This window comes from Physella acuta, unplaced genomic scaffold (genome assembly GCF_028476545.2).
Source record: "Physella acuta isolate Inbredline_101_S28 unplaced genomic scaffold, ASM2847654v3 ptg000544l, whole genome shotgun sequence".
In the NCBI taxonomy this organism is placed as follows: Eukaryota; Metazoa; Mollusca; class Gastropoda; family Physidae; genus Physella; species Physella acuta.
Window position 1 is genome coordinate 295,363 of NW_026732063.1, and position 288,358 is coordinate 583,720.

General features: G+C 40.0%; 17 protein-coding genes and 1 long non-coding RNA gene across 22 annotated transcripts in view; 12 read left to right on the forward strand and 6 right to left on the reverse strand.

Annotated features, from left to right (window-relative positions):
* Nucleotides 1–8,145: 8,145 nt before the first annotated feature.
* LOC131946139 (uncharacterized) lies at nucleotides 8,146–9,653 on the reverse strand. The gene is made up of 3 exons (XR_009387662.1): nucleotides 9,579–9,653; nucleotides 9,283–9,309; nucleotides 8,146–8,278 (listed from the first exon to the last, which is right to left on the reverse strand). It is a non-coding gene; the product is annotated as an uncharacterized LOC131946139 (long non-coding RNA).
* A 442-nt stretch (nucleotides 9,654–10,095) lies between these two features.
* Nucleotides 10,096–16,704, reverse strand: LOC131946072 (uncharacterized). The gene is made up of 9 exons (XM_059306713.1): nucleotides 16,331–16,704; nucleotides 15,975–16,050; nucleotides 15,242–15,315; nucleotides 13,796–13,900; nucleotides 13,075–13,182; nucleotides 11,635–11,670; nucleotides 11,297–11,341; nucleotides 10,674–10,718; nucleotides 10,096–10,393 (listed from the first exon to the last, which is right to left on the reverse strand). The coding sequence occupies exons 1-9, from the start codon at nucleotides 16,702–16,704 to the stop codon at nucleotides 10,096–10,098; spliced, it is 1,161 nt and encodes a 386-aa protein (XP_059162696.1).
* A 7,936-nt stretch (nucleotides 16,705–24,640) lies between these two features.
* On the reverse strand, nucleotides 24,641–47,912 carry LOC131946140 (uncharacterized). 4 transcript variants are annotated; one of them, XR_009387663.1, is made up of 12 exons: nucleotides 47,850–47,912; nucleotides 41,054–45,457; nucleotides 37,509–37,575; nucleotides 36,733–36,891; nucleotides 35,721–35,744; nucleotides 33,749–33,916; nucleotides 31,900–32,002; nucleotides 31,037–31,168; nucleotides 30,422–30,508; nucleotides 29,105–29,203; nucleotides 26,649–26,769; nucleotides 25,442–25,573 (listed from the first exon to the last, which is right to left on the reverse strand). XR_009387663.1 is itself a non-coding variant. In XM_059306795.1 (11 exons), the coding sequence occupies exons 2-11, from the start codon at nucleotides 45,098–45,100 to the stop codon at nucleotides 25,315–25,317; spliced, it is 4,770 nt and encodes a 1,589-aa protein (XP_059162778.1). In that variant the 5' UTR covers nucleotides 45,101–45,457; nucleotides 47,850–47,912; the 3' UTR covers nucleotides 24,641–25,314. The 4 variants fall into 4 exon arrangements, 3 of the variants coding, with proteins under 3 accessions (XP_059162778.1, XP_059162776.1, XP_059162777.1); XM_059306795.1 differs by lacking the exon at nucleotides 26,649–26,769 and having other exon boundaries at nucleotides 24,641–25,573; nucleotides 41,429–45,457; XM_059306793.1 differs by lacking the exon at nucleotides 26,649–26,769 and having other exon boundaries at nucleotides 24,641–25,573.
* LOC131946073 (exopolyphosphatase PRUNE1-like) lies at nucleotides 45,753–156,202 on the reverse strand. Its single transcript, XM_059306714.1, has 9 exons — nucleotides 156,042–156,202; nucleotides 105,071–105,294; nucleotides 89,377–89,487; nucleotides 51,423–51,709; nucleotides 50,938–51,053; nucleotides 48,688–48,843; nucleotides 48,420–48,514; nucleotides 48,089–48,247; nucleotides 45,753–45,758 (listed from the first exon to the last, which is right to left on the reverse strand). The coding sequence occupies exons 2-9, from the start codon at nucleotides 105,110–105,112 to the stop codon at nucleotides 45,753–45,755; spliced, it is 972 nt and encodes a 323-aa protein (XP_059162697.1). The 5' UTR covers nucleotides 105,113–105,294; nucleotides 156,042–156,202.
* On the forward strand, nucleotides 63,504–74,071 carry LOC131946142 (calaxin-like). Its single transcript, XM_059306797.1, has 7 exons — nucleotides 63,504–63,633; nucleotides 63,795–63,989; nucleotides 65,444–65,596; nucleotides 66,609–66,775; nucleotides 71,844–71,974; nucleotides 72,452–72,526; nucleotides 73,472–74,071. The coding sequence occupies exons 2-7, from the start codon at nucleotides 63,923–63,925 to the stop codon at nucleotides 73,611–73,613; spliced, it is 735 nt and encodes a 244-aa protein (XP_059162780.1). The 5' UTR covers nucleotides 63,504–63,633; nucleotides 63,795–63,922; the 3' UTR covers nucleotides 73,614–74,071.
* LOC131946141 (calaxin) lies at nucleotides 77,222–86,347 on the forward strand. Its single transcript, XM_059306796.1, has 7 exons — nucleotides 77,222–77,282; nucleotides 79,144–79,225; nucleotides 79,666–79,818; nucleotides 80,540–80,706; nucleotides 81,847–81,977; nucleotides 83,392–83,466; nucleotides 86,121–86,347. The coding sequence occupies exons 2-7, from the start codon at nucleotides 79,159–79,161 to the stop codon at nucleotides 86,260–86,262; spliced, it is 735 nt and encodes a 244-aa protein (XP_059162779.1). The 5' UTR covers nucleotides 77,222–77,282; nucleotides 79,144–79,158; the 3' UTR covers nucleotides 86,263–86,347.
* LOC131946075 (uncharacterized) lies at nucleotides 111,565–113,557 on the forward strand. Its single transcript, XM_059306715.1, has 2 exons — nucleotides 111,565–111,602; nucleotides 113,065–113,557. Exons 1-2 carry the CDS (start codon nucleotides 111,565–111,567, stop codon nucleotides 113,555–113,557), a joined length of 531 nt encoding a protein of 176 aa, XP_059162698.1.
* Nucleotides 120,998–121,947, forward strand: LOC131946076 (putative G-protein coupled receptor 152). The gene is made up of 2 exons (XM_059306716.1): nucleotides 120,998–121,043; nucleotides 121,505–121,947. The coding sequence occupies exons 1-2, from the start codon at nucleotides 120,998–121,000 to the stop codon at nucleotides 121,945–121,947; spliced, it is 489 nt and encodes a 162-aa protein (XP_059162699.1).
* On the forward strand, nucleotides 135,235–138,060 carry LOC131946077 (uncharacterized). Its single transcript, XM_059306717.1, has one exon. The coding sequence runs from the start codon at nucleotides 135,235–135,237 to the stop codon at nucleotides 138,058–138,060; it is 2,826 nt and encodes a 941-aa protein (XP_059162700.1).
* A 2,145-nt stretch (nucleotides 156,203–158,347) lies between the features above and the next one.
* Nucleotides 158,348–164,236, forward strand: LOC131946048 (zinc finger protein 260-like). The gene is made up of 2 exons (XM_059306682.1): nucleotides 158,348–158,445; nucleotides 160,845–164,236. Exon 2 carries the CDS (start codon nucleotides 160,924–160,926, stop codon nucleotides 163,228–163,230), a length of 2,307 nt encoding a protein of 768 aa, XP_059162665.1. The 5' UTR covers nucleotides 158,348–158,445; nucleotides 160,845–160,923; the 3' UTR covers nucleotides 163,231–164,236.
* A 3,023-nt stretch (nucleotides 164,237–167,259) lies between these two features.
* On the forward strand, nucleotides 167,260–170,028 carry LOC131946137 (uncharacterized). Its single transcript, XM_059306788.1, has 5 exons — nucleotides 167,260–167,301; nucleotides 167,347–167,420; nucleotides 167,961–168,120; nucleotides 169,149–169,363; nucleotides 169,884–170,028. Exons 3-5 carry the CDS (start codon nucleotides 167,968–167,970, stop codon nucleotides 169,933–169,935), a joined length of 420 nt encoding a protein of 139 aa, XP_059162771.1. The 5' UTR covers nucleotides 167,260–167,301; nucleotides 167,347–167,420; nucleotides 167,961–167,967; the 3' UTR covers nucleotides 169,936–170,028.
* Nucleotides 170,029–191,125: 21,097 nt separating this feature from the next.
* LOC131946047 (uncharacterized) lies at nucleotides 191,126–194,347 on the forward strand. The gene is made up of 4 exons (XM_059306681.1): nucleotides 191,126–191,180; nucleotides 192,323–192,467; nucleotides 193,537–193,751; nucleotides 194,258–194,347. The coding sequence occupies exons 2-4, from the start codon at nucleotides 192,327–192,329 to the stop codon at nucleotides 194,295–194,297; spliced, it is 396 nt and encodes a 131-aa protein (XP_059162664.1). The 5' UTR covers nucleotides 191,126–191,180; nucleotides 192,323–192,326; the 3' UTR covers nucleotides 194,298–194,347.
* Nucleotides 194,348–199,772: 5,425 nt separating this feature from the next.
* Nucleotides 199,773–206,850, forward strand: LOC131946110 (uncharacterized). Of its 2 annotated transcripts, none has more exons than XM_059306752.1 (4): nucleotides 199,773–199,890; nucleotides 202,877–203,021; nucleotides 204,654–204,844; nucleotides 206,755–206,850. In XM_059306752.1, exons 2-4 carry the CDS (start codon nucleotides 202,881–202,883, stop codon nucleotides 206,798–206,800), a joined length of 378 nt encoding a protein of 125 aa, XP_059162735.1. In that variant the 5' UTR covers nucleotides 199,773–199,890; nucleotides 202,877–202,880; the 3' UTR covers nucleotides 206,801–206,850. The 2 variants fall into 2 exon arrangements, with proteins under 2 accessions (XP_059162735.1, XP_059162734.1); XM_059306751.1 differs by having other exon boundaries at nucleotides 199,887–199,931.
* Nucleotides 206,851–208,982: 2,132 nt separating this feature from the next.
* On the forward strand, nucleotides 208,983–211,557 carry LOC131946045 (uncharacterized). The gene is made up of 4 exons (XM_059306679.1): nucleotides 208,983–209,058; nucleotides 209,790–209,934; nucleotides 210,669–210,883; nucleotides 211,477–211,557. Exons 2-4 carry the CDS (start codon nucleotides 209,794–209,796, stop codon nucleotides 211,514–211,516), a joined length of 396 nt encoding a protein of 131 aa, XP_059162662.1. The 5' UTR covers nucleotides 208,983–209,058; nucleotides 209,790–209,793; the 3' UTR covers nucleotides 211,517–211,557.
* A 4,094-nt stretch (nucleotides 211,558–215,651) lies between these two features.
* On the reverse strand, nucleotides 215,652–218,129 carry LOC131946078 (G-protein coupled receptor GRL101-like). Its single transcript, XM_059306719.1, has one exon. It carries the CDS (start codon nucleotides 218,127–218,129, stop codon nucleotides 215,652–215,654), a length of 2,478 nt encoding a protein of 825 aa, XP_059162702.1.
* Nucleotides 218,130–226,643: 8,514 nt separating this feature from the next.
* On the reverse strand, nucleotides 226,644–228,935 carry LOC131946079 (G-protein coupled receptor GRL101-like). The gene is made up of 3 exons (XM_059306720.1): nucleotides 228,746–228,935; nucleotides 228,168–228,436; nucleotides 226,644–227,567 (listed from the first exon to the last, which is right to left on the reverse strand). Exons 1-3 carry the CDS (start codon nucleotides 228,933–228,935, stop codon nucleotides 226,644–226,646), a joined length of 1,383 nt encoding a protein of 460 aa, XP_059162703.1.
* A 48,896-nt stretch (nucleotides 228,936–277,831) lies between these two features.
* Nucleotides 277,832–282,751, forward strand: LOC131946111 (uncharacterized). Its single transcript, XM_059306754.1, has 8 exons — nucleotides 277,832–277,949; nucleotides 278,498–278,588; nucleotides 279,017–279,100; nucleotides 279,823–279,909; nucleotides 280,698–280,781; nucleotides 280,902–280,982; nucleotides 282,444–282,491; nucleotides 282,655–282,751. Exons 1-8 carry the CDS (start codon nucleotides 277,893–277,895, stop codon nucleotides 282,717–282,719), a joined length of 597 nt encoding a protein of 198 aa, XP_059162737.1. The 5' UTR covers nucleotides 277,832–277,892; the 3' UTR covers nucleotides 282,720–282,751.
* Nucleotides 282,752–283,938: 1,187 nt separating this feature from the next.
* Nucleotides 283,939–288,358, forward strand: part of LOC131946109 (uncharacterized) — a 4,980-nt gene continuing 560 nt past the window's right edge. Inside the window, exons 1-7 of the mRNA XM_059306750.1 lie at nucleotides 283,939–284,074; nucleotides 284,552–284,650; nucleotides 284,770–284,896; nucleotides 285,887–286,051; nucleotides 286,289–286,665; nucleotides 287,419–287,473; nucleotides 288,184–288,358. The exon at nucleotides 288,184–288,358 is cut by the window's right edge and continues 560 nt beyond it. Coding sequence (XP_059162733.1) covers nucleotides 284,552–284,650; nucleotides 284,770–284,896; nucleotides 285,887–286,051; nucleotides 286,289–286,665; nucleotides 287,419–287,473; nucleotides 288,184–288,358 — 998 coding nt within the window. The 5' untranslated portion in view covers nucleotides 283,939–284,074. The remainder of the gene's footprint in view (nucleotides 284,075–284,551; nucleotides 284,651–284,769; nucleotides 284,897–285,886; nucleotides 286,052–286,288; nucleotides 286,666–287,418; nucleotides 287,474–288,183) is intronic.

Sequence of the window (288,358 nt, forward strand, 5' to 3'; positions counted from 1 at the left end):
TGGAATAATTTTATCATGCCATTTTCAGCTTTAAAAAATCGGGTTACTCAGCTTGCTACAAAGGCTTACAGTGTGGTTTATATGTGCTAAAAGTATTATATGGTGATCATGTAAACCTTGCTAGGTTCATGCCAGTTTATAAACAATCTTGTGTAGGTTTCTTGACCAACTGTCCTAAATGTCAACTTGACCAACTGTCCTAAGTCCTGAATGTCTATTTGACCAACTGCCCCTAAATGTCTACTTGACCAACTGCTCCAAATGTCTACTCGACCAACTGCCCCAAATCTCTACTTGACCAACTGTCTTAAATGTCTCATTGACCAACTGTCTTAAATGTCTCATTGACCAACTGCCCCAAATGTCTACTTGACCAACTGCCCCAAATGTCTGCTTGACCAACTGCCCCCCAAATGTCTACTTGACCAACTGCCCCAAATGTCTACTCGACCAACTGCCCCAAATGTCTACTTGACCAACTGCCCCCCAAATGTCTACTTGACCAACTGCCCCAAATGTCTACTCGACCAACTGCCCCAAATGTCTACTTGACCAACTGCCCCACAAATGTCTACTTGACCAGCTGACATAAAAGATGACCCGACGAACTGCCCTATGACAAATGAAGAACCACTGGTTTTGTGTTTCTCAAAGGCATAAACCCGGACTTCACTCAGTATTTTTAAATTCAATAATTTTCGTCTCCTTAGTTTTCGCTAGAATGTTCTGAAATTTCAGCCAAACGTAAGGATCATACATAAAAAAAAATTATATTAGGAAATATTTAAATAAGCTTGACAAAATTATTAGCCTCGACATACATTCATTAGACAAATAAGGTAATGCATTTTTAGGTGCGGTTGTAATATTTGCTCTAAGTTCAGAGGCGTAGCAAGGGGGGGGGGGGGGGGGTGGGGGGGCGGCTGCCCCGGGCGCAGACATAGTGGTGGCGCCAAACAGGGTAGAAAAACTTATTCTGAACATCATTGGCACATTTCTACATCAATTGTGTGACACCAAAACATTGAGGGACAATGGCTGGTGAAAACAGCCCCCGACACTTCAAAATGTAGGGGGGGGGGGGATTTTTTCGCCAACGTAAATAAGTATAAATGAGGGTGGGGGTTGCAAAATATAGTTCGCCCTAGGTGCTGGAAAGGGTTGCTACGCCTCTATTGAGGCTTACACTGTCTTTAGACCAATGCACTTATTATTTTCGTTTTTCTCACATTTGATTTTTCAACCACAATTTTCCAATTCATCAAAGGCGTTTTATGCAGAGACAGACCTTGACATTGGGGTTAAATATTAGGCGCTGCACTGGTCACTCTTCTAGCTGTCTGACAGCACAAAGTAAGCAGCGGTCACCCTTGTAGCTGTCCAATGACAGCACCAAAGTTTACATCAGTTGTCACAGCGGGACTGTCCAGCTAACAAACCAGGCGAGGCAACTAACTCCCCAGGGGCGAGACAACTAACTCCCCAGGGGCGAGACAACTAACTCCCCAGGGGCGAGACAACTAACTCCTCAGGGGCGAGACAACTAACTCCCCAGGGGCGACTCCTTGTCTTCACTGGATCCCGTCGTGTCCGACCCGTCAGTCAACTTGACGCTTGTCCTGATCTTCAACGGCGGCAGCGGCTGTTTCTTCTGGGCCGATCTGTGCTGGAGAACTTTCTCTCGGAACTTGCTGACTCGGCTTTCTGGCAGACTCGCCTCGCTAATTGAGGACTGACTCTCCACCCTCTCCAGCCTCATTGATGGCGCCCCCAGGGCGTAAGTCGAACTGGGCAGGGGCGTTGAGGTTCTGTGGGGCGCCAGTCGAGTTAAACCAGCAGGCAGGGAGGATGCGCAGTTTGTTCTAGACTTTTGTCCTGGCTCCAAACTTGTCCCTCCCCTCCCCAAACCGCATGTGTTCCTTAAGGGTCTTAAAGCACCAGCACGATACGGTGACATCTTCGGGCTTTCGTCAGATGAAAAACAAGGTAGTTTGCTCCCCTTTTGACCTACAAAAGTCGGGGATGATTTTAAACTGCTGCTCCTGTCTGATAGCGACACACTTTGTGCTAAGATCGGGGGCAGAACGACGTCTTTCCGCGGAGCTTTCGCTAGCAGCGTTGATGGAAGCTTCGGCAGCAAACGCTCCACTTTGTGGTCTAATTTCTGTCTATATTTTTCTAGACTTGACAGCGTCATTGTTTTAGCTTTGAGCACATCAAAGAACGAGGACGTCGAGAGACTGCTTTGTGAAATATTTGTATCGCTACGGGTTGTCTCAAAGTCCAGCATTGAGCTATATTTAGAACTAAACGTATCGCTACTCACTGATTCTGTTTCTACGTCACTCTTGATACTGCTCAACTCAATAGAGTCCAAGCAATCCTGCGTGGTACGGCTATTCAAGCCGTCGTTACTCATCCTCAAAGTGTTGCTGTCTTTGAGAGTGCTATCAACAATGACAGGAAGTACCGTGAGCTCCTCTTCGTTGCTAGGCGACCCGTTGGTGATGGTGTTGTTGTTTGTGTCGTCATCTGGCTTGTATTCCGTGTTTTCTATGGTGTCGATGTTGGCGGTCGTCGCCTCGTTCTCGTACACGGAGGACTGCGAGGGTTGTCTGTCAGCAGTTGTAGCGATGGTTCGCTTGTCTCTCACCAAAACCTTGCTCTCGTTTTCAACTGGCTCGTCTTCTTCCTCTAAAACAACTTCTTTATTTACAGCGGTCTTGCTATCGTTAGAAGTGTTGTAGCTCTGATTCTCGCTGACAGACGACTGGCTCTCATCTGCTGAAGTCTCGGTCTCTTTAGCCTCGCTATCGAAACATGAAGCCCCTTCCTCATTAAATTCGTTCTGGCTTAAAGAAATGGGATTATCGTTAATCTCGATCTCGTTAGCACAAATCTCAGCCTCGATGGCAGAAGACTGATTTTCATTTGCATTAGAGTCATTTGCATCAGCCTCGTTTTTGAAAGTTGTAGCCTCATTATCGTTAACCTCGTTTTCTGAAACCTCGTTTTCGACAGGTATAGCCTCGTTTTCGACAGGTATAGCCTCGTTTTCGACAGGTATAGCCTCGTTTTCGACAGGTATGGCCTCGTTTTCGGCAGGTGCGGCCTCTTCTAGCGCGTGTTCCTGAGTCTCGGCTCGGGAGTCATACGTGAGCGTGGACGCCAGCTTCATGTGGGAGTCATCTAACATGACGCCCGTGTTTGAGTCATCAAGCATGACGCCCGTGATGGAGTCGATGAAGTTGGAGATGACGTGTGTGGTCACCGCCTTAATCTCCGCCGTCGTGACCTCGTTGTCGACATTCCTGGTGCTGGTGGAGTCTAGACTGGTGCCAGCCGTCAGCTGGATGGAACTCGACGTCGGCTGGTTCTCCAGCTGCTCCTCATCGACGTCTGCTTTGCACAGACTGTCTTCGTAGACGTTCTGAGACACGACAAGTTTCCCGCCTTCTGGAGACTTGCCATAAACGCTTTGGCTGACGTCATCAAGCGTGTCTAATCTGTCTACATCTTCAATAACATCGAGATCTTTCTTGTCGAAATGTAAGGCAGTGAAAGAAACACCTTTTCTATGTAGTTCGCTGGGAGATTTAAACATGGAGCCGGAAGATGGGTCGACACCGGTGACCTGGTCTACTGTGTTGGTGGAAGATGTGTTGTCTTGCTCGAAGATGTCACTGATGGTGCCGCGAGCCGGCGCCGCGTCGTTCTCCTTTAGCTCTTCCAGCATCGTCTGCAGAATGCCCAGCTGACCTGTCGACTGCCGGGTCAGATTTAAACTGGAAGCTTCCTCCAGTACGCCGTGGGCGGAGCTTGTGGTAGACACAATCCCGGTTTCTTCAGTTAATGGTTTGTCTAAAACCGGCCGCTGCCTGGGTGTGTAATGTCTTGAGGCTACTTTCGTTCTCGGCCCTTTCCCTGACCATTTCCTTTTTTTGAAACTAGACTTAGCCCGACCTGTATGACCGTGACCTTGAACTTCTTTAACATTGGCACTCCCCGTGGAAACAAGATTGGCACTCCCCGTAGAAACTGTTTTCTTAGCGGACTTTTCATTCCCGGATTTTGACGACTTTTTATTGACTTTGTGAGAACTCTTGACCTGCAGACCGGAGTATCGTTGCTGGGCGGCCGTTAGGTCCGTCATCGTCGTGTCGGGGGAGTCGGGGTCGTTGGGGTCATGTGGCGCGGATGTCTGTGTGCCTGAGTCAAGCTTCTCTATCTTCGTTATTCTCCGCTGTTTCCTCATCTCCTTTTCGTTGCGGTGCCTGATCAGCTTAATGCGAGCTGAGGATAGAAACACACACGGTAGTTGTGACAAAACTAATTGTTATACAAACTTATTTTATACAAAGCTAATTGTTATAGATAACTAATTGTTATACAAAACTAATTGTTACACAAACTTATTTTATACAAAGCTAATTGTTATAAATAACTAATTATTATACAAAACTAATTGTTATACAAACTTATTTTATACAAAGCTAATTGTTATAAAGAACTAATTGTTATACAAAACTAATTGCTAAACAAAACTAGTTTTTATACAAAACAAATTGTTATACAATACTAATTGTTATACAAACTATTTGTTATACAAAGCTAATTATTTATTAAACTAATTATTATACAAAATAAATTGTTATAAATAACTAATTGTTATACAAAACTAATTGTGAAACCTACCAAAGTTTATTAAAAGAAAAATAATTTGAAAACGAACACAGAAACTCTAAATGAACTTTGAACCCGAAATAAAACCCCTGCTTACAGCCGTAAGGGGGGTTGCGGCTCAGATAGCTGCGGGGGGACAGGATGGGGTTCTCGGGGTCGAACCCCTCCACCTCATCGTCGTTGTGGCGGCTGTAGCACTCGTGGTCGTAGAGGCTCTCCTGCACGAAGCCCTGACTCTGCCACCAGTCGCCAGACTCTGTCACGTGATAGCAACACAAGCACGTGGTAACATGGGGCACGTGACGAGAACACACACAATTTATAAGATATCTGACCTAATGTTTAAATATCTGACCTAATGTTTAAATATCTGACCTAATTTTTAAATATCTGACCTAATGTTTAAATATCTGACCTAATTTTTAAATATCTGACCTAATGTTTAAATATCTGACTTAATGTTTAAATATCTGACCTAATTTTTAAATATCTGACCTAATTTTTAAATATCTGACCTAATTTTTAAATATCTGACCTAATGTTTAAATATCTGACCTAATTTTTAAATATCTGACCTAATTTTTAAATATCTGACCTAACGGTTAAATATCTGACCTAACGTTTAAATATCTGACCTAATGTTTTAATATCTGACCTAATGTTTAAATATCTGACCTAACGTTTAAATATCTGACCTAACGTTTAAATATCTGACCTAATGTTTAAATATCTGACCTAAAGTTTAAATATCTGACCTAACGTTTAAATATCTGACCTAATGTTTAAATATCTGACCTAATGTTTAAATATCTGACCTAACGTTTAAATATCTGACCTAATGTTTAAATATCTGACCTAATGTTTAAATATCTGACCTAACGTTTAAATATCTGACCTAATGTTTAAATACCTAACCTAATGGTTAAATATCTGACCTAATGTTTAAATATCTGACCTAATGTTTAAATATCTGACCTAACGTATAAAAAGTACCATTTTGGACCTTATGGGCAATATGCCAGGTGAAGTAGAGTTCACCTGTTACAATGGCCCTGGCATATGAAAGGGATCGTGTGGTGTGATCTATCTCAATCCGCCTTTTCTTTTTTCTAATGTTTGCCAGGTACCCATTATAGCTGGGTGGACTCGTGCTCGCGCTCTGAACTCGAGACTCTCGGTTAGCAGTCGCATGAGGATTTGAACTATTTTAAAATATTATCTCTTCAATTACTAATTTGATCTTATTATGGTCTTGATGTAGCCTTAATACAATGCCAAGGATAGGGGCGGATAGATGTGTGATGTGGACGAGAAAAGGTACAATAGCGTGACCTAGTTATGGGCTACCCTTATAATTGATTGATCTCATTATGATCTTTAAATAAACGACGTCTCAAAATAATTGACTTCACTCTGACCTATAAGTGTCTGACCTCATTAAGGACGAATTGACCTAATTATGGTATATAAATAGCTGACCTCTGGGTCGGCGGGGTGATCTGGCCTCTATTTTCCCCAACACCGGATGTAAACACGCCAGTTTTTTCCGGCGTGAGATTCTCCAACCAGCCTCTTGGACAGGGCTGTCAACAAACTCGACAGCATTAGTTCAAGGTCACTCAAGGTCGTTACTTTAGTGATCACATTCAAGGTCAAGACATTAATTTCAAGGTCAAGACTTTAGTGACTACATTCAAAGTCAAGACATCATTTTTATGACAGGACAAAATGGGCAGATTTCTAGAAGATGTACGTCGGTCCCAGTTGAATAAAAGTACTGAAGCCAGAAAAAATATCAAAACTTCTACATTTGAATGAAACCAGGACTGTGCTCGTTGTCGTTCATGGGTTTAACCCGTCATGCTTAAACACCCCTTATAAATACTCCCCCACCGCCCCTAAACACCCCTTATAAATACTCCCCCACCGCCCCTAAACACCCCTTATAAAATACCCCCCCACCGTCCCTAAACACCCCTTATAAATACTCCCCCACCGTCCCTAAACACCCCTTATAAATACTCCCCCACCGCCCCTAAACACCCCTTATAAATACTCCCCCACCGTCCCTAAACACCCCTTATAAATACTCCCCCATCGCCCCTAAACACCCCTTATAAATACTCCCCCACCGTCCCTAAACACCCCTTATAAAATACTCCCCCACCGCCCCTAAACACCCCTTATAAATACTCCCCCACCGCCCCTAAACACCCACTATAAAATACTCCCCCACCGCCCCTAAACACCCCTTATAAAATACTCCCCCACCGCCCCTAAACACCCCTTATAAATACTCCCCCACCGCCCTTAAACACCCCTTATAAAATACTCCCCCACCGCCCCTAAACACCCCTTATAAATACTCCCCCACCGTCCCTAAACACCCCTTATAAAATACTCCCCCACTGCCCCTAAACACCCCTTATAAATACTCCCCCACCGCCCCTAAACACCCCTTATAAAATACTCCCCCACCATCCCTAAACACCCCTTATAAATACTCCCCCACCGCCCCTAAACACCCACTATAAAATATTCCACCACCGCCCCTAAACACTCCTTATAAAATTCTCCCACCACCCTTAAACAACTATCTGTCCATCTGCCCCCCCCCCCCCCCACAGACTAACGCCCTACTCACGGAGAGGGGGTGCGACGGTGGTAGGGCGCCATCCTCTGTGTTTCATCTTCTGCTGTCTCATGAGTCGTGCTGTCCCTGCGGAATACATTGTTCGTTTCGTTTTGATCAGAGAATATTTCAAACAAGAGTTACCGGACCTGTATTTTACTAGAGTTATCGAACCTGTATTTTAACTAGAGTTATCGAACCTGTATTTTAACTAGAGTTATCGAACCTTTATTTTAACTAGAGTTATCGAACCTGTATTTTACTAGAGTTATCGGACCTGTATTTTAACTAGAGTTATCGGACCTGTATTTGAACTAGAGTTATCGAACCTTTATTTTAACTAGAGTTATCGAACCTGTATTTTACTAGAGTTATCGGACCTGTATTTTAACTAGAGTTATCGGACCTGTATTTTAACTAGAATTATTGAATCTGTATTTTAACTAGAGGTATCGAACCTGTATTTTCATTAGAGTTATCGAACCTGTATTTTAACTAGAGTTATCGAACCTTTATTTTAACTAGAGTTATCGAATCTGTATTTTACTAGAGTTATCGGACCTGTACTTTAACTAGAGTTATCGGACCTGTATTTTAACTAGAGTTATCGAACTTGTATTTTCATTAGAGTTTACCGAACCTATATTTTCACTAGCGTTACAGAAACTATGTTTAACTGGAGTTGCCGAACCTCTATTTTTAAAGAAGAGTTGTTGAACCTGTATTTTAACCAGAGTTGTCGAACCTGTGATTAACCCTAGATCAACAACTAGCTGACCCAGGTCAACAACTAACTGACCCAGGTCAACAACTAACTGAGCAAATACTTACCGGTCAGGTCTCCAGTGGGATGCTCTTCTGTCTGACCCCCCTCTGTCCGACCCCCCTCTGTCCGGTATAGAAGACCCCCGTCTGTCCGAAGCTCTCCGTTCAGAAAACCTTCTCAGCTTGGCCTTGTTCATGCTTAAAAGTTTGGTCACATTATGGTTTCAGTCACATTTATGGTGCAGGTTTTGTCACATTATGGTTTCAGTAACATTTATGGTGCAGGTTTTGTCACATTATGGTTTCAGTCACATTTATGGTGCAAGTTTTGTCACATTATGGTTTCAGTCACATTTCTGGTGCAGGTTTTGTCACATTATGGTTTCAGTAACATTTATGGTGCAAGTTTTGTCACATTATGGTTTCAGTCACATTTATGGTGCAAGTTTTGTCACATTATGGTTTCAGTCACATTTATGGTGCAAGTTTTGTCACATTATGGTTTCAGTCACATTTCTGGTGCAGGTTTTGTCACATTATGGTTTCAGTAACATTTATGGTGCAGGTTTTGTCACATTATGGTTGCAGTCACATTTATGGTGCAAGTTTTGTCACATTATGGTTTCAGTCACATTTCTGGTGCAGGTTTTGTCACATTATGGTTTGAATTACATTTATGGTGCAGGTTTTGTCACATTATATTTTCAGTCACATTTATGGTGCAGGTTTTGTCATATTATATTTTCAGTCACATTTATGGTGCAGGTTTTGTCACATTATAGTGATGTCAATAGACTTGTGGGATGATACCATCTAATGTAGTGACACCATCCAGCGTGGTGACACCATCCAATGTGGTGACACCATCCAATGTGGTGTCACCATCTAATATAGTGACACCAGATTGAGGTTTGTCATATTTAAATGGAAGCCTCTGCTTTATAGATTGATAGATGAGGGGGGGGTGAATGTTACCGAATAGAATATAGTTACATGTCTTCTTTATATATATATATATATATATATATATATATATATATATATATATATATATATATATATATATATATATATATATACATATATATATATATATATATATATATATATATATATATATATATATATATGTATAATATATGTATGTGTGTGTGTGTGTTTGTATGTTTGTATGTATGTATGTATAGGTTGTAGACACTTACTACTTGACCACATTCTCTAGAACTTTCCTGAAAGAGAAAAAAAAAACCCAGTAAGCTTTTAATCCACTCCAGGTAGAGAAGTTGTTCATACAAATGATAGCATTATAAAACATAAAGTTACTAAACCACGTTATTGTAAAATTGCAAAAAAAAAAAAAAAAATTAAAAATCATAGAAAAAAAATTCACCGTCTATAACATACAATCTAAAATGGTCATAGAAAATGTCAGAATGATCTAGAAAATTTTAATCCTAATCTAAATCTCTTCACTAAAAATTAATAATCCCAATCTCACCATTGCGTGAAGGCTGTACTGTACTTCAGAGAGCTTCGGATGCTGACGTAAAGAACATATTTATATCAGCATAAAGAACATCTCGATACTGCACTATTTGTTAGCTCTATATTCCTTTGTACAATATTCCACGTTATCTCCCCTTGTACAATATTCCACGTTATCTCCCCTTGTACAATATTCCACGTTATCTCCCCTTGTACAATATTCCACGTTATCTCCCCTTGTACAATATTCCACGTTATCTCCCCTTGTACTATATACCACCTTATCTCCCCTTGTATAGCTTTACACATTATCCCCCTTATGTATCGATACTGATTTGATTTCCCTACTTACATTTTGGACTTGGTTGTTGGGAGAACAATATCATACTGCAACCTGCATCCAACATATAATATGTGTCATCCAAAATGTTTATCATCCAACATTTAACTTTTATCATCCAACATTTTAACTTTTATCATCCAACATGTAACTTTTATCATTTAACATTTACCTTTTATCATCCAACATTTTAACTTGTATCATCCAACATGTAACTTTTATCATCCAACATGTAACTTTTATCATCCAACATGTAACTTTTATCATCCAACATGTAACTTTTATCATCCAACATGTAACTTTTATCATCCAACATGTAACTTTTATCATCCAACATGTAACTTTTATCATCCAACATGTAACTTTTATCATCCAACATGTAACTTTTATCATCCAACATGTAACTTTTATCATCCAACATGTAACTTTTATCATCCAAAATGTAACTTTTATCATCCAACATGTAACTTTTATCATCCAACATGTAACTTTTATCATCCAACATGTAACATTTATCATCCAACATTCAACTTTTATCATCCAACATTTAACTTTTATCATCCAACATTCAACTTTTATCATCCAACATTTAACTTTTATCATCCAACATTTAACTTTTATCATCCAACATGTAACTTTTATCATCCAACATGTAACTTTTATCATCCAACATTCAACTTTTATCATCCAACATGTAACTTTTATCATCCAACATGTAACTTTTATCATCCAACACAGATGTAACAGTTGACGTGTTAAGACGTTTACATTTCCATCTCAGAGGTGCCCGCAGACTGTTTTTCAAACACGCTTCTGGAAAAATTACCAGTTTGTATCCATTTATATATATATATATATATATATATATATATATATATATATATATATATATATATATATATATATATATATATATATATATATATATATATATATATATATATAAATATAAATATAAATATGTATATATATATATATATATATATATAAATAAATAAATAAATAAATATATATATATATATATATATATATATATATATATATATATATATATATATATATATATATATGAATGAAATTATGTCTGCAGGTCTGTCTATCTGGCAGCAGGGTGTGGTTTGGTGCTCAGATCTTATGACTGATCGTCCTGAAAAGGGGGTCAAGGTCACTATTGATTTAACGGTTCTACTGCACCAGACTCGTCAACCAGCGACCCTGTGGTTTACTTGGTGCGCCCCGTTAGCTCTATGGCGCCTACGTTCGCCGTAAAGAGGGCCATACACTAAGGGCACGGCATGCTGCGTTTAAAATCCGACTTTTTAACTAAGTTTAAGGTAATTGCAAAGTAATAATTTTGCCACACTTAAAAGAAAAAGTAAGATGTATTTTACCTGACATTTTTCTGTCGAGCGACGTGGATCGTTTTCGTGTCTTGTCTTTTAGGTACATGCGGAGATTACATATACATATACATATGTATGTTTTTGTGCGTTTATATATATATATATATATATATATATATATATATATATATATATATATATATATATATATATATATATATATATATATATATATATATATATATATAGAGAGAGAGAGAGAGAGAGAGAGAGAGAGAGAGAGAGAGAGAGAGAGAAAGAGAAAGAAAGCTTTGCTGTATGTATAGAACCAACATAACCAACTGACAGTAAACTGACAGATAATCTCTAACGTTTGACTAACTCACCTTTGAACCTTCTCATACTTGATACCTGAGAACATACTAAAGAGAGAAAAATTAAATGTCAAGTTACTGGCATATACAAAAGGCTACATACAACTGGAACGAACACGTCTAAAAGAAAACAAAAAACGCACCCAGGACTAAGGTAGTAAGGGTATGTATGTATATGTGGGGAGTACTCACTGTTCCTCCATGACGATGTGTGTGTGTGTGGGGAGTACTCACTGTTCCTCCATGACGGTGTGTGTGTGTGTGTGTGTGTGTGTGGAGAGTACTCACTGTTCCTCCATGACGGTGTGTGTGTGTGTGTGTGTGGGGAGTACTCACTGTTCCTCCATGACGATGTGTGTGTGTGTGTGTGGAGAGTACTCACTGTTCCTCCATGACGGTGTGTGTGTGTGTGTGTGTGGGTGTGTGTGGGTGTCGAGAGTGCTCACTGTTCCTCTATGACGGTGTGTGTGTGGGTGTGTGGGGAGTACTCACTGTTCCTCCATGACAGTGTGTGTGTGTGTGTGGGTGTGTGGGGAGTACTCACTGTTCCTCCATGACGATGTGTGTGTGTGTGTGTGGGGAGTACTCACTGTTCCTCCATGACGGTGTGTGTGTGTGTGTGTGGGTGTGTGTGGGTGTCGAGAGTGCTCACTGTTCCTCTATGACGGTGTGTGTGTGTGTGTGTGTGGGGAGTACTCACTGTTCCTCCATGACTGTGTGTGTGTGGGTGTGTGGGGAGTACTCACTGTTCCTCCATGACTGTGTGTGTGTGTGTGGGGGGGTGGGTGTCGAGAGTACTCACTGTTCCTCTATGACGGTGTGTGTGTGGGTGTGTGGGGAGTACTCACTGTTCCTCCATGACGGTGTGTGTGTGTGTGTGTGTGGGTGTGTGGGGAGTACTCAATGTTCCTAAAAAGAAAACAAAAAACGCACCCAGGACTAAGGTAGTAAGGGTATGTATGTATATGTGGGGAGTACTCACTGTTCCTCCATGACGATGTGTGTGTGTGTGTGTGGAGAGTACTCACTGTTCCTCCATGACGGTGTGTGTGTGTGTGTGTGTGGGTGTGTGTGGGTGTCGAGAGTGCTCACTGTTCCTCTATGACGGTGTGTGTGTGTGGGTGTGTGGGGAGTACTCACTGTTCCTCCATGACTGTGTGTGTGTGGGTGTGTGGGGAGTACTCACTGTTCCTCCATGACGGTGTGTGTGTGTGTGTGTGTGTGGGTGTGTGGGGAGTACTCACTGTTCCTCCATGACAGTGTGTGTGTGGGTGTGTGGGGAGTACTCACTGTTCCTCCATGACGGTGTGTGTGTGTGTGTGTGTGTGGGTGTGTGGGGAGTACTCACTGTTCCTCCATGACTGTGTGTGTGTGGGTGTGTGGGGAGTACTCACTGTTCCTCCATGACGGTGTGTGTGTGTGTGTGTGTGTGGGTGTGTGGGGAGTACTCACTGTTCCTCCATGACGGTATCCCGGATAGTACTCTCCACCTGCTCTCTCAGCCTCTCCCTTTTCTCTTTGACCATCCGGGCCACGTCTGCCGTCTCGATCTTTGTCAAGCTGGCGACAACATAATGGGGGTCAACACGGGGGTCATGATATATTCAGGGGTCAGAGTTTATGCAACACGGGGGTCATGATATATTCAGGGGTCAGAGTTTATGCAACATGGGGGTCATAATGTATTGAGGGGTCAGAGTTTGTGCAACATGATATATTCATGGGTCAGAGTTTATGCAACACGGGGGGTCATGATATATTCAGGGGTCAGAGTTTGTGCAACACGGGGGTCATGATATATTCAGGGGTCAGAGTTTATGCAACACGGGGGTCATGATATATTCAGGGGTCAGAGTTTATGCAACACGGAGGTCATAATATATTCAGGGGTCAGAGCTTATACAACACGCGGGTCATGATATATTCAGGGGTCAGAGTTTATGCAACACGGGGGTCATGATGTATCTAGGGGTCAGAGTTTGTGCAACACGGGGGTCATGATATATTCAGGGGTCAGAGCTTATACAACACGGGGGTTATGATGTAACAAGGGGTTAGAGTTTGAGTGTTATACAACACGGGGTCATAATATATTCAGGGGTCAGAGTTTGATTTTTATACAAAAAGGGGTCTTGCAAAAAAAAAAAAAAAAAAAAAAAAAAACTGTACCAACTTGTGATCTGAGACGGGCCACTGGAAAGATTCGATGTTCACTTGACTTCGGACTTTGTTCTTGACGATTTTCTTGATGCTCTGCCATTTCTTTAGCTGTTCTTTCCTGTAGGGAAACATTGCATTTAGCACACACATCTTCTGATAGAAATAGCGCTTATTTCATTTTATATCATTATCATCATCATCATCATCATCATCATCATCATCATCATTATCATCATCATCATCAACATCATCATCATCATCATCATCATTATCATCATCATCATCAACATCATCATTCCTGTGGACACCTTGTGAAGCATAGTTACGTAACCACACCTCTCCATCTAACTCGGTTCTAGACGATTCCTCCAAGCTGGGCCCACAACATTCCGTCTTTCCTTGGGGATTTCCAACCTAGTGCCTGTCTGGTCATGTTGCTAGGTGTGTCCATGCCTTCCCTATTTGCTCTATTTTATTTCTCGCTCAGTTTTACTCCACAGTTTGAAATTGGTAATTTATTTAGGCCACCCAATGTTCAATATGTGGTGGAGGAATTCGTTAATAAAAGTCTGAAGTTTTTCTTTTTTAGTTTGTCTTATTATCTACTGAGTTCTATCTTTTGGTCTAAGGTTGTTCACCCCATGATCCAGTCAACGACTAGCAAAAAGATTATCGGCAAAACCATGCAGCACGGTCGTACTCTGGAAATAGGCTAATCAACGTGTGGATAATCTGGCGGCTGAAGTCTGTATAGAACTGGTGGATGATGGTCATGCATTTAAGGGGGGGGAGGGAGGGGGGTGTCACATAATGGTTCATCCACTTAGAAATGATATTCCTGTCCACACTATCAAATGTCTTCTCAAAATCAACAAAGGCCTTAACCTCTCCTCCCTCCCCTTTCAGCCTCTTAAGGAGAGTATTTGTGAGTACCTTGCTAGGGGCAGGTAATAGCAAGATTCTTCCCCATGTGTTGCATTGAGAAAGGTCATTGAGAAAAGTCATCTTCTTGTTAGCTTTACTAGATGTCTCGGGGACGGAGTGGTCTAGCGGTAGAGAGCTGGACTGCTAATAGTAAGTCTCGAGTTCGAATCCGGGTTTAAGTCAGTAGAACGTCCCTGAGTCCACCCACCTCTGATGGATACCTAACTCACGTTAGACAAAGTAAAGGCGGCTGGGCATAGTGCTGGCCACACTATCCCTTCATATGCCGAGGTCACAGAAACAAGTGAACTCTACTTCACCGTCAGGTTTAAAGAGGGAACTTTACTCAGTTTCCAATAATTATATATATATATATATATATATATATATATATATATATATATATATATATATATATATATATATATATATATATATATATATATATATATATATATATATATATATATATATATATATATATATATATATATATACATACATACACGTCAAAGTGAGTTTAAAGCAAACCTACTTTCTGTGTTCGGAGTTTAACTTTTCTTGAAATGTGAAGTCACTAAGTTTCTTCATCTCTTTGATGAACCCCACCTGTCATTAGAAAGTCTAAATATAGCAGCAGCTAGTTTAGTTTTTTATTATTTTAATTTTACTCTACTCGGTAACCCGTTTAACAACTCGTTTATCCTTCAAGTTTAAAAGATTTGTTTTTGTCTTGAATGCTCCAACTATCCAGCAGGACACAACCCATTCTCTAGAAAACCGGGTTCCATTTAAAATAAAATTAAAAAAAAAACAACCTCTAAAGACAATCAACCTGTTGCAGCCCACAGTGGACCTGTCACAGAAAACAAACTACCAAATAATGAGAACTGAGCACCAGATATCAAACACAATCCCCACAAACTTACCCCTCCCCACAAACTTATCCCTCCCCACAAACTTACCCCTCCCCACAAACTTACCCCTCCCTACAAACTTACCTAGCCCCACAAACTAAATTACTGGCTTATAACCCAACCTACACCCACAAACGACCCTATTCCCCAGAAAAACCTACTCCTATCAATGCGCCAACCTATTCCCCAGAAAACCTACTTCTACCATTGCGCCAACCCATTCTCCACAAAACATACTCCTACTATCCCACAAACGTACCTATTCCCCAGAAAACCCACTCAAACCTCCCACAAACCTACCTATTCCCTAGCAAACCCCCTCCCAAAATTAAACTGAATACAAAATCCCACCTTAGTTTTTGTCATGGCATATTGGATTTCTTCTGTCCTTAGAAGATGTTTTTCCGTCTCGACCTTCTGCCTCATGCTGGACAAGAAAACGTTCGTCAGTTGGGTTTATTTTACATGGTTATTTAATGTTAGTAACGATATTTGTTTCGTTTATTGTTTTGTTTCGTGAAATGTTGAGTTTTGAAGATGCTTCTTTTTTATTCAACTGTCATATCTTGTCTCACACCTGATACCCGAGTCTCACCTGTCATGCCGAGTCTCACCTGTCATGCCAGTCTCACCTGTCATGCCCGAGACTCACCTGTCATGCCCGAGTCTCACCCCTCATGCCCGAGTCTCACATGCCCGAGTCTCACCTCTCGACCAGGACATTTGCCGCCCTCTGCTCCTTCTCCTTCAGGTACATCTCGTTGTCCGCGTACTTGTACAGCCAGTGGGCCATGAACTCTATGGGGTCACGGGGCCTGACCTCCAGCACGTCCTTGAGACACTTGATCAGCGCGTGGCCCACGGCCTTGGCCACGTACGCGCTGTTGTGTCGCTCCTCGAAGTTGACGTACAGACTGTTGGATGACGTCACGGGCGACTGGTCCGACTCGGAGCCTCCGTGTGAGGACATCACGTGATCGAAGGGGTCAGACATCACGTGACCAGAGGGGTCAGACATCACGTGAACAGAGGGGTCAGGGAGCGAGTGATGAGAGAGGTCAGACAAGGCGCTGGTTGACATGGTCTGCGGGAAGAGAAATGGTATGGTAATCACAGGGTCAAAGGTCGTCAGGATTGTATTCCCTGTTTTAAACTTAAAAAAAAAAACTTTTTGAAAATTCTGGAAGCGACAAGAGATTGCCTTGGGTAAACGCTGTCTGAAGAATGACAATGTTGTGCTGGGGGGGGGGGGGGGGGAAGGACCCTTCTTACCCCCCCCCCCCTCCACTTACGCCAATGATCTAATCAGAATCATCAGGTAATCCAAGTCTGCCTGTCTTTTTATCTCAACCATGTTAGTGGTAGTTTTTTGTCTGGGGGAGGGGGGGGGGGGGAGGACTTGATATTTTCGGGGGGGGGGGGGGCGGACACTGGTAAAAGTAAATTTTTTCTATATACATTCCATTTCGTTCGGTGGAGGGGGGGGGGTAGACGCCCCCGCGAAGAGATGCCTGGAAGAAACTCCACAAAAATGTCGTCTCCGGGTCCAGAGTTGTCACATTTTGTTCTCGAATTCTCCGCATCTGTACTTTTAATTCATTAAAATAATAAAATTAATGACTTCTAGTATTTAAGAATCTATATATATAATTCTCTTCTGGGAGACGCTAGAAAACAAGCTGTAAACGCGCTCCAGAGGCGTATCCAGGTTTTCGTTGTAGGGGGAGCGAAAAGAGCAAAAAAAGGCGCAGAATTTTTAACACGTTCTATATACGTGTATTTTATATATATATATATATATATATATATATATATATATATATATATATATATATATATATATATATATATATAATTACTAGCTGTATGTCATTACTTCGCTATGATGTAAAATAAATTGAAAGTAGCACTCTGAAGAAATAAGAAATAACACACAATGTAGGCTGACAAAACAAAAAATGTATCAATTTAAGCAAAAAACAAACAAAATATACACACACAACCAAAAACAATGAAAGTAACACAATCTGTTTTGTAATTCTTGTAAAAAAAATTCTTACATAATAATTCCTGGGAAATTATTTAAGACAAGTGAAATAGGGGAAATAATCACTTTCTTAATATAAATATGTATATATCTACACATTTAATTATAATAGTCAAAACAAATAAATAATTACTATAGAATTTATTGAAATTGTTTAAAACTATTTGTTTTAACAAAATGTTTTTGTCTATAATCAGAATTAAATATATCGTCATCATAAATGCTAAAGTATTACAGCATAATGAAAGTTTTTGAAATCAGAGTTGGTATAAAACCACGCTTTTTATTTTAATAGTACTACATTCGAAATAACAGCCTAGATTTAACTAAATGTCGGTCATTTAGTTCAAATCATATGTTTTGTAATTAACTACTGCTTCTTTGTGTTCCTTAAAGATTATTTTTTTACATAGTGATAGGTATGGGTTAGATCACTATATTGCTCACACACCTTTTTACTGTCCAGTCACTTTAGGTCAATTAGCCAACCCAGTGTATACCTAGGTCAGGGGTCGGCAACCTTTCGAAGCGGAAGAGCCAAAAGTTACAATTTTCAAAATTTCCCTGGTTTTAAAGAGCCACTAAGATTGTTTTTATTTCAAGAATTTTATTTTTTGATTAAGGTTATTGGTATTTGTGCAAGGAGTTCGAGAGCCGCATCTTGACATCAAAAGAGCCGCATGCGGCTCGCGAGCCGCAGGTTGCCGACCCCTGACCTAGGTGTGACATTAATGTCGCTCTACACAATTGTGGTGGTGAGGTGGGGGGGGGGGGGGGAAGATAACCAACTCAGAGTGAACATGGCGTCAGTTTTTAGATGACTGTTCTAAACATACATATATATTATACATGTATACTGATTCAGAAATAGATTTAAATAAGTAGCAGTGGTATTATGACAATATTTTTTTTTTACAGAGGGGTCCATGTGGGAGGGGGGGGGGGGGGGGGGTTGTAACTGTTTCATATAATTTGTAATCGTATCACTATCGCCCAAACTGTAAGAATACTACTACTTCATCGTGATGACAATAACGTTGTTGACGTGTCAAAATTTCCCCACCGCTACGCAGCTTGCCCATAAGTAAATTTAAATAGAGGTGCCACATCAGTTGTATTTGTTTCTGTATTGTAATTTAAAAAAAAATTAATCACACGATTCAAACTGTATAGATGTGTGAAGTTTTATGTATAACATTTTCTAATGCAATTATTCGTAAGCAAATACATTATATAGTTGCCTTAAACTTAATACCCCTCTTGCCAAGTGTGGTACTACCTGTAGAGGATTTTTAAAAATTCCAATGCATCGTAATGGTTATTTTTAGAATGGCAAACTGATGCAGCTGTTAATACGTGTTGTAAACGTAGACAGTACTAGACTAGTACAATAATGCTTAATTGCTGCATGAAAAGAAATCTTGTGATTTACATAGATGTGCCGACCAAAAATATTTTTTTATCAAACATCATTGTTTAAAACTTTGAGTTTAAAAAGTTTCCAAAAAGGCGCCACTTTGCTGAAAATGGCCAGAGGGGGAGCGGCCGCTCCCCCTGCTCCCCCCTGCGTACGCTACTGACGCGCTCCCTACCACCCCCCACCCCTACATTGTCTGGTGAGCTGTGGTTCACTCTAAATGTTTACAAACAGAGCCGGGTTTAGTGACGACTATTAGGGGCAGATAATTTAGTTTGAAACGATTTTAAACGTAGGGGGGGGGGGGTAACTAAGTGGAGTTTACTTTAACGGAGGGGGGGGGGAAGGAGGGGGGGGGGTATCGTCCTTAACGAGCTACTTATAGTGTTTTAAAGAAATATTTTCAGTAGCAGCGTTGGTAGTGTCGAATTCACAAATTATGAATAACTGAAAAGTAGAAAAAACAACAACTAAATAGCGGCGTATGATATGCCACGGGTCGGCTCGTTTAACTTAATTCTTCTATGACAGGTGACCCAGAAAGAAATTAACAAAAACATGTTTTCCGTGCATTCTTTCAATCGTGTCCCCTCCTACCAAGTGCTATGATTTGAACGATACGAGTTCACGTTCTTTCTTGATTTTTTTTTTTTTTTTTTTACTTCGGTCACGTTGTCAGTCTGTTTGTCTGTCTACGTGTTTGTGGCAAATCTTGTACCTCAGCTTTGATCCACTTAGCAAAATGTGTCAGAGATTTCAAAAGCGATCACCTTTTTTTAAAGTTAAGATAGATATTTTTAAAATTTTAGTACATTTAAATCTTGTTTTTTAAGGAGTTTTTTGTTTATATTTTATTGAACACCAAGCAGCTCAACAACACAAGAATACTAACGTAACTGGCGGATTACTCTGGTCCGTATCGTTACACAGGCTAAGTCCAATAGATCGATTTCTCACAAATATAAATCCTATAGATCGATTTCTCACAAAAATAAGTTGGGTTGAATTGCTGAAAGTTTTGGAAATAGTTGTGTGTGCTACAGGATAAACATTGCGTGTTCATTAAAAATGCTGTAGGGTGCGGATTGAGCACGTTATAATTTAATTAAAATTGTAACGAAATGTAAGGGTTTTGTAGCGACTTCTTTCCCAATGACAACGCATGAGTAAGTCTGTTTCATTGTAATTCTATTAGTTCTTAAAATTGTATGTCCAAATTACTATATTCAACAACAAAATGGGAGTTAATTAACAAGACTAATTAGCTGCAATATCCAATCAGTCAGGTGAGCTGTGTAATGTATGCACGAATGTTTTCACACATGAGACGTGAGGACAGTCAAATAAAGGGCAGATAATTCTCGCCTAGAGTTACCGATCTTTGCAGTAAATATATTTTTTTTTAAAGTGATGGTTGTCAATACTTAAAAAACGGAATTAATAAATTTTATGTTCCTTTATAACTTAATTATTCAATTTCTCTTATATATTCACAATATCTACATAAAAAATAAATAAAAGCCTTTATAATGTTTTAGTGCAGTAAGAATAAGGGCACTATTATGATATGTGGTCCAGAAATCTTTTCACAATTTGCGACCATGTTTTAATATTACTGAAAATTACAACAATTTCTTTCTTTCTTATTTTTAGTGCATACAAACTTCTCGCTATTTAGTAGTGTATAGATAACAAGATGCCCTTGTAGTGCCCAGTAAGTTGATGCTATATGCCCTTTGTCACATCAGCTAGACGCAAAATGTCAAGAAATAAAGTGACAAAAACTATAAAAATGACAAGAAACATCAAAACGACAAAAAAACCAGATGTTTATTGGTATATTCACCTGAAAGGTTTGACAAAGGGTGTGGGCTGGGGGTGGGGGGCTGAGGGTAGGGGTGTGGAGACAGACATCACTGTCTGTCTAGCCCCACGTAAAGAAACAGAAAACACAAAGTCTGTCTCCTTAGACAGACATTCCATTTATCAGACAACATTCAAACTTATTACACTGGCCATACATGTCAGAATTTATTCCAATTATAAACGATGTGACCATTTATATATGTGGTAATCTGTTTTATACATAAACTGTGACGTCATATTTGTGATAATCTGTTTCAATTATAAACTATGTACATGATATTTATCTATATAAACATAACACATACTCTTTTTGCCAGTATTATACATTTCACAATATATAGTATCAATGATTTATGTGTAACTCATTTTTTTTAATAACACACATACAGTGAAAATACTTGAAAAAAAAAGCCAGTTCAGCACATTTCTCCAATTAACATATAAGGGGCGTTTTGATTGGTTAAAAGTATCCAATCAGATTGAATGTACCTTCTGATTGACCAACCTTATTTGAACAATCTCTACAACATTTGTGGGGCTCTGTATGGGTGAGAGAGGAAATCACAGTCAACTTGATGGAGTTAACATGTACACATCTTGTTAACAATGTACACATCTTGTTAACATGTACACATATTGTTAACATGTACACATCATGTTAACAACATACACATCATGTTAACAATGTACATATCTCGTTAACAACATACACATCTTGTTAACAATGTACACATCTTTTAACAATGTACACATCTTGTTAACAACATACACATCATGTTAACAATGTACACATCTTGTTATTGAATTTAGTTAACAAGTTTACCAGTATATATCATTATATTAACATTTTTAAACACGAGTACACCAAAAATAAAGAACGGAATGAAATGATGAAGTATTAGAAAAGGAGACGTGTCACAATAAGGGAGATAACTAGCTGAGTGAAATATATTTTAACATTTTTTAAAATTTTGGAACAAAACTAGTCTTGATTAAGAAAATTACCATACACTTTTCTTGTATGTTTAGATTATTGAAAGAAATGAAATAAAAAAAAAAAACAACAGGATTAATAACTGCCAGAATTAACCCTTATGTTAGTTGTTCATTAACTGTGGACTTACAAAAATATTATTCTGATAAATCAAACAAAATTAAACTTTACTGAGTTCATGGAGCTTTCAACATTTAGTTGTTAATGTTAAAAACACATTATATAACAAAGAAAAAAATAACAAAGAAAAAAATAACAAAACATGGAATAGTTTTCACATTGAAATAAATATTAAACTTGTTTCCAAAATGTCTCCCTTAGATTGACATCATCAGCTAAGGTCAAGGCAAGTATCACACCAAAGGTCAGGGTCAAGTTTCAGCAAAGGTTAAAGGTCAGAACACTGAGAAATATCTTTACAATAAGCACAAGGTGCACGTAGGGCAGCGAGGGCATAACAGATTTCACAACAAGAGGTGTATATACTGATATGAGGGGGGGGGGGAAACACTGGTGCGGGGGTGGGAGGAGGAAGGCACAGACAGAAAGTTGAAGAGGATGAAACAGCTTTTACTTAACAGATCACAACCTCAGGATACACTCATTAGGCTACCCTAATCAGGATACACTAATTAGGCTACCCTAATCAGGATACACTCATTAGGATACCCTAATCAACAGCGAGACAATCATTAGCACCTAACATATAGAAATATTCCAACATCTCAACTCAAATTTGGAATATACCTTGTTGCTCATTTGAAACATTTCTAACTTTTCTTTCATTCAAATGACACTATTGAACCACACAAAAGAAAATTAACTAATTAATGCACATGCTAACGAGGTATAGTTTCGGGCTGACTAAAAACTGGATGTGGAGTGGCTTTGTACAGAATAATAAAAGACATAAGGGGCATCATGCCAGAGGTGGCACCTAGGGGCATTATGCCAGAGGTGGCACTAGACTAAGGGCATAATGCCAGAGGTGGCACCTAGACTAGGGGCATCATGCCAGAGGTGGCACTAGACTAAGGGCATAATGCCAGAGGTGGCACCTAGACTAGGGGCATCATGCCAGAGGTGGCACTAGACTAAGGGCATAATGCCAGAGGTGGCACCTAGACTAGGGGCATCATGCCAGAGGTGGCGCCTAGACTAGGGGCATCATGCCAGAGGTGGCACCTAGGGGCATCATGCCAGAGGTGGCACCTAGACTAAGGGCATCATGCCAGAGGTGGCACTAGACTAAGGGCATCATGCCAGAGGTGGCACCTAGACTAAGGGCATCATGCCAGAGGTGGCGCCTAGGGGCATCATGCCAGAGGTGGCACTAGACTAAGGGCATAATGCCAGAGGTGGCACCTAGGGGCATCATGCCAGAGGTGGCACTAAAACAGTTGATGGTCCTAGGCATCAGGTCTCGAGAATCTGAGGTCTCTAGCACCTGATGCCTCTAACACCTGATGCCTCTAACACCTGATGCCTCTAACACCTGAGGTCTCTAGCACCTGATGCCTCTAACACCTGATGCCTCTAACACCTGAGGTCTCTAACACCTGATGCCTCTAACACCTGAGGTCTCTAACACCTGATGCCTCTAACACCTGATGTCTCTAACACCTGATGCCTCTAACACCTGAGGTCTCTAACACCTGATGCCTCTAACACCTGAGGTCTCTAACACCTGATGCCTCTAACACCTGATGCCTCTAACACCTGATGTCTCTAACACCTGAGGTCTCTAACACCTGAGGTCTCTAACACCTGATGCCTCTAACACCTGAGTGCTTTAGCACCAACACATCAGCAAGATGTCATCAAGCCATAAGATTATTGCACAGTTCCTGATAAATTCTACACTAAATTCTATTCTAAAGTCCAAACAAAACAACATAAAACTCTTGGCTCTAAGATCCATTGAATAAACATTATTCCAAATTAACTATTGCAAAATGTACACATTGGAAGTGAATTATGAAACAAATAACACAAACTACAACCCTAACAATAAAAAAGTAATTTGCTAACAAAACTCAATAATTAAATTAAATTACATTTTTGTGTTTCAAACTTTTTAATGACGATCAGTTTTTTGGCCGCTAAAACAGCTATGATTTGAATAAAAAAAGATCAAACTTGATAAAAAACAAAGACGAGGAATTTTAATTCAAAATGATCTTTTCAATCAATTTTAACTGGAACTTATTTTTTTAACATACATTTGTAGAATAAAAATGCAGGTCTGGTCAAGGGGATTGATTTAATTGTAACTGCTGTTTTCTAGTGACAGACAGACTATAGGCAGGGGACAGAACTGCACTGAGTGGACTGTCTAAGTGGTCACTCAAGTATCAGAGGACCGGTCAAGCCTGCAGACATTAACACTTTTGACATTTCAGCGCTAGACTTAATTTCTTCAGCGCTAGACTTAATTTCTTCAGCACTAGACTGAACTTCAACTTGTTGCTAATCTGACACATTCCAGTCCATGTATTGTCAATAAATGTGACAAGCCAACATTGTGACAAGTCAACATTGTGAAAGCCAACATTGTGACACGTCAACATTGTGACATGTCAACATTGTGACACATCAACATTGTGACATGTCAGCATCGTGACAAGTCAATATTTTGACAAGTCAACATTGTGACAAGTGGAGAAACTTCAGAATGGGGGGGGGGGGGTGTGTGGGAGAGGAGGCCGAAGATAATTTCAACAAATATAGACAACCAGTCTAATTATATCAAATCATTTTAAAGAATCCATCTTTAAATTCATCAAAATAAAAAAAATAGAAATATAAATAGGCAGGATCTAAAAACATACAAATATTTCATAAGTAGCAAAAAATAAATTAACTTATAACGACAAGTCATAATTGCTAGTTATTTATATAATGAAAACACAAATACTTTTGTTATAGGCAAACGATTGGGTGCTTCACATTACTGGGATGACAGTTAGGGGTAGGGCTACGACAACATAGGTGGGTTTCTGACTACACACCACTGACACACAGGTGTGTTTGTTGACAAGTGAGCCACGACTGACAACACATCATGTGTTGGTTCATAAGTGGGTCAGAACACACACTGTACTGGACAATATCACAAGAGCCAGTGGACAGTCTAGAGACTGGACATTTTTTAACAGGACATTTAACAGGACATTTTTTAACAGGACATTTTTTAACAGGACATTTTTTAACAGGACATTTAACAGGACATTTAGACACATATGCCACAAGGTGCCGTGAGCTGTACAGGTAATTAAGGGACAATACTAACGATGATTGAGTACAAGTGTAAATACTTTGAAATGAGTTGTATGCAAACAAGATGATGATGATAATGATGCAACAATTATTTCAGTTGAGACTTTCTCTTCTGTTCAGCTTTCTTCTTCTCCTTCTCCCTCTCTTTCTCCTCTTTTTTCTTCTGTTTTTCTTCCTTAGCCTCCAATTTCTTCCTATCCTCTTCCAGTTTTTTCCTATCTTTCTCCTCCCTCTTCCTCTCCTTCTCCCTCTGCTTGCTCGCCTTCTCTTCCTCTTTCATCATCTTTTTCTCTTCCTCCTCCTGTTCTTCCAGGTAGTGGGGGTTGTGTTTGAGGATCTCTTCCAGTCTGGGGGGAGAGAAAACAGACAGGTGTAAGAGGTGGTGGGGAGGTGGGGGGAGAGAAAACAGACAGGTGTGAGAGGTGGTGTGTGTGTGCGTGAGGGTGGAGCACACATCTAAAATTTTATGACACATCAGGGTCAAACAGCAGTGTTAACTGCTGACACAAAAGTCTCGAGTTCGGATCAAGGGCTTGACTTATAGAACTTTCCTGAGTCCACCCAGCTCTGATGGGTGCAAAAAATGTGAAACTCTACTTCATCTGCATTGATTAAATTTATAGCAAGGCAAGGTAAGGAGAAAATAAATATAACAGAGTTTCTAAAAGTAACCAAGGACTTTGAAGTGTGGGTGAAATGATCAGACCACCATGGCGACAGGACATATCAAATTTATTTGTGCATAGACTTGACAATTTTGTCAAATTATTTGTGCATTGACTTGACAATTTTGTTAAATTATTTGTGCATTGACTTGACAATTTTGTCAAAAGTATTTGTGCATTGACTTGACAATTTTGTCAAATTTATTTGTGCATTGACTTGACAATTTTGTCAAATTTATTTGTGCATTGCCTTGATAATTTTGTCAAATTTATTTGTGGACTAAAATCAGTGTGGTGTTCAGAGCGTGACCCCAGCATTTACTAAAGAACCAAAAAGTCAATACATTTCAGATAAAAGCAAAGTTCTATGAAAAAAATGGTTGTAGAAGGAAAAGCAGAATGATGAAGCTTTAATTAAAATAAGCCCAGGAAATTAAAAAAATAAGCGTTAAATTAAAATGTTTTTTAGCCAAGACATGCTACATTCTTTAACTTTGCACACGTTTGACTTAATTTATATTTAAAAAACAATGTTCACTTTAATAAAAGTTTTCTTTAAATTAAAAAGATATGATATGAAAGGTTAGAATATAATTGTCTGAAATTTAAATGCGTAGATCTGGAATAATATTTTGAACATCTAATAAGTGAGTACAATTTTTTAATTGCGAAGATCTGCATAATATTTTGAACATGTACTATGTGACTAAAATTTTAGAAAATTTGAAAAAGTTGACAGATAAAAAAAAAGACTTACCATGGTGTGAAATGGTTTCGTTCCTTAGGTACCCTAAGCTTGGACCAATGGCTATCGTCGCAGGGGGGAGGAGTGGTGGGAGGCAGCAGGGGAGGGGATATGCTCATGATGGATGTCATAACTGTGCCAGGATTGGAGGGTGGGAGGAGTGGGCGGAGAGAGGAGACAATTAATTTAATAGGGGAAACAATTCATTTGACATGGGAAATAATGCAAATAAAAGGGAGAACAATTTCATACTTAAACCTTAATTGGATAATTATTTTAAACATTATAATTTAAAAAATAAATCTTAATAAGATAATTATTTTACACATTATAATTTAAAAAATAAATCTTAATAAGATCATTATTTTAAAACATTATAATTTTAAAAACAAACAGAATTTAAAATGATATTTTGAAATAAATGTCTTTTAAAGTGTAATAATAGTTTAAACCCCATGTGATTTAAATGAAAAACTAAAAGATTAAATGATGCTAAAGTGTTTGATAAATGCTGTAAGGGTATTTGAGAGGAAACATCAGTTGTTGCAAACATTTCGTGGACTAAAAGAATGATTTGAAATTAAAAAAAAAACAACTGCCTGAATGAAGAACAAGCTGAAATAAGGATAATCTTTGGGCTGCCTCTACAGTGTGATAGAACCTCCTATAGTGATCATGCACATATTAGTTGAGGGGAAGTGCACAATTTTCTTATTTTAAAATTTAATTTAAAATTCCAAAAAGTTAAAATTCTGAGTGGTGGTAAGCAGAAGCCTTCATAGTTTCATGTGTGTGTTTGTGTATGAGTGAGTGTGTGTAGGGGGGGGGGAATTGCAATGTTGTCGAACTTTTCTTTTAGTCGAATAATCATATAAGGTTATTGACCAACGTTTGATGAGGGAACATTGCAAGTAATGTGGCGAAAAATCTCAATAATACAATTTAAAATGTTATAAGCACTAAAATCCACTAAAATAAGAGAAATAAGCTTTTAAAACCATTTAAAAAGTATAATAATGTTAATATATTTCTTTCCAGTTACAGAAATATTCTGATATATTATTAAAATCTAATTATGCTGAAAATTCTGATTTATCACATTTTTTTTTTGATAAAATGGTTTACCCCCATATAATGGGGACCCCATATAACATTTGCAAATGTTTGAGCTAAGTGAAATGTGCAGGGTTAAAGTGCTGTAGTTTGATGTTTGTTGTGGTGTGTCTTAGCCAGCTTTGGCTTGCAAGCTGAGTATCTTAGTGGTGTGCAAGGTCAAATAAAAAAAGGGGGGGGGGAGTGAAAGGGTTTCAGGTAAAGGAAAAATAGAGAAAAAAATATTAAACTTCAGTTAAATCAATACTAATTAACTTAACTAGTGTTACCACACTACTTAAGAAACTATAACCAAGGCTATTTTTGCAAGCTATCAACATGTGGAGATGTGAATTATTTGTAAGTTAATAAAAAGGTACTAGATCATGTTATGGAAAATGTAGAAGCAGGTTGTTATAAAAAAAATAAGGATAACTAGCCAAACAGAATGAAAACATATTGTTGATACAGATTTTTATAAAACTATCATTGCAAGAATAGTTTATGTGTAGTAGCCTATATGATGTGCTCTAAGACAAACTCCAAACCTTTAAGTTTTAGTGTTTAACATATCTATAGCTCTATGCCGAAACCTTTAAGTTTTAGTGTTTAACCTATCTATAGCTCTATGCCAAAACCTTTATGTTTTAGTGTTTAACCTATCTATAGCTCTATGCCAAAACCTTTAAGTTTTAGTGTTTAACCCATCTATAGCTCTATGCCGAAACCTTTAAGTTTTATTGTTTAACCCATCTATAGCTCTATGCCAAGACACAAACTATTTTGTTGACAAAATAAATCAACTACAACTAACAAGAAGCTCATAACTAAACCAGATATTCTATTTATAGTTGAACCCAAACCTTGTTTATAACATCTCCCCTGTACCACAGCCTAAACTAGAATCATCACCCAAAAGAATGCCGATATGCTAAACCAAACCCTAACACAGCTTCAATCATACCGTTAACATAAGCATATAGCAAAAACAAACCCTAACACAACTTCAATCATACTGTTAACATAAGCATATAGCAAAACCAAACCCTAACAAAAATTCAATCATACTGTTAACATAAGCATATAGCAAAACCAAACCCTAACTCAACTTCAATCATACTGTTAACATAAGCATATAGCAAAACCAAACCCTAACACAACTTCAATAATACTGTTAACACAATATTCAACCTGTATAAAAATCTATACCCTATTACTGACTAAAGCCACACTACTAGCTATAACCCTAACCGAAGAAGATTTACTGTGTAATGGCTTCAGGAATAGTTACATTGACTAAAGCCATACTACTAGCTATAACCCTAACCCAATGAAGCCATACCACTAGCTATAACCCTAACCCAATAAAGACTTACTGTGTTATGGCTTCAGGAATAGTTACATTGACCATGGGGACTAGAGAATTCAGTTCTTCAAGACTTCTAACAAACCGCAACTTGGAGGAAAACTTTGAACTAGAAGATAAATAAAACAATAATATAAAATCATTAATATAAACATTAAATCATTAATATAAACACCTTTAACAAACTTGGAAGAAAATTTTGAACAAGAGAAAAAACAATTATTAAACACAACAAATACATACATACATATATATATATCCCACATAATGTGGCCAACCACACAACTGGTGTCATGTCCTTATGAGGTGATGGGGTCAAGGACATTACCTTCCCATTGACTATCCTGACCTCTGGAAATGTTTACCTTGACCTCTATAAATGTTTACCCTGACCACTTGAAATGTTGACCCTGACCACTAGAAATGTTTACACTGACCACTAGAAATGTTTACCCTGACCTCTAGAAATATTTACCCTGAGAAATGTTTACCTTGACCTCTAGAAATGTTTACCTTTACCAAAATAAATGTTTACCCTGAGAAATGTTTACCTTGACCTCTAGAAATGTTTACCTTGACCTCTAGAAATGTTTACCTTTACCAAAATAAATGTTTACCCTGAGAAATGTTTACCTTGACCTCTAGAAATGTTTACCTTGACCACTAGAAATGTTTACCCTGACCTCTAGAAATGTTTACCTTGACCTCTAGAAATGTTTACCCTGAGAAATGTTAACCTTGACCTCTAGAAATGTTTACCTTGACCTCTAGAAATGTTTACCTTTACCAAAATAAATGTTTACCCTGAGAAATGTTTACCTTGACCTCTAGAAATGTTTACCTTGACCTCTAGAAATGTTTACCTTTACCAAAATAAATGTTTACCCTGAGAAATGTTTACCTTGACCTCTAGAAATGTTTACCCTGAGAAATGTTTACCTTGACCTCTAGAAATGTTTACCTTTACCAAAATAAATGTTTACCCTGAGAAATGTTTACCTTGACCTCTAGAAATGTTTACCCTGAGAAATGTTTACCTTGACCTCTAGAAATGTTTACCCTGAGAAATGTTTACCATGACCTCTAGAAATGTTTACCCTGAGAAATGTTTACCTTGACCTCTAGAAATGTTTACCTTGACCTCTAGAAATGTTTACCTTGACCTCTAGAAATGTTTACCTTGACCTCTAGAAATGTTAACCTTGACCTCTAGAAATGTTTACCCTGAGAAATGTTTACCTTGACCTCTAGAAATGTTTACCTTGACCACTAGAAATGTTTACCTTGACCTCTAGAAATGTTTACCATGACCGCTAGAAATGTTTACCTTATGAATGGTCTAATCATAGTCACAATTGTTTTCAGCCACAGTGTTGGGTGGACTAAGAAAAGACCTTTCAGGTTTTTCTTTAACCTGAAAAAAATGTCAACAATTTTAGATACTGGATGCATACTTACAAAATGTTATTGATCAAGTTTAGATACAACAGAATAGCTTTGATCAAGAGGTAACATCAATAGTTTATCAATAGACTGGTAACACTGTACTCTATCAATAGACAGGTACCAAAGACAGGTACCAGCATACCTTCTATCAATAGACTGGTAACAGCATGCCTTCTATCAAAAGGTAACATCACACCTTCTATCAAAAGCTAACAGCATACCTTTTATCAAAAGGTAACAGCATACCTTCTATCAAAAGGTAACATCACACCTTCTATCAAAAGGTAACAGCATACCTTCTATCAAAAGGTAACAGCATACCTTCTATCAATAGACTGGTAACAGCATACCTTCTATCAATAGACTGGTAACAGCATACCTTCTATCAATAGACTGGTAACAGCATACCTTCTATCAATAGACTGGTAACAGATCAAAAGGTAACAGCATACCTTCTATCAATAGACTGGTAACAGATCAAAAGGTAACAGCATACCTTCTATCAATAGACTGGTAACACCTCTTCAACCAGCCCAGGCCAGGCATCTGTCTGCGAGGTGTGGAGCCGTGGAAGTATATGATGACGTAGTCGTCTGCCACCAGCTCCTCCAGCGTGTAGATCACGTAGCTGGACACATAGAAACAACACGTCTATTTATAGCCAAAACACGTCTATTTATAGCCACATCATGTCTATTTATAGCCACAACACGTCTATTTATAGCCACAACATGTCTATTTATAGCTACAATACATCTATTTATAGTCACAACATGTCTATTTTTCATTGATTTGACTTATAACATCTTTCTCTAGCTCTTAACCCTTTGTCGGCCAATTATTTCAGTGTTGAGTTATTTTATTTTCACTTTAAAAATAAAATAAGAAAATATTCCTCATGAATTGAAGAGAAAGAATTGAGTATAATTATCTTGTATGAAGGTTGAAATGTGTAAGACTTTGATCTGATGTTAATGTAGATCATTTGGTTTATCAGATCTTTTATGTAACATGTGATGTACCCAGACTACATGATCCACATTCCTGATACAAATACAATCCATTTATTGATTTTTAGATCTAGATCAGCAGAAACAAAACAATTAAATTTAAAATTGTTGAATGAATATTTGCACCAAATAGTCACTACAGAATCACATTTAAAGCAAAAAACCTGAAAAACTTGCTGAGGTAAAGAAGAAAAACTTGCTGAGGTAAAGAAGAAAAACTTGCTGAGGTAAAGAAGAAAAACTTGCTGAGGTAAAGAAGAAAAACTTGCTGAGGTAAAGAAGAAAAACTTGCTGAGGTAAAGAAGAAAAACTTGCTGAGGTAAAAGTAAAAATGCTGAGGTGAACTTACTGAAAGAGGTGGTTCATGATGTAGGTGTAGTCCTCCCTCCTACGGCTAGGTAGATGGCAGCCATAGAACACAATGATGGCGTTTAGACCTTCAGCGTAGTAGCCTGGTGGATGTGGAGGGTTTAATGTTAGGGTGGGTTGGGTGGGTGGGTGGGTGGGGTTTAATGTTAGGGTTGGTCTGGTGGATGTAGAGGGTTTAATGTTAGGGTTGGTCTGGTGGATGTGGAGGGTTTAATGTTAGGGTTGGTCTGGTGGGTGGGGTTTAATGTTAGGGTTGGCTGGGTGGGTGGGGTTTAATGTTAGGGTTGGTTGAGTGGGTGGGGGGTTAATGTTAGGGTTGGTCTGGTGGATGTGGAGGGTTTAATGTTAGGGTTGGTTGGGTGGGTGGGTGGGTGGGGTTTAATGTTAGGGTTGGTCTGGTGGATGTAGAGGGTTTAATGTTAGGGTTGGTCTGGTGGGTGGGGTTTAATGTTAGGGTTGGCTGGGTGGGTGGGGTTTAATGTTAGGGTTGGTTGAGTGGGTGGGGGGTTAATGTTAGGGTTGGTCTGGTGGATGTGGAGGGTTTAATGTTAGGGTTGGTTGCATGGGTGGGGTTTAATGTTAGGGTTGGTTGGGTGGGTGGGGTTTAATGTTAGGGTTGGTCTGGTGGGTTTAATGTTAGGCTTGGGCTGGTGGATGGGTGGGGTTTAATGTTAGGGTTGGTTGGGTGGGGTTTTATGTTTGGGTGGGTCTGGGTGGGTGGGTGAGGTTAAATGTTAGGGTGGGAGCTTGGGTTAGCCTATGTGGATGTGTGGGGTTTAAAGTTTAGTGCTACTACAAAATTTAACATCATTATAGAACCTTGAAAAAGGTTCTAATTATTCAGACTTGATGATACAAGGGGGGGGGGGGTGCGTGGTTGAGTAGTTTGTAGGACATTTGATGTTATAAAAACTTTTATAACACTAGTTTCTAGTGACCCAAATCACATGAAGAACAAAACCTCCCCTACCCCCTTGTGACATTCTTGTAAAACCTCCCCTACCCCCATGTGACAAAACCTCCCCTACCCCCACATGACAAAACCTCCCCTACCCCCATGCGACAAACCCACTCCTACCCCCATGTGACAAAACCTCCCCTACCCCCATGCGACAGAACCTCCCTTTCGCCCATGTGACATTCTTGTAAAACCTCCCCTACCCCCATGTGACAACACCTCCCCTAGTGACAGAGCCTCCCCTACCCCCATGTGACATTCTTGTAAAACCTCCCCTACCCCCATGTGACAGAGCTTCCCCTACCCCCATGTGACATTCTTGTAAAACCTCCCCTACCCCCATGTGACAACTCCTCCCCTACCCCCTTGTGACAAAACCTCCCCTACCCCCATGTGACAGAACCTCCCCTACCCCCATGTGACAACACCTCCCCTACCCCCATGTGACAGAACCTCCCCTACCCCCATGTGACAGAACCTCCCCTAGTGATAGAACCTCCCCTACCCCCATGTGACAGAACCTCCCCTACCCCCATGTGACAGAACCTCCCCTACCCCCATGTGACAGAACCTCCCCTACCCCCATGTGACAACACCTCCCCTACCCCCATGTGACAGAACCTCCCCTACCCCCATGTGACAGAACCTCCCCTAGTGACAACACCTCCCCTACCCCCATGTGACAAAACCTCCCCTACCCCCATGTGACAGAACCTCCCCTACCCCCATGTGACAAAACCTCCCCTACCCCCATGTGACAACCTCCCCTACCCCCATGTGACAGAACCTCCCCTACCCCCATGTGACAGAACCTCCCCTACCCCCATGTGACAACACCTCCCCTACCCCCATGTGACAGAACCTCCCCTACCCCCATGTGACAGGACGTTCTTGTAGGGTTCCACAGCCTGCATGTCAATGTTGAAGTCCACACCAGACACAGACACGCGCTTCCACCGCTGGTGACCTTCACCTTGTGTGCCTTGGGTTAGGGTGGTGTCTAGACCAGGTCGGGGAGGTGTTTTGACTGGCGTGTCATCTGAAGCAAGACAATGACACAAGTTGGGTCAGTTCATTTATTCTTTTTGACATATGGATTTGAAAAAAAATTTACTACTAACATTTGTGATTTGTAAAAACAGCAAAGGCTAGTTAACTAGTTGTGTGCTTGAATCAAGTCTTGAAGACCTTTTGTCATTGTAAAAACAACCACTGTTTAAAAAATAATTTTTTTATCCTACAGCTGATTCTAAAATTTAGGAAATTTTGGCACAACCATGCATAAAACAGCAGAAAAGATGGAAAAAAAATCCATTTATTTAACATCAATTAACAACAAGAGGTCTGTATGAGAGACAGCCAATCAGAATCATTGTTACATCAAACTGTATTATGTACATCCAAGTAACCAATCAGAACAAATGTTACATGAGCATGACAGGAAGTTGACAACAATGAAAAACAACACAAAATAGCAACAAGTGCCATAGATGACAACAAGCAAACAGTTCAACACATCCAAGCCTGGCTCAAATAGATCTTGTCAACAACAGATTGGTCCACCACAAGACTTTATCTCCTCAAGTTACAAGGGGCATAAATAAAAAAAATTGGCTGGATTTACAGGTCTATTAGATGGAGGGCTATAATATGTATTTTATGTACAGGGACACAACTCTGCTATAATAAAGTAAAGGGATTCAACTCTTTCAACTGGAGTGGAAGTTAAAAGGGTATTTTCTCTAAGAAATATTGAACCTACGTATGATTGAGGGGAGAATCTATGCAGTAGTGGTAAGGATGCAATACTCATCACTGATCAGTGCTAACTTAGTTGGATACATTTTTAAATAAACTGTAAATATTTTCCTCTGACTACAATAGATCTTATTCATAACAAGAAAAATATCATTTTTTTTATTTACACCAATAGTAAAACACAGATAATAAACTTACACTTAACCATTTTTTAAACAAATACAACAATATGCATTTGGTTATTCTGATTTGTAAATTATTAAATTATGGTCAGGGATTTAGATATTTTTTCCAGCTGCTCTAATATATCGATAATAAAAACAAAGATAATCAAGCAATTAAGTCATCCCAACTAATATGAACAACCAACATCCACTACCAACATACACAGCCAACGTATATTTGAGATAAGAAAAACACAACAATAAAAAATTTGCTTAACGTATTAATGGTAAAAAAGTGCATGGTTAAAGAAATAAAAATGTAAATGTTTGATTGCATATAATCAAGTCTAATGACTATTTCTCAGTTAGCCAGTAGTTACACCAGCATTCTACGGCTACAAAGCCTGTACTTAAACTTTGTGTTCATTTTAGCTTATTATTTTGGGTCACAATTTTGTTCTACCTAATAAATAAAGTGTTCAAATTATTTTCCAATGTCAAGTTTAAAAAAATCAGCTGAGCAAAATTTACAACAAAATCATGCTTTAAGTTTACTTTTTAAAATCAAGAAAATAAACCCTTTATTTTACAATTTTAAATGGAAATAAATAAATGCAATATTTAAAAAAAAAAGGAATTTTCAAAATTAACAGTAAAGCGAGTTAGCAGAAGACGAAACATTTTGTATCTTAACTTACAAGCACGCTTTTTTCTTAGCCAATTATTTCTTTGAAAAAAATTAATTAAAAATCAAGCAAAAACAAATTTATGGAAAATGTTTTTCATGGCATGCATTAGAAAGCCAGAAGACAAATTCATTTTCTCCATCCAAATTCTGAAAGAGTTGTCTAACCTGGAACACACCAAACTGACAACAGAAAAACTGAAAGAACTAATAGAACACTCATGCCAACTAGTTACCTCTATGGTGTAGGAGTTCTCTCCCTGTGAACATGTCAAACACATTCAGCTATAGACTATAAAAAATGGCAAGGGAAGTAACCACAAGGGAGGCTACTTTAAATAAATCCTCCAGATCTCAAAATTAAAAAATGACATTAGAATTTGAGATCATGAAAGCTATTGCACAAAAAAGACAAATTGTCTGTTGTAACAATTTAAAATATAAGATCTATTCTTCCTAAATATCATAGAGTCAAAATATGAATAAGATCTATTGTTTATAACTATTTCAAAACCAAAATTTTTTGAGATCTATTGTCTATAACTATCCCAAAATTAAAATATGAAAAAAAAAAATTGTTCCTAACCAAAAAATGCCTTTACTTCTTTAATGGGTGTTAAAATAGCAAAATTACAGAAAAAAATGGACAAGTAGGCAACAATTAGGCAACCTAGATACATAAATTATTTGAAATGGTTCACTGCCCAATCTGACATTAAATATATCTACATTAAGCTATGTAGGTCACTGCTGACCAACTAACTGTTAAGTGCAATAAATCAAGTTAGCTGTAGAGAACCTATGATAAGTAAATTATTGATTGGCCATGTTTTCAGCTTCCAATTGTTACGTTAAAGAAAAGCAAAGAGTGTTTCAATTCTGTGTGTTAGGAATTTACTTGGGATTATACTGGGATAACCATGCTTTATGTGGCAAGGTAGAAATGTCACCCTAATCCTAGGGATAATCCAAACCCAAAACTATCGTAGTTAATCCAAAATCCTCAGGACAACTTAGCCCCTACGAAAGTGACAAGTTCATTCTGACCAAACAACCCAAACAGAAAAAAAAGAGCTGATATATGTTTGTACTATATGATATAGACAATATACAGACAACAGGAGTCAGCACAAGTACCTTGGCACTAAAGCATTAAGAAAACCAGAAAGTTTACAAAAACTCTGGATTCTAATCTCAAGGGAAACAACCAAAACAATTCCCCGCTCAAGGGAGAAAACCATGACTTACTTTCCCATTCCAGATCCCCAGTCTCACTTTCATTGTCTGGTTCCTCATCCTCGTCCTCTCCCTCCTGGTCTACCCCCTCATCATCATCAGCTGCGATGGCTTGGAGGAACGAGGAGTCAGGAACAATTTTCTTCCGGAGAGAATCCATTGGTGGGGCGTCTGGAATATGGAGAAAAAAATTAGGGAACATCAAAACTAATCGTAACTTATTAAAATCTCACACCATACAACATGTACTGACCTAAACCTCCCTCCCCTCCACCTCTACTGACCTAAACCTCCCTGTACTGACCTAAACCTCCCTGTACTGACCTAAACCTCCCTGTACTGACCTAAACCTCCCTGTACTGACCTAAACCTCCCTGTACTGACCTAAACCTCCCTGTACTGACCTAAACCTCCCTGTACTGACCTAAACACTGACCTAAACCTCCCTGTCCTGACCTAAACCTCCCTGTACTGACCTAAACCTCCCTGTACTGACCTAAACCTCCCTGTACTGACCTAAACCTCCCTGTACTGACCTAAACCTCCCTGTACTGACCTAAACACTGACCTAAACCTCCCTGTCCTGACCTAAACCTCCCTGTACTGACCTAAACCTCCCTGTACTGACCTAAACCTCCCTGTACTGACCTAAACCTCCCTGTACTGACCTAAACCTCCCTGTACTGACCTAAACCTCCCTGTACTGACCTAAACCTCCCTGTACTGACCTAAACCTCCCTGTACTGACCTAAACCTCCCTGTACTGACCTAAACCTCCCTGTACTGACCTAAACCTCCCTGTACAGCCACCTCCTCTATCTCGTCATCTTGCCACTCCTCTGTATAGACGGCGCCCTGGAGATATAAACATCAAGTGTGACAAGTCTGGTTTATATCAGGTGTGACAAATCTGGTTTATATCAGGTGTGACAAGTCTGGTTTATATCAGGTGTAACAAATCTAGTTTATATCAGGTGTGACAAATCTGGTTTATATCAGGTGTGACAAATCTAGTTTATATCAGGTGTGACAAATCTGGTTTATATCAGGTGTGACAAATCTAGTTTATATCAGGTGTGACAAGTCTAGTTTATATCAGGTGTAACAAGTCTAGTTTATATCAGGTGTGACAAGTCTAGTTTATATCAGGTGTAACAAATCTAGTTTATATCAGGTGTGACAAATGTTTATATCAGGTGTGACAAGTCTAGTTTATATCAGGTGTGACAAGTCTAGTTTATATCAGGTGTGACAAATGTTTATATCAGGTGTGTCAAATCTAGTTTATATCAGGTGTGTCAAATCTAGTTTATATCAGGTGTGAGAAATCTAGTTTATATCAGGTGTAACAAATCTAGTTTATATCAGGTGTGACAAATGTTTATATCAGGTGTAACAAATCTAGTTTATATCAGGTGTAACAAATCTAGTTTATATCAGGTGTAACAAATCTAGTTTATATCAAATCTAGTTTATATCAGGTGTGACAAATCTAGTTTATATCAGGTGTGACAAATCTAGTTTATATCAGGTGTAACAAATCTAGTTTATATCAGGTGTAACAAATCTAGTTTATATCAGGTGTAACAAATCTAGTTTATATCAGGTGTGACAAATCTAGTTTATATCAGGTGTAAGAAATCTAGTTTATATCAAATCTAGTTTATATCAGGTGTGACAAATCTAGTTTATATCAGGTGTAACAAATCTAGTTTATATCAGGTGTGACAAATCTAGTTTATATCAGGTGTGACAAGTCTAGTTTATATCAGGTGTGACAAGTCTAGTTTATATCAGGTGTGACAAATGTAGTTTATATCAAGTGTTACAAATTCAGTTTATATCAGTATTGAAAACTATATTAGTTGTAACAAATATCTTTTAGATGGCATTTGGGAGAGATAATTACTTGAGATTTGTTATTTCAGCAGAGGTTAATCCACATAATCTGAGGTTAATCCACATAATCTGAGGTTAATCCATATAAGCTGAAGTTAAACCCGATAATTTGTGGTTAGCCACTATCAAAGAACTAAATCATATAACAAAAACATTTCCTATACATACAAGCAAATATTTAAAATTTTTTGAATCTCGGGGCCTTTCAAACAATTTCTCATCAAAGAGGTTTAAAGATGTAATTTTTAAAGTGACAAACTATCGACATATTATGGGAAATTTGGAAAAACAACCCTAATCAGATGTTCTATATTAGTTCAAACATAATCTGATAAGGTATTCCTATCTAATTATTTTAACACTTTCCAAATGTTACAAAGTACTTACTTTATGAATGTAATAATGTCTCTCAGATTATTTTTAATCACAACCCTAATCCGGGATAATCTTACAAAATTTCTTTTCCTATCCCTAATGTTTTAAACATTTACTGACTTCTAGACAGTGATGCAAATATCATGTCCTGTATGCACACACCTATATTTTGACCAGATATATCACACTTCACACAGCATACACACACTTATCTTTTGACCAGATACATCACACACACACTACACACTGCGTACACACTTATATTTTGAGCAGAATGTAAATCTGATTGATTTTTTCACTAGATAACTTGTCAATGTTCAAGTGATTGTGAAGTGTTATCAGATGTCATTGGGTCTTCCCTCTCGTAGCTGTGTGTGTGTGTGTGTGTGTGTGTGTGTGTGTGTGCGTGTGTGACTCACCACAACAGTATGTGTGACTTAGTTCAATATGGCCAGATGCTATGTGTATGTGTGACTTAGTTCAATATGGCCAGATGCTATGTGTATGTGTGACTTAGTTCAATATGGCCAGATGCTATGTGTATGTGTGACTTAGTTCAATATGGCCAGATGCTGTGTATGTGTGACTTAGTTCAATATGGCCAGATGCTATGTGTATGTGTGACTTAGTTCAATATGGCCAGATGCTATGTGTATGTGTGACTTAGTTCAATATGGCCAGATGCTATGTGTATGTGTGACTTAGTTCAATATGGCCAGATGCTATGTGTATGTGTGACTTAGTTCAACATGGCCAGATGCTATGTGTATGTGTGACTTAGTTCAATATGGCCAGATGCTATGTGTATGTGTGACTTAGTTCAATATGGCCAGATGCTATGTGTATATGTGACTTAGTTCAATATGGCCAGATGCTATGTGTATGTGTGACTTAGTTCAATATGGCCAGATGCTATGTGTATGTGTGACTTAGTTCAATATGGCCAGATGCTAGTCACACAATGAGATCCAAACAATACCACAAGCCAACAGATTGTGGATACACACCAGGTTTATCCAAGCATATCCACACGGATAACAACATTGGATAGGCCACATTTTGTTGGGAATGAGTTGATAGAAATCTAGTCAAAATGTTTACATTCTTCTATGTAACACAAATTCTTCTATGTAACACAAATGTTTACATTCTTCTATGCAACACAAATTATAAATCAATAGAAAAACATTGTTTTAAAAATGTGCTACTTCTGACCATACACAAAACAATCACAACTTACTTTTTGTTTTAAATTCACACTTAACGCAAAAAAGCAGCAAATGTGTGATAAAAGTTAATAATGATGTTTTTATACAACTGAAAGGTTATGAATAGTTATTTATAACAGCTATGCATGAATTGACTTAAGGTCCCAGATAAAAGAATTGCTCTAGTGCTCCAGATTTATCCCAGACCAACACACAGATATCCCAACACACCACAATCATACCAGGATTCAATGTTGTAAACCTATCTTTAACAGTATCAGCAGTAAAAAAATTTAACAGAGAAATAATGGGATAGAAAGCAAGCTAACAGGCATGCACAAACTAGGGACAACTTCTCATGTTGGGTAAGATTTAATCAAACCTTTCTTGGCATCATTGTTTCATTGTATTTTGTCAAGCTAAATTTTGTAGTTGGTGTAAGTTGTCATAGAATGTATGACAACAAAATTGGGTACAATTACCAGAGCTAACATAATGTTGAGATGTGATTTACCTAGGTCTGCCATGACTGAGTCACTCTAACAAGATCCCTCATTAAATAGTGAAAATGTCTTAAGGAATGGTGAGGTAGAATTATGGGGTAACAAGGTTATCAGGGGCATTAGTAAAAGCAGGGTGGTGTAGTAGGCAGTAACAAGCACAAAATTACAATCCAAATCCATGGTTACAATTACAATTAAATATACACTGAACAATAAATTAAAAGAAAATTAAAGTATGATATACTTTAGTTTTAAATATTTCCATTGATTATGAAATATCAGGCTAGTAAAAAAAATTTGAATGTAATTTTAGTACGTATGGGACAGAAGCAAAGTGGTGCCACTAACCTTTATAGAGCCCAGTGATGTATTCCGCGCATGGTGGCGGATTGTGTTGAGTGGATCGCTGGTGGCTGGTACAAGCGGACTGACATGCACTGGCGGCTGGGTGGGGTTAGAGGTTATCACATGAGGTTCAAGGTTATTTACACTGGAGGCCAAGGGGGTTTGAGCAGGGGGGAAAACAGAGGTCAAGCTAGGGTCAGAGGTTACGGGCACAGCAGAGGGAGGTGATGAAGATGAGTTGTTGTATTCTAGTGAAGTGGGGTCATGATAGTGGTTAGACAGCACAGGCTGGTGAGCAGGGGAGGGGAGGGCAGCACCTAGCAAGCTTTGGTCAGCTGTGGATATGGTTTCCTCAGCCGACTGGATGAGTTCTCCCACCTGACTCTGCTGCGCTGGGTGACGCGGCTCTCCCAGCTCCGACCCTCTGGCAGACGGAGTCCTCCCTGAGCTCTCCCCATCCTCACTGGCGATGCTGATGCGGCCTACCGTGGTGTTCCACACCTCCGCCCGACTCCCATGCTCCTCTCCGTTGTGTCTCAGATCTGATTTTAAAGCGGCGCTGGCAGACGAGAAATTTGGAAGGTCATCCTCCTCCTCGTCATCAGCCCCATCGGGGGGTGAGGATGTAGAATCTTGGGTATACAAAGGTGGGGGAGGTGACCTAAGGGATGATCTAGTGGACAACTGAACGTTAAAGTCCCCCACTTCATCGTCAAAGTCTTCAGAAAAACTCACTCGGATTCGTTTCTTTGTTTTGGCCGCGCTGCGTTTCACGGCCTCTAAAGTCTCATTCTTTAGCTCAAAAGGAACCTCCGGCACCGTATCCTCCTGTATCCTATCCTCTGGAATGACCTCATCAACAAAACGCTCATCAAAAGCCTCTTCACCTATCCGCCTCCGGTAACCCTCTTCAATACTCTCCTCATCCAGCTCTATATCCTCAGAGTCCTCCCTGTTGAGCCCCTCCTCTCCACTGGCTTTTCTAAAGCTCTCCCCCTCCACCACCTCCCTATCTGCGTCTGTCATCTTAGTGAAAGACGCATCAATGATATCCAAGTTTCCCTGCAGCGGATCCATGCTCGGCAAGTAATCCGTTTCCAAGTCTTCTGGTTTCACACTCACATCCGAATCATCCATCCGTGAGGATCTTCTTGAAGAGTTATCCTCTCTTGAAAAACGCCGTGTTGGAAAATCATCAGATTTGGAGAATTTTCTCCCAGGGAATGAGTAGCTAGCCTCTTCTTCCTCGGCGCTGATAAGCTCAGTGGAAGGCTTTCTCTCAGGGAAACTGGTGAGCACTTCATCTTCAACAATAGTAAAAGGTGAGTCGTAGTCCTTGGGCTTGGATCTGTCAGAGGAGGAGGAGCAGTTGGCATCTAAGGCTGCACGTCTCTCAGCAGACTCTTCCAGGAGGGCTTCAATGGGAACTCTGGCGGCGCTCTCGTTGGAGTCCCCCCACTTGACTCTTCTAGAAACTTCCTCGTCTCTCTTGCCCACGTAGGGCTTGGGTTCCATCTCCATGGTCTCTGGGTTGAAGTTGTTCAAGACGTTCTGGATCAGCTCGTTGGCGATCTCAAAGGCCAGTTCATTGAGTGCCAGATCAGTCAGCTGCTGGTCACAGCTGTCAGCTCCTGCGTGCTCAGACACATGGGGGTCAAGGCCATTCACCAGGGGAATCTCTGGGGCGTCATGCTGCTCATCAGGTTCTTCCTCAAAGTTATCCGCAGTGAGCAAGGCGTCATCCACGGGGGTGAAGTCGTCATCCGAGTGTCTAAACCCTTCATTCTCATACTCTTCTTCACTCTTGTTGTCGTTTCTGTTATCAACCTTGTAGCTGATGTCTTCTTCTTCATCTTCTTCCTCACTCTTGTCATTTGTGTAGCTGACATCTTCCTCCTCCTCTTCATGGTCTGCAAAGTTGACGATTGTGGTGACATCCCACTTTAACCTCCCCCCTCGCCCAGATGCCTCCCTCTCTGCCTGTCTTTTACTGGCTTGTATAGCAGCCGCCACGCTCTGTGCCACCAGGCTCTCTGCGGCCTGGAAGAAGGCATGGTCCTCCACGCTGCGTAGTTGGCTCTCCTCCACAGGAGAGAAGAGCTCCTTGTCGCCTGGGAAACCATTGTGAGCAACATCCCCATCATCAGCGCTTGTGGCCACCTGCTCAGCAAAGGTGATCCCTTTAGGTGGGGAATCTGTAAAGTACACCCCGGTTTTCTTGGTTTCAGAGGCAGCTAAGGTTGTGTCATCCAGCTTGACAAAGACATCAGAATCTGCCGTGTCCTTACGGCTGAGCATGGCGATCTCGTTTCTCATCAACCCCGCCAGATTCAACGCCACGACATTGTCAGAAGGCGTGCCGACGTCAGTGCTGATGCTCATGAGAGACTCGACGTCGGACATGGTGTTCTGGCTGTCAGACTGACTACTAGAGTGCCTGGCCTGCCGGGTGGGGTTCTGTGGCACTGCGTTCAGGTTGATGTTCTCTTCATCTCTGCTGCCGCCTCCGCTGCCTGCAAATTGGCGCTTGGTGGAATGTTCTACGGAGAGTCTCTCCGCAACTTCATTCAAATCTGGTAAACGGTTCCTGGAATCTAGAAGATGTAAATTATCCTTGTAACTATTCTGTGGGGTGAAGGGCTGGGGACTGTCTAAACTTGTACACTTGGAGCCTCTGACAGCCACATCTGGACTACGGCAGCCTCCACTGTCGTCACTGCCATGACTGTTTCGGCTGACACGGCCTGATGTGGCGCTGGAGCCGTACATGGCCGACTGCTTGGCCTTGATCTTGGCCACCATTTCAGCGTTGTTCATACTGGGGAGGTTGTTCCAGGCATACGAGTCAAAGCTCCCCTCCACGTAGCTGTTCTGTGGCGTGTACGGGACCTGCGGATCCATCGCTGCCCGTAGAGGTAGGGGCTGGGACGCTTTGGGTGACGTAGGTGCGGCAGGCTCGTCAGAGTTTGGGCCCACATCCACTCCGCTGGTGGAGCCGTCAAGAGAATCCACCAACCACTCAAACTGAGAGCGCTTTTCATTGACCCTGTCCATAATGTCCGAGTTGGTCAGCTTTGGCAGCTGGTAATCTGAGGAGCTGTAGCTGAAGCCGGAGCTCAGGTCGATGTAGCTGTTCTGTGGGACAGCAGGGGAGATGAGGGACCCCCCGCCCCCGCTGCTGCCCTCCCCAGCCACACACAAGCCATCCAGTCCATCATCCTCCTCAAACATGTCCCCCTTGTTTCGCCGACTGCCCCCATGTCCACCTAATGCTGCCTTCTTGGCCTGAATCCTCTGGACCATCTCAGAACTGTTAAAACTGGGGAGCTGCGTTTCTTTATAATAAACAGCCCCGGAGGGTTCCATGTAGCTGTTGGGAGGGGTGTCAGGATAACTGGGCACCTTTGACCCCTGCCCTGAGGCTTGTCCTGAGGCAGGCATAGAGGACACGTCCATAGGACTGTCCACGTTGTTGGGGCAGAGCAGATCAAACGGGCTGTGGTTTTGCAGGATGTCCTCACCCATCAAGTTGTCCGCCTGCGTCACGCCGCTTATGTTATTGCTGTCACCATTGGCTGCCACGCCATTCAGCATTCTAGAAGGTTCCTCCCCTGCATCCCCACCCCAGCCAGGGTTTGTCAAGGTGTCGGGTTGATGAACATGTTCCCCTGTCTGCTGTGGTTTAGAACTCAAGTCTGCGCCCAACATATCAGCTTCTGTGTCGGAGAACAGGTCAATACTCTCAAGTCTTAGGACAGGCTGCGTGGGGGGGACCTCCCCTTGGGATACTGGCACCTCCCCGTGGGGGGCCACCTTCTCTATGTCAAAGTCTATCAAATTGTTGACAAACGCCGAAGTCTCCGTGTTCTCTTTTCCTGCTTCTCCGTTAACAAAATCACCCGAGCCACTGTCCCACCGCGGCTGGGAGCCAATCTGACCAACCCCAACCTCGTCTCCAACAACCACCTCCTGTTCCGCCGCCCTGGCCCCCTCCTGGGGACTGCCCAGCTCGCTGTCACTACTGAGACTGGGAGAGATCAAAGCGTCCATGCCAACAGCTGCCAGGTCGTAGCGGTCTTGGGACGTGCGGAACAAGTCAGACTGAAATGTTTTGGCCAGGTTGATGTGCCGCCTCGTCTCCTCCTCTGACAGGTCCTCCCTCTCCCCAGAGGACTCAGACTCAAGCCTAGCCCCAGAGAACTGTGCCTGGCCCTTGGAGGAGTTAATGTTTTCATCAGGCGTGGTGGTCTCCCCTGCCAGGAAATCACGCACTAGAGGGAGGACGCCTTTCCGTGAGATGTGCACATTTTTCTGCACGTATGCAGACACGTTCTCAACATGGCTGCTGAGGGTCAAAGGCTCAAGTTCAAGGTTAGGGTGAGCAGAACTGAGTAGGACATCAGTGAGCTGAAAGTAAATAAGAAACAGTGTCAATCATTGGCTGCATTACAAAAATGGTTTTAAAATTGGCCAATCATTGGCTGCATTACAACAACAGTTTTTAAAATAGGCCAATCATTGGCTGCATTACAACAATAGTTTTAAAATAGGCCAATCATTGGCTTCATTACAACAGTAGTTTTTAAAATAGGCCAATCATTGGCTGCATTACAACAATAGTTTTTAAAATAGGCCAATCATTGGCTGCATTACAACAATAGTTTTTAAAATAGGCCAATCATTGGTCTGCATTATTTAGATATTAGAACTGAGAGGAAAAAGCAATAAAAAATTGGTGTTTTGTCAAACAGAAAGATATCACTAGTACCATCAGCTGGCAATTAAGGTTAAATTAATGATCTATATTAACATTGACACGATACAAGTAATGTGTGAAGGAACTTTGTATATAAACCCAAGTAGACCCAGGGACGGATATAATGACCTAAGTATACACGTGTAAATTTTAAGGGCAAAGTATGTAAACCAATGGATGTAGACCCATAAATTTAGACTCATGTACAGACCCATGTACGCTGACCCATGTACAGACCCATGTAGCTGACCCATGTATTCTGACCCATGTATTCTGACCCATGTAGCTGACCCATGTAGCTGACCCATGTATTCTGACCCATGTAGCTGACCTATGTAGCTGACCCATGTATTCTGACCCATGTATTCTGACCCATGTAGCTGACCCATGTATTCTGACCCATGTATTCTGACCCATGTAGCTGACCCATGTATTCTGACCCATGTATTCTGACCCATGTAGCTGACCCATGTAGCTGACCCATGTAGCTGACCCATGTACAGACCCATGTACAGACCCATGTAGCTGACCTATGTAGCTGACCCATGTATTCTGACCCATGTATTCTGACCCATGTAGCTGACCCATGTAGCTGACCTATGTAGCTGACCCATGTAGCTGACTCATGTACAGACCCATGTATTCTGACCTATGTGTTCTGACCCATGTGTTCTGACCCATGTATTCTGACCTATGTGTTCTGACCCATGTGTTCTGACCCATGTTCTGACCCATGTGTTCTGACCCATGTATTCTGACCCATGTAGCTGACCCATGTAGCTGACCCATGTAGCTGACTCATGTACAGACCCATGTATTCTGACCTATGTGTTCTGACCCATGTGTTCTGACCCATGTATTCTGACCCATGTAGCTGACCTATGTAGCTGACCCATGTAGCTGACCCATGTAGCTGACTCATGTACAGACCCATGTATTCTGACCTATGTATTCTGACCCATGTATAGACCCATGTAGCTGACCCATGTATTCTGACCTATGTAGCTGACCCATGTATTCTGACCCATGTAGCTGACCCATGAACAGACCCATGTAGCTGACCCATATATTCTGACCCATGTACAGACCCATGTAGCTGACCCATGTACAGACCCATGTAGCTGACCCATGTACTGACCCATGTACAGACCCATGTACAGGCCCATGAACAGACCCATGTAGCTGACCCATGTAGCAGACCCATGTAGCTGACCCATGTAGCTGACCCATGTACAGACCCATGTAGCTGACCCATGTACAGACCCATGTACAGACCCATGAACAGACCCATGTAGCTGACCCATGTAGCTGACCCATGTACAGACCCATGTACAGACCCATGTAGAGACCCATGTAGCTGACCCATGTAGCTGACCCATGTACAGACCCATGTACAGACCCATGTAGCTGACCCATGTACAGACCCATGTAGAGACCCATGTAGCTGACCCATGTAGCTGACCCATGTATTCTGACCCATGTACAGACCCATGTAGAGACCCATGAACAGACCCATGTAGCTGACCCATGTAGCTGACCCATGTACAGACCCATGTAGAGACCCATGTAGCTGACCCATGTAGCTGACCCATGTACAGACCCATGTACAGACCCATGTAGCTGACCCATGTACAGACCCATGTAGAGACCCATGTAGCTGACCCATGTAGCTGACCCATGTATTCTGACCCATGTACAGACCCATGTAGCTGACCCATGAACAGACCCATGTAGCTGACCCATGTAGCTGACCCATGTACAGACCCATGTACAGACCCATGTAGCTGACCCATGTACAGACCCATGTAGCTGACCCATGTAGCTGACCCATGTACTGACCCATGTACAGACCCATGTATTCTGACCTATGAACAGACCCATGTAGCTGACCCATGTACGCTGACCCATGTACGCTGACCCATGTACAGACCCATGTATGCTGACCCATGTAGCTGACCCATGAACAGACCCATGTAGCTGACCCATGTATCTGACCCATGTAGAGACCCACATATACTGACTGCTGTAGATAGCTTGACCTACCTGGTCCCTAAAGACTGGGTTAGGAGAGAAGACAGCTATCCACCTGTCAGAGATTCCTGCGTCCCCCATGTAGCTGACCCATGTAGCTGACCCATGTAGCTGACCCATGTACTGACCCATGTAGCTGACCCATGTACTGACCCATGTAGAGACCCATGTAGCTGACCCATGTAGCTGACCCATGTAGCTGACCCATGTACTGACCCATGTAGCTGACCCATGTAGATAGCTTGACCTACCTGGTCTCTAAAGACTGGGTTAGGAGAGAACACAGCTATCCACCTGTCAGAGATACCTGCGTCACCCATAACTAGTGCCATGATGATGACGACATCAGCAGGAACTGACAGACAGAACTCGCTGGCGTCATGGCAGAACTCTGGACTTGTCAGTATTGTCTAAGGAAAAACATTTACACAAAATAAAAACCAGATAAAAACTCCATCAAATATTAATTTCTTTAGATGAATTAAAAAATAATTGTAAAAGCTATACTATTATGAATAAAAAATTCAGTTTTAAGTTTCAGGTTTCCATTAAAGTGGGTTACTGCCCCTGATATGTAGTTACCTCCAAGTTCATTGTAACAGTTGACATGGCCACCGTGATTTGTGTCCCTTTGAGGATCTTTAAATCTTTATTCAACATTTCTAGAATGGTCAAAGCTACAGACAAATTTAAAAACAGAGTTCCAAAATTAAAACAAAAATTTCACATAAAAATAACTGCTTTTATAAACATTTCTAACACACAGATTTTAATGAATTTAAGCACACGCAAAAAATTAATTAAAACAACAGGTATTTGTTCCACCCTGGCATTCTATAAATAGACTTACAGGACAAATCAAACTTGGATTGTTTGATCTCCTCAAAGATACTTGTGGCGGAGATGTGAGGCAGGAAGGATTTGAGTCGCACCTGCATCTCACGGTCAGCGGAGGTGGCGATTTTATCCTTGTCCGACAGGTTACATGTGTCAGTCAAGATGGCCCCTAGGATAATAAAGTGACATGTGTCAGTCAAGATGGCCCCTAGGATAATAAAGTGACATGTGTCAGTCAAGATGGCCCCTAGGATAATAAAGTGACATGTGTCAGTCAAGATGGCCCCTAGGATAATAAAGTGACATGTGTCAGTCAAGATGGCCCCTGGGAAAGTGACATGTGTCAGTCAGGATGGCCCCTAGGATAATAAAGTGACATGTGTCAGTCAAGATGGCCCCTAGGATAATAAAGTGACATGTGTCAGTCAAGATGGCCCCTAGGATAATAAAGTGACATGTGTCAGTCAAGATGGCCCCTAGGATAATAAAGTGACATGTGTCAGTCAAGATGGCCCCTAGGATAATAAAGTGACATGTGTCAGTCAAGATGGCCCCTGGGAAAGTGACATGTGTCAGTCAGGATGGCCCCTAGGATAATAAAGTGACATGTGTCAGTCAAGATGGCCCCTAGGATAATAAAGTGACATGTGTCAGTCAAGATGGCCCCTTGGATAATAAAGTTACATGTGTCAGTCAAGATGGCCCCTAGGATAATAAAGTGACATGTGTCAGATGGCCCCTAGGATAATAAAGTGACATGTGTCAGTCAAGATGGCCCCTAGGATAATAAAGTGACATGTGTCAGTCAAGATGGCCCCTAGGATAATAAAGTGACATGTGTCAGTCAAGATGGCCCCTAGGATAATAAAGTGACATGTGTCAGTCAAGATGGCCCCTAGGATAATAAAGTGACATTTGTGAGTCAAGATGCCCCCTAGGATAATAAAGTGACATTTGTGAGTGAAGATGGCTCCTAGGATAATAAAGTGACATGTGTCAGTCAAGATGGCCCCTAGGATAATAAAGTGACATGTGTCAGTCAAGATGGCCCCTAGGATAATAAAGTGACATGTGTCAGTCAAGATGGCCCCTAGGATAATAAAGTGACATGTGTCAGTCAAGATGGCCCCTAGGATAATAAAGTGACATGTGTCAGTCAAGATGGCCCCTAGGAGAGTGACATGTGTCAGTCAAGATGGCCCCTAGGATAATAAAGTGACATGTGTCACTCAAGATGGCCCCTAGGATAATAGTGTGATATGTGTCAGTCAAGATGGCCCCTAGGATAATAAAGTGACATGTGTCAGTCAAGATGGCCCCTAGGATAATAAAGTGACATGTGTCAGTCAAGATGGCCCCTAGGATAATAAAGTGACATGTGTCAGTCAAGATAGCCCCTAGGATAATAAAGTGACATGTGTCAGTCAAGATGGCCCCTAGGATAATAAAGTGACATGTGTCAGTCAAGATGGCCCCTAGGATAATAAAGTGACATGTGTCAGTCAGTACATGATAGAGATCACTGTATGGTTGGAAATTGGGACAAATGTGATCATGTTATAACAAGGCAACCAATGAGGTGCCACCTACCCAACAAGTCAACCAATAAGGTGTCACCTATCCAGCAAGTCAACCAATGAGGTGTCACCTATCCAGCAAGTCAACCAATGAGGCACCACCTACCCAACAAGGCAACCAATGAGGCGCTACCTACCCAACAACCAATGAGGCACCACATACCCAACAAGGCAACCAATGAGGCGCCACCTACCCAACAAGGCAACCAATGAGGTGCCACCTACCCAACAAGGCAACCAATGAGGTACCACCTACCTAACAAGGCAACCAATTAGGCACCACCTACCTAACAAGGCAAACAATTAGGCACCACCTACCTAACAAGTCAACCAATGAGTCGCCACCTACCCAACAAGTCAACCAATTAGGCACCACCTACCCAAAACAGTCAACCAATGAGGCACCACCTACCCAACAAGTCAACCAATGAGTCGCCACCTACCCAACAAGGCAACCAATTAGGCACCACCTACCCAACAAGTCAACCAATTAGGCACCACCTACCCAACAAGTCAACCAATGAGGCACCACCTACCCAACAAGTCAACCAATGAGGCACCACCTACCCAACAAGTCAACCAATGAGGTACCACCTACCCAACAAGTCAACCAATGAGGTACCACCTACCCAACAAGTCAACCAATGAGTCGCCACCTACCCAACAACCAATGAGTCGCCACCTACCCAACAAGAGTTCTGCCACAGTGGCATCCATGCTGAAGTCCTCAGGATCAGCGTCCAACATTTTCCTGGCCACTATGGAACTGCAGGAGCCTACAGGCTCAATCTCTGCATGCCAACTGGAACAAAGACAACACTTTCGTCAGCAACATGTATGGTATGGGCAGGGGAGGGTGGGGGAAACAGTGGGGCACAACCTGAAGCACTAGGAGGACTCATGTATTAAACAAGTAGGACCCATGTATTAAATCAGGAGGACCAATGTACTAAACCCCGGAGGATCCACTTTTAACACCAGTAGGACCCATTTATAACACTAGTGGGACCCACTTATAAAATCTCTTTGACCCACTTATTACAAACACCCATTTGACCCACTTATAACAACCATTTGACCCACTTATAAAAGCTGTAGGAACCTGCTGTATTCTAAAGATAATCCAGGTCTACCACGTTTTCCCCCAAAGTTTCAGAAAATGACCTCTGACCTTTTAGGTATCTCCCCATCAACTGGCCTGTGGTCCAAAGCCTCGACCACAAACTTCCTCAAACATTCCTCAGCCTCGCTCAGCACGTGATGGTCCACCAAGGTCACTTCTAGAGTGATGACCTCGCTCCCACTCAAGGCTGGTAGGTCAAGGTCGTCAATGAAAATGAGGTCGTCTGCTCGGATGTTGTGCTTGCCCAGGAAGTAGACGGTCTCCAGGTGGATGCGGAAGTTGCTCCGGCGTGTGCACAGGACGGGGAGGGTGTGGCTGCCCGGGCTGGACTTAGTCTGGTGGGGAACAGATGAAGATTTACATTCAGGACGGGCTGTCTGTATACAATAGGAAGATTTACATTAAGCACGGGCTGTGTGTATACAATAGGAAGATTTACATTCAACATGGGCTGTGTGTATACAATAGGAAGATTTACATTAAGCACGGGCTGTGTGTATACAATAGGAAGATTTACATTAAGCACGGGCTGTCTGTATACAATAGGAAGATTTACATTAAGCACGGGCTGTCTGTATACAATAGGAAGATTTACATTAAGCACGGGCTGTCTGTATACAATAGGAAGATTTACATTCAACATGGGCTGTCTGTATACAATAGGAAGATTTACATTAAGCACGGGCTGTCTGTATACAATAGGAAGATTTACATTCAACATGGGCTGTCTGTATACAATAGGAAGATTTACATTAAGCACGGGCTGGCTGTATACAATAGGAAGATTTACATTCAGCACGGGCTGTCTGTATACAGTAGGAAGATTTACATTCAGCACTGGCTGGCTGTATACAATAGGAAGATTTACATTCAGCACGGGCTGTCTGTATACAGTAGGAAGATTTACATTCAGCACGGGCTGTCTGTATACAATAGGAAGATTTACATTCAACATGGGCTGTCTGTATACAATAGGAAGATTTACATTAAGCACGGGCTGGCTGTATACAATAGGAAGATTTACATTCAACATGGGCTGTCTGTATACAATAGGAAGATTTACATTAAGCACGGGCTGTCTGTATACAATAGGAAGATTTACATTCAACATGGGCTGTCTGTATACAATAGGAAGATTTACATTAAGCACGGGCTGTCTGTATACAATAGGAAGATTTACATTCAACATGGGCTGTCTGTATACAATAGGAAGATTTACATTAAGCACGGGCTGTCTGTATACAATAGGAAGATTTACATTCAACATGGGCTGTCTGTATACAATAGGAAGATTTACATTAAGCACGGGCTGGCTGTATACAATAGGAAGATTTACATTCAGCACGGGCTGTCTGTATACAGTAGGAAGATTTACATTCAGCACGGGCTGTCTGTATACAGTAGGAAGATTTACATTAAGCACGGGCTGTCTGTATACAATAGGAAGATTTACATTCAGCACGGGCTGGCTGTATACAATAGGAAGATTTACATTCAGCACGGGCTGTCTGTATACAGTAGGAAGATTTACATTCAGCACGGGCTGTCTGTATACAATAGGAAGATTTACATTAAGCACGGGCTGTCTGTATACAATAGGAAGATTTACATTAAGCACGGGCTGTCTGTATACAATAGGAAGATTTACATTAAGCACGGGCTGTCTGTATACAATAGGAAGATTTACATTCAACATGGGCTGTCTGTATACAATAGGAAGATTTACATTAAGCACGGGCTGTCTGTATACAATAGGAAGATTTACATTAAGCACGGGCTGGCTGTATACAATAGGAAGATTTACATTCAGCACGGGCTGTCTGTATACAGTAGGAAGATTTACATTCAGCACTGGCTGGCTGTATACAATAGGAAGATTTACATTCAGCACGGGCTGTCTGTATACAGTAGGAAGATTTACATTCAGCACGGGCTGTCTGTATACAATAGGAAGATTTACATTCAACATGGGCTGTCTGTATACAATAGGAAGATTTACATTAAGCACGGGCTGGCTGTATACAATAGGAAGATTTACATTCAACATGGGCTGTCTGTATACAATAGGAAGATTTACATTAAGCACGGGCTGTCTGTATACAATAGGAAGATTTACATTCAACATGGGCTGTCTGTATACAATAGGAAGTTTTACATTAAGCACGGGCTGTCTGTATACAATAGGAAGATTTACATTCAACATGGGCTGTCTGTATACAATAGGAAGATTTACATTAAGCACGGGCTGTCTGTATACAATAGGAAGATTTACATTCAACATGGGCTGTCTGTATACAATAGGAAGATTTACATTAAGCACGGGCTGGCTGTATACAATAGGAAGATTTACATTAAGCACGGGCTGTCTGTATACAGTAGGAAGATTTACATTCAGCACGGGCTGTCTGTATACAGTAGGAAGATTTACATTAAGCACGGGCTGTCTGTATACAATAGGAAGATTTACATTCAGCACGGGCTGTCTGTATACAATAGGAAGATTTACATTCAGCACGGGCTGGCTGTATACAATAGGAAGATTTACATTCAGCACGGGCTGTCTGTATACAGTAGGAAGATTTACATTCAGCACGGGCTGTCTGTATACAATAGGAAGATTTACATTAAGCACGGGCTGTCTGTATACAATAGGAAGATTTACATTAAGCACGGGCTGTCTGTATACAATAGGAAGATTTACATTCAGCACGGGCTGTCTGTATACAGTAGGAAGATTTACATTCAGCACGGGCTGTCTGTATACAATAGGAAGATTTACATTAAGCACGGGCTGTCTGTATACAATCGGAAGATTTACATTAAGCACGGACTGTCTGTATACAATAGGAAGATTTACATTCAGCACGGGCTTTCTGTATACAATAGGAAGATTTACATTCAACACGGGTTGTCTGTATACAATAGGAAGATTTACATTCAACACAGGCTGTCTGTATAAAATAGGAAGATTTACATTCAACACGGGCTGTCTGTATACAATAGTAAGATTTACATTAAGCATGGGCTGTCTGTATACAATAGGAAGATTTACATTAAGCACGGGCTGTCTGTATACAATAGGAAGATTTACATTCAGCACGGGCTGTGTGTATACAATAGGAAGATTTACATTCAGCACGGGCAGTGTGTATACAATAGGAAGATTTACATTTAGCACGGGCTGTCTGTATACAATAGGAAGATTTACATTTAGCACGGGCTGGCTGTATACAATAGGAAGATTTACATTCAGCATGGGCTGTGTGGATACAATAAGATTTACATCAGAGGCGTAGCGACCCTTCCCGGCGCCCGGGGACAAACTTTCGATTTGCACCCCCCCTCAAACTTTCGATTTGCAACCCACCCCCTCAAACTTTCAATTTGTTTTTCCAACCCGTTTTGGCACCCCCCTAAGGTCGGCGCCCGGGCACATATGTTCCCCCCGCCCCCCCCCCCCCCTCGCTACGCCTCTGATTTACATTCAGCAGGGTCTGTCTGTATATTATAAGACGATTTACACATATAATTTATATAGAAAATATATACTTTTAACAGTGTCCGCTCCCCCCCCCCCCCGTCCCCCGAAAATTTCAAGTGCCCCCTCGGAGAAAAAAGTCTGGAAGAAACTCTGGCTGTGCGGATAGAGTAGGAAGATTTACATTCAGCATATGCTGCCTGGATCAAATGAAAAGAATTATATGAATGACAACAACAGCACACCACGGTGCGAAACGCTGGGAATTCCCAAAAGATCCAGCACTTCACTAAAATTGACTGACATTGTCTTCAAGGTCACATATATTTTGATTTGTGATAATCGTAAGGTTGACAAGACGGCGTTTTTCTCACGATTTACAGAATACAGTTGGCAGCACAATACCGTATTCTTGCACCAGACAATATTTCTGCACCAGACAATATTTCTGCACCAGACAATATTTCTGCACCAGACAATAGTTTTGTACTAGGCAATATCCAGTCAGCAGAGATCATCCCTGTAGCACTGAATATATTAGCACTAGAGGACATGGAGCCCAGTCCCCCAAGAAGACGTACAGTGAAACAAGTCAGCACCGTGAGCCACACGTTCTACCGTTTTAACTCTCTACAGAGGGAGACACAACGGATGATCGACAGTCTAGCGGCCTATTCAGGTCAGGCGTTATACTCGTCCCATACTCTGCTACACCTACTGCCCTCACTTCTGCATTATCGGATGCCCTAAATACTGTTCAAGCTGATACCCCACATTATGCCCCCAGATGCCCTAAAAACTGCCCCATATGATGCCTTACATTGTGCCCCATCTCATGCCCTACTATCTGCCCAGGTTTAAACAAGTTGCTAGCCCATTTGATGCTCTATTATCTGCCCAGATTTAAACGAATTGCTGCCCCACTATCTGCCCAGGTTTAAACAAGTTGCTGTCCTATTATCTGCCCAGGTTTAAACAAGTTGCTGCCCCATTTGATGCCCTATTATCTGCCCAGGTTTGAACAAGCTACTGCCCCATCTGATGCCCTATTATCTGCCCAGGTTTAAACAAGTTACTGCCCCATCTGATGCCATATTATCTGCCCAGGTTTAAACAAGTTACTGCCCCATCTGATGCCCTATTATCTGCCCAGGTTTAAACAAGTTACTGCCCCATCTGATGCCCTATTATCTGCCCAGGTTTAAACAAGTTACTGCCCCATCTGATGCCCTATTATCTGCCCAGGATTAAACAAGTTGCTGCCCTATTATCTGCCCAGGTTTGAACAAGTTACTGCCCCATCTGATGCCCTATTATCTGCCCAGGTTTGAACAAGTTACTGCCCCATCTGATGCCCTATTATCTGCCCAGGTTTAAACAAGTTGCTGCCCTATTATCTGCCCAGGTTTAAACAAGTTGCTGCCCTATTATCTGCCCAGGTTTAAACAAGTTGCTGCCCCATCTGATGCCCTATTATCTGCCCAGGTTTGAACAAGTTGCTGCCCCATCTGATGCCCTATTATCTGCCCAGGTTTGAACAAGTTGCTGCCCCATCTGATGCCCTATTATCTGCCCAGGTTTAAACAAGTTGCTGCCCCACTATCTGCCCAGGTTTAAACAAGTTGCTGCCCTATTATCTGCCCAGGTTTAAACAAGTTGCTGCCCTATTATCTGCCCAGGTTTGAACAAGTTGCTGCCCTATTATCTGCCCAGGTTTAAACAAGTTGCTGCCCTATTATCTGCCCAGGTTTGAACAAGTTGCTGATTGAAAAGATAGTCCGCTACGCCAGAGAGTTGCCCAGCTGTAATGAAGTGGTCATCGACTCGCTGATCTTCACGGCCCAGATATCTCAGCGGTTCAACATCAACACACCGTTCATGATCAAAGCCATGTTCGAAGGTAAGTACATCCAGGTATCAACACAAAGCCATGTTCGAAGGTAAGTACATCCAGGTATCAACACAAAGCCATGTTCGAAGGTAAGTACATCCAGGTATCAACACAAAGCCATGTTCGAAGGTAAGTACATCCAGGTATCAACACAAAGCCATGTTCGAAGGTAAGTACATCCAGGTATCAACACAAAGCCATGTTCGAAGGTAAGTACATCCAGGTATCAACATAAAGCCATTTTAGAAGGTAAGTACATCCAGGTATCAACATAAAGCCATGTTCGAAGGTAAGTACATCCAGGTATCAACACAAAGCCATGTTCGAAGGTAAGGTTAGCCAGATATCAAGACAAAGCCATATTAGAAGGTAAGTTTAGCCAGGTATCAACACGAAGCCCCGTGAAATCACCACGCCAAGCTCGAGGTTCAGATCCCACCTCTGCTCCCCAGCCTTCAAGCAGCCACAGAACAATTACCTGACCATTTGCTCCCCAGCCACAGAACAATTACCTGACCATTTGCTCCCCAGTCACAGAACAATTACCTGACCATTTGCTCCCCAGTCACAGAACAATTACCTGACCATTTGCTCCCCAGCCTTCAAGCAGCCACAGAACAATTACCTGACCATTTGCTCCCCAGTCACAGAACAATTACCTGACCATTTGCTCCCCAGTCACAGAACAATTACCTGACCATTTGCTCCCCAGCCACAGAACAATTACCTGACCATTTGCTCCCCAGCCTTCAAGCAGCCACAGAACAATTACCTGACCATTTGCTCCCCAGCCACAGAACAATTACCTGACCATTTGCTCCCCAGTCACAGAACAATTACCTGACCATTTGCTCCCGTCACAGAACAATTACCTGACCATTTGCTCCCCAGTCACAGAACAATTACCTGACCATTTGCTCCCCAGCCACAGAACAATTACCTGACCATTTGCTCCCCAGCCTTCAAGCAGCCACAGAACAATTACCTGACCATTTGCTCCCCAGCCACAGAACAATTACCTGACCATTTGCTCCCCAGTCACAGAACAATTACCTGACCATTTGCTCCCCAGCCTTCAAGCAGCCACAGAACAATTACCTGACCATTTGCTCCCCAGCCACAGAACAATTACCTGACCATTTGCTCCCCAGTCACAGAAAAATTACCTGACCATTTGCTCCCCAGCCTTCAAGCAGCCACAGAACAATTACCTGACCATTTGCTCCCCAGCCACAGAACAATTACCTGACCATTTGCTCCCCAGTCACAGAACAATTACCTGACCATTTGCTCCCCAGCCTTCAAGCAGCCACAGAACAATTACCTGACCATTTGCTCCCCAGTCACAGAACAATTACCTGACCATTTGCTCCCCAGCCACAGAACAATTACCTGACCATTTGCTCCCCAGCCACAGAACAATTACCTGACCATTTGCTCCCCAGCCACAGAACAATTACCTGACCATTTGCTCCCCAGTCACAGAACAATTACCTGACCATTTGCTCCCCAGCCACAGAACAATTACCTGACCATTTGCTCCCCAGTCACAGAACAATTACCTGACCATTTGCTCCCCAGCCACAGAACAATTACCTGACCATTTGCTCCCCAGTCACAGAACAATTACCTGACCATTTGCTCCCCAGCCTTCAAACAGCCACAGAACAATTACCTGACCATTGAGGAGTTCTGTAAATCTATCTGCCTGTTCCTGAGCCCGAAGCTCGATCTAAAAATCAACTATGTTTTCCAAGTCTACGACTTCAACGGCAATGGCAACTTGGACTGGGGCGAGTTGTACATACTACTAAAGGTGAGATTGTGTACCGTTATGGTGAGATGGTGTACTGTTATGGTGAGATTGTGTACCATTATGGTGAGATGGTGTACCGTTATGGTGAGATTGTGTACCGTTATCGTGAGATTGTGTACGGTTATCGTGAGATTGTGTACCGTTATGGTGAGATTGTGTACTGTTATGGTGAGATTGTGTACCGCTATGGTGAGAATGTGTACCGTTAGGGTGAGATGGTGTACCGTTATGGTGAGATTGTGTACCGTTATGGTGAGATTGTGTACCGTTATGGTGAGATGGTGTACCGTTATGGTGAGATGGTGTACCGTTATGGTGAGATGGTGTACCGTTATGGTGAGAATGTGTACCGTTAGGGTGAGATGGTGTACCGTTATGGTGAGATTGTGTACCGTTATGGTGAGATTGTGTACCGTTATGGCGAGATGGTGTACCGTTATGGTGAGATTGTGTACCGTTATGGTGAGAATGTGTACCGTTAGGGTGAGATGGTGTACCGTTATGGTGAGATGGTGTACCGTTATGGTGAGATTGTGTACCGTTATGGTGAGAATGTGTACCGTTAGGGTGAGATGGTGTACCGTTATGGTGAGATTGTGTACCGTTATGGTGAGAATGTGTACCGTTATGGTGAGAATGTGTACCGTTAGGGTGAGATGGTGTACCGTTATGGTGAGATGGTGTACCGTTATGGTGAGATTGTGTACCGTTATGGTGAGATAGTGTACCGTTATGGTGAGATTGTGTACCGTTATGGTGAGATGGTGTACCGTTATGGTGAGATTGTGTACCGTTATGGTGAGATGGTGTACCGTTATGGTGAGATTGTGTACCGTTATGGTGAGAATGTGTACCGTTAGGGTGAGATGGTGTACCGTTATGGTGAGATTGTGTACCGTTATGGTGAGAATGTGTACCGTTATGGTGAGAATGTGTACCGTTATGGTGAGAATGTGTACCGTTAGGGTGAGATGGTGTACCGTTATGGTGAGATGGTGTACCGTTATGGTGAGATGGTGTACCGTTATGGTGAGATTGTGTACCGTTATGGTGAGAATGTGTACCGTTATGGTGAGAATGTGTACCGTTATGGTGAGAATGTGTACCGTTATGGTGAGATGGTGTACCGTTAGGGTGAGATGGTGTACCGTTATGTTTTAACATGAACGTTAGTTTAGACTATGTGGTCACAGCAAGATCATGGAATCTGTATCATGGGGGGGGGGGGGGGGGGGTGTTCAGTTGACAGACATCAACACAGGGGCGATGAAATCAGGTTGAAAAATAACTTTAGTCAAACAAAAAATTTAGATCGCGCAAAATGACTGAGATCTATTCTAAATTGACCATGACATATTAAAATCGACAATTAGCTACTGCACACTGACCATGAACTATTTGACATTGACCATGACCTATTTAACGCTCGCCATAAACTATTTAAATCTAATGTGAAATGTGAAAATGCCACAACATCCCCCTCCCCCCAGCACACCATAGTTGACAGCCGTGAGGACGAAGACCCAGACCAAACAGTCAAGGACCTGATCGAACTCGTCATGAAGGTTATCAAGTATGATCCGATCAAAGGCTTCGATCTGGAGCAGTTCAAGTAAGTTCTGGCTGCTTCGAGTAAGTTCTGGCTACCTCAAGTAAGTTCTGGCTACCTGAAGTAAGTTCTGGCTACCTCAAGTAAGTTCTAACTACCTCAAGTAAGTTTTAACTGCCTCGAGTAAGTTCTGGCTACCTCAAGTAAGTTCTGGCTACCTCAAGTAAGTTCTGGCTACCTCAAGTAAGTTCTGGCTACCTCAAGTAAGTTCTGGCTACCTCAAGTAAGTTCTAACTACCTCAAGTAAGTTCTGGCTACCTCAAGTAAGTTCTGGCTACCTCAAGTAAGTTCTGGCTACCTCAAGTAAGTTCAGGGTACCTCAAGTAAGTGCTGGCTACCTCAAGTAAGTTCTGGCTACCTGAAGTAAGTTCTGGCTACCTCAAGTAAGTTCTAACTACCTCAAGTAAGTTTTAACTGCCTCGAGTAAGTTCTGGCTACCTCAAGTAAGTTCTGGCTACCTCAAGTAAGTTCTGGCTACCTCAAGTAAGTTCAGGGTACCTCAAGTAAGTGCTGGCTACCTCAAGTAAGTTCTGGCTACCTCAAGTAAGTTCTGGCTACCTCAAGTAAGTTCTGGCTACCTCAAGTAAGTTCTGGCTACCTCAAGTAAGTTCTGGCTACCTCAAGTAAGTTCTGGCTACCTCAAGTAAGTTCTGGCTACCTCAAGTAAGTTCTGGCTACCTCAAGTAAGTTCTGGCTACCTCAAGTAAGTTCTGGCTACCTCAAGTAAGTTCTGGCTACCTCAAGTAAGTTCTGGCTACCTCAAGTAAGTTCTGGCTACCTCAAGTAAGTTCTGGCTACCTCAAGTAAGTTCTGGCTACCTCAAGTAAGTTCTGGCTACCTCAAGTAAGTTCTGGCTACCTCAAGTAAGTTCTGGCTACCTCAAGTAAGTTCTGGCTACCTCAAGTAAGTTCTGGCCACGATTGTTACTGGCTACTTTAGATCAGCAAAGTTGTCATGTTGTTGACCAAAGTTTGTATCATGCATCTCTCATGTCATCATTGAAACTGTCCCCACGACCCTACACATACGTCAGGTAGCCTACCTAGGGGACGCTACTTTGATAATTCTATGGTTGACATTTATTTCTTCACTTGTATATTTTTACATACTACTAACACGACCCCATCCAACGATTTAAATTTTGTCATTTTTTCCTAGGCAGTTGGTGACAAAAGACATAGTATATCTTCAACTGCTGGGGCCTTGCCTACCGTCTGAGGTTGCTATACAGAGGTAGGTTTTACTCCACGACATTTGCCGATACAGAGGTAGGTTTTACTCCACGACATTTGCCGATACAGAGGTAGGTTTTACTTCACGACTTTTGCCGATACAGAGGTAGGTTTTACTCCACGACATTTGCCGATACAGAGGTAGGTTTTACTCCACATTTGATGATACAGAGGTAGGTTTTACTTTACGACATTTGCTGAGTCAGAGGTAGGTTTTACTCCACGACATTTGCTGAGTCAGAGGTAGGTTTTACTCCACGACATTTGCTGAGTCAGAGGTAGGTTTTACTCCACGACATTTGCTGAGTAAGAGGTAGGTTTTACTCCACGACATTTGCTGAGTCAGAGGTAGGTTTTACTCCACGACATTTGCCGATACAGAGGTAGGTTTTACTCCACGACATTTGCCGATACAGAGGTAGGTTTTACTCCACGACATTTGCCGATACAGAGGTAGGTTTTACTCCACGACATTTGCCGAGTGGAAGACAAATTTGCATATATCAGGTTTAAAACAGGACTTGAAACCATGCCACTTGTTCACTATACACCTATAAAGCTGAGATACAAAACGCAGCTGCTTAGGCTAATGTTTACCCCCCCCCCTCCTCTCCTCCCGCAGGTTCCGGAACATACTAGACACAAAGACACCCTGGCAGGTGAGCGTGTTTTTCGCACCTGAGCGTATCAAGTCCTTATGTGAGCACAAACAGCGTTGTGTCAAGGAGGAATATTACCCCATCCAGCTCGACATGCCCTAGTTGTATTAGACATGACCTAGTTGTATTAGACATGACCTACTTTTACTACCCCGTCCAGCTCGACATGCCCTAGTTGTATTAGACATGACCTAGTTGTATTAGACATGACCTACTTTTACTACCCCGTCCAGCTCGACATGCCCTAGTTGTATTAGACATGACCTAGTTGTATTAGACATGACCTAGTTGTATTAGACATGACCTTGTTGTATTAGACATGACCTAGTTTTACTACCCCGTCCAGCTCGACATGCCCTAGTTGTATTAGACATGACCTACTTTTGCTACCCAGTCCTACTAGACATGCCCTAGATGTAGACATGACCTAGTTTTACTACCCCATCCGCTGAACATGCCCTAGTTGTATTATCCATGACCTAGTTGTATTAGACATGACCTAGTTGTACTATTGTACAGGACCTAATTTTAACTGACCATAAGCTACTCCTACATGAAATGCCCTATTTTCAGCATTTGAGCCGGACCTGAGTCCCCTTTGTACCCCCCCCCTCCCTCCCCTATGTAGCTGGAGACACGTGACTGCACTTGCCTTGACCCACATTTTTATATTGTTTATTATCATTTGTAAGACCGATGTCTACATTTTGTTTATAATATAATGTACTCTTCTCTTGATTGCCTTTATACAATGATTCTTGGTAACTTAATAAACAATGTATACTTGTAGTTTCCAGTTTTGCTCCGTCTTATTTGAACTTTTCTATTATTTTTGTGTGTGTGATGCGATGTGTGTATGTGTGTGATGCGATGTATGTGTGTGTGTGTGTGTGATGCCATGTGTGTATATGTGTGATGCGATGTATGTGATGTGTCCTTGTGATACCAAAGGTCAGTGTACTTTAAGGCCAAGGTCACTGTACTTTCTGTACAAGTGGGTGAAAACTGACCGCAAGTGACCACCGTTTTCTATTATAACCAATATAATTAACAAAAAAAAAAAAATCAACATCACCCCCCTCCCCCCTGAAAGATCGTGAGATGATAGACCAACTCAAAGAGGAATAGAAAAACAAAATATCTCGCCTTGTATAGGAAGAGAGTCAACATTTTACACTTGTTAAGTTTCAAACCTGACGGTTCATACGGTAGATGAAGTAGAGTTTATTTGTTTCGCTAGTGTTAGTGTTAGGTTTCGAGTGAGTTATTATGACTACAAGGTTTTGTAAAGGGTAAGATTTTCATTATAATTTTTGTCAAAACCTTCGCGAAGCTAGCCAGAATGTCACGTAGAAAGGTATAGCAACAAGAGAACAATCAGCCCCATCAAATGCACACCGGCCATGTAAAGGGAATTCCCGTTGTCTAAAGCACCGAGGCGCTAAATGCACACACACCCAACTCACAAGAGCGCACCATTGTAGCGCTAACGCTGACTTTACGACTGTACAGCTCTAAGCTCCAGACGTTTCCATTGGAACTCGGTACAAGCCGGAGCTTAACAGCTCTCAGAGGTCAGTTAGCTTGTATAGCTGTCACACTGGTGATGGGGTTGGGTTTTGTAAGGTCAGTGATGGGGTTTGGGGTTTTGTTAGGTCAGTGATGGGGTTTCGTGAGGTTAATGCTAGGGTTTTGTTGTTAGATTACAGCAAGGGTTTTGTCTGGCGTGTTACAGGTACGGGGTTGACGGCCATTGCTAGATACACGTAGAGAGAGAGGTGACACACAGGAGTATAGAGGTGACACACAGGAGTATAGAGGTGACACACAGGAGTATAGAGGTGACACACACCACAGGACGGAATGACCAGCTTCAAGAGAATCTTAGCGGCAACAAAGCGGCAGGTCAACAGACTCGTCGAATTCTCAGGTAAAGATAGCCCCCCCCCACACTTGAGTTCTCGGGTAAAGCTAGCCCCCCCCCCCCCCACACTTGGGTTCTCGGGTAAAGCTAGCCCCCCCCCCCCCCCCACACTTGGGTTCTCGGTCGGGTAAAGCTAGCCCCCCCCCCCACACACACACTTGGGTTCTCGGGTAAAGCTAGCCCCCCCCCACTTGAGTTCACGGGTAAAGCTAGCCCCCCCCCCCTAGACTTCTCGGTAAAGCTAGCCCCCCCCCCCCCCACACACACTTGGGTTCTCGGGTAAAGCTAGCCCCACACCCCCTAGACTTCTCGGTAAAGCTAGCCCCCCCCCCCGCCACACACACTTGGGTTCTCGGGTAAAGCTAGCCCCCCCTAGACTTCTCGGTAAAGCTAGCCCCCCCCCCCCCACACACTTAAGTTCTCGGGTAAAGCTAGCCCCCCTCCCCCACACTTGAACTCTCGGGTATGCCCCCCCCCCCTAGGGTTGGAGGTGTAACCTCTAACGGAATAGTTGTCTTCTCTAGGGTTGGACGTGGGTCTGGTGGAGAACATCCTACAGTACGCCGTTTGGTACCCTCTAACGGAATAGTTGTTTTCTCTAGGGTTGGACGTGGTTCTGGTGGAGAACATCCTACAGTACGCCGTTTGGTACCCTCTAACGGAATAGTTGTCTTCTCTAGGGTTGGACGTGGGTCTGGTGGAGAACATCCTACAGTACGCCGTTTGGTACCCTCTAACGGAATAGTTGTCTTCTCTAGGGTTGGACGTGGGTCTGGTGGAGAACATCCTACAGTACGCCGTTTGGTACCCTCTAACGGAATAGTTGTCTTCTCTAGGGTTGGACGTGGTTCTGGTGGAGAACATCCTACAGTACGCCGTTTGGTACCCTCTAACGGAATAGTTGTCTTCCCTAGGGTTGGACGTGGGTCTGGTGGAGAACATCCTACAGTACGCCGTTTGGTACCCTCTAACGGAATAGTTGTCTTCCCTAGGGTTGGACGTGGGTCTGGTGGAGAACATCCTACAGTACGCCGTTTGGTACCTTCTAACGGAATAGTTGTCTTCCCTAGGGTTGGACGTGGGTCTGGTGGAGAACATACTACAGTACGCCGTTTGGTACCCTCTAACGGAATAGTTGTCTTCCCTAGGGTTGGACGTGGGTCTGGTGGAGAACATCCTACAGTACGCCGTTTGGTACCCTCTAACGGAATAGTTGTCTTCCCTAGGGTTGGACGTGGGTCTGGTGGAGAACATACTACAGTACGCCGTTTGGTACCCTCTAACGGAATAGTTGTCTTCCCTAGGGTTGGACGTGGGTCTGGTGGAGAACATCCTACAGTACGCCGTTTGGTACCCTCTAACGGAATAGTTGTCTTCCCTAGGGTTGGACGTTGGTCTGGTGGAGAACATACTACAGTACGCCGTTTGGTACCCTCTAACGGAATAGTTGTCTTCCCTAGGGTTGGACGTGGGTCTGGTGGAGAACATACTACAGTACGCCCAGCAGCTGCCCAAGCAAAAAGGTGGAGACATTGACCTGCTCGTCTTCATGGCGCAGATGTCCAAACAGTTTGAACTCAATTCAACATTTCTCATCCAGTCCATGTTTGAATGTAGGTTTTACATCTCATCCTGTCCATGTTTGAATGTAGGTTTTACATCTCATCCTGTCCATGTTTAAATGTAGGTTTTACATCTCATCCAGTCCATGTTTAAATGTAGGTTTTACATCTCATTTAGTCCATGTTTAAATGTAGGTTTTGATCTCATCCAGTCCATGTATGAATAGGTTTCCCTACTCATCCAATCTATGTTTGAATGTAGGTTTTACATCTCATCCAATCCATGTTTGAATGTAGGTTTTACACCTCATCCAGTCCATGTTTGAATGTAGGTTTTGATCTCATCCAGTCCATGTATGAATAGGTTTCCCTACTCATCCAATCCATGTTTGAATGTAGGTTTTACATCTCATCCAATCCATGTTTGAGTGTAGGTTTTAATCTCATCCAGTCCATGTTTGAATGTAGGTTTCCCATCTCACCCAGTCCATGTTTGAATGTAGGTTTCCCATCTCACCCAGTCCATGTTTGAAAGCAAGTTTGAATATGTCCTTTATCCTATGATTTCTGTGTGACATAAGTCCAAAGACCCATGTAACCCATGTCCCACGACCCGTTTAACCCATGAGTGTGACCCTTAGACCCACGAGCTTGACCCCCTCCCAAGTGACCCTCAGTTTCACGAGTGTGACCCTTAGTCCCAAGTGACCCTAAGCCCCACGTGACCCTAAGTCCCACGTGACCCTAAGTCCCACGTGACCCTAAGTCCCACGTGACCCTAAGTCCCACGTGACCCTAAGTCCCACGAGACCCTAAGTCCCACGTGACCCTAAGTCCCACGTGACCTTAAGTCCCACGTGACCCTAAGCCCCACGAGACCCTAAATCCCACGAGACCCTAAGTCCCACGTGACCCTAAGCCCCACGAGACCCTAAGTCCCACGTGACCCTAAGTCCCACGTGACCCTAAGCCCCACGAGACCCTAAGTCCCACGTGACCCTAAGCCCCACGAGACCCTAAATCCCACGAGACCCTAAGTCCCACGTGACCCTTATGTGTCCAGCACTGAAAAAGCCCAAGGCCAGTATGATGACGGTGGAGGAGTACTGCCGGTGTGTCTGCCTGTTCCTCAGTGACAACCTCGAGATCAAGATGGACTACGTCTTTAACGTGTACGACATCAACCGTGACGGCTCGCTCGAGTGGACGGAGCTCTACACGCTGCTCAGGGTAGGGAACTCTACACTCAGGGTGGGGAACTCTACACTCAGGGTAGGGAACTCTACACTCTACTCAGGGTGGGGAACTCTACACTCAGGGTGGGGAACTCTACACTCAGGGTAGGGAACTCTACACTTTTCTCAGGGTAGGGAACTCTACACTCTACTCAGGGTGGGGAGCTCTACACTCAGGGTAGGGAACTCTAAACTCTACTCAGGGTAGGGAGCTCTACACTCAGGGTAGGGAACTCTACACTCTACTCAGGGTGGGGAACCCTACACTCAGGGTAGGGACCTCTACACTCAGGGTAGGGAACTCTACACTCTACTCAGGGTGGGGAACTCTACACTCAGGGTAGGGAGCTCTACACTCAGGGTGGGGAACTCTACACTCAGGGTGGGGACCTCTACACTCAGGGTGGGGAACTCTACACTCAGGATGGGGACCTCTACACTCAGGATGGGGACCTCTACACTCAGGGTAGGGAACTCTACACTCAGGGTAGGGAACTCTACACTCAGGGTAGGGAACTCTACACTCAGGGTGGGGAACTCTACACTCTACTCAGGGTAGGGACTTCTACACTCAGGGTAGGGAACTCTACACTCAGGGTGGGGAACTCTACACTCAGGATAGGGAACTCTACACTCAGGGTAGGGAACTCAACACTAAGGGTAGGGACCTCTACACTCTACTCAGGGTAGGGAACTCTACACTCTACTCAGGGTAGGGAACTCTACACTCAGGGTGGGGAACTCTACACTCAGGGTAGGGACCTCTACACTCAGGGTGGGGAACTCTACACTCAGTGTAGGGTCCTCTACACTCAGGGTGGGGACCTTTACACTCTACTCAGGGTAGGGAACTCTACACTCAGGGTAGGGACCTCTACACTCTACCCAGGGTAGGGAACTCTACACTCAGGGTAGGGACCTCTACACTCAGGGTAGGGACTTCTACACTCTACTCAGGGTAGGAAACTCTACACTCTACTCAGGGTAGGGAACTCTACACTCAGTGTAGGGTCCTCTACACTCAGGGTGGGGAACTCTACACTCAGGGTGGGGAACTCTACACTCAGGGTAGGGACCTCTACACTCAGTGTAGGGACCTCTACACTCTACTCAGGGTAGGGAACTCTACACACAGGGTAGGGACCTCTACACTCTACTCAGGGTAGGGACCTCTACACTCTACTCAGGGTAGGGACCTCTACACTCTACTCAGGGTAGGGAACTCTACACGCTACTCAGGGAGGGGAACTCTACACGCTACTCAGGGAGGGGAACTCTACATTCAGGGTGGGGAACTCTACACTCTACTCAGGGTAGGGACTTCTACACTCAGGGTAGGGACCTCTACACTCAGGGTAGGGAACTCTACACTCTACTCAGGGTAGGGAACTCTACACTCTACTCAGGGTAGGGAACTACACTCAGGGTAGGGACCTCTACACTCTACTCAGGGTAGGGAACTACACTCAGGGTAGGGAACTCTACACTCTACTCAGGGTAGGGACCTCTTCACTCAGGGTAGGGAACTCTACACGCTGCTTAGGGTAGGGACCTCTACACTCAGGGTAGGGAACTCTACACTCTACTCAGGGTAGGGACCTGTACATTCTACTCAGGGTAGGGACCTCTACAGTCAGGGTAGGGACTTCTACACTCAGGGTAGGGACTTCTACACTCAGGGTAGGGACTTCTACACTCAGGGTAGGGACTTCTACACTCTACTCAGGGTAGGGACTTCTACACTCAGGGTAGGGACTTCTACACTCAGGGTAGGGACTTCTACACTCAGGGTAGGGACTTCTACACTCAGGGTAGGGACTTCTACACTCAGGGTAGGGACTTCTACACTCAGGGTAGGGACTTCTACACTCAGGGTAGGGACTTCTACACTCAGGGTAGGGACTTCTACACTCTACTCAGGGTAGGGACTTCTACACTCTACTCAGGGTGGGGAACTCTACACTCAGGGTAGGGACTTCTACACTCAGGGTAGGGACTTCTACACGCTACTCAGAGTAGGGACCTCTACACTCAGGGTAGGGACGTCTACACTCTACTCAGGGTAGGGACTTCTACACTCTACTCAGGGTAGGGACCTCTACACTCAGGGTAGGGAACTCTACACTCTACTCAGGGTAGGGACCTCTTCACTCAGGGTAGGGAACTCTACACGCTGCTTAGGGTAGGGACCTCTACACTCAGGGTAGGGAACTCTACACTCTACTCAGGGTAGGGAACTCTACACTCTACTCAGGGTAGGGACTTCTACAGTCAGGGTAGGGACTTCTACACTCAGGGTAGGGACTTCTACACTCTACTCAGGGTAGGGAACTCTACACTCAGGGTAGGGACCTCTACACTCAGGGTAGGGACTTCTACACTCTACTCAGGGTAGGGACCTCTACACTCAGGGTAGGGACCTCTACACTGTACTCAGGGTAGGGACCTCTACACTCCACTCAGGGTAGGGACCTCTACACTCTACTCAGGGTAGGGAACTCTACACTCTACTCAGGGTAGGGACCTCTACACTCAGGGTAGGGACCTCTACACTCTACTCAGGGTAGGGACTTCTACACTCAGGGTAGGGAACTCAACACTCAGGGTAGGGACTTCTACACTCAGGGTAGGGACTTCTACACTGTACTCAGGGTAGGAAACTTCTACACTCTACGCAGGGTAGGGACTTCTACACTCAGGGTAGGGAACTCTACACTCAGGGTAGGGACTTCTACACTCAGGGTAGGGACTTCTACACTCTACTCAGGGTAGGGACTTCTACACTCAGGGTAGGGAACTCTACACTCAGGGTAGGGACTTCTACACTCAGGGTAGGGACTTCTACACGCTACGCAGGGTAGGGACCTCTACACTCAGGGTAGGGACGTCTACACTCTACTCAGGGTAGGGACTTCTACACTCTACTCAGGGTAGGGACCTCTACTCTCTACGCAGGGTAGGGAACTCTACACTCTACTCAGGGTAGGGAACTACACTCTACTCAGGGTAGGGACTTCTACACTCAGGGTAGGGAACTCTACACTCAGGGTAGGGAACTCTACACTCAGGGTAGGGAACTCAACACTCTACTCAGGGTAGGGACCTCTTCACTCAGGGTAGGGAGCTCTACACTCAGGGTAGGGAACTCTACACTCTACTCAGGGTAGGGACCTGTACATTCTACTCAGGGTAGGGACCTCTACAGTCAGGGTAGGGACTTCTACACTCAGGGTAGGGACTTCTACACTCAGGGTAGGGACTTCTACACTCAGGGTAGGGACTTCTACACTCTACTCAGGGTAGGGACTTCTACACTCAGGGTAGGGACTTCTACACTCAGGGTAGGGACTTCTACACTCAGGGTAGGGACTTCTACACTCAGGGTAGGGACTTCTACACTCAGGGTAGGGACTTCTACACTCAGGGTAGGGACTTCTACACTCAGGGTAGGGACTTCTACACTCAGGGTAGGGACTTCTACACTCAGGGTAGGGACTTCTACACTCTACTCAGGGTAGGGACTTCTACACTCTACTCAGGGTGGGGAACCCTACACTCAGGGTAGGGACTTCTACACTCAGGGTAGGGACTTCTACACGCTACTCAGGGTAGGGACCTCTACACTCAGGGTAGGGACGTCTACACTCTACTCAGGGTAGGGACTTCTACACTCTACTCAGGGTAGGGACCTCTACACTCTACGCAGGGTAGGGAACTCTACACTCTACTCAGGGAACTCTACACTCAGGGTAGGGAACTCTACACTCTACTCAGGGTAGGGACCTCTTCACTCAGGGTAGGGAACTCTACACGCTGCTTAGGGTAGGGACCTCTACACTCAGGGTAGGGAACTCTACACTCTACTCAGGGTAGGGAACTCTACACTCTACTCAGGGTAGGGACTTCTACAGTCAGGGTAGGGACTTCTACACTCAGGGTAGGGACTTCTACACGCTACGCAGGGTAGGGACCTCTACACTCAGGGTAGGGACGTCTACACTCTACTCAGGGTAGGGACTTCTACACTCTACTCAGGGTAGGGACCTCTACACTCTACGCAGGGTAGGGAACTCTACACTCTACTCAGGGTAGGGAACTACACTCTACTCAGGGTAGGGACTTCTACAGTCAGGGTAGGGAACTCTACACTCAGGGTAGGGAACTCTACACTCTACTCAGGGTAGGGACCTCTACACTCAGGGTAGGGACCTCTACACTCTACTCAGGGTAGGGACATCTACACTCTACTCAGGGTAGGGAACTCTACACTCTACTCAGGGTAGGGAACTACACTCTACTCAGGGTAGGGACTTCTACACTCAGGGTAGGGACCTCTACACTCAGGGTAGGGACTTCTACACTCAGGGTAGGGAACTCTACACGCTGCTCAGGGTAGGGACCTCTACACTCTACTCAGGGTAGGGACCTCTACACTCTACTCAGGGTAGGGACCTCTACACTCTACTCAGTACTCAGGGTAGGGACCTCTACACTCTACTCAGGGTAGGGACATCTACACTCAACTCAGGGTAGGGAACTCAACACTCAACTCAGGGTAGGGAACTCAACACTCAACTCAGGGTAGGGACTTCTACACTCAGGGTAGGGAACTCAACACTCAACTCATGGTAGGGACCTCTACACTCTACTCAGGGTAGGGACCTCTACACTCTACTCAGGGTAGGGACCTCTACACTCTACTCAGGGTAGGGAACTCAACACTCAGGGTAGGGACGTCTACCCTCTACTCAGGGTAGGGACCTCTACACTCTACTCAGGGTAGGGACCTCTACACTCTACTCAGGGTAGGGACCTCTACACTCTACTCAGGGTAGGGAACTCAACACTCAACTCAGGGTAGGGACCTCTACACTCTACTCAGGGTAGGGACCTCTACACTCAGGGTAGGGAACTCTACACTCAGGGTAGGGACCTCTACACTCTATTCAGGGTAGGGACCTCTACACTCTACTCAGAGTAGGGAACTCTACATAAAGGTCAGGGAAAGTCTGCTTACATGTCAATTTGTGGGGTGCCCTCTAACGGAAATGAACTTTCCCCAGCCTTGCATTCTGTCAACGGAGTCTGAAGATTCGGAGACTGACGTGGAGGACTCGCTGCGTGATTTGATTGACATTGTCATTAAAATAACCGACCTGGACAACAACGGACAGATCGACTGCACGGAGTTCAAGTAGGTAGACATAGCTCATTGTGTGCCGGGTCAAAGTTCAAGTAAGTAGACCTAGCTCATTGTGTGCCGGGTCAAAGTTCAAGTAAGTAGACCTAGCTCATTGTGTGCCGTGTCAAAGTTCAAGTAAGTAGACCTAGCTCATTGTCGTGTCAAAGTTCAAGTAAGTAGACCTAGCTCATTGTGTGCCGTGTCAAAGTTCAAGTAAGTAGACCTAGCTCATTGTCGTGTCAAAGTTCAAGTAGGTAGACCTAGCTCATGGTGTGCCGTGTCAAAGTTCAAGTAAGTAGACCTAGCTCATTGTGTGCCGGGTCAAAGTTCAAGTAAATATATCATGCTTATTGTATGCGCAAGTCAAAGTTCATGTTCATAGCCAGGGATTCATGTTCATATTAAAAGAACCTTGCCTGATTCATGTTTAAACCTCACTCCCCAGGAATCTTGTCATACCCAACTAAAACTTGTCACATTCCTCCACAGGAAACTTGTCAAATCAAACATCCTTTACTTGCAGTTTTTAGGACCGTGTCTGCCCTTGGAACAAGTCGCTGACAAGTAAGTCTTAGTTGTTTAGTTGTTAGTTTAGTTATAAGTCTTAGTTGTTTAGTTGTTAGTTTAATTGTGAGTCTTAGTTGTTTAGTTGTTAGTTTAGTTGAAAGTCTTAGTTGTTTAGTTGTTAGTTTAGTTGTAAGTCTTAGTTGTTTAGTTGTTAGTTTAGTTGTAAGTCTTAGTTGTTTAGTTGTTAGTTTAGTTGTAAGTCTTAGTTGTTTAGTTGTTAGTTTAGTTGTAAGTCTTAGTGATTTTTTCTAGAAAATTCTGTAACAGCGTCACGTACTAGATCTTTGACCTATAAACGAATACAATCTCTATACGTTGGAAACTAGTGATTGTTGGACTGATTAAATGGTAGTGTTGGTATCATGCCTCTCATTTACATATTATTAGGTTCAAACTGTTGTAATAATTGCACTTGAAATGTGCGACAGTTGAGACACAATGTCTGAGAATGTGCGAGAGTTGAGACACAATGCCTAAGAATGTGCGACAGTTGAGACACAATGTCTGAGAATGTGCGACAGTTGACCCAAGACACAATGTCTGAGAATGTGCGACAGTTGAGACACAATGTCTGAGAATGTGCGAGAGTTGAGACACAATGTCTGAGAATGTGCGAGAGTTGAGACACAATGTCTGAGAATGTGCGAGAGTTGAGACACAATGTCTGAGAATGTGCGAGAGTTGAGACACAATGTCTGAGAATGTGCGAGAGTTGAGACACAATGTCTGAGAATGTGCGAGAGTTGAGACACAATGTCTGAGAATGTGCGAGAGTTGAGACACAATGTCTGAGAATGTGCGAGAGTTAAGACACAATGCCTAAGAATGTGCGACAGTTGAGACACAATGTCTGAGGATGTGCGACAGTTGAGACACAATGTCTGAGAATGTGCGACAGTTGACCCAAGACAAAATGTTGAGGATGTTTCCTCTTGTCCCTAGCTTTAAAGCCAAGATGATCGGGAAGACGCCATACCAGATCAAGCTGGAGTTCGCCGACGAACGGCACATCTCACTGTGCGAGATTAAAATCGCGCCAGAGGAAAGCCAGCAATTGTACCCCGTCCCCCTCGACCTGCCTTGACCTACATAAAACGTACCCCGTCCCCCTCGACCTGCCTTGACCTACATAAAACGTACCTCGTCCCCCTCGACCTGCCTTGACCTACATAAAACGTACCCCTTCCCCACTCGACCTGCCTTGACCTACATAAAAAGTAAGCCTTCCCCCGCGACCTGCCTTGACCTACATAAAACGTACCCCTTCCCCCGCGACCTGCCTTGACCTACATAAAAAGTAACCCTTCCCCCCTCGACCTGCCTTGACCTACATAAAACGTACCCCTTCCCCCCTCGACCTGCCTTGACCTACATAAAACGTACCCCTTCCCCCCTCGACCTACCTAAACTGTACCCCGCCCCCTCGACCTACCTTGAACTACAAAATCTGTACCCCGCCCCCTCGACCTACCTTGACATACAGCCACGTATTGACCTTCACCCTTATAAGGTCTTAGAGTTTTTATCATTTTACAAATAAAAGTGATGGTTTGATTTTATATTGGTGTGTCCTGATGATTTTATCTTTGGTCTGTGATGTTGGTGTGTCCTGATGATTTTATCTTTGGTCTGTGATGTTGGTGTGTCCTGATGATTTTATCTTTGGTATGTGATGTTGGTGTGTCCTGATGATTTTATATGGTCTGTGATGTTGTGTCCTGATGATTTTATCTTTGGTCTGTGATGTTGGTGTGTCCTGATGATTTTATCTTTGGTCTGTGATGTTGTGTCCTGATGATTTTATCTTTGGTCTGTGATGTTGGTGTGTCCTGATGATTTTATCTTTGGTCTGTGATGTTGGTGTGTCCTGATGATTTTATCTTTGGTCTGTGATGTTGGTGTGTCCTGATGATTTTATCTTTGGTCTGTGATGTTGGTGTGTCCTGATGATTTTATCTATGGTCTGTGATGTTGGTGTGTCCTGATGATTTTATCTTTGGTATGTGATGTTGATGTGTCCTGATGATTTTATCTTTGGTATGTGATGTTGGTGTGTCCTGATGATTTTATATTTGGTCTGTGATGTTGGTGTGTCCTGATGATTTTATCTATGGTCTGTGATGTTGATGTGTCCTGATGATTTTACCTTTGGTCTGTGATGTTAGTGTGTCCTGATGATTTTATCTATGGTCTGTGATGTTGATGTGTCCTGATGATTTTATCTTTGGTATGTGATGTTGGTGTGTCCTGATGATTTTATCTATGGTCTGTGATGTTGGTGTGTCCTGATGATTTTATCTTTGGTATGTGATGTTGATGTGTCCTGATGATTTTATCTTTGGTATGTGATGTTGGTGTGTCCTGATGATTTTATCTATGGTCTGTGATGTTGGTGTGTCCTGATGATTTTATCTTTGGTATGTGATGTTGTGTCCTGATGATTTTATCTTTGGTATGTGATGTTGGTGTGTCCTGATGATTTTATCTATGGTCTGTGATGTTGGTGTGTCCTGATGATTTTATCTTTGGTATGTGATGTTGATGTGTCCTGATGATTTTATCTTTGTTATGTGATGTTGGTGTGTCCTGATGATTTTATCTATGGTCTGTGATGTTGGTGTGTCCTGATGATTTTATCTTTGGTATGTGATGTTGGTGTGTCCTGATGATTTTATCTTTGGTATGTGATGTTGGTGTGTCCTGATGATTTTATCTATGGTCTGTGATGTTGGTGTGTCCTGATGATTTTATCTTTGGTATGTGATGTTGGTGTGTCCTGATGATTTTATCTTTGGTATGTGATGTTGGTGTGTCCTGATGATTTTATCTATGGTCTGTGATGTTGGTGTGTCCTGATGATTTTATCTTTGGTCTGTGATGTTGATGTGTCCTGATGATTTGATCTTTGGTATGTGATGTTGGTGTGTCCTGATGATTTTATCTTTGGTATGTGATGTTGTGTCCTGATGATTTTATCTTTGGTCTGTGATGTTGTGTCCTGATGATTTTATCTATGGTCTGTGATGTTGGTGTGTCCTGATGATTTGATCTTTGGTATGTGATGTTGGTGTGTCCTGATGATTTTATCTTTGGTATGTGATGTTGATGTGTCCTGATGATTTTATCTTTGGTATGTGATGTTGATGTGTCCTGATGATTTTATCTTTGGTATGTGATGTTGATGTGTCCTGATGATTTTATCTTTGGTATGTGATGTTGGTGTGTCCTGATGATTTTATCTATGGTCTGTGATGTTGGTGTGTCCTGATGATTTTATCTTTGGTATGTGATGTTGTGTCCTGATGATTTTATCTTTGGTATGTGATGTTGGTGTGTCCTGATGATTTTATCTATGGTCTGTGATGTTGGTGTGTCCTGATGATTTTATCTTTGGTATGTGATGTTGATGTGTCCTGATGATTTTATCTTTGTTATGTGATGTTGGTGTGTCCTGATGATTTTATCTATGGTCTGTGATGTTGGTGTGTCCTGATGATTTTATCTTTGGTATGTGATGTTGGTGTGTCCTGATGATTTTATCTTTGGTATGTGATGTTGGTGTGTCCTGATGATTTTATCTATGGTCTGTGATGTTGGTGTGTCCTGATGATTTTATCTTTGGTATGTGATGTTGGTGTGTCCTGATGATTTTATCTTTGGTATGTGATGTTGGTGTGTCCTGATGATTTTATCTATGGTCTGTGATGTTGGTGTGTCCTGATGATTTTATCTTTGGTCTGTGATGTTGATGTGTCCTGATGATTTGATCTTTGGTATGTGATGTTGGTGTGTCCTGATGATTTTATCTTTGGTATGTGATGTTGTGTCCTGATGATTTTATCTTTGGTATGTGATGTTGGTGTGTCCTGATGATTTTATCCTGGCGCATGTGGCTAACAATATAACAGAAAAAGAGAGGTGGGACGGCAGCTATCAGAGGAGGGGGTGGGACGGCAGCTCTAAGAGGGGGGGGGGGGGGGGTGGGGGGTGGGACGGAAGGAGGGTGTGGGACGGCAGCTCTCAGAGATTGGATATCTAGCAACTTATGGATGTACACATGTATGTAGTAAAGAACGATAAAACAGAATGATGTCAACACACAGACCTAACTCAATGATACACACAGACCTTACTCAATGATACACACAGACCTTACTCAATGATACAGACCTTACTCAATGATACACACAGACCTTACTCAATGATACACACAGACCTTACTCAATGATACACACAGACCTTACTCAATGATACAGACCTAACTCAATGATACACACAGACCTTACTCAATGATACACACAGACCTTACTCAATGATACACACAGACCTTACTCAATGATACAGACCTAACTCAATGATACACACAGACTAGACTTGGGCACACTCAAGGGATCATAATGTCACACATTCGAATATAACTCACTACAATCGCTAGTTAAAATATATCGACACAATCGCTAGCTAAAACAGCGACACAACCGCTAGTTAAACATAAAACAAGACAACACAATCGCTAGTTAAAATTCCTCTCGACTAAAGAAATAAACAACAGCATTTGAAATCAAACACCCACTGTCTTATTCCCCTTTCTACCCATCTATTGAGGGGAAAATTCGCGCCGCGCCCAGCACATAGAATCGGGTTTTCCCTAAAATCAGCAGAGCGCACGTATAGATACGGTGTGCGCGGTAACGGCGCCGGCATTTACTGTATTGGTTTGGCGGTCTCCCGGGAAAGTTGGCTAACTTCTGCTGTAAGTTTTTTAAAGTCATGTCCACTGGTAACAGTCATGTCAATTTGTTAGTTGGTTAATCTAGAATTCTAGATCTATATTATGTTAAAACCATTGCCGTGTCAAAATGTTTATTACCGATCTAGACAAACAAATTAAATAATAATGTCATGAAGACGTATTAACACATTCTTGTTTCTCGGTACCGTAGAAAGGTCTGGATCTAGTTCTACGGCTAATCCCTGTCCCTAATACCCCTGTCCCTAATACCACAGATAGTAGATAGCATCCCTGCGGCTAACCCTACTAGTATCGCAAGAATCTAATCCTGATAGATTCTAGCATCACTACAGTCTAATCCCTACAGCTAATCCTGCATCAAATCCTACAGCGAATCCTGCAGCATCCCTACAGCTAATCCTACATCAAATCCTACAGCTAATCCTACAAGCAACTTTACAGCTAATCCTGCACCAAATCCTACAGCTAATCCTGCATCAAATCCTACAGCTAATCCTGCACCAAATCCTACAGCTAATCCTGCATTAAATCCTACAGCTAAACCTGCATCAAATCCTACAGCTAATCCTGCATAAAATCCTACAGCTAATCCTACAGCATCCCTACAGCTAGTCCTGCATTAAATCCTACAGCTAATCCTGCATAAAATCATACAGCTAATCCTGCATCAAATCCTACAGCTAGTCCTGCATTAAATCCTACAGCTAATCCTGCATCAAATCCTACAGCTAATCCTGCATCAAATCCTACAGCTAATCCTGCATCAAATCCTACAGCTAATCCTGCATCAAATCCTGCAGCTAATCCTACAGCATCCCTACAGCTAACCCTACTAGCATCTTTACAGCTAATCCTACAGCTAATCGTGCCCATGACATGGCGAACAGGTTATCGTCCATTTGAATTCCCCATGTGTAAGCAACCGTCCATTCATATTCCCCAGGTGTAAACAACCGTCCATTCATATTCCCCAGGTGTAAGCATATTTGTCTTCCCCAGGAGTAAGCACATTTGTATTCCCCAGGTATAAACACATTTGTATTCCCCAGGTGTAAGCATATTTGTCTTCCCCAGGAGTAAGCACATTTGTATTCCCCAGGTGTAAGCACATTTGTATTCCCCAGGTGTAAGCAGCACATTTGTATTCCCCAGGTGTAAGCACATTTGTATTCCCCAGGTGTAAGCACATTTGTCTTCCCCGTATGTAAGCACTTTTGTATTCCCCGGGTGTAAGCAATCGTCCATTTGTATTCCCCAGGTGTAAGCAGCACATTTGTATTCCCCAGGTGTAAGCACATTTGTATTCCCCAGGTGTAAGCACATTTGTATTTCCCAGGTGTAAACACATTTGTCTTCCCCAGGTGTAAGCACATTTGTATTCCCCAGGAGTAAGCACATTTGTATTCTCCAGGTATAAACACATTTGTATTCCCCAGGTGTAAGCACATTTGTATTCCCCAGGTGTAAGCACATTTGTATTCCCCAGGTGTAAGCACATTTGTATTCCCCAGGTGTAAGCACATTTGTATTCCCCAGGTGTAAACACATTTGTCTTCCCCAGGTGTAAGCACATTTGTATTCCCCAGGAGTAAGCACATTTGTATTCCCCAGATGTAAGCACATTTGTATTCCCCAGGTGTAAGCACATTTGTCTTCTCCAGGTGTAAGCACATTTGTATTCCCCAGGTGTAAGCACATTTGTATTCCCCAGGTGTAAGCACATTTGTATTGCCCAGGTGTTAGCACATTTGTATTCCCCAGGTGTAAGCACATTTGTATTCCCCAGGTGTAAGCACATTTGTATTGCCCAGGTGTTAGCACATTTGTATTCCCCAGGTGTAAGCACATTTGTATTCCCCAGGTGTAAGCAAGCGTTATGTCCAGTTTCAAAAGACTTGTCGAACAGGCCGAGAAGTTAACTGCCAAGCTGCAGGAGTATTCCGGTACTGTGGGTCATGTATGTGTGTGTGTGGATGTGTGTGTATGGGGCAGAGTATTCCGGTACTGTGTGTCATGTATGTGTGTGTGTGGATGTGTGTGAGTGTGTGTGTATGGGGCAGAGTATTCCGGTACTGTGTGTCATGTATGTGTGTGTGTGGATGTGTGTGAGTGTGTGTGTATGAGGCAGAGTATTCCGGTACTGTGGGTCATGTATGTGTGTGTTAGTGTGTGTGGATGTGTGTGAGCGTGTGGGGCAGAGTATTCTGGTACTGTGGGTCCTGCATGTGTGTTTGTGTGTATGGATGTGTGTGTGTGTGTGTGTGAGGAGAGGGGGGGGTGAGGGGGGAGTGTTAGATGAATACACGCCTTATTTTAAAACCTGTCCTGTCAAGCCTGAATGGTTGTAGCCTGGATGTCACCAGAAAAAATTGTTTAATGTCAGGCCTCGAGAAGCACTTGGTGGAGAATGTCATACACTACGCTAAACAGCTGCCAGGAGACGGAAGGGGAGAAATTGACCAGCTGATCTTCATTGCACAGATGGCGCATCAGTTCGAGATTTATTCCCCGAATTTACTGCAGTCTATGTTTGAGAGTAAGTTCCCTTTCTTTACTGCAGTCTATGTTTGCGAGTAAGTTCCTTTTCTTTACGGCAGCCATAACTCTATAACCGTAACTATAACCATAACCCTAAACCGAATCTTAACCCAAAACTTAACTATAACCATAAACCTAAACGTAACCCCAAACCGAACCTTAATCCTAAACCGAACCCTAACCTTACCGATGACACCAAATTAAAACGTGATTTGGTGCCTTGGCAGCATTACGACTTTGATCGACATTCTATGCCAGTACTCGACAATATTCCATCTTTTGGCATCGTGTCGTATCTCTGATAACACAAACACACACGGACACACTCACATAAACACACACACGGGCACACTCACATAAACACACACACGGACACACTCACATCAACACACAGACACTAACATCTAGCTAACGATTATACACGGACTCTATCAGGTTCCATTCTATTAGCTCCACTGTCTGTTAAGTCAGTTGGATCGTTAGGATCAAGAATAGAAAGTATCATCATCCGTTCCCAGAATAATACAAATTGTCAAATTTTGTGAAACGTGTTTTCATGGTACAACGTAGGCCTACATGTGGTCATTCTTTGGTACTGTCTATATATGCTCGATTTAAGAAAACAAAAATATTTCGTGCGCAGTTTTCCACTGCGCATCTTTCCTGTCAACATATCTATCAATCAATCAATGCACATATGCTGTATGTTGTATGTACAGGTTGGAAGCGACCGCGGGCCACGACCATGACGATAGAGGAGTACAGTAAACTGATCTGCATGTTCCTGAGCACGAAGCCCGGCATTAAGACAGACTTTGTCTTCAATGTCTACGACGTCGACAGAGACGGGTGCATCAACAGGACAGAGCTTTTCTCATTGTTACGGGTGAGTGGCGTCGGTGGGACAGGTGTGTGAGTGGCGTCAGTAGGACAGGTGTGTGAGTGGCGTCAGTTGGACAGGTGTGTGAGTGGCGTCAGTAGGACAGGTGTGTGAGTGGCGTCTGTAGGACTGGTGTGTGAGTGGCGTCAGTAGGACTGGTGTTTGAGTGGCGTCAGTAGGACAGGTGTGTGAGTGGCGTCAGTAAGACTGGTGTGTGAGTGGCGTCAGTAGGACTGGTGTGTGAGTGGCGTCAGTAGGACTGGTGTGTGAGTGTGTGTTTGGCGTCAGTAGGACAAAGGTGTGAGTGGCGTCAATGCCAGAACATATTCCAGAAACCCCCGAATATGTCTGCACGGTTCTAATATACTGCAGAGACATACGGTGGAACAACATTTCTAGTCAGACCATCAACATAATCAACTGACATGACATACGGTGGAACAACATTTCTAGTCAGACCATCAACATAATCAACTGACATGACATACGGTGGAACAACATTTCTAGTCAGACCATCAACATAATCAACTGACATGACATACGGTGGAACAACATTTCTAGTCAGACCATCAACATGATCAACTGACATGACATACGGTGGAACAACATTACTAGTCAGACCATCAACATAATCAACTGACATGACATACGGTGGAACAACATTTCTAGTCAGACCATCAACATAATCAACTGACATGACATACGGTGGAACAACATTACTAGTCAGACCATCAACATAATCAACTGACATGACATACGGTGGAACAACATTACTAGTTAGACCATCAACATAATCAACTGTGACATGACATACGGTGGAAACCATACTAGTCAGACCATCAACATAATCAACTGACATGACATACGGTGGAACAACATTACTAGTTAGACCATCAACATATTCAACTGACATGACATACGGTGGAACAACATTACTAGTCAGACCATCAACATAATCAACTGACATGACATACGGTGGAACAACATCACTAGTCAGACCATCAACATAATCAACTTTGACCATATGTCAGAAAGCATTGACATTGACCTAACCTGACCCTAACCCTGCACCAACCTGAGCAAGACTTGACCCACCTTAGTGCTAGCGATACATGCGGTTGTCACCTGCGGTTGTCACCATTTCAGAGCACTATGGTTATCACGGAGACAGAGTTTACAGAAGCGGACACAAACGAATGTATCAAAGAATTGATTGACCTGACCTTGAAGATGATGGACCATGACTTGAGTGGCGATATTAACAGAAGCGAGTTTAAGTGAGTACTCAACGTCTCAGGGGGCGGGTTAGTGAGCCAAGACGGCCTTTAGTTAGTGTTGACTGTAGGGGGGGGGGGCATGGAATGGTAGAGGGGCGGGTTCCACACGGTTCAGGTTACAAAGTAAAACACACACCTTGGCAATCGAATACCCAATATTTGAACGCTAGACAAGAGAATGTTTTTGAAAATATCGGCCAATTGTTGATTCGTCAAAGCAAATCCGTCTTATATCACTTCAGCTCTTAAGAAAGGGTGACACGTAAGATTTTTAACTTCATTATTGTTCAAGATGACTTAAACAATTAAAAACCACATTTATTTACCTTCAATTTGATACCAATTTTATCAAATTTAATCGGTAGTCTAAAAAATCGGTGTTCAAATATACGGCGTGCAAAATGGGCGGGCTTAGTTAGCTATTGTCTCGATCAAGTAATTTATTTTAGGTTTTGTGTTTACCCTGCATGATTTTTAAAACATTAATGACATTAGTTTAGTAGAAAGCAAGTTTTAATTTTATACAGTTTAGAATATATTTTCAGTATGTTTAGAACACTATTAAGTGAAGCAATTCACGTTTTGCTTACTTTTATTATGTTGTGCTCGATATTCTCAGCGACAACTTTGCATCTAACACTAATCATTCATTGTTAAAACTAGACCGGTATCGTTGAATAATACACAAAAATAAGGATTTAAAGTATATATTTCTGAAATTACCATAAAACATTGTTAAAAAAAAACCGAACCATGACGACGGTAAAAAAGTAGGGCAACAAGCGACAAGCTATTTTAAGATAAAATAATACACAACTAAACCAAACTAGTTCAGCTTATAATTTCTTGACAACTAAACCTAACTAGTTCAGCTTATAGTTTCTTATCTTTTTTAGCGCAATTTCCATTCTGGAGAATTGCGTTTATTAACTCGTCATTTCTGGGAATGGATGGATGAATGTATGGATGTGTGTCCGGGCTTTAAGTCGTATCTCCTCCTCAACGAAGCAATATCGATGACTAGTTACAAAAGCAATTATGTTAAGCAAGTTACGAGGATGAGCATAGGCCATAAAAATTCCGGGTTTCTTTCATGTATTTCCCGGAAAAGCCAAAAAAACTCGAAAAAATGCAGTTTTTGGCCCATATCTCGGCAACCAGACCACTTAGCGACTTGAAACATGTACCAATCGATTCCTGCCATAATTTAGAACAATATTGCCGAAGAAAGTTTTCAAAAATATCCTCTCGTTCGGTCACAAATTTTAAAATTACATAAACACCTACAAACCGATCGTTCTTCTAGCTTGAACGCAACCCAGCATTATACGTCAGAGCAATTTTTAGATAACATAAGGAAATTGCGCATAAATGTCACTAGACTTTTTTAATTAACTTGTTTTTTTATTGGCAGAGAAAGCGCGAATAAAGATTCAGTTTATCTTCAAATTTTTGGACAGTGTTTACCATCAGACCAGACATTAGACAGGTGAGTTGTTGGACCATCAGACGTTAGACAGGTGAGTTGTTGGACCATCAGACGTTAGACAGGTGAGTTGTTGGACCATCAGACCAGACGTTAGACAGGTGAGTTGTTGGACCATCAGACATTAGACAGGTGAGTTGTTGGACCATCAGACATTAGACAGGTGAGTTGTTGGACCATCAGACATTAGACAGGTGAGTTGTTGGACCATCAGATGTTAGACAGGTGAGTTGTTGGACCATCAGATGTTAGACAGGTGAGTTGTTGGACCATCAGATGTTAGACAGGTGAGTTGTTGGACCATCGGACCAGACATTAGACAGGTGAGTTGTTGGACCATCAGACATTAGACAGGTGAGTTGTTGGACCATCAGACGTTAGACAGGTGAGTTGTTGGACCATCAGACGTTAGACAGGTGAGTTGTTGGACCATCAGACCAGACATTAGACAGGTGAGTTGTTGGACCATCAGACCAGACATTAGACAGGTGAGTTGTTGGACCATCAGACCAGACATTAGACAGGTGAGTTGTTGGACCATCAGACCAGACATTAGACAGGTGAGTTGTTGGACCATCAGACCAGACGTTAGACAGGTGAGTTGTTGGACCATCAGACGTTAGACAGGTGAGTTGTTGGACCATCAGACGACGTTAGACAGGTGAGTTGTTGGACCATCAGACGTTAGACAGGTGAGTTGTTGGACCATCAGACGTAAGACAGGTGAGTTGTTGGGTCATCAGACGTTAGACAGGTGAGTTGTTGGACCATCAGACGTTAGACAGGTGAGTTGTTGGACCATCAGACGTTAGACAGGTGAGTTGTTGGACCATCAGACGTTAGACAGGTGAGTTGTTGGACCATCAGACGTTAGACAGGTGAGTTGTTGGACCATCAGACCAGACGTTAGACAGGTGAGTTGTTGGACCATCAGACATTAGACAGGTGAGTTGTTGGACCATCAGACATTAGACAGGTGAGTTGTTGGACCATCAGACATTAGACAGGTGAGTTGTTGGACCATCAGATGTTAGACAGGTGAGTTGTTGGACCATCAGATGTTAGACAGGTGAGTTGTTGGACCATCAGATGTTAGACAGGTGAGTTGTTGGACCATCAGACCAGACATTAGACAGGTGAGTTGTTGGACCATCAGATGTTAGACAGGTGAGTTGTTGGACCATCAGACCAGACATTAGACAGGTGAGTTGTTGGACCATCAGATGTTAGACAGGTGAGTTGTTGGACCATCAGACCAGACATTAGACAGGTGAGTTGTTGGACCATCAGACGTTAGACAGGTGAGTTGTTGGACCATCAGACGTTAGACAGGTGAGTTGTTGGACCATCAGACCAGACATTAGACAGGTGAGTTGTTGGACCATCAGACCAGACATTAGACAGGTCAGTTTTGGACCATCAGACGTTAGACAGGTGAGTTGTTGGACCATCAGACGTTAGACAGGTCAGTTGTTGGACCATCAGACGTTAGACAGATGAGTAGTAAGACCATCAGTCGTTAGACAGGTGAGTTGTTGGACCATCAGACGTTAGACAGGTGAGTTGTTGGACCATCAGACGTTAGACAGGTGAGTTGTTGGACCATCAGACGTTAGACAGGTGAGTTGTTGGACCATCAGACGTTAGACAGGTGAGTTGTTGGACCATCAGATGTTAGACAGGTGAGTTGTTGGACCATCAGACGTTAGACAGGTCAGTTTTGGACCATCAGACGTTAGACAGGTGAGTTGTTGGACCATCAGACGTTAGACAGGTCAATTGTTGGACCATCAGACATTAGACAGGTGAGTTGTTGGACCATCAGACGTTAGACAGGTGAGTTGTTGGACCATCAGACGTTAGACAGGTGAGTTGTTGGACCATCAGATGTTAGACAGGTGAGTTGTTGGACCATCAGACGTTAGACAGGTGAGTTGTTGGACCATCAGATGTTAGACAGGTGAGTTGTTGGACCATCAGACCAGACGTTAGACAGGTGAGTTGTTGGACCATCAGACCAGACATTAGACAGGTGAGTTGTTGGACCATCAGACGTTAGACAGGTGAGTTGTTGGACCATCAGACCAGACATTAGACAGGTGAGTTGTTGGACCATTAGACGTTAGACAGGTGAGTTGTTGGACCATAAGACGTTAGACAGGTGAGTTGTTGGACCATCAGACCAGACATTAGACAGGTGAGTTGTTGGACCATCAGACGTTAGACAGGTGAGTTGTTGGACCATAAGACGTTAGACAGGTGAGTTGTTACTTTTGTTCAGAAAACTATCAACGTTGTCCCACACAGTGGCGTAGGCAGGGGGGGGGGTTAGACATCTCGGTATATATATAAAGTATGAGGGGGGTACAAATCGAAAGTTTGATGGGGGGGGTGCAAATCGAAAGTTTAAGGGGGTGGGTGCAAATGAAAGTTTGTCCCCGGTTAAAAATTGGACCCCCCCCCCCCTTGAGACGATCCTGGCTACGCCACTGTTCCCACAGAAAACTATCACCATTGTCCCACAGGTTCAGAAAACTATCACCATTGTCCCACAGAAAACTATCACCATTGTCCCACAGAAAACTATCACCATTGTCCCACAGGTTCAGAAAACTATCACCATTGTCCCACAGAAAACTATCACCATTGTCCCACAGGTTCAGAAAACTACTGCTGGGCATGACGCCACTAGAGCTGAAGGCGTATTTCGCCGAGGAGAAGAAGAAGTCCCTGTTTAACACGATGGCCACACTGACCCAAGACAATGAGCTCTACCCCATCCAGCTGGACATCCCATGATGGACGGCGCGTCGAATCTTCTAGACAAACTCTAGCTTGTGCTCGTGCACATTACAAAAGCTACTAAAGAAAAACGATGCTAAAGACAGTGGCTTGCTTGTCATTTGTTCCTTGTCCGACCTTTTGTTTCAGAGGCTTGCTTGTCATTTGTTCACTGTCCGACCTATTGTTTCAGTGGCTTGCTTGTCATTTATTCCTTGTCCGACCTATTGTTTCAGTGGCTTGCTTGTCATTTGTTCCTTGTCCGACCTATTGTTTCAGAAGCTTGCTTGTCATTTATTCCTTGTCCGACCTATTGTTTCAGAAGCTTGCTTGTCATTTATTCCTTGTCCGACCTATTGTTTCAGTGGCTTGTGTGTCATTTGATCCTTGTCCGACCTGTTGTTTCAGTGGCTTGCTTGTCATTTGTTCCTTGTCCGACCTATTGTTTCAGTGGCTTGTTTGTCATTTGATCCTTGTCCGACCTGTTGTTTCAGTGGCTTGCTTGTCATTTGTTCCTTGTTCGACCTGTTGTTTCAGTGGCTTGCTTGTCATTTGTTCCTTGTCCGACCTATTGTTTTAGTGGCTTGTTCGTTATCCTACGTTTTATTTTTCAATGGTAGAATGTCAGTAGTATGTTGCATAAATGGACAAACCAAGGCGGTGACAATAGGGGGGTACGGGGTTGTAATAATGGGTAGGTTACCTAGGGGAGGGAGTATCAATTTATGGGGTTGGGGGGGGGGGAGGATTGAGGTTGTTATAAGGGGTAGTAATAAGGGGTAGGTTACTCAATATAGTCACCTTGACCCAGGGGAGGAAGTATTATTTAAGACTGGTCAGTTGTGGACCACGGGGCCTTGACCCACAACCAGCGAACGGTGGTCAGTGTATGTTTTTTCTCATCAAGTTAGTATTATAGCTGGCATCTGATCAAGTTAGTATTATAGCTCGCATCTGATCAAGTTAGTATTATAGCTCGCATCTGATCAAGTTAGTATTATAGCTCGCATCTGATCAAGTTAGTATTATAGCTCGCATCTGATCAAGTTAGTATTATAGCTCGCATCTGATCAAGTTCGTATTATAGCTCGCATCTGATCAAGTTAGTATTATAGCTCGCATCTTATCAAGTTCATATTATAGCTCGCATCTGATCAAGTTAGTATTATAGCTCGCATCTGATCAAGTTAGTATTATAGCTCGCATCTGATCAAGTTAGTATTATAGCTCGCATCTGATCAAGTTCGTATTATAGCTCGCATCTTATCAAGTTAGTATTATAGCTCGCATCTGATCAAGTTAGTATTATAGCTCGCATCTGATCAAGTTCGTATTATAGCTCGCATCTTATCAAGTTAGTATTATAGCTCGCATCTGATCAAGTTAGTATTATAGCTCGCATCTGATCAAGTTAGTATTATAGCTCGCATCTGATCAAGTTAGTATTATAGCTCGCATCTGATCAAGTTAGTATTATAGCTCGCATCTGATCAAGTTAGTATTATAGCTCGCATCTGATCAAGTTAGTATTATAGCTCGCATCTGATCAAGTTAGTATTATAGCTCGCATCTTATCAAGTTAGTATTATAGCTCGCATCTGATCAAGTTAGTATTACAACTCGCATCTGATCAAGTTAGTATTATAGCTCGCATCTGATCAAGTTAGTATTATAGCTCGCATCTGATCAAGTTAGTATTATAGCTCGCATCTGATCAAGTTAGTATTATAGCTCGCATCTGATCAAGTAAGTATTATAGCTCGCATCTGATCAAGTTAGTATTATAGCTCGCATCTGATCAAGTTAGTATTATAGCTCGCATCTGATCAAGTTAGTATTATAGCTCGCATCTGATCAAGTTAGTATTATAGCTCGCATCTGATCAAGTTAGTATTATAGCTCGCAGAGTACAAGGGACCAGCGTAAATGGTTTGGGACGCTATGCGCGGTTGGTCGAAACATTTAAGTTGCAACGACAGCCGACACGTAAACCCAACCACCAAATGGCCGACACGTAAACCCAACCACCAAATGGCCGACACGTAAACCCAACCACCAAATGGCCCACACGTAAACCCAACCATCAAATGGCCGACACGTAAACCCAACCACCAAATGGCCGACACGTAAACCCAACCACCAAAACAATGGCCGACACGTAAACCCAACCACCAAATGGCCGACACGTAAACCCAACCACCAAAACAATGGCCGACACGTAAACCCAACCACCCAATGGCCGACACGTAAACCCAACCACCAAATGGCCGACACGTAAACCCAACCACCAAATGGCCGACACGTAAACCCAACCACCAAAACAATGGCCGACACGTAAACCCAACCACCAAAACAATGGCCGACACGTAAACCCAACCACCAAATGGCCGACACGTAAACCCAACCACCAAAACAATGAACCTTACCACCAGTACGACGGCCTATCCCCAACAAAACATTTTAGCATTTTTTTTTGGTATAATGCGAGTTGTGTAATATTTTATTTTCAATAAACATGTTTGGTACAATGCGAGTTTTGTAAAAAAAACCAATGTCGGAACGTAGGATGAAACGGTTTTAAATTTCCAATTACAATTTTCTAAGGCGGAAATACTCAGTAATCGAATTAAAAACGTAAATATTAATTACATTTTCTAGAACGAAAAAAAAAATGCTGTAATAAGCACGTGCAGACAAAACCCTTCTCCCCTGGAGATTAAGACAGTGCTGTAAATAGCAAGCGGGCGTGAGTACACAAGGGGCAATAGGTGGGTGTGGAAACCGTTGGTCTAGGGAGATCTAGAGTCAATGTACACGTGGAGCAATGGGTGGGTCAATGTACACGTGGAGCAATGGGTGGGTGTGGAAACCGTTGGTCCAGGGAGATCTAGAGTCAATGTACACGTGGAGCAATGGGTCGATATAAAATTGTTCCAATACAAGATATTCAGGTGTTAGATCATGTGGATTTAAATTGTTCAAGTAGAAGAGATTCATGTGTTAGACAGATTTAAATTGTTCAAGTAGAAGAGATTCATGTGTTAGACAGATTTAAATTGTTCAAGTAGAAGAGATTCATGTGTTAGACAGATTTAAATTGTTCAAGTAGAAGAGATTCACAACACGACTGACCTGATGTAGAAAGTAGGCGTATGTGGTGGCACAAACTGTCGAGTCAAGGTCACAAGCCTCGTTTCCGATCACAATGTGGACATGTTTTTTTACTCCCGAATTCAAGTCCGCCTGGTCAAATAAACAATAATATAATTAACACTGGAAGAAGCCATAATATTGATACAATAATATAATTAACACTGGAAGAAGCCATAATATTGATATAATAATATAATTAACACTGGAAGAAGCCATAATATTGATACAATAATATAATTAACACTGGAAGAAGCCATAACATTGATACAATAATATAATTAACACTGGAAGAAGCCATAATATTGATACAATAATATAATTTACACTAGAAGAAGCCATAATATTGATACAATAATATAATTAACACTGGAAGAAGCCATAATATTGATACAATAATATAATTAACACTGGAAGAAGCCATAACATTGATACAATAATATAATTAACACTAGAAGAAGCCATAATATTGATACAATAATATAATTAACACTGGAAGAAGCCATAACATTGACACAATAATATAATTAACACTGGAAGAAGCCATAATATTGATACAATAATATAATTAACACTGGAAGAAGCCATAATATTGATACAATAATATAATTAACACTAGAAGAAGCCATAATATTGATACAATAATATAATTAACACTGGAAGAAGCCATACTATTGATATAGTAATATAATTAACATTCGAAAAAGTCAGTACATTGACTTTATCACTACAGAAAGATAGAACATTTGAATAGCGATGGACAAAACAAATATTTAGTCTGATGCAATAGGCTGTACGTCTGCAGTCAAACAAAAACAACAAATACAAAGCCACTGTTTCAACTACATGTATCTGAACATTAGGTCAAGTTGAAATAAATTGAAATAAAATCTGTGCTAAACAATGCACTTGTCCAATCTTTAAATATAATGTCCCGCGTATCATTAAATACAAAGTGAAATGTCCACTTTCTAATCAACATTTGACAATTTGTTGTTATCGTCAAGATGTTATGGTTGTCTTGTGAGTTTGTCAAGTTTTTTCGTCCTTAAAGTTTCGTCCTTAAAGTTTTGTCCTTAAAGTTTTCCCTACTCCTACAGAGCACATATGTCAGCCGCACTCTTCTAACTTGACATTTTCACCCCCGTCTAAAGCCCACCAAGTTGATTGAGTTAGCCTTGACGCGGTTTTTATTAAAGTTCCAGTAACACATCTCGCCTGCTAGGTTGGTCTTGGTCCGGCACAAACACACGATGTTTTATTAGTGACATCACGTGATCGATAGGTCAGTTGTACGGCACAAAGACACGATGTTTTATTAGTGACATCACGTGATCGATAGGTCAGTTGTACGGCACAAAGACACGATGTTTTATTAGTGACATCATGTGATCGATAGGTCAGTTGTACGGCACAAAGACGATGTTTTATTAGTGACATCATGTGATCGATAGGTCAGTTGTACGGCACAAAGACGATGTTTTATTAGTGACATCATGTGATCGATAGGTCAGTTGTACGGCACAAAGACACGATGTTTTATTAGTGACATCACGTGATCGATAGGTCAGTTGTACGGCACAAAGACACGATGTTTTATTAGTGACATCACGTGATCGATAGGTCAGTTGTACGGCACAAAGACACGATGTTTTATTAGTGACATCATGTGATCGATAGGTCAGTTGTACGGCACAAAGACACGATGTTTTATTAGTGACATCACGTGATCGATAGGTCAGTTGTACGGCACAAAGACACGATGTTTTATTAGTGACATCACGTGATCGATAGGTCAGTTGTACGGCACAAAGACACGATGTTTTATTAGTGACATCATGTGATCGATAGGTCAGTTGTACGGCACAAAGACACGATGTTTTATTAGTGACATCACGTGATCGATAGGTCAGTTGTACGGCACAAAGACACGATGTTTTATTAGTGACATCACGTGATCGATAGGTCAGTTGTACGGCACAAACACACAATGAATTATTAGTGACATCACGTGATCGATAGGTCAGTTGTACGTAAACACATGAGGCTATGGGAGAAGGGGTTTGTTATATTGATACAAGAGGGGTGTCCAGCCCGCATGGGAACAGGGTACGTGACGCCACTAATTCCATACCCAAACGTTTCAATTGATTACATTATCCCTGAGCTGCAAACAGTTCGGACATGAAAAATTAAAACCTGATCAAGTTGGGGTCAAACTAATGGACTACTCTCATTTACCTAATGTCCGATCAAAAGGTCAGAGGTCATGTGGTATCCACTTCTCTAGCATAGTCCCACCCTGCCTTGTTATCTAATTCAATTTAGAACTACCAACATGCGGTACAGTGTACAGGAGTAGGTTTATCAAATCCGTATCGCCTTCTACGCTTTCGTCACACCCCCTACCCCGACATCAAATCACCGACACATTACCAGTTCATATCACCCCTACCTCACACGATTGTAGGAAAAAAAGTCACAGGAAAAAAAAAACACAGAAAAAAAGTCACAGGAAAAAAAGTCACAGGAAAAAAAGTCACAGTAAAAAGGCAAAAATATATATTTGCATGATATTTGATAATACTTTTAAGGATTAAATATTTAGAGAGTGCAAATTAACTTAGGATTAATTAAATGTAATGTAATGTGTGTAGGCTGTATATGCATAGAAATTTTTATAATTCATCTAAAAATATTTATTATGAAGTATGTAGAGTGTAATTATTTTAAACTTAAGATTAGTAGCATTTAATAGAATGCTCCAAAGTCTACGTTTTTCATCGTGTTTTTTTTTTTAAATACCAATATTAAACAACTGTGAAATGGTAAGTTCGTCTGACTTGCTGCCCTCATCTCATGGCGACCATAGTTATGTTTAGTTCAATCACCTTTACTGCCCACATTTATCACGCTCATTACATAACAAAACTTAGGATCAAAACAGAAAGCCGTCATTGACGCATAACGTCAACAACACAAAATATGTTCGGACAATGCCTACTGACTGAGGAGAGGCCGACCAGAGAATAGCCTACGGTAAAATATGCCTAAATTTCTTTTATAATTAACTTTTCAACCGCGTATTTAACAAAATAAGTAACAAAAGTTGAGATTGTTGTGTTAATTATCTTAGAGTATTTTTACTTACAATGGTTATAAATCATAATGCTTTTAACGTCTATAAATAATGTATGCTATAAAAAAATACAACCCACAACAATAAACAAACAAAATTTTACAATTCTTAACAAATTAACAAACATATTTCTAAAAAGATTTTTGTGACTTTTTTTCTGTGACTTTATTTCTGCGACTTTTTTTCCGATAAAATTTTTCCACTGTGACTTTTTTTCTGTGACTTTTTTTCCTAGCAAAAACTGTGACTTTTTTTTTCTGTGTTTTTTTTCCTGTGACTTTTTTTCCGTTCACCCCTCAGACATGTATGATCACCCTACATACGACGCTATAATAGTCTGGACTATAAAACACTCCCCCCCCCCCCCCACCAGACGGCCGGGTGGTGTAACTAAGACTCCAATCTAGTAAGAGAACCTTAAGCTAGTTGTGCCCCCCCCCCCCCAGACGGCCGGGTGGTGTAACTAAGACTCCAATCTAGTAAGAGAACCTTAAGCTAGTTGTGGCCCAGTTCACCCCCCCCCCCCAGACGGCCGGGTGGTGTAACTAAGACTCCAATCTAGTAAGAGAACCTTAAGCTAGTTGTGCCCCCCCCCCAGACGGCCGGGTGGTGTAACTAAGACTCCAATCTAGTAAGAGAACCTTAAGCTAGTTGTGCCCCCCCCCCCCCCCCCCCCCCAGACGGCCGGGTGGTGTAACTAAGACTCCAATCTAGTAAGAGAACCTTAAGCTAGTTGTGGCCCAGTTCACCCCCCCCCCCACCAGACGGCTGGGTGGTGTAACTAAGACTCCAATCTAGTAAGAGAACCTTAAGCTAGTTGTGCCCCCCCCCCCCAGACGGCCGGGTGGTGTAACTAAGACTCCAATCTAGTAAGAGAACCTTAAGCTAGTTGTGCCCCCCCCCCCCAGACGGCCGGGTGGTGTAACTAAGACTCCAATCTAGTAAGAGAACCTTAAGCTAGTTGTGGCCCAGTTCACCCCCCCCCCAGACGGCCGGGTGGTGTAACTAAGACTCCAATCTAGTAAGAGAACCTTAAGCTAGTTGTGCCCCCCCCCCCCCAGACGGCCGGGTGGTGTAACTAAGACTCCAATCTAGTAAGAGAACCTTAAGCTAGTTGTGCCCCCCCCCCCCCCCAGACGGCCGGGTGGTGTAACTAAGACTCCAATCTAGTAAGAGAACCTTAAGCTAGTTGTGGCCCAGTTCACCCCCCCCCCCACCAGACGGCTGGGTGGTGTAACTAAGACTCCAATCTAGTAAGAGAACCTTAAGCTAGTTGTGCCCCCCCCCCCCCCAGACGGCCGGGTGGTGTAACTAAGACTCCAATCTAGTAAGAGAACCTTAAGCTAGTTGTGCCCCCCCCCCCCCAGACGGCCGGGTGGTGTAACTAAGACTCCAATCTAGTAAGAGAACCTTAAGCTAGTTGTGCCCCCCCCCCCCCCACCAGACGGCCGGGTGGTGTAACTAAGACTCCAATCTAGTAAGAGAACCTTAAGCTAGTTGTGCCCCCCCCCCCCCCCAGACGGCCGGGTGGTGTAACTAAGACTCCAATCTAGTAAGAGAACCTTAAGCTAGTTGTGCCCCCCCCCCCAGACGGCCGGGTGGTGTAACTAAGACTCCAATCTAGTAAGAGAACCTTAAGCTAGTTGTGGCCCAGTTCACCCCCCCCCCCACCAGACGGCTGGGTGGTGTAACTAAGACTCCAATCTAGTAAGAGAACCTTAAGCTAGTTGTGCCCCCCCCCCCCAGACGGCCGGGTGGTGTAACTAAGACTCCAATCTAGTAAGAGAACCTTAAGCTAGTTGTGCCCCCCCCCCCCCCCAGACGGCCGGGTGGTGTAACTAAGACTCCAATCTAGTAAGAGAACCTTAAGCTAGTTGTGCCCCCCCCCCCACCAGACGGCCGGGTGGTGTAACTAAGACTCCAATCTAGTAAGAGAACCTTAAGCTAGTTGTGCCCCCCCCCCCAGACGGCCGGGTGGTGTAACTAAGACTCCAATCTAGTAAGAGAACCTTAAGCTAGTTGTGCCCCCCCCCCCCCCCATACGGCCGGGTGGTGTAACTAAGACTCCAATCTAGTAAGAGAACCTTGAGCTGGTTGTGGCCCAGTTTCTCAGATCGTCCTAGCCATTCATTGATTGCTGCTTCAGGGGAACCAACCGATTCAAGGGGAAGCTACTGGCTGAGGGGGAGAAACCCACAGCACACGGGGAACAAACTACTGGCTAAAGGCAAGTCACTGGCGACTAAGAGGGTGAGTGTTTTCACAGTCACGTGGGCATTCAGATCTGGGTGGGGGCAGACGTGACGTGGAACTGTGGGTAGAGATCTGTCAATGGTAAGTCAACTGTGGGTAGAGATTTGTCAATGGTAAGTCAACTTTGGGTAGAGATTTGTCAATGGTAAGTCAACTGTGGGTAGAGATCTGTCAATGGTAAATCAAGGAACTGTGGGTAGAGATTTGTCAATGGTAAGTCAACTGTGGGTAGAGATTTGTCAATGGTAAGTCAACTGTGGGTAGAGATCTGTCAATGGTAAGTCAAGGAACTGTGGGTAGAGATCTGTCAATGGTAAGTCAAGGAACTGTGGGTAGAGATCTGTCAATGGTAAGTCAAAGAACTGTGGGTAGAGATCTGTCAATGGTAAATCAAGCAACTGTGGGTAGAGTTTTGTCAATGGTAAGTCAACTGTGGGTAGAGATTTGTCAATGGTAAGTCAACTGTGGGTAGAGATCTGTCAATGGTAAGTCAAGGAACTGTGGGTAGAGATCTGTCAATGGTAAGTCAAGGAACTGTGGGTAGAGATCTGTCAATGGTAAGTCAAGGAACTGTGGGTAGAGATCTGTCAATGGTAAGTCAAGGAACTGTGGGTAGAGATATGTCAATGGTAAGTCAAGGAACTGTGGGTAGAGATCTGACAACAGAAAGACAGGCCTTAAATCTACAGACAGATAATAGACAGGCAGGCCATGAGTCGCAGATAGAAAAAATTAGGGCCATGAAAGCGAACCAGCCAAGCAATGACGATTCCATTTTCTTTTAGCAAAGATAAGGAAATAGCAATTAGCTTACTCGTCTGTGCACTGATTCAATCAATATCCTACAACAAACGGTGGCCGAATAGTTGTCAATATCCTACAACAAACGGTGGCCGAATGGTTGTCAATATACTACAACAAACGGTGGCCGAATGGTTGTCAATATCCTACAACAAACGGTGGCCGAATGGTTGTCAATATACTACAACAAACGGTGGCCGAATGGTTGTCAATATCCTACAACAAACGGTGGCCGAATGGTTGTCAATATCCTACAACAAACGGTGGCCGAATGGTTGTCAATATCCTACAACAAACGGTGGCCGAATGGTTGTCAATATCCTACAACAAACGGTGGCCGAATGGTTGTCAATATCCTACAACAAACGGTGGCCGAATGGTTGTCAATATCCTACAACAAACGGTGGCCGAACGGTTGTCAATATCCTACAACAAACGGTGGCCGAATGGTTGTCAATATCCCGCATATAGGTTGGATGGTTGTCAATTTACAAAATAAAGGTTGGGTGGTTGTCAATTTACAAAATAAAGGTTGGACGGTTGTTAATATACCACATATAGGTTGTCAATATCCCACACACATGTTGAATGGTTGTCAATATCCCACACACAGGTTGAATGGTTGTCAATATCCCACACACAGGTTGAATGGTTGTCACCACACAAAGACCCCAGGACGGAGCCCGCGACAAAATGAGGACAATAAAAAACCTGATACAATATAGTGCAATTTAATTAACAGAGCCAAAGACGGATGTTTAATGCGCAATCAATATTCTCTATGGATAATGTGCCATCGCCCCGCCCCCTCTATTTATTACTTGGCAAATTTTCTTTCAATACAGCAAGATCAAGTAAAATAACAGATTGAGTAATAATTGACTGAATATTTGAGAAAGGGCGTCAATTGAAAGGTGAATATCAAATGGTGACATAAAGGAAGATTAAGTCAGCAACAACAACCTTTGTAGACTATAGGATCTGGTTACTGTGGTAACAGTCGAGTGGGTGAACGGTTACTGTGGTAACAGTCGAGTGGGTGAACGGTTACTGTGGTAACGGTCGAGTGGGTGAACGGTTACTGTGGTAACAGTCGAGTGGGTGAACGGTTACTGTGGTAACGGTCGAGTGGGTGAACAGTTACTGTGGTAACGGTCGAGTGGGTGAACGGTTACTGTGGTAACGGTCGAGTGGGTGAACGGTTACTGTGGTAACGGTCGAGTGGGTGAACAGTTACTGTGGTAACGGTCGAGTGGGTGAACGGTTACTGTGGTAACAGTCGAGTGGGTGAACGGTTACTGTGGTAACGGTCGAGTGGGTGAACAGTTACTGTGGTAACGGTCGAGTGGGTGAACGGTTACTGTGGTAACGGTCGAGTGGGTGAACGGTTACTGTGGTAACGGTCGAGTGGGTGAACAGTTACTGTGGTAACGGTCGAGTGGGTGAACGGTTACTGTGGTAACGGTCGAGTGGGTGAACGGTTACTGTGGTAACGGTCGAGTGGGTGAACGGTTACTGTGGTAACGGTCGAGTGGGTGAACGGTTACTGTGGTAACGGTCGAGTGGGTGAACGGTTACTGTGGTAACGGTCGAGTTTGTGAACTGTTACTGTGGTAACGGTCAAGTGGGTGAACGGTTACTGTGGTAACGGTCAAGTGGGTGAACGGTTACTGTGGTAACGGTCAAGTGGGTGAACGGTTACTGTGGTAACGGTCGAGTGGGTGAACGGTTACTGTGGTAACGGTCGAGTGGGTGAACGGTTACTGTGGTAACGGTCGAGTGGGTGAACGGTTACTGTGGTAACGGTCGAGTGGGTGAACGGTTACTGTGGTAACGGTCGAGTGGGTGAACGGTTACTGTGGTAACGGTCGAGTGGGTGAACGGTTACTGTGGTAACGGTCGAGTTTGTGAACTGTTACTGTGGTAACGGTCAAGTGGGTGAACGGTTACTGTGGTAACGGTCAAGTGGGTGAACGGTTACTGTGGTAACGGTCGAGTGGGTGAACGGTTACTGTGGTAACAGTCGAGTGGGTGAACAGTTACTGTGGTAACGGTCGAGTGGGTGAACGGTTACTGTGGTAACGGTCGAGTGGGTGAACGGTTACTGTGGTAACAGTCGAGTGGGTGAACAGTTACTGTGGTAACGGTCGAGTGGGTGAACGGTTACTGTGGTAACGGTCGAGTGGGTGAACGGTTACTGTGGTAACGGTCGAGTGGGTGAACGGTTACTGTGGTAACGGTCGAGTGGGTGAACGGTTACTGTGGTAACGGTCGAGTGGGTGAACAGTTACTGTGGTAACGGTCGAGTTTGTGAACTGTTACTGTGGTAACGGTCGAGTGGGTGAACAGTTACTGTGGTAACGGTCGAGTTTGTGAACAGTTACTGTAAAAGGTCGAGTGAACAGTTACCGTGGTTACGGTCCATTTGCTTAATTACAGGGTTATAAATGTAGGAGAACACCAGTATTTGCCACATGTAGGCCTCCCTCTATACAATCAGCATGTCAACGTGAAAAAAAATCCCGTTTCTCTGATGTAAGGATACACTTATTACCATTGAGCTTGAATGGACGCCCACAAACAATTTCACACTCCTAAAAGCAATTTTTTTACGCCCTTTCGTCACACAAACCCTGGTATCCCCCCCCCCCCATTCCGCTTAGAGACCCTCTTAAACCAGCAGCTATGTGTACAGAGAAGAAAAAAAAAGGTCCATTTAGCGAGGTCGATACTAGAGAGAAGTTTGATTGGTTCAAGAGTACATGTCCGGTAGGGGAAGTCGAGCCGGCAAACGTGTGCCGGCCAGACCAAAAGCTCTCCGACCTGATAAGTACCCTGGTCAATGCCGGAGATTTGCACGGATCAAGGCCGGATCCGGCAGTCTCTAGGGGTAGCACGCGTGGGTCGTCGTGTTATGTGAGAGGTTGTGTGTGTGTTATGTGAGAGTTTGTGTGTGTTATGTTTGGGGTTGTGTGTGTTATGTGAGGGTTTGTGTGTGTTATGTGAGGGTTTGTGTGTGTTATGTGAGAGTTTGTGTGTGTTATCTTTGGGGGTTGTGTGGTGTTATGTGAGAGTTTGTGTGTGTTATGTGAGGGTTTGTGTGTGTTATGTGAGAGTTTGTGTGTGTTATGTGAGAGTTTGTGTGTGTTATCTTTGGGGGTTGTGTGGTGTTATGTGAGAGTTTGTGTGTGTTATGTGAGGGTTTGTGTGTGTTATGTTTGGGGTTGTGTGGTGTTATGTGAGAGTTTGTGTGAGTTATGTGAGAGTTTGTGTGTGTTATGTGAGAGTTTGTGTGTGTTATGTGAGGGTTTGTGTGTGTTATGTTTGGGGTTGTGTGGTGTTATGTGAGAGTTTGTGTGAGTTATGTGAGAGTTTGTGTGGTGTTATGTGAGAGTTTGTGTGTGTTATGTGAGGGTTTGTGTGTGTTATGTGAGAGTTTGTGTGTGTTATGTTTGGGGTTGTGTGGTGTTATGTGAGAGTTTGTGTGAGTTATGTGAGAGTTTGTGTGTGTTATGTGAGAGTTTGTGTGTGTTATGTGAGGGTTTGTGTGTGTTATGTTTGGGGTTGTGTGTGTTATGTGAGAGTTTGTGTGTGTTATGTGAGGGTTTGTGTGTGTTATGTGAGAGTTTGTGTGTGTTATGTGAGGGTTTGTGTGTGTTATGTGAGGGTTTGTGTGTGTTATGTGAGGGTTTGTGTGTGTTATGTTTGGGGTTGTGTGGTGTTATGTGAGAGTTTGTGTGAGTTATGTGAGAGTTTGTGTGTGTTATGTGAGAGTTTGTGTGTGTTATGTGAGGGTTTGTGTGTGTTATGTTTGGGGTTGTGTGTGTTATGTGAGAGTTTGTGTGTGTTATGTGAGGGTTTGTGTGTGTTATGTGAGAGTTTGTGTGAGTTATGTGAGAGTTTGTGTGTGTTATGTGAGGGTTTGTGTGTGTTATGTGAGAGTTTGTGTGTGTTATGTTTGGGGTTGTGTGGTGTTATGTGAGAGTTTGTGTGTGTTATGTTTGGGGTTGTGTGGTGTTATGTGAGAGTTTGTGTGTGTTATGTGAGGGTTTGTGTGTGTTATCTTTGGGGGTTGTGTGGTGTTATGTGAGAGTTTGTGTGTGTTATGTGAGGGTTTGTGTGTGTTATGTGAGAGTTTGTGTGTGTTATGTTTGGGGTTGTGTGGTGTTATGTGAGAGTTTGAGTGTGTTATGTGAGGGTTTGTGTGTGTTATGTTTGGGGTTGTGTGTGTTATGTTTGGGGTTGTGTGTGTTATGTGAGAGTTTGTGTGTGTTATGTGAGGGTTTGTGTGTGTTATGTGAGAGTTTGTGTATGTTATGTGAGGGTTTGTGTGTGTTATGTGAGAGTTTGTGTGTGTTATGTGAGGGTTTGTGTGTGTTATGTGAGAGTTTGTGTGTGTTAAGACACGAAGGTAGTCTAGGGGTAAGACACGTGGGTAGTCTAGGGTTAAGACACGTGGGTAGTCTAGGGGTAAGACACGTGGGTTGTCTAGGGGTAACATACGTGGGTAGTCTAGGGGTAACATACGTGGGTAGTCTAGGGGTAACATACGTGGGTAGTCTAGGGTTAAGACACGTGGGTAGTCTAGGGGTAACACACGTGGGTAGTCTAGGGGTAACATACGTGGGTAGTCTAGGGGTAACACACGGGGGTAGTCTAGGGGTAAGATACGTGGGTAGTCTAGGGTTAAGACACGTGGGTAGTCTAGGGGTAACATACGTGGGTAGTCTAGGGGTAACATACGTGGGTAGTCTAGGGGTAACATACGTGGGTAGTCTAGGGGTAACATACGTGGGTAGTCTAGGGGTAAGACACGGGGTAGTCTAGGGGTAAGACACGTGGGTTGTCTAGGGTTAAGACACGTGGGTAGTCTAGGGGTAACACACGTGGGTAGTCTAGGGGTAACATACGTGGGTAGTCTAGGGGTAACACACGGGGGTAGTCTAGGGGTAAGATACGTGGGTAGTCTAGGGTTAAGACACGTGGGTAGTCTAGGGGTAACATACGTGGGTAGTCTAGGGGTAACATACGTGGGTAGTCTAGGGGTAACATACGTGGGTAGTCTAGGGGTAACATACGTGGGTAGTCTAGGGGTAAGACACGGGGTAGTCTAGGGGTAAGACACGTGGGTTGTCTAGGGGTAAGACACGTGGGTGGTCTAGGGGTAACATACGTGGGTAGTCTAGGGGTAACATACGTGGGTAGTCTAGGGGTAACATACGTGGGTAGTCTAGGGGTAACATACGTGGTAGTCTAGGGGTAAGACACGTGGGTAGTCTAGGGGTAAGACACGTGGGTTGTCTAGGGGTAACATACGTGGGTAGTCTAGGGGTAACATACGTGGGTAGTCTAGGGGTAACATACGTGGGTAGTCTAGGGTTAAGACACGTGGGTAGTCTAGGGGTAACATACGTGGGTAGTCTAGGGGTAACATACGTGGGTAGTCTAGGGGTAACATACGTGGGTAGTCTAGGGGTAACATACGTGGGTAGTCTAGGGGTAACACACGTGGGTAGTCTAGGGGTAACACACGTGGGTAGTCTAGGGGTAAGACACGTGGGTAGTCTAGGGGTAAGACACGTGGGTAGTCTAGTGTGCAACTAGTGGTTTAAAGCCCCCTGTGTCAAGTAATGACATGTCACAATCTGTTTATAGCCTCTCCGTTTTGTTACAGCATCTGTTGCCGACATTTAGCCAAGGTGCACAAGTTTAGCCAAGGTGCACATTTTAGCCAAGGTGCACATATTTAAAAATAAAAAAACTATCGAAACCCCACAATTACTGAAGTAAACAGCTGCCTAATGGAAATGCATTTCATTTTCTTGGTCAAATAAATCACAAGGCACATAGGCTTAATCTCGTTGATTCTGCGATTGATGGAGAAAATGTGCCGTTTCGAAATGTGGTTAGTTTAAATCTAAAGCACGGAAGTTTTCAATCTCTGATTCCCTAGCACACGGAAGTTTTCAATATCTGATTTCCTAGCACACGGAAGTTTTCAATCTCTGATTTCCTAGCACACGGACGTTTTCAATCTCTGATTTCCTAGCACACGGACGTTTTCAATCTCTGATTTCCTAGCACACGGAAGTTTTCAATATCTGATTTCCTAGCACACGGAAGTTTTCAATCTCTGATTTTCTAGCACACGGAAGTTTTCAATCTCTGATTTCCTAGCACACGGAAGTTTTCAATCTCTGATTTCCTAGCACACGGAAGTTTTCAATCTCTGATTTTCTAGCACACGGAAGTTTTCAATCTCTGATTTCCTAGCACACGGAAGTTTGCAAACTGTCCATGACTCAAACTTTGGCTTCATTGATCTGGGCTGGAAGAGCTTGTATGTGCACACGGAGATGTACTCACGGCTAACTATAGATGGCTAGTCTAATGAGTGGTGTCACCACAACACCAGCCTAAAAGGTGGCACCACAACACCAGCCAATAGAAAGGTGTCACCACAACACCAGCCAGTAAAAAGGTTTCACCACAACACCAGCCAGTAGAAAGGTGGCACAACACCAGCCAGTAAAAAGGTGTCACCACAACTGTGTGGCGTTATGTGTGGGGATGTGTGTTGTTATGTGTGGTGTTATGTGTGGGGTTGTGTGTTGTTATGTGTGGGGTTGTGTGGTATTATGTGATATGTTGTGTGGTGTTATGTGTGGGTTTGTGTGATGATATGTGTGGGGTTGTGTGGTGTTATGCGTGTGGTTGAGTGGTATGTGTGGGGTTGTGTGGTTTTATTTGATATGTTGTGTGGTGTTATGTGGGGTTGTGTGGTATTGTGTGAGGGTTTGAGGCAGAAAACGGAGAACGTGAGCACTTCTCTGCCGTTGGTGCTCATCGCTCAATAACTTGAGCTGAACATCGGCAAACAGATGGATAACCCTAGGGGAGACAACACCGACTAGTTTTGACAGAGTAGCGGTTCGTGTTTGTTGACATTAACAATTTATTCTACCACCTTGGTCTGGGGTTGAGTGCAACACTTTTCCTTGCTTGCTTCAATTGTTTTCTTACTTATGGCGGCCTTGCTATTCCAGACAGCAGCAATAATGCACCTGTCCTTAAAACTACGACCATCACTAGTTATACATGTGTAGATTTTTTTAAGTACTACTAGCCTAGGCTACGAATTAACTAGGCATTCGGTCACGTGATGTACTGCTGGGTTTCACTTTGTGCTGAGTTTCTCAAACTGCTCGATCTCAGAAGTTGCCTGCCACCAGCTGTACTATACATGTCCCCACACAAGTAACAACAACAACAACAGATGACCAATACAAGGGAAGATCAGCTGAACAAACAATGCGAGTTCACTACAACAGGTAATGACGTGGACAAACGTAATGGAGTCGCACAAATATTGCCGCAGTAAGGCCTACATTTTAAATTCACAGAGTAACATTACTGGCAACTAATGTACATTTTGTAAATGTAATCATTACATTAACTAACACAAGAGTATGGTATTTACCTGTAACTCTTTTAGAAAAATAAAACGAAATTATACAACAAAACAAAGACCCCAACAAAACTGAACAAATAAACCACAAGGCACATAGGCTTAATCTCGTTGATTCTGCGATTGATCGAGAAAATGTGCCGTTTCGAAGTGGGGTTAGTTTAAATCTAAAGCACGGAAGTTTTCAATCTCTGATTTCCCAGCACACGGAAGTTTTCAATAGCACACGGAAGTTTTCAATATCTGATTTCCTAGCACACGGAAGTTTTCAATCTCTGATTTCCCAGCACACGGAAGTTTTCAATCTCTGATTTCCTAGCACACGGAAGTTTTCAATCTCTGATTTCCTAGCACACGGAAGTTTTCAATCTCTGATTTCCTAGCACACGGAAGTTTTCAATCTTTGATTTCCTTGCACACGGAAGTTTTCAATCTTTGATTTCCTTGCACACGGAAGTTTTCAATCACTGATTTCCTAGCCTAACAGGTGTCATCACAACACCAGCCAGTAAAAAGGTGTCACAACACCAGCCAGTAAAAAGGTGTCACCACAACTGTGTGGCGTTATGTGTGGGGTTGTGTGGTGTTATGTGTGGGGTTGTGTGGTGTTATGTGTGTGGCTGTGTAGTGTTATGTGTGAGGTTGTGTGGTATTATGTGATAGGTTGTGTGGTGTTCTATGTGGGGTAGTGAGGTGTTATGTGTGGGGTTATGTGTGGGATTGTGTGGTATGTGTGGGGTTGTGTGGTATTACGTGTGTGGCTGTGTAGTGTTATGTGTGGGGTTGTGTGGTGTTATATGTGGGGTTGTGTGGTGTTATGTGTGAGGTTGTGTGGTATTATGTGATAGGTTGTGTGGTGTTCTGTGTGGGGTAGTGAGGTGTTATGTGTGGGGTTATGTGTGGGATTGTGTGGTATGTGTGGGGTTGTGTGGTATTACGTGTGTGGCTGTGTAGTGTTATGTGTGGGGTTGTGTGGTGTTATTGTGGGGTTGTGTGGGGTTATATGGGGTTGTGTGGTATTATGCGATAGGTTGTGTGGTGTTATGTTTAGAGGTTGTGTGGTTTTATGTGCGGGGTTGTGTGGGGGCGTTATATGGGGTTGTGTGGTATTATGTGATATGTTGTGTGGTGTTATATGTGGGGTAGTGTTGTGTTATGTGAAGGCTTGAGGTAGAAAACGGAGAACGTGAGCACTTCTCTGCCGTTGGTGCTCATCGCTCAATAACTTGAGCTGAACATCGGCAAACAGATGGATAACCCTAGGGGAGACAACACCGACTAGTTTTGACAGAGTAGCGGTTCGTGTTTGTTGACATTAACAATTTATTCTACCACCTTGGTCTGGGGTTGAGTGCAACACTTTTCCTTGCTTGCTTCAATTGTTTTCTTACTTATGGCGGCCTTGCTATTCCAGACAGCAGCAGTAATGCACCTGACCTTATTCTCGTAATCTAGTTTAGATTTCTATGAATCAGGTCACCTAACGCACTTCAAACTACGACCATGATCATGTGTAGATATTTTAAGTACTGCTTAGACTATGCTACGGATGAACGAGGCATTCGGTCACGTGATGTACTGCTGGGTTTCACTTTGTGCTGAGTTTCTCAAACTGTTCGATCTCAGAAGTTGCCTGTCACCAGCTGTACTATAAATATCCCCACACAAGTCAATAATACAAGTAACAACAACAACAATAACAACAACAACAGCAGACGACCAGTACAAGGGAAGATCAGCTGAACAAACAATGAGAGTGAACTACAACAGGTAATGACGTGGACAAACGTAATGGAATGGCACAAAGATTGCCGCAGTAAGGCCTACATTTTAAATTCACAGAGTAACATTACTGGCAACTAACGTACATTTTGTAAATATAATCATTACATAACACAAGATTATGGTATTTAGCTGTAACTCTTTTAGAAAAAATAAAACGAAATTATACAACAAAACAAAAACCCAACAAAACTGAACACAGTTAAAAATAGCCAACACACCATCAGACTTACCAGCCTCGCTTTCGCCTCCACAAGAAACTCCTTTAATCCCATTTTGAAATCAACACGAATAAAACACACTGAATATGTAATAACAGGCTCGTCCTATGACCTCAGCGGTCAAGGTCACACCAAGGTCAAGAGGAAGTCATCGTCATAAGAGGTAATCCCGCCGGTGTGGTCGGCCGTTGCCATGGAGACGTCAGGTAATCTTCCAGCAGTTTTTCAATAATTCTCTGGGGGGAAGAAATCGATAAAAATATGAGGTAATCACGTGATCAGATCAAGAGATGAAAGTGACTTGAAGGAAGGGATGGCTCACGGCTCTGGTGGCTCACGGCCCTGATGGCTCATGGTTTCTGGGGAAAGTCAAGGTACGTTTGTATGGGTGGTGGTAGTGGGGGCAGACAAATCGTAACGCTGACCAGAACTGGTTTAAAGGTTGACCACAGCATGTAACTCAGGTAACGTGAGCATCTCTAACGTGGTGGCAGGTTCGTCTAATTGGAAACATTGGTGGAAATATCAAGGCTGAAATATCGAGGCTGAAATATCAAGGCTGAAATATCGAGCTGAAATATCGAACCGAAAATGTAGAAACAAAACAAATGCAGAAGCGGAAATAAAGAAAATATCTGAACAGAGGTATCAAAAGTGAAATACCCAAAGAGAAAAGTAGAACCACTGAAACCCCCAATAGAATTTTCTATACCTCCTCTCTAGATGTCAACATCAGTTATTTCAAGATGTCTAGTGGCACGATCCAAACTCACGACAGTAAAACTCTTACATAACCGACCGACGCACGGCAGTAAAACTTACATAACTGACCAACTCACGACAGTAAAACTTACACAACCGACCGACGCACGGCAGTAAAACTTACATAACCGACCAACTCACGACAGTAAAACTTACAAAACCGACCATCTCACGGCAGTAAAACTTACATAACCGACCGACGCACGGCAGTAAAACTCTTACATAACCGACCGACGCACGGCGGTAAAACTTACATAACCGACCATCTCACGGCAGTAAAACTTACAAAACCGACCAACGCACGGCAGTAAAACTTACATAACCGACCAACTCACGACAGTAAAACTTACAAAACCGACCATCTCACGGCAGTAAAACTTACATAACCGACCGACGCACGGCAGTAAAACTCTTACATAACCGACCGACGCACGGCGGTAAAACTTACATAACCGACCATCTCACGGCAGTAAAACTTACAAAACCGACCAACGCACGGCAGTAAAACTTACAAAACCGACCGACGCACGGAAGTAAAACTTACAAAACCGACCAACGCATATTAAAATGAAACATCAAACTCCAAAAAAAAAAGTGCACATTAAAATTAAATATACATCACGTGCTAGCATTTGATTGATTAGACAAGCCCCCCCCCCCCCCCCCCCCCCTCCGTAAATTGATTAAAACTTTTACCGTCCCCAGGAATGGATCAATTTTCTCCCTGGCCCAGTCAACCAACAATTAGCCTCGGGGTCATGTTTGGACGGCGTGTGCAGTATATCCGAGGTGATGACCCCCCCCCCAACATACACATCACTTAATTTTTCAACTGCCCCTAGATTCGAACTGCCGCTAGATTTTAACTGACCCTAGATTCAAACTGCCGCTAGATTTCAACTGCCGCTCGATTTGAACTGTGCCTAGATTCGAACTGCCGCTAGATTTCAACTGCCGCTAGATTTCAACTGCCGTTAGATTTGAACTGCCGCTAGATTTCAACCGCCGCTAGATTTGAACTGCCGCTAGATTTGAACTGCCGCTAAATTTGAACTGCCGCTAGATTTGAACTGTGCCTAGATTTGAACTGCCGCTAGATTTCAACTGCCGTCCGTTAGCTTTCAACTGCCGCTAGATTTCAATTGCTTCTAGAGGTTAGACTACCCTTAGTGACCCCCCCCCCCCCCATACAACTAACGTCAGGGGCTGGGGGACATGTTTAAAGGTCACCCCATCAATTATTGAACTAGGACGACGCCTATGAAAACACCTCAAGGCTAAATCCGAAAAAAAAATCGATCGCAGTGCATTGTCAAGCTTTCTCACTAGAGGCGAACATTTACATGCGTGCATCATATGTTACCTGATCTATGTACATATGTGTGTGACATATAACTTGATCTAGTAACATATGCGTGGATATGTCACATGTAATCTGGTCTATAGCCTATACACAAGTATGTGACATTTAACTTGATTTAGTAACATACACATGCATGAGTTATGTTGAAGCAGTATAAATATACAAGCTCCTTTTAGAGTGTATACACAGCTATATCGGGAACATATACGAATGGTACCATACATCAATTGGAACCTACGACAAAGGGTACATACATCAAAGGGAACCTACATCACGGGAACCTAAATCAAAGGGAACTCATCACGGCAACCTACATCAAAGGGAACACATCACGGGAACCTACATCAAAGGGAACACATCACAGGGAACCATCACGAGAACCTACATCAAAGGGAACACATCACGGGAACCTACATCAAAGGGAACACATCACAGGGAACCATCACGGGAACCTACATCAAAGGGAACTTACATCAAAGGGAACATACATCAAAGGGAACCAGCACCAAAGGGAACTGAAGATAACGGAAACTCACCCCGCCCCTCATACCGTCACATAAGACAGAATCAATATCTAAGCAGACAACAGACAGATCAATATGTCAGACGACTGACAAGCTACTGACAAACTGACAAGCTACTGGCATACAAACTGAAAAGCTACTGACAGACAAACTGACAAGCTACTGACAGACAAACTGACAAGCTACTGACAGACAAACTGACACGACAAAGACATGAAGCGGCAGGCACGAGACCGACAGAATAATTTAAAATTGCCTACAGCTGACAACATCTACAACTAATCGAATTAGCACAGCTGGTGTTTAATGAGGCGTGAACCAACAGGATTAACCAAATCTCGCGTGAAATCAAGCGTGAAATCACACCCGTCTAAATGTTTAAATGACGACATAAATATATGTTATCGAGAAACAGTTCACAGCTTGGGCGTGGTGAATGTTTACAATCAGGTAACCAGGGGACCGTTGGACGGACTGGTGTTTTTTTCATCCATTTGGTTCAACATTGTCTAGTTCCCAACATCATGTGTTTAACATCCATTTGGTTCAACATTGTCTAGTTCCCAACATCATGTGTTTAACATCCATTTGGTTCAACATTGTTTAGCTCCCAACACCAAGTTGATCATCCATTTAGTTCAACATTGTCTAGCTCCCAAAATCACGTGTAGATCATCCATTTGGATTGGATCAACATTAAGTAGACGCGGACAGAACCTCCTTATCTATCGCCGTCTCAACGTCGGCTCTTTAAAAAAAGTTGGGGAATTTGATTCTATGTGTAAAAGTGATCACCAATTCAACATCGATCTTCCAATCAAACATTGATTGGTGTAAATTGTATCGAACTTGAGCTTTAAATCAAACACTGATTGGTCTAAATTGTATCGAACTTGAGCTTTAAATCAAACACTGATTGGTCTAAATTGTATCGAACTTGAGCTTTAAATCAAACACTGATTGGTCTAAATTGTATCGAACTTGAGCTTTAAATCAAACACTGATTGGTCTAAATTGTATCGAACTTGAGCTTTAAATCAAACACTGATTGGTCTAAATTGTATCGAACTTGAGCTTTAAATCAAACACTGATTGGTCTAAATTGTATCGAACTTGAGCTTTAAATCAAACACTGATTGGTCTAAATTGTATCGAACTTGAGCTTTGAACATTGATTGGTGTAAATTGTATCGAACTTGAGCTTTAAATCAAACACTGATTGGTCTAAATTGTATCGAACTTGAGCTTTAAATTGAACACTGATTGGTCTAAATTGTATCGAACTTGAGCTTTAAATCAAACACTGATTGGTCTAAATTGTATCGAACTTGAGCTTTGAACATTGATTGGTGTAAATTGTATCTATGTTGACCTTTCAATTAAATACTGATTGGTGTAAACAGTATCGAACTTGTCCTGTTATTTCAACACCTAGACCCCCTCCCACCTCTCCCCACCACAACATGATCAATACAGCCATGTTGACGCGAGTAATATCGGAGCAACAGAAGACGTGGGTCGATACCGTCCACGTTGGGACGTCAAGACCATCCAGGCATGTATAGAAACCACAACAAAGGGCGGGATGGGGATGTATGACCTCAAGCTATGTGGAGATCTGATGTGAGGTGTTGACCTCCAACTGTGTATACTCTAGGTCTTAGGAAAGGTGCTGATGTAAGGGGGATATCATGTCATTGTATGACCGGCGACAATGATGACATAATTGCCGCACACACAAATCCCACACGCAAGAAGACGTTAATTTCGTCTGGAGAAAGAGAAGAAACCTAACATTACAAGAGATAAAACACTGAACGAATGTCTGATAGTAATGGACCAGGAGGAAAGCCCTAAATCCTTCTAGAGTTGGAGTAGATCTAAACAGAGATAATGTACGGACATCTAGAGATGGAGTAGATCTAGTCAGAGATAATGTACGGACATCTAGAGTTGGAGTAGATCTAGTCAGAGATAATGTACGGACATCTAGAGATGGAGTAGATCTAGTCAGAGATAATGTACGGACATCTAGAGATGGAGTAGATCTAGTCAGAGATTATGTACGGACATCTAGAGATGGAGTAGATCTAGTCAGAGATAATGTACAGACATCTAGAGATGGAGTAGATCTAGCCAGAGATAATGTACGGACATCTAGAGATGGAGTAGATCTAGTCAGAGATTATGTACGGACATCTAGAGATGGAGTAGATCTAGTCAGAGATTATGTACGGACATCTAGAGATGGAGTAGATCTAGTCAGAGATTATGTACGGACATCTAGAGATGGAGTAGATCTAGTCAGAGATAATGTACAGACATCTAGAGATGGAGTAGATCTAGTCAGAGATAATGTACGGACATCTAGAGATGGAGTAGATCTAGTCAGAGATTATGTACGGACATCTAGAGATGGAGTAGATCTAGTCAGAGATAATGTACGGACATCTAGAGATGGAGTAGATCTAGTCAGAGATAATGTACGGACATCTAGAGATGGAGTAGATCTAGTCAGAGATAATGTACGGACATCTAGAGATGGAGTAGATCTAGTCAGAGATAATGTACGGACATCTAGAGATGGAGTAGATCTAGTCAGATATAATGTACGGGCATCAAAACTAAGCCTTGTTCAACTCTAAAATGTAACTAACAAAACTGAGGACAAATATACGGCATAGACCTACATTGTATACATGTTTAGTGTTACGTCCTGGTTAGTTTCAACTCAAGAACGACTCGTGTTTACGTTCTATACTTATATTCGGTCTCACATATTCACATTACAGAGTAGCTCTCGACCTAACCGCTACCAACTAAAAGCTAACCCCCCACAATCGTTCACTCACGCTTTTATACCCGCATTCGACCTTGGGATTACAATACATAAACACACCGGGGTTATTACACAGTAGGGTGAACTCAACTCACACACGCACTCCCCCTAAGTTCGAGAGTATTCTACCCTATTCTAACCTGACCTCAAATGACCCGTAACATTTAGTGATCCCATGATCAAGTGTTAAAAGGAAACCAGCAACAAGAATATCTGAGCATCATGCCTAGAACAGCCGTGGACTCGATGAATGAGTTGATCAACACCACTAAACGACCTGTCAGCATCATGCCTAGAACAGCCGTGGAATCGATGAATGATCAACACCACTTAACGACCTGTCAGCATCATACCTAGAACAGCCGTGGAATCGATGAATGATCAACACCACTAAACGACCTGTCAGCATCATACCTAGAACAGCCGTGGAATCGATGAATGATCAACACCACTTAACGACCTGTCAGCATCATACCTAGAACAGCCGTGGAATCGATGAATGATCAACACCACTAAACGACCTGTCAGCATCATACCTAGAACAGCCGTGGAATCGATGAATGATCAACACCACTAAACGACCTGTCAGCATCATACCTAGAACAGCCGTGGAATCGATGAATGATCAACACCACTAAACGACCTGTCAGCATCATACCTAGAACAGCCGTGGAATCGATGAATGAGTTGATACTGCGAAAAGCCCGGGAAACAAAACGACTTCCGCAATCAATGGCGGCCATCCTTTGTGGTTTTGTCCTGCCGACCACAGCAAGCCACAGGCCAGTGTTTGTGTGTGGGTAAGGTTTAGTTAATGAGGCAAGCGGTGCTGGGCTTCTGGTAATGATCGGATGCTTTTAGACGCGACATAAACTTTCGTTTGGGGTTTATGGGAGTTCTGTCGGTAATGGTCGGAGATTTTAGAGGCGACATAAACTTTGGGAAACAAAGCAATACCATCGTAACCAAGAGAATACAATTCTCAAACGTTACTAGCAGAGAGAAAAACGTGTGAACTATGCGGAGCTTTGAAATGGACATCAAACTACTGAAGCTGTCAGTACCTCAACGTTTTATACTCAGGCTAAAGTACCTCAGTGTTGTACAAGCAGGCTAAACAACCTCGGTCTAATGGTGTGGCCATGACCGAGGGCAGTAAACATGAAAAAAAACATGGTAGGTAACCCCCCCCTCCCTCATACTTTGACAACTTGAACAGCTCACGGCTGACTGCATCTGCGAACAAACCCACTCAAGCGTGCACATTGTGACAAAAGTACTAGCAAAGTCTAATCGATCTAGTAAGATGAATTTCTATACACCACTACCCGTACACTATAGGCAGAACTGTCGTGGTTCAATGTGTTGTTTGAAGCGTAAGGAAGAGCTTCAAGCACAACACACTAATAAAATAAAAACATCTTACGGGTAGCTAGCTTTTATACATGCACTAAAAATAAGAAAATGAAATGGATTTCTTAAAACAATTGACCTTCTATAAAACTAGCATCTATAATTAGAGCCGAGGTGGGTATATTATGCTGTTTGAAAAAGTGAGTAAAACAACAGCCAGATCAAATGTGACGCTAAAGGTGGGTGACGGATGATCAGATGGTAGGTGTGGAGGAGGGGGGGGGGATAACTTTGTGATTTTGGGAAAGGGAGTTTGTTGTGTGTGTTGTGTGATTTTTTTGAGTGAGTGTGGTGTGTGAGTGTGTGGTGTGAGTGTGTTGTGTCAGTGTGTTGTGTGAGTGTGTTGAGTGTTGTGTGAGTGTGTTGTGTGAGTGTTTTGTGTGAGTGTTTTGTGTGAGTGTGTTGTGTAAGTGTGTTGTGTGAGTGTGTTGTGTGAGTGTGTTGTGTGAGTGTGTTGTGTGAGTGTGTTTTGTGAGTGTGTTATGTGAGTGTGTTGTGTGAGTTTGTTGTGTGAGTGTGTTGTGTGAGTGTGTTGTGTGAGTGTGTTGTGTGAGTGTGTTGTGTGAGTGTGTTGTGTGAGTGTGTTGTGTGAGTGTGTTGTGTGTGTGTGTTGTGTGAGTGTGTTGTGTGAGTGTGTTGTGTGAGTGTGTTGTGTGAGTTTGTGCACGGGTGTTCTGGCTTTGTGTTACAACAAGGGGAGGGAGCGGGACATTAGTTAACAAAGAGCCCCTAATGGTAGCGTGCCGCCAGTTAACGAGGACAACAATGGTAGCGCTATGGGAGCTGACACCAAATAGAGAATATGGCTTGCCTATCTAGGGAGCTGACACCAAATAGAGAATATGGCTTGCCTATCTAGGGAGCTGACACCAAATAGAGAATATGGCTTGCCTATCTAGGGAGCTGACACCAAATAGAGAATATGGCTTGCCTATCGAAGACTCAAATGTAAGATGGTAAAAAAAAAAGCTCTACATAAAATCCCTCAATCATGGCATGAGTGATGGCGTGACCAGCAGACGTACTCCATCAGATGGGATCACTGGAACCCCATCAGATGGGATCACTGGAACCCCATCAGATGGGATCACTGTATCCCCATCAGATGGGATCACTGGAACCCATCAGATGGGGTCACTGGGACCCCATCAGATGGGGTCACTGGAACCCCAGCAGATGGGATCACTGGAACCCCATCAGATGGGATCACTGGAACCCCAGCAGATGGGATCACTGGAACCCCATCAGATGGGATCACTGGAGCCCCATCAGATGGGGTCACTGGGACCCCATCAGATGGGATCACTGGAACCCCAGCAGATGGGATCACTGGAACCCCATCAGATGGGATCACTGGAACCCCAGCAGATGGGATCACTGGAACCCCATCAGATGGGATCACTGGAACCCCATCAGATGGGGTCACTGGGACCCCATCAGATGGGGTCACTGGAACCCCGTCAGATGGGATCACTGGAACCCCAGGAACCCCATCAGATGGGGTCACTGGAACCCCATCAGATGGGGTCACTGGAACCCCATCAGATGGGATCACTGGAACCCCATCAGATGGGATCACTGGATCACTAACGGCTTGATAAAAGAGTTCTCAAAGACAGCTCGCAAAACGACACCTTAACCCAAACGACAGCAAACAGATGGCTAACCAGGTTTAAGATCAATAAAACTAATACTAAAAAACCCATTAAAACAACAAGCTTTTAAATGCTGTCTACATAATTCATAGAAAATAACTTGTGATCAAATGACTTGTAAAGAATGTAGCCCCCCCCCCCCCCTCAACTAAACCGCGGGTACACCCGCACCAAGGTGCTGGTTACCGGTTGACTGGAGTGCTCAAGGTGTCACATTCAAACACTTGATTGCACAATCTCAACCGTGACGTCTTATTTCAGTCATGCGTGACGGATGTCGTCTGAAGCGTGACACTGATGTGATGATCTAGGTCAGGAGGCGTGACACACGTTCGCACCAGGACCAGCACACGACATACCTATCAGGTGGGGGCCCAGGTCTAATGAGACCAAACCTACCAATCCACATCACGGCCCCATTTACAATACCAGGCCCAGCACACGACATACCTATCAGGTGAGGGCCCAGGTCTAATGAGACCAAACCTACCAATTCACATCACGCCCCAATTAGAATACCAGTTTAATTTACGCAACATGCCGTAAACTTACGTAGCAATAACTCCGTGTATTCAATGTGTTAGCGAACACTAACACTGACTCCATGACACCACCACTTGTAAATGATACAGCCGTAATATATACCGCTTATATATGATACGAGCCGACCCGCGGCGTATCATACGCCGCTATTTAGTTGTTTTTTTTTCTACTTTTCAATAATTCATAATTTGTTAATTCGACAGTACCAATGCTGCCACTGAAAATATTTCCTTAAAAATACTAACGACCCCCCTCCCCCCCCCCCCCACGTGAAAGCAGCCTCCTCTTAGTTACCTCCTCTAAGTTTAAAATCGTTTCAAACTAAATTATCTGCCCCTAATAGCCGTCACCAAACCCGTCTCTATGATTGTAAAATGTAAACAGCGTGACCACAGCTCACCAGACAATGTGGGGGTGGGGTGGGGGTGGTAGTAATAGTGATAGAGAGGAAGAGAGGGGACTGTAAGGAGGCGCTTGCAGCTTGTTTTCTAACTGATCCCAGAAGAGAATAATATATATAGATAGATAGATGGCTTTGAAGTGATGCGTAAAATATTGTATCATTTGGTAGCGAACCAACGGTAGAGATGTTCACTGATGTGTTATGTAATGTAAACAAAGTGGGGGCGTGGCCCAGGGGTCAGGAGAAAGGTTGGTTTCTGTCAATCAAAGGAAGGCAAATTGGCTTCATTTTAACATCACGGCCAAAACTGCTCGTTATTGATTGGTGGAATTTTTAAAGGTCAGAGGTTAATGTTAAAATAATGGATTTTCTTAAGTAGCAGAACAAAGTTTGAAATGAGACGAATGTTTCATGAAAGTCGACCCATGCCCCCTACACCCCTCCACCAAAAAGGTAATAAAAATGCATACATAAGAGTGTAAAAAGAAAAGTATACATTGAAAAAACATTTTAAAAATTCCTTTAATTTGTGAACAAAATTGGACTATAGAACGTGTATCTGAGTTTAATTGTAACTATGAACATTCGCGGTTAAACTAAAGAACACTAATTATTCTATATAAAGCTGTTATGATGAGACAATAATTGAGGTATAGTGCAACATAAGAGCATCAACAGGTCACCATATATGGCAACATAAGAGCATCAACAGGTCACCATATATGGCAACATAAGAGCATCAACAGGTCACCATATATGGCAACATAAGAGCATCAACAGGTCACCATATATGGCAACATAAGAGCATCAACAGGTCACCATATACGGCAACATAAGAGCGCATCAACAGGTCACCATATAGGGCAACATAAGAGCATCAACAGGTCACCATATAGGGCAACATAAGAGCATCAACAGGTCACCATATAGGGCAACATAAGAGCATCAACAGGTCACTATATAGGGCAACATTAGAGCATCAACAGGTCACCATATACGGCAACTTAAGAGCATCAACAGGTCACCATATAGGGCAACATAAGAGCATCAACAGGTCACCATATACGGCAACATAAGAGCATCAATAGGTCAGCATCGGGGCAACAATAGGTCAACATTATAGCAACACACAGCTACACACAAGGGACGACGCAATAATTACAAACATAGTGCTTTCCTACAATGTGTGTGTCGTTTTAATTAATCTCAGTGGGTTTTGCATTCACTTTTTGTTCCATACTGTCCATAGTGTTTTGCATTCACTTTTTGTTCCCTATTGAATCCGTGTCAGACGGCTCAACCATGGTACGATCAAACTACAACAGTTAAGGTTGGTCTAGGCTTGTAATAGTTGTAATGGGCAACACATTAAGACAATGGAATAACGGTTAAAGGATTAGAGTAGAACTAGGGAAGCCACAATAAAGTATCATAGTAAAGGCTAATGTTGGCTTGTAATGGTTTGGCGATGTGAATATCTAGGGGAGGGCGGGGCGAATACGTCACTCTTGGTATGCCAGGATCGCGAACAATTCTATAATCAATATGTGCTGTAGTCAGCACATACCATAGGCGAACAATTCTATAACCAATATGTGCTGTAGTCAGCACATACCATAGGCGAACAATTCTATAATCAATATGTGCTGTAGTCAGCACATACCATAGGCGAACAATTCTATAATCAATATGTGCTGTAGTCAACACATACCATAGGCGAACAATTCTATAATCAATATGTGCTGTAGTCAACACATACCATAGGCGAACAATTCTATAATCAATATGTGCTGTAGTCAGCACATACCATAGGCGAACAATTCTATAATCAATATGTGTTGTGCTGTAGTCAGCACATACCATAGGCGAACAATTCTATAATCAATATGTGTTGTAGTCAGCACATACCACAGGCGAACAATTCTATAATCAATATGTGCTGTAGTCAGCACATACCATAGGCGAACAATTCTATAATCAATATGTGCTGTAGTCAGCACATACCATAGGCGAACAATTCTATAATCAATATGTGTTGTGCTGTAGTCAGCACATACCATAGGCGAACAATTCTATAATCAATATGTGTTGTAGTCAGCACATACCACAGGCGAACAATTCTATAATCAATATGTGCTGTAGTCAGCACATACCATAGGCGAACAATTCTATAATCAATATGTGCTGTAGTCAACACATACCACAGGCGAACAATTCTATAATCAATATGTGCTGTAGTCAACACATACCACAGGCGAACAATTCTATAATCAACATGTGCTGTAGTCAGCACATACCATAGGCGAACAATTATATAATCAATATGTGCTGTAGTCAACACATACCATAGGCGAACAATTCTATAATCAATATGTGCTGTAGTCAGCACATACCATAGGCGAACAATTCTATAATCAATATGTGCTGTAGTCAGCACATACCATAGGCGAACAATTCTATAATCAATATGTGCTGTAGTCAGCACATACCATAGGCGAACAATTCTATAATCAATATGTGCTGTAGTCAACACATACCACAGGCGAACAATTCTATAATCAATATGTGCTGTAGTCAGCACATACCATAGGCGAACAATTCTATAATCAATATGTGCTGTAGTCAGCACATACCATAGGCGAACAATTCAATAATCAATATGTGCTGTAGTCAGCACATACCACAGGCGAACAATTCTATAATCAATATGTGCTGTAGTCAGCACATACCATAGGCGAACAATTATATAATCAATATGTGTTGTGCTGTAGTCAGCACATACCACAGGCGAACAATTCTATAACCAATATGTGCTGTAGTCAGCACATACCATAGGCGAACAATTATATAATCAATATGTGTTGTGCTGTAGTCAGCACATACCACAGGCGAACAATTCTATAACCAATATGTGCTGTAGTCAGCACATACCATAGGCGAACAATTATATAATCAATATGTGTTGTGCTGTAGTCAGCACATACCACAGGCGAACAATTCTATAACCAATATGTGCTGTAGTCAGCACATACCATAGGCGAACAATTCTATAATCAATATGTGCTGTAGTCAGCACATACCATAGGCGAACAATTCTATAATCAATATGTGCTGTAGTCAGCACATACCACAGGCGAACAATTCTATAATCAATATGTGCTGTAGTCAGCACATACCATAGGCGAACAATTCTATAATCAATATGTGCTGTAGTCAGCACATACCACAGGCGAACAATTCTATAATCAATATGTGCTGTAGTCAACACATACCATAGGCGAACAATTCTATAATCAATATGTGCTGTAGTCAGCACATACCATAGGCGAACAATTCTATAATCAATATGTGCTGTAGTCAGCACATACCATAGGCGAACAATTCTATAATCAATATGTGCTGTAGTCAGCACATACCATAGGCGAACAATTCTATAATCAATATGTGCTGTAGTCAGCACATACCACAGGCGAACAATTCTATAATCAATATGTGCTGTAGTCAGCACATACCATAGGCGAACAATTCTATAATCAATATGTGCTGTAGTCAGCACATACCATAGGCGAACAATTCTATAATCAACATGTGCTGTAGTCAGCATATACCATAGGCGAACAATTCTATAATCAATATGTGCTGTAGTCAGCACATACCATAGGCGAACAATTCTATAATCAATATGTGCTGTAGTCAGCACATACCATAGGCGAACAATTCTATAATCAATATGTGCTGTAGTCAGCACATACCATAGGCGAACAATTCTATAATCAATATGTGCTGTAGTCAGCACATACCACAGGCGAACAATTCTATAATCAATATGTGCTGTAGTCAGCACATACCATAGGCGAACAATTATATAATCAATATGTGTTGTGCTGTAGTCAGCACATACCACAGGCGAACAATTCTATAACCAATATGTGTTGTAGTCAGCACATACCATAGGCGAACAATTCTATAATCAATATGTGCTGTAGTCAGCACATACCATAGGCGAACAATTCTATAATCAATATGTGCTGTAGTCAACACATACCACAGGCGAACAATTCTATAATCAATATGTGCTGTAGTCAGCACATACCATAGGCGAACAATTATATAATCAATATGTGCTGTAGTCAACACATACCATAGGCGAACAATTCTATAATCAATATGTGCTGTAGTCAGCACATACCATAGGCGAACAATTCTATAATCAATATGTGCTGTAGTCAGCACATACCATAGGCGAACAATTCTATAATCAATATGTGCTGTAGTCAGCACATACCATAGGCGAACAATTCTATAATCAATATGTGCTGTAGTCAGCACATACCATAGGCGAACAATTCTATAATCAATATGTGCTGTAGTCAGCACATACCACAGGCGAACAATTCTATAATCAACATGTGCTGTAGTCAACACATACCACAGGCGAACAATTCTATAATCAATATGTGCTGTAGTCAGCACATACCATAGGCGAACAATTCTATAATCAATATGTGCTGTAGTCAGCACATACCATAGGCGAACAATTCAATAATCAATATGTGCTGTAGTCAGCACATACCACAGGCGAACAATTCTATAATCAATATGTGCTGTAGTCAGCACATACCATAGGCGAACAATTATATAATCAATATGTGTTGTGCTGTAGTCAGCACATACCACAGGCGAACAATTCTATAACCAATATGTGCTGTAGTCAGCACATACCATAGGCGAACAATTATATAATCAATATGTGTTGTGCTGTAGTCAGCACATACCACAGGCGAACAATTCTATAACCAATATGTGCTGTAGTCAGCACATACCATAGGCGAACAATTATATAATCAATATGTGTTGTGCTGTAGTCAGCACATACCACAGGCGAACAATTCTATAACCAATATGTGCTGTAGTCAGCACATACCATAGGCGAACAATTCTATAATCAATATGTGCTGTAGTCAGCACATACCATAGGCGAACAATTCTATAATCAATATGTGCTGTAGTCAGCACATACCACAGGCGAACAATTCTATAATCAATATGTGCTGTAGTCAGCACATACCATAGGCGAACAATTCTATAATCAATATGTGCTGTAGTCAGCACATACCACAGGCGAACAATTCTATAATCAATATGTGCTGTAGTCAACACATACCATAGGCGAACAATTCTATAATCAATATGTGCTGTAGTCAGCACATACCATAGGCGAACAATTCTATAATCAATATGTGCTGTAGTCAGCACATACCATAGGCGAACAATTCTATAATCAATATGTGCTGTAGTCAGCACATACCATAGGCGAACAATTCTATAATCAATATGTGCTGTAGTCAGCACATACCACAGGCGAACAATTCTATAATCAATATGTGCTGTAGTCAGCACATACCATAGGCGAACAATTCTATAATCAATATGTGCTGTAGTCAGCACATACCATAGGCGAACAATTCTATAATCAACATGTGCTGTAGTCAGCATATACCATAGGCGAACAATTCTATAATCAATATGTGCTGTAGTCAGCACATACCATAGGCGAACAATTCTATAATCAATATGTGCTGTAGTCAGCACATACCATAGGCGAACAATTCTATAATCAATATGTGCTGTAGTCAGCACATACCATAGGCGAACAATTCTATAATCAATATGTGCTGTAGTCAGCACATACCACAGGCGAACAATTCTATAATCAATATGTGCTGTAGTCAGCACATACCATAGGCGAACAATTATATAATCAATATGTGTTGTGCTGTAGTCAGCACATACCACAGGCGAACAATTCTATAACCAATATGTGTTGTAGTCAGCACATACCATAGGCGAACAATTCTATAATCAATATGTGCTGTAGTCAGCACATACCATAGGCGAACAATTCTATAATCAATATGTGCTGTAGTCAGCACATACCATAGGCGAACAATTCTATAATCAACATGTGCTGTAGTCAGCACATACCACAGGCGAACAATTCTATAATCAATATGTGCTGTAGTCAGCACATACCATAGGCGAACAATTCTATAATCAATATGTGCTGTAGTCAGCACATACCACAGGCGAACAATTCTATAATCAATATGTGCTGTAGTCAGCACATACCATAGGCGAACAATTCTATAATCAACATGTGCTGTAGTCAGCACATACCACAGGCGAACAATTCTATAATCAATATGTGCTGTAGTCAGCACATACCATAGGCGAACAATTCTATAATCAATATGTGCTGTAGTCAGCACATACCATAGGCGAACAATTCTATAATCAATATGTGCTGTAGTCAGCACATACCATAGGCGAACAATTCTATAATCAATATGTGCTGTAGTCAGCACATACCACAGGCTTTATGTTGTTTACCAACTGCGTGTGGGTCTTACACTAGGGGTCATGTGGGTCAGGATAACATGGGTCACTTTGGTCAGGATATCATGGGTCACTGTGGTCAGGATTGTAGGGTCACTGTGGTCAGGATTGTAGGGTCACTGTGGTCAGGATTGTAGGGTCACTGTGGTCAGGATTGTAGGGTCACTGTGGTCAGGATTGTAGGGTCACTGTGGTCAGGATTGTGGGGTCACTGTGGTCAGGATTGTAAGGTCACTGTGGGCAGGATTGTAGGGTCACTGTGGGCAGGATTGTAAGGTCACTGTGGTCAAGATTGCGGGGTCACTGTGGTCAGGATAACTGGGATTACACTGGTATCTGATCGTTACAAGGGGTCATGTTGATCATCTTAAGCCAACCAAGACAGATCTAATGGCTGTGATGGCGAGTGTCTACTAGACCACACCGTGCCAAGGGTCGACCCCATCCAACAGTTGAATGTCGACCCCATCCAACAGTTAAATGTCGACCCCATCAAGTTGTTGAATGTTGAACCCATCCAACAGTTGAATGTTGAACCCATCCAACAGTTGAATGTCGACCCCATCCAACAGTTGAACAGTTGAATGTCGACCCCATCCAACAGTTAAATGTCGACCCCATCAAGTTGTTGAATGTTGAACCCATCCAACAGTTGAATGTCGACCCCAGCCAACAGTTGAATGTCGACCCCATCCAACAGTTGAATGTCGACCCCATCCAACAGTTAAATGTCGACCCCATCAAGTTGTTGAATGTTGAACCCATCCAACAGTTGAATGTTGAACCCATCCAACAGTTGAATGTTAACACCATCCAACAGTTGAATGTCGACCCCATCCAACAGTTGAATGTCGACCCCATCCAACAGTTGAATGTTAACACCATCCAACAGTTGAATGTCGACCCCATCCATTGGTTCAATGTCGACCCCATCCAACAGTTGAATGTCGACCCCATCCAACAGTTAAATGTCGACCCATCCAACAGTTGAATGTTAACACCATCTAACAGTTGAATGTTAACACCATCCAACATTTGAATGTTAACACTGTCCAACAGTTGAATGTCGACCCCAGCCAACAGTTGAATGTCGACCCCATCCAACAGTTGAATGTTAACACCATCTAACAGTTGAATGTTAACACCATCCAACATTTGAATGTTAACACCATCCAACATTTGAATGTTAACATCATCCAGCAGTTGAATGTTGAACCCATCCAACAGTTGAATGTCGACCCCATCCAACAGTTGATTGTTAAGACCATCCAACAGTTGAATGTTGAACCCATCCAACAGTTGAATGTCGACCCCAGCCAACAGTTTAATGTCGACCCCATCCATTGGTTCAATGTCGACCCCATCCAACAGTTGAATGTTGAACCCATCCAACAGTTGAATGTCGACCCCAGCCAACAGTTGAATGTCGACCCCATCCATTGGTTCAATGTCGACCCCATCCATTGGTTCAATGTCGACCCCATCCAACAGTTAAATGTTAACACCATCCAACAGTTGAATGTTAACACCATCCAACAGTTGAATGTTAACACCATCTAACAGTTGAATGTTAACACCATCCAACAGTTGAATGTTAACACCATCTAACAGTTGAATGTTAACATCATCCAACAGTTGAATGTTAACACCATCCAACAGTTGAATGTTAACACCATCCAACAGTTGAATGTTAACACCATCTAACAGTTGAATGTTAACACCATCTAACAGTTAAATGTCGACCCATCCAACAGTTGAATGTTAACACCATCCAACATTTGAATGTTAACACCATCCAACAGTTGAATGTCGACCCCAGCCAACAGTTGAATGTCGACCCCATCCAACAGTTGAATGTTAACACCATCCAACAGTTGAATGTTAACACCATCCAACAGTTGAATGTTAACACCATCTAACAGTTAAATGTCGACCCATCCAACAGTTGAATGTTAACACCATCCAACATTTGAATGTTAACACCATCCAACAGTTGAATGTCGACCCCAGCCAACAGTTGAATGTCGACCCCATCCAACAGTTGAATGTTAACACCATCCAACAGTTGAATGTTAACACCATCCAACAGTTGAATGTTAACACCATCTAACAGTTAAATGTCGACCCATCCAACAGTTGAATGTTAACACCATCTAACAGTTCAATGTTAACACCATCCAACAGTTGAATGTCGACCCCATCCAACAGTTGAATGTCGACCCATCCAACAGTTGAATGTCGACCCCATCAAGTTGTTGAATGTTAACCCCATCCAACAGTTGAATGTCGACCCCCCCCCCCCCCCGTGTCCCCGGCACTCCATCACGTGACCGCGAGTTGCTGACGGCTAATGTGTTTCTACCCGCTCGGGGACACCGGCCTCAACAAATGGCGGCCGTCACAGGGCGGGGTGGGGGCGGTATCTACAGATGTGATCTATTACCACAGCGGTATCATCGTTCTCTGTCAACGATCTATGGGAATCTACGTCATCCTTTTAAGGAAATCTACGTCATCTTTCTAACGGAATATACGCCCTCATCCAAGGGAGTAAAGCTGATCTATCGATGGGATTCAGTGATACAATGTGAAATGTATCTTAGCCCTGGTTCTGAAAGAAAAGATTGTCTTGTGTTGTGAAGAGAACAGAAAATGTGAAGCAGCTATAGTGGATGTGTAGTGAAACGAACGAGGAAAGCGTGTGTGTGTGTGTGTGTGTTTGTGTGTGTGTGTGAGGGGGGGGGGGGGTCATGACTTTCGTTGTACACATGATGTGGAACTGAATGTGTACTGAAGCAAGGAATGTGTGTGTGTGTGGGGGGCATGATTTTTGTTGTACACATGATGTGGAACTGAATGTGTACTGAAGCAAGAAAAGTGTGTCGGGGTGGGTCATATCACTGGAACATCACTCCGTTTATCACTGGCCTCAGTGATTCTCAGTCCATATCCAGACGTGCATCTATACACACTTGACTTTGGATATGATCTATGTATATTAACTGGCTCTAAAGCAAGTCGGATCTTGTACATAATAACGTGACCGGTTGGGAATTATACAGAGAATCACAGCATTGACACAACATTGACACAATGGAAAAGACACCGTTAGAGTACAACGGTGCTGGGGACAGCGCGAAAAATTACAAAATAAGTGATTGGACATGGCGCTCCTAGACTTGATAAAGGGATCGGCGCCCCCATTGCCTGAACTTATTGCCCTTATAGCCTCATATTGCTACAAACAACGGCGCCCCCATTGCCTGAACTTATTGCCCTTATAGCCTCATATTGCTACAAACAACGGCGCCTCCGTTGCCTGAACTTATTGCCCTTATAGCCTCATATTGCTACAAACAACGGCGCCTCCGTTGCCTGAACTTATTGCCCTTATAGCCTCATTTTGCTACAAACAACGGCGCCCCCATTGATGAATGACGTCACATTTTCAGCTAGCTACTAACACTTAGCTCAAAACGAGAAATGATAAACTTGTAGCATTAGCTTTTAGTTAATAAATCTCACCGTCCATAGACTACTTACGCTGCATTTAATCAATATGTCAACACAAATTAGAAAAACAAACAAACCAGAAACAATGTTAGACACTGCTTTGGTGTCATTTAATCAAACAACATGAATATAACATTAAAAAGTTGCACCGGAGGTGGATAAAATCTCACGAGTTCAGATTTAAAAATAAAACTTCCACATTAGGAGCAATGCAACCATTGCTGATTCAACTAAAAAAAAAAGATTTAAGAAAAACAAAACTCCATATGACGTCACGAGCCTTCAGCTAAAGAAGACCAGTTTTATCAGCCTGTCAATGCCAGATTTTCTGCCCCTAAAATAGCACGCTGCCCCGTTTTTAGAGCTGCTATTTTGGGCATGAAAACAAGGCATCAAACCGCCCCCCCCCCCCCAGCTCACAATGACCAGGATTGTTGGCGGATAAGAAAACAGAGGCGACGAAAGCAAAACAAATGGAAGGGGCGGTACACAATAGAAGAACAATTCTACTGCAGTTGGTTGTCGTGGTCAGGGACAGGTCATGTTTGTCTTTAACATCACTGTCATTCAGCGCAGTTGTTGGACAATCAATGTCTGACATGACTGTCATTCAGCGCAGTTTTCTTAAGGAACCAACGGTCCTGACACAGGTTCTTGATGGCACCTGATGCACATGCAGAGCCAAACAAACAACCGACTCACGTGTGAAGTGTACTCACGTTATACATCTGAGTGTACACGGCATGGCAAACGTTATGAGGTAGTCTTAAGAAAAGAACTAGAACCTCTGAGGGTACAGGATGAGTATTATTTCTGTACAAACTCCAACAAAACGAAAGTCCATAGATCAAATGAAGTAAATAATATATTCATGTACATATAATATATTCATGTACATATAATATATTCATGTACAAATAATATATTCATGTACAGTGTGCAACTAATCTCATCAGCATAATCTAGAGCAGCTGTAGTCAGGCTCATTAAAAATGTAGCTCATATATTTTTAGATCTGAGATTAAACAAGTAATAAACTAGAACTCGATAAACCAGCTTTAGCCTCACGTTAATATCCGGCAACAACTGTGTGTGTTGATGGCCTCTGTTGGATGTAATACGCGAGTAAACACAACACACCATGGGAGTGACACATACACACAACACTACGTACCATGGGAGTGACACATACACACAACACTACGTACCATGGGAGTGACACATACACACAACACTACGTACCATGGGAGTGACACATACACACAACACTAGGTACCATGGGAGTGACACATACACACAACACTAGGTACCATGGGAGTGACACATACACACAACACTACGTACCATGGGAGTGACACATACACACAACACTACGTACCATGGGAGTGACACATACACACAACACTAGGTACCATGGGAGTGACACATACACACAACACTAGGTACCATGGGAGTGACACATACACAACACTACGTACCATGGGAGTGACACATACACACAACACTACGTACCATGGGAGTGACACATACACACAACACTACGTACCATGGGAGTGACACATACACACAACACTACGTACCATGGGAGTGACACATACACACAACACTACGTACCATGGGAGTGACACATACACACAACACTACGTACCATGGGAGTGACACATACACACAACACTAGGTACCATGGGAGTGACACATACACACAACACTAGGTACCATGGGAGTGACACATACACAACACTACGTACCATGGGAGTGACACATACACACAACACTAGGTACCATGGGAGTGACACATACACACAACACTAGGTACCATGGGAGTGACACATACACACAACACTACGTACCATGGGAGTGACACATACACACAACACTACGTACCATGGGAGTGACACATACACACAACACTACGTACCATGGGAGTGACACATACACACAACACTAGGTACCATGGGAGTGACACATACACACAACACTAGGTACCATGGGAGTGACACATACACAACACTACGTACCATGGGAGTGACACATACACACAACACTACGTACCATGGGAGTGACACATACACACAACACTAGGTACCATGGGAGTGACACATACACAACACTACGTACCATGGGAGTGACACATACACACAACACTAGGTACCATGGGAGTGACACATACACAACACTAGGTACCATGGGAGTGACACATACACACAACACTAGGTACCATGGGAGTGACACATACACACAACACTAGGTACCATGGGAGTGACACATACACAACACTAGGTACCATGGGAGTGACACATACACACAACACTAGGTACCATGGGAGTGACACATACACAACACTACGTACCATGGGAGTGACACATACACACAACACTACGTACCATGGGAGTGACACATACACACAACACTAGGTACCATGGGAGTGACACATACACACAACACTAGGTACCATGGGAGTGACACATACACACAACACTACGTACCATGGGAGTGACACATACACACAACACTACGTACCATGGGAGTGACACATACACAACACTACGTACCATGGGAGTGACACATACACACAACACTACGTACCATGGGAGTGACACATACACACAACACTAGGTACCATGGGAGTGACACATACACACAACACTAGGTACCATGGGAGTGACACATACACACAACACTACGTACCATGGGAGTGACACATACACACAACATTAAGTACCATGGGAGTGACACATACACACAACACTACGTACCATGGGAGTGACACATACACACAACACTAGGTACCTTTGGAGTGACACACACACAACACTACGTACCGTGGGAGTGACACACACACAACACTACGTACCATGGGAGTGACACATACACACAACACTTTGTACCATGGGAGTGACACATACACACAACACTACGTACCATAGGAGTGACACATACACACAACACACTTGTACTGGAGCACAATAACTGCTGGCCAAACTCTTGACTCACTCCGGAAGTGACAGTGACCTGTTGTCAGTGAAGTGACCTGCTGTCAGTAAAGTGTCCAACTTTCAGTAAATTGACCTGTTGTCAGTGAAGTGACCTGTCAGTGAAGTGACCTGCTGTCAGTGAAGTGACCTGCTGTCAGTAAAGTGTCCAACTTTCAGTAAATTGACCTGTTGTCAGTGAAGTGACCTGTCAGTGAAGTGACCTGCTGTCAGTGAAGTGACCTGCTGTCAGTAAAGTGTCCAACTTTCAGTAAATTGACCTGTTGTCAGTGAAGTGACCTGTCAGTGAAGTGACCTGCTGTCAGTGAAATGACCCGGCCAACAAAGTGACATGTTGTCAGTGAAGTGACCTACTGTCAGTCAAGTGACTTGCGGTCAGTGAAGTGACCTGCGGTCAGTGAAGTGACCTGTCAGTGAATTGACCTGCTGTCATGAAGAGACCTGCTGTCAGTGAAGTGACCTGCGGTCAGTGAAGTGACCTGCTGTCAGTGAAGTGACCAGGCCAACAAAGTGACCTGTTGTCAGTGAAGTGACCTGCTGTCAGTGAAGTGACCAGGCCAACAAAGTGACCTGTTGTCAGTGAAGTGACCTGCTGTCAGTGAAGTGACCTACTGTCAGTCAAGTGACTTGCGGTCAGTGAAGTGACCTGTCAGTGAAGTGACCTGCTGTCAGTGAGGTGACCTGCGGTCAGTGAAGTGACCTGTTGTCAGTGAAGTGACCTGCTGTCAGTGATGTGACCTGCTGTCATTCTGTCATGAAGTGACCTGCTGTCAGTGAGGTGACCTGCTGTCAATGAAGTGACCTACTGTCAGTCAAGTGACTTGCGGTCAGTGAAGTGACCTGTCAGTGAAGTGACCTGCTGTCATGAAGAGACCTGCTGTCAGTGAGGTGACCTGCGGTCAGTGAAGTGACCTGTCAGTGAAGTGACATGCTGTCATGAAGTGACCTGTCAGTGAAGTGACCTGCCGCCAGTAAAATGACCCGACCAACAAAGTGACCTGCTGTCAGTGAAGTGACCCGACCAACATAATGACCTGCCGTGGACCCACATACTCGCTGTTAACTAAAACATCCCCAATAACCTGTAGCCCAATCAATAAAACTGTGCACTTTGGTCTCTAATAAATCACATCTATCGATCTAACATTACCACATCAAGCCTGCCAGCGACAGTGTTTGATCTAAGCTTTAGCCAACAATTTTAATATCAACTTAAAGAGAAGTTTTATGATTGTTATTAAAAGGTCTTGACAATCTAGCCAGGATCCTGATTTAAAGGATGAAAGTCGAACAAATGGCTAGCTACAAGGGTATGATACTGCGTAAGGATGTGGTTTAACATTCCGCACCTATATGTCTACCATCACACAAACAAATGGCTAGCTACAGGGGTATGATACTGCGGTAGGATGTGGTTTAACATTCCGCACCTATATGTCTACCATCACACAAACAAATGGCTAGCTACAGGGGTATGATACTGCGGTAGGATGTGGTTTAACATTCCGCACCTATATGTCTACCATCACACAAACAAATGGCTAGCTACAGGGGTATGATACTGCGGTAGGATGTGGTTTAACATTCCGCACCTATATGTCTACCATCACACAAACAAATGGCTAGCTACAGGGGTATGATACTGCGGTAGGATGTGGTTTAACATTCCGCACCTATATGTCTACCATCACACAAACAAATGGCTAGCTACAGGGGTATGATACTGCGGTAGGATGTGGTTTAACATTCCGCACCCATATGTCTACCATCACACAAACAAATGGCTAGCTACAGGGGTATGATACTGCGGTAGGATGTGGTTTAACATTCCGCACATATATATCTACCATCACACAAACAAATGGCTAGCTACAGGGGTATGATACTGCGGTAGGATGTGGTTTAACATTCCGCACCTATATGTCTACCATCACACAAACAAATGATAGCTACAGGGGTATGATACTGCGGTAGGATGTGGTTTAACATTCCGCACCTATATGTCTACCATCACACAAACAAATGGCTAGCTACAGGGGTATGATACTGCGGTAGGATGTGATTTAACATTCCGCACCTATATGTCTACCATCACACAAACAAATGGCTAGCTACAGGGGTATGATACTGCGTAAGGATGTGGTTTAACATTCCGCACCTATATGTCTACCATCACACAAACAAATGGCTAGCTACAGGGGTATGATACTGCGTAAGGATGTGGTTTAACATTCCGCACCTATATGTCTACCATCACACAAACAAATGGCTAGCTACAGGGGTATGATACTGCGTAAGGATGTGGTTTAACATTCCGCACCTATATGTCTACCATCACACAAACAAATGGCTAGCTACAGGGGTATGATACTGTGGTAGGATGTGTTTTAACATTCCGCACCTCTATGTCTACCATCACACAAACAAATGGCTAGCTACAGGGGTATGATACTGCGGTAGGATGTGGTTTAACATTCCGCACCTCTATGTCTACCATCACACAAACAAATGGCTAGCTACAGGGGTATGATACTGTGGTAGGATGTGGTTTAACATTCCGCACCTATATGTCTACCATCACACAAACAAATGGCTAGCTACAGGGGTATGATACTGCGTAAGGATGTGGTTTAACATTCCGCACCTATATGTCTACCATCACACAAACAAATGGCTAGCTACAGGGGTATGATACTGTGGTAGGATGTGTTTTAACATTCCGCACCTCTATGTCTACCATCACACAAACAAATGGCTAGCTACAGGGGTATGATACTGCGGTAGGATGTGGTTTAACATTCCGCACCTCTATGTCTACCATCACACAAACAAATGGCTAGCTACAGGGGTATGATACTGTGGTAGGATGTAGTTTAACATTCCGCACCTATATGTCTACCATCACACAAACAAATGGCTAGCTACAGGGGTATGATACTGCGTAAGGATGTGGTTTAACATTCCGCACCTATATGTCTACCATCACACAAACAAATGGCTAGCTACAGGGGTATGATACTGTGGTAGGATGTGGTTTAACATTCCGCACCTCTATGTCTACCATCACACAAACAAATGGCTAGCTACAGCGGTATGATACAGCGGTAGGATGTGGTTTAACATTCCGCACCTCTATGTCTACCATCACACAAACAAATGGCTAGCTACAGGGGTATGATACTGCGGTAGGATGTGGTTTAACATTCCGCACCTCTATGTCTACCATCACACAAACAAATGGCTAGCTACAGGGGTATGATACTGCGGTAGGATGTGGTTTAACATTCCGCACCTCTATGTCTACCATCACACAAACAAATGGCTAGCTACAGGGGTATGATACTGCGGTAGGATGTGGTTTAACATTCCGCACCTCTATGTCTACCATCACACAAACAAATGGCTAGCTACAGGGGTATGATACTGCGGTAGGATGTGGTTTAACATTCCGCACCTCTATGTCTACCATCACACAAACAAATGGCTAGCTACAGGGGTATGATACTGCGGTAGGATGTGGTTTAACATTCCGCACCTCTATGTCTACCATCACACAAACAAATGGCTAGCTACAGGGGTATGATACTGCGGTAGGATGTGGTTTAACATTCCGCACCTCTATGTCTACCATCACACAAACAAATGGCTAGCTACAGGGGTATGATACTGCGGTAGGATGTGGTTTAACATTCCGCACCTCTATGTCTACCATCACACAAACAAATGGCTAGCTACAGGGGTATGATACTGCGGTAGGATGTGGTTTAACATTCCCCACCTCTATGTCTACCATCACACAAACAAATGGCTAGCTACAGGGGTATGATACTGCGGTAGGATGTGGTTTAACATTCCCCACCTCTATGTCTACCATCACACAAACAAATGGCTAGCTACAGGGGTATGATACTGTGGTAGGATGTGGTTTAACATTCCGCACCTCTATGTCTACCATCACACAAACAAATGGCTAGCTACAGGGGTATGATACTGCGGTAGGATGTGGTTTAACATTCCGCACCTCTATGTCTACCATCACACAAACAAATGGCTAGCTACAGGGGTATGATACTGCGGTAGGATGTGGTTTAACATTCCCCACCTCTATGTCTACCATCACACAAACAAATGGCTAGCTACAGGGGTATGATACTGCGGTAGGATGTGGTTTAACATTCCCCACCTCTATGTCTACCATCACACAAACAAATGGCTAGCTACAGGGGTATGATACTGCGGTAGGATGTGGTTTAACATTCCGCACCTATATGTCTACCATCACACAAACAAATGGCTAGCTACAGGGGTATGATACTGCGGTAGGATGTGGTTTAACATTCCGCACCTCTATGTCTACCATCACACAAACAAATGGCTAGCTACAGGGGTATGATACTGCGGTAGGATGTGGTTTAACATTCCCCACCTCTATGTCTACCATCACACAAACAAATGGCTAGCTACAGGGGTATGATACTGCGGTAGGATGTGGTTTAACATTCCCCACCTCTATGTCTACCATCACACAAACAAATGGCTAGCTACAGGGGTATGATACTGCGGTAGGATGTGGTTTAACATTCCCCACCTGTATGTCTACCATCACACAAACAAATGGCTAGCTACAGGGGTATGATACTGCGGTAGGATGTGGTTTAACATTCCGCACCTCTATGTCTACCATCACACAAACAAATGGCTAGCTACAGGGGTATGATACTGCGGTAGGATGTGGTTTAACATTCCTCACCTATATGTCTACCATCACACAACCAAATGGCTAGCTACAGGGGTATGATACTGCGGTAGGATGTGGTTTAACATTCCTCACCTATATGTCTACCATCACACAACCAAATGGCTAGCTACAGGGGTATGATACTGCGGTAGGATGTGGTTTAACATTCCCCACCTATATGTCTACCATCACACAACCAAATGGCTAGCTACAGGGGTATGATACTGCGGTAGGATGTGGTTTAACATTCCCCACCTATATGTCTACCATCACACAACCAAATGGCTAGCTACAGGGGTATGATACTGCGGTAGGATGTGGTTTAACATTCCCCACCTATATGTCTACCATCACACAACCAAATGGCTAGCTACAGGGGTATGATACTGCGGTAGGATGTGGTTTAACATTCCGCACCTCTATGTCTACCATCACACAACCAAATGGCTAGCTACAGGGGTATGATACTGCGGTAGGATGTGGTTTAACATTCCGCACCTCTATGTCTACCATCACACAAACAAATGGCTAGCTACAGGGGTATGATACTGCGGTAGGATGTGGTTTAACATTCCGCACCTATATGTCTACCATCACACAAACAAATGGCTAGCTACAGGGGTATGATACTGCGGTAGGATGTGGTTTAACATTCCGCACCTATATGTCTACCATCACACAAACAAATGGCTAGCTACAGGGGTATGATACTGCGGTAGGATGTGGTTTAACATTCCGCACCTATATGTCTACCATCACACAAACAAATGGCTAGCTACAGGGGTATGATACTGCGGTAGGATGTGGTTTAACATTCCGCACCCATATGTCTACCATCACACAAACAAATGGCTAGCTACAGGGGTATGATACTGCGGTAGGATGTGGTTTAACATTCCGCACCTATATGTCTACCATCACACAACCAAATGGCTAGCTACAGGGGTATGATACTGCGGTAGGATGTGGTTTAACATTCCGCACCTCTATGTCTACCATCACACAAACAAATGGCTAGCTACAGGGGTATGATACTGCGGTAGGATGTGGTTTAACATTCCGCACCATATGTCTAACATGTCTGGTGTAACCCGAGGGTAACGACCGCTGTAGGATTAAACACCCAGTGATCCACATTAGGTGCACCCGTTTGGTAAGATGACGCTATGGATTAGTTTTTTTTTTACTTGATCAAACAGGGCAACTGGCAGACATTTAAAAAGAACAACAAACAACGATCTATTTTTAGCCAGAAGAAAACAACATGACGTCGTGTCATGTGGGCTGGATAAGACAGAACATTCCGATCTTAGTGGAACTGTGCAGGTGAAGCTTCGTCTAGATAAGATATCAGGTAACACAACAAACATGCACGTGAGTACAGGGGAGGGGGGGGGGCAGGTAAGGTGTAAACAAATGAGGTGGAACCAGGAAAGTTTATTGACAGGAATCTCTAGTCACGCTTCGATGGCCATACCCACCCACGCGACACCAACACACGTGACCACCAATATAAACCACCTTTTAAAGTCGTTCTGGGGTCTAAAACACCATTGGTGAACACGAGTTCCACTGACCGATAGCTAGCCGCACTGGCTGGACATCTCATTTATTGTTAGAGAATATAACTTAAATAGAACATGCCGTTTTTAAGATTTAATTGAAAATTAACATAACTTTGCGCTATCACGTATAAAGTTTGAATTCAACTGCTAGTTAAAGAGTGGGTAACAATAATTAACCACAAACAATCGAAAAGAAATTATGATTCAGATGGAAGTTTGTAATTAGTTGGGGAACATTCCCAGAGTCTCAGGTTTTAAACAGATAATACAACAGATGATACCATAGATGATACAATAGATGATACAATAGATGACAAAACAGATGATACAACAGATAATACAACAGATGATACACCAGATAATAGAACATGATATTACGGTTAATACAATGGAACATATGATACAAGGAATGATACAATAGACGACAGAAACTAAGATACAACAGGTGATAAAATAGATGACAGAACAAACTGTTGTATAATGTCATATTGAACAGAGAATTGAACAAGCTGTTGCACTAGGTAGATGAGTCAATGTATGAATAAACGGGCTGCGGCCAACATGTGTACTCACTGACCCCGTGGTGTGTTCTAGAACAGTCAAACTGTCGACACATGTGTAACTACTGACCCCGTGGTGTGTTCTAGAACAGTCTAACTATCGACACATGTGTAGTCACTGACCCAATTAACTGTCACATGTGTAGCCACTGACCCCTTGGTGTGTTTTCTTGTCAAATACATGTTTACTTTAGTAACATTTCAAGCTGTCTCAGCTCAACAATTCAGCATTCAGCGTATAGAACGTTTTGATGAGTTGTAATAGATGCACTAGATACACGTATACAAAAACTACAAGATACGATTAAAATACACTAGCTTAGGGCTGGATCATCAAAACAACAGCAACACTAGCAATCGAATAGGTCGAGTAGGTTTTAACGGCTAGGATAAGTGACGGATTAACAACAGGTGTAGGGAGAGGGATAGCATTCAACACGTGATGATTAACTGGCGGATTAACAACAGGTGTAGGGAGAGGGATAGCATCCAACACGTGATGATAACTGGCGGATTAACAACAGGTGTAGAAATGAGCTGACATCTAACACGTGATAATTCAGATTAACGTGTGGATTAACAACAGGTGTGGCTACCATCGTGAAGGTCCCACTCTGTGATATGTTAGTGAGAATATCTGCCCCATGCACGCAGAGGCGTAGCTAGGGGAGGGCGGGTGGGGCGGCCGCCCCGGGCGCCGACCTTAATGGGACTACAAGGCTCCACACACTGATTTAACAACTTTGTGACACCGAAATTGAAATTGTTTCAGGATAGTAACTGGTAAGAAGCGCTAAAAACCTTTCCAACTTAGGGGGGGGGGAGGTCTTTTTCGCAGACAGGAAAAACTATATATATAAATGGGGGGGGGGGGGGGGGCGCAAAATTGATAGTCCGCCCGGGCGCCGGATGAGGTCGCTACGCCTCTGCATACACGAATCTAAGACCCAGGGCCACACAGATCAAAGAGCTAAAACCCAGGGCCACACAGATCAAAGAGCTAAAACCCAGGGCCACACAGATCAAAGAGCTAAAACCCAGGGCCACACAGATCAAAGAGCTAAAACCCAGGGCCACACAGATCAAAGAGCTAAAACCCAGGGCCACACAGATCAAAGAGCTAAAACCCAGGGCCACACAGATCAAAGAGCTAAAACCCAGGACCACACAGATCAAAGAGCTAAAACCCAGGGCCACACAGATCAAAGAGCTAAAACCCAGGGCCACACAGATCAAAGAGCTAAAACCCAGGGCCACACAGATCAAAGAGCTAAAACCCAGGGCCACACAGATCAAAGAGCTAAAACCCAGGGCCACACAGATCAAAGAGCTAAACACACAGATCTAAGAGCTAAAACCCAGGGCCACACAGATCAAAGAGCTAAAACCCAGGGCCACACAGATCAAAGAGCTAAAACCCAGGGCCACACAGATCAAAGAGCTAAAACCCAGAGCCACACAGATCAAAGAGCTAAACACACAGATCAAAGAGCTAAAACCCAGGGCCACACAGATCAAAGAGCTAAAACCCAGGGCCACACAGATCAAAGAGCTAAAACCCAGGGCCACACAGATCAAAGAGCTAAAACCCAGGGCCACACAGATCAAAGAGCTAAAACCCTGGGCCACACAGATCAAAGAGCTAAAACCCAGGGCCACACAGATCAAAGAGCTAAAACCCAGGGCCACACAGATCAAAGAGCTAAAACCCAGGGCCACACAGATCAAAGAGCTAAAACCCAGGGCCACACAGATCAAAGAGCTAAAACCCAGGGCCACACAGATCAAAGAGCTAAAACCCACGGCCACACAGATCAAAGAGCTAAAACCCAGGGCCACACAGATCAAAGAGCTAAAACCCAGGGCCACACAGATCAAAGAGCTAAACACACAGATCTAAGAGCTAAAACCCAGGGCCACACAGATCAAAGAGCTAAAACCCAGGGCCACACAGATCAAAGAGCTAAAACCCAGGGCCACACAGATCAAAGAGCTAAAACCCAGAGCCACACAGATCAAAGAGCTAAACACACAGATCTAAGAGCTAAAACCCAGGGCCACACAGATCAAAGAGCTAAAACCCAGGGCCACTCAGATCAAAGAGCTAAACACACAGATCTAAGAGCTAAAACCCAGGGCCACACAGATCAAAGAGCTAAAACCCAGGGCCACACAGATCAAAGAGCTAAAACCCAGGGCCACACGGATCAAAGAGCTAAAACCCAGGACCACACAGATCAAAGAGCTAAAACCCAGGGCCACACAGATCAAAGAGCTAAAACCCAGGGCCACACAGATCAAAGAGCTAAAACCCAGGGCCACACGGATCAAAGAGCTAAACACACAGATCTAAGAGCTAAAACCCAGGGCCACACAGATCAAAGAGCTAAAACCCAGGGCCACACAGATCAAAGAGCTAAAACCCAGGGCCACACGGATCAAAGAGCTAAACACACAGATCTAAGAGCTAAAACCCAGGGCCACACAGATCAAAGAGCTAAAACCCAGGGCCACACAGATCAAAGAGCTAAACACACAGATCTAAGAGCTAAAACCCAGGGCCACACAGATCAAAGAGCTAAAACCCAGGGCCACACAGATCAAAGAGCTAAACACACAGATCTAAGAGCTAAAACCCAGGGCCACACAGATCAAAGAGCTAAAACCCAGGGCCACACAGATCAAAGAGCTAAAACCCAGGGCCACACGGATCAAAGAGCTAAAACCCAGGACCACACAGATCAAAGAGCTAAACACACAGATCTAAGAGCTAAAACCCAGGGCCACACAGATCAAAGAGCTAAAACCCAGGGCCACACAGATCAAAGAGCTAAAACCCAGGGCCACACGGATCAAAGAGCTAAACACACAGATCTAAGAGCTAAAACCCAGGGCCACACAGATCAAAGAGCTAAAACCCAGGGCCACACAGATCAAAGAGCTAAACACACAGATCTAAGAGCTAAAACCCAGGGCCACACAGATCAAAGAGCTAAAACCCAGGGCCACACAGATCAAAGAGCTAAACACACAGATCTAAGAGCTAAAACCCAGGGCCACACAGATCAAAGAGCTAAAACCCAGGGCCACACAGATCAAAGAGCTAAAACCCAGGGCCACACAGATCAAAGAGCTAAAACCCAGGGCCACACAGATCAAAGAGCTAAAACCCAGGGCCACACAGATCAAAGAGCTAAACACACAGATCTAAGAGCTAAAACCCAGGGTTACACAGATCAAAGAGCTAAAACCCAGGGCCACACAGATCAAAGAGCTAAAACCCAGGGCCACACAGATCAAAGAGCTAAAACCCAGGGCCACACAGATCAAAGAGCTAAAACCCTGGGCCACACAGATCAAAGAGCTAAAACCCAGGACCACACAGATCAAAGAGCTAAAACCCAGGGCCACACAGATCAAAGAGCTAAACACACAGATCTAAGAGCTAAAACCCAGGGCCACACAGATCAAAGAGCTAAAACCCAGGGCCACACAGATCAAAGAGCTAAAACCCAGGGCCACACAGATCAAAGAGCTAAAACCCAGGGCCACACAGATCAAAGAGCTAAAACCCTGGGCCACACAGATCAAAGAGCTAAAACCCAGGACCACACAGATCAAAGAGCTAAAACCCTGGGCCACACAGATCAAAGAGCAGATATCTGCATTAAAATCCCAGTTCTACTACACCCTGTAAAATTAAGCCACTTTGTTCGTCGTTCACACATAGTCTAAAAAAAGAACGGGAAAAAATAGTTTCTTTTGCTTTAAGAACACAATTGTATACGCCCTGCACAAATTACTTCTGGCAACAAGCTGTCGATAGCTACCAATTATACACGCATGCCTGTTGTTACAGTAGGCCAATGATTTTTGACGAGACAACTGATAACAGTAAGAAAATTGCTGGTTAATACGGCTTTAATTGAGCTACGTCATGACGGATCTAGTCACCCTACCCGCAGTGATAGATCGATGTGGCTGTGATCGATGGATGAAATACCTGGGTAAACAGGTAGGGAGATACTTGCCGGTTAAGTCATCACATAGGTGACTAGGGGAAAACCTGGTTGCTTTGGTCGATATTTGCCGCAGAGCCAAGAAGTATTTAGATGACGTGGTGTTAAATATTTCACGAGTTATTTCCATGTGTAATGTAGCTCGGGTTTAATCAAATCAGTTGGTTGACATACAGAGTGAAGGTTTACTCTAGAAAACTTGCAGCTTACATCTGAGGTCTTTGATCAAACAGATCTCGCGTAGGCAAAGTTCTACTTCATAAATAGAACAATATCAAATAATTTACAGATAGAACCAATCTATTATATATATATATATATATATATATATATATATATATATATATATATATATATATATATATATATATATATATATATATATACAACTCTCTTCATTGGGGCCCTGCCAGACACCACGTAAACGCACGCCGTTACTGCACCGCTCTCTAGGCATATAGCTACCATCCCCAAACTGAATGTTTACAACCGTAGTGACGGCTATTAGGGGCAGATAATTTAGTTTTTAAACGATTTGAAACTAAGTGGAGGTAATAAGTTCTGCTTGATCTTTTCAAGGCGGAGGGGGGGGGGGGGGGGGGAATAATCGTCCTTCACGAGCGACCGATAGTGTTTTAAAGCATACTATTTTCAGTCGCAGCATTGGTAGTGTTGAATTCACAAATTATATGAACTACTGAAAAGTAGAAAATAACTAAATAGCGGCGTATGCTTACGGCGCAGGTCTGCTCGTATCAAATAATTATTTTAAATAATTATAATGTGGAACAACATAGGCCGTGCGACCAATGGAACAACATAGGCCGTGCGACCAATGGAACAACAGTGTGCGACCAATGGAACAACATAGGCCGTGCGAATAGGCCGTGCGACCAACAGAACAACATAGGCCGTGCGACCAATGGAACAACATAGGCCGTGCGACCAACAGAAACATCATAGGCGTGGGACCAATGGAACATAGGCCGTGCGACCAACAGAAACAGTGCCGAGATTTGAGTTCTAACGGAACAAAACATCAAACTAAAGAGGTCAATGTCCTAATGTGCAGTCACCATCTCCCATCGCGGGAACTGTTTTGTGAAGCACCAGCTGGTTTCATATTCAGTGGTTTATCTAGGGGGAGGGGGAGAAATGAGGGGTCACTTCACAGTGACTTATTTCCATGACTACGATACGAATTGAATTGTAAGCAAGTTGAAGGTGGATATTTACATGTGCTTTCATTCTTCAAATCTCGCGTTCACAGTGACTAATTTCCATGACTACGATACGAATTGAATTGTAAGCAAGTTGAAGGTGGATATTTACATGTGCTTTCATTCTTCAAATCTCGCGTTCACAGTGACTAATTTCCATGACTACGATACGAATTGAATTGTAAGCAAGTTGAAGGTGGATATTTACATGTGCTTTCATTCTTCAAATCTCGCGTTCACAGTGACTTATTTCCATGACTACGATACGAATTGAATTGTAAGCAAGTTGAAGGTGGATATTTACATGTGCTTTCATTCTTCAAATCTCGCGTTCACAGTGACTTATTTCCATGACTACGATACGAATTGAATTGTAAGCAAGTTGAAGGTGGATATTTACATGTGCTTTCATTCTTCAAATCTCGCGTTCACAGTGACTTATTTCCATGACTACGATACGAATTGAATTGTAAGCAAGTTGAAGGTGGATATTTACATGTGCTTTCATTCTTCAAATCTCGCGTTCACCGTGACTTATTTCCATGACTACGATACGAATTGAATTGTAAGCAAGTTGAAGGTGGATATTTACATGTGCTTTCATTCTTCAAATCTCGCGTTCACAGTGACTAATTTCCATGACTACGATACGAATTGAATTGTAAGCAAGTTGAAGGTGGATATTTACATGTGCTTTCATTCTTCAAATCTCGCGTTCACAGTGACTTATTTCCATGACTACGATACGAATTGAATTGTAAGCAAGTTGAAGGTGGATATTTACATGTGCTTTCATTCTTCAAATCTCGCGTTCACAGTGACTTATTTCCATGACTACGATACGAATTGAATTGTAAGCAAGTTGAAGGTGGATATTTACATGTGCTTTCATTCTTCAAATCTCGCGTTCACAGTGACTTATTTCCATGACTACGATACGAATTGAATTGTAAGCAAGTTGAAGGTGGATATTTACATGTGCTTTCATTCTTCAAATCTCGCGTTCACAGTGACTTATTTCCATGACTACGATACGAATTGAATTGTAAGCAAGTTGAAGGTGGATATTTACATGTGCTTTCATTCTTCAAATCTCGCGTTCACAGTGACTTATTTCCATGACTACGATACGAATTGAATTGTAAGCAAGTTAAAGGTGGATATTTACATGTGCTTTCATTCTTCAAATCTCGCGTTCACAGTGACTTATTTCCATGACTACGATACGAATTGAATTGTAAGCAAGTTGAAGGTGGATATTTACATGTGCTTTCATTCTTCAAATCTCGCGTTCACAGTGACTTATTTCCATGACTACGATACGAATTGAATTGTAAGCAAGTTGAAGGTGGATATTTACATGTGCTTTCATTCTTCAAATCTCGCGTTCACAGTGACTTATTTCCATGACTACGATACGAATTGAATTGTAAGCAAGTTGAAGGTGGATATTTACATGTGCTTTCATTCTTCAAATCTCGCGTTCACAGTGACTTATTTCCATGACTACGATACGAATTGAATTGTAAGCAAGTTGAAGGTGGATATTTACATGTGCTTTCATTCTTCAAATCTCGCGTTCACAGTGACTTATTTCCATGACTACGATACGAATTGAATTGTAAGCAAGTTGAAGGTGGATGTTTACATGTGCTTTCATTCTTCAAATCTCGCGTAATTAAAAGGTGCCCGGGTAAGTTGATGCCCCCTTGGCTCATTCAGGGTAGACCAAGTTAAACCGCTCGAGTGCCAGAAGGAAATAGGTTCTTTACTTTCAAATGTCAAATTTTGATGAGAAACTAAATGGACGAGACTGGCGCCAATCAATAATTCAGCGCAGGCCGGCGATATGTCTAAGTTGGCAGGACCCCAGTAAACAATAAGCCGTCTATCAATTAGACTTAGCTCACCACACGGGAGGGGGGTGGAGGGGAGATGGCAGCATGGCTGGGATTCTAGTCGGCCGTCCACAATTTATTAGACATCCGCCTACATTTATTCTTGAAATTTTAAAGCGTCCATTCTCCTGCCGTCCAATGATTAAGTATTCAGCCGTCCACGGCTTTGCAGTGACGCATCAAATTTTAATGACTTTTGAGTTTCGGTCCGTGAGTTATCGGACTTGAGGAGATGAGGCACCATAGGGCAGAAAGAAATAGATTTTAGTTGGGTAAGGGCATAACGGTGAGAAATATATGACAACCATCAGACAACTAGATGACAAACATAAAAAAACCACCTGATGACAACCTTCACATAACAACCAGGTAACAACCCCATCAAACAACCACTAAATAACAACCACCAACAGTCCTTTATTTAGACAGCTTCTAGTCATGACAGTGACTAAAGTAACAAGCTCAGTTCATGAGTTACGTCAACCATACAAGTTTGTCAAGAAAAACCTAGACCATGTCTGTACTGTGATCGTTAAATCCAAGACATTATCTTACAACAATAAACTGGAGATAACGGCTATGTTGCAATGCCTTGACCCAGATAGAAGAGTAGCACTCGGGGCGGGGGAAAGGGGGGGGAGGGGAAAGGGGGTATCGATTTTGTCACCTCTAGATTCAAATAACAAAGGGTGGAGTCTTCAGCAACCTTCAACAACATTGATGTTGATAATGTAAGACTACATTGGTATTGACGTAACTGAAACGCGACATCTTTTCTTGAGATAGTGGCAGGTTGTGTTGGAAGAATTGAACAGCGAGGTCCGCTTCTTGTCACTCCACCCCCCCCCCCCCCCCGATGTGATGTCACTGCCAGGGGTTAATGTCATCAGGGTCGACGGGCGCCGAGATCAGACATATGGTGCAGGTAAGTGGCCGTCAGTGTAGATGGCCGTCAGTGTAGATGGCCGTCAGTGTAGATGGCCGTCAGTGTAGATGGCCGTCAGTGTAGATGGCCGTCAGTGTAGATGGCCGTCAGTGTAGATGGCCGTCAGTGTAGATGGCCGTCAGTGTAGATGGCCGTCAGTGTAGATGGCCGTCAGTGTAGATGGCCGTCAGTGTAGATGGCCGTCAGTGTAGATGGCCGTCAGTGTAGATGGCCGTCAGTGTAGATGGCCGTCAGTGTAGATGGCCGTCAGTGTAGATGGCCCCAGTATAGGAGTATAACAAAAGATAAAAGACAAACGGTAGAACACCGAACCAACAGGGAAGTAAAACCAACACAAACCCTTCACATTTGTATCAAAGTCCGGACCACCACAATCGAACATATCCGGCACGTCTAAGTCCAGACCCCCCCCCCCCATCAACCCCAGCCATTTCCGACGCGTCTCAGTCCAGACCCACCTCACCTACCCCAGCCATTTCCGACACGTCTAAGCTTATAAGTGTGTGTGTTAATTCTGCTCAACTGTCTGTACACGTTGGTTAGTTCAAACAGTAGTGAGATTAGGGCATGTCGTCAAACAGTAGTGAGATCAAAGAATATCAATCAAACTACCAAGAACACAAATCATGCGCATACGGCTACAACTACCATGGGGGGGGGGGGGGGGGGGAAAGCAGGATCAGGGGAGCCCATCCGTGCTTACGATAACGTGCACTCTGACATTTTGTCGACGGAATACTGAGAGGAGGCCACAGCTAGACCATACGAGGCCACAGCTAGACCATAAGAGGCCACAGCTAGACCATACGAGGCCACAGCTAGACCATACGAGGCCACAGCTAGACCATACGAGGCCACAGCTAGACGAGGCCACAGCTAGACCATACGAGGCCACAGCTAGACCATACGAGGCCACAGCTAGACCATAAGAGGCCACAGCTAGACCATACGAGGCCACAGCTAGACCATACGAGGCCACAGCTAGACCATACGAGGCCACAGCTAGACGAGGCCACAGCTAGACCATACGAGGCCACAAGAACAGCTAGACCATACGAGGCCACTGCTAGACCATACGAGGCCACAGCTAGACCATACGAGGCCACAGCTAGACCATACGAGGCCACAGCTAGACCATACGAGGCCACAGCTAGACCATACGAGGCCACAGCTAGACCATACGAGGCCACAGCTAGACCATACGAGGCCACAGCTAGACCATAAGAGGCCACAGCTAGACCATACGAGGCCACAGTTAGACCATACGAGGCCACAGCTAGACCATACGAGGCCACAGCTAGACCATACGAGGCCACAGCTAGACCATACGAGGCCACAGCTAGACCATACGAGGCCACAGCTAGACCATACGAGGCCACAGCTAGACCATACGAGGCCACAGCTAGACCATACGAGGCCACAGCTAGACCATACGAGGCCACAGCTAGACCATACGAGGCCACAGCTAGACCATACGAGGCCACAGCTAGACCATACGAGGCCACAGCTAGACCATACGAGGCCACAGCTAGACCATAAGAGGCCACAGCTAGACCATACGAGGCCACAGCTAGACCATACGAGGCCACAGCTAGACCATACGAGGCCACAGCTAGACCATACGAGGCCACAGCTAGACCATACGAGGCCACAGCTAGACCATACGAGGCCACAGCTAGACCATACGAGGCCACAGCTAGACCATAAGAGGCCACAGCTAGACCATACGAGGCCACAGCTAGACCATACGAGGCCACAGCTAGACCATACGAGGCCACAGCTAGACCATACGAGGCCACAGCTAGACCATACGAGGCCACAGCTAGACCATACGAGGCCACAGCTAGACCATACGAGGCCACAGCTAGACCATACGAGGCCACAGCTAGACCATACGAGGCCACAGCTAGACCATACGAGGCCACAAGAACAGTTAAACCAAGTAAGACAAACAGAGTGTGGTTATCTTATTTGTAACAATCAGGCCGATAAAAGGACATTGGGTCTAGCAGCATGACATATGAACAGACACGAGGTTACAATTACAGCAAGAACAATAGGCACTCTATAGACTAGGGGGGGGGGGGAGGGGTGTTATTCAGGCTTGAGGATTGTGTATCATTGCCGCCTACATAGGGGGAGGGAGAGGGGGGTGGGGGGCTTATGTGGGTCGTACAAAATCAGTATATCTTGGTAAACTCAATAACAGTAGATATAAGACAGATTTTTTGACATTTTAAATCTCGGAGACCTGATAACTATCTTTAAAAAAAAAGATCTTAAATGGGTTTCATATTTCTAAAATTTAAGACAGATCGTTACCTAGTTTTTACAGCTCTGTTAGAGATATACTGGCAGTCTTCGTGACATCTAACCACATAGGTAAAACAACAATCTTTGGCAATCAATCATAAATAATCCTCATCGATCGAACACATATCGGACCCAGGTGGACCCCTACACATTCGCCGACTGTCGAGTACCAATTCGAAGCTGACGATCCACGGAGCAGGTGAAGTAGTGTACCCCAGTTTCCCGGTTGAGGGGGGGGGGGGGGTGAAGGAGATCAAAGGTGAACTTTAATCAGCCAGTTTGTTTATTTATACGGTCATATCAAGAAAATAAAACTAGCTTTATCCAACGGCCCACGTTTGATATAAATTAATACACAGAAAAGTTCAGCTGGAAAAGTAAAGGCTACAGCTTTAAGCTACCCCTTGTCAGGTAGCCACTAAAACATTAGGCTACTCATTACAGCACTATCACGAGGGGAGGCTATCACACGAACACAGCCCCTCCCCACCCCACCTGACCCCACCCCCTCTTCTCTCTCACACACACACATAAGATGTGGTGACAAACTTTGAGACAAGTGATGTCCAAGGTAATTGGAGCGAGCAGTCTCTGGGCTGTCAATAATTGGAAGAGACGTGTGGTGCCCTGTGGGAGATATGTGGTGGTGGGGGAGACGTGTGGCATTGTGTGGTGGTGTGGGGAGACGTGTGGCATTGTGTGGTGGTGGTGTGGGGAGACGTGTGGCATTGTGTGGTGGTGGTGTGGGAGAGACGTGTGGCATTGTGGTGGTGGTGTGGGGAGACGTGTGGCATTGTGTGGTGGTGGTGTGGGGAGACGTGTGGCATTGTGTGGTGGTGGTGGGGGAGATGTGTGGCATTGTGTGGTGGTAGTGGGGGAGATGTGTGGCATTGTGTGGTGGTGGTGTGGGGAGACGTGTGGCATTGTGTGGTGGTGGTGTGGGGAGACGTGTGGCATTGTGTTGTGGTGGTGTGGGGAGACGTGTGGCATTGTGTGGTGGTGGTGGGGGAGATGTGTGGCATTATGTGGGGTTTGAGTTTCAAATCTGTAATAATACACACGGGTCACAGCAAATGGCCAAGATCCAAAACTTGAGTTGACACACGGGCCATAATAACTGACCAAGATACCCCTGATGGACCAATCAATGCCACCTCTGTTGGTCCACCCAATGTGGGCCGTACACCGCCCATGTAATGAACTGCTCACTTCACAGGCCGGCCAATTAATTCTCTGCTTGTCAGGCCGGCCGTCGTGTTTACAAGCAAACCAAAACTTGGACGATAAAATTTTGGCCGTATGTGAGGACCAAGTGTCGAGTGTTTACGGTAAAGTTACGTCATCAGTAACGGGAACACTGAGATAACACTTCCAGACACAAGGCTCAAATTATCTGTGGTACTCCAGGCTAGCTTAAACCAGGCTACACAAGGCTGGGTTAAAGCAGGCTAGGTTAAACCAGGCTACACAAGGCTAGGTTAAACCAGGCTACACAAGGCTAGCTTAAAACCAGGCTAGGTTAAACCAGGCTAGCTTAAAACCAGGCTAGGTTAAACCAGGCTACATCAGGCTAGGTTAAAACTGGCTACAGCAGGCTAGGTTAAACCAGGCTACACAAGGCTAGCTTAAAACCAGGCTAGGTTAAACCAGGCTAGCTTAAAACCAGGCTAGGTTAAACCAGGCTACATCAGGCTAGGTTAAAACTGGCTACAGCAGGCTAGGTTAAACCAGGCTACACAAGGCTAGGTTAAACCAGGCTAGACCAGGCTAGGTTAAACCAGGGTAGACCAGGCTAGGTTAAACCAGGCTACACAACGCTACGTTAAACCAGGCTATACAAAGCTAGGTTAAACCAGGCTACACAAGGCTAGGTTAAACCAGGCTACGTCAGGCTAGGTTAAACCAGGCTACACAAGGCTAGGTTAAACCAGGCTACACCAGGCTAGGTTAAACCAGGCTAGGTTAAACCAGGCTACACAAGGCTAGATTAAACCAGGCTAAACCAGGCTAGGTTAAACCAGGCTATACAAGGCTACGTTAAACCAGGCTACGTCAGGCTAGATTAAACCAGGCTAAACCAGGCTAGGTTAAACCAGGCTACACAAGGCTACGTTAAACCAGGCTACACAAGGCTAGATTAAACCAGGCTAAACCAGGCTAGGTTAAACCAGGCTACACAAGGCTAGGTTAAACCAGGCTACACAAGGCTAGGTTAAACCAGGCTACACCAGGCTAGGTTAAACCAGGCTAGGTTAAACCAGGCTACACAAGGCTACGTTAAACCAGGCTACACAAGGCTAGATTAAACCAGGCTAAACCAGGCTAGGTTAAACCAGGCTACACAAGGCTAGGTTAAACCAGACTAGGTTAAACCAGGCTAGGTTAAACCAGGCTACGCGTGTAGACAAACCAAACAATGCTGGGATAAATGGGACACTTGTAGACAATGTTTGAAACAATTTAAATATTACGCAATACATTCTGGGATACAGAGAGAAAATAAGATGAGGTCATTTGTTCAATCGAATAAAACCTTCTTTTGAGTTGAATAGACAAGTGAGGGCTACAATAGACAAATGACGGCATAAAATGATACAGTGAGACATACTATAGCCAAATGACGGCATAAAATGATACAGTGAGACATGCTATACACAACTGACGGCATAAAATGATACAGTGAGACATGCTATACACAACTGACGGCATAAAATGATACAGTGAGACATACTATAGACAACTGACGGCATAAAATGATACAGTGAGATATATAGACAACTGACGACATAAAATGGCCGGTGTAAGCTGACTGAAATAAATCTACTGTGTCAATGGACGACAGGGAAAATGATCATAAAACAGCGGAGATTATTCTCTATCGAACGTTCTGGATATTGGCTAGATAAATCTAATACAAGAGAAGGAAGAATAGATAAAATGTTTGGGGATGATTTCCTATCGAACTGTCGTGATATTAGCTGAAGGAATCAAATACAACAGCAAGAAAAATGAGGTGATGATTTCCTGTTGAGTTTTTCTTTTGCTTTCTGAAACCAACACACACCAATATTTTTTAAAATTATTTCTCCAGTGGCTCTGATGTTGTCTAGAGTTACATTAAGTCGTGTGGCCGGCTGATGTTGTCTAGAGTTACATTAAGTCGTGTGACCGGCTGATGTTGTCTAGAGTTACATTATGTCGTGTGACCGGCTGATGTTGTCTAGAGTTACATTAAGTCGTGTGGCCGGCTGATGTTGTCTAGAGTTACATTAAGTCGTGTGACCGGCTGATGTTGTCTAGAGTTACATTATGTCGTGTGACCGGCTGATGTTGTCTAGAGTTACATTAAGTCGTGTGGCCGGCTGATGTTGTCTAGAGTTACATTAAGTCGTGTGACCGGCTGATGTTGTCTAGAGTTACATTAAGTCGTGTGGCCGGCTGATGTTGTCTAGAGTTAAGTCGTGTGACCGGCTGATGTTGTCTAGAGTTACATTAAGTCGTGTGGCCGGCTGATGTTGTCTAGAGTTACATTAAGTCGTGTGACCGGCTGATGTTGTCTAGAGTTACATTAAGTCGTGTGGCCGGCTGATGTTGTCTAGAGTTACATTAAGTCGTGTGACCGGCTGATGTTGTCTAGAGTTACATTAAGTCGTGTGACCGGCTGATGTTGTCTAGAGTTACATTAAGTCGTGTGACCGGCTGATGTCTAGAGTTACATTAAGTCATATGGCCGGCTGATGTTGTCTAGAGTTACATTAAGTCGTGTGACCGGCTGATGTTGTCTAGAGTTACATTAAGTCGTGTGGCCGGCTGATGTTGTCTAGAGTTACATTAAGTCGTGTGACCGGCTGATGTTGTCTAGAGTTACATTATGTCGTGTGGCCGGCTGATGTTGTCTAGAGTTACATTAAGTCGTGTGGCCGGCTGATGTTGTCTAGAGTTACATTAAGTCGTGTGACCGGCTGATGTTGTCTAGAGTTACATTAAGTCGTGTGGCCGGCTGATGTTGTCTAGAGTTACATTAAGTCGTGTGACCGGCTGATGTTGTCTAGAGTTACATTAAGTCGTGTGACCGGCTGATGTTGTCTAGAGTTACATTAAGTCGTGTGACCGGCTGATGTTGTCTAGAGTTACATTAAGTCGTGTGACCGGCTGATGTTGTCTAGAGTTACATTAAGTCGTGTGGCCGGCTGATGTTGTCTAGAGTTACATTAAGTCGTGTGACCGGCTGATGTTGTCTAGAGTTACATTAAGTCGTGTGACCGGCTGATGTTGTCTAGAGTTACATTAAGTCGTGTGACCGGCTGATGTTGTCTAGAGTTACATTAAGTCGTGTGACCGGCTGATGTTGTCTAGAGTTACATTAAGTCGTGTGACCGGCTGATGTTGTCTAGAGTTACATTAAGTCGTGTGACCGGCTGATGTTGTCTAGAGTTACATTAAGTCGTGTGACCGGCTGATGTTGTCTAGAGTTACATTAAGTCGTGTGACCGGCTGATGTTGTCTAGAGTTAAGTCGTGTGGCCGGCTGATGTTGTCTAGAGTTAAGTCGTGTGACCGGCTGATGTTGTCTAGAGTTACATTAAGTCGTGTGACCGGCTGATGTTGTCTAGAGTTAAGTCGTGTGACCGGCTGATGTTGTCTAGAGTTACATTAAGTCGTGTGGCCGGCTGGTACCGTTCGGATAAACCCAAGTCAGTACCAGGTTCCCAACACAGTTGACGTACGGGTCCGGACAAATGGCATCTCAACACGGCAGGTCATTAGCCGGCATATTTCAACACGGCAGGTCATTAGCCGGCATCTTTCAAATCTATCGGTCGGTCAATAGAAAGTCGGGTCATTAGCCTGTGTCTTTCAAGTCTATCGGTCGGTCAATAGCAAGTCGGGTCATTAGCCGGTATGTTTCAAATCTATCGGTCGGTCAATAGCAAGTCGGGTCATTAGCCGGCAGCTTTCAAAGCTATCGGTCGGTCAATAGCAAGTCGGGTCATTAGCCTGTGTCTTTCAAGTCTATCGGTCGGTCAATAGCAAGTCGGGTGATTAGCCTGTGTCTTTCAAATCTATCGGTCGGTCTATAGCAAGTCGGGTCATTAGCCGGTAGTCTACCAGTCTGTCTAACGCAGGTCAGTGTTGAAAACATCCAACCCTCCACTTTAACCCCAGTTGAGTCTGGCCTTACACGCAGCGACCACTAGGTCAGAGACAAGCAACTGTTTTAAGAGAAAAGTGCTAGATATTTTGTTGTTTAAATGTAAAGGTAGTTAATCTAATACCTTTAACAGTCGAGTCAATATGAAAACAAATGTTAAAATACGTTCTCTCCCCCCCCCCCCCATTAATGTATTTACTAAAATACCCATATAATATGAAAACAAATGTTAAAAATACGTCCCCCCATTAATGTATTGATTAAAAGAAGACCCACATATAATAAGAAAACAAATGTTAAAATACGTCCCCCCATCAATGTATTGACTAAAACACCCACATATAATATGAAAACAAATGTTAAAATACGTCCCCCCCCCCATCAATGTATTGGCTAAAAGACCCACATTTATTTAGCTGGCCACAGGACAGGGTTAAGCTGGACCACGTGTTGACCTTGAACTTGTGTACCCTAAAGACAGATGCCCTTAACTCAGAGCTCCACCTGCCCCAACTGGACGTAAATAAAAAGTGACTCATGTCGGATCTCATTATCTTCATTAATTCCGATCTCATTATCTTCATTAATTCCGATCTCATTATCTTCATTAATTCCACATCGTTTAAACCGCGGGCCTTGGAGCACTTTCAAAAAATCATATCGCCCACGGCACATGTTCCTAACCAATCAATTGCTGGGTGGGTTTTTTTTTGGGGGGTGCGGTGGGGGGTTGTTAGATACAGGAGTTTTTAGCACAAATCTAACAGAATGGTGGGTGAATTAGACATACACATCAGACCCGTGTTAATCAAACCCAAGTTATCAAGACCCACTTTAACAGCACATGTTGATACACAGACCAGACAGCACATGTTGATACACAGACCAGACAGCACATGTTGATACACAGACCAGACAGTCCATGTTGATACACACACGAAAGCCCATCACACAGCCCATGTTGATACACACACGAAAGCCCACCAGACTGCCCATGTTGATACACCAGACAGCAAATGTTGATACACACACGACAGTCCATGTTGATACACACACGATAGCCCATCAGACAGCCCCTGTTGATACACACACGACAGTCCATGTTGATACACACACGAAAGCCCATCAGACAGCCCATGTTGATACACACACGAAAGCCCATCAGACAGCCCATGTTGATACACAGACCAGACAGCACATGTTGATACACACACGTAAGCCCCTCAGACAGCCCATGTTGATACACACAGCACATGTTGATACACACACGTAAGCCCATCAGACAGCCCATGTTGATACACACACGACAGTCCATGTTGATACACACACGAAAGCCCATCAGACAGCCCATGCTGATACACACACGAAAGCCCATCAGACAGCCCATGTTGATACACATACCAGACAGCACATGTTGATACACACGTAAGCCCATCAGACAGCCCATGTTGATACACATACCAGACAGCACATGTTGATACACACGTAAGCCCATCAGACAGCCCATGTTGATACACACACGACAGTCCATGTTGATACACACGTAAGCCCATCAGACAGCCCATGTTGATACACACACGACAGTCCATGTTGATACACACACGAAAGCCCATCAGACAGCCTATGCTGATACACACACGACAGTCCATGTTGACCATGTTGATACACACACGAAAGCCCATCAGACAGCCCATGTTGATACACACACGAAAGCCCATCAGACAGCCCATGTTGATACACAGACCAGACAGCACATGTTGATACACACACGTAAGCCCATCAGACAGCCCATGTTGATACACACACGACAGCACATGTTGATACACACACGTAAGCCCATCAGACAGCCCATGTTGATACACACACGACAGCCCATGTTGATACACACACGAAAGCACATGTTGATACACACACATAAGCCCATCAGACAGCCCTTGTTGAAACACACACCAGACAGCCCATGTCGATACACACGCGAAAGCCCACCAGACAGCCCATGTTGATACACACACGAAAGCCCATCAGACAGCCCATGTTGATACACACACGAAAGCCCATCAGACAGCCCATGTGGATACACACACGAAAGCCCATCAGACAGCCCATGTATATACACACACGACAGCCCATGTTGATACACACACGAAAGCCCATCAGACAGCACATGTTGATACATACACGAAAGCCCATCAGACAGCCCATGTTGATACACACACGAAAGCCCATCAGACAGCCCATGTTGATACACACACGTAAGCCCATCAGACAGTCCATGTTGATACACACACCAGACAGTCCATGTTGATACACACACCAGAAAGCCCATGTTGATACACACACGAAAGCCCATCAGACAGCCCTTACAGTCTCATATTTCTAAAAGCGCCCTACAGATATCGATCGATCAGTATCTGGAATGGTGGAGTGGGTGGGGATGGTGGATGATGGGGGGAGGGGGGGCACCAGATGGATTAGATAAGAGGCGGCAGGACAAGAAAACAAACGGTGTACGTCACGGTACAGGTGAATCAATGGTCCAACACTGGCACGTGATGTCAACAACATCAACCAGACACACGACATCAACACTGGCACGTGATGTCAACAGCAACATCAACCAGGCACTAATCAACATTTGATGTCAACAGCAACATCAACCAGACACACGACATCAACACTGGCACGTGATGTCAACAGCAACATCAACCAGACATCAACACTGGCACGTGATGTCAACAGCAACATCAACCAGACACACGACAACAACACTGGCACTTGATGTCAACAGCCACATCAACCAGACACACGACAACAATACACTCGATGAAAGACTATAAGCAAGTAACGATACAAAAATCAATAGGCATTATATCGACTGGTAAGTCGCTCATCTACATCAGCTGGGCCATAACTAGCTGAAGTTTACAACCTTCGCCTCGTATCTCACTTAATTAGTATGTCACAATCATGCTGTTTTAGTGCGCTGAGATTACGTCGACCAGTTAGTTGACTGTGTCGCCCCCCACCCCCCACAGTATATAGCGACATGGGAAGGAGGACATTACGTAGACCAGTTAGTTGACTGTGTCGTCCCCCTTCCCCCAGTATATAGCGACACGGAAAGGTGGACATTACGTAGACCAGTTAGTTGACTGTGTCGTCCCCCTTCCCCCAGTATATAGCGACACGGAAAGGAGGACATTACGTCGACCAGTTAGTTGACTGTGTCGTCGTCCCCCCCCCTCCCCACCCCCCTCAGTATATAGCGACATGGGAAGGAGGACATTACGTAAACCAGTCAGTTGACTGTGTCCGCCCCCCCCCCCCCACTCCCCTCAGTATATAGCGACACGGGAAGGAGATTACCTATCACCTAGACGCACCAGATACTCTAGAACAGAAATGTTTTTCACTAATGGCTGCAGGGACCAACATGAGTGATGTTGTATCCGTTGTATGGGGGAGACGTTTTGTAACCGACTTACAGGCGGGCAGGTCACAGTTACATCAAGTAGCAGACACCCTGAAAAAGTAGACACCACCCCCCTGAAATAGCCACACCACGCAGCTCAAAATCTTACAATACATGTTAAAAGACCTAGAGCAAGTTGAATGGAAACCCCGCTGCGGATCTAGAAAGACTAGTGTAGTTTAAATCTCTTCAATGAGTACACTGATACATACTAGCGGCACGACCTTTCTGAGATGGGGAAATTAAATTTGGTTCAACAAAACAAAACACGATTCACTGAACGAATGGGCTATAATGAGAAGTTTTACTAAAGCAACACTGAATTAATATGACAATACATCTTATTTACACCACACCACACTTACAGATTTAAAAAAAACAACAACATCAAATCCCCGAAGCCATGAATGAATAAAACCTCGGAGCACACAAAATAATACGACAAAAACATTGGAACACACACAATTATATGCCAAAAATATCGAAACATAGAAAACAATACGGAGGATAGAAAAAAAAAGATGACAAAAACATGAAACCACTGAGTGCCAAAAACAGATAGTATCCCAACATGTCAAGAAAATCAATGGTAAGTCTGGAAATAGCGCTGGGAGAAGGTTAAATCACAAGACAGAGTCTGCTAATTGGTATCCTTAACAAATGTCAACACACGGCCTCATGGGATACACCAGGCAGGCAGGGCTGGAGAGATATATCTTGGCTCTCCATACACCAGGGCTGAGAGATATATCCTGGCTCTCCCTACACCAGGCAGGCAGGGCTGGAGAGATATATCCTGGCTCTCTATACACCAGAGGGGCAGGGATGGAGGGATATATCCTGGCTCTCTTGCTCTTTAATCCCATCCAATTATAGTTACTTTCTAGATTTCACCTAGTAACTTCATAAAATAGAATCAACCACAGTTAAATGAGCAGAGAATCCTTCAGAAAATTTGGTAAAGTTAAAGAACAAAAACTATCATTACATGAAATAGAATGCAGGATTTATTTTCCTTATAGTTGTGAAGCAATAAATCATTTAGTATAGTCCACCACTTTTGTCACTATCAAACTTAAGAGCCCTTGAGAGTTATTGTTTACATGACAAGCAAATTGAGAGGTGAGGTTGAATTGAGGGGCAATGTTTTGTATGACTGTATTGCATGGCATATCATCTGTATAATTACTGAACTGAGGGACTATGTTTTGTAACATGACTGTATTGCATGGCATATCTTCTGTATGATTTGTCAGATTGGAGGGGACCAAACAAATATTGCAAGGCCTTTCTTCAAACAGAACAAAGTCTAGAATGACAACATGTTATGTGCCTATTGGCATATGAATCTGATTCCGCATACTTTTCTTTCTAGGTGTGCTTTCATAGCGCATCTGTACAACAAATCAAACCTGGCAAAAGTAAATGGGTACCACAGTATAGATGGTAAACCTAAGACTTATAAATGGTAAATGTGTACCACAGTATAGATGGTAAACCTAAGACATGCAAATGGTAAATGGATATCACAGTATAGATGGTGAACCTAAGACATGCAAATGGTAAATGGGTACCACAGTATAGATGGTAAACCTAAGACAATGGTAAACCAATGAAAAATATTCAGGTGGTAAAAAAACAGGCAATGAGGCATAACACATAAACAGTCTATAGAGCTTTCATCATCTCTAGTATATCATGTTCGGTCAGGGTCAAAAAATGAGGATTTGTGCCAGATTTTTAGGGTTGTGGTAGTTTAATCAAATTTTTTGTTTGATACCAGAGGTTTTATAATTAATAATGTAGAATCTAAGTCCCCACCACAACTTGACATAACCTTATAACTCTTGCTATTGTATTTTTATAAGTTCGGGATGAAAATTCTAGCTGATTATTACTACTAGAGTCACCATTCACTATATGGGCATCTATCATCTATTATAGACAATTTATATTCTTTATAACTTTATAGACATAGTGTTATCTATTAGGCTAATTTTAATTTAGTATGTATTACTATCATGCGAATAAGGCTAAATTATTTTTAAATTAATAAATTTGGCCTAAAATTAGGCCATCTGGCATAAATAACAAATATTAAAATACTAAACATAGGCCTGAATTAAATGAATAGTAGGCCTATAAATATAAATAATAACTATCTAACCTAGGTACAAGGCAGGGTCTAGGCCTACCTAAATTTAATTAAATTATTGGGTCTAGGCCTAGGATAATTTAATAAGTTAATTATTAATACTAATATTATCTAGATTTTTCCAGATCTAGCAAAGTTAGGCAAACATAATTTTAATTAGGCCCTAAAATTTAAAAGTAGGTAGTTAGGCCTATTATTTAGATAGGCTAATAGGGCCTAATATTTTTTATTATTATTAGGGCCTATATTAGGCCTAAGTGACTTAGTTAGGCCTAATTAAATTTAAGGCTTATTAAGGCCTAGCTAGGCCTAATTAGATTTTAATTAGCCTGGGTTAACTCATTTGACCACTTTTTAAGGTCTAAAAAGCTAATAAAAAAATAAATAGGCCTAGGCCCTAGGCTATATATTTTATTAAACAGGCCTAGATCTAGGCCTTAGCACTGAAATAAATTTCAATAGGCCCCACTAACTAAAAAACACATAAAAAATTGTTTTCCGAGGCCGAAGCCTAAGGTTATTTTTTAAAAGTGATTCCTTACCTCACAAATTTAAAACCAAAAGAATCCAAGCTGTTGCCTTGTTGAATAGCTATCGGGAATAAGCACTACCGCAATAAGTATGGCACAACGAATTATACAACCACTGCTCGAATATGGTTTGTTTACAAAATTGCAAGTGACAAATCTTCCTTCCTTCCTGCAAAGTCAATGAAAATAACAGGCATAAGAGACTTCCGGTTATCAAATATACGAATGACGTCATCAAAATATACGTATGGGAAAATCAAGGGACACAACTGTGTAAAATTAAAAAAAATTCTATAATAGAAAAGTTCTTTCTCTTAGTTACTAAATAATACGAAGGAAATTTGAATATCCGCTAAAGATACCTAATTATTCTGTTCACAATGACTAAAATAGCTTTTTATGCATCAAGTTAATAAAATAGGCTATATACAAACAAAACTACTAGGTCTATTATAATTTCATGTCTACGCAGCAAATTAGATATTTATTAGTCAAAAATAATTTCATAATAAACTATGGAAATAACGTTTTTTTTAGATAAGTTACAACACGAAGGCCTATATGCAATCATCTATCAATCTAAGACTACTTAAAGATTTTAAACATTCAAATTCGGCTAACATTTTTCATGAATTATACATAGGTCAAGCAGGCTTTAAATTAATCACAAAATAATGTTAAAAGTTTGTTCCATATTTGTTTTTGTAAATAAATAGTTGTTATCACCAGTTCGATATTTTATATGTTTAAAATAGCGTTGTTGCCATAAGGCAATTAAAGACTAGCTTGAAGCATTACCTTCCAACTCAATTCAAATGTTGGAACAAAGCAACGAATAAATTTCTGTCTGTACAAAATGGCTTTATTATTATTATTATTATTATTATTATTATTATTATTATTATTATTATTATTATTATTATTATTATTATTATTATTATTATTATTATTATTATTATTATTATTATTATTATTATTATTATTATTATTATTATTATTATTATTATTATTATTATTATTATTATTATTATTATTATTATTATTATTATTATTATTATTATTATTATTATTATTATTATTATTATTATTATTATTATTATTATTATTATTATTATTATTATTATTATTATTATTATTATTATTATTATTATTATTATTATTATTATTATTATTATTATTATTATTATTATTATTATTATTATTATTATTATTATTATTATTTAAAAACAAAAATTATTTGATTTGGTTCGCTAACAGTGGGAATAAAAACAATTATATTTTTAAAAGTGCTACATTTTAAAGAAGTACTCATTCATTACCCCATACAATTATCTTTATTAAACACCGCTTGTTCTGTTATAAAGGGCAAATTTTTGTTAATAATTTTAGCAACTTTTAAAGATTGAATCCGTCTAATTAGGTTTTCTAGAACAAGGGACGATACAAGAATATTCTTTTTCGGTAATACAAATTATTACTAGTCACCTCCCTTATTTGTTTTTAATGTTCAACGGTCAAAGGGAAACAACCATGAAAAATACTGCGACACTTAAGAAAGTGAAACTTCTTCCCCCTAGTATTTTTCCCTTCCGTTATGGTCATAATTTATTTTTTAGACTATTATTTTAGAGCTAATTTGATTTGAATTAGGTTTAAATTCAAATAACATTTTTAAAAATAAAAATGTTTATACGATTTTTTTATTTATAGTTTTGTTAAAAAAAATAATCCCCATGCATTTTATAGGACGGTAATAGTGGTTTCCATTAAATGTAGCCTCAAATATGGCCGTCCACCAACGCGACATGCTATTTTCTTTAGCTCTATCGGCCTATCCTCTATCGTCACTCCTCATCCAAAAACACATGATTTTTAACGTGATTAGAAAGGTATTACTTAACCACGTCACAATTCTTTAGCTCCACTCACCCCCACCTCTCGTTGCGATAATGGATGCGAAAAAAATGTATTGAATTCGACGATATTTTTTAAATTTGTGATTAATATTATCAGTATAATACATTTTAGAGGCGAAAAACAAAACACGCTTGCTATTTAATACAATGTATATAAACAAGTTAATAAGGGTTAACAACAGAGTTTCTTCCAGACAAACATTTACCGTCCTCCCAAACGAAATGAAATTTATATAATTTATATAGAAAATATATACTTTTAACAGTGTCCGTCCCCCCGAAGAAAGTCTACCGTTGCCCCCCGTTAACAATTTGTTCACAGAAAAGGATATTTAACAGAAAAAAAATCAATACATTTACATCCAAATAGACTCTTTTCAAGTGGGAAAGTACTCTAAATATTTTTCGGTAAAGATGGCCGCTCGTTTTCAAATTTTAATTTTACATCTGAAACAGCGTTGTTGGAATATAATTTCAGGACTTTGATTTGACTCTCAGTGGTAAATAATTATTTAATTTTATACCACATTAAAGGCAAGTTGGATGGCGTTGTCGAGTGGGAGCATTATTATTATAATTATTAGACAAAAAGGTAATCTATCGTTTTAGGTACGTAAAATTATCGCCCACGACTAGAAGGCTAGATTCTACTTCTAGACTAGTAAATGTAATAATGTACGAAAAAGTTACCACATCGTCAAGGCTTTATTTTATTAGAAGTAGGCTATATGATTGTGATATATTTGTGTCAAATGTTATAGATAGCCTAAATGAATAATAAATAAAAAACATAGGGGCCTAAATCAAAGGCTAAATATTATAATGAATATTAGTAAATATAGGCTAGGCCTATCAAATTATCAATATATATAATATTAGGCCTAGATCTATATACTAGATCTATATATTTTATAGGCCCTATAGTGCCTTTTAGGCAAGAAATTAACTTTAAACACTAAACAGCAGGATTTGCTATATAAAAAGCGGCCATCTGAAAGTTAGAGTGGCTTCCCCAGAATCTTGCGCTATAAGTTTACAGTAAAAAAAAAATAAACAAGATGGCTGCCATAGTAAATGTGCATGGTTGCATCTGTTGGAAACATCGGCAGTCTTCATTTATTACTGAAAAGTTTTAATTCAATTGTTTAAAAACAGGTACATAAATGTTATTTAATGAAACAAGGGAACATTTTTGTATTTTTCATAACATAAATCCTCCTCAAAATGTTAAATAATTATTAAAATTTAAGGAGTCACCTGTTTTTCACATTTTTAGTCGCGGGCGATTTTACGTACCTAAAACGATAGATTACTGACAAAAACATGATTTTTTTTAGAAGATTTAAAATTCGGGAGAAATTTTATCAACCAGTGTCTGAGTGTGTATCCAATAGTGGAAGCTAGCGAGAAAAGTCTCAAAGGTATTTGAGAGGCCCATTCATTAATTTAAAAATCATGCACGGCGTAGTTACAATTAACATGGTTATAAAATCCTGTCTGTCTTTTTTTTGTTTTCTGACTTTACTAAAGATTTGATGTAGGCCTAAATGTTTTTAATATTTTCGGTAACTAAATAAAAAAAAAGAAAAAAAAAAGCAAAAACAATTTGGTTTCCACGTGTAATGGCGACATAAACAATGTCATCCTGCTATTTGATAGGCTGCCACAAATTTTATTGTACACATTATAAGCTAAAAAAGAATAAACTAGTTGATTTCTGGCCTACATTGATATATTTAGCCATTGATTTTGGTTTATTATTCAGTTATCTATAGGCCTAATATTTGACACAAATATTTCACAATATACTTCTAATAAAGCCTTACCAATCAGGCAACATTACTAGCCTCGTCCGATTTTATGCTCCTAAAACGATAGATTACCAAAAGTAATAATAAAGGCTATTAGTATTAGGTAATCTCACAATACAGCATTGGAAATTATCCGGTAATTTTTGTTGAGTTTCGTTAACATTCGTTACAGTAAACCATAGTTTATTTGACCGTTGAAATAAAAACTAAAGTCAAGTGCGTTAAATTAATGTTTTAACTTAATTCAAAGTTTAATTGACAGAAAATTCATGACAATTAGTAGATCAAAATATTAGTAATAATGTCTTGTGTAGTAATTAATGTTTTTTAAGAAACGCAGAAAAAAACTTGCAGAAGATTTGCAACAACTAGATTCTAGATCTAGTAAATTAAGTTGATTAGATTTAGGCCTGTTAAGTTAAAAGTAGTAAGCAGAACAAGAACAATGTTTAGTAGCAGTAATAATTAGCACAAACACTTCAAATGATTAGAAATACAAAATAATTAGCAAAACAGTATTTAAAATGCAACTAAAATCAATCTATGTACATTTTTAAACATGGTGTATTAAAAATAATATGGTGCCAAATAAATGATGGTTTACAGTATTTCCGGTGGTTTCCGGAACGGCGTGACCATTCCGGAATAATAACCGATGCTATGTCATGATATTACCAGCTATTAAATTTACTTTTAAATACTTTTAGCCTAGGGCTACTAGTTAGTAGATCTAGATCTATTAAATTAACTATATTACTATTAGATTCTTAATTGTACTGATAAAAAAATTGTGTTTTTGTTAGTTTTGCCTTCATTCTACCACTGTAGAACATTCTTATCTACTACTTTGTAAATGTATTACAATGGTAGCCCTGCTAATAACTAACTTCATTGCTTAGACCTAGATTGACTACCATATGATATACTTGCTTCAAAGATTTATATCTCAAGCTCCCTACTCTAATAAATTAGCATCTATTTGAATAAAATGAATGGAAAACAGTTTTTTACCGACAGATTATAATAAATAAAAAACATGTTTGTTAGATCATCAATGTTGGTAGCTGTCATTTTTATTTTATTTCTAGGATGGTAATCAATTAATGGTAATAAAGTCATTACAAAACAAAAGGGAAACCTATCACTGGAGCATTGGCTAGCTGCCTAATGGATATACATGAATCAAGTGATACAATCAAAACAGTTGGTGACATGAAATCAGATAGATCTACAGCATTTTCAACTTATGAAAATATTCATCCAGATTTATTAACAAAAAGTTATGAAAACAATCTCATGCCCAATGAATTTTCATCATCTGACAGGAAAAACCCAAATGTTTCAAATTTACAGCTGGAATTTTTATCAAATTCAATCCCTGTCAATACAAATTTTCCTGTTTCCAAATCAGAGATTTGTAATGAAATGAAAGATGTAGAGCTGTCACAATCCCAAGACAATCCATACATGTGTATTCATCAAATAAATCAAATTACACAACATTTGATCCTTCAAACAAGAGAGCATTCACAAAATCAGGATGTATGTCATCAAATAAAGCATTCTTGCCAGAATTATATCAAGCAACATAAGACATCAGACACGAGAGGACAAGTTGAATTACCCTCAGGTAACACGATTAGTACTGGAGAAATTACTGGAAGACAAGATGAATCGAATGTACCCTCAGATAACTCTAATAGTACTGGAGAAATTACTGGAAGACAAGATAAACTTAATGTACCCTCAGGTAACACAATTAGTCCTGGAGAAATTACAGGTAGACAAGATGAATTTAACTCTAATAGTACTGGAGAAATTACAGGAAGACAAGATGAACTTAATGTACCCTCAGGTAACACAATTAGTCCTGGAGAAATTATAGGTAGACAAGATGAATTTAATGTACCCTCAGATACTTCTAATACTACTGTGACAACTTATTTACAAAATGACCAATTATCCATAACTAAGAACACATGTTTTAGGGATCGGCCATATTTTAAATGCCATGTGTGTCATAAAACGTATGTGACAAAAGGTAGTTTATATAATCATACAAAAATTCATTTAGGAGACAAGCCACATGAATGTGATGTTTGTCATAAAAAGTTTTTACATAAAGGAAATTTACTTACACATAAAAAAATTCATTCTAAAGATAAACCATATGAATGTGATGTTTCTCATAAAAAGTTTTTACATAAAGGAAATTTATTTATACATAAAAAAATTCATTTAGGAGATAAGCCACATGAATGTGATGTTTGCCATAAAACATTTTTGCAAAAGGGAAATTTACTTGTACATAAAAAAATTCATTCTAAAGATAAACAACATGAATGTGATGTTTGTCATAAAAAGTTTCTACAAAAGGGAAATTTATTTATACATAAAAATCTTCATTTAGATAATAAACCATATGAATGTGATGTTTGTCATAAAAAGTTTTTGCAATTAGGTAATTTACATACACATAAAAGTATTCATGTTGGAGACAAACCATATTATAAATGTGATATGTGTCATAAGTTGTTTGCGCAAAAAGGAAATTTAAATACACATAAAAAAACTCATTCAGGTGAAAAGCAACATCAATGTGATGTTTGTCATAAAAATTTTTTACAAAAAATTCATTTAACAAGACATAAAATTAGTCATTCTAGAGAAAAACCACTTTATCAATGTGATGTTTGTCATGAATCATTTTTGCAAAAAACTCATTTAACTAAACATAAAAATACTTATTCTAGAGAAAAAACTACATATACACATACAAAAATTCATTTAGATGAAAAACTTTGTTTTAAATTTGATGTATGTCATAAAAAAATTTCGCAATTGGGTAATTTAAATACACATAAAAAAATTCATAGTGATGACAAACCATGTTTTAAATGTGATGTTTGTCATAAAAAATTTTCGCTGTTGGGTTATTTAAATACACATAAAAAGACTCATTTAGATGAAAAGCAACATGAATGTGATGTTTGTCATAAAACATTTTCGCAGTTGGGTAATTTAAATACACATAAAAAGACTCATTCAGGTGAAAAGCAACATGAATGTGATGTTTGTCATAAAATGTTTTTGCAGTTGGGTAATTTACATACACATAAAAAAATTCATTTAGGTGAGAAACAATACAAATGTGATATTTGTCACAAAATGTTTGTGCAGATGGGTAATTTATTCACACATAAAAAACTCCACTTAGGTAATAAACCATATGAATGTGATGTTTGTCATAAAAAGTTTTTGCAACTGGGTAATTTAAATACACATAAAAGTATTCATGTTGGAGACAAACCATATTATAAATGTGATGTGTGTCATAAGTTGTTTGCGCAAAAAGGTAATTTAAATACACATAAAAAAACTCATTCAGGTGAAAAGCAACATGAATGTGATATTTGTCATAAAAAGTTTTTACAAAAAATTCATTTAACGAGACATAAAAAGACACATTCTTAAGAAAAGCCAGAAAAACCACTTTTAAAATGTGAAGTGTGGTGAAACTAATTGTTCAAAAAGTTCAAGTGAATCTATCTGAAAACAACCATCATTGATCCCTTTAGTGTTAAATAGTTTCTATTAAGTAGGCATAAAAGAAGTCACAAAAATTAACCTTTTGCATCAAATAAGTCTGTATGCAGCTTTATTTCACTGTTAATATTTTTAACAAGTAAAAACAATGTGACAAGTAAAAAAAATCAATGCGCTTACTTTCTGTGTTTAATAATTTTGTTATATTTTACATTATTTATTATGAATTTCATTTGCCTTGTTATACTTTAATATATTACTAGCCATGGGTACCTGTTTCATGTAAATTATAGGCCTATACATTTTTAATAATTTACTTGTTTGGCAAATATATTTTATTGAAAAATATATTTTATAACACATGATTCTCTTATGTTATTTATGTTGTTTTTTAAAGTAATTTGTATTGGTTTTGGCCAAGAAAATTGTATACATTACATAGTGAACATCTTGATAAGTAGATCTATAGATCTGAACCAAATTTGAATGAAAAAGTTCATTTCTTTATATTCTGAATTTGGAAGATGACACCATTAGTGTTGTGTACTTTCCGTAGTTTAAACATGTGAAATGTGACTGCATTGTTTTTTTGAGATCTTGTCACAAGCATAAACACTTTTCTGGTGGCATAACTAGAAATGTGTTTTTACATTCGAATATGCCTTTATTTTTATTTTCCTTCTTTAAATAAAATTTAGTTTATACATTTAATACATCGAATGATTGTATTGTAACCATTGTTTTGTTTCTAAGTCTTGAAGTGTAGTGCTTTGTAATGGTTCTTACCGTAATATTTATATCAGTTTTTGTATTAGAATAAAATACATATATAGTATAACTTTCTTTAATGAAAAGTACATTTTGTAAATTGTTTTTTGTCTACATTGAATACCTGCATTTTTACAACATGTTTGTTAATGTTTTAAGACATCACATACATCAAGAAACTTCCATTTTATAATATATTTTAAATAAATGTATGAATAAAATTGTTTCTATTTTAATTGTGTTGTATGTTTCATTAAGCATTAAGTATTGCTAGTTAAAAATTACAAATGAAACCTGCTAATTTAAAAATACTTTTCTATTCAAAAGTGTATATTGCTGACTTTAGAAATTTTATTTAGTTACATACATTAGTTGATTTTAATGACAATTCTGAAAGGATATCACTGAGAGGTTATCACTGAGAGGATATCACTGAGAGGATATCACTGAGAGGATATCACTGAGAGGATATCACTGAGAGGTTATCACTGAGAGGATATCACTGAGAGGATATCACTGAGAGGATATCACTGAGAGGGTATCACTGAGAGGATATCACTGAGAGGATATCACTGAGAGGATATCACTGAGAGGATATCACTGAGAGGATATCACTGAGAGGATATCACTGAGAGGTTATCACTGAGAGGGTATCACTGAGAGGATATCACTGAGAGGTTATCACTGCCTTTACAGATGTCCTGCAACTTGAGCTAAGCTATATTCACACTGACTTATACAAACAGCTAGGTAGGCAGGGACCTATTGGTTCGTTGATGAATAATGGCCACCAAAATTTGCAATAGTCCATTTCACAATATTCCATTGATTCTTTAATTAGTTCAGAAAATTTAAAGTTAGTACTTGGTTTGAGGCCATGGTATTTGTCTATTAAAATATCAGCAGGTTTTTGACTGCTGTTCCAACATGCTAATCCTAAACTGTTATGTGCAAGTTTTTGACTGCTGTTCCAACATGCTAATCCTAAACTGTTATGTGCAAGTTTTTGACTGCTGTTCCAACATACTAATCCTAAACTGTTATGTGCAAGTTTTTGACTGCTGTTCCAACATGCTAATCCTAAACTGTTATGTGCAAGTTTTTGACTGCTGTTCCAACATACTAATCCTAAACTGTTATGTGCAAGTTTTTGACTGCTGTTCCAACATGCTAATCCTAAACTGTTATGTGCAAGTTTTTGACTGCTGTTCCAACATGCTAATCCTAAACTGTTATGTGCAAGTTTTTGACTGCTGTTCCAACATGCTAATCCTAAACTGTTGTGTCTGTAGGTCCTGTGGGCATCAATTGTATCACACACCCACCATATACCTAATTGTATCACACCCCCACACTGTATACCCAATTATATCACCCCCCACCATATACCTAATTGAATCACACCCCCACCCTGTATACCCAATTATATCACCCCCCATATACCCAATTATATTACCCCCCACCGTATACCTAATTCATTGTATCACACCCCCACCATGTACCCAATTGTATCACTCCCTTCAGGAATGTTCTTTATATAGCCAGGCGCAAGTCAAACACTGGCCCCTGCTCACCCCACTCAGGGAAAAATTATATGGGGAACCTGCTGATCAATTAAGAACGAAGAAGAAGGAGAAGTATCACTCCCCTCACCATATACCTAAATGTATCACACACCCCAACAATACCTAAATGTATGACACACCCCACCATATACCTAAATTTATCACACCCCACCATATACCTAATTGTATCACACACCCCACCATATACCTAAATGTATGACACACCCCACCATATACCTAAATTTATCACACCCCACCATATACCTAATTGTATCACACACCCCACCATATACCTAAATGTATGACACACCCCACCATATACCTAAATTTATCACACCCCACCATATATCCCATCCTTTGTCTCCTTCTACACCTCACATTTCTAAGAGATGCCTGGAAGAAACTGATCACTCATTGCCCTACACGGCTCACGCTAATTCACATCACTCATTGCCCTACACGGCTCACGCTAATTCACATCACTTATTGCCCTCATGCTAATTCACATCACTCATTGCCCTACACGGCTCACGCTAATTCACACCACTCATTGCCCTCACGCTAATTCACATCACTCATTTCCCTCACGCTAATTCACACCACTCATTGCCCTCACGCTAATTCACACCACTCATTGCCCTCACGCTAATTCACACCACTCATTGCCCTCACGCTAATTCACATCACTCATTGCCCTCACGCTAATTCACATCACTCATTGCCCTCATGCTTATTCACATCACTCATTGCCCTCACGCTAATTCACACCACTCATTGCCCTCACGCTAATTCACACCACTCATTGCCCTCACGCTAATTCACATCACTCATTTCCCTCACGCTAATTCACACCACTCATTGCCCTCACGCTAATTCACACCACTCATTGCCCTCACGCTAATTCACATCACTCATTGCCCTCACGCTAATTCACATCACTCATTGCCCTCACGCTAATTCACATCACTCATTGCCCTCACGCTAATTCACATCACTCATTGCCCTTACGCTAATTCACATCACTCATTGCCCTTACGCTAATTCACACCACCAATTCCTTTGATCACCCTAGCTCGATTAGAAACTACAGGACGACATGGGCTGTATAAAATATAAAAAAAAAACTCCTCTCACTATCAACCGAATGTCACCTGACATCTCTCACTATCAACAGAATGTCACCTGACATCTCTCACTATCAACCGAATGTCACCTGACATCTCTCACTATCAACCGAATGTCACCTGACATGCTGCATCTTATACGAGTCAGTCACATGAGCATCAGCTCTTTCACTCTACTTCACCTGCCCAACGGATGGTTAGAACTAAAGAGAAATCTTTACTTTTTTACATCAGTTCTCTAACCATCGCTGGAAAATGAGATTTGCTGAAAATAAAAAAAAAGTATGTGAAGTAGCCTATATTCAGACGTGTATGTTATTATATTTGAAATTCACTGTAAGCAGTCGAATTCATAAAATAAATACACGTCATTTCTACCCTTCTTTGAAGATGAAATACACTTAGCTTGTAAGGACAGAAAATGAACACACTCTCTGTTAACACTTGGATTTTTATAAAGAAATGACGAGTGATATGGATTTTATATTGATCGAAATATGACATGAGTTTGTTTTAAGTTGTTAGAAAAGTGGTCGGACAGAATTATTAAACTTGTAGTTTGTTTTAGATTGTTACAAAAGTGTTCTTATAGTTGGACGAGCCTAGCTTAAAACATTGTTGATCTTTGAGAGAATTCTGTGAGCAGTTTTCATCGGGTCTGGTGAGTTGTGTTTATGCAATTCGTTCTTTATTTTAATAGATAGAATCAATCATACAATGGTTAATTATTTTTTGATGTCTAAACTGAATGGTGTGATGAGTAGATTTTGTTGTTTATTGTCTAGATAAATGACTTTAGGTGATTCAAAAACTAAAACAGAATGGTTAGAGCTTTTTACTGTCCAGATATAATAGTGTGAAGCGTTTATTTTAATTGATTTTTTTACCACAATGCACATATTTAAAAAAAAAGCCTTTTACAATAATACGCTTTTAACACACAGACAATTAAAAAAATAATAATGCAGACCTGCTTTCAATAAAAATAATCATTGGTCGCTAAAATCTGTATAGATTATTTATATATACCATATATATAAAGATAAATAATCATAATATATATATATATATATATATATATATATATATATATATATATATATATATATACAAACATATTTGCATAGACTAGTAGGGTTAAAGTGCTGGTCGTGTATACAACTGAAGTGTTATAGAGTTCAAATGGTGATGGTATCCCCAGCGTCACAATGGCATCAGTCTGGGTACTCGTCCTTCTGCCGGCCTTGACCCTGGGCTATACCCTCAACGAAGCAATCAACGACGCCTCATCTCTCTATACCAAGCTTGACAGCAACAATGACGGCTTTTTGTCCAAAACTGACATCTGGGACGCTTTTCTGGTAGGTGTTGTTGATTTGTGGTAAATACATAGAGGTACACTTATAGGTACCTAGTGCTGTATTAAAGGTATACAATTACTTGGTGTTGTATTAAAGGTACACAATTACCTGGTGTTGTATTAAAGTTATACAATTACCTGGTGCTGTCAACTTATTCGCCATGTAGGCCGTTGACTCTAATCTCAGCCTGCTTTTCTTTTTGGATTTGCTTCCATAGCCTTTGTCCAACCAAGAACAAACTACAAGGCAGCAGTTGTTTGATTTTTGAGTTACCTCACGTGCCAGAGGGTTCGAACTCGAGACTTTTCGGTTTAGCAACCATGAACTTTACCGACTCGACCACGCCTACCCCTACACTGTCAACGATTGTGGGTCACGCCAAAGTTTTCCTGTCAGATGCGCATCTTGTAGCCTTACACACTAAACAACTACCCACGTCCATTTGACCTTCAGCACATCGACAACCCCTAACTGATCCAACCTTGGTCATCTTTCCCCTGCCCTACAGCGTTCTATATGATTATAAATCAACTTCCAGCGATATTTATAACTCTAAGATGTACAGGTGATTCTCTTTACAATAATATACATGGTAGTTCTAGAGCCTGCGACCCTCAATGTTTGTTGTTTAAGCACTAAATGATAGTAAAAAAAGTTCACCATAGCCAATAGCTGTAACTTAACGTCAAACGGTTGTCTTTTTTGGGAATCAATGGCGTAAGCCACTGATTTCTAATTATGCAGCGTTATTGTGGTGTGTACATGTGATAACTGATTTTATTATTCTTAGAACAGTATACAAACTAGTACACTTTATAGGCAATAACATTATCCACAGTATGCTTGTATTGATTCCTTTTAAATAGTAAAATAAATTGTGTATTTAATTTATTCTAAGACAACTAAAACTCTAAAAGAAATTGTGTTTTTAATCAGAACTTTTTAAAAGATAAGATTTATAGAATCAATTTCAGGTTTATTAATTTTTTTCTGAAAAATGAACTTTGATTAGTTTTTCTGACTACCAGGTTTACGACTGTAACCATGACAACAAGATAGCGATGGACGAGCTGAAAGACTTTACACTTGCCAACGTGCCGAGTCTGGTCGATCTGGCCTTGATTTGGGGGAGCCTCATCGACACCAACCACGACAGTAGAATCAGCCCGGCCGAGTATGACGTATATTTCGCGACCGTTGACCAGAATGGTGACGGGAAAAATGGCGTCCTCGAGTTTGGCGCGTAAGTCGATTGGTCGTTCACTGTCGGTCAGGGTGGTGGTAGATCAATACAAGATGGTTCACACGTGACACTAGATGGGGGAGAGGTGGGGGGTGGAGAAGGGTGACCCAAGTGAGAGAACTTGAAACAGGCTTGTTTGGGGAGGATAGTACACTGTATTAATGCTGGATCCATAAATTTATTACAATAAAATAATAACATGTTTTTTTTTACTATAAGATTCTCTTTCTAGTTCTAATTGCGTTTTTAAACAGAACAGAGGAAAATTAATTTAAACAATCAACAAAACGTCGTTAATACATACATGTATTTACCAATAGTGCCCATAGACGAAGAATATAAACATTGAATATCTTAGAGTACGCACTAAGTTCTTCATGTGTTAAATAAGTAAACGTTGTTTTTTTTTCTTATTGATAACAAGCGTACCCGTCGCGCGCGTTGCTGCGATCCTAGAAAAAAATAGGTTATGATTCTCTGATTACCAATGATGTTTACATTAAAAAAAATGTTTCCCCAGATACGTTGCCAGTTTGGCGACCAACAGCGCTTTTCTTGCCTTTTTTGGCTAGCCAGTGACTAGTCCATGTCGTTGTTAGAATTGTGACTATGGTAACACATGCGGTCATGTGACACTTTTGTTGAAATTAAAGACATCTGCAAAACTTGTATAAACTTTTTTTTTAGATCTTTTTATCTGTGTGTCTGTGTATTTGTGTCTGCCTGTTTATCTGTGTATCCGTCTGTTTGTCTGTGTATCTGTCTGTCTGTGTAGCTGTGTACATTCAGTGCGGGATTGTGGTACAAACATCGTGAGATATGGGGTGATGGCGTGGTCTAGTGGCAGAAAAAAAGTTGTTCACACGAATGTCACGAGTTCGGATACCGGACATAAAACTCTAAATTATCCTTTGACCTAACTACCCCCATGTGGTACTGGAAATAACTGCGTCCCCCCCTCCCACAACCCCCATGTTGTCCCTGACCTAACTGTGACCCCCATACCTCACTTGACTTTAATACGTCATGTCTGCCAGCGGTTTTAGTCATGCCCAACCCCCCCCCCCCCCCCCAGTAAATGCTAATAATGAAATGTTCACACAATCTGGAGGAATTAAAGAAGTCATTTTGATGAAGCAGCTTTATAAAGTAAAATGGCGACCACGAATCTATTTGCACCTGAACTGTGTTGAAATAAATGCGGGCTGTTTACCTTGTACGTCTGGCCATGAATGAAACCACTTATGAGTGTGACGTCTTACAATTCCCTCTTCGATTGTTACATATTGTAAAAAAAGTCGGTCGTTTTTGGCTAATGCACATTTGACCTAATGTAAATTTTTAAAACTTCACGTGAACCCAAAATAAGACAACTTACGGCCAACAAGACAGGTTTGGCATTTATTGTGGGAAAGATTCGATTCAATGACTTTACAATATAGGGTGTTTATAGATCGATTACGTCAAACCAAAGTTGTACGATGTAAAGTGCTCACTCTACACAATATATTCAAATAAGCCGTGAGTAATTATATATTCACATGTGTTTTTTTGAGAAATCGGAAATAGCGTAAATTACTACTTCCAGTCAACAAAATTTGACAGAAGGCAGAGAATTAAATCATTCACTTACGTGTGAAATTTATCTCTCTGAATAAGTACTCAAGTTATAGGGTTTTGAAAAATTGGAAGTAGAATAAGTTCCACTTTTATTTATCGGAAATGCCTGAAAAGTTGAGACAGAACCATAAATTTAATATAATACTTATATAAGAAATTTCACCAACCTAGCTTAACGGTTATATATATATAACATATATAAAATATACGTGCCGACCCGCGGCGTATTTATACGCCGCTATTTAACTGTTTTTTTTTCTACTTTTCAGTAATTCATAATTTGTGATTTCGACAGTACCAATGCTGCCACTGAAAATATTTGCTTTAAAACACTAACCCCCGTCCTTTCCCCAACCCCCCCCCCCCCCCGTGAAAGGCTAATGTACATTTGTAAATTTTTAAAACTTCACGTGAACCCGAAATAAGACAACGTTTAATCTACCAAAGCACATTTGACCTAATGTAAATTTTAAAATAAGACAACGTTTAATCTACCAAAGCACATTTGACCTAATGTAAATTTTAAAATAAGACAACGTTTAATCTACCAAAGTATATTTGACCTAATGTAAATTTTAAAATAAGACAACGTTTCATCTACCAAAGTACATTTGACCTAATGTAAATTTTAAAATAAGACAACGTTTAATCTACCAAAGCACATTTGACGTAATGTAAATTTTAAAATAAGACAACGTTTAATCTACCAAAGCACATTTGACCTAAACTTCAATAAAAATCTCGATCCACAAAATAGACAATCGACTTGAGGTTAACATGACAAGTTCAAGTTTGTCAATTATTGTAAGGAGGTTTCGATTCAATCTTTTTACAACATCAGGTGATGGAAGATCAATCAAGTTAACGTAGAAAGTAAAGTTTAAAGATTTAACGTTGTATGTTGTAAATTTGTGCTAAGTAAAATTGTACGCAGTAAAATTGTACGATGTAAAGCTGTAAGATGTAAATTTGAAGATGTAAAGTTGTACGAAGTAAAATTGTACGATGTAAAGATGTAAGATGTAAATTTGAAGATGTAAAATTGTACGAAGTAAAATTGTACGATGTAAAGTTGTAAGATGTAAACCTTAAGATGTAAAGTTGTAGGAAGTAAAATTGTACGATGTAATGCTGTAAGATGTAAATTTGAAGAAGTTTTAAAGCTGTAAGATGTAAATTTGAAGATGTAAAGTTGTACTATGTAAAGCTGTAAGATATATATTAGGGTAACACGTTAGGGTAACACGTTAGGGTAACACGTTAGGGTAACACGTTAGGGTAACATGTTAAGGTAACACGTTAAGGTAACACGTTAAGGTAACACGTTAAGGTAACACGTTACGGTAACACGTTAAGGTAACACGTTAAGGTAACACGTTAGGGTAACACGTTAAGGTAACACGTTAGGGTAACACGTTAGGGTAACACGTTAGGGTAACACGTTAGGGTAACACGTTAAGGTAACACGTTAGGGTAACACGTTAAGGTAACACTTTAGGGTATCACGTTAAGGTAACACGTTAGGGTAACACGTTAAGGTAACACGTTAGGGTAACACGTTAAGGTAACACGTTAGGGTAACACGTTAGGGTAACACGTTAAGGTAACACGTTAGGGTAACACGTTAAGGTAACACGTTAGGGTAACACGTTAGGGTAACACGTTAAGGTAACACGTTAGGGTAACACGTTAAGGTAACACGTTAGGGTAACACGTTAGGGTAACACGTTAGGGTAACACGTTAAGGTAACACGTTAGGGTAACACGTTAGGGTAACACGTTAAGGTAACACGTTAGGGTAACACGTTAAGGTAACACGTTAGGGTAACACGTTAAGGTAACACGTTAGGGTAACACGTTAGGGTAACACGTTAAGGTAACACGTTAGGGTAACACGTTAGGGTAACACGTTAAGGTAACACGTTAGGGTAACACGTTAAGGTAACACGTTAGGGTAACACGTTAAGGTAACACGTTAGGGTAACACGTTAAGGTAACACGTTAGGGTAACACGTTAAGGTAACACGTTAGGGTAACACGTTAGGGTAACACGTTAAGGTAACACGTTAGGGTAACACGTTAAGGTAACACGTTAGGGTAACACGTTAGGGTAACACGTTAAGGTAACACGTACGGGCAACACGTTAAGGTAACACGTTAGGGTAACACGTTAGGGTAACACGTTAGGGTAACACGTCGGGGTAACACGTTAAGGTAACACGTTAGGGTAACACGTTAGGGTAACACGTTAAGGTAACACGTTAGGGTAACACGTTAAGGTAACACGTTAGGGTAACACGTTAAGGTAACACGTTAGGGTAACACGTTAGGGTAACACGTTAAGGTAACACGTTAGGGTAACACGTTAAGGTAACACGTTAGGGTAACACGTTAGGGTAACACGTTAGGGTAACACGTCGGGGTAACACGTTAGGGTAACACGTTAGGGTAACACGTCGGGGTAACACGTTAGGGTAACACGTTAGGGTAACACGTCGGGGTAACACGTTAAGGTAACACGTTATGGGTAACGCGTGACCTCGGGGGCTGTTGAGTTTGTACACCTTCCTTACATGTTTGTCTCGCTACTGAGTCCACCTGGGTGTAAGCTGTCGAGTTCAGGTCAACAGTTGGAGAGATCGATCAAGTGGTGACTATCATGTAAGCTGTGAGTCTAGGATATCAGGGCAATGATCGAGAGACATGACATTTAAGTGTGAGAGCAGGTGGAGTAGAGTGGGACATAAGCACATCCCCTAGCCCAAGTGGTTCACACAAACAAAGCTATCGACACAAACATTTTACAGCTACCGAGCTACTGACATTTATGTATTTGAAACATCTAGCTATTTACACATCTTTTCTATAAATGTCGAGTTCAAATATAGAAAAATTGTTATGAAAAGAGTTTAAGTGCTGACGTATATATACAACATTGGCTGTGTGGGACATAGTGCTGGGTATGTGTTACAACATGTGTACAACATGTGTACAACATGTGTACACCATGTGTACAACATTGGTTGTGTGGGCTAACGTACTGGGTATGTGTACAACATCTGTACAACATGTGTACATCATGTGTACAACATGTGTACAACAATATGTACAACATATGTACAACATTGGCTGTGTGGGTCAACGCGCTGGGCATGTGTACAGCTGATACGTTGGTTAAACAAAATTTACATTTATCTGATGCTGCAGTACAAAGTTTATATTTACCTAATGTTTCGGTATAAAGTTTACATTTACGTGGTGTTGCAGTAAAAAGTTGACAGTTTATTTTAAGTGATCTTGATAAAAAAAATATTTTTACACGATGCAACTGATTTAGAAGCTTTTTTATTGACATGCAATCGACGCTATAGTGATGTGTAATTGTGTGGTGTTAATGAGCTATATAGTTGTGATGTTTGACTTTACTGTCTTTAGAACAGTGTACAACAATACTTCAAGACTTGCCCGTCATTTCATAGTGAAATATGTTGTGTGTTTATTTGTATTTAGTGAACTAACTTAAGTTAGGTAGGCACTTTTTTGGATCAAAATTGTTCAAAAACAAGATATTTGTAAACAAATAATTTGAAAATTTTCTGAAAATTTTAACTTTGATTAATTTTTCTGACTACCACGACTGTAACCATGACAACATCTTAGACATGTATGATTTGAATGACTTTACACTTGCCAACGTGGCAAGTCTGGTTGATCTAGCCGTGGTCTGGGTACAACTCCAGGACACCAACCACCTCAATAGAATCAGCGGGCCGAGTCAGACGCATATTTTACGGCAGCTGATGGGTAAAAATTGCCTACTCGAGGTAAACGCGAAATTGATTGGTCGGGAGACGAGGGGCGAACGGCCTTTAGGTCCAGGGTAAGTGACGTCAGAGAACTTGAGCCAACCACAGACAAGACGGGTCACCCGTTAACCTGAAGTAGACAACGACCCACTACATTTATGACGAATCCATAAATTGATTGCAGTGAACTTGAACATATTTTTAACAATACAATTGTTCTGCTAATTTATCTTAATATGAGCACCGTTATGGAAATTAATGTACAGGCTCAAAAAGGACGTCCTGTTACATGCATGTATTTACATATATGGCGACAGCCGAAGAATACAAACACAATTGAGGAAATTGCATGTGTTTGAGTACACGTTCTTCAAGTGCGGCCTGCTGCAGTCCATTAATTAAACAGTGACCAGCCCATTGATTAAACAGTAACCAGCCCATTGATTGAACAGTGACCAGCCCATTGAACAGTGACCAGCCCATTGATTGAACAGTGACCAGCCCATTGATTGAACAGTGACCAGCCCATTGATTGGACAGTGACCAGCCCATTGAACAGTGACCAGCCCATTGATTGAACAGTGACCAGCCCATTGATTGAACAGTGACCAGCCCATTGATTGAACAGTGACCAGCCCATTGAACAGTGACCAGCCCATTGAACAGTGACCAGCCCATTGATTGAACAGTGACCAGCCCATTGAACAGTGACCAGCCCATTGAACAGTGACCAGCCCATTGATTGAACAGTGACCAGCCCATTGATTGAAAAGTGACCAGCCCATTGAACAGTGACCAGCCCATTGAACAGTGACCAGCCCATTGATTGAACAGTGACCAGCCCATTGATTGAACAGTGACCAGCCCATTGAACAGTGACCAGCCATTGACTAAACAGTGACCAGCCCATTGATTGAAAAGTGACCAGCCCATTGAACAGTGACCAGCCCATTGAACAGTGACCAGCCCATTGATTGAACAGTGACCAGCCCATTGATTGAACAGTGACCAGCCCATTGATTGGACAGTGACCAGCCCATTGAACAGTGACCAGCCCATTGATTGAACAGTGACCAGCCCATTGAACAGTGACCAGCCCATTGATTGAACAGTGACCAGCCCATTGATTGAACAGTGACCAGCCCATTGATTGGACAGTGACCAGCCCATTGAACAGTGACCAGCCCATTGATTGAACAGTGACCAGCCCATTGATTGAACAGTGACCAGCCCATTGATTGAACAGTGACCAGCCCATTGAACAGTGACCAGCCCATTGAACAGTGACCAGCCCATTGATTAAACAGTGACCAGCCCATTGATTGAACAGTGACCAGCCCATTGAACAGTGACCAGCCCATTGAACAGTGACCAGCCCATTGATTGAACAGTGACCAGCCCATTGATTAAACAGTGACCAGCCCATTGAACAGTGACCAGCCATTGACTAAACAGTGACCAGCCCATTGATTGAACAGTGACCAGCCCATTGAACAGTGACCAGCCCATTGAACAGTGACCAGCCCATTGAACAGTGACCAGCCCATTGAACAGTCAACAGCCCATTGATTGAACACTGACCAGCCCATTGAACAGTTACCAGCCCATTGAACAGTGACCAGCCCATTGATTGAACACTGACCAGCCCATTGATTGAACAGTGACCAGCCCATTGAACAGTGACCAGCCCATTGAACAGTGACCAGCCCATTGATTGAACAGTGACCAGCCCATTGACTAAACAGTGACCAGCCCATTGATTGAACAGTGACCAGCCCATTGAACAGTGACCAGCCATTGACTAAACAGTGACCAGCCCATTGAACAGTGACCAGCCCATTGATTGAACAGTGACCAGCCCATTGATTGAACACTGACCAGCCCATTGAACAGTGACCAGCCATTGACTAAACAGTGACCAGCCCATTGATTGAACAGTGACCAGCCATTCACTAAACAGTGACCAGCCCATTGATTGAACAGTGACCAGCCCATTGAACAGTGACCAGCCATTGACTAAACAGTGACCAGCCCATTGATTGAACAGTGACCAGCCCATTGAACAGTGACCAGCCCATTGAACAGTGACCAGCCCATTGAAATGTCAACAGCCCATTGATTGAACAGTGACCAGCCCATTGAACAGTGACCAGCCCATTGAACAGTGACCAGCCCATTGATTGAACAGTGACCAGCCCATTGAACAGTGACCAGCCCATTGAACAGTGACCAGCCCATTGAACAGTGACCAGCCCATTGATTGAACAGTGACCAGCCCATTGAACAGTGACCAGCCCATTGAACAGTGACCAGCCCATTGAACAGTGACCAGCCCATTGATTGAACAGTGACCAGCCCATTGATTGAACAGTGACCAGCCCTTTGATTGAACAGTGACCAGCCCATTGATTGAACAGTGACCAGCCTATTGATTGAACACTGACCAGCCCATTGAACAGTGACCAGCCCATGGAACAGTGACCAGCCCATTGATTGAACAGTGACCAGCCCATTGACTAAACAGTGACCAGCCCATTGATTGAACAGTGACCAGCCCATTGAACAGTGACCAGCCATTGACTAAACAGTGACCAGCCCATTGATTGAGCAGTGACCAGCCCATTGAACAGTGACCAGCCAATTGATTGAACAGTGACCAGCCCATTGACTAAACAGTGACCAGCCCATTGATTGAACAGTGACCAGCCCATTGAACAGTGACCAGCCATTGACTAAACACTGACCAGCCCATTGATTGAACAGTGACCAGCCCATTGATTGAACAGTGACCAGCCCATTGAACAGTGACCAGCCATTGACTAAACAGTGACCAGCCCATTGATTGAACAGTGACCAGCCGATTGACTAAACAGGGACCAGCCCATTGATTGAACAGTGACCAGCCCATTGACTAAACAGTGACCAGCCCATTGATTAAACAGTGACCAGCCCATTGAACAGTGACCAGCCCATTGATTGAACAGTGACCAGCCCATTGAACAGTGACCAGCCCATTGAACAGTGACCAGCCCATTGAACAGTGACCAGCCCATTGATTGAACACTGACCAGCCCCTTGATTGAACACTGACCAGCCCATTGAACAGTGACCAGCCAATTGAACAGTGACCAGCCCATTGATTGAACAGTGACCAGCCCATTGACTAAACAGTGACCAGCCCATTGATTGAACAGTGACCAGCCCATTGAACAGTGACCAGCCCATTGAACAGTGACCAGCCCATTGAACAGTGACCAGCCCATTGAACAGTCAACAGCCCATTGATTGAACACTGACCAGCCCATTGAACAGTTACCAGCCCATTGAACAGTGACCAGCCCATTGATTGAACACTGACCAGCCCATTGATTGAACAGTGACCAGCCCATTGATTGGACAGTGACCAGCCCATTGAACAGTGACCAGCCCATTGATTGAACAGTGACCAGCCCATTGAACAGTGACCAGCCCATTGATTGAACAGTGACCAGCCCATTGATTTAACAGTGACCAGCCCATTGATTGAACAGTGACCAGCCCATTGATTGAACAGTGACCAGCCTATTGATTGAACAGTGACCAGCCCATTGAACAGTGACCAGCCCATTGAACAGTGACCAGCCCATTGAACAGTGACCAGCCCATTGAACAGTGACCAGCCCATTGAACAGTGACCAGCCCATTGAACAGTGACCAGCCCATTGAACAGTGACCAGCCCATTGATTGAACAGTGACCAGCCCATTGATTGAACAATGACCAGCCCTTTGATTGAACTGACCAGCCCATTGAACAGTGACCAGCCCATTGATTGAACTGACCAGCCCATTGAACAGTGACCAGCCCATTGATTAAACAGTGACCAGCCCATTGATTAAACAGTGACCAGCCCATTGAACAGTGACCAGCCCATTGATTGAACAGTGACCAGCCCATTGAACAGTGACCAGCACATTGATTGAACAGTGACCAGCCCTTTGATTGAACTGACCAGCCCATTGAACAGTGACCAGCCCATTGAACAGTGACCAGCCCATTGATTGAACAGTGACCAGCCCATTTAACAGTGACCAGCCCATTGAACAGTGACCAGCCCATTGATTGAACAGTGACCAGCCCATTGAACAGTGACCAGCCCATTGAACAGTGACCAGCCCATTGATTGAACAGTGACCAGCCCATTGATTGAACAGTGACCAGCCCATTGAACAGTGACCAGCCCATTGATTAAACAGTGACCAGCCCATTGAACAGTGACCCATTGAACAGTGACCAGCCCATTGAACAGTGACCAGCCCATTGAACAGTGACCAGCCATTGACTAAACAGTGACCAGCCCATTGATTGAACACTGACCAGCCCATTGAACAGTTACCAGCCCATTGAACTGTGACCAGCCCATTGATTGAACACTGACCAGCCCATTGATTGAACAGTGACCAGCCCATTGATTGGACAGTGACCAGCCCATTGAACAGTGACCAGCCCATTGATTGAACAGTGACCAGCCCATTGAACAGTGACCAGCCCATTGATTGAACAGTGACCAGCCCATTGATTTAACAGTGACCAGCCCATTGATTGAACAGTGACCAGCCCATTGATTGAACAGTGACCAGCCTATTGATTGAACAGTGACCAGCCCATTGAACAGTGACCAGCCCATTGAACAGTGACCAGCCCATTGAACAGTGACCAGCCCATTGAACAGTGACCAGCCCATTGAACAGTGACCAGCCCATTGAACAGTGACCAGCCCATTGAACAGTGACCAGCCCATTGATTGAACAGTGACCAGCCCATTGATTGAACAATGACCAGCCCTTTGATTGAACTGACCAGCCCATTGAACAGTGACCAGCCCATTGATTGAACTGACCAGCCCATTGAACAGTGACCAGCCCATTGATTAAACAGTGACCAGCCCATTGATTAAACAGTGACCAGCCCATTGAACAGTGACCAGCCCATTGATTGAACAGTGACCAGCCCTTTGATTGAACTGACCAGCCCATTGAACAGTGACCAGCCCATTGAACAGTGACCAGCCCATTGATTGAACAGTGACCAGCCCATTTAACAGTGACCAGCCCATTGAACAGTGACCAGCCCATTGATTGAACAGTGACCAGCCCATTGAACAGTGACCAGCCCATTGAACAGTGACCAGCCCATTGATTGAACAGTGACCAGCCCATTGATTGAACAGTGACCAGCCCATTGAACAGTGACCAGCCCATTGATTAAACAGTGACCAGCCCATTGAACAGTGACCCATTGAACAGTGACCAGCCCATTGAACAGTGACCAGCCCATTGAACAGTGACCAGCCATTGACTAAACAGTGACCAGCCCATTGATTGAACAGTGACCAGCCCATTGAACAGTGACCAGCCCATTGAACAGTGACCAGCCCATTGAACAGTGACCAGCCCATTGAACAGTCAACAGCCCATTGATTGAACACTGACCAGCCCATTGAACAGTTACCAGCCCATTGAACAGTGACCAGCCCATTGATTGAACACTGACCAGCCCATTGATTGAACAGTGACCAGCCCATTGATTGGACAGTGACCAGCCCATTGAACAGTGACCAGCCCATTGATTGAACAGTGACCAGCCCATTGAACAGTGACCAGCCCATTGATTGAACAGTGACCAGCCCATTGATTTAACAGTGACCAGCCCATTGATTGGACAGTGACCAGCCCATTGAACAGTGACCAGCCCATTGATTGAACAGTGACCAGCCCATTGATTGAACAGTGACCAGCCCATTGATTGAACAGTGACCAGCCCATTGAACAGTGACCAGCCCATTGAACAGTGACCAGCCCATTGATTGAACAGTGACCAGCCCATTGAACAGTGACCAGCCCATTGAACAGTGACCAGCCCATTGATTGAACAGTGACCAGCCCATTGATTGAACAGTGACCAGCCCATTGAACAGTGACCAGCCCATTAATTAAACAGTGACCAGCCCATTGAACAGTGACCCATTGAACAGTGACCAGCCCATTGAACAGTGACCAGCCCATTGATTGAACAGTGACCAGCCCATTGATTGAACATTGTCCAGCCCATTGAACAGTGACCAGCCATTGACTAAACAGTGACCAGCCCATTGATTGAACAGTGACCAGCCCATTGAACAGTGACCAGCCCATTGAACAGTGACCAGCCCATTGAACAGTGACCAGCCCATTGAACAGTCAACAGCCCATTGATTGAACACTGACCAGCCCATTGAACAGTTACCAGCCCATTGAACAGTGACCAGCCCATTGATTGAACACTGACCAGCCCATTGATTGAACAGTGACCAGCCCATTGAACAGTGACCAGCCCATTGAACAGTGACCAGCCCATTGATTGAACAGTGACCAGCCCATTGACTAAACAGTGACCAGCCCATTGATTGAACAGTGACCAGCCCATTGATTGAACACTGACCAGCCCATTGAACAGTGACCAGCCATTGACTAAACAGTGACCAGCCCATTGAACAGTGACCAGCCCATTGATTGAACAGTGACCAGCCCATTGATTGAACACTGACCAGCCCATTGAACAGTGACCAGCCATTGACTAAACAGTGACCAGCCCATTGATTGAACAGTGACCAGCCATTCACTAAACAGTGACCAGCCCATTGATTGAACAGTGACCAGCCCATTGAACAGTGACCAGCCATTGACTAAACAGTGACCAGCCCATTGATTGAACAGTGACCAGCCCATTGAACAGTGACCAGCCCATTGAACAGTGACCAGCCCATTGAACAGTGACCAGCCCATTGAACAGTCAACAGCCCATTGATTGAACAGTGACCAGGCCATTGAACAGTGACCAGCCCATTGAACAGTGACCAGCCCATTGATTGAACAGTGACCAGCCCATTGAACAGTGACCAGCCCATTGAACAGTGACCAGCCCATTGAACAGTGACCAGCCCATTGATTGAACAGTGACCAGCCCATTGAACAGTGACCAGCCCATTGAACAGTGACCAGCCCATTGAACAGTGACCAGCCCATTGATTGAACAGTGACCAGCCCATTGATTGAACAGTGACCAGCCCTTTGATTGAACAGTGACCAGCCCATTGATTGAACAGTGACCAGCCTATTGATTGAACAGTGACCAGCCCATTGAACAGTGACCAGCCCATTGAACAGTGACCAGCCCATTGATTGAACAGTGACCAGCCCATTGACTAAACAGTGACCAGCCCATTGATTGAACAGTGACCAGCCCATTGAACAGTGACCAGCCATTGACTAAACAGTGACCAGCCCATTGATTGAACAGTGACCAGCCCATTGAACAGTGACCAGCCCATTGATTGAACAGTGACCAGCCCATTGACTAAACAGTGACCAGCCCATTGATTGAACAGTGACCAGCCCATTGAACAGTGACCAGCCATTGACTAAACACTGACCAGCCCATTGATTGAACAGTGACCAGCCCATTGATTGAACAGTGACCAGCCCATTGAACAGTGACCAGCCCATTGAACAGTGACCAGCCCATTGAACAGTGACCAGCCCATTGATTGAACAGTGACCAGCCGATTGACTTAACAGTGACCAGCCCATTGATTGAACAGTGACCAGCCCATTGACTAAACAGTGACCAGCCCATTGATTAAACAGTGACCAGCCCATTGAACAGTGACCAGCCCATTGATTGAACAGTGACCAGCCCATTGAACAGTGACCAGCCCATTGAACAGTGACCAGCCCATTGAACAGTGACCAGCCCATTGATTGAACACTGACCAGCCCATTGATTGAACACTGACCAGCCCATTGAACAGTGACCAGCCCATTGAACAGTGACCAGCCCATTGATTGAACAGTGACCAGCCCATTGACTAAACAGTGACCAGCCCATTGATTGAACAGTGACCAGCCCATTGAACAGTGACCAGCCCATTGATTGAACAGTGACCAGCCCATTGACTAAACAGTGACCAGCCCATTGATTGAACAGTGACCAGCCCATTGATTGAACAGTGACCAGCCCATTGATTGAACTGACCAGCCCATTGAACACTGACCAGCCCATTGAACAGTGACCAGCCCATTGATTGAACAGTGACCAGCCCTTTGATTGAACAGTGACCAGCCCATTGATTGAACAGTGACCAGCCCATTGATTGAACAGTGACCAGCCCATTGATTGAACAGTGACCAGCCCATTGATTTAACAGTGACCAGCCCATTGATTGAACAGTGACCAGTCCATTGAACAGTGACCAGCCCATTGATTGAACAGTGACCAGCCCATTGATTGAACAGTGACCAGCCCATTGAACAGTGACCAGCCCATTGAACACTGATCAGCCCATTGATTGAACAGTGACCAGCCCATTGATTAAACAGTGACCAGCCTATTGATTGAACAGTGACCAGCCCATTGATTGAACAGTGACCAGCCCATTGATTGAACAGTGACCAGCCTATTGATTGAACAGTGACCAGCCCATTGAACAGTGACCAGCCCATTGAACAGTGACCAGCCCATTGAACAGTGACCAGCCCATTGAACAGTGACCAGCCCATTGAACAGTGACCAGCCCATTGAACAGTGACCAGCCCATTGAACAGTGACCAGCCCATTGATTGAACAGTGACCAGCCCATTGATTGAACAATGACCAGCCCTTTGATTGAACTGACCAGCCCATTGAACAGTGACCAGCCCATTGATTGAACTGACCAGCCCATTGAACAGTGACCAGCCCATTGATTAAACAGTGACCAGCCCATTGATTAAACAGTGACCAGCCCATTGAACAGTGACCAGCCCATTGATTGAACAGTGACCAGCCCATTGAACAGTGACCAGCCCATTGATTAAACAGTGACCAGCCCTTTGATTGAACTGACCAGCCCATTGAACAGTGACCAGCCCATTGAACAGTGACCAGCCCATTGATTGAACAGTGACCAGCCCTTTGATTGAACTGACCAGCCCATTAAACAGTGACCAGCCCATTGATTGAACAGTGACCAGCCCATTGAACAGTGACCAGCCATTGACTAAACAGTGACCAGCCCATTGATTGAACAGTGACCAGCCCATTGATTGAACAGTGACCAGCCCATTGAACAGTGACCAGCCCATTGATTGAACAGTGACCAGCCCATTGATTGAACAGTGACCAGCCCATTGAACAGTGACCAGCCCATTGAACAGTGACCAGCCCATTGAACAGTGACCAGCCCATTGATTGAACAGTGACCAGTCCATTGAACAGTGACCAGCCCATTGATTGAACAGTGACCAGCCCATTGATTGAACAGTGACCAGCCCATTGATTGAACAGTGACCAGCCCATTGATTGAACAGTGACCAGCCCATTGATTGAACAGTGACCAGCCCATTGATTGAACGCTTCAAATTTTGCAGGATTCTCCTTTGAGGCGATAGAACACGGGGTCGGTGCCGGTTGGCCGAAACGTCCACGAAGAGGGGGTCAAAATTGACCGCGACTGACCGGCGCCTTTTTTGAGCCTAATATCGCAAAAAAAATTCCCACCTAGGAACCTTTTCATAACTCCTGAGGTCGTAGACCGACCCACGGGGGTGGCAAAAAGATTATGATATGTTCCGGAAAACCCCGGAGGACCTTTAGAACTGACCGGTCCGAATTTTCCCTATATAAACATTGTTAATTTTCTGAAAAAACGAAGACGCTTTTAAAAAAAGTAACATTTTGTAATAATAATAATAATAATTTTGTAAGCTATTTTATACTATTTTAAATACAAACAGAAAATGACGAAATAGAGCATTCATTTGAGTAAGATTTGTGTTATAAATTAAGATACGTATCCAAAATAAATTAGAGAAATTAATTTTAAAAGTCAATGTAATATAAATTTTGAGTTAAACTATTCAGTGAACCTCTGTAGTTCTAATTACCCTTTGGTTAATAGATTGTGAACATTCCATTAATGACTCTTAAATTAACATTACTGTTTAATAAACCTAGGCACTCCACAAATCAGCCCATCTCTAACATCTCTAATTAATTAAGCATTCAAATTATCATATGTTTTTTGAAAACCTAAGCTAAGCTAGGCAGTATGCTTAGTAATATAATAAAATCTCGTCGAAAAAAGAATTGCACACCAAGTGAAGGTCAAATAAAATGTGCATAATAGTGCGGAATATTATTAGTACTTTATAAATTTACATGCGTTTTTTTGAGAACGGAAATAGCCAAAATTACTACTTCCGGTCAACAGAAATTACTCAAAATTTGACAGAAGGCAGAAAATTAGATCTTTTACTTACATGTGAAATTTCATTTATCTATCTGAAATAGTACTCAAGTTATAGGCTTTGGAAATATTCATAGTAGAAAAAGTTCCACTTCCGGTTATCGGAAATCGCTTAAAAGTTGACACACTTCTATGATTTTGATTTAATACTTATATATGAAATTTTATCAATCTAGCTGTAACGGTACTCAAGTTATCGTGCTTAGACACACACACACACAATCACAGACACACACATACACACACACAGACATATAGACAAGATTTTAAAACTATGTTTTTTCCGACTCGGGGAGCTGTAAAACATCGAGATTTTCAAAAAATCTCGATTTTTTGATGCATGATTACAAGACTTTCTCTATACTTTGTATATACGAGAAAGTAAAAAGATAAACCTTAATTCTTTTAACAGTGAAAACAATTTTCATAACAATATGTGTTTTCGTCTAATTGAATATATTATGGATTAGTATATTTTGTTACTTTCTCATTCAATTTATTGAAGCATTTTATTTATAAAAAAATTAATTTACCAATAACGTGTCAACTGTTTCCGTCATCGGCTTGCTACTACTTGTGTCTATTGATACAAAATTGAACAAACCCTATACTTCTAACTCATGCTGAGCCGGACAGACATCATCTTTTCCTTTATGTGCCCAAGACAAATGCGACCGACACAGAAAGCTCCCTTACATTTTTGTCTACACCGACAATTTTTTTGGCAGTCCCCCCATGACAGTCCTGTCTCTGCCAGCTGCTTCCTGGCAGTCCCCCATGACAGCCCTGCCTCTGCCAGCTGCTTCCTGGCAGTCCCCCATGACAGTCCTGCCTCTGCCAGCTGCTTCCTGGCAGTCCCCCATGACAGTCCTGCCTCTGCCAGCTGCTTCCTGGCAGTCCCCCATGACAGTCCTGCTTCTGCTTCCTGGCAGTCCCCCATGACAGTCCTGCCTCTGCCAGCTGCTACCTGGCAGTCCCCCATGACAGTCCTGCCTCTGTTTCCTGGCATTCCCCCATGACAGTCCTGCCTCTGTCAGCTGCTTCCTGGCAGTCCCCCATGACAGTCCTGCCTCTGTCAGCTGCTTCCTGGCAGTCCCCCATGACAGTCTTGCTTCTGCCAGCTGCTTCCCCACCGTGCGCCTACACTTCTCCCTCAGCCTTCCCTGCTTTCTATTTCCTTGAGGCGTCCAGTTAAGCGCCATTGATGCGATGTCTTCTGGATTTATTTTTAGGACGCGCCCTATCCATCGCCATCTTCTTTTTTAATTATTTCGGAAAACTGGAGCTAATCGGGCCAGACACGCCTGACTGCTCACCTGTAGCAGACCCAAATGTCTCACCACCAAGACACAGGTGTAACCGATGTACCAGACACCAGACATGTCAGTGTCACCTGTAGCAGACCCAAATGTCTCACCACCAAGACACAGGTGTAACCGATGTACCAGACAACAGACACGCCTGACCGATCACCTGTAGCAGACACATGTCTCACCACCAAGACACAGGTGTAACCAATGTACCAGACACCAGACATGTCAGTGTCACCTGTAGCAGACACATGTCTCACCACCAAGACACAGGTGTAACCAATGTACCAGACACCAGACATGTCAGTGTCACCTGTAGCAGACCCAAATGTCTCACCACCAAGACACAGGTGTAACCAATGTACCAGACACCAGACATGTCAGTGTCACCTGAGCGTGGCGACATGCACGCGCCACTAATTAATAAAACCACCGTCCTGATTATGTACAACTAAAACATAATTACCATTACGCTAACATTTGTTCATATGGGGGTGTTTTAACATGTTATTTTCTGATGTTAATCTGTTGGATTTTTCTAACAAGGAAATTGTGCTCCAAATTTTTCTCAACTTTGTATGTTTCAAAATTTTCGTTATCAAACTGAACTGAACGGTCTAGACTTGTTGAAATATCTGAAACTGTCTTGAAGCAACAACTAGGATATTTGAAAAATTTCTTGAATTAATAACAGAGATATATAAACTATCTTGAAACATCAACAGAGATATTTAAGGTGTCTTGAAACAAAAACTGAAATATTTGATACTGTCTTGAAACAATAAAATTGAGACATTTGAAAGTGTCTTGAAACAACAGCAGCGATATTTAAGCTGTCTTGAAATATCAACAGAGATATTAAAAGTGTGTTGAAACAACAAATGAGATCTTTTGAAACAAATGAAATATTTGAAAGAGTCATAACACGTCCCAATTCGGATAATTATTCTCGCACTGTCCTAACTTTAGAATTAGAAGATCAAACTTTTCTAATGCAGGTAGAAATTAACATCAAAGCTGCAGCATTAATTACATTTGTCAAATAATTCAGCAGCACCAGCCAATTAGTTGCTAAAATGAATGAGTCGATACTTTGGTGATTGTTTACTGGACAAGTTTACGGCCATGATGCGCTACGTTTTAGAACGTGGAGCTGCGATATGACTCAACAAGAGCTGCGATATGACTCCATAAGAGCTAGTCTTAGCTCGCGATCGTTGGAGTTGTACCTGAGGCGTCCCCGTGATGGTGGTGGGGGGGGGGTGAGGTTTGATGTGGCACTGTAATTAAACAAATAGCAATGTCTGAAATAACTAAGTATCTTTCTTTGCTTTCTTTCATAAAAGCTTTGGTCGTTCTTGAGATAATTTACATATTTTAGCAACAAAATCTTTTTTTAAGGAAAGCAAAGTAGTTGTATTATCATATTTAAAAGCTTGCTATTAGAATTTGTTTTAAAAATTTGTTTTGTTTTCTACTTTTTAATAATTTATAATTTATGAATTCGAAACTACCAATGCATTGAAACAGATTAATTATGTTTTAATGACTAATTAAATATCTGATTAAATTGTAAAAATAAATAAAATTATATTGTCATATGTTACATACACTTAACCACTTCGTATGCTCACCAATACAACTTGTCTTTACAGGTACGCTGCCCTCATGGCACCGATCGTGTTGCTGTGGTAATCCTGAGGCTCGCTGTGACCTTGCTGGGGTTGCTTACAATAAAGAAATATTGCCTTGTCCTGTTTCCAGTCTTTGTATTTTAAAAATAGTTATTTTAAATAATTTATTGTTCACTAACAGTTTTCAAAATCCATTCTACAAAAAATACACTTTATCATTAAGCAGTTCTGGTTGCCATGGAAATCATGAAATATGGACACTTATATAAACACCATTTAGTTTTGTTAAAGAGAAAAACAATTTGGAATACGGGTTAGAGGATATTTTAAAGCTGTAGTAATATGCATGTTATAAAATAGTAATGCAATCTCTCAAGTAATAGGTACATAAACATTTTTCTACTGACTATAATACTTGTTTCGGTTAGTCTATTACAACCCGAACATGTGTCAGTCTTTGAACTCCAACCCCCAATGACATGCACACACTAACTAGGACTTTAAATTCTCAATACCAGACACCAGACATGTCAGTGCCACATGTGTGTGGCGATCTGCACGCGCCACTAATTAATAAAAACGCCGTCTTGTAATTGCGCAAGACCAAGGCTAGAGTGATCTTTGACAAGATAAAACTACACGTGGGTAGTTATAACTACAAATTATTCATTGTAATTATGTACAACTAAAATATAATTACCCTTACGTTTGATGTACATCGGTACACCGCCAACATTAGCACATATGGGGGTGTTTTAACATTTTATTTTCTGATGTTAATCTGATAGATTTTTCTTTAAGCTAATAACGAAATTGCACTCCAAACTATTCTAGGCAAAAAAACTAAACGTTACATTTTATATACAATACTTTTCTAAATATCAGAAATTTATGTGCGGTATTTTCAAGCGTTTTGTCTCCAGAAAATGTTATCTTTGTATGTTTCAAAAGTTTTGTTATCAAACTGACGAGCGAACTAGACTTGTTGAAATATTTAAAAGTGTCGTGAAACAGCAACTAAAATATTACGAAACCAATAAACCAATTGAAAAATTTGAATGAGTCTGAACACATCCATCCATATATATATATATATATATATATATATATATATATATATATATATATATATATATATATATATATATATATATATATGTATGTATGTATTTAAGTGTTTGTTTGTGTGTTTTTCTCTGTCTGTGTTTTATGCATTACTACACCTTTCATCCGATCGCCATGAAACTTTGGAAAGTTATTGAGAATAATCATGGAGAGGTTTCTGCGAAAAATATTTTTTCAAAATTCGCGGGGGGGGGGGGGGGAGTGTCCCAGCATGGTGCGATGATTCTTCTCTATATATGGTAAATTTAAACAAAATGAAAGTCAGATGCGGTTCGACACCGTTTATCTGTGTGCCATAAAACTTTGGGGAGTTTATGAGAACACTCCCGAGAAGGTTTCTGGGGGTAGGGGGGAATTTAATTTCACACGGTCGACCCCCGGCAGGATTGTGAGCGCGATGGTGCATATGTTAGTTTTAAACAGATAGACTGTGGATGAGATGGGGCGTTATATTAATTCACTAATTGAATCAGGCGCGTTCGCCGGCGCCCAGGCAGGGTGCGATTTGATGTCCCGGGCTTTTAATTGGGCGAAAGTGTAGGAAACACATGCCCCAATAAATATAATCCAAGCGCAGGCATTGTATTTATTGTTAATAACTCAGTTTTAGAAAACAAAGGCACGCGTTAAATAATACAGGATTGGTATAGCAATGATGAAACCCTCCTAATAGATTTCGTCAGATTTTATTTTTCCTTTATGTATTACTCTACATTTCATCCGATCGCCATGAAACTTTAGGAAATTGTTGAGAATACTCTTGGGAAGGTTCTGTCGAAAAAAAATCAGGCCCGTCCGACCGCGCCCCGGCAGGGTGCGATTTGCCCCGGGCTATCCAGGGACTTTTTTTAAAACCCGCGCCAACGCACTGGGACGGGCACGCTAATATTTGGACAATTATTCTCGCACGGTCCTATCTATACATGATCAAATTTTGTAATGCTGGTAGAAATTAAATTCAAAGCTGCGGTATTACATTTTTGTAAAAAAATTCAGCACCGCCAGTCAATTAGAAGCTAACCGTAATGAGTCGATACTTTGATGTTTCAGGTACAAGTTTACGGCCATCATGCGCTACGTTTTAGAACGTTGAGCTGCGATATGACGCAACAAGCATATCTTAGCTCGTGATCTTTGGAGTCTACATGAGGCGTCCCCGGGATGGTGGGGGGGGGGGGGGATGAGGTTTGATGTGGTACTGTAATTAAACAGATAGCAATGTTTCAATCAATTCTGTAACTTTCTTTGCTTTCTTTCATAAACGTTTTTGTCGCTCTTTTACATATTTTAGCAAGAAAAGCTTTTGTCAAGGAGTGCAAATTAGTTTTATTATATTATAAAGCTTGTTATTAGAAATTTTTTTTAAATATTAAATTTTGTTCTCTACTTTTCAGTAATTCATAATTTATGAATCCGACCCTACCCATGCTGCGAACCCGCTTAATTAATTTTTAATTACCAATTAAACATCTAATTAAATAAAAAAAATAGACTTGTATTTTCATAGAAGTAGAACTTATCTGGAAAGTTTGAACGAGATCGCTGCATTTGAAAAAGGTTAGAAAATTGAGTTACAAGATTTGTCACAAACCCATAAACAAACAAACAAATAATCAAACAGACGTTGCAAACCAAATAAAAGCTTAAAAAAAGTGAAGAAACATGCTTTAAAATTTTACACAACGTTAGAAATAATTTGCAATAATTTGAATCAAATTGTAAAATCAAGAAACAAGTTGGCTTTAATTATACAAACAACAAAAACGTGATAGTATTTACAAATTATGTATCAATATTCAGGGTTTCTTTCAGGCACATTGTAGAAGCGTCCCAGTGAGTGGTGATACATTTCACCCGCAGTTTCGACAACGCATCCGCCTTTGGGAAGCAGCTGTCAATATTTCCAGGGAGATGAAAGATCACTACAGATCAAAGACACCTGCGGGTCAAAAACTGTATAAATGTTGGAAGGTTCCAGCACAACTTCACTCTAGTTGCCAGTAGATCAACGTATTCGTAGGTGAGTAAGAATAGCCTATTGTGATCTCTTAAATGTACGTACTCAATCGTATAGCACAGTAGGTCAATTTCAAACTTGAACGTTAGGGTTAGGGAGATAACATCCATATACATGTGGTGGTATGGCTAACCTAGAAGAAAGAAGCTTTTGGTTATCGTAAAATAATAAATTTTAAACTTTTTTAAAAACAATTTTTAAAAATGTGCTGCTTTCATGAACATACTACGTGAAACATAATTTAAATGTGAACTTCTGCTTCATTGTAAATGCACGGTGTGTTAAAAATATGATTTTAGACAAAGTGATATGACTGAAAATTAAGGGACGCAACTGTCAACCTTGTGACCTAACTTTGAGCTTGTCTCAACTTTTGAATGTGGTTTACACTGTGACCTAACTTTGAGCTTGTCTCAACTTTTGAATGTGGTTTACATTGTGACCTAACTTTGAGCTTGTCTCAACTTTTGAATGTGGTTTACATTGTGACCTAACTTTGAGCTTGTCTCAACTTTTGAATGTGGTTTACATTGTGACCTAACTTTGAGCTTGTCTCAACTTTTGAATGTGGTTTACATTGTGACCTAACTTTGAGCTTGTCTCAACTTTTGAATGTGGTTTACATTGCGACCTAACTTTGAGCTTGTCTCAACTTTTGAATGTGGTTTACATTGCGACCTAACTTTGAGCATGTCTCAACTTTTAAATGCGGTTTACATTGTGACCTAACTTTGAGCTTGTCTCAACTTTTGAATGTGGTTTACATTGTGACCTAACTTTGAGCTTGTCTCAACTTTTGAATGTGGTTTACATTGTGACCTAACTTTGAGCTTGTCTCAACTTTTGAATGTGGTTTACACTGTGACCTAACTTTGAGCTTGTCTCAACTTTTGAATGTGGTTTACATTGTGACCTAACTTTGAGCTTGTCTCAACTTTTGAATGTGGTTTACATTGTGACCTAACTTTGAGCTTGTCTCAACTTTTGAATGTGGTTTACATTGTGACCTAACTTTGAGCTTGTCTCACCTTTTGAATGTGGTTTACATTGTGACCTAACTTTGAGCTTGTCTCAACTTTTGAATGTGGTTTACATTGTGACCTAACTTTGAGCTTGTCTCAACTTTTGATTGTGGTTTTCTCCAGCACAATGTCACCAATCTGGGTTTTTGTACTGCTGCCAACCTTGACCTTGGGGGATGCTCTTAGTGACGCCACAGCTCTTCATGCTAAGCTGGACGTCAACAAAGACGGGGCACTATCCAAAGACGAGATCTTGACCACTGTCTCTGTATGTGTTTTACTTTTTATCTCCGTAATAATCGTCTGTTGTCTCATTGTTATTTACATGTAAGCCTGAATCTCAAAATATTGATTCAAATCAACAACAAGTAATTGAAAAAAGTCTAGTGACAATTTTAGCGCAATTTCCTTGTGTTATCTAAAAATAGCTATGTCGTAGCGTAAATCAAGAGCAGGGTTAGTAAAACCATTGGTTAGTTATTAAAAAGTTTTTTATTAATTTTGTTTTCAATATTTTACATGTTTTATTTACAATAGAGTAACATGACTAAAAACCATTGCGCGCCCAGCTACCAAACGTGAAGTCGCAGCCATTGAACGTAATGGCGCAGCTATTGAACGTGATGACGCGTGTGGTGTGGTTGCATAAAATGCCTACTAATTCGGTCCAAATTTTAATTAATTGAAAATTTGTTTTTTGGTACATGTTTCAAGTCGCTAAGTGGTCTGGTTGCCGAGATATAGGCCAAAAACTGCATTTTTTAGAGGTTTTTTGGCTTTTCCGGGAAATCCATGAAAGAAACCCGGAATTTTTTATAGCCTATGTTCATCCTCGTAGCTTGCTTAACATAATTGCTTTGAAACTAGTCCTCAATATTGCTTCGTTGAGGAGGAGATACGACTTAAAGCTGCGGACACACATCCATCCATCCATCCATCCATCCATTCCCAGAAAAGACGACTTAATAAACGCAATACTCCAGAATGGAAATTGCGCTAAAAAGGACGTTTTTATAAAATAATGTCCTTTAAGCGTAGTTTAAGGCATTAAAAACGCACAATATTGAATCAAATCAACAAAAAGGAAGTTTTTGTAAAACAATATCCATTCAGTGTAGTTTAAGGCATTAAAAACGCACAATTCTAGTTGCAAGTGCTACTATAGTCTGCTCAGTTCTTGCTGCAATGGAGTGAATGGTGAAAGCAAGCATTAATGCTTAACCCCATGTTTGATTTTGAACTATTCTCTTCTTTTTCTGGTGCCGCATAGTGTTCTTGTTCTCAATAAAGTAAATTATCATGAAAAAAAATCTGACATTTCTGATCATTTCTGACAGACGTTCGATGCCAACAAAGACAACGCACTCTCCAAGACCGAGCTCAACAACTTTGCCGTGGCTAACGTACCAACTATCGTCCAGCCCACACTAGCCTGGGGTAGGTACGTGGACACCAACAAGGACGGACTCATCAGCCGCACGGAGTTTGACGCGGCCTTTAGTGCTCTAGATGGGAACAAGAATGGGAATGTTGACTATCTTGAATTTGGCGCGTAAGTGATTGGGTGACGTGGAGGTGATTGAATGGTATGTTAGTGATTGTATTTTAATGTTAAATTTAAAAAGAGGCTCTAATGACATGAGCTGTGCCGCGATCTTTGGCTATATGAGTCGCTGCTGTAGTCCTCGGTGATTAACGTTCTCTATAAAGTGAGGAAACCACCCCCAGTGGAAGCCTATTTTTATGAGAGACTAAAGTCCGAAGTGGTAACCAATCCACATATTTTATGTGGGTTTTAAAGTAGTTTGGAGCATTATAGGCTCATGTCTAAACATTAGCAGGCTTAAAATCGATCAGAAGATATATATATATATATATATATATATATATATATATATATATATATATATATATGTATATATATATAAATTTATAGACACCTAACACTTTTATTGTAACACACCTGTCGTATTGTAACACACCTGTCGCCCAGGCGGCAAGTGACCTCACATACCCTTAACCACTTCGTATGCTCACCAATACAACTTGTCTTTACAGGTACGCTGCCCTCATGGCACCGATCGTGTTGCTGTGGTAATCCTGAGGCTCGCTGTGACCTTGCTGGGGTTGCTTACAATAAAGACATTTTACTTTGTCCAGTTTCCAGTCTTTGTATTTTAAGAACAGTTCTCTTTTTACAAGCTTTTATTTAACTCACTTCCTCGTCAGTCTGTCGTCAGTCGTCAGTCTGTCTAGACGGAAACGCAGGAGTGAAAATTCGGACAGTTCTACTTGACCGACACGATTCACAGTTGGCACGTGGGTCAAGACATGAAGACAATGCAATCTGAAACTAAATTTGACTTAATTGGATGCCTAATTGATTTTTTATGAACTAATTAAAATTTGGACCGAATTAGTAGGCATGTCTAGCCAACCACACCACACGCGTCATCAATAGCTGCGCCATCACGACCACGTAATGGCTGCGTTAAAAAACCATTGCGCGCCTACTGAACGTGATATTCAGTAGGCGCGCAATGGTTTTTAGTCATGTAACTCTATTGTAGATAAAACATGTAAAGTACTGAAAAAAAATTAATAAAAAACGTTTTAATAACAAGCTTTTATGTAATGATGCACTAAAAAGTAGAAAATAAATTATAGACTACTATTTAAATAACTATAAAGAAAAGCGTGGGTGTCTTCCTTAACATTAGTAAAGGTATCCAATAGATACTAAAGTGACCCACGCTTTTCTTTATAGTTATTTAAATAGTAGTCTATAATTTATTTTCTACTTTTTAGTGCATCATTACATAAAAGCTTGTTATTAAAACGTTTTTTATTAATTTTTTTTACAAGCTTTTATTTAACTCACTTCCTCGTCAGTCGACAGTCTGTCTGTCTAGACGGAAACGCAGGAGTGAAATTTCGGACAGTTCTACTTGACCGACACGATTCACAGTTGGCACGTGGGTCAAGACATGAAGACAATGCAATCTGAAACTAAATTTGACTTAATTGGATGCCTAATTGATTTTTTATGAATTAATTAAAATTTGGACCGAATTAGTAGGCATGTCTAGCCAACCACACCACACGCGTCATCAATAGCTGCGCCATCACGACCACGTAATGGCTGCGTTCAAAAACCATTGCGCGCCTACTGAACGTGATATTCAGTAGGCGCGCAATGGTTTTTAGTCATGTAACTCTATTGTAGATAAAACATGTAAAGTACTGAAAAAAAAATTCATAAAAAACGTTTTAATAACAAGCTTTTATGTAATGATGCACTAAAAAGTAGAAAATAAATTATAGACTACTATTTAAATAACTATAAAGAAAAGCGTGGGTGTCTTCCTTAACATTAGTAAAGGTATCCAATAGATACTAAAGTGACCCACGCTTTTCTTTATAGTTATTTAAATAGTAGTCTATAATTTATTTTCTACTTTTTAGTGCATCATTACATAAAAGCTTGTTATTAAAACGTTTTTTATGAATTTTTTTTACAAGCTTTTATTTAACTCACTTCCTCGTCAGTCGTCAGTCGTCAGTCTAGACGGAAACGCAGGAGTGAAAATTCGGACAGTTCTACTTGACCGATACGATTCACAGTTGGCACGTGGGTCAAGACATGAAGACAATGCAATCTGAAACTAAATTTGACTTAATTGGATGCCTAATTAATTTTTTATGAATTAATAAAAATTTGGACCGAATTAGTAGGCATGTCTAGCCAACCACACCACACGCGTCATCACCTTCAATAGCTTCAATGGCTGCGTTCAAAAACCATTGCGCGCCTACTGAACGTGATGTTCAGTAGGCGCGCAATGGTTTTTAGTCATGTAACTCTATTGTAAATAAAACATGTAAAGTACTGAAAAAAAAATTCATAAAAAACGTTTTAATAACAAGCTTTTATGTAACAATGCACTAAAAAGTAGAAAATAAATTATAGACTACTATTTAAATAACTATAAAGAAAAGCGTGGGTGTCTTCCTTAACATTAGTAAAGGTATCCAATAGATACTAAAGTGACCCACGCTTTTCTTTTTAGTTATTTAAATAGTAGTCTATAATTTATTTTCTACTTTTTAGTGCATTGTTACATAAAAGCTTGTTATTAAAACGTTTTTTATGAATTTTTTTTAATTGTTCATTGTTCACTAACATTTTTCAAAATCCATTTTACAAAAAATTCTCACATTTTGTCTGGTTGCCATGGAAATCATAAAAGTTTGACACCTATATAAACACAATTTAGCTTTGTTAAAGAGAAAAAACAATTTGGAATACGGGTTAGAGGATATTTAAAAGCTGTAGTTATATGTATGTTATAAGATAGTAATGCAATCTCTCAAGTAATAGGTACATAAACATTTTTCTACTGACTATGATACTTGTCTCTGTCAGTCTATAACAACCCGAACAAGTGTCAGTCTTTGAACTCCAACCTCAAATGACTTGCATACACTAACTAGGACTTTAAATTCTCAATCCAGGACTAACATCCACTACATCCACTAATCAGGACTACAATCCTTTAATTAGGATTAACATCCACTAATAAAAACTACCATCCACTAAATCCACTAATCATGACAGACATCCATTAATTGAACCAGGACTACCATCCACTAATCAGGTCACCATATTAGCTGTCCACTTAACCCTTAAATGCATGACTTTTTAATAATGATTGAAAAAAAATATTTTTATATTTTTTTGATGGATATATGAAGAGTATAGTCAAGTAAAAAAATATTTTTAGTTTAAACATGTTCTTTAATTAAAATCCGCATTGTTGCATGTCTGCAACATTATGTAGTAAGGTGATACTTTTTAAGACAGTTGTTGATCTTGTTACAAAAAAGATATATGTTGCACTTGTGGCAAACTGTTTGAGCTTGATGTGAATTTGCACCTGTCATTGCACTATTCCACGATAGGCCTATTTAGTGTCCACACTGGTCCAGGAGATCCAGGGTCCACACTGATCCAGGGTCCCCACCGGTTAAGGATATCTAGGGTCCACACTGGTCTTGTAGATCCAGCGTCCACACTGGTCCAGGGTCCTCACTGGTCAAGGATATCTAGGGTCCGTACTGGTCCAGGATATCTAGGGTCCGTACTGGTCCAGGATATCTAGGGTCCACACTGGTCCAGGATACCCAGGGTCCACAATGGTCCATAATATCCAGGGTCCACATAGGTCCTGGATATCTAGGGTCCACACTGGTCCAGGATATCTAGGGTCCACACTGGTCCAGGATATCTAGGGTCCACATTGGTCAAGGATATCTAGGGTCCACATAGGTCCTGGATATCTAGGGTCCACACTGGTCCAAGAGATTCAGAGTCCACATTGGTCAAGGATATTCAGGGTCCACACTGGTCCAGGAGATCCAGGGTCCACACTGGTCCTGGAGATCTAGGGTCCACACTAGTCCTGGAGAACCAGGGTTCACACTGGTCCAGGATATTTAGGGTCCACACTGGTCCAGGATATTTAGGGTCCACACTGGTCCAGGATATTTAGGGTCCACACTGGTCCAGGATATCTAGGGTCCACACTGGTCCAAGAGATTCAGAGTCCACATTGGTCCAGGATACCCAGAGTCCAGTCTGGTCCAGGATATCCAGGGTCCTCACAGGTCCTGGATATCCAGGGTCCACACTGGTCCTGGAGATCCAGGGAGATAATTTGGATCACCAAGAGCATCTACTTAATATTATTCTTCACCTTGATTCAACTTTGATTTCTTAATGATTATTCTGAAAATAGAAGAAAAACAATGTACTATATAATCACCAATGCTGATGTATAAAGTAAAAAATAAATAGTGCAAAAGTAGGTCAACATGCATAACGTTGCAGTACTGCAACCAACGTTTTGTGAAGATTTATAAATAAATTATGAATTGATTTTGAAAACAACACATACAATATGTAATACATACCTTAGGTAGTCAGAAAATATTTTTTAAAATTCCGGAACCAGTTTATTTGACTTTGATGAACTTTGAAACGCCAACCAAACAGGCTGAGATAAAAAACCTTGTGATCATGCACAAATTAGAGATCGGCTTGGCGGTAAAACAAATCTAGGTCACTTAGACATGCGCAAGCTGTAGGTTAACATTGTAGCTGCCAAACAACGCGATGCACAGAATCAAACATGTTTAGGCTAATATTTTATTGGAAGGTATGTTGCAGGTCTGTAGCGGTATGCATTTAAGGGTTAAAAAACAACCGCCACTTCAACGTCACGTGTGTGTTTAAAGTAAACAAAAGCATCAGTGACATTCTACTCATAATGTGCACGTGACACCAATCAATAAACACACCACGTTTTGTTCGTCATTGCGCATGCACAAGTTCAGGCGGATATGATTTGCGGAATGGACAACTGTATACATTATATATATATATATATATATATATATATATATATATATATATATATATATATATATATATATATATATATATATATATATATATATATATATAAGATATCTGAATTGATATATTTGGATAGTCTCTCGTACACCCTACCAAAATACTAATTATAGTAGTATTAAAGGTTTTATTATCAAACAGTCAAACAGACTAGACTCATTGAAATAACACGAAAGTAGCCTAAATTAAGATATTAAAACTATCTTAAACTCATTAGTTAAATAAAACTTGTACTGAAACAAATTGGGGTGCCTGGATTCTACAGTGCCTGGATACTATGTAGAGATAATTATACTAAATTTGTGCTAAATTAATTGGCTTTCTATTTCAGATCATTTTAAATAATATTAGAAATGACTTTGTTATTATATTCTTAAAGACTGATTTTTTTTAAAGAATCAAGGGCAGCAGTGGCGGATGAACAGGGAGGGGGGAAGAGGAGGGGCTGGGAGGGCCCATGATTTTTATAGGTCTTCAAATTTTCTCTCACATAGTTAATTTAATTTTCCGACAGACTTCTGTTTTATGTAAATTAATTGACCGTTTTTATGTTTAAACGACAAGCTATTATATTTAACAATTAAACAAAACATAATAGCCTACATGTATAGACCAACTGATCCGGCTATTCGCATCGTTCGAAATCACTACCTTAGGTCAAACTCAACCTGTTTTGAATGTTAGGCCTAGTTATTTGCAGTGACAGGTCGGTTGGTGACATTGTTTTTATGTATTGCATTAATATGAATTAAAACCTAGCCTAGACGCCAGCTAGGTGCTTCAATGGGACGACTAGCTTTATCTCATAACTATAGAGAAAGAATGATAAAGCCATAATTAATTGACAGTGACGGATTCATGGGCTGAACAGGAGGTCACCAATTTTCTGTTAACGACGATCGTTAAATATTTCTGTCAATTATGTGTTTGTTGTTTACGACCTATATGAATTTTTATGTCGAAACCAGAAGTTTTTTCCACTCTGCACTTAACACGTGCTCTCGCTAAAATAAATGATGAGTTTTTGATTGCCCTCGCTAATAAAACACGACAAGTGAGCAAATTACGCCAGGCTAGCGTTGTTTGACAGGTGGAATAATCACACATACACTCATAATATAAAGTGATACGTATTATAACTGTGCGCTCTTCATAGGATCAAAACAAACAGCACTATAACCCTAAAAAGTTTACAACAGTAGCCCTATATAGAAAGGTATGGAGAGATGTTTTCAAACTGTGTTACATGAATCAAATGTGTGTATAGTTATCCTTTTTACTTTTTCGTATACAGAGTATAGAGGAAATATTGTAATCGGGCACAAAAATCACGTGAAATTTTGACAGTTTTCAGTACTTCATCATATAATGAGTATATTGGACTTATTTTAATCGAGCGAAAATTCTAAATCCAGATTTATCAAAATTTCGGCGTTTTACGTGTAATCGAGTCGGAACAACTGGGCTATTCTGTCTGTGTGCGTTTAAGTGTGAATGTGCTTTTGCGAACACAACAACCTGAGTATTATTATTTCACGTTTTATATTAAATTTGTATTTCTGTGTCAACTTTTCCGCGATTTTCTGTAACTGGAATTGAAACTCATTCTTCTTCTGTTTTTAAAAGCCTATAACTTGAGTACTGTTTGAGATAGATCAACGAAATTTCACATATAAGTAAAAGATTTAATTGTCTGCCATCTGTCAAATTTTGACTAATTTCCGTTGACGGAAAGTAGTAGTTGACGCTATTTTCGATTTCTCAAAAAACAAAAATGAATTTAGAAAGTACTAACAATATTCCGCACTATTATACACATATTGTTTACCATTCACTTGGTGCGCAGTTATTTTTTCATCGAGATCACTCCCAGTTTATTTTCTTTTTTCAGCCTCACACAGGGCTTTCAAAAAGTTAGTTTTCGTCTGTTCTAATTGCATGTGTTGAACAGATCAACTCCTTTCTTCGTTTCCTGGTAGATGCAGACCCGTAGGCCACATTTTGCTCATGTGTGCGTGGGGGGTCTACGACAAATTCCCGAAAGACACTTGCCCGAATGCCGTTTGCCCGAAGGCCGAATTCCCGAATGGACATTTGCCCGAATGCGACAAATGCCCGAATGGACACTTGCCCGAATGCGACAAACGCCCGAATGGACACTTGCCCGAATGGGACAAATGCCCGAATGGACACTTGCCCGAATGCGACAAATGCCCGAATGGACACTTGCCCGAATGGGACAAATGCCCGAATGGACACTTGCCCGAATGCGACAAATGCCCGAATGCCACTTGCCCGAAGGCCGTTTGCCCGAAAAATGTTAATATTAGATAATAAATAATATTTCCAAACAAACATTTATTAATCAATTTATGTTTGAAATTTTGATTATAAACACAATTCTAAGCATAAAACAAAGTTGTTTGGTTTTTACTTTCTCGTATATACGTAGTATAGAGAAAGTATTGTAATCGTGCAAAAAAAAAAAATCGAGATTTTTACAAATCTCGACGTTTTACACCTCACTGATACGGAAAAACATAATTTTGCAATCTTGTCCGTATGTCTGTGTGTGTGTGTGTCTGTCTGTCTGTCTGTCTGTCCGTGTGTAAACACGATAACTTGAGTACCGTTACAGCTAGGTTGATGAAATTTCATATATAAGTATTTTATCAAAATCGTAGATCCGTATCAACTTTTGAGCGATTTCCGACAACCGGAAGTGGTACTTTTTCTACTTTGAATTTTTCAAAAGCCTATAACTTGAGTACTATTTCAGATAGATAAATTAAATTTCACGTGTAAGTAAAAGATCTAATTCTCTTCCTTCTGTTAAATTTTGAGTAATTTCCGTTGACCGGAAGTAGTAATTTACGCTACTTCCGATTTCTCAAAAAACTAATGTAAATTTTTAAAGTACTAATAATATTGCGCACTATTATGCGCTTTTTTATTCGCGTTCACTTGGTGTGCAATTAATTTGTCTACGAGATTTTATTCTATTTTTAAAACTTTAAGTATTTAAAATGGATTAAAAATCATGTCTAGAAGTCTATAGCCCGAGTTCCCATCCCCTGTTATTTTATATAAGAATATTCGAGAAAGTTTAGGGGAGATCACTCCCGGTTTATTTAATTTTGCTTTTATTTTTTTTTCAAAACTGAGAAAGTGCAGTAAGAAAAACTTTATTCTTTAATAAATATAAGGGGATGTTGGCGGCGGTGTCTTTACATTCTTTTGATGTAAGTTTTGAACACCTTGTTTAGCCGACGTGTTGCGGTGGTTATATAGCTTTTATGACACGGCGTAGGCGGCGCGGCGTCTCGCAACATCGAACAGAGACGCGTTTGTTTGTTTGTTTGTTTATCTTGTTATGCTTAACTTGTGTGGTGATAATTTAACAAAAGAATGAGGTGAGGTCTAGGTTTAAAAACTAAACGTAGTCAAATATGTTTGATCTCCATTTATTGCACCTTGTTAAGACAATGCGTAGAACCTATTAATTAATAAAGAAAGCGAAACTCATTTTAAAATCCGGAGATGAATGAAAATTGTATTTTGTCTAATTTTATATATGGAAGAGAAAGTAAGTTTCTACACTTTTTAAATATCAAATACTAATTAATTTAAAATGTCTGCGTGGTAATATATAATATTATTTTTTTCACTTTCTTTTTGCGTAGATGTGTTTTGTTTACCAACATTTTAAATTTAAATTGATTATTAATGATTATTTAGTAATATATAATGTTAACATTTTTCGGGCATTTGTCGCATTCGGGCAAGTGTCCATTCGGGCAATTGTCCCATTCGGGCAAGTGTCCATTCGGGCATTTGTCGCATTCGGGCAAGTGTCCATTCGGGAAATCGGCCTTCGGGTAAACGGCATTCGGGCAAGTGTCTTTCGGGAAAACGTCCGGCTCCCGTGCGCGGGCATCCTGCCTTCAGTGGTATAGAAAATACTGAGAGAGTCATGCGACACAAAGATCTTTTAAAAAAATAATTTTGATTAATGTGTTGCGTTGATGTACATACTACGTGAAACTTAATTTAAATGTTTATTTTAGCATAATTGTAAATGGACGGTATATTAAAAATATGATTTTAGACAAAGTGATATGACTGAAAATTAAGGGACACAACTTTCAACATTGTGACCTAACTTTGCGCTTGTTTCAACTTTTGAATGTGGTTTTCTCCAGCACCATGTCACCAATCTGGATTTTTGTACTGCTGCCAACCTTGACCTTGGGGGATGCTCTCAGTGACGCCAAAGCTCTTCAGTCTAGCATGGACGTCAACAAAGACGGGGAACTGACAGAGGACGAGATTGCGGCCGCATTGATTGTACGTGTTGTATCATTGTAAAAACCATCTGTTGTCCCTTGTTTGTTTACACTCACAGTTACTTGTTTTATTGTAGCGATTGTAAAAATCGACATAGTCTGCATAATTCTTGTTACACATTATTAGACTACCCGTTATCTTTGGATAACTGTTTCGACCGTCATCCATACATGACCCCACATTTGTTTGACGATTTATATCTTCCCCTCACTCCCTACTGTTACACATCGTAACAAAAAGCCAGACCCACATTTACAAAGTCGTCACACATCAGACATGGTTTGGTCTTTCAAAATACCGATTTCGGCTGACCACACGATCCTTCCATATGCTGAGGTCACAAAAACATTTGAACTCTACTTCGCTTGCCCCGTGTCCAGCAAAGCATCAGACAACATGTGTTTGCCTTCTAAAACACCAATTTTGGCTGCGCATGGGCGTGACATTACAATCCCTTTATATGCTGAGGTCCCAAAAAAAAACAGGTGAACTCGAACTTACCTGCCCCGTGTCCCGCCAAGTTTCGAAAGACAACTTCATCATACACATGTAAAAAGAAAAGATAATTTTATTATATACTCAAATTAGAATTTTAGAACTGCCAAGCGTATCCTTTGGAAATTTATAAAAGTGTTGGATCCTAATATAAAAAGTAAAAAAAAAAAACCCTTAAATTATAAAAGTTCATAACTTATTAATATATCTATAAATTAATTATCATCCTTAAATCAATTTGTGAATAACAGTTTGGTTGAAAAGACAATTATTCCCTATATAAATACTTCTCTAAAGAATTCCAATTTTAGAAGTATATATATATATATATATATATATATATATATATATATATATATATATATATATATATATATATATATATATATATATATATATATATATATATGTCATCTAGTGAGATTTGCTCCCATTGATCTGCATTGCTTAAGCAGTTGATTTCTCCTCAATGTGTTTTACTTGGAGGCCAGTTCGTCATGCAAACACCCCAACCATTCAGTTTATAATTGTAAACCAACGATTAGGATAGTCCCTTGTGGCATTCAAGAACATGTTCCATCTTCCTTCCACGTTGTTGAAATGAGTGCGGAAAGTAAACATCCTTGATTCACTCAAAATTTGATTTTGATCTTTCCCTACATCATAGTTGATATAAACTATTCTGCTATATTGTAGTTGACATAAAATTTTCTCCGAAAGACACTTGCCCAAATGCAGTTTGCACGAAGGCCGATTTCCCGAATAGACACTTGCCCGAATGCGACCAATGCCCGAATAGATAATTGCCCGGAGGCCGTTTGACCGAAAAATGTTAACATTATAGATTAATATATAATTGTTCATAATCAATTTAAATTTGAAATGTTGATAAACAATACATATCTTAGTAAAAACAAAGGACAAATATTAATATTATTTGTTATAATTCGAACAAGTGTGATTTCGGGCTATTGTGCCGTTCAGGCAAGTGTCCGTTCGGGCTATTGTAACATTCGGGCAAGTGTCTGTTCGGGGCTATTGTCCCATTAGGGCAAGTGTCCAATACTATAGCTATCGTAAAGTGTTCTTGTTCTCAATAAATTGAAAAAATCTGACATTTCTGAACATTTCTGACAGACGTTCGATGTCAACACAGACAAGTCTCTCTCCATGGACGAGCTCAAAAACTTTGCCGAGGCTCACTTGCCATCTATCGTCCAGCCCACACTAGTCTGGGGTCAGCACGTGGACACCAACAAGGACGGCAAAATCTGCCATACGGAGTTTGACGCGGAGTTTAAGGCCATCTTTGGGAACAAGAATGGCGCGTAAGTAACTTGTTGGTGATTGGGTTGCACGCGAGTGATTGGGTGGCACGGAAGTTATTGTATTCTTCTTCTTCTTCTTCGTTCTTAATTGTTAGTGTTGAAAGGGATCGAGATTTATCTGCCAGTGGGTTTGAACTCGAGACTTTGTTCGAATTTATCAACCATGAGCTTTTTGCCGACTCGATCACGCCTCCAACACAATTAAGCGTTACGTGTCAACTGGTTATGCGCCATTGAGGCCATTGACTCCGATTTCAGCCTGCTTTTCTTTTTGGATTTGCTTCCATAGCCTTAGTCCAACCAAGAACAAACTACAAGGCAGCAGTTGTTTTTTAATTTTGGAGTTGTCTCTCCTAGAAGAATGGCTGTCCCCAGCTAACGAGCCTCATCTGCCCGAGGGTTCGAACTCGAGACTTTTCGGTTTAGCAACCATGAGCTTTTACCGACTCGACCACGCCGACCCCTATTGTATTTAAACGTTGAATTAGAGAAGATGCTCTAATGACATGAGTTCTTTGTCTGTATGTGTCGCTGGTCCTATATGGTAAACGTTCTCTATAAAGTGAGGAAACCCCTCCCCCAGTTGTAACCCATTTTTTTGTGAGAGGCTAAAGTCCGATGTGGTAACAATTCCTCATATTTTATGTGGGATTTAAAGTATTTTGGAGCATTAAAGGCTCATGGCTAAATATTGGCAGGCTTACAATCAATCAGAAACTTACTCGCTCTTCCCTAAGAATATTCATACTCATATATCTATATCTGTATCTACATATCTATATCTATATCCAGCCCTATATATATATATATATATATATATATATATATATATATATATATATATATATATATATATATATATATATATATATATATATATATATATATATGGTGGCCGGAAAGAAGCGCAACGGATAAAAGCGCAACGGAAAAAAGCGCAAAACAAAAAGCGCAACGGAAAAAAGCGCACACGGAAAGAAAGCGCAAAGAGAAAAAAGCGCAAACAGAAAAAAATGCACACAGAAAAAAGCGCAAACAGAAAAAAGCGCAACGGAAAAAAGCTGTGTAAAACTACCAAAAAAATTATTATTACTATTTTATATGATTAATTAAATAAATTAATTTAAAAACACAAACTGTAGGCGGACTGCTATAGATATAGATGTTCGAAAGGGAAGATTGTTTGATTTGATGTGTCTCATTGTAATCAACATAACAATACGGTTGCTAAAGATTTTTATAATTTTTAATTTCTGTAATCCCAAATTTATTTCAGCTCCACTTAAAAGCCCAAACCCCCTACAACCCACCATGCCGTTAAAAAAAAACCCATTGAATCATCATTTAACTACACATTTGCATTTTCAGGTTTTTGTAAAAAATATTGTAATTAGACTTTTTGTACTATATCTATGTATAAGAAAACAATTTTAAATGAATGAAATTAGGCTACAAGCAAGAGAGAAGTATTGCTTTTGTAAATTTACATCAGTCCACACAAGCCAATGATGAAAACTGTAATACTGAAGCGAACATGCAAGGCAAACTGACGCTGTAAATTATGTGTCTTAGGCGGGAGAACAAATGTGCTGATGTTCACTTTTATGGTTTCAAAATCTATAGCGGTGACGGGCGGCCCCGTACACACTACCACCAGCGTTGTATTATAGATATATATGTATATGCAGTATGTATCTATGATTATTAATATGTATCTACTTGACGCATGTGTACTGCTGGTTTGTTTAATGAGCTGATTCTCTGCTGATAAAATGCAGCTCACACATTTAGACACCTGACACTTGATTGGTCCGGTCCTTTTAATGTAACACACATGTCGCCCAGGCGGCACGTGACCTTACATACACTTAACACCTTCGTTTGCTCACCAACACAACTTGTCTTTACAGGTACGCTGCCCTCCTGGAAAGGATCGAGAAGATAGGGAAAGCTTGAGGCTAGCTGTGACCTTGCCAAGGTTGCTGAGAATTAAAAAAATTACTTTGTCCAGTGTCTAGTGTTTTTATTATTAGGAAAAGATTTCTTCTAAAAATTCAGTCTTTGCAAAAAATTTAAAAAATCCATTCTACAAATAGTCACAAAAAACACCGAGCAGTTCTGTGTGCCACGGAAATCTTTAAATTTTGACAACAATTCAAACACTATTTTGCTTTGTTAAACAGAAAAAAACAAACAATTAAGAAAACGGGTTAGTGGATATTTCAAAGCTTTTGGTATCTGTAAGTTTTTAAAACTTATTATTAGATACATGACATTTTTCAAGTGACACTTGTCTCTGTCAGTCTATAACGACCACAGTAAGGCCAGTCTCCAACCTCCCTTAGAGTACACTCTAAGCAGGGCTAATAGCCACCCATTCAGGACGATCATCCACTAATCCACTTATAAGGACAACCGTACACTACATCCACTAATCAGGACGACCTTCCACTACATCCACTAATCCGGTCTACTATCCACTAAACAAGAAAAACATCCGCTACATCCACTATTCAGGTCACCACATTATTTGTCCACCTAAAAACAACCGCCACGTCAACGACACGCATAATGTAAACAACACGCATCAGTGACTATCAACTCATCAAGTGCACGTTACACAATCAATGAAGACACCACGTTTTGTTTGCCATTGCGCATGTCCTATTCTAGGCGCATCTGCCAATCTAATGTTTCGGAAGGCCAAATAAATACAAAACCTGATATTCTATATCAGATATTTGATTTGTTTTATTTCTAATCTGGTCTCGTAAACCCCATCAAAATTTAATTATTTTCGCATCAAGGGTTTTATTATCAAACAGTCAAACAGATTAAACTCATTGAAAGAAACCTGAAAGTAGCCTAAATTAAGATTTTAAAACGTATTTTAAAACACATTAAGTAACTTAAAATTGTATTGAAACAAATTGGAATATTCTACAGTGTCTTGACACTTTTTAAAAATAATTATTTAGCTTTCAATTACAGATAATTGACCATTTAAAATAATCAACATTCGTGAGAATTAATAAATCACTACCGACCTCTTTATTGATAAACATAGTGAGACAGAATCTTGATGGTTTAATTTTGATGCGTTAAATTTCTACACAAATCACCCCTGCCCCTCTGTCAAAGGAACGACTTGGTCAAATGGTACAGCGTTCGACTGCTAACCAAAAGTATCGAGTTTGAGTCCCGTACTCGAGTCATTGCGACGACTCTGAGTTCAGCCAGCTCAAATGGGTGTCAAATATTACAGCTTTTAACTTTTTCAAACTTAAGACAGAACTAGCGGCATAAATCAATCTTACAGAGATATTATCCTAATAATAATTTGCTAAGTTGGTCCGTCAGTCAGTAATTAGACTTAATTAAGTAATTAATAAAGATGAGAGGATTTATGTTGTAACATTAAATCAAACGTACTCTAACAAGATGAAATTAAATGCCCTGATATTTTTCATCACCAATTTCATCGTGTGAGTTGTAGATAAATAGACCCAAGACAAAGAATTTAAGCATTTTATTTTGTTATTAAACTAAAGTTTATTTGAATTCCCTTCAATTAGCTGATAAGTTACATTACAAACACATACATTTTAAATGCATTGATTTCTAAAAACTGATACATAATTATATGTATAGATTGTTCTTAAAAAGTATTTGAAACTGGAAGTTGTAAAGATCAGTTTCCAAGGAGAAAATCTCGTGGAAAAAACATCAAAGAATAATATTAATAAGAAGAAAGTTTACTACTTAGTAAATAATTGATAATACAATTATTTTTCAGACGTAAACATATTATGCGTGTTTTTATAACACTATCGTCCTTAGGCTGCGTACTCGTAACAACATAACACTGTCGTTCTTTGGCTGCGTACTCGTAACAACATAACACTGTCGTCCTTTGGCTGCGTACTCGTAACAATATAACACTGTCGTCCTTTGGCTGCGTACTCGTAACAACATAACACTGTCGTTGTTTGTATACGTGCTGGTAACAACATAGGTCAGATTCTATTTTAATTTACGCTCCATTTCCTTGACAAATGCACGGCTTTTATCTTTCCTGTCCGCCCATGTACCACATCTGTGGCCCGGGGGAGGAGATAAATAAAAGCCCACTTGCCATGTGAACTGTTGCCGACACGTTGAAGGCTCCTGAAACAAACACCACACGCTTCTAAAGCACGGAAACAACTGCACTGGTGAGTAAGACATTGTCAATTCAGATAGTTCAGAAGTACTATGTTGTAGAGGTACTTTAGAAATACTCAGTTGTTGAGATAGTTCAGAAGTACTCACTTATTATTTTCTAATCTAGCGGTAACTGCTCTAGCATTATGGTTGTATGGCTTTTCAGGAGAGGGGCATATTCTTTTATTTTAAAATATAAATAAATTTTCAATCTTATATCTCAGAAAAAAAATGTCAATCTATTATTATTTGACAAAAAATTATAATTATAATGTAACTGTTTTTTTTTTGCTCTGCGGAATAAACTAAGATACAATTTCAAAAAATAGATATAACTTAAATAAAGGGACAAAACTTTGAACATTGTGACCTAACTTTGAGCTTGTCTCAACTTTTGAATGTGGTTTACATTGTGACCTAATTGTGAGCTTGTCTTAACTTTTGAATGTGGTTTACATTGTGACCAAACTTTGAGCTGGTCTCAACTTTTGAATGTGGTTTACATTGTGACCTAACTTTGAGCTTGTCTCAACTTTTGAATGTGGTTTACATTGTGATCTAACTTTAAGCTTGTCTCAACTTTTGAATGTGGTTTACATTGTGATCTAACTTTGAGCTTGTCTTAACTTTTGAATGTGGTTTACATTGTGACCTAACTTTGAGCTTGTCTCAACTTTTTAATGTGGTTTACATTGTGACCTAACTTTGAGTTGTCTCAACTTTTGAATGTGGTTTTCTCCAGCACCATGTCACTAATCTGGGTTTTTGTACTGCTGCCAACCTTGACCTTGGCAGATACCCTCAGTGACGCCACAGCTCTTCACGCTAAGCTGGACGCCAACAAAGACGGGGCACTCTCCAAAGACGAGATCCTGACCGTGATGACTGTACGTGGTCTACGATGTAGCGCTGTAAAAATCATGTGTTGACGTGGTTTTATTGTAAAAATATTATGATTACATGATGTAAAATGTAAAAGTCATTTGTGCTTTCATGATGTTTTACTGTAAAAAAAAATCGGTATACATATTTTACTGTAAAATCGTCTCTGTTTATTTCATGCTTTGCTGTAAAAAATCATCTTTGATTACATGAAGTTTTTTTTAGCACAAGCGCCAATCGCCTAAGTTGATCCAATACAGTGTTAGAAATGTAAAACTCGAATGAAAAATAAGGTCTTAGGCTTTTTAATGTTACTTTTAAAAAATTCATAATATTCTATGTCTGTGGCTAATATAGCATTTGTATTACCTACGATTAGGAGATGGTTAATTTAGAAAAGGTATGTTGTAGGATTTAGTAATAGGGTTGAATTAACGCTTAATGTATGACGTAATCTTCACTATTGAGTGTCTACGTAATTCGTTTTTCTAGTATTTTATTGATCATTTAAAATATTTTTCTTTTTTTGAACGATATTTTACCGGCTAGCTGAAATAATTATGATAACATTTATACGTGTGTCGTTTTTGTTAAAACATATTTAATTTTAGCTTCTGTAAGTAGATTTCTATTAACTTTTGAGAGATTTTTCGGTATAAGGGAATGGATAATTTATTTCTTATTATTTTGAAGGTATCAAATGAATTAAAACAAGTTTTTTTTGTATTTACTTAACCAGAAGTTTGACGTCAACAAAGACAACGCTTTTACCACGACCGAGCTGAGTAACTTTGCTACAGCGTACATACCGTCTGTTACCCAGTCCATCGTGGCCTGGGGGAGGTACGTGGACACCAGCAAGGACGGGCTGATCAGCCGCGCGGAATTTGACGTGGCGTTTAACGCCATGGACGGGAACAAGAACGGCAAGGTTGACAGTCTAGAGCTTGGCACGTAAGTTCTTTTAGGTTAAGGTTCGATTACACCAGGTGACCCTAAGACACGAGTTGTGTGGCCGCTTTGGTTTTAATTGTTCTGCGGTGGTCCTAAGAATTCCTGGCACAAGGTGCGGGACGGGACGGAGGGGGGGGGGGGGGTGGTAAGGATGGGGGACGGGGGGACGACGAGTTAGATAAAAGATTCCATCTGTTTTTCTTTTCTTTCTTCTTTTCTGGGCACTGGGAATCTGACGGCTGGAGCTTTACTTTTCTATAGGACTCGGGTTTGAGCGGCTCTCTTTATTTGCAGCCACTTATTGTCTTGTCACGATACTCTCCTCTAGCCTTCTCAGGGTATGCCCAGCCCATCTACATTTGTTGGCTTCAATGTCTAATGGCTGTAGCTTCGATCTTAACAGGGCAGTTTATATATATATATATATATATATATATATATATATATATATATATATATATATATATATATATATATATATATATATATATATATATATATATATATATATATATATATATATATATATATATATATTAATGTATGTATGTGTATATGTTCTGCTAACCAGGTAAACTTGATGTTTTCACCAGGTACGCCGCCTTTATGGCCCCCATCATAATGTTTGGCTGATCCTCCACCGAGGTATTAAATGACACAAGTTTCTGACAGCAATAAAAAAATTTTCTTGCACTATGTGTAGTCTTTTTTATAAACATGATTTTTAATAAAAATCAGTCTTTACGAAAATAATATCAAAGTCATTCTAAAACAATACATTCAAATTCTAGTTGCGTTGAAATCACGAGAAAGTGTAAAAAATAATTCCCACATTTTCAAAACTTTAATTTTTCAAACTTCAGATGGTTAAATTTTGTATCGCATGTTTCAAATTGTTTGTGTTTTAATGGTATCTAATAAACCGGGTGTGATCTCCCCTAAACTTTCTCGAATATTCTTAAACAACACTACAGAAAATGGCACATCGCGACATAGACATGATTTTAATTACTTTAACTGTTTACGGTAGAATAGATTCTCGTAGAAAAAAAAATGCGCACCAAGTGAACTCCAAACAATATGATTATAATAGTGCGGAATATTATTAGTACTTAATAAATTCACATGCGTTTTTTGAGAAATCGGAAAGAGCGTAAATTACTACTTCCGGTCAACGGAAATTACTTAAAATTTGACAGAAAGCAGAGAACTAGATCTTTTTCTTTTATGTAAAAGTTCGTTCATTTATCTGAAATTAAAAGTAGAATAAGATCCACTTCCGTTTACCAAAAATCGCTGAAAAGATGATACAGAACTACAAACTCGATATAATACTTATATATATGAAATTTCATTAACCTAACTGTAACGGTACTCAAGTTGTCGTGTTTACAGACACAAATACACACATACATACACACACACGGACAGAATTGCAAAGTCCAGTTTTTCCGACTCCATTACGCGTAAAATGCCGAAATCTGCGATAATTCTGAATTTATAATTTTTGCCCGATTAAAATAAGTCCCCTATACCCCGTATAGGATAAAGTACTGAGAAGTAAAACGGTGAAAACTGTCAAATTTCATGTGATTTTTGTGCACAATTACAATACTTCCTTTATACTCTTTATACGAGAAAGTAAAAAGTTCGCTGTTTTTAAAATACCCCTAATGGAATACAGAATTTTCCAATCGATTTTAAATTTTATATGCATTTTCTCCCGTGGCTATCGTTGAAAATTTAAAAAACAACTTTAAGGTAATTACATAGTGTAGACATGCTAATACACATTAGGCTCAAAGCTTTAAGGTAATTACATAGTGTAGACATGCTAATACACATTAGGCTCAAAGCTTTAAGGTAATTACATAGTGTAGACATGCTAATACACATTAGGCTCAAAGTTTTAAGGTAATTACATAGTGTAGACATGCTAATAGACATTAGGCTCAATGATTTAAGGTAATTACATAGTGTAGACATGCTAATAGACATTAGGCTCAATGATTTAAGGTAATTACATAGTGTAGACATGCTAATACAAAGGCTCAAAACTTTAAGGTAATTACATAGTGTAGACATGCTAATACACACTAGGCTCAAAGCTTCCGCATACCATTACAATAATCCAGGGACATCCTACCTAATTAACCGCTCAAACTTAATGACTTGTAACCTTGGCGAAACATTAACATAATTCAGCAATATAAATACAACAGTTTGTGGATCACACCATCTGATGCCTCCAACTTTACACTACAGAGAGACAACATAGCTTAGACACGCAGCTGGTCGAGATACACATATTAACTCTACTTCATCTGCCCTATGACTCTTCTGGTCTACAAGGCTGTGTTACTTTCAATAGAACGTAGTTTATGTAAGGTACAGTAACCTTGCCATCCCCCACCCTTCTATGGACAACTGTAAGGAATGTTCCAACACCTGACGCACAAAGTAAAAATTTTAAGCATAATTTCTGTCTCGTTTGTTACCACGTGTAACTATGTTACCAGTGGGATTTATTCCACGCGCCTGTCCTACCTCACGTCTGCCAGCGGTTTGGGTAATATCCATCCCTCCCCCTCCCCCCACTGCCTAACGCTAATAATGAAACCAACCCTAACCCTAACCCGAACCCCCACTGCCTAACGCTAATAATGAAACCAACCCTAACCCTAACCCGAACCCCCACTGCCTAACGCTAATAATGAACCAACCCTAACCCTAACCCGAACCCCCACTGCCTAACGCTAATAATGAAACCAACCCTAACCCTAACCCGAACCCCCACTGCCTAACGCTAATAATGAAACCAACCCTAACCCTAACCCGAACCCCCACTGCCTAACGCTAATAATGAAACCAACCCTAACCCGAACCCGAATCCCCACTGCCTAACGCTAATAATGAACCAACCCTAACCCTAACCCGAACCCCCACTGCCTAACGCTAATAATGAAACCAACCCTAACCCGAACCCGAATCCCCACTGCCTAACGCTAATAATGAACCAACCCTAACCCGAACCCGAATCCCCACTGCCTAACGCTAATAATGAACCAACCCTAACCCTAACCCGAACCCCCACTGCCTAACGCTAATAATGAACCAACCCTAACCCGAACCCGAATCCCCACTGCCTAATGCTAATAATGAAACCAACCCTAACCCTAACCCGAACCCCCACTGCCTAACGCTAATAATGAAACCAACCCGAACCCGAACCCCCACTGGCTAATGCTAATAATGAAATGTTCACACAATCTGAAGGAATTAAAGAAGTCATTTTGATGAAGCAGCTTTATAAAGTAAAATGGCGACCACGAATCTATTTACACCTGAACTGTGTTGAAATAAATGCGGGCTGTTTACCTTGTACGTCTGGCCATGAATGAAACCACTTATGAGTGTGACGTCTTACAATTCCCTCTTCGATTGTTACATATTGTAAAAAAAAGTCGGTCATTTTTGGCTAATGTACATTTGGCCTAATGTAAATTTGTACAGCTTCACGTGAACCCGAAAAAGACAACTGACGGCAAACAAGACAAGTTTGGCATTTATTGTGGGAAAGTTTCGATTCAATGACTTTACAATATAGGGTGTTTATAGATCGATTACGTCAAACCAAAGTTGTACGATGTAAAGTGCTAACTCTACACAACATATTCAAATAAGCCGTGAGTAATTATATATTCACATGTGTTTTTTTGAGAAATCGGAAATAGCGTAAATTACTACTTCCAGTCAACAAAATTCAACAGAAGGCAGAGAATTAGACCATTCACTTACATGTGAAATTTCATTTATCTCTCTGAATAAGTACTCAAGTTATAGGGTTTTGAAAAATTGGAAGTAGAATAAGTTCCACTTTCATTTATCGGAAATGCCTGAAAAGTTGAGACAGAACCATAAATTTAATATAATACTTATATAAGAAATTTCACCAACCTAGCTTAACGGTTTTATATATATATATATATATATAATATAAAATATACGTGCCGACCCGCGGCGTATTTATACGCCGCTATTTAACTGTTTTTTTTTCTACTCTTCAGTAATTCATAATTTGTGAATTCGACAGTACCAATGCTGCCACTGAAAATATTTGCTTTAAAACACTAACCCCCCATCCTTTCCCCCAACACCCCCCCCCCGTGAAAGCAGCCTCCTCTTAGTTACCTCCTCTAAGTTTAAAATCATTTCAAGCTAAATTATCTGCCCCAAATAGCCGTCGCTAAACCCGGCTCCACGAATGTAAACATAGCTCACCAGACCATGTAGGGGTGGTGGTGGTAGGGAGCGCGTTTACAGCTTGTTTTCTAGCGTCTCCCAGAAGAGAATTGTATATATATATATATATATATATATATATATATATATATATATATATATATATATATATATATATATATATATATATATATATGTATATATATATATAGTTAAGGCCCACGCCCCTTTACCCGCCGGATTAGTCAGGACGGGGGTTAGTAAGCAAGAATATGGACTGATAAGGACAAACACAACACTTTTTTTATTTCTTACAATTTAATGGCTCGATATAGTTTACAACACCGAACATCAAACCAAAAGCACATAGAGCACAATGAACAATGTACAAAAAGATCAATAACTAAATAATAAATGATCAACAAGATTACAGTACTTATCCAGAGCGTTCCATTCTACGCTAAGGATAAAAACCATCTGAGCACCACCAGTTCACAACATAACGATCGAATGTTAAAGAAAACATTTAATTTTTGCGACGTCTGTTTATGACTTCATTAAAAGCTTGATACGCTACTGGTAGCGTGTAAAGTATTGGGTTGACGGCAGAGTTGAGTGGCATTATGGCTACAGCCAGCCAGCCATAGACGTCTGGACTAAATATATAACCAGCAGCAGACATGAGACTAATGATGCAGATAGGAAACCAACAGAGAACGTTGGACACGACGACCAGAGAAAGGTTTTTAGCAACTGTGATCTCACGTCTCCTGTGGGCTGATGTATTGATTAGAGAGTTAGAGGGCATGGCTATTTGTTTAAAGATTAACATTTGTCCTGAAATGATCATAATCATCATGAGAAAATTGACAACAGTATAGAGAAGTAAAGAAAACATCCAGCCAAGTGGGTGTGTCAGATTGACCGGAAGTGCCAGACACACAGCATTGGACGAGTAGACCTGCCAGTCAGGAAACAAAATGGGGATTGTGGAGATGGCTAGACCAGTTGCCCAGATCAAAGTAACAACACAAGCTAAAATTTGGGGGGTAAATTTTGTCTGATTGAGTGGATTTTTAAATGTGAAATATCGATCTAAAGTGATGAGTAAAACAAACAGTGAAGACGTCTCAGTCGAGAGAGTAGCGAGAAAACCTGCGGCCTTACACAGTGAACTGTCTCGCCATTCTGTGTCATACAACACGTAGTCATCACGGTAGTAAACATCAGCTCCTGCTATGATGAGTAAATAAACGCTCATGATTAAATCTGACAAGCCCAGGTTTGTAACAAACATTCTGTAGCCTTGTTTTAATAAATGTTTCTCATAAAATATTCTGTAGCCAACGACAATAGCATTACCACTAGAACCTATCAACGCCACTAGCCATATCAGTGTACGTTTTACAACATCGTCAAGTAGATTTTCACATGAAGATATGGCGTCACTTGGTGCGTTACATGTATGAGAGGGAATACCCGGTCCCTTAAACTTCTCACAACATAATTTGTAGCTGTCTCCATAGATATCGCTGCCTATTGTTATATGTTGTAAATGCTCAGAGGTTTTTAAGTCATAAATTATGTTAGTATTTCTGAGATCAACTGTACCAACAGAGATATCTTTATCGAACCAACCAACAGTGTTTATCGGTGTAGAGCTTACATTTAGATAAAGCATTGAAAAACTTTTCTTGTTAAAGAATTTGAGAGATTGGAGTGGTGATAAGGACATATCTATCGTCTTTATAAATCGTGTTACACTCATCTGAATGTGGAGTTTGGAAACTAATGTGTGGGATAAATTCAAAGTAGTTAATGACAAAAAAAGCAGGTAGAATTCATCAAAATTTTCTAAAGTTATTTTGTTGTAGCTGAGATCTAAGTGATAAACATTATGTAAACTGTTACTCATTGCAAATAAAATTTCAGTTAGTTTATGATTCATCAGGCTACAATTGGATAAATGAATTTCTAAAATTTGTTCGACCATAATATATTGAGGTACATAAATTTGTGATAAATCCAGTCCTGAAACTCTAAGGAGTTTTGTGCTTTCATCAATCGTGTCAAACAAATTCGTATAATTGACCTTGTCTTTGTGTATAACTTTTGTGACACCCCACAGACACATAAAACCTGACGGACATTTTTTGTGACAGAGCAACTCATCATCACAACCTGTAATACAGTCACATCTACCGTCGCATATTTTGCTTTCGCTGTACTTTCTTGTGAACTCTTGGCGACAGTAGAAAATTTCAGCAACAAATTCTTCTTCGTCGTCTGCCGATGGGCAATCTTCTCTGCCATTCTTTTTCATTGAATTGGGAATACAATAAGAGTTAAAGCATTTAAAAAACCCAGGCCCACAGCTAACATGTTCACAGTTTTTTAAGTGTGAGCCGTCAGAGCAACCCAAAATGGTGCCACTTCTGCCTACTAGGTAATGACATTTGGCAGCCATTTTCTGGTTAACATGTTGTGCACTATTGAAAGTTTTAGAGTCGATTTGATCACAAATTGTCACAGGTTTACTCTTATCGTTTTCAAACAAACATTCCTTATTGTTACAGCTCGTATAGACCACAACTGGACTTGCAATCTGAGGCAGACGTTTAAATTTGTGAAAGTCTGATTTGGTCTCGAACCACCGAGTCGGCAAACACGTTCCATCTTCTGTGAGCGTTTCAATGCATTCGTCACAAAGCTCCTCGTCACTGTTGTCAAGACAGTCTTGTACACCGTCACATATCTCGTTTGTCTTAAGACATATGTCTTCTCGTTTACTCATCCAGTGAGAGGCTGGGCAGGATTTTCCTCCTTCACAAACATCATTTGAGACTTGTAAACACATACGCTCGTCTTGCCCGTCTTCACAGTCGACTACACCATCACAAACAAAGGTGTAGGGTAGATTGAAAAAACGAAAATAGGGATCCACTAAATGGATTTTAAATTTACATTCCAGCAGTTCAGCATGCTCCTGATCGTCCTTGCTCATACGATGCGAGTTTTGCCAAAAATTATTAATATAGCTTTTGTAAAAAAATCACTAACATCTTTTACATAAAAAAAAAACAACATATATATATATATATATATATATATATATATATATATATATATATATATATATATATATATATATATATATATATATATATATATATATATATACATATATATATATATATATATATATATATATATATATATATATATATATATATATATATATATAAAGCAATGTATGTCTGTGTGTGTGTGTGTGTCTGTGTGTCTTTTATGCATTACCACACCTCTTATCACATCAGCGTCGAACTTTGGGAAGTTGTTGAGAATATTCCTGGGGAGGTTTCTGCGAAAAAAATAATTTCAAATTCGCAGGGGTGGCGCCCCGGCAGGGCGCAATTTGTTTTTTTCTATATACGGTATATAAAAATAAAAGTCTATTTTGGTTTGGCATCGCTCATCCGATAGCCATGAGACTTGGCTACAGGACATTACCCCCTGGATATTTCCCCCCCGGACATTCCCCCCCCCCCCGTATTTACCCCCCCCCCCCATCCCGGAGCAATTACCCCCCTGTCAATTACCCCCCTGTCAATTACCCCCCCCCCCCCGGGGAATTACCCCTACCCCTCTCAAGTTAAAATCCTAACTCTAACTAAAATTTTATACCTATATACTACTTTAATCCAAACCGTAGGAAAAAGACCAAAACCTAAGCATCCACCTTAGCCTTAAAACTTCACACAAAACCAAAACCAAAGCAGGACACAACCCTAACCCTAAGACTAGCTCTAACCCTAACCCTAACCCTAACCCTAATCTTAACCCTAACCCTAACCCTAACCCTAACCCTAACCCTAACCCTAACCCTAACCCTAATTTTAATTCTAACACTAACCCTAACCCTAACCCTAACCCTGTCCAGGGGGGGGTAATGTCCTACTTAGGGGGGGGGGGGGTAATTGACAGGGGGGTAATTGACAGGGGGGTAATTACTCTGGGGAGTAATGTCGGGGGGGGGGGGGGAAATATCCGGGGGGGGGGGGTAATTGACAGGGGGAAATGCCCTGTTCCTATGAGACTTTGGGGAGTTCATTATACCACTCTAGGGAAGGGTTCTGTAAAAAAAATAATTTTTAATTTCGCAAAGGTGTGACACCGTTATCCGATAGCCATGAGACTTTGGGGGAGTTGATTAATTAAAAAAAAAAAAAAATATATATATATATATATATATATATATATATATATATATATATATATATATATATATATATACGGTTTATAAAAAAATAAGTCTATTTCGGTTTCACACCGTTCATCCGTGTACCATGAAACGTTCGGGAGATGATTAGATCACTCAATGGTAGGGTTCTGCAAAAAAAAAAATTGTATAATTGGATACAACTTTCGTCAATACACGGTTTGGCGCCGTTTTAGAGCGACTATGTTGGCACTTGGTCAATCGAGCGTCCTGCATAGCGAGTAAGGGGTACTATAGTATTCAGCGGTAAAACTAGAACAGGCTTCTAAAAATAACATTGTAACGCCAGGAAATCCTTGTGTACAGTTTCGTCACCTTGCCAAAGATGAAAAAATAACTTTTTGAATATGAGGAGCCAACTGTAGAGTTTCGTCACTTTGCGCATGATGCAATAAGCATCTATTATTAGACAATCCTGTCAGAAATTGAGATCGAGTATCTAATAATAGACCATTAGTAACGCTAGCATATTGCATCAGTCACACTGATGTTTAAAACACGTAAAATACTTTTTTTACGTGTTAAAGAAAAAAATCCTGTTCATTTGTGTCACTTTAGCGAATGACGAAATCTGCATCATTATTAATAGGATGCTATTTGGCACGATGGCGCCTGTTAGGTTTAAGGAGTTAGTGTTCGTACGCAGCGCCTATGCGGTAGTGTAATCGGGGGGTGGGGGCCCTGAGAGCGCCCCTCTACGTCTCTGACACATGGGCGGTCACCGAAGTGTGTTCTAGCATATTATTTCGGTGGGTGATTAATGTACACTCAATGTTTTCATGCGGTAGTGTTGGTAAACCCGTGTCCCGATATTTATGATCCAAGCGCAGGCATTGTTTACATTTAAATAACTCACTTTTAGAAAAGACGGTCACGCATCTAAGAACATATGATTGGTAACGCATTGGTGACAGTGTTTCTTCCAGACTTTTTTCTCCGTGGGGGGGGGGGGGCACTTGAAATTTTCGGGGGGGGGGGGGGGCGGTAAACTTTCTTCGGGGGGGGGCGGACACTGTTAAAAGTATTTATTTTCTATATAAATTATATAAATTTCATTTCGTTCGGGGGGGGGGGGTGGTAAAAATTTTTCGGGGGGCTTCTCCCCCCCCCCCCCCCGAAGACATGCCTGGAAGAAACTCTGATTGGTGAAATCCTTCTAATACATTTCGTCAAACTTTCTTCTATCCCCGCGGCAACGCGCGAGGGACGGGTACGCTAGTATATATATATATATATATATATATATATATATATATATATATATATATATATATATATATATATATATATATATATATATATATATATATATATATATATATATATAATTTATAACATAATATATTTATTCCTCGAAAGCTTAATATAAAAAATAGTTGAAAGTATGTACTCTCTTTTATTGCATCTCTATTAATGTAAATATGGAGTGAAAACGTACAGTTCCCAAAACCATTACCCAAACGAAAAAAAAAATGCATCCACCTCCACCTAAATCTCCATCTTCACATACCAGCCGATATCTACGTCCACGTTCATGTTCACGTCCGCGTCCACGCAAATGTCAAAGTAAACATCAACATCAACATAAATATCAATATCATTATGAATATCAATATCCATAATATCGTCAACGTCAATATCAACATCAATATTGATATTGATAATATCCTAATCCTAATCCTAATCCTCATCCTCATCCTCATCCTCATCCTCATCCGCATCCACACCCACACCCACACCTTCGCCTTCTGTTATAATTACACTATAACTGCAACTATAACATTCGTAATTGCAAATGATAATTTGGTTTTACCATGCTATAGGGCTAAACTTAATTCCCATGGTACACCTATCCTTGACGTAAATGATGATCTTTTATGTCTCCTGATGTTTGTGTGCAAAGATTCGAAAACGTTTTTATTACAAAGAAGAAACATTGTGCTGGGTAACACTGGATTCAGTTTTATTCTGGAAATTTCATATTTGGTTGTTTCAATACTCTTTAATTTGGTGATCAGTAGCCCGTCACAGAAACGTGTTGGAAGTCTGTGTGGTATTGTTTTGTTTAGTTGTTGCTGGAACAAATTTTGTTTGTTGAACTTGTCTTCACAGTTGCCGACGTGAAATAACATTGAGTCCATATGGCTGTAGCTCTGCATCAAAATTTCTGATAACTTTTGATGTATCAGTTGGAATTCTTCCTCTGATTCAACTTCAAGTAATGTTGAATGTGATATGTTACATCGTTTTGAAGCTGACTCGCGATTTAATAAAGTTTCTGACTCTTGGAGTCTGTAACATGAATGGAATGTTTTAGTTCTAATCATAAACCATCCAGGCCAGCACTGACCACACAACGCAACAGACAAAAGGTTATTTGATGAGAAATCGTCGTGCTCTGAAAATTCATCAAAACTTTGGTGCAGCAAATATCGCAATTTGTAAAGTTTAATGACGTACACTAAAATACGTTCATCTGCATGAAATGGGAGGTAACTTTCATTTTTCTTCGTTATAACAATAACGATTTTCTCTTTGTGAAAATGATTGACTTGAGTTTTATTGAAATACGCTCTTGAATATTGTACTGCGGTTTTAATGCTCTCCAGACTAGAGTCTTTATGGACTCTCAGTTTTTCAATTTTATCAATTAAATCAGGTCCTGTGGTATAATCATTGGCGTCTATCATTGTTTTCAAAAGTCCTTTCGACTTATGTTCAAAAATAGTTACTATAGTCTTCATGGTCATGTTGCTTTCTGTAGGTAAGAATAATTTGGCGATGTTTTTTAGTCTTGTTTTGTCCACATGGGTGCGTAGTTCGGTATGTAGATGTAGGTCAATGTGGCTTGACTGACAGTCTTTTAAAGGAAAAGCTAGCACATTACTGCCTGAAAAAAATAGATTAGTAGGCCTGTATTGCACGTTGTTTTATTTTATTCATTTAGTTATGTGTCTAATGGCCAAATCACTACAGCAAACAATAAAAATTGTTTAAATACCAGACGCAACAACAGATTTATTGCAACAGGTTTAAACTACTAAGTATAGAGCCGTGGCTTGATTGTGGTGCCAAAGTATTATTTGTGTTAGTGATAAAGGCTGCTGGTTTACGGGAGTTTTTTGTGACAACGAAGCTGGGGCCCTGTCCATGTTGTATGTTGCTGCCAGAGTTCAATTTCTTTTAATAAGGAAGGGGAATCTCCATTAGTTTCGAGCCCAAGTGGGGCTTATATGTAACAAGAAAGTCGATTCTCTATCCAATCGCGGAGCAACAACGCTGGCTAGGCAAAAAGCCTGCTAAGCCCATTCATGTGACGCTAGGATTACATAAAAATGATTGTGAAAACCCTGAGACAGGAGGTGGTGAAGGCGTGGGATTAGTCCAAAATAGTGCTGAGCAGATCAGGAATAAGAAAAGGAAAAGACGTTTGAGTAGGAAACCCGAGCTTTTATAATAAACAACCCCATCTCCACTGTGGGCTGGCATCTCGCTTAAATACGTGGTTTAGTCAACAACTCGCACATTCTCAATTTGTGTGTCCTAGATAATACGGGAGTTTACAATATTTATGTTAAACTCACCAAAACACAACATTTCTATCAGTTGACCAAACAGGATGACGACATGAAATGATATCTCCATTGTGAATGTACTTCTGAAATGTAAGTGATAAATGTAGGCAACACACAGTTTGTATGTATACACACACACACACACACACACACATATATATATATATGTATATATATATGTATATATATATGTATATATATATATATATATGTTACATTTGTTTCATTCATTTAACATTTTTGTGTTAATTAAAATAATACTTACTAGTACTAGTAGTACAGTAAAGACGACGAAGTAATTAAATGTCTGTAGTATAAGCTCTTCTAAATATTGCTATGTGTATTCAATGATTAAATTAATTTTAGTGTAAGTTTGTATCGTGATTATCGACAATGAAGTTTGAACATTTTATTTACACAATAATCTATGATCGTCTAAAACGGGGCAACCACCACTAACGGGGTTTTAATTTACAAATTGTCAACATAAAATATTTTGAATATTATTGTCAACGACTGCTCGCCGGTCTGGTAATTAATTTGTTTTATAAAAGCTGAGAGGAGATTCAGTTGGAAATCAACAATGCAATTAGGGGTCATCCATAAATGACGTCACGCTTTTTTTGACGATTTTTACCTCCCCCCCTCCCTTCCGTCACACGTCGTCACAAAAAGCCAGACCCTCCCCCCTAAAATGATGTCACACCTCAACCTACAACCCCCCTCAAAATTGCAGTTGAATTTTTTTTAAACATCGATATTTTTCCAAAATCTTGTCTAAACTATTACAATTTATTAAAACAGTTATCTAAAACGCGAAATAAAATCTAAAATTCGTTTTCTAACATTGCTTTTTTATAATGCAAAAATGTGACGTCGCAACATCTGAACCCCCCCTCCCCCTCATCACACATCGTCACAAAATTACGGACCCCCCCTCCCTCCTACGAGTGTGACGTCATTTATGGATGACCCCTTACTGAAAAATCGAGGTTTGCCATATTATGAAAACAAAATAGTTTTTTTCACTTATTTTTAACATAAAACAACAACAACATATACACAGCTAATGTATTATTCTGATGTTTCGTAGTAAGTGAAGGCTGTTTTGATATAGTAGTTTTCCAAAATAATGTATATCTTTTTTTAAATAACAATTCGAAAATAAAATAATAAAAAGCCAAGCAAGAAATGAAAAACAAAACACCAATCAAAAGAAAATACACAATTTATCACACTATTAAAAAACAATTAATTTCAAATGAAAATATGTATTACAATAATATAAAAAGTATTAAGTTTTACTGTGACAGAAATTGTCCAAAGTAATCAAGAAATTGATTATGATGTATTAATTAATTAAATTATTTCATTAATCGCCAAGAAGTAATCGTACAGCAATTTCATTGCATTCATTAATACAACAGAATAAATAAATAAATAAATAGTTATATATATATATATATATATATATATATATATATATATATGTATATATATATATATATATATATATATATATATATATATATATATTATATATATATATATATATATATATATATATATATATATATATATATATATATATATATATATATATATATATATATTAGAAAGACTACTGATGACTTGAGTAAAGTTTCAGTTATGTGGACAAAATTATATCTTTACCTATTATCCCCGGTAGAACTTCGTAGACTTCATCCAAGTTTTGAGCGATCTACGGCAATCAGAAAAGGGTAACTAATACTATTTCCGTTTTCTCATATGTCATCAAAATTGATTGATTTGATATGACATTTAACTTTTTTACTTTCTCGTATATACGATGTATAGAGAAAGTCTTGTAATCGTGCAAACAAAAAAAATCGAGATTTTTACAAATCTCGACGTTTTACATCTCACTGATACGGAAAAACATAATTTTGCAATTTTGTCCGTATGTCTGTGTGTCTGTGTGTGTGTGTTTGTGTGTGTGTGTGTAAACACGATAACTTGAGTACCGTTACAGCTTGGTTGATGAAATTTCATATATTTTATCAAAATCGTAGATCCGTATCAACTTTTGAGCGATTTCCGATAACCGGAAGTGGTACTTTTTCTGCTTTGATTTTTTCAAAAGCCTATAACTTGAGTTCTATTTCAGATAGATAAATGAAATTTCACATGTAAGTAAAAAATCTAATTCTCTTTGTTCCGTCAAATTGTGAGTATTTTCCGTTGACGGGAAGTACTAATTTACGCTATTTCCGATTTCTCAAAAACGCATCTAAATTTATAGTACTAATAATATTGCGCACCATTATGAACATCTTTATTCGGCGTTCGCTTGGTGTGCAATACTTTTTTCTATGAGATTTTATTTTATTTTAAAAAGTTTAAGTATTTAAAATGGATTAAAAATCATAACTATATCCCGAGTTCCCATCCCCTTTTGTTTTATATAAGAATACTAGCCGTCCCGGCCAGGCCCTGCTCTGGCTTCTGTGAAAAACCTTTCCGTTAAAGACCATTACCTGTGTGTTTAGTAATCATCATAAACCCGGCATTGCCCACCCAAACCACAACCAACCAAAACAACAAAACGCAAACATAACGCTAACACAATTAGAAATACAAACGAAAACAAAAACCTAACAACAAACCCAACCACAACCACAAACACCAATACAAACACAAAGAAAAAACAAACGAAAACAAAAACCTAACAACAAACCCAACCACAAACACCAATACCAAAAAAAAAAAAACAACGAAAAAGCAAACGAAAACAAACCAAATCCAAACGCAAAACCAACCAAAAACACAAATACAAACCCAAACAAAAAAAAACAAAAACGAAAAAAGAAAGAACAAAAACGAACCAAATCAAAACGCAACCACTAACGCAAACCCACCTAAACACAAAGAAAACACTAACGCGAACATAAACGCCCGGGGCAGAATCGCCTGTTTTAGCTTAATAAACGACTATAGTACCCCAACTTATTCATAGTTTTTGCACTCACTTAAACGAACGCGCCTGTTTCAATTTAATGAACAATTATAATACTCCAAGCTTATCCGTAAAATACCTAAAACATTTGCACTTGATCAATCCCCGCTAATTATGTAATTATTTTTTTCCCAACACCAAAACAAAGTAATTAAAAAGTAAATGCTTTTCAACTAATGCACTGGTTTCATAAAGGGAAGTAATTGTGTTTTGCCTAATTTATCAAAGGGAAGTAAGCGCTATAGGACTAAATAAAAACATAATTAGAATTTTTGTAAAAGATGATATTTTTTTAAAACTTGTGTTTAATGAACATGCCGACAATTATTACTATAATTTGAAAAATGAAAATGATTTCCCAACACTTTTAATAGTAATTTTTTAACTCATAAATTTAGACAAACGCGCACGATAATTGATCTAACACTTAAATCCGTAGAAATGCCAACGACAAACATATGCGTTACAGAATTGAGCTTTATATATTAGATTAGAGAAAGTTTAGGGGAGATCACTCCCGGTTTATTTTTTATATGTCCTGGATACTGGTACAGGTAAACTCTACATGTTCTGCCCATTAAATCGTCAGATTTGAAATTTAACTTGTATTCTGTATAAATTCATATTCGTATACATACATTTACTAAAAATCTAAGTATTATTTAATTAAATTGCAGTTATAATGAAAAGTATTGGGTTGACGGCAGAGTTGAGAGGCATTATGGATACAGCCAGCCAGCCATAGACGTCTGGACTAAATGTATAGCCAGCAGCAGACATGAGACTAATGAGGCAGATAGGAAACCAACAGAGAACGTTGGACACGACGACCAGAGAAAGGTTTTTGGCAACTGTGATCTCACGTCTCCTGTGGGCTGATGTATTGATTAGAGAGTTAGAGGGCATGGCTATTTGTTTAAAGATTAGCATTTGTCCTGAAATGATCATAATCATCATGAGAAAATTGACTACAGTATAGAGAAGTAAAGAAAACATCCAGCCAAGTGGGTGTGTCAGATTGACTGGAAGTGCCAGACACACAGCATTGGACGAGTAGACCTGCAAGTCAGGAAACAAAATGGGGATTGTGGAGATGGCTAGTCCAGTTGCCCAGATCAAAGTAACAACACAAGCTAAAATTTGGGGAGTAAATTTTGTCTGATTGAGTGGATTTTTAAATGTGAAATATCGATCTAAAGTGATGAATAAAACAAACAGTGAAGACGTCTCAGTCGAGAGAGTAGCAAGAAAACCTGCGGCCTTACACAGTGAACTGTCTCGCCATTCTGTGTCATACAACACGTAGTCGTCACGGTAGTAAACATCAGCTCCTGCTATGATCAGTAAATAAACGCTCATGATCAAATCTGACAAGCCCAGGTTCGTAACGAACATCCTGTAGCCTTGTTTTAATAAATGTTTCTCATAAAATATTCTGTAGCCAACGACAACAGCATTACCACTAGAACCTATCAGCGCCACCAGCCATATCAGTGTACGTTTTACAACATCATCAAGTAGATTTTCACATGAAGATATGGCGTCACTTGGGGCGTTACATGTATGAGAGGGAATTCCCGGCCCCTTAAACTTCTCACAACACAAAATGTAATTCGTTGCATAGATGTATTTGTCTATTTTTATTTTTTTTAAAAGCTCAGACGTATTCAAATCAAATACTATTTTTGTATTTCTTAGGTCTACCGTACCTACAGAGATAACCTTATCGAACCAACCAACAGTGTTTATTGGTGAAGAGCTTACATTTAGATAAAGTATTGAAAAACTTTTCTTGCTAAAGAATTTAAGAGATGTTAGTGGTGTAAAGGACAGATCTAGCGTCTGTAAGAATTTTGTTACACTCATCTGAATGTGGAGTTTGGAAACTAATGTATGGGATAAATTCAAAATTCTTAATGACTGAAGAAAATGAGAAAACTCATGGAAATTCTCGAGGCTTATTTTGTTGTAGCTCAGATCCAAGTGGTAAACGTTATATAAACTTCTACTCATTGCAAATAAAAGTTTGATTAGTTTTTTACTGTATAGGCTACAATTGGAAAGATGAATTTCTAAAATTTGATCTAATCTAATTAAACGCGGCACATAAGCAATTGATAAATCAAAACCTGAAGCGTGGAGAAATTTTGTATTTACATCAAGTTCGGAAAGCAAATTTTGGTATTTTACATCAAAATCTTCAAACAATTTAGTGACACCCCACAGACACTGAAATCCTGAGGGACATTTTTCGTGGCAAAGCAACTCATCATCACAACCTTCAACACAATCACATCTCCCGTTACACAGGTTGCTTAGTGTGTAGAGGTGATTGATGTCTTGACGACAGTAAAAAGTTTCATCAGGGACTCTCTCGTCGTCCCCTAACGGGCAGTCCGCGACTCCATCCATTATCATGGACTCCAGAATGCAGTAGGAGTTCGAACATTTGTACAAGCCTTCATTACAAGTAAATTGTTCACAGTTAATTAAGTGTGAATTATTAAAACAACCCAAAACGGCACCACTTCTATCTAAAATGTAAACACATTTCGCAGCAAATTTCTTGGTACTAATTTGTCTACTGTTGAAAGTTTTAGAGTAGATTTGATCACAAATCGTCACAGGTTTACCCGAATCGTTTTGAAACAGACACTCATTATTGTTACAGTTAGTGTAGGCAACAACGGGCCTTGAATTCTGAGGCAGACGTTCGTAAAGCCGACTAAGCATAAAATAATTATACTTAAACCACCATGTTGGCAAACATGACCCATCAGCTGTTGAAGTTAGAGGACATTCGTCACAAAACTCCTCGTCACTGTTGTCAAGACAGTCTTGTACACCGTCACATATCTGGCTTGTCTTGAGACACACGTCTTCACGTTGACTCATCCATAGACTGGTTGAGCAGGATTTTCCTCCTTCACATAACGCATTTAATGGCTTAGCACACATGCTCTCATCACTACCATCTTCACAGTCTTGTATACCGTCACAGACAAAGCTGTAGGCCAAGCTTGAGAAACTAACCCACGGCGGCTCTACTCTGGAGATTCGATTACATTGAAAATACACTGGTTCAAATAATGATTGTTTTCTGACTTCGGAAATCTTCATATACCTGGTTGAAAATGGGTTAAAACATTATTTAAAACAATATTTTTTAAAATAACAATAAATTCTTAATAGTTCACTAAATTTCTGTGTAAAGATGATGTTTCACAATAATTATGTAAGTGACTGAACTACATTTGAATTGGAATATCTACATTTTATATTTGAATACAAATACAAATACAAATACAAATACAAATACAAATACAAATACAAATACAAATACAAATACAAATACAAATACAAATACAAATACAAATACAAATACAAATACAAATACAAATACAAATACAAATACAAATACAAATACAAATACAAATACAAATACAAATACAAATACAAATACAAATACAAATACAAATACAAATACAAATACAAATACAAATACAAATACAAATACAAATACAAATACAAATACAAATACAAATACAAATACAAATACAAATACAAATACAAATACAAATACAAATACAAATACAAATACAAATACAAATACAAATACAAATACAAATACAAATACAAATACAAATACAAATACAAATACAAATACAAATACAAATACAAATACAAATACAAATACAAATACAAATACAAATACAAATACAAATACAAATACAAATACAAATACAAATACAAATACAAATACAAATACAAATACAAATACAAATACAAATACAAATACAAAAATTTTTTTTGGACTTTACCCGTAATCCCACGGCAGCACATGTGTATTCCATTGTCTTTTATTTCTTTCAGTTTTACCTAATTTTGGTAATTCGGTATTTGAGTGTAATTCATTGAGGTTTAATTGAATATCTTGTAGAGGACAGCCACGGACACTGCAAACTAAAATAAAAACGTTTTTTTTTTTAAAATAGAGGATTTTAACGTAATCTCATTAAAAAAACTAAATAGTGTGCATCGTCACTTAATCTACTCGTTAAGCAATGTAATGGCAGCTGGGCATAGTGCTGACCACACCTTTCATTCATTTCGCGAGGTCAAAAAACATGTGAACTCTACTTCATGGGCCTCATGGATTGCTAGGTCAATAATTATCGTGGAACAAAATCGATTTTTTTCTACTGTTTTTAACATAAAAATCTACATGTGTTGTTAAGATACTACATTTCAAATCATGTGTTTTGAATTGTAGGAGTGTTACTAGCGAAAGCAGAAATTCCAGTAGCTCACTGTATCTAAGTTTTAAAAAAAACGAAAATAGGTACAGAAAAACGAACTATGACTGTTTAAAACTGTCATGAACTGAGAACTAATACTTATGAAATGTTACTGCTCTTGTAGAATGAAAAAAATATTGTAACTTAATATACTTACACTGCTGGAAGTAAAATATTGCCACTAGGCGTCCAACTAAGACGATGATCTGAACTAGTTTTTTCATTGTGAGACAGTTCTGCTAAAAAAATCCAATTAAAAACTACACTGGATACAAACATTCATTAACAGATAATTAGGTATTGTAATATACAATTTTATCAGAGAAAGAAAGCACATAGGATATGGAAAAAAAAATCATCAATAATTTATAGTTTTATTTTTTTTAATAGTTCAAATGTACCAAATCTAACGACCATCATAGAAGAGATTTATTTAGGTGATTTGTCCAAACATTTATCAACAGAGGAGGTTCGTCCATTTGAAATAATGTTATTACATTTCCTTGTTCCTTGGTTCCTCGGGTAAACATATCCTGACAAACATTCGCCATATATATATATATATATATATATATATATATATATATATATATATATATATATATATATATATATATATATATATATATATATGTTTGGCTGAGCTGTTTAAACTAAAAATGGACTTCTTGTAGGACCGAAAAAAAAGGGTCAAAAACCTAACAAGCTTTCATTTATGTTGCTTCCTCTCATTTTTTTTATAGACCAAAATCGCCGAGCCAAATTTCGAGCACTTCTAACTGACCGATTTATTTCAAACTTGGCATGTAAGTCAAGACCCAACAATGCAATATGCAATCAAATTTGACTTTGGATGCCTGATTAATTTACCCGAACTTAACAACACAAAACCCTACCCCACTCTTCCCCACCCTAACTCCACATACCCTAATGTAACCCATCCTTCCCTAAACTACCCCACCCTACATATCCTTACCCCGCTGAAACCCAAATGTAACCCCACCCCACCCTACCCTAACGCATCCTACCCAAACCTAACTCAACCTTGACCCCACCCTACCCTACCCAACCCTAACCCCACCCTACTCTATGCCACTCTACTCCACCCTACCGTACCCAAACTTACCCAAACCCAACCCTACCGTACCACACCCTATACCCACCCTGCCGCACTTTACTCCACCATAACCTACCCTACCCCATCCTACACTAACCAACGCTTTCCCACCATAACCCCCACCTCACCCTAAAACCCACCCCACCCTAACCACACACTACCGACAACCAAAATAATTACAGCTGTATATAAAATATCCCAGATGTAATAAAGCAAGCAAGGCATGTAATTTTTACAAGCTTTTATTTAACTCACTTCCTCGTCAGTCTGTCGTCAGTCGTCAGTCTAGACGGAAACGCAGGAGTGAAAATTCGGACAGTTCTACTTGACCGATACGATTCACAGTTGGCACGTGGGTCAAGACATGAAGACAATGCAATCTGAAACTAAATTTGACTTAATTGGATGCCTAATTAATTTTTTATTAATTAATTAAAATTTGGACCGAATTAGTAGGCATGTCTAGCCAACCACACCACACGCGTCATCACCCTCAATAGCTTCAATGGCTGCGTTCAAAAACCATTGCGCGCCTACTGAACGTGATGTTCAGTAGGCGCGCAATGGTTTTTAGTCATGTTACTCTATTGTAAATAAAACATGTAAAGTACTGAAAAAAAAATTCATAAAAAACGTTTTAATAACAAGCTTTTATGTAATGATGCACTAAAAAGTAGAAAATAAATTATAGACTACTATTTAAATAACTATAAAGAAAAGCGTGGGTGTCTTCCTTAACATTAGTAAAGGTATCCAATAGATACTAAAGTGACCCACGCTTTTCTTTATAGTTATTTAAATAGTAGTCTATAATTTATTTTCTACTTTTTAGTGCATCATTACATAAAAGCTTGTTATTAAAACGTTTTTTATGAATTTTTTTTACAAGCTTTTATTTAACTCACTTCCTCTGTCTGTCGTCAGTCTTTCTAGACGGAAACGCAGGAGTGAAAATTCGGACAGTTCTACTTGACCGATACGATTCACATTCGACACGTGGGTCAAGACATGAAGACAATGCAATCTGAAACTAAATCTGACTTAATTGGATGCCTAATTAATTTTTTATGAATTAATAAAAATTTGGACCGAATTAGTAGGCAAGTCTAGCCAACCACACCACACGCGTCATCACCTTCAATAGCTGCGCCATCACGTAATGGCTGCGTTCAAAAACCATTGCGCGCCTACTGAACGTGATGTTCATAAAAAACGTTTTAATAACAAGCTTTTATGTAATGATGCACTAAAAAGTAGAAAATAAATTATAGACTACTATTTAAATAACTATAAAGAAAAGCGTGGGTGTCTTCCTTAACATTAGTAAAGGTATAAAATAGATACTAAAGTGACCCACGCTTTTCTTTATAGTTATTTAAATAGTAGTCTATAATTTATTTTCTACTTTTTAGTGCATCATTACATAAAAGCTTGTTATTAAAACTTTTTTTATGAATTTTTTTTGTCTTCATTTAACGTGCTTTGAGACTATAGCGTTCTTAATTTAAGAACGATTTTAAAATTGTTCGAGTTACTTATTTACTTTATGATAGACACCGGAAGCCAGAAAAAAATATTCTATTTACAAATGTACTTACCATTTATAGTCAATATGTCCATATACATTCAATGCAACAAAAACACCATTCTGAACTAAAAGCTAAGCGCCTACGCTACCATCCGACAGATGAAATAGAATGTATCGGAAAAATTATGTGCAACACATAGACGCCCCGTGCAGTCTGCACTGTAATTGTGTGCAGGAATAAATATACCAGTTTCTTTCTCACTTAATAAAAACAGCAATCTCAAATTCATATATATATATATATATATATATATATATATATATATATATATATATATATATATATATATATATATATATATATTCGTTACTTGTTCATAATACATAATATGCATTTATTATATCTACCAAAATCTGATTAAGCGATCCAGATACCAAAATACTTTTTAAAATAAAAAGAGTGATCTCCCCTAAACTTTCTCGAATATTCTTATATAAAACAACAGGGGATGGGAACTCGGGATATAGACATGATTTTTAATCCATTTTAAATACTTAAACTTTTTAAAATAGAATAAAATCTCGTGGAAAAAGAACTGCACTCCAAGTGAACGCCAAATAAAGATGTGCATAATATTGCGCAATATTATTAGTACTTTATAAATGTAAATGCGTTTTTTTTTTGAGAAATTGGAAATAGCGTAAATTAGTACTTCCGGTCAACAAAAAATACTCAAAATTTTGAAAGATGGTAGGGAACTATATCGTTTACTTACATGTGAAATTTCATTTATCTATCTGAAATAATACTCAAGTTATAGGCTTTTGAAAAATTCAAAGTAGAAAAAGTACCACTTCCGGCAATGGGAAATCGCTGAAAAGTTGGTACGGATCTACGATTTTGATAAAATACTTATATATGAAATTTCACCTACCTAGCTGTAACGGTACTGAAGTTATCGTGTTTACACACAGACACACTCACAGACACACAGACACACAGACATACGGACAAGATTGTAAAATTATGTTTTTCCGTATCAGTGAGGTGTAAAACGTCGAGATTTGTAAAAATCTCGATTTTTTTTGCACGATTACAAGACTTTCTCTATACTTCGTATATACGAGAAAGTAAAAAACAATATTCGTAATTACACCTGATAGGTGAGTCATTGTTACTGGTTTGAATTATTAAAATAATCTTACATGCAAGTGATAAATGTCTAGCGCTTTCAGAAATGGTAACCTCATTACTTTGTGTTCATATTACACAGAGACTTACCTGAAAACTTTCAAGGGAGATTACACACGTGTTATAAAAACATCCAATATTTAAATTATTAAGCAGCTATCAATAGTAGAGAAAAAATGTCAAACAGTTTTCATGCACTTTAAAAACTATTTACAAAAATGTTAGGCGTACAGTCATCCATTTTTTCCCCCAATATTATATTGTAGCAAGACAACATTGAATAGAAGAGTTTATCACGTTTTCAATAAAAGAAAAATAAAGAAAAATAAATGAAGTATTGAAAAACGTACCTTGTACCATCAGAGAAACAAGTCCAATAGTGAAATGACTGCACACAACTTTACTGACTGACTTATCCCGCAGTCAGTGTACAAATGACAGAAGACAGACAACCACGATGGGCTGGCATCAACATGTCGTAAATCTTATGACATCGTCATGGGGCTGCTAATCCTTGTCTTGTCTAATTAAAATATAATTAAACTCACGTTTTAGCTTACGTAGGCAAAAAGTTTTGTTTGCAAAGGGAATTTATGAATCTAACTGCAGTTTGTTTGCAAAGTAAATTTACGAATCTTGCAGCTGTTTGGAGCTTTCATGTCTCATCCAAATTCGTATTTTAAACTTGTACTTGGCCTTTACCTGACGTCAATTTAACCTTACTTACAATGGCCATACACATTTTTCCCTTTGACAAAAAACAACACATATCAAACAAAACAAATAGAGAGATAACAAAAACATAACAAAGCACATAACACAAAACATCAACACCGATTTTCAAATCCTTGTAAAATATATTTTAATTAAAGGGGGATATTCTCCGTTTTCTTTTTCTATTTTTTACAATTTTAGATTTAAAGCCTTATGAATGATTTTACCGTGTTTGGCACAAGTAATCAACATCGAAAACAAAAAGGTTAAAACAATATTGGTTTTCGTGGAAACCCGAAAAAACCTCCGCCCTTTTGAATTTTTCGGTACTTGTAAAAACGGTAAAGCTTTTTTTTTATTTATGCACTTATAGCAATCAAATTTTAAAGGCTTATATTTCAGTATATATTTAAACTTTTGTCACGACAACGTTTTGAAAGAGCTACTGATCAGAAGTTTACAAGGTCAGAAAAATCGTACCCTTTCAAATTTGGAAATTATTATTTACCATAAACATTTTTTTCAATGAAAAGTATTTACCTCGTGACAAAAGTTTTAGTTTGGAATAAAAAGCAATAACTGAACATATGGTTGACATTGTTTAATGACTAAAAAAGTAGTAAGCTTTTTAGTTTAAAAAACTGCGAACTGAGAAAACCAGCAAAAAGTCACGAAACTTAGGTCACGAAAATATCATTTTTGTGTAATTTGTAAAACCGATTGTAAGTTTTTGGTGTTTCCGAGCTTATTGAAAACACGATTAACAAATACATGAGAAATCCAGCTTTCCAGTGATATCAAATACAAAATGATGACGGATACTAAACTTTTCGTAGAGAACTTGTAAGTTTGGGAAAAACAATTTTTTAAAAATTAATATGGTCGATAAAATGGTACTTAAACCACCTAACATTTTTATTCTCATTAAAGTTATTACTTTCTAAATACACAAATTTACAAAGTAACCAGAGGTGCAAAAATTAGGTCATAAAGAAAAAAAAGATTTTGTTGCTTTTTGGACTGTTTAATTATAATATTTTCAATATGTATATTTTCAGCAATAATTTGTATAGAACGCATTTGTCCACCTTTGTTAACTGGTTGTTTCGACAATGTTGAGGCATTTAAAAGAGGCAGCAAGGTGGAGCATACAAGGAGCATACAGGGCAGATAACTTAAGGAAAAAATAATGTTTTTCGTCATCAGCTACAGCTAATTAACCCCCGTTGTAGATATTAACGTCAAAGTTGTTGTGTTTCGCTGAGTGGTTTGCATGATTTAATGTGTTTTCTGAAGCTATATCTGTTCTCTGGGAGATTTACATTGACAGTTATGACTCCTGTGTATTGTGAAAAGAAAATGTCCAGCAAATTCTCCTGTGACGTCACGCTGTAAAGCCAAACCCTGTAGGCGTGGCTACGTTTTCACGAACAACGTCAGTTTTTGTGACATCTTTGACGTGGCAACAAATCTTATGAATAAAGTTAAACTAGTAGTCTATCTTGGAAAGAGATTTTCGCAACAAAGAAATCACACGCGGAGTAATTTTGTGCCGTCAACTCTATAATGCATACTTAAGATAGGATTTTACATGTAATAGTTGTTACCAGTTACGCTTGCGTTTGGTTTTTATTTTGTGCGTCTGTTTGCGTTTGCGTTTGTGTTTGTATTGGCGTTTCTGCTTCTGTTTTGGTTAGTGTTTACGTTCCGTTTGAGTTTGTGTTTTTGTTGTGGTTTGTTGGGGTTAGGGTTCAGTTTAGAATAAGAGTTAAGTTTAGGGTTACATTTTTCTCAAACGTCAATATTTGTATATAGACTTTTAATTGGTAAAGAAATATATTTCCTAATTCCGGACAATGCCGGTCTTCTACAGATAGGTTTTTCAAAGAGGCCAATGCAGGGCCTGGCCAGGACGGCTGGTTATTATATATTTAATAAAAATCATTTATTTTCTCCATTTTAGCCATATTTAGAAAAAAAGCTTGTTATTAAAACGTTTTTAATGGGTTTTTTCCGTACTCGAAAATTTTTAAGAGCTGCATGAATAAAAAGTATTGCGCACCAAATAAACATGATCATGTGCGTATTAGAGTACGGGACAGTAGTAGGACAATCTACTAATTTCAGAAAATTTTAATTAATTCTTAAAAAAATAATTAGGCATCCAAATTGAGTCAAATTAGATGTCAGATTGCATTGTCTTTCGGTGTTGAAAAAAGTCCGCCCATTTGCCATTTTGTTTATCTTTCAATGCACTGAATGTTTTTTTATCATGTAAAATATTTTTTGCGACTTTTATTGTTTTAATATCCCTGGCCACTCCGGTTGGCTCAAACATAGACACAGGACGGTTCTTTTAAGTATTTATATAGAAGAAATAAATTAAAATGATTTTCAATTGCTATTATTCTACAAAAAAATACGAACATGAGTGCAATCGATAATTCACGAACGCTTACATTTTAAAAAGTGTAACCATGATTTTTACGATTGCCATAATTAAACATTTTTATTTTATTTTTTACATTGATTAGATGGATTTAGAACTACTTTTCAAGCCAATTATACCTTGGTAATTACAAATAAACATATTTTCATAAATATCTAATGTCTTGTTTTGTGCTTTTTGTTTATAGATTTATTTTTAAAATATTGTATGCAGATTTAAGATTTGGACACAAACATATTTTTCAGCAAATTGAAACTCAAAGACAAGTAAACTAACCAAAATGTGGCGACGATCTGTCTTAATATTTTATTTCTCCAGCAGTAAGTAGAACTATTTTCATTACTTTATTCAACTAGATCTTAACACTCATTACGGTATGAGGCTATCGCATTGTAACTTACTATTTCGGAACTTTTTCTTTTAGAATTAGAACAGAAGCCAACTTGAGAAACAAAGAGTATTGTTTTATTAGAAAAAGAGAGAATGGTGGGAGAGGGCGGTTAAATGGTGGTATTTTATTAGAAAAGGAGAAAATTGGGGTTAAATGGTGGTGTTTTATCAGATAAGTTTGTTAAGGTAAGGAAACTGTTCTGTCATATGGTCGATGAGAAAACAGGATTGGGATTTGGGTTGGCACTAATAAAATGGGATAAATTGATGCTAAATTTTACTTAATAAGATGTGCATGTGTACATCTAAAGAATACAAATTTTGTCGTTGTACGACTTACACTATCATTCTCTGTCTATATTTGTATACGTCATGAAAATTACTAACTCATATAAACATCAACAGATTAAATATTTTTGTTTGCTTTTAGTGCTGGGATGGTGTTTGAACTTCCCACTAGAGAAGTGTAGATCCAATAAAATTGACCTGGCCATCCATGTGGCTACAGTGACTCCCATACAAAAAGTGAGACTTAAATCTATCGTCAACTTGTTTCTACCTGAGGCTGATGATCAAATCATAAACAGCAGAATCGCCATTTTTTTATCATCCAACCTGACGCAACCATTGATTGGGTTCGATAACTACAACAGCTCAAGAGATCTGATACAAAAATTAGAAAATCTCAATAATTCTGTTGAGCGTCATGTACAAGTAGTGGAGACTTTACAAGAGAACGCGATAAGGTACTTTCATGAGATGGAAGCAGGATATGACGTCACAGCTCGTGTAGCCATACTTTTGTGTGAACACTGCAGCTGGAGGTTTGATAATGAAATTAAAGTCAATGAATTTGATTTTGCAACAAACAATAGCCACATTGAAACATACATTATAGGGATTACCCGCTATAAAAGTGTTTCGTGGCAGTTTCAAAAGTATATAAATAAAATTTTAATTTCCAATACAGATGATTTATCTGATAATCAGTTTGTCGCTATGTCCCTTTGTGGAGTATGCAGTGCAGGATGGTTTTTATTTAAAAGTGAAACACAGCCCTCAAAGTTTTCTTGCTTTACACCAGTGGCCACAGGTTCTCTAACATGCTCAGCTCGCTGTAAGTACTTAGGTGGCGCTCATGTTGTTCTGATAAAAACTAATGAAGAATTTTATTTTTTAATGGACACATTATCAGCTTTGTCAGATGATCTATCAAAACACTCACACTTTGGAACAGCTACCTACAATTCTGTAGCTATATGCAAACGATACATAAAACATACACAGTTTTTACATTGGCAAAATAAAAGTAGAAAAATATTAGGTTTGTCTGAGATAGAAAACTCCCAAGAAGATTCCTGTTTTGCTTTAAAGTTACATCAGAACGAGACCAACAGGAACGAGTCTTGGATCCAAGTATCTACTGATACAGAGCAGGCTAATCTAGTGGTGTGTGAGTTTGATCTGGATGTTCTAAAGTTGAGAGAAACTGACATCGGTATTGTCAATGATAAAATGATGACATCGAATGAAAATGAAAATCTATATGCAGGCCTTAAGGTGAGATTATTTTCGTGTGGTCACGACAGGTCTATCCCATTCACCTTTCTGCACGACGGTTATGTGGACTGCCCGGACTCGTCAGACGAGACAATAGGGGGACTGGACCCCGATATGTGTGTGGATAAATTTATATGTGCTTATGTCGTCGAGGGAAACTGGAGAAAACGATTGTGTGATGACAGACATGCGTGCTTTGTAGATCTTAGACGCATTACTCAGTGGAAGTGCATTGCAAGAAGTAAAATATGTGATGGTGCACGGGACTGCGGGAAGGGGGAGGATGAACAGAACTGTAACATGTGTATGGAAACGACTTTACCAGACGGAACGTGTCTACCCAGCCAGTGGTTTTACACTGGGGAGAAATATTTCTTCTACACACCACGTCGTGATGAGGCCATCGATAGAGACAAGATCATACAAGTTGGGGAAATGTTGGCGTCGTGTAACGGGACTGAATGTAAACATGGTGAAGATGTGAACATTCACGTAGTCAGGTGTGATGGTGTGGAATATTCAAATAGTTCACGTTTAGATCTTAAACAAAACGAAACTTGGGCCGCTAAATGTGTTCATCTTAAAATGAGGTACAGAAAACAACAGAGACTTGGCTGTTCAGACATGTCTCACTTAGCCAACTGCGAGAAATTTGTCTGTTCTGATGGCTTGTTTAAATGTCCCAACTCATATTGCATACCATATTATATGGTGTTTGATGGGCGCAGTGACTGTCCTAATGGCGAGGAAGAATCTATTTTTATCAGAAACCAGATCTTCTCGCCTCAACTCTTCCCATGCCGTAAGCCTCCTGTACTCATCCACCCAGCGCACGTGTGTGACGGCATTGACCACTGTCCTACACGCGATGACGAGCTGCACTGTTATGAGGAATGTCCGTCAGGATTTACCTGTGGGTTTGGTGTCACTGAGGTCACTGACCACAGCAAGGTCAACCACGGACATTTATTTCTGTCGGTCGACAAATCAACACGAGTATTGATTTTATCTGGCATTGATTTATTGAAGACACACGTTAACGATCCCCACGAGCTAATTAATTTATTCGAAATCCACCTTTCAAACTGCAACATAAATAATCAATTTTATATTGACTTTATGACACAAAGCCAACTGATCTTAAAACATTTAACGTTTATAGATCTGAGTCACAACGATATTGATATAAGTACATTTCGTGACGTAGTTAAACGTATACAAGTCCTAAATTTCTCTCACACGAGTACATATTCTTTTACATTAAAGGCTGATAATTCTCGAAAGTATGTGGCTGACTTTTCGTTTTCAAAGTTGAACTCCCTAACCATTGAAAGCAAGCGTCCTATACATTTGGAATACCTAAATCTGAGTAATACGATACTTAAAAATGTTTCATTTTCAAAATCAAATATTAATGTAAATAATTTAGATCTAAGAAATACCAGTTTAAAATTTGACGGCAAAACATCCCGACAGTTAAAATCTCTAACCATCAAGGCATCTGTATATGGTGACAGCTACAAATTGTGCTGCCGTAAATTTAGTTGTCCAGGTATTCAATCTGTCAAATGTTTTGCACCTGATGACCCTATTTCCTCATGTAATGATCTTCTGGGTGATTCTGTTAAACGTACCTGGTTATGGCTGACTGGTTTAATTGGAATTGTGGGTAATGTAGCGGTGGTTATACTCAAATTTGTTAAACACAACGACATAAACAATTACACGTATTCCGCTATCCATATCGTCTTGTCAGATTTAATCATGAGCGTTTATTTACTCATCATAGCAGGAGCTGATGTTTACTACCGTGACGACTACGTGTTGTATGACACAGAATGGCGAGACAGTTCACTGTGTAAGGCCGCAGGTTTTCTCGCTACTCTCTCGTATACAAGCTCTGGTGTGTTTGTAGCTCTGGTCACAGCTCAGCTGTTTGTTCTACACAGGCACCCCACAGCAGAACGTCAGCCAGTAGGTTTTAGCTTAGTCTCGCCATTTGCTTGTGTCTGGTACATGAGTACCATGTTCTCACTGTATCACGTCTGTGGTACAGACTTACAGGCCTACACATCTAGCGCTATGTGTATCGGGTTTCCTTTAAATACGAAGCAACATGTTGGCTGGTTGTTTTCTTTTTTTATCTACACCATAATGGCCAGTGTGGAGATCAGTTTAACAATTATCGGTCTAGTTCTGATTTGTAAAGTAATTCTCTTTGACGGCAGTTTTGTGGAGAGTGAAATAAACAACACAAAATCATTGACTTTTATCATTCTATCCCATATTTTCTGTGGCTCCATTATCTCCATCACAGGTTTGTTGTCGGCTGTGGGAATAAATATTAGCCCATACAGGTTGGGCTGGCTCTCTGTGTTTGTACTGCCGCTAAACTCTGTCGTAAATCCTCTCTTGTGGATCAGGCAGATTGTACGGGAGAAATGGGCCAATTATAAATCCCGTACATAAAGGGAGAATGCTCTACGACTTTTTTAAAATGAGGTCATAAGAACAAATGAAATTCAAAACAATATGTACCATTTAAGACAAGTTAACAATATCTTTAGTAGAAGTGATGCATTGTATGTGCAGATTTCTAGTGTATTTTGAAACATTTTAAGAAACCGGAAGTGGCTCTCTCTTTTATTTTCATTGGGAACATGATGAGACCTGTTTCATTAAATTAAACGTAATCTCATATATAAGTATGCTATTTTATAATTGGACTAATTTCAATTTTTAACTGACCTCCGATATCTCAAAGTTGTACTTTACTATATAATTACAGAACAATAATTAGTGCTTCAGATAGGGGGTGGGGCGGAATATGTGTAAGATCTTATTCATTTGTGTCGATATTTGAGTGATTTTCATTGACTAGAATTCGTACCTCACAGTATTTCCTTTTTCTAAAAAAAATATTCTTTCTTGATTCCTCTGTCAATCATCCGTCAAAGGCGGAGTTTAGAAAAATTGTGACCACTTCAACAGGATTGATTTCTTTCAAAATTTTTACTAGGCGAAGACTCGATGACAATGTAGTGTGACATAAATTAAAATCTTAATTAGATTTTAATTAACTTCTTAAAACTTCATCTATGTTTCCCTTATCAACGTCAAGATTTGTGAAAATCTCGATTTCTACGAGAAAGTAAAAATGTATGCGTTCATATGGTGTCAATTCTTTTTCTACGGAATTGTACTCTTTAAAAAAATTATACAGAGCAGTTTAGAGGAGTTCACTCCCGTTTTATTTTCAATTTCTAAAACTGGACTGTGTGACCTACTTAGGTCTTCTTTTGTTATTAAGTCTAATTTTATTAATATTTAAATGGCATTAACTATATATTGTTTTTACTAAAGAAATGTTCCACCTGACTCATATGATAGTATTCACAACTGAGTTCGTGTGACTCGTGCTTTGGCTCCATCCCCAATGGTCCTTAACATTGGTGTCAACATCCCATAATTTTAGAGTAGTATAAAAAGGAGGAATTTTCCCATCACAAGCAGCCCACTAGACACCCACAGAGAGAGAAAGAGAGAGAGAGAGCCTTGACGCCATGTCATATTTTCTAGATTAAGCAGTAATTATTTCTAAGTTCCAGTGTATTCAGTATTTTTCTGTATTGTAATTTCACATCGTGTAGGTTGTGTAGATTACTTACGTACCTAATCCAGTGTTAGTGTTTCAGTGTGTTATTCCTAAAATTGTAATTTGGGTTTTTCATTATTGTATATTTTTTGTGCATAGTATTTTATTATTTAGACTTGTTTGCATTTTAGAAGGTTTTAGATTGATTAGAGGTTTATTAGTTGCAGAAGGTTTTCGTACTTGTTTTTACCCTAGACATTAGCTTCGAGTCCACGAAGAGCTTTTGTTTTCTGGTAATCTTTTAATTTTCGTAACTCATCAATCTAGGACCATCCCAAAAGAATTCGGGAGTTACGTAATATTTATCAGTGATAGAGTTACGTAATATCTGAAATAGAAATAAACAGATGATAGGTAAAATGAAATGAAAGTTTAAACGGAGCGATTGAGTACACTCATAGCAAAGTTTTAATTGTTTTTACTTTAAGGCTGAAGTTGTTATGTTTTTATTTCTTTTTAAGTTGTGTTTTCATTTCTGATAATGTCTAATTCAATCAATATATGTATTACATATAAAATAAAAAGTGTTTTTTTAAAACGTAATCTATATTCTGCTAAAACTCGAGTTTGTTTGCAAGTTTGTATAATCTTTAATTTTTAAATTAATTTTTTAATTGTCTGTTCCGTTATACCAGAGAATCTGCACTATGTGTAGAACTGTTTAGTTATTATTTATGTAGAAAAAAATCTGTTAAAAACGGTTAAACACACATTTTTTTAAAGACGTTAATTAATTTATTGATATATTCATTTTTATATAAAACCATTTAATTATAAATGTTCAGAACAAAAACTAAAAAAAAAACAAAAACTTAATTGCTACTAAAAATAAATAACCTTCACCGGCTTAGTGACGGAACTTGATTTAATTTCTTATTTTTACAACAAGCATGGAAGTTTCCATGGAAGACCATGTTCCCATTCAAAAGTTTAACGCATTGTAAAGCTAAATTTTCTGTCTGCGATTGCTTTATTGATGAGTGAGTTTGCTATTTTTATTAGGTTCCAAAACTTTTATAAATCTAATATTTATACTATAAATTTATATAGATCTCACCTTAAGCCAAACGAAAATTAGATCTAGGTCTAATCTGTTGTTAAAATTTTTAGTCCTTAATATTCGATATTAGTCTGAGCTTTTTAGCTTCATAAATAATCTTAATCAAGCGATTTATCTAGATTTAGAGCTACAGATAAACTAGACTTAAGCCAGTCGAAGATTAAAGATCTACAGTGTCTAGATCTAGAATCTGAACCAATAACATGTAAACGCACATTGCTAAAACATAATAAATAGATCCATGTAAAAATGATTGTTTAGCTTAGATTTCTAGAAAAAGTTGATATATTTTAATAACATTAATGTGGAATAAAACGAATTAATTAAAAAATTTAATAGTTATTTCAGGGGAGGTAATTTAAAAATAATAATTCAACAGGCGTTAAATATTGCTATCTAAGCTAAAAACAATATTTTTACGTTCTCGTATATACGAAGTATGAAGAAAGTCTTGTAATCGTGAAAAAAAAAATCGAGATTTTTACAAATCTCGACGTTTTACATCTGACTGATACGGAAAAACATAATCTTGTCCGTATGTCTGTGTGTGTGTCTGTGTGTCTGTCTGTTTGTAAACACGATAACTTTAGAGGAGTACCGTTACAACTAGGTTGATGAAATGTCATATATAAGTATTTTATCAAAATCGTAGATCCGTATCAAGTTTTGAGCGATTTCCGATAAACGGAAGTGGTACTTTTTCTACCTTGAATTTTTCAAAAGTCTATAACTTGAGTACTATTTCAGATAGATAAATGAAATTTCACATTGAAGTAACAGATCTAATTCTCTAACTTCTGTCAAATTTTGAGTAATTTCCGTTTATTGGAAGTACCAATTTATTCTATTACCGATTTCTCAAAAAAAAAACGCATGTAAATTTATAAAGTACTAATAATATCGCCCACTATTAAAACTATTTTGCACATTTTGTTTTGGCGTTCGCTTGGTGCGCAATTCTTTTTTCTACTAGATTTTATTCTATTTTTTTAAAGTTTAAGTAAACAAACATCATGTCTATATTCCGAGTTCCCATCCCACGTAGAGTTATATTAGAATATTCGAGAAAGTTTAGGAGAGATCACTCCCGGTTTATTACTACAATGATTATTATATGTTAAGGCTCATACTTAAATTAGATTAATGTTATTATTATTTATATTCTTTTCTAATTTATCGGCACAGAGTTTTACATGTGTTTTTTTGTGTTATTTCTGTGATCTCTTAAAATCACCTTTTTTGGGTATTATTTTAAAGGAAGGTTAAATTAGAGAATGTGGGTAAGGTTCTCTCCCGGAGTTTGCGTCTGTGTTTCTGTTTTCTTCTGCGTTCTTTTCGTTTTGCGTTTTTTGTGTGTTTGTGTTTGTGATTGTGTTTGCGTTGTGATTGCGTTTTTGTTAGAGTTTGCGTTTTCGATGTGTTTGTGTTATCTTTTCTGTTTTTGTTTGCGTTGTGTTTGGGTTAGGGTTTATGTTTGTGTTTGTGTTTTCTTTTGTTTTTATGTTTGTTTTTGTTCTGTTCCCAAGTTGGTACATTTGAAATATCTTTTGAGTGGATCAAGTGTATTTTTTGTGTGACAATTCTTGAATAAATTAGGTTGCAGATAAGGTGTCAGGTACTTTCATTTGAACATTTCGTGTGTAGTTTTAAAGTGTACTGGAGTTAAAATAGGCTCTGAGTTGGATGTAGGAATCGTAAAAGATTAAACGAGAAAATATTATTTATCATATGATGGTCTTTTTAGAGTTTCTTAAAAATATTGTCAACAGTGTTAATACTAAATCAATTACTGTGTGTTTCTACTGTAAAATAAGCCATTTTCTAGTTGATTAAAGAAAGGTCTCTTCATAAACGAGTACAGATTGTTTTAAGAAAATATAATGTGAAATATTGATGTTAATTGTCTTTCATATTATATCCTAAAGTATTTGTATAAAGTATCTTTAATTTATCTGGATTTTATTTTTCAAAATTTTAAAATTGAAACATAAAAACAGCGGAAATTTGGAACGTAACTGTAATGAAATATATATAGGCCTATATAGATTTGTTAATATCATTATTTTATTGCTTGCGTCAGATTGATTTTCGCGAAATAATAAAAAAGGAAAACTGCAATATGCATCATTCAGTGGGGTTAAAAAAAACTAACAAAATGTGCAAAGTAAGATGCCTTTAATTTTCGTTTAGTTCAGAAAGAAAGAACAGATTAAAATCGGCGTCAACGGGCCATAATGCGTATCACATGTTCACACTTAACATTTTTTTGTTTGAAATTACAATTAATTACAAAGAAGAATAACGACATCATTAAAATATAATAATAACTTTAAATTAGTTTTCAAGTGTAAACTGTGTATTAATATAAGAAATACATTTAAAAAACTCACAAAACAAGATAACATCCATTTTTAACAAATGCAAGTAAGAGAAAACAGATAAACAACAATTATTTCGGTGCATCAACATTAAAATACGTACAAAATAACTGTTATAGTATTGGATGGGATAAACAGCAAACATGGTAGTTTAGCAAATGCAGCATTGGATGAGATTTTTAAAAAAATGGAATCTATAAGTTTAAACACAAAAAAGAAAAACTAATGTAAAATATATTAAGGTTCCAATAAATCATGATGTAAAATATATTGTATTTAGAAAGAAAATTCATGAGCTTAAAAATTATTAAAAGACATAAAGATATGAATTAAAATGTTGTTATAAAACATGGCTTTGAAATATGGGTGCGAGCTAGGGGTCGGGATTTCGGTGGGAGACAGAAGATGTAGATTTACTGTATTTTACTTAAATAATGGCAGGATCAATTTATCGATGTTTCATGTTTGCTTTTTGATCAATAGATAGTTATCAAACTGATGAGAGACAGGATATCATTTTATTTTTGAAACGCTGGCTTTTATTTCTCTAAAAGCTTTATAGGCCACAGGTAGCGTGTAAAGTATTGGGTTGACGGCAGAGTTGAGAGGCATTATGGCTACAGCCAGCCAGCCATAGACGTCTGGACTAAATATATAACCAGCAGCAGACATGAGACTAATGATGCAGATAGGAAACCAACAGAGAACGTTGGACACGACGACCAGAGAAAGGTTTTTGGCAACTGTGATCTCACGTCTCCTGTGGGCTGATGTATTGATTAGAGAGTTAGAGGGCATGGCTATTTGTTTAAAGATTAGCATTTGTCCTGAAATGATCATAATCATCATGAGAAAATTGGCTACAGTATAGAGAAGTAAAGAAAATATCCAACCTAGTGGGTGTGTCAGATTGACCGGAAGTGCCAGACACACAGCATTGGACGAGTAGACCTGCCAGTCTGGAAACAAAATGGGGATTGTGGAGATGGCTAGACCAGTTGCCCAGATCAAAATAACAACACGTGCTAAAATTTGGGGGGTAAATTTTGTCTGATTGAGTGGATTTTTAAATGTGAAATATCGATCTAAAGTGATGAGTAAAACAAACAGTGAAGACGTCTCAGTCGAGAGAGTAGCGAGAAAACCTGCGGCCTTACACAGTGAACTGTCTCGCCATTCTGTGTCATACAACACGTAGTCGTCACGGTAGTAAACATCAGCTCCTGCTATGATCAGTAAATAAACGCTCATGATCAAATCTGACAAGCCCAGGTTCGTAACGAACATTCTGTAGCCTTGTTTTAATAAATGTTTCTCATAAAATATTCTGTAGCCAACGACAACAGCATTGCCACTAGATCCTATCAACGCCACCAGCCATATCAGTGCACGTTTTACAACATCATCAAGTAGATTTTCACATGAAGATATGGCGTCACTTGGGGCGTTACATGTATGAGAGGGAATTCCCGACCCCTTAAACTTCTCACAACATAATTTGTAGCTGTCTCCATAGATATCGCTGCCTATTGTTATATGTTGTAAATGCTCAGACGTTTTTAAGTCAAAAGCTATTTTAGAGTTTCTCAAGTCAACTGTACCAACAGAGATACCTTCATCGAACCAATCAACAGTGTCTATGGGTGTATAGCTCAAATTAAGATAGGACATTGAAATACTTTGATGATAAACTAATTTGAGAGATTGGAGTTGTGAAAAGGACAGATCCATCGTCTGTATGAATCGTGTTACACTCATGTCAATATGGAGTTTGGAAACTAATGTATGGGATAAATTCAGAATTCTCAGTGACCATAGAAAAGGCGAGAAATCATTGAAATTTTCCAAAAGAATTTTGTTGAAGCTTAGATCTAAGTGATAAACGTTATATAAACTGTAGCTAAATGCAAACAAAATTTCCGTAAGCTTTTTACTGTCCAGTTTACAATTGGACAAATGAATTTCTAAAATTTTATCCAACCTTATATACGTTGGTACATAGGCTGGTGATAAATCCAAACCTGAAGCTCTAAAGAGCTTTGTTCCCCTATCGATTGTGTCAAACAAATTCGTGTAGTTGACCTTTTCTGTCTCAATCACTTTTGTGACACCCCACATGCACATAAACCCTGACGGACATTTTTCATGACAGAGCAACTCATCATCGCAGCCTGTGATACAGTCACACCTACCGTCACACAAGTTGTATAAAGTATACGGGCGTCTAAAATAATGCCGGCAATAGAATGCCGAGTTGATGTACATTTCATCTTCTTTATTTGGACAGTTGGGGTTATAATCATTTCTCATTGAGTTGGGAATACAGTACGATTCCCAACATTTAAAAAAGTCAGGACCGCAGTTAAAATCTTCACAATTTTTTAAATGAGAATTATTAAGACAACCAACTATATTGTTGTTAACATCCAGGAAGTAATGACATTTTGCAGCAAATCGCTTACCATCTTTTTCAAGGTCAATTAATGTTTTTGAGTGAGTTTGATTACACACTGTAACAGGTTTTGTTTCATCATATTGAAACAAACATTCCCCCTGGCTGCAATTAGTGTAGGCAACACTAGGCAAGGAGTTTCGAGGTAACCGTATAAAACTGTTACTGTTATACGATGTATCAAACCAGCGAGCAGGTAAACACGAACCATCTGCTGTCAGAGTTTGTAAACAATCGTCACAAAACTCCTCGTCACTGTTGTCAAGACAGTCTTGTACACCGTCACATATCTGGCTTGTCTTGAGACACACGTCTTCACGTTTACTCATCCATAGACTCGTTGAGCAGGATTTTCCTCCTTCACATAACGCATTTAATGGCTTAGCACACATGCGCTCATCACTACCATCTTCACAGTCTTGTATACCATCACAGACAAAGGCGTATGGTATTGACGAGAAGGGCGTGAAAGCTTCAGGATAAGTCTTGACAAATGTACACTCAATGAGCTCCGCTAACTTCAGATCATTGTCTCCCAAAGCATATTTTCGATACCTAAAAGATACGTTATCAAGACAATTCGAATAATTGTAATTAAAAAAGTCCATTCAAAAACATAAGAACAAAAACAAAATAGTAAAATACATATGTAAAAGCTTACACGCAAAAGTGCGCGTACGCGTACGCGTACACGCACACAAACACGCTCATGCACACACACACACACGCAAACGTACACACTGACGCGCACGCACACGTGCATGCAAACGCATTCGTACAAATACAAGAACAAGTACGTGTACATATACGTGTACAAATATGTGTACAAATACGTGAACAAGTAGGTGTATAGTGATAATAGGAATTACCATGAGAAACTATTGGAACCCGTGTCCCAAGGCACAAAGAAAGGAAATAAAATGTTCTCTCTTTTCTTTATTCTCTGCTTGGTAAATGTTGAATTTTGGCCTGTACGTACACACAGAAAACATGTTAATGAAAACATCTAGTGACTTTTAATGTTATCTAAAAATAGCTCTGTCGTAGCGAAAATTAAGAGCAGGGTTAGTAAAACCATTGGTTAAAATACATGTTTTATTTACAATAGAGTTACATGACTAAAAACCATTGCGCGCCTAGCTACTGAACGTGATGACGCAGCCATTGAACGTGATGGCGCAGCTATTGAACGTGATGACGCGTGTGGTGTGGTTGGATAAAAATGCCTACTAATTCGGTCCAAATTTTAATTAATTAAAAAAAAATTTTGTGACCGAACGAAAGGATATTTTTGAAAACTTTCTTCGACAATATTGTTCTAAATTATGGCAGAAATCGATTGGTACATGTTTCAAGTCGCTAAGTGGTCTGGTTGCCGAGATATGGGCCAAAAACTTATTTTTTTCGAGGTTTTTTGGCTTTTCCGGGAAATCCATGAAAGAAACCCGGAATTTTTATGGCCTATGTTCATCTTCGTAACTTGCTCAACATAATTGCTTTTGGAACTAGTTGAGGAGGAGATACGACTTAAACCTGCGGACACACATTCATCCATTCATCCATCCAGAAATGACGGGTTAATAAACGCAATTCTCCAGAATGGAAATTGCGTTAAAAAGTTTATTATTTCACTTAATCTATTAATTTTAATCCAATTAGCTTGATACTTAGTGTGTTTTCCATGAATATCTTTATTTAAATGCAACACAATACAGTTTTTTTTGTCGCGTATGTTTGATGTATTGTTTTGTTAATTCGTTGATTGTTCCGTAAGTTGTTAAACTTGTCTTCACCGTTGCCGATGTAAAATACAATTGAAAACATATGACTGTAACACTTCATCAAGATTTCTGATAGAGTTCTGTTGTATTAGTTGAAATTCTTCCGTTGATTATTATTTTATGCGAGTATAATATTTATTTATATACATAAGTATATGATCAGTATTATGAATGTAAATTTAAAATGCACGTTTACTAGCTACGATTACTTTAAGGTTCTCGATTCTCCTGAGCACTGCGGAAATAAAACAACTGGTTCTATTGCTTGTCACGTATGCCTTAGATATTCGTTGATTGTATGATCATTTAACTCTACTCCATCTAACCTATGGACTGTAGGATTCAAAATGTAGCGTCAAAACATAATAAAAAAAAATTTAAAAAAAAATGCGGCTTCAAAATGTGTAGTGAAAACTTGCAAGCAAGATAACTTTATGATAACTTTATATACTTACACCGAACCAAGTTAAAGATTTCTATGAGAATTCCGACTATGCAGATGACGAGTAACGCTAAATCCATTACAATACTTTACTTCTGAAAATAAAAAGAAAACTTGGATTGCATATACTGCCATATAAATTTTTATTTTTAAAATGTAATTGATATGTATATAAATCAAAGTATGCGGCGGACGGGCTAGGGGGTTTTATCTATTGTGAACATCGAACCGCCTGAATCATCGTATTTGTTTTTGCCACACTGATGCCTTATAACGGAGCGTTTACACGCATTTTCTTTCTAAAATTTCAAATTTTTTTCAATTTTCAAATATTTGTAAAGACCTTATCGGCTATCTCTTTCCCGCCAATGTGTTTAGCTTTTGCGCGGTGTGTTGCGTTCAGAAACACATTTTATTATTTTATTATTCTTCCTTCCAAAACAAAAATTTGGAAAAAGATATTCAAATAAGATTATTAAAAAAATATTAGTTTCTAATAGTTTCGGCAGGTGTTTTTATGCAAAACCTTAAAAATAATCTTCTTTTCTATTTTTAGACGATCTGTTATAAAAGAACTAAAGCTGAATCGAAAAATGACTGTTTAAGACTCTAAAATTCATATTTCTTTATGAAAAATAAAATCGGTTTAAAAAAAGTTTTAAAAAGCTTATTTTTTTTTACATTTTAGGAAAAATGCCTTTTTATTGAAAACCAGTATAAGGCTTCGTATAGGCTAACCGTTTTTCTAACATGATCTTGTTTTTTTGTGTTAAAATTAGTTAAAATTTGAACTTAATCGATGCTACTGACGTGACTTCTACCAATTGTTAAACCACAAAGAAAAAAGATTTTTTTAAGTTTTCCAATTCAAACCTAATCACGACAGGTAATAAACACGAAAATGCAAACTACTATGCATTTTATAGTATTTGCAGAGTATTAAAGTTTTATTTCTGAATTACTTTTATAACAAAAAGTCATTTGTTTAAATACATATGTTTATAATAGATAGCTAATTTGTTTCTAAAATGCTACAAATTAAAAGTTTGATTTGTTAAATTTGAAGAATGTGTTTTCTGTTTATCATGACGTTTTTGTTTACAAGAATAAACTGGAACTTACAATAGCTGGTGACACCCCACCGAAAATGCAAGGTTGTTGGGGGACGATAGGGTGACATCTTTAGTTAACGCGTTAGGGAACACCCGACCTTGTGACGCCACTATCACCTTTTAAAAAAACATAACTGCTCATAATTTATTTAGATCTGTTTTTTTCATGCTTTTAATTTTAAAAATAAACAATAAGTTCCTTGAGATCTATTTAGATGCTTCTATATGTTAGATAGGCCTACTTAGGATTGCTACAGACCCTATTGGCATATCTACTATTAGTTTCATAACAAATGTACAGCATTATAATTAACAAATAATTAGATTTTTAAAAAAAATCTCCTTCCTGACCACAGTGGAATGTTAAAGAATGTTTGACTGTAGCAAGCATACCCATCCGCGTTGTTGCGATCTAGTCCCACATATAAGTGCAATGAAACAATCTGTAAGGGTTTCATCAACGCGTTATCAATAGGGCTGGTAAGTAGGTCACCTACCAGTTCTACGGCTCAATAAAACAGACATAAGCCATAGAACTGGTCGGTGACCTACTTACCAGCTCTATTGTGTATTTGTAGTCGTGTGACATTGATGCTGAGATAGTTTAAAGGTAAACGCCGCCACTTTGTTTTCGGATCTTTGTTGCTGGGGCGCGGGTTCGTCCTCTCTACCGGTCAGGCACCCTTGGGCGTGCTGTATAAAAGCATTAAGTGTACGTTAAACATTCTCAGTAATAGTGAGGTTGAACACCTTTCAGCCACCGCCTAAGGATGTCGAGGGAGTGACATGTTACACTACCATTGTTTTTGTTTGCTTTGGTTTTTTTGGGTTTTTATTTGGGTTGCTTAGGTTTTATATTTTGGTTGGTTTTGGTTTAATTATTTAGTTTGGCTGATTTGGTTTGGCTTTATATTTGGGTTGGTTTGGTTTGGTTTCTTTTTTTCTTTTTTGTTTTTGTTGTATTAGGTTTAGTTTGGTTTAAGATGATTATGGTTAGGGTTAAATATAGAGCTAGAGTTAGGGTTAAACGTGTTTTTCTCAAACGTCCTGACGCTAACTTAAAGTTAAGATATTTATAATATACTATGGCGGATAATTTTGTGGTAATTTTTATAGCTAAACAAAATCTAAACATAGCTTTAGTATTAAAATACAATTACGTAATTTATAGAGGTAGGGTTAATTACAAAAAGATGAAAAACAATAAACCATATCTGAAACATCTTACACAATATAAACTCCTTATTTACACGATCATACATATGTTTATATTTATCGTATTTTACTTATTTTAATACATTTTTATATGAATAGAACTTTATTGGTATGTCTTATAATCAAAAACAACAACAAAAAAGAAAAAAAAAAGAAAACAAAAAGATAACCAACTACATTTTATTGAGAACATCTACGAGATGACAAAAATCCTTCCATCATATTATTGACATGGATTAACAACTTTTAAAAAAAATTGCAATTAAAGCAACTGTGAAAATAATCTAAACAAAAAATGAAATCATAACACTAATTAGGGGATTTAATATTTTTTAGAATCAATGTTATAAATGTGCAAGTCCAGAAAAATTGAAAAAAATTATTTTTTGCTTAAGACTTAACTTTTATTTATTTGCATCTAGCCTATGTTATAACCGGGTGTTTGAATTTCGTAAGACAAACATTGATTGGCTGCACAGTTCATATTTATGTTTAAATATATGCCGGTACAGTTTTTAAATAAAATTATGCTTTTTAATTTCACATAACCTAGTTCTGCCATTTTTATTTACATTGTGTATGATAAAAGCTACGCTAGTCTATCAAATATCAGGAGGTATCGTCTATTTTGCCATCATTAAATGAAAATTAAATTTTCTTTACCTTTTTAAAACCTATGTTTAATTACCGAAAATACAAAAACGTCAAATACATCCACTATTTTTTATCTGAAGTCCGACAAAACCACAACGTCAGGATTTTATAACCAAATTAATTTTAACTAAACAGTGTGCGATTGTTAAAATATTTAATGGACCTCTCAAATATCTTCGAGACTATTCTCAGCGGGTTCCATTTGAATGTCCTTACACAACCTATACAATAACAGATTGATCTCTACAAAACTTTCTTGATTATTTTTATGTTACAGTCTAATGAAATTGGTCAATAAAAATATATAAGTTCGTGACGTAAAGTTTTCGATAAACACATACAGACAAATAGCTTTTAGAATATGCTACTTTGATAAGTGCCATATGACCTAAAATATTGTGAAATACCTCTTCAGTTAATCGGAAATAAATCACAATGGAAAGGAGATCAGTGAACAAAAACTTTTATTGAAGATTGAAAATATGTCCAAATGTATCGAAACATAAGCGAGCAGCATAGGCTATTGACCAACATGGTCAATTTACGGCTGTTTGAATCTAAGTCTACTCCACACGTCATCAACGCTTCAATCAATATTTAACTTTAACAAACCGTGTGTTTCATTTCAGTAAATGTTCGAAAAGGCAGTAAAGTAGAGTAGTGGGTGAACAGCAGAGTTTAGAGGCATCACGACAACAGTCAGCCAGAGATTCACATCAAGACTAAATGTATAGCCAGCAGCAGACATGAGACTAATGAGGCAGATAGGAAACCAACAGAGAACGTTGGACACGACGACCAGAGAAAGGTTTTTGGCAACTGTGATCTCGCGTCTCCTGTGGGCTGATGTATTGATTAGAGAGTTAGAGGGCATGGCTATTTGTTTAAAGATTAGCATTTGTCCTGAAATGATCATAATCATCATGAGAAAATTGACTACAGTATAGAGAAGTAAAGAAAATATCCAACCTAGTGGGTGTGTCAGATTGACTGGAAGTGCCAGACACACAGCATTGGACGAGTAAACCTTCCAGTCAGGAAACAAAATGGGGATTGTGGAGATGGCGATTCCAGTTGCCCAGATCAAAGTAACAACATATGCTAAAATTTGGGGGGTAAATTTTGTCTGCTGGAGTGGATTTTTAAATGTGAAATATCGGTCTAACGTGATGAGTAAAACAAACAGTGAAGACGTCTCAGTCGAGAGAGTAGCGAGAAAACCTGCGGCCTTACACAGTGAACTGTCTCGCCATTCTGTGTCATACAACACGTAGTCATCACGGTAGTAAACATCAGCTCCTGCTATGATCAGTAAATAAACGCTCATGATCAAATCTGACAAGCCCAGGTTCGTAACGAACATTCTGTAGCCTTGTTTTAATAAATGTTTCTCATAAAATATTCTGTAGCCAACGACAATAGCATTACCACTAGAACCTATCAGCGCCACTAGCCATATCAGTGTACGTTTTACAACATCATCAAGTAGATTTTCACATGAAGATATGGCGTCACTTGGTGCAATACATGCATGAGAGGGAATACCCGGTCCCTTAAATTTCTCACAACATAATTTGTAGCTGTCTCCATAAATAACATAGTCAACTACCATTTTTCTAATTTGTTCAGAATTTTTCAAATTAATCTCTATTTTAGTATTTCTCAGGTCAACTGTATTAAGAGAAATAGTTTTATCGAACCAATCGACAGTGTCTAACGGTGTAGAGCTTACATTTAAATAAAGTATTGAAAAACTTTTCTTGTTAAAGAATTTGAGAGATTGGAGTGGTGTAAAGGACAGATCTATCGTCTGTATGAATCGTGTTACACTCATTTGGATGTAGAGTTTGGAAACTAATGTGTGGGATAAATTTAGAATTCTCAAAGACAAAAAGAACGGATAAAAAACGTCAAAAGTTTCTAAGCTTATTTCGTTAAAGCTTAAATCTAAGTGATACACGTTATAAAGACTTGAACTCATTGCAAATAAAATTTCAGCTATTTTTTTACTATTAAGGTTGCAATTGGAAAAATGAATTTCTACAATCTGGTTGAATCTAATATACCGAGGTACATGAACTGCTGATAAGTCGAGACCGGAACAAAAAAGGCGTTTAGTTTTCTCGTCCAGGGACTGAAACAATTTTCTTTCGCTATCGTTGTGGGGGCTTAGCATCCTACTAGTGCCCCACTGACAACTAAAATACGTGGGGCATTTCCTTAAGCACCTCAGCTCATCGTCACATCCTATTTGACAGTCACATCTGCCGTTACACATGGTGCTCTTACTGTAGAGCTGGCGGTGATCATGGCGGCAGTAGAATGATAAATCTTCAGGGTTCTCGTCATCTCCCGCGGGACAGTCCACCACGCCATCCAGTTTCATTTCATCCAGAATACAATAGGAATTCAAACACTTGAAAAAGCCTTTTGAGCATCTAAAGTGACGACACTTTTTTAAGTGTAGCTTGTTGGAACAACCTAAAGGTGACTTGTGTCTATCTACAAAATGATAACATTTGGCAGCGAATTTCTTCTCGTTAATTCCCGTGCTGTTTAAAGTTGTTGAATGGACTTGAGCACATATTGTCACTGGTTTGCTCGTATCATTTTGAAACAGGCATTCGTCATTGTTACAGTTTGTGTAGGCAGCAAGTGGTCTTACAATCTTAGCCCGACTGTTGTAAATATTCACCTTATGATTAGGGCCAAACCACCACGACGGCAAACAGGCGCCATCAGCTGTCAGAGTTTGTAAACAATCGTCACAAAACTCCTCGTCACTGTTGTCAAGACAGTCTTGTACACCGTCACATATCTGGCTTGTCTTGAGACACACGTCTTCACGTTGACTCATCCATAGGCTGGTTGAGCAGGATTTTCCTCCTTCACATAACGCATTTAATGGCTTAGCACACATGCTCTCATCACTACCATCTTCACAGTCTTGTATACCGTCACAGACAAAGGCGTAAGGCAGGCCACTAAAACTGACCCATGGGGGTTTCACGGCAGCAAAAATAGTCCGATTACATTGAAAATAATCAGGAAGTATGCGTCCAAGTATGGAGAACAGGAACTCAAAGTACCTAAATGGAATATAGGCTCATCAAACATGTGTATTAAAATACAAAGCATATGCTGTATACACGCATCCTAGAGAACGCATACTTGCGTATAGCTCTAACAGTTACTCTCTTCTAAGTATACATTTACACATTTACTTGAAGTTATACACATATAAAACAGAGCCACATAGAGATCTACCGACTTACAATTTAATGCACACAAACGGAAAAGCTTCACTACCTTATAAAAGTTACATAGACATAGAGGGGTAGAGTGGGCGGGGCGGGGTGTTGCGGACTGCACCGGGTGACACCATTTGGGGGGAGGGGGTGACACCACGAAGTGCTGCACCGGGTAACACCCGATCTAGCGACGCCACTGCATAGACATACTCATAGACATGCACATGTACAAGCACGTGCACATACGCATACATTTGCACAAAGCCAGTAGTTGTTAAAGGTGGAATGTAGTGTGCACGCGAACTGTTCACTTTGGGAGCGGCACCCAACCCCTCCCGAGTCAGTTGCCCGGATATTCCCCCGCCCCCGTGACATCCCCCGGAGCAATTACCCCCTGTCAAACATCCCCCGTTAGGGATAAGGTTAGAGGAAGGGTTAGAGTTAGACTAGGATTTTGGTTAGGGTTGGCGCTAACGTTTGTGCTAGTGTTTGAGCCTTAGTTAAGGTTTGAGCCTTAGTTAGGGTTAGATGTAGGGTTAGAGTTGTCAGATTTGGGGTTAAGGTTAGGGTACTTTGAGTAGAGAAACGGGGGGGGGGGATTTACAGGGATGTTAGACAGGGCTCAATCTTCTTCGTTCATAATTTTAGGGATATAACCAGGGCTCTATGTGTTAGTGGACATAACGATCGTCTCTTTGTCAAAGGGGATGTAGCCAGATCAGGTTAGTAGGGCAGAGTGTAATACCGTTTCCGTTGGCAAGGTGATTAAAAATATATGGCCACTGCTTAATTCGTGCTGGGTTAATCATCTATTAACTATTTAGTATTGGAAGATAATGTAGCGCCGTGTGGCACACTCAGATTTATTGGTTGATTTCCATAACAACGAACAGTTTTTTAGAAAATGTAAAATATGTGCTAGAAGAAAAAAGTGAAACTAGGATCATATAAAAGTCGTTGAAGACAAAATTTTAGAAGTTTATAAAATATACGATGGGTAATAGTTTGCATACGCGAGCAGTAGTTTTGGAATTTGAAGGCATGTTATTGTATTAGTGTGGAGTAAAAGCTATAGTGATATTGTAATTATCCCAATATATATACACCTACCTTTAATGTCAGACATAAACACATATGAATTAATGCGTTATGAATACTCCTACCCAGACACACAAACAATGTTACAATTCTACTAGCATGCACACACGCCCGAGAACACATACTGATGATCGTATTTGTGAACAAAGGTAAAGATCTCTTAGACCTAACGACCTATATAGGAAAATAAAGTTGATTTTTTTGCTTGGAATATGAAGCAATGGTGTTGTCAGCACGATGCCTAGTCACCTTTACTTTTAAGTCAGGTACCCATCAGAGCTGGGTGGACTCAGGTACCTTCTGCAGTCTAGAGTTCAAAGACCTTCGGTCTATCAGCCGACGGATACTTGTTTTTATAATTACGAATCGCTGGATGTATAAGGAAGGTCTGAAATAATAAACTACATGACGGATAACATGTACCTGACATCCCAAGGTAAAACAAACATTATCCTCTGTCTCTTTTTCCTCCTGCCGGCCAACTCTGGCGAGTTGTAAACGCGAGTTTCACACAGAAAGAACTTCGTTATGTTTTCCATTCTGTACACCGGAGACAAGGTAACTTCGAAGTTTGTTTTATTTTCAAGATTTTCATTCCTTAGCTGTAAAAGACCACAGTAGTTGGATATTTGGCTTGAAAAGTTTTGAAATCTCATTGTTTGAAGTTTTACTTTGTGGCCCATAAAATTGCGTATGTCTCTGTCACAGTAACCGACGTGCAGTAACATTGAGTCCATATGGCTGTAACTTTTCATTAAGATTTCTGATAACTTTTGTTGTACCTGTTGGAATTCTTCCTCTGATTCAACTTCAAGTAATGTTGAATGTGATTTGTTACATCGTTTCAAAGCTGACTCGTGATTTAATAAAGTTTCTGACTCTTGGAGTCTGTAACATGAATGGAATGTTTTAGTTCTAATCATAAACCATCCAGCCCAGCACTGACCACACAACCCAGCAGACAAAAGGTTATTTGATGAGAAATCGTCGTGCTCTGAAAAATCATTCGGACTTTGACGTAGCGTATTTTGTGATTTATGAATAAAAATGACGTGTACTAAAATGTCTTCATTTACATGCTGGTTATGAGAATAATCAGACTTGTTTCTCGTTAAAGCGATAACTACTTTTATTTTGTTATACATTTTAATCTCATTATTTTTAAGATAATGTCTCGAATAATCTACAGCTGTTTTAATGCTGTTTAGTTGAGAATCGTTGAAAACTGTCAGGTCACCAACTCTACCTATTAAATCTGAACCACTCGAATAATCATTGAAGCCAATCACATGATACAAATGTCCGTTTGACCTGTGTACAAAAATGGCTACCCTAGACTTTATGGTCATGTTACTTTCTGTAGGTAATAATAATTTGACGATGTTTTTTAGTCTGGTTCTATCCGTATGTGTTCGTAGTTCGGTATGTAAATGTAAGTCAATGTAGCTTGAATGGCAATCTTGTAGTGGAAAGGATAGTGCAGTACATTCTGGAAATATATTATGCATACATATTTAACCATTGCTTGTGAAATATGTAAAATTTAGAATTTTTACAAATTGCTTTTAAAATTATTTGTGAGTCGATCAAAATGTGGCTATAAAAACAGAATATGGCTTCTCTGTTGTGTTTTTCTTAGTGTATATTTTGTTTATTTTGTTAATAATTTAAATTCTGTCAATAATCAATAAACGTTTAAAATCCATACGTTTTAGAGGTCTGATTGTGAGAAGTCATACTCGTATTTCAACTCTTATGTGAATTAGGAAAAATCCTATATCTATACATAGGAAACAAACAATGTAATATTATGTACGAATTTTGACAAAAGTATAAAAGTCCTATAGGAACAAACAGTGTAACATTAGGTACCTACTCTGATAAAAGTATAATAGTCCTATAATATGTCCAGTGAAAACAATACCACGAAGTTTCATGATTATTCTGAGACTGTTCCACTGAAAACAAAAATTAAACGGGTAGTTAATATATCCATTAAAAACACTTTTTTCGTCTACATGTAAAGAAAATATTTCTATATTTAATTAAGTAATGTTATGTTTTTACCATTTCCAATACAGAATGTAGAGGAAATACTGTCAAACAAGCGTACTACCTTTTATTTAGTCATAGATTTAAAGCATTGTTAAAAATAACAAGTACATCAGTTACATTTCCATATGTTACTGTAGGGTACTTTCACTATATTACATTCATCAGCAATCTTTTTTTCCCCAGTACACCTAAAACTCGACAAAATATGTTTAACCGTCAGCACTATGCCCACAAAGGTAGGTAGGTAGGTAGGTAGGTAGGTAGGTAGGTAGGCAGGTAGGCAGGCAGGTAGGTAGGTAGGCAGGCAGGTAGGCAGGTTGGAAGGTAGGTAGGCAGGAAGGCAGGTAGGCAGGTAGGTAGGTAGGTAGGTAGGTAGGTAGGTAGGTAGGTAAAATAGGTTGGTAGGTAAGGTAGGTAGGTTGGTAGGTAGGTAGGTAGGTAGATAGGTAGTTAGGTAGGTAGGTAGGTAGGGAGGTAGGTAGGTAGATAGGTAGGTAGGTAGGTAGGTAGGTAGGTTGGTAGGTAGGTTGGTAGGTAGGTTGGTAGGTAGGTTGGTAGGTATGTAGGTAGGTAGGTAGGTAGGTAGGTAGGTAGGTAGGTAGGTAGGTAGGTAGGTAGGTAGGTAGGTAGGTAGGTAGGTAGGTAGGTAGGTAGGTAGGTAGGTAGGTAGGTAGGTAGGTAGGTAGGTAGGTAGGTAGGTAGGTAGGTAGGTAGGTAGGTAGGTAGGTAGGTAGGTAGGTAGGTAGGTAGGTAGGTAGGTAGGTAGGTAGGTAGGTAGGTAGGTAGGGAGGTAGGTAGGTAGGTAGGTAGGGAGGTAGGTAGGTAGGTAGGTAGGTAGGGAGGGAGGGAGGGAGGGAGGGAGGGAGGGAGGGAGGGAGGGAGGGAGGAAGTGAGGGATGGAGGGAGGGAGAGAGGGAGGGAGGGAGGGAGGGAGGTAGGGAGGGAGGGATGGAGGGAGGGAGGGAGGGAGGGAGGTAGGTAGGTAGGTAGGGAGGTAGGGAGGGAGGGAGGTAGGTAGGTAGGTAGGTATGGAGTTAGGGAGGGAGGGAGGTAGATAGGTAGGTAGGTATGGAGTTAGGGAGGGAGGTAGGGAGGTAGGTAGGTTGGTAGGTAGGTAGGTGCGTCATAATGTGAAATAATATAAAACACATTGTTGTTATGATGTGTTTTATCAGGGTATTTTGGTGCGAATGAATGTTGGTGCGAGAAATATGACGAATGCATGTTTGATGACGCTGATGAAAGAGAGTGAAGTTTTGCAATAGGAACGGGTTGTTATTGTATGCAATCTAGGTAGTTGTGTAATGTCGATAACAAGGGTTTATTTATACGAGAATACTAGTTGAATAAATATTGACGAAAAAAATAATAGGCATTGTGTAAAGCGATTATCGCCTGTATCGTGGTGATGGGAATGCACATGGTAGTGGTATGCTTTAAATGTTAGTAGATCACGTGATCAAACACGACACTCTCACAGCAGTCCTAACAGTCATGTATAAATGTGTCATCTAGCCCATAGAGGTCTTTGTGCTACATTTCTCTTTTGCACATTTTTCGTTGCGAATTTTTCTGTTTGTGCTTTGTTCTGTGTGCGCTTTTTTCTGTTTGCGCTTTTTTCCGTTTGCGCTTTTTTCTGTTTGCGCTTTTTTCTGTGTGCGTTTTTTTCTGTTTGCCCTTTTTTCAGTTTTTTTTAATTTTTTCTGTTTGCGCTTTTTCCCGTTTGTGATTTTTTTCTGTTTGCGCTTTTTTCCGTTTGCGCTTTTTTCTGTGTGCGCTTTTTTGCTGTTTGTGCTTTTTTGCGTTTGCGCTTTTTCTGTTGGCGCATTTTTCTGTGTGCGCTTTTTTTCTGTTGCGCTTCTTTCTGGGAACCCTGGTAGGCTATGAATATATTATTAATTGTATCTACCTTTAGGACAGCTTGTTGCTGATTCAAATAAATAATAACTAACTGTAACAGCCTTTGTGTCTTTGATCAGCAAACTTATATTTCTATACACAGTAACAAAAAAAAACGGGTGCTATTACACTTACCATTATGACATTGATTAGGGATCCATGGAAATCGAAGTCAGGCTACCAAATGACATTTTGGAAGTAAACGTCAAAAGCGCTTACACGGGCCGGCCGCATAAAATCAATAAATTTGGAGAGTTTTTAAAATGTATTGGTGGGATTAAAAAAATAAATCTCTGAAATAATTCTATGGGAAAATTTCACTGCAAGTTTTATTCTGTGGATAACAAAACATGTGAAAATAACCACACACACGCACACACATTATGCCCGCCTCCCCAGATCAAACATTTACCATACCCTACACTCGGGATATTAGCACTCCTACCCACTATTTATAAACACTCTTACACCTAAATAGTTCCGATCTCCAACCCAAAAGTCTCGAGCTCAAATCACAGGGTCAAGCGTACATAGCCCCTGAGTTCACCCAGCCGAAATTAGTACATGTCTCAAGTTAGTGGAAGTAAAGGCGACTGTGCACATTGCTTTATATGCCTAGATCACTAAAACAGGTGAACTTGAGGATCGAAAGGGCTTTTTACTAATTACATAAAATTCTTTTTTTAATAACTAAATTTAAACACCTAAAGCCATTTCAGGTAATGTTAGTTTATCGTATTGACTAAGACATTTAAACTAATAATCGAACTACTATCTGGATAGTAAGTTTATTACATTAGTTACACAAAATATGGGACGTTGTGGTCTGACTCCTGATCCTAAACAGCCAGTTCGGATTTTGTGCTTGAGTCATAAATGACCTTAGGATAAAGATAGACGGCTAGAACCAATAATGATCTCACTAGTAACTCTACTTCATCTGTACTATTCAATGCAAGGCCCGAAAAGAGTACTAATTTTTTTCCCACGTTTTCCTAAACTTGTTTTCATGTCTGTTTGTTTGGCTCTCCAATCAAATATTGCGATCAAAATTTTAGGCACTTCCCAGTTAGCTAGCGCGCTGACATTTTCAGGGAGGCTTTGTTTCCGATGACAATAGAATATTCAATTGTTATTATTACTAAATTGATCCATGGAAAATTTTTATTGATCATTTTAGGCCCCTATATATTTGTACAAAAAGGGCATAACCTAGTAATTGTAATTTGATGAAAACAAGGTTCGGTACTCTCCCTCTTTTGGCTTACTGAGTCACGCGGTGTTTGTGTACAAACAACGGTGAAAGAAACGGCAACACAGAAGAAACGTCGATTGGAAAAGGCACGTGTTTTTTACGAGTTGTCTTCGTTTACCCAAAAAAAAAGTGAATGCGAGAAGATAAAATCGATACCATGATTTGAATGCAAACAAACAGACAAAGACTAAAAAGTAGAAAATAATTATCATTAAAAAAGTTTAAAAAACCCACGTTTTCTGATTGAACTAAAAAGTAGAAAATAAATGCTATACATCACAATAATGCAAGCGATCACACTACTATAAGCGATGAAAAACGTGGGGCGCCGTGATTTTCTTACAGTTTCTAATACTGTTGACTCTCTACAAGCTCCCTAATAAAACTCAATAGTATTATCTAATCAATAGTAATATAACTTTTACATCTTATATTAACAATGACCGATAAAAAACGTTTACTTCGGAGCCCCACGTTTTTCATCGCTTATAGTAGAGTGATCGCTTGCATTACTGTGATGTATAGCATTTATTTTCTACTTTTTAGTTCATCAGAAAACGTGGGTTTTTAAAAACTTTTTTAATGATAATTATTAAAAAATCAAATAGTTAAGTCAAACAAAAAAGACGTTTTTAAATTTACAAATAGCTAGCCGAATCTCGCAAACCTGTCAAACAAACCACTGTGTTACAAAATGGATGAGTTAAGTTAAATACAATACATTAAGTTTTAAGAAACAAGGCTTACCATAATATACAATAACTTACGGACAATTTTGCTCAAACAACAGAACATTATTTTGTTGACTGACCTGCCCCGATGTCACCGTTCAAATGGCAGAGGACCAACCCGATTGGCTGGGAAAAACACTGTCATAAATCTACATGCCAACGTCATCTATTTGTAAATTATCGTTGGGGTAATTTGTTGAATAATTAAATACACTTTGATGGCAGGGAAAACTCACTTCAGCAAAATATTCGTTGACAATATAATTTAAAAACGCCGTTCAACCAATATAACGTGGTCTTGTTTATTCTCAAGAATAACGAAGTTTAAAAACATGCTCTATCACGACTTGAACTGGACCTAAATTTAATTAGTCAAACTACAGTTTTACCTTGTTGTAAGACCCAAGGACCTAATGTAGCAGAAACTATAACAACGGGCTGTGAGACCCAATGACCAAATGTAGCAGAAACTATAACAGCTAGCTGTGATACACAAGGACCTAATGTAGCAGAAACTATAACTGCTAGCTGTGAGACCCAAAGACCTAATGTATCAGAAACTATAAAAGCTAGCTGTAAGACCCAAAGAACGTGTGTAGCAGAAACTATAACAGCTAGCTGTGATACACAAGGACCTAATGTAGCAGAAACTATAACTTCTAGCTGTGAGACCCAAGGAACTTGTGTAGCAGAAACTATAACAGCTAGTTGTGATACACAAGGACCAAATGTAGCAGAAACTATAACAGCTAGCTGTGATACACAAGGACCTAATGTAGCAGAAACTATAACAGCTAGTCATGAGACCTAATGACCTCAATTAACAGCATGAACTACGGGCTGCATGATGTGACCTACAGCACTCGCGACTTGAGGGGAAAACAACGTTAATGGTGATCATCCCCAGCTAATTAACCTTTGCCAGTTTCCCTTAATTAAAATTTCTGACGTCAAACTATTTCATGCTTGTTTTCTCTCTGCTGCTAATTTTGTTGTACATATGATTTACATTGACAGTTATTTGCTTGCCATCTAGATATTAGCCGTCATAAAAATGTCAAGCAAAATCTCGATTTGTCTGGTAATGCCACGTTCCAAAGTCACGCCCATGTAGGAGTAGCTTAGTTTTGACGAACAGTGTCAGTTTTTGTGACATATTAGGCGTGGCACCCAACTTATGAACACAATATGTAAAACTAGAATAAACCTTCAAACCTGAAATTCACATCAAGTAAAACACGGTGCATTCATTGAGAACATTTTGGGTCGTCAAACTTTGGGGTACATTCTGAAAGTAAGTTGTGTACTTGTGGCTCTTTGTTGGCGATTTTTCGCCAGTCAACAGCTGATTTAGAAATGTAAAAACAAAATGGTAACTGAAATTAGGTCTTAATATTAAAAATAAATATTAAATTCTTTTTAAAATAATACGCTTTAAACACAAAGAAAATGAAAAAAAGAAAATAAAACTTTTTCTTTTTTCAGTAAAAGTATTGTTTACCAAAATGAGTAGCTGAGAGTTTTATTTATTATAAAAGTCTTTTTATATTTGTTTTATTTTACATTTGTTAGAAATTCGTTCAAAATGAAGTTGACACCACATGCCCTTAGGCTAAAACTATTAGCGCTAGAACTAAATCAGCTGCTTGCAAAGACGATATTATCTATCCAGGATTCATCTCTGATAGACACTCAGGCAAATAATCACCCAGTCCTCTTCGTGGAGCTGTTTTGTGTTTTATTTTAAATGAATTATATGAAAAATATTGTTCTATTAATATCTTACAGATGTTTTCCACCATTTAACCGTAAAGAAGTGCAGGTCAAGTAAACTTTGAAACATGTGGAAACGAGGCCTGGTGGTTCTCGTCTGTTGCCTGTGTGGTAAGTAAAATATATTAAAACAACGCTAAAAGTAACACAATTTTTTTATGCGCTAATCATTTTAAAAATCTTTATGTATTATTTAATATTTTCTGAAATTAGTAGGGTGCCCAACTATTCCGCAATATTATACGAGAAATTTTAATTAATTAATTATAAAGTTAATAAGGCATCATATTTAGTCATATTTGTTGTCTGCATTGTCTTAGGGTATTGACCGAAGTGCCAAGTTAGAAACGAATCGGTGAGTTAGAAGTGCTCGAAATGTCGCTGTGCAGTTTTGATCAATGACGACATACAAAGAAAGCAAATTAAATAAATGCTTGTAAAATGCATAAAAACGTTTTAATAAAAATGAGAATGTAAATGGTTTTCTTTAAATAAAAATAATACACTAATATTTAAATAATTACAAAAAAAAGCGTGGGTCACTAAACTATCTATCGGATACTTTTACTAATATTTAGGAAGAGACCCACGCTTTTCTTTATAGTTAATAAAACAGTAGTGTATAATTCAATAGTTAAAGAAAAAAAGTCATTTATTTTCTCCTTAATGTTTTATTACATAAAAGCTTGTTATTCAACATCTTTTATGAATTTTTAAATTTATTGTTTTGTTTTTTTCAGAATTGTGTTTGAACTTTCCACTCGAGAAGTGTAGATCAGATAAAATTGACCTGGCCATCCATGTGGCTACAGTGACTCCCATACAAAAAGTGAGACTGAAATCTATCGTCAACATGTTTCTACCTGAGGCTGATAATCAAATCATCAACAGCAGAATCGCCATTTTTTTATCATCCAACCTGACGCAACCTTTGATTGGGTTCAATACCTACAACAGCTCAAGAGATCTGATACAAAAATTAGAAAATCTCAATAATTCTGTTGAGCGTCATGTACAAGTAGTGGAGACTTTACAAGAGAACTCGATAAGGTACTTTCATGAGATGGAAGCAGGGTATGACGTCACTGCTCGTGTAGCTATATTTATTTTAGAATATTCTGCCTGGAGATGGCTGGGTGATGACATTAACATGCACAAATTTAACTCATCAACAAATCAAAGCTACATGCACACATATATTATTGGGACTACGCACTTTGAAAACATTTCACTGCCATTCTACACCTTTCGAGATAAAACCTTAATTACAGCAACAGATAATTTATCTGATAATCAGTTTGTTGCCATGTCGCTCTGTGGACAGTGTAGTACAAACTGGCTTTTATTCCAAAGTAAGACGCACCCATCAAAACTCTCCTGCTATACGCTACAAGCGACGGATCCACTGGCCAGTCACTACATATCTCTAGCTCGCTGTAGGGGTTTAGGCGGTGCTCATGTCCTTCTGATAGAAACATTGGAAGAATTTGATTTTGTGTTGTCGTCGTTGCCAACTTTGTTAGCTAAACTCTCAAATCTCTCAAGTTCAGGCCCTATTGTGTCTAAATTGATCTTATGTAAACGTTACATTGAACACAAGAGTTTTTCACAGTGGCAAAATAAAAGTAGAAAAATATTAGGTTTGTCTAAGATAGAAAAAGCCCAAGAAGATTCGTGTTTTGCTTTAGAGTTTCATCAGAACGAGACCAACATGAAAGAGTCATGGATCCAAGTATCTACTGATACAGAGCATGCTAATCTAGTGATGTGTGAGTTTGATATGGATGTTCTAAAGTTGAGAGAAAGTAACATCGGTATTGTCAATGATAAAATGATGACATCGAATGAAAATGAAAATCTATATGCAGGCCTTAAGGTGAGATTATTTTCGTGTGGTCACGACAGGTCTATCCCATTCACCTTTCTGCACGACGGTTATGTGGACTGCCCGGACTCGTCAGACGAGACTATAGGAGGACTGGACCCCGATATGTGTGTGGATAAATTTATATGTGCTTATGTCGTCGAGGGCAACTGGAGAAGACGATTGTGTGATGAGAGACAAGCGTGCTTTTCAGATCTTAGACGCATTACTCAGTGGAAGTGCATTGCAAGAAGTAAAATATGTGATGGTGCACGGGACTGTGGGAAGGGGGAGGATGAACAGAACTGTAACATGTGTATGGAAACGACTTTACCAGATGGAACGTGTCTACCCAGCCAGTGGTTTTACACTGGGGAGAAATATTTCTTCTACACACCACGTCGTGATGAGGCCATCGATAGAGACAAGATCATACAAGTTGGGGAAATGTTGGCGTCGTGTAACGGGATTGAATGTCAACATGGTGAAGATGTGAACATACACGTAGTAAGGTGTGATGGTGTCAAATATTCAAATAGTTCACGTTTAGATCTTCAACAAAACGTAACTTGGGCCGCTAAATGTGTTTATCTTAAAATGAGGTACAGAAAACAAGATAGACTTGGGTGTTCAGACATGTCTCACTTAGCCAACTGCGAGAAATTTGTCTGTTCTGATGGCTTGTTTAAATGTCCCAACTCATATTGCATACCATATTATATGGTGTTTGACGGGCGCAGTGACTGTCCTAATGGCGAGGAAGAATCTATTTTTATCAGAAACCAGATCTTCTCGCCTCAACTCTTCCCATGCCGTGAGCCCCCTGTACTCATCCACCCAGTGCACGTGTGTGACGGCATTGACCACTGTCCTACACGCGATGACGAGCTGCACTGCTATGAGGAATGTCCGTCAGGATTTACCTGTGGGTTTGGTGTCACTGAAGTCACTGACCACAGCAAGGTTCACCACGGACATTTATTTCTGTCGGTCGACAAATCAACACGAGTATTGAATTTATCTGGCATTGATTTATTGAAGACACACGTTAACGATCCTCACGAGCTAATTAATTTATTCGAAATCCACCTTTCAAACTGCAACATAAATAATCAATTTTATATTGACTTTATGACACAAAGCCAACTGATCTTAAAACATTTAACATTTATAGACCTGAGTCACAACGATATTGATATAAGTACATTTCGTGACGTAGTTAAACGTATACAAGTCCTAAATTTCTCTCACACGAGTACATATTCTTTTACATTAAAGGCTGATAATTCTCGAAAGTATGTGGCTGACTTTTCGTTTTCAAAGTTGAACTCCCTAACCATTGAAAGCAAGCGTCCTATACATTTGGAATACCTAAATCTGAGTAATACGATACTTAAAAATGTTTCATTTTCAAAATCAAATATTAATGTAAATAATTTAGATCTAAGAAACACCAGTTTAAAATTTGACGGCGAAACATCCCGACAGTTAAAATCTCTAACCATCAAGTCATCTGTATATGGTGACAGCTATAAATTGTGCTGCCGTAAATTTAGTTGTCCAGGCATTCAATCGGTCAAATGTTTTGCACCTAATGACCCTGTTTCCTCATGTAATGATCTTCTGGGTGATGCTGTTAAACGTACCTGTTTATGGCTGACTGGTTTCATTGGCGTTGTGGGTAATGTAGCGGTGGTTATACTCAAATTTGTTAAACACAATGACATAAACAATTACAAGTATTCCGCTATCCATATCGTCTTATCAGATTTGATTATGAGCGTTTATTTACTCATCATAGCAGGAGCTGATGTTTACTACCGTGACGACTACGTGTTGTATGACACAGAATGGCGAGATAGTTCACTGTGTAAGGCCGCAGGTTTTCTCGCTACTCTCTCGTATACAAGCTCTGGTGTGTTTGTAGTTCTGGTTACAGCTCAGTTGTTTGTTTTACACAGGCACCCCACAGCAGAACGTCAGCCAGTAGGTTTTAGCTTAGTCTCGCCATTTGCTTGTGTCTGGTACATGAGTACCATGTTCTCACTGTATCACGTCTGTGGTACAGACTTACAGGCCTACACATCTAGCGCTATGTGTATCGGGTTTCCTTTAAATACGAAGCAACATGTTGGCTGGTTGTTTTCTTTTTTTATCTACACCATAATGGCCAGTGTGGAGATCAGTTTAACAATTATCGGTCTAGTTCTGATTTGTAAAGTAATTCTCTTTGACGGCAGTTTTGTGGAGAGTGAAATAAACAACACAAAAACCTTGACTTTTATCATTCTATCCCATATTTTCTGTGGCTCCATTATCTCCATCACAGGTTTGTTGTCGGCTGTGGGAGTAAACATTAGCCCAAACAGAATGGGCTGGCTCTCTGTGTTTGTACTGCCGCTAAACTCTGTCGTCAATCCTCTCTTGTGGATCTGGCAGATTGTACGGGAGAAATGGGCCAATTATAAAGCCCGTACGTAAAGGGAGAATAACTACGGCTATTTACAAGCTTTTATCTAACTTGATTCCTCTGCCGGTCTTTGTGTCTTTCTTGCATCGTCATGGATCAAAACTGCCAAGAGAAATTTGGATCACTTCTAGCTTACCGATTTATTTCAAACTTGGCACGTGGATACAGACCCAATGACTACGCACTCTATCATCAAAGATGAATTAATCTATAATAATAGTTTCGCTGTCTGTCTATGTATCTGTCTATCTATCTGTCTATCTATCTATGTATCTGACAAGAACGCTTTAGAGAAAACACAAGAAATTTAAAAACATGCATAGTTAAACGAAAACGAAATATGACGTCATATTGAGCATATAGAAGAAAATAATATCAAGTCGGAGAGTGCACACAGTAATATGACGTCATTGATCCTCGAGTAAACATTGAATAAAAAGGCAATTTTGTCTAATATAAGTGGTTTGCGTGAAGAGTTTCTTTCATACAATTATTCGGGTAGGGGCGAATCCCCACCCCCGCGTAAAAACGTCTGAGCCCCCCCCCCCTTCCCCAACTCAAACGAAATTTCTTCATCGATACTCTATAATAAAATTACCGCCTAATTAATGTGTCTAATCTAAAAAGTGGGTTTCTTGCAATTTCTTTAATGCAATTCATCGGGTAGTGGCTAAGCGCGACACCAGTGTTTCTTTCAGACTTTTTCCTCCCCGTAGGGGGGAACTTTTTCTAATCTAAAAAGTGTTTAGCGTGCAGTTTTTTTTTCAAGCATCTCTTCCGGTAGGGGCGAAGCCCCGCCCAGATTCTTCCTTTAGTTTGTATGATCTAGAAATGCGACCAGTGTTTCTTTCAGACTTTTTCCTCCCCGGAGAGGGGTGGGGGTACATGAAATTTTCGGGGGCGGGGGTAGAATTTTCTGGGAGGGGGCGGACACTGGAAAAAGTATATAATTATATTTCGTTTAATGGGACGGTAGACATGTTTTGGAGTGTGTGTGTGGGGGAGGGGGGGGGGCGATTAGGTGCATGGTTTAGGGATATGCCTATGACTATATTTTGTATAAATTAAAGTACCGAGAAAATAGCACTATCAACCTAGCGCCCGTTGTATCCTTCCTCAACGGGCCATTTTTCTCGTATATAAGAATACACTACAATTTAAATATCCGTAAATAAAGCAAGGTTGACTAAATTATCTCTAGAATCCCTTTACTATAATTTAAAAAGCGACCTACGCGTTTTTTTTTCAGTTTTCAAATAGTATAAGTGTATTATTATATATTTAAAGAAAATTATGTTTTTCTTAATTTTGGTGCATATTTATTCAAACGCTTGTTAATAAAATATTTTTATGCATTCTTTTTTGTCTATTATAGTTTATGTTGTATCACTATAATAAACTAATGATAATTACCAACTCGTATGTGTTCTGCATTATTGAAGTAGCCTTCCTTAACAGACACATTTATGTTATCAGTCCCAATTTCTGCATCACTAGACAAAGTTAACAAACTCAGTAGTGGAATAATTGTGGCTCTTGTCTTGCTTTAGATAAAGAGATGATGGTTTACCCGTGCATCATGATCCGTGTCTCGACCTGTGTGGGTATGGTCAGAAAGGAATGTCACATGATAGGTTTGGTATCCAATTCGGTTGCTGAAGCCGCCAATTAGACCAAAGAGTTGGTGATAAAATAGCTTCCACTCCTCCACCCATCAGTGCTTCTTCCAGACTTTTTTATCCGGGAGGGGGCCACTTGATATTTTCGGGGGGGGGGGGGGGGGGCGGACACTGGTAAAAGTTTATGTTTTCTATAGAAATTCTATTTCGTTCGGGGGTGGCAGTAGACTTAGAAGATGCCTGGAGGAAACTCTATCACCACCCATCTAGTCAGGTATTCTACTCAAGAATTTCTGGTTGTCAACCCTGAGGTTTCCTATCCGATGTTATAGGGTTGTGTTTAAATTTTTGATCAAATAGCATGCTAAATTTCGAAAACCTTGCACTTTGGCTCTTAACTTCATGGAGGTACCGAACCCCACCTGTTTCAAGTTTTATTTAAAAGCTTAGTATTATAAAGGTTTTTATGATAGGTCTGGTGTTTGTTGACATAAGACGCAGAGTATCATTTGAGCTAGATTATACTTTGCTACAGATGTCATTGCACTATACTAGATATACGATTCGTGTAACAGAAATATATAACCATACTTGGTAGAATCTACCGTTAAACTTGTGGCAGTACATTAATGATATGAAATAATTCAACACATAGCATGTAAAACGTCCTACAAAAAAAACCCTCACCAAATCAATATCTGCTGCACCTGGTGACTTTAGTTTGTACCATACGGGCAATCACCAAGTTCAACATTTCTGTCAAAACAAAGTACGTAAACGTGGTCCCAATCAGAACTAATATCACTGAGGGCGAAAATAACAGACGACAGAGAAATAAAATGTAATCTTTACCCTTTGACATCTAATTGCACAAACACGATATTTTTTAAACATTTTACGTGACCCTATGTTGACCTTCATGTTGTTCTCATGTAAAACGTGTCAAACAAATCAAGTTCCTGAAAAAGTACATATATGTGTTCATGTCTATTAAAACATCAAACAACTAGGCCTACCTGTTTCAAATGTAACATTTGGTGTTTACGCAAAACACAATCAACCGACATGTAGCACTTAAGATTTTGGCTTCTCCTAGTTTTAACGAAACAAAACTAAAACAACTCAAGACACGTATAAAAATAACAAATAATCTTTCAGTGTCACTGAACTGTCTTTTTAAAAATTAGTTTTGACATAGAAGATAAACAATGTTACGTAAACAATATTAATTTTTAGGAAAGTATTCAGGTTAGGTTAGGTTGGGTTAGGTTGGGTTGGGTTGGATGGGTGGGTTTGTTTTCGATTGGGTTGGTTTGGGTTGTATTGGGTTGTATTTTGTATTGGGATTTATTGGGAAGGGTAAGATTTGGTAGCAAATGAATCCCATTATTCACATAATTTAAATTTTGGTTTTTCAATTTCAAATATCTGTTAAATAATTCAAGTTTTTAAACAAATCTATAGCAAGTTTAAATACCTTATATTAAACTCTAGATGTTTTACCATCTCGAATACGCTAACATACACGGTAGTGTACTAATTCAAACAGACAGCTACTGTAGCCATTGTACCGATGGTCTGTACTTCTATCAGTTACTGTAGCCATTGTACCGATGGACTGTACTTCTATCAGACAGTTACTGTAGCCATTGTACCGCTGGGCTGTACTTCTATCAGACAGTTACTGTAGCCATTGTACCGCTGGGCTGTACTTCTATCAGACAGTTACTGTAGCCATTGTACCGCTGGGCTGTACTTCTATCAGTTACTGTAGCCATTGTACCGCTGGACTGTACTTCTATCAGATAGTTACTGTAGCCATTGTACCGCTGGGCTGTACTTCTATCAGACAGTTACTGTAGCCATTGTATGGCTGGGCTGTACTTCTATCAGTTACTGTAGCCATTGTACTGCTGGACTGTACTTCTATCAGACAGTTACTGTAGCCATTGTACCGCTGGGCTGTACTTCTATCAGTTACTGTAGCCATTGTACTGCTGGACTGTACTTCTATCAGACAGTTACTGTAGCCATTGTACCGCTGGGCTGTACTTCTATCAGTTACTGTAGCCATTGTACCGCTGGACTGTACTTCTATCAGATAGTTACTGTAGCCATTGTACCGCTGGGCTGTACTTCTATCAGACAGTTACTGTAGCCATTGTACCGCTGGGCTGTACTTCTATCAGTTACTGTAGCCATTGTACCGCTGGGCTGTACTTCTATCAGACAGTTACTGTAGCCATTGTACCGCTGGGCTGTACTTCTATCAGTTACTGTAGCCATTGTACCGCTGGTATGTACTTCTATCAGATAGTTACTGTAGCCATTGTACCGCTGGGCTGTACTTCTATCAGACAGTTACTGTAGCCGTTGTACCGCTGGGTTGTACTTCTATCAGACAGTTACTGTAGCCATTGTATGGCTGGGCTGTACTTCTATCAGTTACTGTAGCCATTGTACCGCTTGGATGTACTTCTATCAGACAGTTACTGTAGCCATTGTACCGCTGGGCTGTACTTCTATCAGACAGTTACTGTAGCCATTGTACCGCTGGACTGTACTTCTATCAGACAGTTACTGTAGCCATTGTACCGCTGGGCTGTACTTCTATCAGACAGTTACTGTAGCCGTTGTACCGCTGGGTTGTACTTCTATCAGACAGTTACTGTAGCCATTGTATGGCTGGGCTGTACTTCTATCAGTTACTGTAGCCATTGTACCGCTTGGATGTACTTCTATCAGACAGTTACTGTAGCCATTGTACCGCTGGGCTGTACTTCTATCAGACAGTTACTGTAGCCATTGTACCGCTGGACTGTACTTCTATCAGACAGTTACTGTAGCCATTGTATCGCTGGGCTGTACTTCTATCAGACAGTTACTGTAGCCGTTGTACCGCTGGGTTGTACTTCTATCAGACAGTTACTGTAGCCATTGTATGGCTGGTCTGTACTTCTATCAGTTACTGTAGCCATTGTACCGCTTGGATGTAATTCTATCAGACAGTTACTGTAGCCATTGTACCGCTTTGCTGTACTTCTATCAGTTACTGTAGCCATTGTACCGCTGGGCTGTACTTCTATCAGACAGTTACTGTAGCCATTGTACCGTTGGGCTGTACTTCTATCAGACAGTTACTGTAGCCATTGTACTGCTGGACTGTACTTCTATCAGACAGTTACTGTAGCCATTGTACTGCTGGGCTGTACTTCTATCAGACAGTTACTGTAGCCATTGTACCGCTGGGCTGTACTTCTATCAGACAGTTACTGTAGCCGTTGTACCGCTGGGATGTACTTCTATCAAACAGTTACTGTAGCCATTGTACCGCTGGGTTGTACTTCTATCAGACAGTTACTGTAGCCATTGTATGGCTGGGCTGTACTTCTATCAGTTACTGTAGCCATTGTACCGCTTGGATGTACTTCTATCAGACAGTTACTGTAGCCATTGTACCGCTGGGCTGTACTTCTATCAGACAGTTACTGTAGCCATTGTACCGCTGGACTGTACTTCTATCAGACAGTTACTGTAGCCATTGTACCGCTGGACTGTACTTCTATCAGAAAGTTACTGTAGCATTGTACCGCTGTGCTGTACTTCTATCAGTTACTGTAGCCATTGTACCGCTGGGCTGTACTTCTATCAGTTACTGTAGCCATTGTACCGCTGGGCTGTACTTCTATCAGTTACTGTAGCCATTATACAGCTGGGCTGTACTTCTATCAGTTACTGTAGCCATTGTACCGCTAGACTGTACTTCTATCAGACAGTTACTGTAGCCATTGTACCGCTAGACTGTACTTCTATCAGACAGTTACTGTAGCCATTGTACCGCTGGACTGTACTTCTATCATATAGTTACTGTAGCCATTGTACCACTGGGCTGTACTTCTATCAGACAGTTACTGTAGCCATTGTACCGCTGGGCTGTACTTCTATCAGTTACTGTAGCCATTGTACCTCTGGACTGTACTTCTATCAGACAGTTACTGTAGCCATTGTACCGCTGGACTGTACTTCTATCAGACAGTTACTGTAGCCGTTGTACCGCTGGACTGTACTTCTATCAGTTACTGTAGCCATTGTACTGCTGGGCTGTACTTCTATCAGACAGTTACTGTAGCCATTGTACCGCTGGACTGTACTTCTATCAGTTACTGTAGCCATTGTACTGCTGGACTGTACTTCTATCAGACAGTTACTGTAGCCATTGTACCGCTGGACTGTACTTCTATCAGTTACTGTAGCCATTGTACTGCTGGGCTGCACTTCTATCAGACAGTTACTGTAGCCATTGTACCGCTGGACTGTACTTCTATCAGACAGTTACTGTAGCCATTGTACCGCTGGACTGTACTTCTATCATACAGTTACTGTAGCCATTGTAACGCTGGACTGTACTTCTATTAGATAGTTACTGTAGCCGTTGTACCGCTGGACTGTACTTCTATCAGTTACTGTAGCCATTGTACTGCTGGACTGTACTTCTATCAGACAGTTACTGTAGCCATTGTACCGCTGGACTGTACTTCTATCAGTTACTGTAGCCATTGTACTGCTGGACTGTACTTCTATCAGACAGTTACTGTAGCCATTGTACCGCTGGACTGTACTTCTATCAGTTACTGTAGCCATTGTACTGCTGGGCTGCACTTCTATCAGACAGTTACTGTAGCCATTGTACCGCTGGTCTGTACTTCTATCAGTTACTGTAGCCATTGTACCTCTGGACTGTACTTCTATCAGACAGTTACTGTAGCCATTGTACCGCTGGACTGTACTTCTATCAGTTACTGTAGCCATTGTACGTCTGGGCTGTACTTCTATCAGACAGTTACTGTAGCCATTCTATCGCAGTGCTGTACTTCTATCAGTTACTGTAGCCATTGTATGGCTGGGCTGTACTTCTATCAGACAGTTACTGTAGCCATTGTATGGCTGGGCTGTACTTCTATCAGACAGTTACTGTAGCCATTGTATGGCTGGGTTGTACTTCTATCAGACAGTTACTGTAGCCATTGTACCGCTGTGCTGTACTTCTATCAGTTACTGTAGCCATTGTACCGCTGGACTGTACTTCTATCAGACAGTTACTATAGCCATTGTACCGCTAGTCTGTACTTCTATCAGACAGTTACTGTAGCCATTGTACCGCTGGACTGTACTTCTATCAGTTACTGTAGCCATTGTACCGCTGGGCTGTACTTCTATCAGTTACTGTAGCCATTGTTCCGCTGTGCTGTACTTCTATCAGACAGTTACTGTAGCCATTGTTCCGCTGGACTGTACTTCTATCAGTTACTGTAGCCATTGTACCGCTGTGCTGTACTTCTATCAGACAGTTACTGTAGCCATTGTACCGCTGGGCTGTACTTCTATCAGTCACTGTAGCCATTGTACCGCTGGACTGTACTTCTATCAAACAGTTACTGTAGCCATTGTACCGCTGTGCTGTACTTCTATCAGTTACTGTAGCCATTGTACCACCGAAACCAATCATATTTAGACATTGACTTAATTATTTATCAATAAAGAAGGTGTGCGAACGTGTAGACTGGCAAAACAAATCAAGCCTGGGGGGTCTACACTAATTGTTTCCCCACTGTAAACAGAGTTTTAACACCCACTTTGATGGTGTGTTGTGTTTTTCGTTTAGTGCGCATCTGGTTTTTCTAACACAATACACGTATTGTGTCTGCATAGTACAAAGAAACCTGTGATCGCGATACAATATTTTTGATTCAGTCTTTACAGGTGTGATGAAAGTAATTACTCTGGAACTAATTACCCCTAGCACCTAGATTGTTTATAAACAGCAACTTACAGCAGACGTGATACAGCAGTCACCAAGCGTTACCGAGTTACATCCAATCTACGAAAGACAAAACTTGAACAGAATGTCATCAGTGTGGTTGATGGTGTTGGTAGTTACAGCTTTTGTTGGAACCGATGCGGTACTTAACATTATTTCCTCACTAGCTAAACCCTATAACTATCTTGACTCTCACAATATTTCAAGTATAACATGTAAAACATGTCACCATTTGAGGTATAAAGTATCAATATTTGAACTATTTTGTGTCAATATTTGATGTATCACGTGACAGAATTTGACGTATGACATGTTAACATTTTATGTATGACTAGTCAACAATTTGAAGTAGGAAATGTTCACGTTTTATGTATGACTAGTCAAGAATTTGAAGTAGGAAATGTTCACGTTTTATGTATGACTAGTCAACAATTTGAAGTATGACATGTTAACATTTTATGCATGACTAGTCAATTATTTGAAGTATGACATGTTAATATTTTATGTATGACTAGTCAACAATTTGAAGTATGACATGTTAACATTTTATGCATGACTAGTCAACAATTTGAAGTATTACATGTTAACATTTTATGTATGACTAGTCAACAATTTGACGTATGTCATGTGAACATTTTTTGTATAACTAGTCAACAATTTGAAGTATGACACGTCAACATTTTTCTACAGCTCCATATCACTCGTGATGTGGCAGCTGAGCCACTCGCCACTGAGAGCTGGAAGGAAAAAGCTCTGAAGTTTCTGGAACTCTCAGAGAAAGGTAAACACATATGATAAATAGGAATAAGAATAGAAGGTATTTTAAAATTAAATGTCTGGTTCCTTTATCAAAACAGTAGATGCACATGCCAATTTTAAATACAATTAAAAAATGTAACAAATTATGGAGAATCTAGGTAACTATCAAACGTATGACATGGATCTACATTCCTACTTAATTAACGAAATCGAAATGTTATTAAATCGGTCGATTATTTTATATTTTTTAAACCATTTGAAAGCTTTAGATTTTTAAATCATCGTGTTTTAGTTATGGTTTGAATTCTTGTAATATGCTTTATATCTTCAATTTTCTCACTGTTTTAACACAAACAGCTATGATAAAAGTATGACTATTCATTCATAGCTATTACTGCAATAAGTCATATTAATGTTTTAAAACAAAATTCTACTAATCTGGATCCTCAGGTATTCCTATAGCTGAACTAAAATCACTCGCCCTCGACTTGAGTGACACAATTGATTCTTTTCTTGCAACTCATGGTGGAAAAGGTAATTAATATTCACTAATTACCTGCCCGTTGGTAACAATAGGGTTTATATTACATTTGATTTCTGCTTGATTAACATTTTTTGATTACATGATTACCTAGTTTTAGATATTAAATTATGTAATTATATTAGCAGTGTCTAAAAAAGTATGTTTCTTGTGTGTTGTCTTCAATGATAGACTTTTTTTCAAATGCACATGTAAAATGTTAAGATGCACACAGAGTACTTGTTGTATTATCCACGTTGTTAAATGACCTCTAGGTGTTAGGTGACCTCTAGTTGTTGTGTGACCTCGGATAGTAAGGTGACCTCTAGTTTTTGGGTGACATCTAGTTTTTGGGTGACCTCTAGTTGTTGGGTGACCTCTAGTTGTTGGGTGACCTCTAATTGTTGCGTGACCTCTAGTTGTTGATTAACCTCTAATATTAAAATGACTTAATTTTTATTATGTTGTGCTATTTAAATGCGTCTCAAGTTTAGAATCTATTTCAATAGACAATTCATTGTGTGTATTGCAATAACTCTAAATCACCTAAAGGCAAAGTTAAGTAAATATATGGTCTGAAAAGTTGTGTTGGGATCGGTATTATAAACAGAAGCCAACAAATATAATTACATTAGTTAAGATATGATGATAACCTTTGAACTCTACTGAATTACTATAGATGCATTAATCGTAAGATCAAATATACCAATGATTTTGTACGATATTTTTGTCCTAGTTTCTGACCAAGAAGTGATCAATTTGCTGAAAGAAATAGCAGCCAATGGACAAATTGGAGAAACTTCTCTCGATGTCCTCTTTGGAGGTATAGTTAAATATTGCAGTAGTTTAAATACATAAAGAATATTTTATACACGCATAGTCACATATATAAAAGACATGTTTTGGTAGACAAATATCCTTAAATACATATAAATATAATATCACAGTTTGATATATATATATATATATATATATATATATATATATATATATATATATATATATATATATATATATATATATAATGTACGTAAAAAGTGCATATGTGTATTAACATACAATAAAGCAAACGGCTTTAACAGTAAATTTGTATTTAGACTGATTCCGTTTTTAACCATACATTTGTATGTAGGATTGTAAAACTAATGTGTTGAGTTAACATGAGAGGTGAGATAAAGAAGGGCATGGAGAAGGGCAGTGAAAATGTGTAATATTAGACAGGCACATGGGCATCTGCTACATGACAGGTGCAATAAAGAAATAAAGAGACACATCTTGTTTCATGTACTTATGTTTAGAGGCAAATGTTGTTTCATGTACTTATGTTTAGAGACACATCTTGTTTCATGTACTTATGTTTAGAGACACATCTTGTTTCATGTACTTATGTTTAGAGACACATCTTGTTTCATGTACTTATGTTTAGAGACACATCTTGTTTCATGTACTAATGTTTAGAGACACATCTTGTTTCATGTACTTATGTTTAGAGGCAAATGTTGTTTCATGTACTTATGTTTAGAGGCAAATATTGTTTCATGTACTAATGCCTAGAGACTATTCTTGTTTCATGTGCTAATGTTTAGAGAAATTGTTTTTCATTTTTGTTAGCCCCAATCAACAATGATGCGAACAAAATCTCAAAGGCCTTTTTACTGTTACGGCAATTACTGGAAATAGATTCAGATCTTGAAGGTATTGTTTTCAAAATTTATGTATTAGACACATATTAACTGAGCACATGAGCTGATTGCATGTTTTAATGTCAAACAATAATTGCTCTAGTATTTACACCGCTGTTATGTATGTTTTTAGCTGCAGGCAAACCGACCAATGGCGTCCTGTCAGCAATGTCGTTCATATCAAGAGCAATAGCAGCCAGCGCGGATAACTTGGGTGAGTAGACTTGAAGACAGGAATAACACAAACATTCGAGGAATCGCCACGTCTTTCCATACTCCTATATATATATATATATATATATATATATATATATATATATATATATATATATATATATATGTTACGGTCAAAGCCCGAAGTGCAGCAAAAGCACGCATTGGCCAAAGCCCAAAGAGCTTAGACTGAGAGCGTATTTCGTACATTAGCCGGCCAATGTGGGCACTGTCCAGGACGAAATGGCCAAAGTTCGAAGAGTTTTAAAATTGGTAAAGTATTTCGTACAGTGGCTAGCCAATGCGCGCACTGGCCGGAATGTCCTGGCTAATGTTCTATCTAGACTAAGTTGTGATCGCGTTTTCATTATTCTGGGTGCGGTTTCATAGTGAGTAACGTATTGTTTAGCTCTTGTTTGTATAGCATTCTATATGCACATGGACCCAAAAGGTCGTCAGACCATGAGACAGACATACCAGAAAGCATCCAAAAGAAAAAAACAACAAATCCTTGTTAGTTTCCATATATGGGCTACTACTGTATGTGATAGCCTCCTCCATGATGGCGAGGTGAAAAAATCATCAAAGAACAAAATCAAAGACAGTCGGCGTCACCGACCACGTGCAACAAGACGGAACGTTCAAAAGACTTTACCGCGTTCCATGTAAGTTGAACAATAGTGTCCAAGCTACTTGAGATGGCGTGGGCGTCAGAAACCATATTTCCCCCACAAAAGGGAAAACCAAATAAAGTAGACCCATCACCGCGCCTTGACAGACTGCATGATCCCGAAGCGTCCTTGCAGTCGTCATGAGCGTCTATGGCGCTTTCTACAAGCTAAGAACGGAAAATGGTGTTCCAAAACAACTGTACGCTAGAAGTGAGTTTTCAATTCTTCACGAAAAACTGCTCTCATTGTCCGGCGGCCAAGACTACACTCGCTGCAATTGCACAACCAAGTGCACAACAAATCGCTGCAAATGTAAAAATAACAAGCTACTATGTAATTCTAAATGCCATAAAAGTTCAACTTGCTGTTATAAGTGATAGTATGTATTGAGACTATAGTACAAAATGATTTGAATGTTTCTGTCATTTACTTTAATTAATAATCAATTCATGATAATTAAGTTATAAAAACCAAAAGCTGATCATATACTTCTGAATCGGACTTTGGCCGGTCACCCCTAGCTAGATGATCGTCTAATTCGAACTTTGGCCGGTCTACCATGGCCAGTCCGCTGACTGGCCGGCCAAAGGTCGAAATCAAGTTAAGTTTTGGACTTCGGCCGTCAATAGGTGGCGATATTGGCCAATGCGCGCATTGGCCGACTTCGGGCTTTGACCGTAACATAAACATATATATAATATATGCTTTTACTTTTTTAAATTTTAAATTTATTTATAGAATAAGATACTAGGCAGCCGCATCATGCTCAAACTTTACAAATATTGTTACAGCTCAGCACATCAATGAACAAGGAAAACGATTCGCACAGAGAAGAATTGGTAATGAATAAAAATACACAATTGTATTGTTGTATACGAGTAAAATGTCTAATGTCAAAACAACTGTATACGTGTCTGATGTTTAATATAAATCTATCATGTGGATATAATAACAGTATATATACATACATATATGCAATGGTAAATGTCCTGTTTTTTTCAGCGCCCGCAGAAGATGTGACCGTCATCGTAAATCCTGACGGAACGGTGATCATCATCATTAGCTAATAGTTTTAACAAGAATAAAACTTTACCTTGAACGTATCATTGTTGGTGTTATACTACTTTACCTTGAACGTATCATAGTTGGTGTTGTAAAACTTTACTTTAATCTACTGGCGTCTGAATAGCCCACACTTTAATATACTGAGGTCTGAATAATTCAAACTTTAATCCACGTAAATTATGTTTCGGTGTAGGGTACAGAGTCAGGGGACATAATCAGGAAAGCACCATTAAAATATCTTTAAGATACATCTTATAGACACCATGTAACAAAGAATACGAGACAATAACTTTACTCTTAGCTCAAAATGTATGCTGAACATAAGAGTAATAACATTCATACATACAAACATACATACGTATATATATATATATATATATATATATATATATATATATATATATATATATATATATATATATATATATATATATATATATATATATATATACACTACGTAGGTGTGAAGAGTGGAAAAACTGGCGATGTCCTCAGCCCCCCCCCCCCATACGTTAGTTAGTATCTATAATATAAAGAAAAAATAAAAACTACTCGTAATTTAATTCAACAAAAAAAGTATAATAGCAAATCAAACTGACGATACATGAGACGTGTGGTTGCACACAGCGTGATTTGTCTATTCTCCACACCCATGTATATGATGACCCATGAAGAAAACTTTGCTACGTGAAGCGTTCAATACATTTAAACACCTCTACACACTTAGGACATGTTACTGAGTATAGTGTCAATGGGAACCACAAATGATCAGCGAGTATCATACAATTTTATATGTGGCGCTTGTGGTTATAGTGTTTCTCTCATTTAGAACTTCAATATGAATGGTTACAATCTTTACAAAGCCATACGAAACAATTTGATCGCTGCTGTAGATATCATGTTTACAGATGCTAAAATCGAATCTTGTTCAATCGATAACAGTTTGGAGTAGATGCCACATTAAATTAATCGGAATGCTTGCTGGAAAATTTTAAATTTATACTCAGAAGTTAGCATTACCCTAAAATGCCATTAAACTGTTTTAGCTAAATCTTTATTTGTTATAAAATGAAAATAACAAAGTCAAAGCAATGCGGTCAATTCATAGGCATTTTATTTAGGGTTTGTTTCCTGAATTTAAATATGATATGTTTTATATTTTTTTTTAAGGAAATGGAAACAATAAATCCGTTTCAATAGAATCCACTATTTTAACGCAACACACATTTCATATAATGGCGGCCTTTCTACTTCCGTAGTTAAGAAAGTCGTTTGTATCTTGATTTCTGTTTTTCAAGCGCTAATTGCATCCTGCTAATTAAACAATAAATATAGCCCATCCACAAAAGTTGAAAACGTAAGTTGATTTTAAGCAAAACGACTGAGTATGTCAGATTTTGAATGAATAAATCGATTTTTAAATTTCAAATCTGTAAACATTTGTGTCGATATGTTGTCGATAAAAGGTAAACCGGATATTACAGGTCGACATTGTGTTTAATCTTATAACAAAACCACCAGACAAGTAACAAGTGAAGATTCTACTACGGCTAGTAACTAAAATGAGCAGGGACGTGTTATTTTCTTGATAGTCCAATTAAATAAAAACATCCTCCCGACCTAACTCTTTTGATAACAAACAGAATTTAGACATTTCTCCCCCCCCCCCCTCCCCACCGTAAGAAAAGCCTGAAAAAAAACGTTGGCAGTAATGACTAGCCCGATCTCGAACACCTTCTCAGCAGCCACATTATATGTTCTGTGGCACCCAGTAGGGCAAGATATATAGCACACACGCTCATTGATAAAAGACTTTGTTTTGTTTGTCTACTAGATGCGACCGAGAATCCACGTCAAGCTTGTTGCCGTTCACATGAAGTATTTGGAAGAACAGCTTGGAGTTATCGAACCTGTCATTGACGCTGTGAAAAGTGTAAGATTCTATTGAGAAATTTTTATCCCCTGTTTACCAGCATTTATTTCTTGTTTTTATAGCAGGTTACATCTGCCCAAGAGTACAGAACATTCTAGAACATGTTTGTATTTCTTCAGGCTGTTGGTAAAAGTAAGAGCTGGATAGACGACACAAGTGACGAGCCGTCCATCTCCTACTGTGAGCTCTACCAGGAACTTGAAGCAGCGACCTCGGCTATAATGAACGCAGCTGCTCAAATTATAAGTTAGCGTGCAACTGTTGATGTGATTGTGTACTCTAATAACTTTGGTACACGACTTGCAAACTGTTGATATTTTGTGTACTCTAATAACCTTTGGTACACGACTTACAAACTGTTGATATTTTGTGTACTCTAATAAACTTTGGTACACGACTTACAAACTGTTGATATTTTGTGTACTCTAATAACCTTTGGTACACGACTTACAAACTGTTGATGTTTTGTGTAGGCTACTCTAATAACTTTGGTACACGACTTACAAACTGTTGATATTTTGTGTACTCTAATAACTTTGGTACACGACTTACAAACTGTTGATATTTTGTGTACTCTAATAACTTTGGTACACGACTTACAAACTGTTGATATTTTGTGTACTCTAATAACCTTTGGTACACGACTTACAAACTGTTGAAATTTTTTGTACTCTAATAACCTTTGGTACACTACTTACAAACTGTTGATATTTTGTGTAGTCTAATAACCTTTGGTACACGACTTACAAACTGTTGATATTTTGTGTAGTCTAATAACCTTTGGTACACGACTTAAAAACTGTTGATATTTTGTGTACTCTAATAACCTTTGGTACACAACTTGCAAACTGTTGATATTTTGTGTACTCTAATAACCTTTGGTACACGACTAGCAAATTGTTGATGTGTTTGTGTACTCAATTACAGAGACGTAGCGAGGGGGGGGGGACGGGGGATGCGGACCGCACCGGGTGACACCACTTGGGGGGGGGGGGGTGACACCAAGGCAAAAAAAAGAATATAGAAAAAAATGTATAGAAAAAAAAATCGAAAGCTTGTTGGAGGGGGCTGGGGGTGACACCATTAAGTGCTGCAACGGGTGACACCCAACCTCGCTACGCCACTGCTCAACTACCCAGTTTTAACAACCTTTGATACACGACTTCAATATAAAATTTTTTAAATATTTCACGCATTCCTCTGCTAAAATTATAATTGTTATTTGACATTAACCAGGCGAACCTAAAGACGACGTAGATGTCGACGATGGAATTTCTTCATCATCTTCGTCAACCACACCAACGACAGCAACACTCGACCGTGGGGATTCAACACATCAAGTCAAACTGGACCGTGGGGATACAACCTATCAAGTCACTAAACAAGTTCAACAAACAGCTGGTACAAACCATTATATAATAGAGATATTCACCAATGAGTATGATTACCCTATGTTATTTGTGCTTACAACAGCAATATTTAAGCTAATTTATAGTTTCTAAAGCATTTGTGATATCGAATAATCTCTAACATGAATTTATTTAGATAGAAGTAAAGTTTAGAAACATGTAGTTTATAAAATTAAACTTGTAAGACAAATGTTTAAACTTATTTTCATTGGTTTTCAACATATTCCAGAAATATTGACGCGACTTGCACGTGTAGAGAGAACGTTATCTTCCCTTCAAGACAGCCGAGAGAAGACAACCGACCCCATAGAACGTCTGGAACAACACATTCGCGAGCAAGATGAGATTCTCAAGCAACTGAACAAGGAACTTGAAAGTCTGAAAGACGTCAAGCCCAGCGTAGCTCTGCAGAAGATGACTCTAGATGTGAAAGAATTTGAAAACAACTTGCACAAGATTAATTGTGAGATGAAAGTCTTCTCAGATCAAATATATAACACAACCCAAGATGTAAAAAATAATTTTCACTTGATCAATGCTTTAAAGGACGGTGTACAGCAAAATATGGCAATCACAACTTGCAAGTTTAATGACGTATTTGCCAAGGTAAATCAATCAATTTATTGATATTTTTTTTGAACGATTGACGTGTGATAGATTGAATATAATCTTTGATCTGGCGAATTTAATCTCATTATTAAAATACTCAAGTAGCAGAGGGTAATTTAGCCAGTACGTGTATTTCTACTGCAAAATTTTATTTAATACATGTTTTTGGTAATTTTTCAACTGGAAAGAAGGGGGAAATCAGTTAGCATCCAACTGAAAATTTTAATATATGGCTTATGGTAGAGATCGTTTATAGTGGGACACAAATCTATAATGCAATCGTACGCGTGGTCGTTTTACTGATCTGATTTATTTGAGGATATGAATAATTAATTACCTTAAAATCGTTGGCTAAAAGCCACACGATGATATGAGATGTTATAGGAATAGAGCTACTGGAAAAATCCTACTTAAAAGTCCCCATTAGCTGTTAGTGTTTAAGTTATCACGACGTATGCATTAGTTTAACATGTATTAGTGAAATAATTTCTTCAACCTATTCAAGTCATTTATAGCGTAAGCAATATATTGCAGTGAAATTCATCGTTGTATAAATAATAATTGTCTTATAACAAGATTTATTGATGTTCTCTTTAAAACATTTTAAAATATTTAATGATTGATTATTATTTTCGAAAACTACATTTCTAAATGATATGTCATTGCAATGTATTTGAAATGCTTCAATATAATTAAACATGCGATTTTTCATACAATAATTTTTAAATCGGCATTTTTGTTTTGTTTAAGCTTGAGACCCAAGCCAACGATAGCCTGAGGCTTTCAGCAGCTCTCACTAGGAACGGTACGTTTGGTATTTCATTTACATTTTATATACCGATATTAAGTGATATCTTAATTTTGTTATTATTTGCCGAATTACTATGTTCATTTGTTCGTTTATTAAGGATTATCCGATGGTGTTTTTAATGCGTTGTTGTGAGTGAGTGGGGAGGGGGGGGGGGGGATGAATCAGTACGAATGATTTGAGACTTGTCCTTTGATCCACTGATTCACATTTTCAGTGAACGCTTGTAGCTGCGTCCTGAACTAAATCCAACAGTTGTAACACATTTCTATGTAGTTTAGATACACATTTGTACCCGCTAGGGTATTGAGAAACAGGATTGGTTTCTCAATTATGTTTAAAACGTTATTAGCAAACCCTCCTTAATTAACTTAAATGGATGAGTGTTAGACTCATTAAATATATCAACTTGCGAGTTTAAATAGTAGGGTCTTAGGACACACTGTACTCAATAGTCAGCATTGTGAGCAGATTTTAACGGTTTTTAATTATATCGATAAAATTTAATTAAGTGCATAATAACTTTTTAAAATATAGCATTCACGATATTAACATGCATACATGGTGCCATAGTTAAGGTAACCAGTAGGGTGACACATAAGGTGACACATAAGGTGACATATAAGGTGACACGTCAAGTGTCACACACAGACACCCTCGTATAAAAGATGTTTGAACATTTTTACACCGCACTTCTCTCTTGACAGAGGTAACAGAGTATAAACCTTACATCTGTCAAATCCATCTGGACAACAACACACCTGTATCCACTGGATCCATAATCTCCACATTCTACAACATCTGGGAACCTGACGGCAGCCATTTTAACAGAACCACAGGGAAACTTGTGGCACCGGAAGATGGGTTTTATCTGGTGCTGGC

What these genes read in the sequence shown, in the direction of transcription:
- LOC131946072 (XM_059306713.1), bottom strand. Translation starts at nt 16,704, where the DNA reads ATGTCAACCAGCGCCTTGTCTGACCTCTCTCATCACTCGCTCCCTGAC. An exon ending in GCAAATGTCCTGGTCGAGAG is followed by an intron (nt 16,051 to 16,330) that starts GTGAGACTCGGG and finishes TTTCTTGTCCAG; the next exon opens with CATGAGGCAGAAGGTCGAGA. An exon ending in GCTCGACAGAAAAATGTCAG is followed by an intron (nt 10,719 to 11,296) that starts GTAAAATACATC and finishes TAATTTTTCCAG; the next exon opens with AAGCGTGTTTGAAAAACAGT.
- LOC131946140 (XM_059306793.1), bottom strand. Translation starts at nt 45,100, where the DNA reads ATGGACGCTTTGATCTCTCCCAGTCTCAGTAGTGACAGCGAGCTGGGC. An exon ending in GAACGTCCTGTCACATGGGG is followed by an intron (nt 32,003 to 33,748) that starts GTAGGGGAGGTT and finishes CACATCCACCAG; the next exon opens with GCTACTACGCTGAAGGTCTA. An exon ending in ATTCCTGAAGCCATAACACA is followed by an intron (nt 25,574 to 29,104) that starts GTAAGTCTTTAT and finishes CTCTCCCCCCAG; the next exon opens with ACTGGAAGAGATCCTCAAAC.
- LOC131946142 (XM_059306797.1), top strand. Translation starts at nt 63,923, where the DNA reads ATGACCAGCTTCAAGAGAATCTTAGCGGCAACAAAGCGGCAGGTCAAC. An exon ending in ATCGACTGCACGGAGTTCAA is followed by an intron (nt 71,975 to 72,451) that starts GTAGGTAGACAT and finishes ATTCCTCCACAG; the next exon opens with GAAACTTGTCAAATCAAACA. An exon ending in TTGGAACAAGTCGCTGACAA is followed by an intron (nt 72,527 to 73,471) that starts GTAAGTCTTAGT and finishes TCTTGTCCCTAG; the next exon opens with CTTTAAAGCCAAGATGATCG.
- LOC131946141 (XM_059306796.1), top strand. Translation starts at nt 79,159, where the DNA reads ATGTCCAGTTTCAAAAGACTTGTCGAACAGGCCGAGAAGTTAACTGCC. An exon ending in CAAGCTGCAGGAGTATTCCG is followed by an intron (nt 79,226 to 79,665) that starts GTACTGTGGGTC and finishes GTTTAATGTCAG; the next exon opens with GCCTCGAGAAGCACTTGGTG. An exon ending in ACTGCAGTCTATGTTTGAGA is followed by an intron (nt 79,819 to 80,539) that starts GTAAGTTCCCTT and finishes TTGTATGTACAG; the next exon opens with GTTGGAAGCGACCGCGGGCC.
- LOC131946073 (XM_059306714.1), bottom strand. Translation starts at nt 105,112, where the DNA reads ATGGGATTAAAGGAGTTTCTTGTGGAGGCGAAAGCGAGGCTG. An exon ending in ATCCAAGTTTGATTTGTCCT is followed by an intron (nt 48,515 to 48,687) that starts GTAAGTCTATTT and finishes ATTTGTCTGTAG; the next exon opens with CTTTGACCATTCTAGAAATG. An exon ending in CTGTTACAATGAACTTGGAG is followed by an intron (nt 48,248 to 48,419) that starts GTAACTACATAT and finishes GTTTTTCCTTAG; the next exon opens with ACAATACTGACAAGTCCAGA.
- LOC131946075 (XM_059306715.1), top strand. Translation starts at nt 111,565, where the DNA reads ATGCGGAGCTTTGAAATGGACATCAAACTACTGAAGCT. An exon ending in GACATCAAACTACTGAAGCT is followed by an intron (nt 111,603 to 113,064) that starts GTCAGTACCTCA and finishes TATCCCCATCAG; the next exon opens with ATGGGATCACTGGAACCCAT.
- LOC131946076 (XM_059306716.1), top strand. Translation starts at nt 120,998, where the DNA reads ATGGGTCACTTTGGTCAGGATATCATGGGTCACTGTGGTCAGGATT. An exon ending in GGGTCACTGTGGTCAGGATT is followed by an intron (nt 121,044 to 121,504) that starts GTAGGGTCACTG and finishes CCCATCCAACAG; the next exon opens with TTGAATGTCGACCCCATCCA.
- LOC131946077 (XM_059306717.1), top strand. Translation starts at nt 135,235, where the DNA reads ATGAGGTCGCTACGCCTCTGCATACACGAATCTAAGACCCAGGGCCAC.
- LOC131946048 (XM_059306682.1), top strand. Translation starts at nt 160,924, where the DNA reads ATGGATATACATGAATCAAGTGATACAATCAAAACAGTTGGTGACATG.
- LOC131946137 (XM_059306788.1), top strand. Translation starts at nt 167,968, where the DNA reads ATGGCATCAGTCTGGGTACTCGTCCTTCTGCCGGCCTTGACCCTGGGC. An exon ending in ACATCTGGGACGCTTTTCTG is followed by an intron (nt 168,121 to 169,148) that starts GTAGGTGTTGTT and finishes TCTGACTACCAG; the next exon opens with GTTTACGACTGTAACCATGA. An exon ending in GGCGTCCTCGAGTTTGGCGC is followed by an intron (nt 169,364 to 169,883) that starts GTAAGTCGATTG and finishes ATGTTTCCCCAG; the next exon opens with ATACGTTGCCAGTTTGGCGA.
- LOC131946047 (XM_059306681.1), top strand. Translation starts at nt 192,327, where the DNA reads ATGTCACCAATCTGGGTTTTTGTACTGCTGCCAACCTTGACCTTGGGG. An exon ending in AGATCTTGACCACTGTCTCT is followed by an intron (nt 192,468 to 193,536) that starts GTATGTGTTTTA and finishes CATTTCTGACAG; the next exon opens with ACGTTCGATGCCAACAAAGA. An exon ending in GACTATCTTGAATTTGGCGC is followed by an intron (nt 193,752 to 194,257) that starts GTAAGTGATTGG and finishes TTGTCTTTACAG; the next exon opens with GTACGCTGCCCTCATGGCAC.
- LOC131946110 (XM_059306751.1), top strand. An exon ending in AGATTGCGGCCGCATTGATT is followed by an intron (nt 203,022 to 204,653) that starts GTACGTGTTGTA and finishes CATTTCTGACAG; the next exon opens with ACGTTCGATGTCAACACAGA. An exon ending in TTTGGGAACAAGAATGGCGC is followed by an intron (nt 204,845 to 206,754) that starts GTAAGTAACTTG and finishes TTGTCTTTACAG; the next exon opens with GTACGCTGCCCTCCTGGAAA.
- LOC131946045 (XM_059306679.1), top strand. Translation starts at nt 209,794, where the DNA reads ATGTCACTAATCTGGGTTTTTGTACTGCTGCCAACCTTGACCTTGGCA. An exon ending in AGATCCTGACCGTGATGACT is followed by an intron (nt 209,935 to 210,668) that starts GTACGTGGTCTA and finishes TTACTTAACCAG; the next exon opens with AAGTTTGACGTCAACAAAGA. An exon ending in GACAGTCTAGAGCTTGGCAC is followed by an intron (nt 210,884 to 211,476) that starts GTAAGTTCTTTT and finishes TGTTTTCACCAG; the next exon opens with GTACGCCGCCTTTATGGCCC.
- LOC131946078 (XM_059306719.1), bottom strand. Translation starts at nt 218,129, where the DNA reads ATGAGCAAGGACGATCAGGAGCATGCTGAACTGCTGGAATGTAAATTT.
- LOC131946079 (XM_059306720.1), bottom strand. Translation starts at nt 228,935, where the DNA reads ATGTGTGCTAAGCCATTAAATGCGTTATGTGAAGGAGGAAAATCCTGC. An exon ending in TTCAACAGCTGATGGGTCAT is followed by an intron (nt 228,437 to 228,745) that starts GTTTGCCAACAT and finishes CTTGTAATGAAG; the next exon opens with GCTTGTACAAATGTTCGAAC. An exon ending in AATTGTTTGAAGATTTTGAT is followed by an intron (nt 227,568 to 228,167) that starts GTAAAATACCAA and finishes TGTTGTGAGAAG; the next exon opens with TTTAAGGGGCCGGGAATTCC.
- LOC131946111 (XM_059306754.1), top strand. Translation starts at nt 277,893, where the DNA reads ATGTCATCAGTGTGGTTGATGGTGTTGGTAGTTACAGCTTTTGTTGGA. An exon ending in TCTGGAACTCTCAGAGAAAG is followed by an intron (nt 278,589 to 279,016) that starts GTAAACACATAT and finishes CTGGATCCTCAG; the next exon opens with GTATTCCTATAGCTGAACTA. An exon ending in ATTCGCACAGAGAAGAATTG is followed by an intron (nt 282,492 to 282,654) that starts GTAATGAATAAA and finishes TGTTTTTTTCAG; the next exon opens with CGCCCGCAGAAGATGTGACC.